This window comes from Pinus tabuliformis, chromosome 4_1 (genome assembly GCF_031772625.1).
Source record: "Pinus tabuliformis cultivar Carrire ecotype Pingquan chromosome 4_1, CPIR1, whole genome shotgun sequence".
Taxonomy (NCBI): Eukaryota; Viridiplantae; Streptophyta; class Pinopsida; order Pinales; family Pinaceae; genus Pinus; species Pinus tabuliformis.
In genome coordinates, this window is record NC_142303.1 from 461,170,576 (window position 1) to 461,458,933 (window position 288,358).

Sequence of the window (288,358 nt, forward strand, 5' to 3'; positions counted from 1 at the left end):
GATAGGAAGGTCATTTATGATATATAGAGTCATGTTCTTCTTGTAGAACATCTTTTTGCAGACCTTGCTTATAGTCAGGGGGAGTTTGAGCATGAACAAGCACTATACAGCAGAGCAAACATCTCAGCTTGTTCTCAGAAAGACCATTATCAGATTGGAGCACCATGACATATACAAAGGGGAGCTCATTCAGAGACTTCAGCAGATCTGGCTCATAGTCAAAGGGAGCATGTTCTTAGGGGGAGCATACCCCTTTGCCCTTGATGTCAAAGGGGAGAGTGATTCGGTGTTGTTGCCATCAAGTCCAAAGGGGAGATTGTTGGCATTATGATGCATATGTTGTACTTGATGGCAACACTCTCATAGAAGATCATCTCACTTATATACATTCAGATGAATCTACAGAAGAGATATCAGATGTGACATATTACAGGATAGCTCAAAGGAATCAAATGGCAAGCTCTTTGTTAGCAGAGGTTCAAATATTGTTGAAATTATGAAGGACGCAGGTACACCTTACAGAAAGTGCGTCCCCGCAGGTAATCCATGCAGAACCCGCGTCCAGAGACGCAGGCCAGCCGTTCAGGGGGTGCGTCCACCCAGTGCACACAGAGAAAAGTACGAGGGGGTTTCTTGTGTGGTATCTAGCCGACGGTTTTGTGTTTCTATGGTGTCGGCTCGTGGTATTGTTCCATGTTTTGGGGAGGAGCTTGCCTATATAAAGCAAAGGAGTTCATTTGGATTAATCACCATCTTTGTTGAATATCTTTTGGTGAGATCTAGTCCAGATCTATGAAGGCGAATCTTCTAATGGACTATGATCGCTATGGCGCACGATCAGATCTGTAGATCTGACTGTTTGGGTTAGTCTTGAGGTCTTTATATCTTTCATATCTAAAGAGACGCAGGTGCAGTAAGGGTTCAGGTGCGTCCGGGACGCAGGAGCGAACCGGTTCAGGTGCGCCGGACGCAGGCGCAGAAGGGTTCAGGTGCGCCGAGACGCAGGCAGTTCAAAAGACTCAGAGCGAGGGACGCAGGCTAGCAGTTGAGCAGAGTGCGTCCGGGACGCGGCTAGCAGTTGAACAGGGTGCGTCCAGGGACTCAGGCCAGCAGTTGAGCAGGGTGAGTCTGGGACTCAGGCTAGCAGTTGAGCAGGGTGAGTCCGGACTCAGGCTAGCAGTTGAGCAGGGTGCTTCCTTCTCTTAAAATCTTTGTTTATCATTGTTGCATTCTGGGTTTGGTCCTATTATTGTTGATCTAGTTACTACAGTTGATTGGGTGTTTCAGAAGGTTGTTTGAGCTTCAATGTTGTTGTTGGATCCAGTATGAAAATTGGATGAAATGTGGCCTTTCAGTTTATGGGTTGTGCTTCAGTGTATCCAGTATGAAAATTGATGAAATGTGGTACATGAAGGAGAGAAGATTGTAGGCCGGCGCCTACGTACTAGTATCTAAACTAGTACAAGAGCTAAAGGAAATCTTTGGAGTATTGTAGCAGGTAGTAGCCTGCGTACTAGTAAATGGATCGGCTAGTACAAGAGCAAAGGGGGTTGTAGCTCCCGTACTGGTATAAGGCTGCACCAGTACAAATATTGTAAAAGAATTTTCTTATTAAGAAGAAGATTGAGATGACTTGCAGCAGGTGGTTTTCTCCCGCATTGGGTTTCCACCTTACATCATTATGTTCATATGTCTGCCTTATGTGTGATGATCTACTTTATGTTACTGCATCTGTTAACTGATAATATGGTTGATAATGTTCTAATGCACTCATTGAAGATCGATTAACTTAATCATAAGAAGTTGTGGAAGTAGCATATATGAATCTGATTATGGAAATGAAAAAGTTTTATTAATATGATAATACTGATTCACCCCCCCTCTCAGTATTATTTCCAACATGTAGGTTCTCAGGGGAATTTCCAGAGAAGGCCGAATGGCCTGTTGGTTGGTGGCATTGAAAATAGGTCATTGTCGATTGGTAGGTATTGGGTTCCAAACCACGGCACACCCATTTTTGGCTCCTCCATTGTATAATCTTGGCATGGTTTTCCTTGATAGGTAATTTCGTTGTGATTTGGATATGATACCACTCGTTTTGGTGGGCTGGCCCTACCAAGCCGAGCAGGTTCAAATCCTGACAGTCCCACCACTGAATAGGTTGCACCATTTATGATTGATACATGTGTCTTGGCGGGGTTTGACCACCCGCAAACTGGTTGGCTCAAATTTTTAGTATAATATTGTTGGAGGGGTGGTGGGGTTGGTGGCCTACCTCCTTATGTTTTTTAATAATTTTTTTATTTAGTACCAAACTTATAAGCTAAACGTTAGAGTTTTAGGGGTCATTAGGAAAATTAATTAGGAAACAAATTAGGCTTTTCTTACTGTCGGAATCCATCATAGTAGGATTCCAAATTGTAGCCTCGTTAGTGTTGCCACTAGGCCTAGTTTGACTAGAACTTTGACCAGCCATAACTTTCACATATAAACTCGGATTGAGGTTTTGTTCATGCTATTGAAAATCTCACATCGAGATATTAAATATGACCCTGGTTCCACTTCAATCCAATGACTTTGATTTTTTAAATTCTCCAAAGCCACTTCTGAATCTTGAGCATTTCTAGAGCCACTAGGATCATTCCTCCCCACTAATGAGCTTTTGGACTGCCAAAATATTTATCAGTCAATTGGAAAGTCAGGGAATTTCTCCCTTCATTTATCCTTTTCAATCCAATGGGACTTACCTAGATCCATTCCCTTGAAGTCAATACGAAGGTACTCAACGTTACCCTATCATGAAGTCCTAGTCCTCCTGTCAAGAATGATATCCTCAGGTAGCTTGTCGAAATATTCGAGTGTAAAGTCATCCATTGTAGGAACCTTTCCAACCTCCTTAGTGTTCATGATCAAAGGGCACACGTTAAGCTTCAACCTTTTAACAATCACCGCTAAGTACATATGCATGTATGCAGGAAAATCGAGGTGAAACACATTGTCTCCAATCTTCTCTAATAGGTGAGTGGGCCATATCAGATTGGTCTCAACTTATTTCCTTATCCTTTCATCATGTCCTTGCTGATGTGGACACATACCCTATTTTCAACCTGGAATTGTTGATTTCATGTCGAACTTTATATTGAGCTCAAATTTTCTCCATATACTCCTGCACACCCTAGTGAATCATCTAAATTTGCTCAATGAACTTCTGTGCTTTGTCCCCATAATATTTCCCACTAGAATCTTCATCTCCCCTATAGACCATGTCTATGGATCCTTTGAAAAAATCCAAAGCATGTCTTGAATGGTTAGCTCTGAGTGGATGAATGCACTTCCTGGTTGTATGCATGTTGTACATAAGGAAGTTTCTCATCCCATAACTTGGATGCTTGCCATGATAGCCTCAGATTAAATGTATCATTGTGCGGTTGACAACCTTTATTTGTCCGTTAGTTTGTGGATGAAATGCCATGCTCCTCTACATCTTGGAGTCCATCATTCTCCACAAACTCGTCCAAAAATATCCAAGAAAGCAAGCGTCTTGATCAGACACAATGGATGTGGGCAACCCAGAGTGGACCCATATCAATTGGAAGAAGAGATGAGTAGTTTGATCTACAATGATATGCTTTTTACAAGGTATTAAGACACATATTTTTCTAAATCGATCGATAATGATATACAAATATTCACGACCTCTCCTAGACAAAATAAAACCACCAACAAAATCTATTGACATACATTCCCATGGATGACTCGGAACAGGGAGTGGTGTGTAGAGCCCTAATTTTCTATTAGTGGGATTGCTATCTGAACACAACACACATCCCTTTACATATCGAGTCACAATATTTTTTATGTGAGGCCAATAAACACAACCTATGAAAATGACACAAAAATTTCCCTACACCAAAATGACCTGATACAAGAGAGGTATGTCCCTATTTGATTACATGTATTCTCTCATTGGTGGGGATACAAAGTTTTCCATGGTGGTACAACAATTTTCTCTGTAAATGGTCAATATTCACATGCGATCCATGAGTCATATTTGCATAAATATCCTTAAAATCATCGTCATCAACATATTGTTCAACATAACTTTTAAGAGATAAAGAAACATTTTGTGAAAATGTAGATGAAAAAATAGGAGGGCGAGAAAGCATATCTACCACTTTGTTGCTCGTGCCATTCTTGTATTTCATTACCAAGGGAATTTGTTGGAGGAATCCCATCCATCTAAAATGGCATTCGTGTTGAAGCTTGGTTTGCAAATGTAGGTATTGCAAGAGTTGGTGATATGTGTGAAAGATGGTCTTCTTTCCAATCAAATATTTCTTCCACTTCTTCATGCTTTGAACCAAAGCATACAAATCCTTTTCATATCTGCGATTGTTCACAAAAATATGGGAGAATGTCTCTGAATGGTAACATACTGGTTTCCTCTACTACATCAAGACTGCTCCCATGGCATACCAATTGGCATCTATCTCATTCTCAAGATGCTACTAGAGGTCAGGTAAGGCCAAAACTAGTGCGATACTCGTCTTCTCTTTCAGTGTATCAAAGGATTTCTATTGATTTCCTCCCCATTAAAAGGTTTTCTTCACACTTTTCAATGCATGTAAGGGGGATGCAATGATGAAGAAGTTGGCAATGAACCTTCTCCAGTATTGTAATCTACCCAAAAAGCTACAAATGTTTGTAACATTGGTGGGTTTATGCCACTTTACAATCACATCAATTTTGGAAGGATCTATTTTTAATTGTCCACCTCCAACAATGTGACCCAAGTAAACCAAAGAGGTTTTACCAAATTCACACTTAGACATTTTGACATACAAGTTTTATTTTTTCTAAATATCAAGCACCTTTATAACATGAATAACATGATCTTCTCATGTCCTACTGAAAAGAAGAATTTCATCAAGATACACAACCAAAAAATCATCAAGAAATGGTCTGAAAATATGATTCATCACCCCCGTGAATGTGGTTGGAGCATTACATAGTATGAATCGAATCAATAGCCATTCAAACAACCCCTATTTTGTCTTGAATGTAGTCTTCCATACATCATGTCCTACAAACCTAACCTGATAATAGCCATTGCGCAAGTCCAGTTTGTGAAATAGACAAAATATTTCATTTGATCTAATAAATCATCAATGTGAGGGAAAGGGTATTGATTCTTCACCATTATTTTGTTGGGTTCCCTATAGTCCACATACATCATCCATGTGCCATCCTTATTTGGCAACAACATAATAAGTGAATAGCATAGAGAATAACTTGGCCTTATGACCCCTTGCTTCAACAATTCCTGCACCTGCTTCTTCATCTCCTCCATCTCAATGGTTGAAATCATGTACATACCAATATTGGGTAAAGGAGCATCCGGTTGTAAGTGAATTTGATGTTGGATCTCACGCTTTGGAGGAAACCCACTTGGATCCTGAAAATCCCCATTATAGTTAGAAATAATTTCATACAATTCTTTTTATGAGTGGGATCACAACCTTGGAAAGCTTCATATGTCTCTGCATCTTTTGCTCTCACAAACATGAGCATGCACCCTTTGCTAAAACTGATCAATATCTTCATCTAACCTGCACTTACAAGGCTGCCACTCATCTTGGAATGATGATCTCTAAAAATGTATTCCACCCCATCTTTCATGAGATGATACTTGCTTTCATGGCGAAAGAAAATTACTTTCATGTTATACAAATATGGACTCCCAATACAATTCCCAAAGGTACAACATCAAGGTCAACCTCATCTACTAGTTTGGATGCAATCACAAATGTATCTCTACACTACTTGGTTACATGTAATTTGGCTTTATCACACACCCAACCAAGAGGGTACGGTTTTAGATGAGGCTTGGCATCTAACCCTAACTTCTTAACCAAGGATTCTGAAATTAAATTTGCCTATGATCCCAGATCAAACAAGCTTTCCAATTTAGTAAGTTTCATATTATGAATCTAATAAGGAAAAATTCATTCCTCTTTATTTCATTAACAAGAGGCTCATTTGAAGAACTTGTACTTGCATTCAATTCATAATTTTCATTAGCATGAAGAAAAAGAGTACCTTGTATGTGCACAACTATGATCTATGTATCATCACCGGAATTGGATCTAAGGTCCTACTATACGATTTCCACCATCTTCTGCTTGTTCTTTCAACCAAATATCTTTTGTTTGAACTCCGAATGCAACTTCCAATAGTATTCATCATCATGGCCTTCATTCTTGAAATGTGTGCAAGATAGCTTTGCTCCTTTCTCCTTCTTGGTTGTAGTTTCCTTCTTGTCCTTTCCCTTTCCTTTTCCTTTCATCTTTCCATTATTAGATTTGAAAGATAATTTATTTGGTAGCTCTTATTTGTCATTCTTTCCCCTACTTTCAAGGTTAATGGCCTTCACACTGGACAAATCAATAACAGTAGTCTCAAATAACAACAAATAATGTCTGATGTAACTATGTAAAACACCAATATGTTTTGTTATAGTTTTTGGTGAATAAAGTGAAATACCAAAGAGATGCTAATTGGATCTTGGCCTCATCCTCCTTGATCTATTAAATCTAGAAATAAATCTTGATCTATCTAATTCACTTGTTTAATTTCTCTGTATTGTATTCTCCATTATATGTGAGCAAATCAAAATTTACATCTAGCTTAAAAAATGGCTTCTTATATGCATTCCTATGATGAAAATTAGAATCATGAGAAGAGGAAGAAGAATAATTGGCACTAGAGGATGCAGAGGGTAGTCTAGGAGGCTCTTCCCTTCCACCTTCCTAATTTACTGAGGAATGATCATCTAGTTCATCTTATCAAGCTTAATTATCTTCACATATTCTACAAACATCTTGTCAACCTTCTCTGCGATGGTGAAGAAGATCTTGTGATAATTTCACTCTTCCTCCATTCGATCTTCCTCATATGTCATGTTTTTTCCTTGTGTTGCACGCTTCACTTCAAGATCGAATGATTTGAGTTTTCCATCTCCTCTTTGGATATTTTTCTTGGTTAGCATTCACTCATGCAACTCACATCAAGAAGACTAGCTCTCATACCAAACTTGGTCAGAATCTTTTACTTCAAGGATGCATACAAAATTACATATAAAAGAGCATGTAACCAAAGAGCATAAACACATAAAAGAAGAGAAAGCAAAAGAAACCATGAGATATAAAGCACAAAATAATTTCATAATTGAGTTCACCTAGTGTGGGTTACGTCTCTTGGCCCTGCTCAATGTGAGGAGCCCTCTTTCATTAAATGGAAACATAAATCAAATTACAATCAATTACATAAATGACCCTTATACCATCATTTTTTGGCATGGTCTAAAAATACAAAGCCCAGCTACAGAAATGGACATCACCATTGGATTCATGGCATGAAATAGTGTCAAACGAGTATAAACTTGACCCTATTCTGAGCAAGTGACTTCTGGAACTCTAAGGAATATTTAGACTCTCTCAAGATTCCCTTTAAAAAGATTCTCCCAAGATTCCCTAGGAATCTTTCCCGAAATTAATGCCTACCTTGGTGTAGTCATGTCTTGGGTTAAGCTCACGGTTTTGCCTGCAACTCAACCTCTCAGTTCCCACTGGTCGGGTCCACTTTCTCCTCCTTTGAGCGAATGAACAAGGGTTATGTGTAGGTTCCCAAGCAAAACTTCCAATGTAGGTCGAACGGTCGGTTGGTTGGTGGCATTGAAGATGGGTCATTGTCGGTTGGGAGATCGCGGGTTCCAAACCACAGGACTTTTGTTTTTGTCTCCTCTGTTATTTAATCTTGGTGTGGGTTTGTTTGATGCATACCGTCTTTGTGATTTGGATATGAGACTACCCATTTTTGTGAACTGGGTCAGTTCAAATATTTCTGGTCTCACTGTCGTATAGTCCATACCATTTATGGTTGGTACATATGGGTTGGTGGGGTTTGGCCACCCTACAACTGGTTGGCTCAAATTTTGAATATAATATTCTTGGAGGGTTGGTGGGGTTGGTGGCCCACCCCATATTTTTTTTAATAATTTTCTTTTTTAATACCTGTTAGCTCTGTTGTATAATGATGATTTTCTAAAGTCAGAGATGATCTTGGTCCACTTGGTTCCACTAAAAATTAGCTCACAACGGTCATTTTCTCCTTCCCTTGCACCGCACATTCTCCCTTCATCAGTCCCAAAAACTATTAATTCCTTTATTGGGTTCGGGTTTAATCGCTATCACAAATCGCATCCATGTGTGTATAAAGGTTGCGCCCGTCTGCTTCCACTGATGTGATATTGCGATGCGATCTGATCGCAATCGCATCCATAAATGTATCAAGGCCACGCCCCTCGGCTTCTGCCATTGCGATATTGCGATGCAATCTGATCACAATCGCACGTCGCCATAAGTAAAGGCCCAAAATTACCAAAAACCCGATCCGATGACTCTTGTCATGCCCAATAAAGCAACTCGCCCGATCACTCCTCTGCCACCCGATCACTTTCGCCAAGATCTAATGCGCCACGCTCATTTTGCTCCCGCTTCTTCCAATATCCCTCGGCAAGCCATCTCCACCGTCTATCCTCCTGATCCAACGGCCGATCCTCCTACTTCCTCCTACTTGTCCACCTACTGTGCAGTCTACGTCTCTTAACTGTTTCGTGCTCCCGAAGGACGAAGGTGACCAGTTTTCAGTACCGGGTGTATTTCCTCCTTAACAACCACATTTAACACACAGTATGGCTGAGAAGGAAAAGGACAAAGAACGAATAGATAAATGCATTTAATAGTTATGGGATTTCATCCCATACGATACTTCAGCCACCTGAGAGGACTGTAGAGCATAGGGAAAATATCATATTCATCCACTATAGCAAACAAGTGCACTCAGAAGCTCCATCAGGAAGTTAAAGCGGTTCGTGGCCAATTATTACCTCTCCATACTTAGAATGACCAAGTGCCTTTGTAATAAAACTTTATATATACCCACAAAGAAGATGTAATCAGGGTTGATGGTTGATTTTTTGATGTAAGGTTCAACTTCTGGAGACTACGACTATTTTGATACGTGCAGCATCTCCTCTTCATTTTCAGCTAATACAAGCTTCTTTTGCTATTAATTGCTCACTTTCATTTCTTCTTCTGTTCTAAGTTGTGCCTGATATGCCTGTATTTCTTAGCTCTTGATATTTAGCATTAGAGGAGCTATCATCCTACCTCTATGTTAAAGTCTTGTATGTATCAGTGAATGAGTTATTTAGGTTTCTTTTCACCCAATGCCAGAGAGCTATCATCATATTTGTGTGTTGGGGAATTATATTTACAGACTTATTTACTGGTTGCAGCCAGCCATCACATGGTCTTGTGCATCTACTGGTGTGGTCAGTATTCTCCATATTCACCCAATCCCTAAATTGTGAGTAATTGGTGGTCTAAATCCTTGTAATCTAGGGGTGCTCGCGCATGCCTGGAGTCAAGCAAAGTAGAATTGGTTATCTGGCTTGAACAAGCATCATCTCTTCCATTCATCCATTTGCAACAATAAGTTGAATTTGTAATTTTCCCGAGCATCTCCGAGCTACAACCTAGGAGATTTTCTTGGGGTGATAACATTAATTGGCATTGTTGCCGGGGAGATGAGATTGAAGCTTAGCTTCCCTAGGAGAATGACACAGTTCCACACTTTGATGATAGACAAGGTCTGGACACATTTCTAGTCGTAATCATCTATCTGACGACTCTACTGGAGAACCAACCTAGTGGTTACTCCACGTTATACTTCTGGCTCAATTCCTGAGGCATACCCGAAGAAACCCTCAGAAATCACCAGCTAACCTAGTGCCTAACCCCGAGAAGATTGCTAAGTAGAGGAAAATATCAAAGAAAGGAGCATCAGGGTCAGGTAAGCCTAAGAAATCTTATGTATCTCTACAAGAGAATATTATAGCTGAGAATAAACAGTTTGAAGACATAGAGCCTAGCATTGTTAGTGAAGAAATACCTTCAGAGATTCATAAAGCTCCTTTTTCATTTAGTTCCCCTTTAGATCTCAGTCCAAAGAAAGCCTCCCATACAGTCCATTATATTCCTTTATCTCTGCCATCTATTTCACTGCTCCCTACCATCCAATCTGCTAGTATCATTCCACCTACCCCGGCCATGGTAGGCCAGCAAGCACCCACAATGATGGAAAGAATCATCGCTGCTAGGTATGGGCCCCTGGTCTTGCCTATTCCTCTGAATTCCATGCCTACAGGAGAGTATCAAAAATACATGCCTAAGTTCACTGGTACAGAAGGAGTAATAGCCGAAGAACACCTTGAATCTTTTTATAGCTATGATGATAACCTAGATATCTATGAAGATGATGTGTGGATGAGAGTATTTGTCCAGAGCCTTGATGGAGAGGCTAGAAAGTGGTTCAAAGAATTGACCCCTACATCTATAGCAGACATTGAAGCATTAGATGATATATTTTTGAAACATTGGGGGGATAAGAAAGACCTACTCTACTATCCTACCGAGTTTGGGAACCTCAAGAGGGAAAATGGGGAATCGTTGCCTGATTTTAATAAAAGATTTAACCATATGTATCGTAAGATATAAGCTGAAGTAAACCCTACCCCCACCTCTACCAAACTCACCTATGCCAATGCTTTTGACTCTAATTTTTTCCTGCTATTGAGAGAAAGAAGATGTGCCACTCTAGCCAAAATGTAAGATGCAGCTCTAGAGGTGGAATCTAATATCATGGGTGCAGAAAAGCTCAAAATTCATGCTGATAGAAGAAGACAGAGAGGTGATGATTCTTCTTCCTCTGCTTCACCTTCAGAGCCAAAGCTAGACAAAATGACTAAAATGATAGAATCATTGGCTGTTGAGATATCTAAGCCGAAGGTTGAGAAAAGTTCAAGGAAAGCAAGGCTTCCAAACACATTTGCTCCAAGAAACCCAAATCCATTTAGAAGAGAAAATGAACAATTGCAGACCATTCAAAGGGGTAAAGAGGCCAATGAAGAACAAAGAGTGAAGGCTCCCTTCTAGAACGTAGTCATGGAAGAGGAGCAGTTTGAAGAAGAGGATGAAATCCATTGCATGGAAGATAAAGGCAGTGCTGCCTTTTTGACATTGGCTGCCTATGAAGAATCATTGTTACAGGAGCAAACCAGTCAAAGGTGGGACAGAGAGGCTGTTCTACAGACTGATGAGGAGCAAAGATATAATCTGAGGTCAAAAGGAAACAATGTCAAGGAGAATCCTACCCAAAGAGCTATTGTCCAAATAGAGCAATAGAATATCAAACAAAAGAAGCCAGCAGCTGACCTAGTCATCCTCAAAGCACCAGCTCAAGAGGTAAGAGGTCCTGATAAGTCTCCTTCCCCTTTCAGCTTTGAATCAGAAGTCCAAAAGTTAAAAATATCTGTGCCTCTGATAGAACTTGTAAAGAGTGAAGTTTTTAGAAAGCCTATCCTTGATGCTCTTGAGCTAAAAGCCTCACAAGCCTCTCATGACTATGTCAATCTACAAGATGATAAGCCCACAGTTGTGCTTAGCCCAATGACTGAACCTGCTGATAATAGCTCCCCATCATTCTATGTCTCCTTGACCATACATGACAAAACCCTCCATAATTGCCTGCTAGACATAGGGGCTATCCATAATCTTATGCCTAAAGCTGTCATGGAAGAGTTAGGCCTTGATATCATCAGATCATATCATGATTTATTCTCATTTGATTCAAGGAAAGTAAAAGGCCTAGGATTAATCAAAGACTTAGCCATTACCCTAACTCAGCTGCCCATGAAGAGCATGATGATGGATATTGTGGTAGCAGATATCCCTCCTAATTTTGGAATGCTGCTGTCTAGAGGGTGGATTAAGAGACTAGGTGGGACACTAAAGAATGACTTATATTATGCCACTATCCTAGTTTTTGGAGGGGAAAGTAGGAGATTGTATGGAGAAGCACAGCTGGCCTACATCATCAGTGATGAGAAGAATCCTTCCAATCATCCTATCTACATTGTGGACAATGACTTTGGAGCATGTATACTTCAAATAGAAGAATCCTAGAAGGCCTTGTTTCAGCTTAAGAAACCAGTAGTCCAGGCCAAAGCAGAGCAAGGAAGTCAAGCCTGGGAAATGTTCTTTGATGGAGCATGTTCGAGGGAAATTGTAAGAGCAGGGGTGGTGCTGATATCTCCAAAACAAGAAAGCACAAATATGTCTTTTAAGCTAGCCTTCCAAGTCACCAACAATATAACAGAGTATGAGGCTCTGATATTCGGCATTAACGCAACCAAAGATAGAGAAATCAGAAGCATAAAGGTGTTTGGAGATGCTGATCTTATCATTCAGCAAGTGAACAAAACTTTTCAAGCAAAGCACCCAAGGTTGAAAGCATATAGAGATGAGGTATGGAGACTCAAAGATTCTTTTGATAATTTTTGTATCTCATACATCCCTAGAGCCAAAAATCAGCTTGTTGATTCCCTTGTTGTGTCTGCTAGCATGTTTATCCCTCCCATGCCTCCCAGACTAGTTTATGAAGTCCAAATGAAATATAGACCATCCTTGCCTGATAATGTCCAGCATTGGAAAGTTTTTGAAGATGATGATGAAGTGAATAGGTTTTTGCAAGTCATTGACGAATTCTCTGAAATGCAAATTGATCAAGAAAATGAAGCCTTGGAAGAAAATCCCCAGCCCTGGCTTAGAAACAAAATTGGCAAAGATAGCATCGTCCAACTGCCCAGCAATCATATACCTAAAGACCTAGTCGCTTTAGAAAAGTTGTTTGACCAGAATGATGTGCCTTATAAGGCTGCCCAAAAAGAATACCAATCTACAATCCATAAGCATAACATAGGGAGTCCAGATCAGCCAAGACATATAAATTTGTCCACCCATCTATCTGCTACCCAGAGTTCTAAATACTACAATCTAATGAAGAAATTTGTTGATGTCGTTGCCTGGGAATATAGTTACCTGAAAAAATATGACAAAAAGATCATCCAGCATAAAATCCCTTTAGAGAAAGACACCATTCCTTTCAAGAAGAAACTGAGACCCATAAATCCCTTGCTCCTCCCTCTAATTGAAAAGGAAATCAAGAAATTACTGGCTACCAAAATCATAGTCCCTCTCAGATATTCAAAATGGGTGGCCAATTTGGTAGTAGTGAGGAAGAAAAGTGGAGAAATCAGGCTTTGTGTTGATTTCAAAAACTTAAACAAATTCTCTAAGAAAGACAATTATCCTCTACCCCAAGATGGAGCATTTACTGCAAAAAGTCTCAGGAGCCAAAGTGATGTCTTTCCTGGATGGATTTTCAAGATATAACCAGGTTGTTGTGCATCCATATGACCAAGAGGAGACTGCATTCACCACTCCTTGGGGCACTTTTATGTATTCCAAGATGCCTTTTGGGTTGATGAATGCTAGAGCCACCTTTAAGAGGGCTATGGATATAGCATTTGTAGGAGAGAAGGATAAGTTTGTCCTTATCTACCTTGATGATATAACAATGTACTCCAATAGCCATCAAGACCATTTACAACATTTGAAGAATGTGTTCCTGAAGTGCAAAAGGTTTGGGATTTCAGTCAATCCTAAAAAGTCACAGTTTGCTTTAGAAGAAGGCAAGTTGTTAGGACATGTTGTTTCTACTGCAGGTGTCAAAATTGACCCAGAAAGAGTAAGAGCAATACAGACTTTGTCTGTCCCAAGATCAAAGAAGGATATCCAGTCCTTTCAGGGTAAGATACATTTTGTGAGGTTTATCCGAAATTTTGCAGAACTTGTAAAGCACATTACCTCCATGATGAAAAAGGGATCAGAAGTTAAATGGATTGATGAAGCAAGAAAATATTTTAAATCCATCAAAAAAGCTATTATGGAAGCTCCTACTTTAATTAGCCCAGATTACAGCAAGGAGTTCCATATATTCTCATTTGCCTCTGATGACATCCTTGCAACAGTTTTGATGCAAGCAGATGAAGAAAGCTCAGGGCATCCAGTCGTATTTTTCAGCAAAACCTTAAGGGATGCTGAGATGAGGTATGATATCATTGAAAGACAAGCATATGCTCTTATAAAATCTTTGAAGGCTTTCAGAATTTACATTCTGCACTCCAAGGTAATTGCATATGTACCCTCTGGTTCAATAAAGGATGTCCTAATGTAGCCTGATGCTGATGGAAGAAGGGCTAAATGGATTGCAAAGCTTATTGAATTTAACATAGAATTGAAGCCCACCAAGCTCATCAGGGATCAGGGCCTTGCTAGACTAATGGCTGAAGAAAATTGCAGAATGTTAGATATGAATTTGATAAGCATAAATTCAGGAGATAGTCAGGTAGCAGAAGAAACAGCTGAACCAGGGGAAGATCAGTCATTGGCAGAGAATCTAGCTTCTTGCGATTGGTACTTTGCAATAGCTCAATTCTTGCTGAAGCTAGAAGTTCCTCCAAGCTTTAGTTCAAGCCAAGCTAGAACTATTAAGCTCGTGGTAGCTAAATATTACATTCATGAAAATCTGCTCTACTCGAGGGACCCCTCTGGAATTCTCTTGAGGTGTCTGGACAAAGAACAATCAGTTGAAGTGATGCAGCAGTTTCATTCCAGCATATGTGGAGGACATCATTATTGGAAAACTACAACCCAAAAAATCCTCAGAGTTGGGTACTATTGGCCCACCTTGTTTGTGGATGTCTTTTCCTTTGTTAAATCATGTGACAGGTGCCAAAGATTTGAGGGGAAGCAACAATTGAAGTCCTTGCCCTTAAAACCCATACATGCTAGTGGCCCTTTCCAACAGTGGGGCCTAGATTTCATTGGAGAAATCAATCCACATTCCAGTGGCCAACACAGATGGATCTTAGTTGCCACTGATTATTTCACTAAATGGATTGAAGCAATCCCTACTAGAAAAGTTGATCACCATGTGCTCATGAGGTTCTCGACAGAGAATATCTTCACTAGATTTAGTTGTCCACATAAAATAATTACAGACAATGCAGCAACATTTAGGGCAAAAGAATTGGTGGACATGTGTGACTCAATGGGCATTAAGCTAGTTCATTCCACCTTGTATTACCCTCAAGCCAATGGCCTAGAAGAATCTTCCAACAACAGCCTGATAAGGATAATTAAAAATCTGTTGGAAGACAACAAAAAGAATTGGGATTCAAAGCTCAAATATGCACTATGGGCTGATAGAGTGACCACCAAGAAATCCACAGGGAATTCTCCATTCAAGCTGGTATATGGCACTGAGGTTGTATTCCCGATTCAGTTAAGCCTCCCCATGGCAAAGTTCTTGCAAGAAGAGAAAAATGAGGAAGAGGACATGGAAAAAAGGATCACTAATTTAGTAGAGGTACGTCAAATCAGAGAACGACTGCTTGAAAGGTCTGTAGCACATCAAAAGAAGATCAAGGAAGCTTTTGACAGAAGGATAAAAATAGATAATTTTTAGGTTGGAGACTTGGTTCTTAAGTGGGATGCACTGAAAGAGAAGAAAGGAAACCATGGGAAGTTTGATGCTTTTTGGACAGGGCCTTTTATCATTTCTCAAATCCAAGGGAACAATACTTTCATGCTACAAAGCATGAAGGGAGAAGCAGTTTTTGATGGCCCAGTTAATGGGCGTTTTTTGAAAGTTTATGTCATTTAAGGCCTTTGGCCTTAAGTCTATAAATATGTTATTTTATCAATCTTAGTGTAGACTTAGTTAGACTCCATGCCCAATGGAGCACTAGGAAATTTTGCTAATTTGGTTTTCATAGGGAGGACAACGGTCTGCGGTTCTTGAGACCTCACAGGGAGGATCTCATCCCCAGAAGGAGCCAGTGTTAGCTCTGTTGTATAATGATGACTTTCTAAAGTCAGAGATGATCTTGGTCCACTTGGTTCTGCTAAAAAGAAGCTCGCAATGGTCATTTTCTCCTTCCCTTGCACCGCTCATTCTCCCTTCATCAGTCCCAAAAACGATTAATTCCTTTATCGGGTTTGGGTTTAATCGCTATCGCAAATCGCATCCATGTGTGTATAAAGGCTGTACCCCTTTGCTTCTGCTGATGCAATATTGCAATGTGATCTGATCGCAATCGCATCCATGAATGTATCAAGGTCGTGCCCCTCGGCTTCCACCGATGCGATATTGTGATGCGATCTGATCGTAATCGCACATCGCCATACGTGAAGGCCCAAAATTACCAAAAACCCGATTCAACGACTTTCGTCATGCCCGATAAAGTGACTCGCCCGATCACTCCTCCACCGCCCAATCAATTCCGCCAAGATCTAATGGCCCATGCTCATTCCGCTCCCGCTTCCTCCGATATCCCTTGCCAACCCATATCCATCGTCTATCCTCCTGATCCAATAGTCGACCCTCCTCCTTCCTCCTATTCATCCACTTGCTATGCAGTCCACGTCTCTTAACTGTTCCATGCTCCCAAAGGACCAAGGTGGCAAGTTTTCAGTACCAAGTGCATTTCCTCCTCAAAAATTGCATTCCATAGACAATATGGCCGAGAAGGAAAAGGACAAAGCATGAACAGATAAATGCATTTAACAGTTATGGGATTTCATCCCATACGATACTCGAGCCACCTAAGAGGACAACAAAGTGCAGGGAAAAGATCATATTCATCCACTACAGCAGGTAAGTGCACTCAAAAGCTCCATCAAGTAGTTAAAGTGGTTGGTGGTCAATTATGACCCCTCCATACTTAGAATGGCTAAGTGCCTTTGTAATAAAACTCTATATATACCCACAAAGAAGATGTAATCAGGGTTGATGGTTGATGTTTTGATGTAAGGTTAAACTTCTGGAGACTGTGACTATTTTGATTCTTACAGCATCTCGTCTTCATTTTCAGCTAATACAAGCTTCTTTTGTCGTTAATTGCTCACTTTCATTTCTTCTTATGTTCTAAGTTGTGCCTAATATGCCGTATTTCTGAGCTCTTGATATTTAGCATTAGAGGAGCTGTCATCCTACCTTTGTGTTAAAGTCTTGTATGTATCAGTGAATGAGTTATTCAAGTTTCTTTTCACCTAATGCTAGAGAGCTGTCATCCTATCTGTGTGTTGGGGAATTAGATTTGCAGACTTCTTTACTGGTTGCAGTTGGCCATCACATGGTCTTGTGCATCTGTTGGTGTGGTCAGTATTCTCCATATTCACCGAATCCTTAAATTGTGAGTAATTGGTGGTCTAAGGCCTTGTAGTCTGGGGGTGTTCATGCATGTTTGGAGTCAAGAAAATTAGAAGTGGTTATCTGGCTTGAACAAGCATCATCTCTTCCATTCATCCATTTGCAACAATAAGTTGAATTTGTAATGTTCCCGAGCATCTCCGAGCTACAACCTAGGAGAGTTTCTTGGGGTGATAACAATACCAACCTTATAAACTAACCATTGGATTTTTAGGGGTCATTAGGAAAATTAATTATGAAACAAATTCACCTTTTCTAGCCATCGAAATCCTTCAGCTTACGATGCCAAATTTTTGCCTTGTTAGTTCTGCCACTGGGCTTAGTTTAACTAGAACTTTGACCAGCCATAACTTTCACATACGAACTTAGATTGAGGTGTCGTTCACACAATTGGAAATATTACGTCAAGATATTTGATCTAACTCTAGTTCCAATTCAATCTAGTGACTTTGATTTTTGAGCTTTTCTAAAGCCACTTCTGAATCTTGAGAATTTCTGGAGCCACCTAGATCAAGAGGTATTATTATTCTTCCATAATTCCTAACAAGCTTGTTATAATACACTGTCAACCTGAGAAATCCTTGAATATGATTTATGGTTGTGTGGATTTTCCACTCAATGTCTTTAATCTATTTAGGGTCTACCTTAACACCATCATGAGATACAATATGACCCAAATATTCCACCTCCTATACTCCAAAGAAACAATTGGAGGTTTTTGCATATAATTTTTTCTCCTCCAATAGTTTGAGAACCTTGCCAACCTATTGAACATGATCCTTCCAAGAGTTGTTGTCTATTAGTATATGATCAAAAGATACTAATGCAATTTTTCTATGGAAGGGTTTGAAAATGGAATTCATCAAACCTTGAAATGTGGAAGGTGCATTAGTAAGGCCAAACGGCATGAAAAAAATTCATAATGACCCTCATGAGTTCTAAATGATATTTTCATAATGTCTTCAGTCTTGATTATATTTTAATGGTATCTTGAATGAAGATCCAGCTTGGTGAAGTAAATTTCTCCATGTAATTCATCAAACAATTTATCAATGACGAGAATGGAAATTTATCATTAATACTGAGCTTGTTGAGCTCCCTAGAATCCAGACACATACGCCATGATCCATCCTTTTGTTGCACCAATACTATTGGAGCAAAGAAATAAATTTGACTAGGTTGAATTATACTAGCCTCAGGCATTCAATTTCAGTGTTTTAGGCCTAGGGATATCTATAAGGTTTGTTGTTTGGAGGAAAACATCATAGAATCAAATGAATAGAGTGATCATGATCACAAATAGGTGGGAGTCCTTTGGGAGTGTTAAATACTTTGGAATGATTTTTCAAGACTTTTTGGAGATATGGAGAAATGCATCATTTTGATGTTTGAACTTATAGTGAGAATGATTGTCAAATTATTCCATGTTGTTATTTATTCAGAATCTTTGTCATTCCATTAGAGTTGATTATATTTTGTAGTTTCCCTACAATACCCCTTAATTCTACTTACTTTCCTTTCGAAAAAAAATTCATTAAAATTTCTTGAAAATTAAAAGCTATCGTCCTTGAAGATTGTAGCCATTGGACTTCTAGTACAACAGTAGCACCACCAATTGGAATGGAAAAAATTTGACTATTGAACACATCTCCCCCATGGTTAGCCTGACCTTATGGCCCTTTTAAGACAATTTTATATTTCCTCCATTTGCAATAATCACTTGACACTCTGGTGTTAGATATAGGAAGCAATTCAATTCCTTGGCTATCTTAAAATGAATGAAATTATGGGTACTATGTGAATCAATCAACACTATTACCTTTTTCTTCTTAATATATCGTTCTGTCTTGAGAGTTTGAGGAGTGGTAATTCCTACTAATGCATTACAAGATATGGTTAGATTCATTTCTTCTTTCTCTCGGGTTGGTTCCTGCTATATATCCTCCTCTTTTGATGTTTCTTGTTCCTTTTCTTCATTGTCTTCGCAATCTATGTGGAATAATTTCTTCTCGACACCCTTATGACCTTTAGTGTATTTGATATCACAACTCTAACAAAGCCCTTTTTATCTTTCTTCCTCTAATTATTATGGCATCAACCTTGTCAGTTGTGGAAGGCTACAATCATCAACACTTCGATATTCATAGTTGTGAGTGGTAGAATTCCTTGTTGCCATAATTTTTCTTTCAAATTTTCTTTCCACCCTGAATGATTTCTCCAATGAATCAAGTTCCCAAAGGATAAGCTCATCCTAGATGTTATCCCTCAAATACCCTATGAATACATCAATCATATGCTCCTCTGGAATATCAGTTACCCGGATATTCAAGTTTTGAAAGTTTTCAATGTCCTCTATCATTGAACAATTTTTTTGAGATTTATCAATTGGCTAAAGAAGGTATTGATCTTTGTATCCTCATAATGTGCTATCAGTTGTTCCATAAAAGTTTACCAAGTGACAAGCGGTTTACGAGAACAAATCCATTAATACCATACAAACTTATTGGGTTCTAAATATAAAGATGCAATGTGTACCTTTTGTGCATGTTGTACATCATGGAGATCAAAATTTTACTCCATTTGTACTATTCATGTTACTAGATCATTACCATCAAACTTACTCATATTGATCTTTGGAATGTGGTGTTTCTTAAACCCAACATTGGAGTATCTAAAAGCATAATTGATATTCCTTTTGTCCTCATCATGAGTTTCATCGAATATGTTTTCGCCATTAGGAAGAATTTCTTATAACAACTTTGTCAAACCTTCCTTGAAACCTTCCATGTCTACTTTTAATCCATCCTTCAAACCTTCCATGTATGATTTTAAACCATTCTTCATACCATCTATATAAGCTTCCTTTTCATTTTTGGTTACTCTTTGCGACATCATAATTCTTTGCCCTTGGTCACATAATTTTGATATATCATTTTGCATTTCTTCCTCTTCTTCATGCGTCATAGAAGAGATTTATGGTTGCTTACTAGGTGTGTCCATTTTTTGTTTCAAGGCACTTTCGAATCAAATAATAATATCTATGCTTTACTATGCCCTTTTAATCATTTCAAAGTGATTTTTCAAACAAAAATTATGCAAAATTTAAGACAAATACACATCCTTTTCTTGTTTTTTTGGAGCTCGATATTGAAATTGTTGTATCTCTGTAATTTTGGATCTCTAAGGTCTAAAATTCCATCTTATTGTATCCCTTTGATTCTTCTTTCCAACCCCATAATTCAGACTTATATTGGATTCTTCAAGCAAGAGTTATGCCCAATCTCCCATGATGACCTGATTATAGACTGGTTCAGTAGAGCACACTGGTAAGGAGTGCCACGTGTCACTATTTTGACCTTCGGTCCTAAAAATGATACAAAAAAACTACATTCCATGTAATTTTAGTAAGGTTTTTTGAAATTAATATTTGGATCTCAGAGAGAAGGTTATGAGAATTTTCCCTAAGTCACTTATTTGAGATTGAATTTTGGAACCTGCAAAAAACCTAACTTCCTCGAATCATATCTTTGAAAATATAGTGAACAAAGAATAGAAATGTGTACACACTACTGACCCATATTTAAGGTCCATGTGGTTGTAATTTAATCTTTTGAAGCCTCGTAGGAAATTTTTTATAGCAAAAATTCAAAGATAACTTGTTTGAAGAAGCAAAACCCTAAAATCCAAAGCTTTGATACCAAATGTTATGCAACCAACTCAAAAAATAGAAGAAAAGACAAATCAAAAACTTATAAATTAGACCCTTAGAGTGGGAAACCTCCTTTACATTACATAAATGACCGATTCTTGGATGATACAAATGATAAGACCTCCTTGGTATATATAGGAGTCTAAGGGGTCACAATATAATTAGATCCTACATAACAATAATAATGTAAGGGAACAACAATAACAATAGTGAGATTCTATGGGGAAAAATAATAAAAATATGGGCTACACTAACAATACCAGTAAGGGGAATACAGTAGTATAATAGGGACCTAACATTGTCAATGTGGAAATTCAGGAGATTACTTTTTCTGATTCCTTGAATGTAATTCACCATTTAGATTCAGAATATCTCCCCTCAAATACAAGTTTAAGTCATATTTTCAAGAATATTTATTTGTTTTATCGAGCTATCTCTAAGAAGAAATGTCTATGTGTTCTCAGAACAAAACAATTCAAGGCTAATCACCAGGTTAATTTGCATGGAAAATTTTAGGGGCTAATATTTGCAAGTGAGTTAATTTTCCATGCTTTAAAAAAAAAAAAGATTTGTCAATTTTTTGCCTAAAAATGATTCACCAAAATTTTTCAATACAAAATTATTTGACCTTAACAATCGCCAACAATTTATATAAACTAATATAAAATCATTGGAAATATACATATTTTTACTCAAATATCACCAAATATTTTACAATTTCCGTATTAGGGACTAGTAAGATTCGCCAATGTTTCTAAACTTTAAGATAAACTTCCATCCTTAAAATTTTCTTTCTTAATTTGGGGTCAAGGCTAAATCAAAGTGAACTTTTGTTGTAGGGGAAAAAGGGGTATGTCCCACTTCCTGAAAGTGGAGGAATAATTTCACATGGCTTAATGTAACATTTTTATGCTTTGAAAATTTTTGTTTCTGTTAGGTAAGTATTGGAAAATGTACAAATGGAATATTATAGATATTATAGCATTTTTTCGAAACCTTCAAGGTTAGAATTTTGTAAATGGTTATTGATAGATATACTCAATTCCAACCATGTCTACCAATTTCAACTTATGTAAATCAAGTACCTAAACTGAGATTTAGCTCAAAGTCTTTTAATATAATATATATTCTAGGTTTTTGTTTTAAAAAAATAAATAACAAAATAAAATATTGAAAACATAATTTTTTTTCTTACAATAATATATTTTTTGAGTTATGATTACAAATGATTTTTATGAGTTATGAATGTTTATATAAATTGTGATTACATATACTTTTTCGATTGATAATTTTTTTTATTTTATTGACTTTAAGAGATATTAGATTTAATATACCAAAATGTACTTAGACAATTGAAATAGCCAAATACATAATAACAAATGCATTTTATCTTTTTCCTTAATACTTTTCTTATAGTATTGCACTTTCTATTCCTAAAGTTGAATATTAAAGGATATATTATAGCTTCTAAAATTATTTTTTCCATTGTTATGTATCATGTTATTTTTCAGTGTTAATCCATCAGAAAAGACATTTATATTTTGATTAAGAAGATATCCATATATATCTTTTAAGAAAATTTTCATGTGCGCTATAAAACTTAAAATTGAGACTAGAGTTGTTGAAAATTTGATTGAATGATAGAAATTGATGGTTAAGGAAATCTCTTCATTTATTTGGCAATAATTCTTCTTAACGGCCAAAATAAATAAACTCTCTCACACACATAAAACAATGATATACATTTTATACACAATAATTCCACAAATGCATAATTTAATATATTCTCATAAAAATATGCTCTAGAATTACAAATTTTCCTACTCGTAAATCAACATTGTTTTTCAAATATTTTATTCCTTGTAGAGTTTATTTGAACTACAATTACGATGTTATACAAGTATTATGTCATTAAGATTATGGATTGCTCATTGTAATGGCATCTAAGTTATAGATATGCTAAGCGTATGTTATATCTGGAAGGTCGGGCCTAGTTGGGCCTCACAACCCTAATGCCATATTAAGAGTTGGGTGCATTATAATATTGAGTTTATTGATAGGAACAATGTCGATTGACTGCCTTGTAAGGAAAAAATTGTAACGATTTACCTTGTGAAACAATTTTGATGCAACGTGGTGTTGAACCTACACAAACTCCCCTTAACTTTTAACAAAAAAATTTAATGGTCGCTTCCACCAAATTTATTTTAATGACTAATTTTGTTGAATTTTCTATTGTTTGTTCACTGTCTTTTGGTTAGAATATCTTTGATTTCCCTTTCTTTTTAATTTCATAGGTCATAAACTTTTGTTTAATTTTCTTTTAATTGCTAAGTAAGGTACAAAACGTTGCTTCATTTAGTTTAACATTCTCTTAATTTTTGAGGCCGTCGTCATCTTAAACACATCAAGAGCTTTCTTGAAATATATGACCATCAACAATTTGTATACGTTCATCATGTTGTAGTGGCATGGAAAGTGATGTGTTCTATTGATCCACGTGGCATATAATGGTATTGAAGGTGCAGAGATACCATTTGATGTGGATCAAATTAACTTGTGTTGTATTTTACTCGTAAAATTTTAGTTTCTTTTTATCAATCATAATTTATTGACAAAACCAGAGTAATAGAAATTATTTACATTTGTGGTTCGTGGAAGGAATTCAGTGGCGAAATTATTTACGTCAATTGAGAGAATCTTGTTTCCTGAAGCTAGTGGTTAGTGGTAGGAATCCATTGGCTAGAATATAAAAATGTCGAGATATCCAGTTCTCTTTTATATTCGTAAGTAGAAAAAGCCAGAGTTAAAAAAATAAAATATTCAGACAGTTGAGTTAGAGAGAAGATGCTGGGAAGAATATTAAAATATAAATTATAACAGTTAAAAGAATTATTTTCATTTTCATTTATTTAGTTTGATGGTAAAATTTGGTTTTTCATTTTGTCTCCGTGATGAACCATAATAAATAGTTAAAAAATGTCAATAAAACTTATTTTCTTACTTTTTCATGATGTAAATCACACACACTTAAATTTAAGCAGAATATTTTTCACAAATTTTATAAATATTTTAATAATATCTGAAAAATATTGGAGATCCAATGGCAAGTAGTTAGAATCAGATGACTGCATATATCAAGATATCAGATATCTTATTTTCCTTAACTTTTATAAATATCTCAATATATCTTGTCTTAATGATGAAACTTTTATAAATATCTCAATATATCTTGTCTTAATGATGAACCATAATAAATAGTTCAAAAATATCAACAAAACTTATTTTCTTACTTTTTCATTATATAAATCACACGCACACGCACCTAAATTTAAGCATAATATTTCTCACAAATTTTATAAATATCCTAATGATATCCGAAAAATAGACGAGATCCAATGGCAGGTAGCTATAATCAGGTGACTCAGGATATCAAGATATCAGATATCTTATTTTCCTTGACGATGAAATCTGTGGATGAAACATTGGATATCAAAGCTTTTGTTTTTCATTATTTTCTAACTGGCCAATTAATATGTTTCCTTTTTTTAATCATTATTTTTTTTTATGTAATATTATTATTTTATTCTATCAAAATATAAATATTTCATTTATCTAAGGAATTTGTAAATCTTCTAATCTTCAAATAATTTAACATACAAAAATGGTTGGTCAATAAACCAAATATAAACTCATTGAAACATTCTCGACAATTCATGTGGGATAAAGAAGAAACCCACGTTCAAAATTAGTTTGAAAATTAAATCAATTGTTGTTGAGTGCTAATTTCCGAGAACCATTTATGTAGAGTTTTAGAAGACTAAATTAAGCAAGAAATTACTCATTGGAAAGTTGAGACTATAGTATAGTACAAATGTTTAAAATTTTTGAAAGAAGTGGGTCATGAAATTACTATGGAAATATTATAAGTTTGATGATTTTGTAGTTTTTTTCTTTTATTATTTTGTTGTTTGTAGTTTTCTCTTTTTATTAGTTTGTTACTAAATTGTGTTGTTTTTATTTATTATTTATTTGATTTTTTGTATGTGGGAAATTAAGGAGATAACAAGGATAGAATTAACATCAGAATAGAGATATCTCTCAATTTCTGCAACAAACTTGTCTTGGTAAACAAATTATCTATGTGTAGGTTTCGTTGAGAAAATGGTGAAGTATTCCTTTTATGTTGTTTAAATTTATTTTATAAATACAACTATTCTTAAGAAATAAAATGGAGAGGGATGGACAAAGAGAAAGAAAGATTTTGCTATGATTTAGTCTTCTTTCAAAAACTTAGTAGGTAGGGTCAAAAATCTAGAGAGGAAAAGATTTGCACTATTATCATGTTGATTGTTGAAGGACTAAAGACCTTAGAATGAGGGATTAGTAGAAGGAATATGGCTTGTGTGGTTTTACCATACTTATTCCTAATGTTTACGTTTTCCTTAGCTAGAAAATCCAATATTGGGGACTGTATATTGTTATATAAACTTAATAAAGAATTAAAGGTCGATAACTAGTGAAAATACATTTTCTATAATAGTGTGTGGACTATTCTAAAACTTTGTTGTAATATCCCCATGTTCTAAGCATTCTACTGTAAATATAGTTGTGATGGAACACCAACTTGCAGAGAGCTATGATTAGCTCAAACTCTAATTTAGTATCTAATTCAGCATAATTAATTAGCTTAGTTGAAGGACAAACTTCCTTAAGGATCCTTGGTCTAAGGGAAGATTGCTAATTTTTCTTGAGCACCCTGAAAATCCATAGCCATATCCATTGAATTGAATACATGAACTATTTATTATTGGTAAAAGTCATGTTTCTAACTAAATTTAATGAGAAGTGATAGGGAGACATATTTGAAGTTAGTGGAATCATGTTGATGATTATGATAAGAAAGGAGAAATCCAACTCAGTGATGCGCATCTCGATTCTCCCCTGTCATGGATGAAGAGAGAACATGGAGATGAAGACATAGTAGAGCCCAAGCCAGTGCCCTATAAACTATTCCAAGGGACACAAAAGTTAGTTCTCTCTCCCTCTCTATCAGAAAGCATGAAAAAAAACTAAGATGTATAAATCAATACACCGTCCCAATGAGTGAAAACAACAAACCTCTACAACTCATCATCTCTTTCTCATTTGGTTTAATTGGAAGAGCTCTCTTGGAGCTCTAATTTTCTCATATATACTCTCACCCATTCTTGTCCAATTAAAAAATTGCTCTCTCTCTCTCTCTCTCTCTCTCTCTCTCTCTCTCTCTCTCTCTCAAAGTTATAGCCGCCTTGTATAATATCTCATAGAAAACACTCACACCATCTCACACTAATAGCATTTGTACAATCTCTTGCTAAAAACATTTGTACCATTTATTTGTTAAAACTACTACACCATCTCTCGTTGAGAGCACTCACACCATCAATTCACCCTAGTTAAAGAGTTATTGCACCATCTATCACATGTATTGAAGCAGCATTCACACCATCTCTTCACCTTGGTTAAAGAGCCATGACACTGTCTATTTCTTGTGTTGGAACCTCTATTTTATGGTATATCACTCTATCTCTAGCATTATCAATCACTAGGATTTTTATTGTAGTTTTTTTAATCAATGGAGGTGGATGCTCTCGCAGCTCTTGGCCTATGTTTAAACCATTGATTGTTCCCTTTTTTTAAATTGGTGTTACCAAATTGGAAGGTAGATGTTGAATTTAAGTTATTAGGTACTTTCCTAAGTATTGTTAAAATACCTAATTATTACATTCTTACTAGTCTGTTGTTCAACCACCTACAAAAGTGAAATTAGTCCTTTGATGTTGAGTAACACATTCCATTAAAATCTCATGAATCCATATGAATCAAATATCTTCAAAGCTTGGCTAGTCCATTGGCATGAATTTACCCCTGTACAAGAATTTTGCAAGACTCTCGATCCACCTTGGTGGTGGTTAGCTGCAAGAAATATTGTAGTGCAATTGTCTTGTGTTTGGGTGGAGAGTGGAAGTCCCTCATTTAGTGTCATGTTAAAGACACTAAGATACATAGGTTGATCAATGCATATTTGACTTACGTGCATTGACTATATTGTTGTATTGATGGACTGATGTGCATAATTAGAAATGTTCATGAGTAATAACCCCAATCTTGCTACCATGCTAAATACTAAGTAGTTATTTTATGAGTCCATGAACATATATTGAATTATTTATGTAGTTCACTATCATATGTGTAGTTGCAAGATATCTTAAATACTCATTGCTAATTACTTGAAAGTCACTAATATACTTGGGATTGACAAAATTATGTTATATCTATTGCTTATATCAATGCTGAAATATGTTAATTCATGATTGAATGCTTAATCCTCTATAAATTCATGATAAATAATTCCCTAACCTGATTACAACTATTTCAATGGTTGATATTTCTAATGCAGTTATTGAATTAATGACTTATAGATTATACCTTAAGATGATTAGCAAAATAACTTCTTGGACTATATTGTATATATGGTGTACTTAGAATTATGGAGTGTGTGTTGATTATTCAGTTGTAGGATAGCTCATGCATTACAAATGAATGCACGAATTTATTGATATGTTTAGATTTGACAAGCACCCTACAAATGTATGGTTGGATTCAGTGCACAAGATCTTTCTTATCCCTTTACCTGAACTTTATACTATATAAATCATAATTCAACCCACTCGAGAGCATTGTGTGATGCTTGAAAATTTAGGCTATAGTATTCATTTTACAAAACCTGTTACTTTTGAGTAACCTATCTAAACTAGTTAGTAATGCACATCTCCTTGGATAAAACTCAAGAATCATGTGTAATATATCACTATGAATGAGACAATTTTTCATGAACAACATGGATGTATTGTAATAAATTTGGTTTAGGGATGTGCCCTCTTTTGTCTACTGATTGTTAAATGGGTCAATATGAATGCATGTTTTTCTTTTTTCATCATTGAGCTAGAAAAACTTAGTAATGGCCATGAGTCTAGCCTTAAATGAGTTTTATTATGCACTAAATTGGGGACTATGGTTTCCCCTCTTAATTATTTCACTTAATAGAGTCTGAGGACAGATTTTTATAGCCTTGAACTTGTTGATGGTGCTGGACCCACTACCATTCAGGGGATCTCCCCGATAAGAAATCCCAACTAGACCTCAGACCATTTGGAGTAGGAGTCCCAACATTGGGTGGTAATGTAATGCCTTAACTGCGATAGCAAGCAGAGATAAGTATAATTGGGCTAAAGAAAGTGTGTGATCTTGTTAAAGACATATTTGGGCACATCAACCCCAAACTTATATGTCGATGAACTAGGACTCATCAACCCCTAAAAGAGTTGTTTCATACCCTAAAGAAACCTAGTCATTTTAATACATCATTCCCCAAAAGTTCCATCTCATAAATCATCTAGAAAGTGTTGAAACTGAACCATAATGATTGCTACACTTGCAAAGTGCGATGCATACTGACTGCTACACTGTCAAAGTGCGATGCATACTATTTAGGCCTTCTATAGGGTGCGATGGAGGAGGATGGACAAATTTCCAGGATAGTTTATTAGTTGGTTACTCATGGAATCTTCTAGAAACTTCTCCTGTGCCACTTGTCTCTCTGAATTTGCCCAAGGATGACCAAAGGAATTAGGAAACCATCTCCAATTCCCCTCTCTTATGGAACCAATTGTAACAGGTGGAATGACACTAAGCAATCCCCATGGATGACTCACACCCTTGCAAACATCTATAAAAGGATCTCCCATTCAAGAGATCAAGAGGCTGAATTGTTGTGAATTGCAAGTAAGTGTTGTTAGTTTGTGATTGAGGAGAAAGCATTGTATTCTTGTTGGTGTGATCTTCCTAGTTCATGAGGTGAAGAAGGATTGATGCTGGGAGGATGGCGCTGGATTAGAAAACTGGGTTGTAATCCTCCTTATTATTAATAAAGTTCTTCAGGATTTTTCCCACTTGATTGTGTAATTGTGAATGCTTTCATTTGTTCATGATATATCTAATTCTATAATGTCTATGCTATAATAGATCATAATGCTTTGACAGTTCTTTGTTGTTGTACTTGTGCAGGTACTCTCCAAGCATGTTAAGTACGGGGAAGAGTTATTGGATCTGCCAAAGGAGAGAAAGATCGGGAAAGCGATCAAGAAAAAGTTCCAGGTTGATTTTCTACTATCTTTCTCTTATCTGTTACACATAGGAAAGATCATTGAATTGCTTTAAACTGTTGTCTCTAGGGTAGCTACCAAAACTAGAGGGTTAGTCGTTCAACAAGACACTAATTTTCCCAGAAATAAATTGGAAACTCCAATAGGGATACTAGATGTTTGTTTGTTGTTATTGTTTGCTTTATGTTCAATTTTATAAACTATAGACAAAGTCTGAAGCCAGCAAAGTAGCTTTCGAACTGTTCTTGCTTTGCAATTGCATAATAGATAAATGTTGCTTCAGTCTATCTCTAGTTTAGTTTATGAATTAAAAATTTGAGTTGCAAACACATCTATATGCCCTTTTGGTAGCTTAGTAACCTCTTAAGACATTCCATCATACTTTGCTTATCATTGTTCATCAAAACCAAGCTTGATTTCCTTGAAAACTACTGCAATTTGAGCCAAAACACTTTCAGAAATCGCTCCCTAGACCATCGCACTGTCTTCCACTATGACTCAGTATGCATCTCACCTCCCGAGTGTTAAAAGTACGATGCATCTAAATTTCTATGAAGCCCAGGTGCGATGATTGACTGAACTCTTTTTCCATCTAGAACTTGAGGGTTTTTGACTTGTTTTCAGTTTTGTTTGGTTGTTTTGCTGAATATGAACGATGTCTCTTCACTAAAGATTACTTGCATCACTTAGATCAGCCTCAATTTACATTAGGATTAGTGAATTTTTTTGTGTATTTGTTCCTCATTTACAATCCTTTGTCGAAAAGTGTTTTAGTCGATTTGTCGCTTCGATATAAAAGTGTCGTAAATTGTCATTTTCTGTCGAAAAGAGAAGTGTCATAAATTCTTCCTTCCCTTGACATCGATTAAACTTTTCTTGATGCATTTGATTTGATTTTTTTAAATTAAAAGTGTTGAAAACATATTTCTTCAAACTTGAAAGTGTCGTTTTGAGACTTCCTTTCTCTTTTTGAAGAAAAATTTGTTGAAAATGTCACTTTGAGTACAATATTTTAGATCTTTGTTATGTTTAATTTTCCTTTTTGCACCATTCACATTAAGGAAAGTGAAAACAAATACATGCATTTGCATTTAGCATTTTTTGGTTTGTGTTCAAAATGTTGATTTATGGAAATTGCATTAGTGAGTGCTCTTTGTTGTTTGCTTTACAAGCACTTCTATGCTCTATCCTTTGTAGTTAGGGTTTTCATTGTTCAAATAAACAAAAGATTGTTTATCATTATAGATTTCATCTTAGGAATTCCAAATCATCATTACGCGGTGAACCATTGAAAGGCAAACTCTAAGAAAGATCAACTTTAAAATGAACTTCAATGAATCGAACAATGCTTTGGAATCTAATGCAACATATCTAGAGGTCTAGGCTAGAGACATGTTCCGACATCATTAAAACTAGTGGCTATCATTTTCATTGAAGGTTGGGTGATTCCTCCTCTTTGATATGACAAGTGCTAGCACAGACTTGTGCTCCCCACACCGTCACGTATATATTGGGAGACCACAATAGGCTTAAATCATTTATCCATAGGAAATTGAGTCTGCCACCTTATTGATCACAATGCACTGAACACAGCATTCGGGAAGATTGACTTCCATATGTAAGTCCTCAGTAATTTCTCTTTAATTTATCACTAAGGTGTATATTGAATTTTTGCGATTGGTTTGGTAAACCATTTTTTTAGATTCTCCAGAGTAGTCACTTTCGTTCATTTTCGACTCTTTAAAAGAAAAGGTCCATTTGAGCACTTGTCCTTTCAGGCTCATTAAAAATCGAAGGAGACTAGAGTCTAAAATGTTTAGGCATTTGGCCGATGCCGCACATAGACCAATTCATGAAAAAAGAATTAAAAGTGTGACACCCAACTAGCAGTTTCGCAAACCAAAAATTAAACCTATTGTCATCTCCAGAAGACATAGACAACTTGAAAATATATATATATATAATATTAAATATAATTACATTATTTTATATCTAAATAAAATTGTTTAACTAAATATAAAAGTATGTCTATATATTTAAAATTTGATATAAAAAATTTAAATAAATTTATAATCAATTTAAATATAATTAAAGTGTAATTATATTTTTAAAATTCCACTTTATACTAAGTTCCTTTTATATTCATTTACAGAAATCTCTATGCTAAACAATTTTCGGTTATCTTAATTTATTATCTAAATTTATAACTTTTACATTTATTACTTAAGTTAATAAATAATATTGTATCATGTATATTACAACTTAGACGCAAAGACTCAATTTTTATCATTTATATTGCACTTTAAATTCTGAATCTTGATTTCTCGTGGTGGAGTTTCAAATAATGAAATATTTTAATTTTAAAATTAGTCATATTAAACATTCTCATCCTCTTTTTTATTTCCATTGCTTACTTTTCCCTTCTTACACGTTATAGATTTCATAAGTTTATATCCATGTTATGTAATCCATTGTTGACAACTGCTCTTAGTGTCTATAACTCTCAACTTGAAATTTGAAAGAAGATTTGAATGAAATGATTCTCAAGCATTGTACCATTTTGATAGTTAAGGAAACCTAGAAAAACCTTAACATAATCTTTAAAAAATCATTTTGATATTAACAACTTTTATGCAATAGTGCCATCTTTGCCCCTTGTAGTTCAAATTATCCATTTGCATGTGCTCATGGCATAGCAAAGCATCCCACCATTATTATGGTCAATGAGGTGCAAAATATCTTTTTCATTTCTCCATACATGTTGTGTATGATAATGGGATCAAAAGTCCTATAAAATCTTTGTAACTAATTCCATGGAATTTCAATTGGTTATTATTTTGTCACTATTTATATTTTTCTTCTTGGGAATATAAGAATATAAGAATGTATTAGGATCAAACCAGAAGGGTATTTTCTTGTTTAACAAATAATACAATTAGTAATGATGATATGTTAATATTTTTTGTATGGAAAATTTTAGGAACTAATATTTTTATGCCAATATTCCTAATAGCATTGGCATGCCAATATTTCTATTATATTCAGGCCAGTTCGAAACAAATAAATAAGCAATATATCATTGCAAAAAAGTGATGTCACCACCCTAAGGAACAATACCATTTCAATCGATAACTGGAGCAAGATCATGAATATACTTTTTCAAAAGAGACACATGAAAAACATTATGAACCTTAATGTAGATTGGCAATGCTAAGTGCTAGGCCACTGGCCCTACCCTAGCTAGTATTTCAAATGATGCACATAATCTAGGGGATAACTTAGTATAATTCCTGAATTTTTGGGTACTATTTCCTATCTTCATACTGACTTTAACTCAAGGGAGTGTGGCACTTTCTCTTAAATAGTACTTTGAAAGGACTCATTTTTCAAGGTTGCCTAATAACTATTGTTATAGGCAAACTTAACTAAATGTAGATAATCCTCCCATTTAGTGGGATAATTCATTACATACATGTGTACGATGCATTCAAGGATCTGATTGGTCTGTTAAGTTTTCCCATATGTTTGTGGGTGATGCACAGTGCTAAAGTTCGTCTGTGTTCCCATTCCTACAAATAATGCATTACAAAAGTTGTAGGTAAATTTTGCATCTGTGGCAAATATGAAAATTTATAGCATTCCATCTAATTTAAATTTTTCCTTCATGAAATTTTCTACCACCTCCACAACTTTGTAAGTATATTGAACAGGTATAAAATGAGCATCCTTTGAAAATTTCTCTACTGCAGCCATAATTAAGTCATGTTTCCTTCTAGATCTAGGTAGCCAAATCATAAAATATAGTGAATATACCTCCCACTTTCATTTCAGTATGGGAAAAAAGTTCAACAATCCTATTGGATGCTTATATTTTACCTTCACCTGTTGACATTATTGGCATTTTTATAAATATATCACCACTTTATTTTCATATCAAGCCAAAAAAACACTTGTATGTGTGGTAGAATGAGTTTCTAATAACCAAGGTGAGTTGAGAAGGGTAGTTTATGGTGCTCATGAAGTATTAATTGTTTCATCCTAAGCATATCATGGACATAAATTATATTTTTAAACATTGGAAAATATTTTTCAGTGATTGCATATCCTGTTTTTTTTTCAAATGATCAATTTTATCTTTTAGTGTTTCCAAAACCTGATTGTAAATTTTATCTCCTAGGGCTATTGTAGTGATTTATTATATAAAATCCATTGCTAAACTACTTACTGTTACTTCATATATCTTCTCCAAACTTCATCTTAGCATGTCATCCACTTTATTTTCCTTCTCTTTTATATGCTTAATGTCAAAGTCTAATTCTCTCAAGAAAGGCATCCATCTAGCTTGCTTGGCATTCATGTCATGCTAGCTGAAAAAAACTATTTTAAACTAAGATTATCTGTAATTTGGGTGAACTTCTTACCAATTAAGTAATTTCGCCACATCTTAAGTGTGTGGATAACTACAACTAATTCCAGGTCTTAGACTGCATAATTACTTTCATGGTCATTTTTCTTTCTAGATTCGTAAGATATCACATAAGATTCTTGCATTAACACTCCTCCTAAACCTTCCAAACAAGCATCCGTATAAACTATAAACTTTGGTAAAATATGTTATTTAATCATAGGTGTGACAACGAGCATATGCTTGAACTATTAGAAATTATCTTGGCATTTTTTTGCCTATTCAAATTTAGTCCCCTTCTTCTATAGGGAGGTTTTGGGGTAAGCCAATTTAGAGAACCCTTTTATGAATATGTGATAATATCTTGTGGTAACCATAAAAGATCTAACATCCACGACATCCTAAGCTATTAGACAGTTATGAAATTTCACCTTTTTAGGATCTACAACTATTCCATCCTTAAATATTATATGTCTCAAGTACTGTATTCTATCTTGGTAAAATTCCCACTTACTAAATTTACCATATAGTTGATGTTCTTTAAGGGTCTGCAACAATATTTATAAGTATTATTTATTCTCTTTCAGTTCCTTAGAATAAATCAAAATATCATCAATAAAGATTTAACAAAAATTTATCCAAATACTAACTAAAAACACTATTCATCAAACACATAAAGGCAGTTGGTGCATTTGTAAGTCCAAACGGAAGTACCATAAAATGATAACTCCCATATCTAGTTCTGAAGCTTGTTTTAGGAATATATTCCTCTTTAATCCTTAATTGATGTTATACAAACCTTAAGTCTATTTTACAAAAGAAAAAGTTTCTCCCCTCATTTGGTCAAATAAATCGTCGGTTGTAGGGAGTGGATATTTATTCTTAATCATTAATTTATTTAGTTGCATATAATAAATGCATAAGCTAAATGTACTATCCTTCTTTTTAACAATTAAATTTGGTGCTCCACATGGAAAAACACTCAGTCTAATAAATACTTTATTTAATAATTCTTGAAGTTGCATGTTTAACTCCATTAGTTTTAAAACACTCATCATTAAAGGGGCTTTAGACTATGGTGTAGCTCCAATTAAAAAATTAATTGGAAATTCAATATCTCTCTTAGCTGGAAGTCTAGGAATATCATATAGAAATGTGTCTTTGTATTCCCAACTCACCTCTAGATTATCTAAGGTTCTATTTTATGTTTCTTGTTAGTGATCCTCTACTTGAATACAAAATAGATTGCATGCTTCTCTAGCACACTTTTTTTAATTATAAAGAAGATAGCTACCAAACATAGATGGGTTTGGGTATACCTTTTACAATACATATTTCTCCATTATCCAGGGTATAGGTAATTGTTTCATCTAAATAATTAACAACCACTCCATGTCCTTCCAGCAAATCCATCCCCACCAGTATATCATAAAAATCTAAGGGAAGGATAATCATGATCATAGTGGTTTTACTTCCATTTAAATAAATAGGATAGGTCTTCATCTAGTTAGTAAGTCTTCTCTTTGCACCAGTAGCCAACTGAACCAGTGAAAAGTTTTTATATTTTTTTGACTTCAATTTATATTTTCTTATTATCTTGGGACTAATATAACTCAAACTACTACTATGAAATATCAAAATAGAAACAATTTGGTGAAAAATTTTACCTTCTATCTCCACCATGGTGGATTTATGATCAACTTCAAGTTCATCCAATGTTGCATTAATTTAGGGAATTCTCCTCACTACATCACTTAGTATCAAAGCCTCATGAATATTTTGTAGATTCTAGATAGATTTTGTTTTATAAGGGTAGTTTTACAAAAGGAGACACTCGTCACAACCCCAACACATTAACAATTCCCTTTCCTTCCCATTGAAACCTTTATTGTTCAAATCTATCTTTCTAGATCCAGTTTGAGTTTAAGTATTTTGTGTGTGATTGGTGTTTCTATAGAAATTACAACTCTATTTACCCTCACCAAAAATCTTAAAAGAGGTATATTTAACTCCATTTCCTCCCTTTGTAAATCTATCTTTCTTTGTATTGGACCAAATTTTTGTGTTTCTGTTTATTTTCTAAGCTTATTCGTGGTGTATTCTTGCCTTTGAAATGGCCTCATACATCATTTTTGGATTATCATATTCAATTACCTCTTTAGAATATAGGTGAATGAAGTTAATAAAATGATGTAGCTTAGGTTTCTCTTCTCATATATTGGGCACATACCTCAAAAGATGAGAAAATTTTGATACCAACTTGTTCATGATCATTTGGCCAAGTTTCAAGTCATGAAATTAATTTTCCTTATCGTCATCATATCTTTTAGTTAAGTATTTTTCATTGAAAAATATTTAAAATTCTTCCCATTTAATAGTATTAGTTTCCAAAATGTGTACATTCCTGACTTCTTCCCACCATAAGGAATCTTTTCCCTATACCAGTTATGTAGCTAGGTTCACCTTCCAATTACTAGGGTAACCACAAACTTCAGAATATTGATTAATATTAAGTAGTCGTGCCTCTACTATTCTCTATCATAAGTTGGGGGTATAATTTTCTTGAACTCCCCTTGTAGCTCTTTTTTTTGTTTCTTTCCTTGATTTATAGGTAATTTAGCTAAATTGTTCTCTTACTCATTATCATATTTATATTCTTAAATTTGAGCTACCTCATTAGGACTCTTCCTTTTGGATGTATCTCTTATGTTTTCCGCCTCCAATATTGGTTCCACTATTTTAGGATTAGATCAATCTATTAGATAATTAATGAGTTTTTCCTATTTAGTTCTAGCCTTTAAAAATATTCCATTGTCTGCACGGAGGCCTACTAAATTAGTTCTCAAATATCTCAATATGTTGATCAATTCCATTGAAGGTAGTGGTGTTTGTTCTCCCTACTATTCCTAGATTTGATCTTCACCTACGTGTGTCCCTTCTAGTTGGCATATCATTACTTCTTCTCTTATTTACCCTCTCTGTGTAAAATAGACCATTTATTTTGTGAATTGAGAATCAATATTGGGTTCATATGTAACATAATTGAAACATGTTGCTCTGATACCAGATTGTAATGTACGTGACATATATGTAATACCTCCAAAAATATATATTTTTAAGAAAAATATATAACATGTGTTGCATAATGGAAAAGTATTTTAGGCATCATTTCATAGTGTCTTACTCAATTCATTTATACATATAATAATATGGACCTTGGGAAACTTATGTGTTTTAGGTTTAAAAGATTGGTTAGGTTTATGGAAATATACCCAAGTGATGGTGTGAACAAATATTCATAAACCTTTACAACTATTGATCCTTATTCATTCTATTAATAATGGACATGACTACCATTTGGTTATGATAAATTTGTTATTTTTCTATGCATATAATTTTTTTACCATTCCTTGTTGTGTTATCCTTGGTGTTAATTCTTTTGGTCATGCTGTAATGCCTTTATCGTGGTCCCTGTGCAATATGTGGATAGATTTATTTCCATTTACACTTGGGTTTTTCCACTAGTGAGGCTCTTCACTTCTGAAGTGATCGGGTTTTTTCTTCGAGGCATTGCTTAGGCAATTTCAACTAATGGTTTCTATGGAGATCTTGTCAGGGCTCAACCCTTATACCATTTTATATTTCCTTGGAGTTTTAAAGTATTTTCTATTGGCGATCACACTGATGCTTTCATGAGTAAGTTTGTAACATATTTGTTCTTTTCTAGTAAAATTATTGTTCTAAACTATGGGGCTTTAATCCCTTATTGATCAATGGGTTTTTCTTTCATTTTTAGACTTACCATAGTTTAAAGTAGCAATAAGAAACTTCTAATTTGTTTCCCAAGCTAAGACTCTGTCCGCTGAACCCTTATTAAAGAATGGGAAAAACACTATTTTTAAATTCAAACCCCATTGTTTCTATTGTTACAGTTTGAAGGATAGAAGCTATGAATACATGATTTCGAAGGAGATTATTGAAAAACACTAGTATTAAGTATTTCATCATAACTCTTTTTGTTCTACCATAATGATGGAAATTTGAATTTCTCAATCTGTATAAAATGATAATATCCTTATCGAGGGTTAGTTTTTTATATTCTTTACTAACAATATTTCATCTCCTCACATCAATTGTTGGAAATAATGAATTTATGTTTATATTCTTAGGGTGATCATAAGGAATTTCCCCTTCTTTCTATTTACTCATGAACCCATAATTTTTTTTTTTGTATTATGTTAGGGTTTTGTTTCATGTCCAGGCTTCAAGCCATTGGGATATCTCTTCCACATGTAAATCAATATGGTTACATTTTTCTTTGACTTCAATTCTATTTGTTTCCTCCACTTTATAACCCCAAGATTTAATATGCAAGTCCTTCTGATTGCAAGTTAGTATAGGGATTTTTGAATTCTTGCAATGAATAAGGCTTTAATTTTTTATATTTTAAAGAAAATTTCAGGTAATTGAGACTTAGTTCTTTCTTATTTTATTATATATATGTTAGAAGGCTCTCCTCAATATTCATAAATTAGGCTAGCCTTGGTTGAACCTTATTTAGTACTGGTGTAGCATAGAATGATGATTTGGGTAGTCAGTACACTGATCTTGGGCTCTGACTTTGAATTTACCTAACTATTCTATTAAATATATTTTTTCATGTTCACGATCTTGGTCTAGCACGGCCACTATTTGTAATTAATTAAGCCTATTAAAGGTTGGACATAAAATGATTATTATCTTTACATATATATAATGTATATTTTGTTTAATGCTTTTATTTTTAACTTAATGTTATGGGGTTCTTTAATATATCCTTATAGGGAATAAATTTTTTCATTTTTATTTATTTCGTATAGTATTATGATATTTTGTTAGCATAGTCTATTGTAGTGAAGAACATAGTATTTATTTCTTTAAGTACATTGTACATTTACTATGTCCTATTTCAAGCATCTTCCTTTTTATGTTGCCTCTCGGGTTACCACCCTTCTAATATTTCTTTGTTGTATGGTTAAATATATATCCTTATATAAGTTCATAATTTACATAAATTTTATGAATAGTTCTTCTATATAGAAAAACAAAGTTCGAGACTCGTGGGTTTTGGGTTTTTGGTCTTCCAAGTTTTCTCTAAAGGGTTTGTCCCTTGGTAGGGAGATTAAATCGGTTAAGTAATAACTTGGGAATATATTATATTGTTATCCCATAACCCTACTAACCCTACCTTATATATCTATATCTATATCTATATCTATATATATAGATATATATATATATATATATATATATATATATATATATATATATATATATATATATATATATATATATATATATATATATATATATATATATATATATAGCTATATATATATATATATATATATATATATATATATATATATATATATATATCTTAGTTATTTATTTTCATATTTATATACATAGACTTTCATGAATACTCACTGGGACCAAACACCTGATTATTCAAAGTTTCCTTGTATAGATTCACCCTCACAAAACTAATTAGTATAGAATAAACCATTTCCTATTACCGCTAAATAATTACATGTAGTAATGTTTTTATCTACTCATACCCCCTATTTAGGATCAAAAGGAAAAAATTGTTATCATATGTAATATCAACACAATGTATCATATAACTAATGCTTATCTTAATTTCTGAAAATACATTATGAGTTGCCAAGTTCCACTCAACTTATTAAACACTGTCTCGGTATTTCCCCTAGATATGTAGACTCATTTCCTATTAGGAAATCAATAAGTAATTTTCACAAAGTCACCTCCTTAGGTGCTTATCAACATCCTACTAAATCTGGGTTGAATGATTAATCACATAGTTTTAGTCTTTATCTCCCATTGGAACAATGATTTCCTTTCTCTGCAACAATCACTTTTATGAGAATAAATTCCACTCATGACATCTCTCTCTAGTCATAATCCTTCTACTAAAGAACTTTCATTTTTTTTTTCTTAGTCCTCTTGTTAGCCCGATAATTTGCTCTCTTTTTTCCATTTTCCCCTTCCTAAATCATAACCATTTACCGTTGTTTTACCTCTTTTATACACCCTCATCTTGCACCAATCTAAGCACGGTGACATATTTCGTATACACTTTATTTTCATACTTTTAATTTAACTTAGCATTAATTAATCATTTATTACATGATTTCTTACTTTTAATCACTCTTTCTAACTTATCAATATCTGCAACGTTTATTTGGTAGTTAGAGTACTTCCCGTGACCACTGATCCTAGTGCAGGATCAGATCTTGCACCATTGCCAGCACAGCAAATCCTTGCAGCAAATCCGAACCTCCTTGATCACTACCTTGTTTTGAGCAGCTTCAACCACGACAACAAGATCAATCCAAAGGCAGCCGAGATCGAATTGCCTCATTTTGAGCAGCTTCAACCACGACAGCAAGATCGATCCAAAGGTAGTCGAGATCGAATCTGTGAAGAACAAAAGCTGGAGATTGGCTACGGCCAATTTTGCTAACTGTCTAAGTTTAAAGGCCGAAAAGCTAAATTCTGCGTTTGGTTATGTAATCGATTGAATGATCTATCTTGGCTTTTGGCCAAAGATCTATATAATGTAGACTGTAAATGGGACTAAAGGAGTTTTTTTTTTTTATAGAATAGCGACACAGCCAGAGAGGCGGTAACAGGTTGTTGTATTTTGTTATTGCCCGTATCTGGGCTGGACGATGTATTAACGTATGTACTTGCCTCAGTGAATTAATAAAAGGGAGCTATGCCTCATGTTTCACAAATCGCATTTCTGCATTTGAGCTGATGAATTGATCAAAGTACTGAGCAACATTTTCATTTAAAGGGGAAATGTGTTGGTTGGCTAGGGCCCAGCCAACCTAGCATGTTTACCCCATTTTCCATTTTCCTGTAACTAGTGTTTATATTGTCAAGTGTGATTTGATTTTAAGCACATGCATTCCTATCTGAGTGAAAGTGGATCTGTTGTGTGAAGTAGATAAATTTCCTTTCCTGCACTTGATTTCAGATTGGTTTTCCTCTACCTGGTCCAAGCTGGAGAAATGAACCTACACCAATGCACTTTGGTGTGATGCAACAAGCCTTCTTAGTCTACTTCCCACAATCTTCTTTCTTTCATTAAATGCTTATGACAGGATAAATGTATATTTATTGTTTCTTTATTCCTACACTTTGTCAAGATCAAAAACATTCATTTTTTTATGTGTGAAATTTGATTTAACAGTATAATCACACTTGCAATAATTAAGCACTCATTTTAAGAAATTAAATGCTAAGTGCAAGAAGCTCAGATCCAGTGCAAGAACTAGTTTCTTGCCATAGGATCTAAGTGCTTTGAACCTAGAAAATTTCAAGCCCTTGCAGGAAGTAAAAATCGTTTAGTAAAGACACCATTTATACCTTCTGCATAAATCTCTGTTATTGCACTAGTGCCAGGAGACTGCAATAGTATAGGACAAATTACTGCAAGAAGGAAGTCTCTAAAGGAGCAAGTTTAAGGGCCCATCTGATGAGACTGCTAAGTGTCTTTGCTAAATAAAAACACACACTCAGTAGTTAAACAATAATTAGCTAGAGTGATTGCCCTCTATCTTTAATTCCCTCTTGCAAATTCATTATTCCTTGTTCCAGTCTTAGATTATTTTTATGGTTCAAGTTGCCTTTTTCTCTTTTTGATTTGATTCTGCAATTTTTCCTTTAAAGAAAGTAGGAATTTATATTAGAAAGATTCATACCATCTCTGGCATTGCCTGTGCTTCGTCTCTAGTTTACGGATCCCTCGGGTTGACAAAATTAAGTGTTGAGGAGTTTTCTTAAGTGTAATTCCTACACCCAACATTTTGGCGTCGTTGCCAGGGGGGGAATTTGATTTGGTAAGAATTTTCTAATTTTACAATAGAGATAATTTTTCCTTTATTTTTGTAGTATTGTTTGAAAAACTTTTTTGAAGGAATTTTACTGGTGTTAACTGATTTCTGACAACATTTTTATTAGAAGTTGTTTGTTGTTTCTCCTTCTTTTTTTGAAATGAATTCTTAGAAAAGGTAAGGGTTCAAAGCCCGCTATGGGCCAAAAGAATTCTGAAAACAATTCTCATATTGGGTCTCCTTCTGTAAGAAGGAAGCCCAATCCAATTCAAACCCATCATGCAGGGACAGTCCACCTGTATTCTGGTGACAACAGCTCAGGTGTGGGTTAGCCTATTAAGAGAAGAAGGGAAACAATGGCGGACCATGAAGATCATGTGGATGGGACTAGTGAAAACCAGGTAAGTGGAGACCAATCCACTTTTGTGTTTCCAATTGTGGATCCTGATACTGTGGCACAAATGAAGAATATTCCACCATCAGCTCTCCCTCATTTCCATGGTAAAGTTCATGAAGATCCTTACTCTTTTATATTCGAGTTTGATATTCTGTGTAGAAGTTATGATTATTCAACTGATGCTCAGAAGTTAAGATTATTTCCTGTTACTCTCAAGGACTCAGCTCTATGCTGGTTTATGGGGTTAGGAGGAAACACTATAACCTCTTGGGATTAGATGAAGAGAGTGGTTTTGTCTAAATATCAAGAATATTGCAAAACTTGGGACATGCAGGATGAGATTTTTACAATCATACAGGATGATGATGAAACTCTTGAAGATTACCTAGAAAGATTTATGTATATTTTACAAAGGTTGAAACTTAAGCTTGATCCCAGTACTATTAGAACCTTGTTCTTAAGAGGACTTACTGATAATGCTAGAAATAATTTAAATCTATTAGGACAAGGTGATATTTCTCAGCAAACTTTTGAACAAATTTGTGAATTATGTAGGAAATTTTCAATAAATCAGTATAGATCCGGTAGAGGAACTCGAAATAGAAATATAAAAACTGAATCTACTGATGTTATGATTATTGCGCTAGAAAATAAAATGGAAAACATGAAAATTGATATAATGAATACTGTTACCAAACAGTTGGACTCTTTAAAATTTTAGCAAAAACTCGTGAAGGAACAAGAGTCATTATGTATCTTCTATCCTAAATTTAGAGACAAGAATCCTCCTAAAGAGTGTCCTCTTAATTTGAAAGAAACTAATATGTGTCCTATTTGTGCAAAAGACCATGTCATAGAAAAATGTCCCTCTATACCAGGACTTAAAGTTGTATTTACAGGGGGACAGCCTAAAGCTGAATACTTGTATGCTATAGGAGCAAGAAGGAATTGGCCTCAAGTAGGTGTACGTATGGCTCCTGAATTTTCTCGACACTGTTTTGGTTATAAAACACATGCATATTCTTATCCTAACACTAATCAACAGTGGCAGTATGGGAATCAATATCAGCATGGACAACCTTCTTAACCATGGCAACAAGGTTGGAGAGGGCCAACTCATTCTCCATATTCCTACCAGCCACCTATGCAATCATATCCATCTACGCATACACCTTATTCAATGCCTCAACATTCGAGTCAGTCTACTCCACCGTTTCCTTTGCCTCCACCTTTTCGACCTCCTCAGTTGTCTGCTCAACCTATGCCCAATTCTAACAATAATAAAGCAGTGCAAATGATCTATGTAATAAACCCACCTTTACCATTCGAGTACAAGTCTATTTCAGTTGGGGTTCATGATATTCAATTAAGATTGGGAAGGACTATAACATTAGAAAATCAGAAGCAACCTAGAGTGATTGTTGAAGAGAAAGGAGAAGAGGAAACTCTCAACCATTCTCCGAAAGCTGTCACTAAGCAGCCCTTACCCTCTAAATCCTTACCATCTTCTTCCAACCAGCCTCCCTTCCTAGAGAGGCTAGTAATGGAAAGAAGTGAGCCTATTTCTGAGACTAGCTTGGCATGAGAGTTTCGAAATATTTTCATTAAGATACCTTTGCTTCAAGCCATCAAAGAGATCCCCATTTGTACCAAGATTATTAAGGAACTTTGTCTCAAGAAACCTGGGAGGAAGAGATTGGAACCCCAAACCATTCAATTTGTTGGTAAGGCAACAGAGTTGATGATGGTATGTGTGTTTATGGAAAAAATACTGATCTTGGAAACCTTGTTGTCTCAGTTCAGATTGGTAATGTCCTTGTCTCTAATGTTCTTATAGACCTGGGGGTAGCCATTAATGTCATGACTAAGAAAACCGTGGATCAACTTCAGTTATCTCATCTTCGCCCAACTCCCACTGTGCTTGAATTAGCAGATAGATCTAAAATTAAGCCAGAAGGAGTATTGGATGATGTGATCATCTCATTAGATTCTTGGGAATATCCTACTGATTTCATTGTGCTTCAGCCAAAGATCCCAGTAGGAGGACATCCCTTGATCTTGGATCAGCCATCGCTTGCTACAGCCGATGCATATATTGGATGTCATTCCGGTGATATGTATATTTCGCATGGAGATTCTAGGAAGAATGTTACCTTATACCCCCCTGCCAGATCCATTTAGGACCTTCGAGATACTTTATGGTTGCATCAAAGTAGTGATGAGGAGACTCAGCCCATTTCCCTTATCCATCATTATACTGGGTCTTCACAAGAAGATGAGTTTCAAGATTTCCTGAATAAACTAGACACAATGCCTAATTTTGAGCCATTGAGCTAGATTTTCAACCTAGATTTTCAAGAGAACCATGATTCTCATTCTTCAGTACCACTGCATTTGACCACTCCCTTGAGTACTATTGAGCTTGATACTACTCTTGTTGAGATTAGCCTCGGTAAATCCTTGCATATTAGTTCCGATTTGGACTCATCTCAACAGGAGCAGCTTGTGGATTTGTTGCAAAACCATATTAGTGCCTTTCCTTGGGGCTATGAAGATATGAAGGGTATTCCTCCTGAAACTTATACACATCATATCTATATTCATGAAGGAACCCGACCTATCCAACAACCCCAAAGGTGAATGAATCTAGCTCTAAGAGATATTGTGAGGGGAGAAGTACAGAAAATCTTGGATACCGGTTTTATCTATCCTATTTCCGACAATCAGTGGGTCTCTCCATTAGTGCTAGTACCTAAGAAAGATGGAAGATGGCGTATTTGTATTGATTATCGAGAATTAAATAAAGCCACTCTCAAAGATTATTTCCCTCTCCCTTTCATTAACCAAGTGCTTGATACCCTTACAGGAAAGAAATATTTTTCCTTTTTGGATGGCTTCAGTGGTTATAACCCGATATAGATTGCACCCGAAGATCAGGATAAAACTACTTTTACATGTCCATGGGGTACATTTTCTTATAGAGTGCCTCCCTTTTGTTTATGTAATGCTCCAGCTACCTTTCAAAGGGCAGTCTTGGACATTTTTGTTGATCTAGAATTTGTAGAAATTTATATGGATGACTTTTTTGTGTTTCGTGATTCTTTTCAGGAAGCTCTCAAAAATCTAGAGAAAGTACTTCTTCATTGCCAGGAAGCCCATCTCCCCTTGAGTGACAAGAAATGTAGATTAATGTGCAAAGTAGGAGTGGTACTTGGCCATTTGATTTCTAGTAAAGGTATCCAGGTTGATCCAGCAAATATTGAAATCATTCTGCATCTTCCTGCACCCAAAACTCAAAGGGAAGTAAGAGGTTTTTTAGGACATGTTGGTTACTATAGAAGATTCATTGAAAATTTTTCTAAGATAGCTGCCCCTCTTTTCTGACGTCTAACTAAGGATAGTGAATTTTCTTGGACCACAACTTGCCAACAGTCTTTTGAAACATTGAAGGAAAAGTTAGTACATGCACCAGTTTTGAGAGGTCCTAACTAGTCCCTGCCTTTTCACATTTCCTTTGATGCTTCAGATTTGGTTATTGGTGCAGCTTTAGGACAAGAGGAAAATAAGCAATCCTATGCTATTTATTATATTAGTAAGAATTTGTCTTCTACTGAATTAAATTATACAATTACAGAGAAAGAGTTTTTAGCTGTAATTTTTGCAATTAATAAGTTTAGGCACTATATTACAGGATATGAAGTATTTGTACATACTGATCATTCCACGATTAAATATTTGATGAACAAACCATTGACTAGTGGTAGAGTGACTAGGTGGTTACTATTGTTGTAGGAATTTAATATTACTATTGTTGATAGACCAGGAAAATCTAATGTTGTAGCAGATTTTCTTTCTAGATTAGATAATCCTGGTGAAGCAACTCCTGTTAATGATGATTTTCTGGATGAACATATTTTTGCTATGTCAACAGATTCTCCATGGTTTGCTGACATTCCTAATTAATTGGTTAATGGGAAAACACCACCCCACTTATCGACTTGTGAAAAGTAGAATATTATTCAGAAAAGTGTTGCATACTCCTGGATTCAAGGAGATCTCTTTCACACTGGTCCAAACCTGATTATCTGTAAGTGTGTAAGAGAGGAGGAAGTGTTTGACATATTGAAATCTTCTTATGATGAACCTTGTGGAGGCCACTTTGCTGATAAGAAGACTGCATATAAAATATTGCATGCTAGTTACTTTTGGCCTTCCTTGTTTAAGGATGCCAAAGAGTATGTCAGGCGATGTGATAGCTGTCAACGAATGGGCCAACCTAATCAAACCAATGAAATGCCTTTATGCCCCCAAGTTATGATTGAGCCGTTTGAAAAATGGGCTATTGATTTTATAGGGCCAATAAATCCAACGTCATTAAGTAAAAAGCATATCTTGGTTTGTACAGATTTTGTTACAAAATGGGTAGAAGCTAAAGTTGTTTCATTTTCCACAGAAAATGTTGTTGTTGATTTTGTTTTTACTGAAATCTTTACTAGATTTGGTGTGCCTAGAGAAATTGTTTCTGACAATGCTCCGTAATTTATTTCTAATCTGGTACAGGGTGTGATGGAGCAATACAAGTTCCGTCACAGGAAATCCACGCCATATCACCCGCAAGCAAATGGACAGGTGGAATCCACAAACAAAGTGATTGAGTCCATTCTTACAATGATAATAAATATGCATCGGAAATATTGGGCTGAAAGATTACCATAAGCTTTGTGGGAATACAGAAACACTTGGAGAAATAGCATGGGACATACACCATATGAGCTAGTATATGGCAAACAGGTTCTGTTACCAATTGAATTCCATATCAAAACTTTCGGAACTGCAGTTCAGTTAGGATTAGATCTCTCTAAGGCACAACAATAGTGTCTTCTCCAATTAAATGAGGTACATGAATTTCATAGGGATGTTGTTCAGTAGAACATACTAATTCAACAGCAATGCAAAAGGTGGCATGACAAGTCTATTCAGAAAAAGAAATTCCAACCAGGTGATTGGGTGCTCCTTTATGATTCTAGATTTAAAATTTTTAAAGGGAAATTCCATACACGTTGGATGGGACCTTATGAAGTGATCCAAGTATTTGAGAATGGAGTAGTAGAAGTTAAAACTATTGATGGACAAAATTTAGTATTCTTGGTAAATGGACACAGATTAAAGAAGTATTTTTAGCCACTTGCCAGGAAAGATTTTACACAGCAAGTCCAATAGCAATTCGGGACAGTAGTGGTGAATGGTAATACCAACCTTTTGAAAACATGAATTCTTCTTCTTCTTGAAAGAAATAAAAAAAAATACAAAAAATTAAGAAAATTAAAAAAAAAAAAAAAAGGTAAAGAAAAAAACATTTTCCTGTAATTATGAAAATCAGTTCACGGACATGATTGTAGAAGGATCAACCTGAAAACAAGCTTGCTAGTAGGAAGATCAAAAATTTCTAATAAAAATAAAATGTTACTTGATATTTAGATATGCTAGCGACAACCAAGTAAAAGCAGGTTCAGTAGAACCAACCTTTATACAATTGGGGTAATTAGCATGAATATTTTTATTCAAGTAACACTTAACTTTCGCTGCAGTTATTTTTTCTTGCACCAGTGCAGGCAAACCTTCCAGAAATTTTTCTGCCTTTCTTCATATTCCATTTTCATAATATTCCCCCAGTTTTCTTCTTCAATCCCAGAATGATTAACCTTCCCATATTCTTATGAATTTACCCTATCCGTTTCATAAAAACGCCACTTTACCCTTGAATTTTTTCCCTATCCCACATCTGTTTATCCCCTCTTGTGGTACTATTGCTGAAATCCCTATAACAGAATTCCTTCCCATTCTGATATTTCCCTCTTCCCACTTCTTTGTTCCCTCATGAATTCGTTGCAGGATCTCACGCACAAAGAGCAAAAGGATATGCTCTGAAGCATCAAAGAAGGGCGAAGAAAATTTCCAATATAAGTTGACGAAGCCATGTTGGAAGTCCAACCTCTATTTTACTTAAATTTCGTGTTCTTTTTTCAGATATTATTCTTGCACTAGTGCAATCATGTCATCCTATATAATAATGCAAGCAGAATGGTACCAGTAAAATAGCATAGTTTAAGCGGTGCAAGTAGACCGGTGCAAGCATGCACCTTGTCAGAAACATAGTACAATTTGTTCTTTTCATAGTATATTTCATAGGAAAGTGGTCATCATGAAAGTTTATAAGAAGTCTTTTGACTTAATCGATGAGTACTTGTGCTATCATATTAACTAGGAGAAAATTATTTAAAGTACAAGGTGTTTTTAAGTTAAGGATCATGATCATTTTGTAATGAATGCTAAGTTATTTTTTTGAATTATGAAAGAGTGTGGAAGTGTTTAACCATTGCTTAGATATAATTGCCCCTTTTCGCGATAGTCCTAAATGTCTTTCACTCATAATGATTACCTCACCTAGCTGTTAAAACGCCGCCGCAAGTACCAATCCGACCTGATCTCAAAGATGTCATGCATCCATGGCTATTTCAGTGGAATGAATGGGTGATAAGATGGAAGGAATGGTGGACAGTTGGATCACTATCTATAAGAACCAATTTTCCTGGTGTTACATGTAAATTCTCGACTGCTCATAACTGTTAAGCAGTGATGTTGCCTGTTCGAAGTGAACCCTCATATCTTAGTAGGGTACAATAGACCACTGAGTATCACAATAGTCTCGCACTATTGCGAGACTCGGGCTTTCTTTAGTTCTTGCAAAAGTTTGACAGGCACGACAGTGAAGTGGCCTTACAGTTGGCAAAAATTTCAAAAATGGCCGATTAGAAATTGGGCCTCTAAAATTTGAAGTTACGGAAGAGTTTGCAGCAGTAATGACAGGCTAGGAAAATATTGGTAAGCAATGGTTTCAAAATCAGAAACTAGAAAGCAAGTGATGGCAGTGTTTTGTCATCGACAAGAAGATGAAGGTAGATTGGAAGGAAGGAGTTTCGCGCAGTGCCCTGCTGGGATAGTGGTAGGACCTCCTTTTCATCCTATAGAAATTCATAACCTGTGAGGGAAGGTACTCCTACACTTTTGTGTAACATTTTAGGATGTTACAACATTTCGAAGCCACCTGGCACATCTGATGGAGGATGAATTTCCCCTATTTTTTGCTTAAGAGCCTGGAAAAAATGGCCAAAGGTGTGCGAGACGGACGGGTAGACCAGGCCGATAAGAAGTTATATCACCACGGCCTAATAAATATTTTTCTCCAGAAACAATTAGAAGTTAAAGGCATGACCTGGGAGGTGTTTTTAAAATAGCTACATAAAAATACAGCTATTGGAAAGGAGACAGAGGACCTCGCCAGCACAGGCAAGGGCCCGAGTAAGAATGTAAAGGGGAGTCCTTCTTGCACCAGTGCAAAAAGGAAATGACCTAAAAAATCAAAAAAAGAAAGGGCCCCATCTGCAAATAAGAAGAGAGCTACTACACCTATTGAAGAGACTCCTTCTATGCCATTAGTACAAGCACAGACCCTTGAAGAAGACAAGCTATCAGTCCTTGCAAATGAAACAAAATTTGCAAAGGTCGAAGATGACACTCTATTGATAGATTTCATTAAAAAGCCCCAGAAAAAGAATAAAGAATCCGATGTAGGCAAATAACCATAGTCCGCACAAGATGTTGAATCCCATTCTACACTAGTGTAAGAAGAAGAACCAGAAGAAGAAGGACCAGTGCAAGAAGAAGAACCAGAAGAAAAAGAACCTGAAGATGAAGAACTAGTGCAAGAAGAAGAACCAGAAGAAGAAGAATTTCCTAATGTAACCATGAGGGATATTGAGGTCCCTCAGGAAGACACAGCCCCTGTCGAGACAAAAGAAGAAGAAGATTTGGTAACTCCTGTTGCTCGGGTAGTTTAACTAGAGCTTCAAGTGCGGAACTTAGAACAACTCATAGCTAAAGCGCAGGAGGATAAAGAACAGAGTAAAGAAGAATTAAATGCGAAAATCTAGAAAAAGAAAAAAGAAGTTAGAGTTTGGAAGTACCGAGTTGTGCAATGTTTCAAGCGACTTAAAAATGTGACAAAGAAACTAAAGAACATCAGAAAGAAGAAGTCTGAAACATTGCAAGCTAATGTTAGTATGTCAGAGTAGGATTGAGCTGGAATGCACAAAGTTGTGAAGGTTTTTTGCAAAGGTAAAGAGTTGTGTGAGCACACACAACAACTTAGGGATGGGAGGATGTTAGCCCCCTAATTTTCTCTCTTTTTGCCATTTTCCCCTTCCTAAATCATAGCCATTTACCATTGTTTTACCTCTTTTATACACCCTCATCTTGCACCAGTCTAAGCACGGCGACATATTTCGTATACACTTTATTTTCATACTTTTAATTTAACTTAGCATTAATTAATCATTTATTACATGATTTCTTACTTTTAATCACTCTCTGTAACTTATCGATATCTCCAATGCTTACTTGGTAGTTAGAGTACTTACTGTGACCACTGATCCTAGTGCAGGATCAGACCTTGCACTATTTCCAGCACAACAAATCCTTGCAGCAGATCTGAATCTCCTTAATCACCTCCTTGTTTTGAGCAGCTTCAACCATGACAGCAAGATCGATCCAAAGGCAGCCGAGATCGAATCACCTTGTTTTAAGCAGCTTCAACCACGATAGAAAGATCGATCCAAAGGAAGACAAGATCAAATCTATGAAGAACGAAAGCTGGAGATTGGCTACAGCCAGTTTTGCTAACTGTCTAAGTTTAAAGGCCGAAAAGCTAAATTATGCATTTGGTTATGTAATCAGTTGAATAATCTATTTTGTCCTTTGGCCAAAGATCTATATAATGTAGAATGTAAATAGGACTAAAGGATTTTTTTTGATATAACAGAGACATAGCCACAGAGGTGGTAACAGGTTGTTGTATTTTGTTATCACCCAAATCTGGGCTGGACAATGTATTAACGTATGTACTTGCCTCAATGAATTAATAAAAGCGAGCTCCGCCTCATGTTTCACAAATATCATTTCTATATTTGAGCTGATGAATTGATTAAAGTACTGAGCTACATTTTTATTTAAAGGCGAAATTCTCTGGTTGGCTAGGGCCTAGCCAACCCAGCACATTTACCCCATTTTTTGTTTTCCTGTAACTAGTGTTTATATTGTCAAGTGTGATTTAATTTTAAGCACATGCATTCATGTCTAAGTGAAAGCAGATCCATTGTTTGAACTAGATAAATTTCCTTTCTTGCACTTGATTTCAGATTGGTTTTCCTCCACCTGGTCCAAGCAGGAGAAATGAACCTCCACCAGTGCACGTTGGTGTGATGCAACAAGCCTTCTTAGTCTACTTCCCACAATCTTCTTTCTTTCATTAAATGATTATAACATGATAAATGTATATTGATTTCTTATTTATTCCTACACTCCGTCAAGATCAGAAGCATTCATTTTCTTATGTGTGCAATTTGATTTAATAGTATAATCGCACTTGCAATAATTAAGCACTCATTTTAAGAAATTAAATGCTAAGTGCAAGAAGCTCTGATCCAGTGCAAGAACTAGTTTCTTGCCACGAGATCTGAGTGCTTTGAACTTGGAGGATTTCAAGCCCTTGCAGGAAGTAAAAAGCCTTTAGTAAAGACACCATTTATACCTTCTACATAAATCTTTGTTCCTGCACTAGTGCTAGTAGACTACGATACTACAGGACAGGTTAGTGCAAGAAGGAAATCTCTAAAGGAATAGGTTTAAGGGCCCATCTGATGAGACTACTAAGTGTCTCTACTAAAGAAGAACACACACTTAGTAGTTAAACAATAATTAGCTAGAGTGATTTCCCTTTATATTCAATTCCCTCTTGCAAATGCATTCTTCCTTCTTCCAGTCTTAGATTATTTTGATGGTTCAAGTTGCGTTTTTCTCTTTTTAATTTGATTCTACAATCTTTCCTTTAAAGAAAGTAGGGATTTAGAAAGATTCATACCATCTTTGGCATTGCCTACACTTCGTCTCTAAGCTTAGGGATCCCTCGAGTTGACAAATTAACTGTTGAGGAGTTTGCTTAAGTGTAATTCCTGCACCCAACACCTCTCTTGTAACATAACTAACTCTAACTATTTCCTTATAGTTGGGAGCATGACTACTCACATTGTGGCTCCTCTTGTATGTCCAAAAATAAGAATCAATGAAAACAAAATTATAATCACCAAAAAATATTTACAATATAGAATGTTCACTTTTTTCCTTTCATCTTTTCAACCACATTTGAAACTTATAAAATCATACAAGATTTTATATTTTATCGATTTTATTAAGACATTTTTTCACAAATGTGGACATAAGAAATACACCTGGAATGTTTTCTTCGTATCTTTTGAAGATTTGGTGAAGTGGTTGAGATCATTACTAATTTTAGCTAGGGATTCCTTGTCCTAGAATTCCCTTATTAGTGAATACAATATAATTAAAAATAGTGTTTTGTTAAAATCCTCCTTATCACACAGGAATCACTTGATCTAGAAGCAGAGATATATCCCTTTTGAGTTAAGGAAGTACAATCCATTTGCAAATACCTAGGTTTTATCATCAAGAATAGAATATACACTGGTTAAAATACCCTTTTCTCACAATTATACCTTTATCTACCCCTTAGGTTTCCATTTGAGTTTGATCTAATGAGAGATATATTTTTGTAAAGGAAAAAAGGTAAGAAATTTCCTAATCAATTCATTTTCCCACATATATTGGATATAATCCCCAATGTAAGTAGATAGAACTTCAAATTTAGGGTCTACTAAAACTTTAGGTAGAAAACTTCTTGGCCATCGCTTCCTTGATGAGGGAGAGGATTGTTGATTCTTTTGGTGATTTCCATTAGGGTTTCATTCTTAGTTATTAAGGTTGGTGGTAGAATGTTTCCCGATATTGTTGTAGTTGGCTACAATCCTACTATAGGAAGGAAATTTTGTTAGAATATGTTATCATTCATTTCAAGAATTATTGTGTTTTCATTAATGTCAAAGGTGTTTTTGTAATTATAATGATGTCATATAATTATTTGCAAAGTTTTTTTCATTAGATGATTTTAAAATAGTTATCATTGAGAGGCCAATATCATTATTGTCACAGGCAGATTGACAAGCATGTCAAAGGCATCGATGGGTGCAAGAACAATGGTCAATATCCAAAGACTTTGGAACTATTTCTAGCATAAAATATGATCTCAATATATATTGTAACCTACTTGGATAAAGCTCTAAAATATATTTCTAGTGGTATATAGAAGTTCACAAATCGTGTTTGACAATTGGCATTGATAGGCTTGCTAGTGGCATCAAGTGTGCTGGCATTGAGGTCAACTAGGCTAGCATTGATGTCAACTAGGCTACTATTGACGTGCATGGTGTGTGAATCTTAGGGAGAATCCCATGGTAGTTGTAGTCTCCGGTAGAGAACCATAATATTAGAAGGTCAAGTGAAGAAGTTATTAATCTCATACCTATTGTGGTTAGGAGTCCCAGGCTTTGAAGGAGTTTCTACCTTAGGAGATCAACTCAGATACTCTTAGTAATAGCATAATTATATAGTGCTCGAAAGTATATTTCCAATAGTATGTTGAAGTGTGAAAATGGCCTCCTAGATCAAAGGTTATTTCTAGTTAGAGCTAAGTACCCATAAAGTCAAAAGTTGTAGCTAAAGTTATAGGAGAAGGGTTAGATTGCCTCTTTCTCCAAATATAGCAAAGCCATTTTCTAAGTCTCTAAATGGAGTGCTAGGAGGATGTGGGAAAATAGAAGAGCAACAAAACAAGTTCATATCGGTTGGTAGAGGATCCCTTGTAACACGTAATCCCAATGAATGTTTCCTTGATAGTGCAAAACATATTCACAAAGTTGAACACCTAGGACAATGTAAACCTCAGAGAATGTTTCTGATAGCAGAGAAGTGGAAGAAGTGTTTGGTCCCACTTGGACATGTAAGCCTAGCGAACAAATCCTAGAAGTTACAAAGATGAGTAGAAGTTTGAAAACTAGGGCGACGAGGCACCAGACGAACATGGTAGAGAATGAATGAGTGCAATTGGAGAAAATTCTTATGGAGGGGATCCCACTTGACACGTAACACCAGGATGATTTCCCTAGAATAATAAAAATGGAGGTGTTAGTGCAAGAGCTAGGATTATAAGGAACTAGGAAGTTATGGTAGTTAAAGGTCATCATGATATCTTTGTAATTGGTTAATATGTCTGGTGTGACATCCCACAAGACATGTCATCTCGAAGGATAATTCCTAGAGGTTCTTGATGGTACGATTAAGTTAAAATCATGGGTTGACAAAGCATTGAGACATGGTTGTGTGAAGTGGCAGGGCCACGTAACCCTAGAAGGCTTCAAATTGGTGCATTATTAAAAGAGGGACCCCTAGTAGACACATAATCTTGGAAGGAAGGCCAAAGACTATGGAAAAGTACCTATAATTGGTTGTGTGTGCATTCTATGACAATGAGTATGGATAGATAATGCATGGAGACTAAACCCTCACTGTTATAGCACAAAGGGGTGCCTAGGACTAGTTTTGTAGTGGTTATGTGTGTTAAGAGACAAGGGCTTTCAATTAAAAGGGGTGTTGCAAACATATGTTTTAAAAGGGAATTTGGGCTATATACAAAGCACCTTGGGCATATGTTTAAATTATATGAATTCATTGGTAGTAGATGTCTCTCCATATTTGGAAACTATGCCAAAATTGGTTATTCTCCATATTTGGATTATGCAGGCTTCAACAGCTCAACAACCATTTTAGCAGTGTGTGCTACATTTATCAGAAAAAATGGTAGTGGTCTAGAGAGATGGTTGCAATCATTAGTGGATGATCTAGAATAGAAAAACAAGGTAGCGAGGATGATTATTTGCAGAGAGAATTTATGGAGTGATAAGATCAAACTAAACAAGTCAAATTTGAAGTTCCTCTCATGCCATGAAAATATAAATAAGTAATGGCCCTGGGAGTATTGTGATCAAATCACAACATAGAGAATCATGTCAATGTACTTCTTGAGCCCTGTGAACCTTAAAGAAAAGCAATGGAGTGCCAGTCCAATGTTCAAAGATCTTATCAATGGTACTTGTTGAGTCTATACAGAGAATGAGATTTTATTTTCAATATGTGAAACACTCAAGTGCCCATTATCTAAGTTAATGTTGTTACAGAACCAATTAATCCGATGCAACAATAGGATGGACATCCACACATAGATTACACTTGCCCAGTGTTATGGACAGGACAATTTAGCATCACTCCATGTGTTACAGTGTAACAAAAACATGGATGGTTATTTTTCACGGGAGGGAATGCAACATTGTTGAGTGAACTATGCGGAGAGCACTGATGTGAGCATGTTATTATGAGAGAATGAGTGTGCCTATGTAGAAGAGAAATTCAAGATAATAATGTTTTGAATATATGTTGGGCTAAAAAAAGAGTTGAACTATGCAACCTATGAACGAGGTTAGAATAGAGAGCTATTGTGTGAAGATGAGAGATCTTGGGGGACAACCAAGGACGAGAGCTGATATGCTAAGTGAATTAGTGCCAAGAGAAGATAATAGAGTGTTGATGTGGAATTGTTAGAGTGAGGATAAGGCTAAATGTATGTTGTTGATTAAAGAGGACCATGTTAGCTGAAATTAGGCCGAGTGGGTGCCAAAAAAAAGGTATTAAGTTCCTTATGGAGTGTCGGTTCGAACCCACAAATAAGGAGTTGGAGCTTCCATCTAGTAGACATCTAATTAGAGCTTCGAGGATGGTTCCTCCTACAAGTGGATTCTTGCATAAATCCATGAAGTTGCAAGTTGGTTCTTGTAACCAATCAATGAATTTGGTGCTTTAGTTGGGTCTTTTGGTAAGTTGATCAAGTGTCTACAAAAGAAGGGAGTTGGTGTTTCCTGCTAGTGGGTGATATCTAACAATATAAGGGAGTTGGTTCTTCTTATGAGTGGTGGTTCACAAAAAAATTGATGTAATAGAGTAGGAGCTCTTATTTACATCATAAAACAAATATTGGTTGTTTTTACCTTCTTGGTTTCCATGTTAAATCCTTTCTGTTCAATGTGCTTGTTGTCAATTCTTTTCATGTGTATGTATATACATGATGATTTAATTTGATGCATATGACATGATGATTGTTCATGCATACCAATTACCAAGTTTGTATGTGAAAGTAAGAATTGGAATAAAAGTTAAAATTATCCCTAATATTGATTCATACCCCTCCCTGCGTCGGTATTAACAATGTTTCCAACAATTAGTATCAGGCCAAGGCTCCTTCAAAATAAGGTTAATTTCTCAATGGTAGATCAAAAGGAAACATGGATAATCAAACTTGGATAACATTAGATGGAGTTCCATGTCTTAATGACTCAAATTATGTGGTCTGGAAGGTCAGAATGGATGCCTACTTAATTTCCTTAGATGTTGATGTTTGGTGCTCCATAGTGAATGGAGAAAAGAATAAGATTAATGAAGAAGTCAAAAGAATCATCATATAAGGGATGTAAAATTTAGATGCTATTAAAGTCAATCATGGTGAGATAGCTAAATAAATGTTGGAAATATTGACTAACTATATGGAGGAGATAGTAATGAAGCTCAACAGAAGGTTGAGGAACTTCATTGCTCAAGCAGTGAAACAAACCATGTAGATGTTGTTGTTGGAGATAACAAGAAGAGAATAGAGAGAAAGAAGAAAGCATCCCAAGAATAAAATTCTCAGAGGACCGAAGATATTCTTTCAAATGCACAAATTGTTTATCTTTTCTCCAAGGATGAAGAATAAGACTTGGATGAGAGGTGAGGCTATTTAAAATTTACATTTTTACTCTGAGATAAATGTAAAGAGATAGGTAATTTACCCACTAGATGAAGATATTCATTTTATGAAGAAAAATATAGTTGTACATCTAGTAATTGTGAGGAAATGCCTACACTTGTAGCAAAAGAAAATGAGGGTACCTCTAAAGAAGAGGAAGGAACACCTCATGATGATAATGAAGAGAATCCCATGAGTGTTTATCCATTGGAGTAAATGAAAGTACCCCTTGAAGTGATGAACAAGGGATAATTTTCATACCTATGGAATATCCTTTGGAAATAAAGAGGAATCTAAATCTTTATGGTGCATCTGTTAACACCTCTTATAGCGAAGAAAAGGATCTGAATGAAAGGATCTACTTTAGGAAGAATTTGATCTCTGTCCTAAAATATATGAAGGAGATATTGGAAGAAAATATCAAGAAAAAGGTGGAGTTCCATGAATATGAGCTTGAGAATTAAAAGTTGATAAAAACAATTATTGATCTAAATGCTCAACAAGAAGAGGCTAGAAAACTGAATGGAATGCTGACCAATTAGAACAATGGAAGAGATGCCCTTTGTGAGAGACTCCTAGATGAAGCATTCTCATTGATACATGATCTAGAAAGGGAAATAAAAAGTTTTTTTAATATCAAAAGCTTGAGGAGAGAACAAAGGCCTTGGATGAGATGCTTTTTAAGTAAATATCCCTTTTCATCAAGGATGGTTTTGGTGTCAAAGAAAATTCAAGCTTCAAGAAATAAAAGGTTGAAGGTTCAACGAAGAAAACATAGAAAATTGAAGGTCCAAATAGAAATAAAGGAAAATAAGTTGTTGAGCAGTAAAAACGGTGAGGAAAGTAGCAGAAATGAGAAAAGAAAAGTGGCATAATGTTAGGAAAATTTCAAGAGGGATAATCAACAAAAATTCATGTCAGGAGAAGAAGAAGTAGTAGAAAATAATTGCTCAAGGTAGAAATTTAAAAAACCATACAAGACACATTGAGAACCAACAAAGATGCTTTCCTACTAAAGGAAAAAATTCTCAAGAAGAATATATCTTCATATATCAAAAATTCTTCCATGATTATTGTTTTTCCTACAAAAAACCTGATCTCAAAGTATTAGAATGTATATGATTTGTAAGAAAATAGATTTTATGTTGCAACAATAGGGACAAGCATGCTAGCAGCACTAGTAGGTTTGGCAATAATGTTGTCAGATATAAAAATCCTTTTGCCCCACTCCAAAGCCATGTAAAATGCTATATTTGCAACATTTTTGGATAGAAGGTAGAAAATTGTAGGTATAGCAAGGAAAAGAAAGCATGTCAGAATATGCATGCTAACATAGAAGCTCTACCATTGAAGACAATAAGAAATAAAAGAGTACATGGATATGATTTTGTCTTTAGTGCTCCATGTCAAAGGAATATGTTGAATAGAGGAGGAATAAAACCCTTAGTGATTTCTAGCTACAATGGGCATGAACTTCAGCTAAGGAAAGGAAGTAGCATCCTAATTTATTCCCTTTTGGAGGGAAAGGGGAAATGCAGTGGAAGGAACACTTGGTTAAATAATGAACAAATCCAGGAGAAGTTGTAGTACATTAGATAAACCATGCTCCCCATGTGTTTCGTGAGATGGACTAACCACCTCTCATGGATACTTATCTATGGCAATGTGGTCATTGACTAACACCTACGGGTTTTGGTCTAACGACAATAGTGATTCCCAATAGAAGTGCATTCTATCTTTGTGCAACCAAGATGAGAATCAAAGTATGTTGAGAAAGATATTAAAGTGTAATGCTTATGTGAAAACATAGCCTTTGAAGGTTTGGAAGAAAAAGGAGGAGAATTTTCTCAAGGGTAGTATATCCTCTTTTCTCTTTATTAAATGAAGAGAATGGCTTTAAGAGAAGTCAAAGAAGTTAGATGCAGGTGTCAAGATGGAATAAATAGAGAAGTGCATATAAATGATTGGATTTATGATCAAGTCCCCTTGTTGATTACAGTGGTGATTTATTTTTATGTCAAATGTATCAGCATTATAAGAGAGATGAAAGTGAAGCTAGCATGGTTTTATGCGGACTACCAAAGCATGTTGTATGTTGCAATAAGAAGAGGAGTTGTAACAAAACTATGGAATGATAAGGAATCCAAATTTTTAAGTTAGGTACACATGGTTAGTGATTAGTAGAATAAAAGAGGTCATAGAAAAGAAGAGAGCATTGGCTCAAGGGGAGTTGCTTGAATAACAGTAGAAGGAAACAATATTTACTCTTAGGAAAAGCGATTGCTGAGGAAATGAAAGGTTCACATTTTCAGTGAAATGCTTGTATTTCATTTAGGAGAGCATTGTGCATTTTCCTTGTTTTTCAATTGGTATTCTATGGTTCAGGTGAAGTAACCTTTTATGTAGATGGACATCTCTTTTTGAATTGAAGTCATGAAAGTTTCCTATTGTAGTGTCCAATTGGTATCAATTTATTGGTAAAATTGGTTTTATTTAAGAAGTAGTCCTTATTTGTAGAAGCATGGTCTCAGGGGGAGTGTCAGGCGGAAAGAGTCGTTAGTGTGGACACAACCGACCTCCCTAGAAGCCTAAGACTTTCTAGTGACAAACAAGACAAAGAAGAGCAATCCTTCTCTAAATATGCATTTACAATATGAGAAATCAAGTGTTTAGATCCTACCTGTAACCCAACGTTGTTGTAGTAGTCCAGCTTCGTTGATCCAGATGAGCTCCTCCTTTTCTTCGAAACTTGCATTCACTAACAATCAAACGATTAAATAGCACCTGAATATCACATAAAATAAAACATATTTAACATATAGACCAAGGAGTATATGAAACAACTCATAAATAACAAACTGTTGAGAAGAATGGACTTATTTGTATTAAAAGGTAACAAAAGGAACCATTACAACCTGAGCCTTGGTGTTGTGCAGGTCCCTCCCAGGGTCCAGAAGAGTTCTCCTTTACTCTGATCAGCTCACCCACTTCCAAATGAAACAAGCAAAGATGATAATCTCTCCTCACAAGCTTCTACAAGGAAGTCCTAATTCCAGCAGCATCTACCCTTAGGAATGTTCAGCTTTCAACCTCCCCTCCCTTTGGCCCAATGCCTGTATTTATAGTGCTCTAGAGGAAGTTATTCAGGTCCACCATCAATGGGATAAGCCCCTCTTTGGATGGGATAGCTCCCCTCTTGATGGGATAAGTTCCTCTTTGGTAGGGATACATGAACCATCTGGAGGCGCTTCATACACGTCAAACAAGCTTCTAGAATGCTCTAGAAATGACCACAAGTAACTTTTTTAAGATGAAACTCGCGCCTTTTGACCTTTACAGGGGTACGCACCCACCCCTTTACATACAGAGCGTACAAGTACGCAGGTATTGTGAACTTGGGTTGCGCACACGCAGGTAAGGCTAAGAGAAACTGCGTACCAGAGATAATTGACTTTAAATGACTTTTCTCTCTTTCTTGAAGTTTGACATGAAGAGCAGAGGCATGAGACTCGCCAAGGAGGATAGTACGACAGTGGATGGAGCCATACTAACTGCAAATAGTCATGGTGACATTTTTTAGTGTAACAGATTGCCCCCTAAAGTGCGAAGCCTGTAGTAGATTAGGGTTTTATATGATCTAGGAAGGGTGAAGTACTTTATCATTTCAAGGAGTATCTTGTGGAGAGCCCGGTCAGAACCTGCAAATATTCAACACAAAATACATATATAAGATGATATCAACGCTGAGGTAGGCATTCCCATACTCAGATTGAAAATTTTAACTAACAATCTAACTACTGTTCTGATACAAGAATGATTTTGCAGTACATCACAATCATAGACTTTTGTAGACACGGTATGGACGCAACCATTTGTTTATGGTTAGTCTACTATATAATGAATACAAAACTCCTCGCAGCCTGGATGGTGGAAACTAGATCCAGGGTCTTCATCTCTACTTCCTGAATTGGTACGATTCTATCCATGCGAATAAATGAGTTGATGTCGAACATGGTAGAAACCACTTGATTACCAGTCGATGATGTAAACTGTTAACAAGTGTGAGAGAGACCACCAGTGATGTCAATGGTTCTCAAAGTACCCAGTACAATCCATGAAATGTGAATGAATGGGTTGATGTCAAACATGTCACGGAATCCTTTGATCGAAAGTCAATGATGTAAACTGTCGTCAAAGGCGAGAAACCTGCCATTGATGCATGCAGACTTCAAGGTACTAACGATTTCTAAGTCATCTTTCTAGATAATGTGCTGATGTTGATAGAAAGCGACCCGTTGCAGGCAAGCCCACAACATGAAATCATTGCTCAAGTTGAAGAAATGTTGCTGTAAGGACTGACTCAGGGATGTTCAAATGGATGACAAGTATTTTGCATATGAATGGTTTATTTGCAGAGACCTCTTGAACACATAACGACACGACAGATGGTTTGGCGACGATTGACCCAAAGTTAATACCCAGAAACGGTTGAAGACTTTCAAAGTGGTTTTATCAGCTTTAAGGCAAAGGATTTCCCAACCCAGGTGAATGAAAAGTGTCGTGTTCAAGAGCGGTGGTAAGGTTCTTCTGTAACAAAGGATAACAAATAGGTTCATTCTTCTCTCTTTTCCCCCACCATTTCTAGCAAGTACCTCTTTATTTTTTACAAGCTTGAGGAGGATAACATATGCTTGATTATAAGCTCATCCTTCGGATGAGTCCAACTTAGTTTAGATTTGGACCCTAAGAAGGAGTGGTCCGTTCCTGTTTGTAATCGAACAGGTCCTTTACTGTGAAATTTTAACGAGTCCAGTATAGGAGAAACTCGGCGTTTTTCAATTTTAGAGAGTCTGAAAAAACTAAAGAAGACTCCAAGGTGAACTTTTTCGTAAATTTGTGTCTCCCAAGCCCGAAAAAGTATAAAATAATACCTGAGAGAACCGCTTGATCTTGCGACCAAGGAGTACTTTCATGATTAATGCCTATGACCTGAAAAGTAAAAAGCGATCAGAGGCATGTCGTTTTATTTCCAGTATCGAATTTGAAACGACAAAAATCCGGCAATCTTTCTTGTTTTTACGGTCAGAAAAGGGCTATAAGAGGACCGTCTTTTAATTTCATTTTAACGAGTGTAAAAGAAACGCTCGGCAATCTTTTCATGTTTTAGGAGTCAGAAAAGGGCTTAAAAGATGACTCTGATGTCTTGGTTCGTGAAAAATGATGATTTTACCCTAAAGTCCTTTTGTCCTGCACAAAAACAACATATTACTCATACCTGTTTAAGATGGGCAAAAAATACATTGAAAAATATCTTTTCATGGTGAAAAATAAACAAACTTAGCATTCATTTATCCAAAAAACCTATAAAAAGACTTTTTACCATGTCATTTTTACCATTTTACTGTTGAGGGTGAGAAAAGGGCTTTTGACAAGAAATTTCCCATGGACTTTGCAGAGAATCCGACCGTTGGAATCGAGCGCCGTCTCTTTCAGGTATTTCACAACATCCTCCTCTTCAATTTCATCCATTTAGAATTCCATTTTAAGTTTTAGTTTGATTTTTTGGAGGGTTTGGGGTTTTAGGGTCCGCTTTTCGGGGTACGCAGGTGCCCTATGGGTGACCTGCGTACCCCGACATTTTCGTATATGGGAAAATGGTCGGAGTACGCAGCCCACCTTCAGAACAACTGCATACCCACGCTCTGTTTTCTGAATGCGGGGTGCGTACTCCGCGTAAAGCGGATTTTCAAAACCCAAACTCAAAACCTAACCATCAAAATTTGATTTAATGAATTCTAATCAATGTTTTTTGGTGTGTAGATTATCCACCATGCTAGATTGGCGCGAAAGAGAACACGAAGATGTCGATTGGGCCGCAATAGGTCATCAACCTTCCATTGATGCTTTAAAGGCATGTGGTCTCTACAAGTACTGGGCCATACCTGGCATGAGGGCCCAGGTGCCATTCTTAGAGTGGTTGGTTGAAAGGTGGAACATTCAGGATCAATGTTTCTATATCGAAGAACACCAGCTCGAGATAGAGCCCTCCGACATATATTTTCTCACTGGCTTGCCTAACAGGGGCGAGCAACTGTCTCTATTCGGGACTAGGCCGGGTGGCCAATCCCTTGCTAGTCTCCGGCTAGAGTGGTGCAACAATCAAAACCAGGAGAAGGGGATAGAAATCAAATACATATCCCGACCTGAACTTATGGTAATTGCCTTTACAGTTATCAGACTTTGCGGTGCTGCCGCTTTGCACATAGCCACTGGTTCCCAAATGCGGATGGCTATGGATTGCTTCCGAGGCACCATTTTCAACTAGTGCGATGTTGTGCTGGCCAATATGAAAGGCCAACTGACTAGGGCAAAGAACGGACAATTGAAGACCTTTGGATATGGGCCTTTAGTTGTGAGCTTTGCCCTAGAGAGAGTTCCAATGCTGATCCCTCAACATCTTACTGTTCCAGTTGGGCCTCCTCGGGAGCCTAAGTTGACGCGGTGGGTTTCGGTAATGGCCCGCATCCTGATGAGGGAGCAGGAGTTGTCCGATTTCCTGTGGGTTACTTTCACTGGTTGGAGAGCCAGGTCTTTGCGATTCAGGATTCTCCTTATGCCGGAATGGATTTTCGCAATGATCCAGACATGGTTCCTCCACAGGGAGAACAATGGGATGACAAAGGTATTTCATTTTTCACAAGTTTTTAAATTATCTATTTTTGTTTTGTTTTTTATATATCGTCTCAAAAATGACAGCAAAAATTTTCAAAATGCAGATGTAGGCCCACAACGTCTGGCCAATCTCCGGGCTTTTGAGAGGAGACATCCAGCTACACCGGCACCGGCCCCACAGGACGCGGCTGCAAAGACACTAGCTGAGTTGGAGCAGGATCTAGAGCATCTGACGGCGAATATACCAGAGACTACTATAGATGATATTCCTATCAGACTTCAGCGCTACATAGTCGCAGTCCCAGGACCTTTTAGGAGGTTTTTGTGTAGAGTAGCTCGTGCAGTGGTGTCGTATAGAGAGCACCACCAGTGATTGGATGGTCATTTGTAGACACATGTGACATTTTGTTTTTTGTACTTATCATTTTTGTCGATCATAAGGTGTCTTTCAACCTATGATCGAAGACGATGTATATTTTTTGACACACTCCTATCTATATATATCATTATTACTGGCTTATTTTGTTAAACATGTGTGATGAAATGTTTATAAATTTACATTTATGATTGTTACAAATGTCTATTTAACATTCGAGATGCCATTGCATCTGCTAATGTGTTTAAAGACCTTGGAATATGCTGATATTCAATGTAATCAAATTCACGTTCCAAGAGACACACCCTAGAAAACAATCTTAATAACACTGGATTTATAATGGCATAGACTCTATTAAGCTGTAATACAACGAGTTCAGAATCTAACCTCACTATCAAACTCCGAATCCCAAATGAAATAGATTCAGATAATAATTCAATCACTGCACTGTATTCTACAATGTTGTTTGTTGTTTGACCGAGGCTCACCCCATGCATAGAAACTAACTCGTCAGAGGGCGAATAGATAACCCAAGCTGCGGAAGAGATATTCTGTGTACTACGATAAGCACCATCATCAAATCCAATGTACGTTTGGAGAGGCGTCAACATCTGCAATATCAAGAGTAAAACCAAGATAAGCCAGAATAACGACGAAAAACACACTCTCTAAACTAAGCACACTTGTCTAAACCAAACACACAGTCTAAACTAAGCACACATACCAGCTAGAAAGAAAAACTAACCTAACTAAAATCTCCATACCCGACATTTAAGCATAATACCTCTTTAGGTAAAGTCCATTTCTGGGTTTACCCAAAGAGTCCCCGTCAAAGTCTACCAGCTCATAGGCCCCTTTTGCTAGCTTGCGCTTGACAATGTAGGGCCCATGCCACATAGGAACGAATTTTCCAGCACCTAACTTATCATTAGCTTGATCATATAACAACACTAGGTCTCCTTCCGAAAAATTTCGAGGGGTCACATTCCGATCATACTGAGATTTCATTCGTTTCGCGTGAGTCTCGATTGCTAAAGTAGCTTCACGTCGAGTCTCATCTAATTTAGCTAAGTATAACAGACGCTTCTCCTCTTCGGAAGTAGCTGGAAGTAATTCGATGGCCATTTGCAGTGACGGGATTTCGCATTCAATGGGTAGCATGGCTTCCAAACCATAAACTAGTTGGAAAGGAGTGAACCCTGCTGATGTTTTCACTGAGGTTCGGTATGCCCAAAGTGCTGAAAATAACATGTTGTGCCAATTCGACCGATGAATACCAATGATCCGTCGGATCATGATAACTAAAACTTTGTTGATAGACTCAACCAGACCATTCGCTTGGGGATAATAAGGAGTAGAACTATCATGACGTAAACCAAGCTGGTCTGTAAGTTCTATCATCATAATGTTTCGAAAATGGCACCCATGGTCAGTGATTATCGCTTGTGGGACACCAAACCTAGCAATAATGTGATTGAATACAAGAATTGCTGCTGTCATGCCGTCTGCCTCGAATGTAGGCATTGCCTCGGCCCACTTAGTAAAATAATCAACCGCAAAGATGATATACACATGCCCCCCGGCCGAGTGAGGGTTACAAGTAATAAAGTCGATACCCCATTTGGCGAAAGGACCAACGGCAATTATAGGGTGGAGAGGAGCAGGTGGCGCGCACATCTTTCGATCAAACACCTGACAGTTGTGGCATTTTCGGACCGCAATAATACAGTCTTTAAACAAGGACGGCCAAAAATAGCCAGCGCGCAATATCTTTTGGGTTGTGGCATACCCAGACATATGACTGCCACACGCTCCAGAGTGACAGTCATTCAAAACCCTCTCAGCTTCCTCATGAGTTAAGCAACGTTGAAAAATCAAATCCGCCCTACGACGATAAAGAGTATCTCCAATGATTTTGTATTGTTGAGACTGGAATCGAATTTTCCGACGCTCCGACTTTGAGATTTCGGGCCGAAAGGATTGGGTTTGGAGATAGACAATTATATCCCCATACCACGGATCTAAAGTGCTGATAAGAAATAAAGATTCATCCACAATGGGCTCCTCTGCCACTGTTTCTGTGTCAGCACGCGGGAAATCACACATTAACTCTGCAAAGACTAAGGATTTCTTAGACTTGGACTTCTTGAACTCCAAATCGAACTCCTGCAGGATAACAATCCAGTTGGAGTACTTGCCCCCTAGCAATTGTTTAGTGAGAATATAGATCATAGGGTTGCAATCCGAAATCACTGTAGTTTTACGGAGAAGAATGTAGTGACGAAAACGCTGGACAGCTTGAACAGCTGCCAGTGCCAACTTTTCCACATGCGAGTACTTTAGCTCGGTTGGATTCAACGTCTGACTGAGGTAATATATCACATGTTCCGTTCCAAATTCATCTTCCTAAACTAAGACCATTCCAATGGTGGAGTGGGAGGCGGCGAGATACAAAAAGTAGTCATGGTTGTAGTTGGGAGGATGCAGCAACGGTGCATGGGTCAACGCGTGCTTAAGTGCATCAAAAGATTTCTGAGCTATCTCATCCCAAGAGAATTGAGCATTTTGTTTCAACAACCAGGTGAAACCCTTTGTAACCTCGGCGTAGTTAGGAATGAATCGACGTAAAAAGTTTGCTTTCCCCTGCAAACTTTGGAGTTGGCGCAAACTTGAAGGAGGAGGCAATTTGATGATAGCTTCGACCTTCGAGGGATCGACGCGAATACCGGCTTTTGAAACGACAAATCCTAGAAATCGTCCCACTTCTATGCAGAAGACACATTTGTGTGGGTTCAACCGAATTCGATAATGCCAACACCTCATAAAAATAGCATGTAAGTGGACAAGGTGATCAGCTCGATGTAAAGAATGAGTAGGCAAATCATCGAGATACGGTTGCACAATGTGTTTGATGTCGTGAAACGCGTAAGACATTGCCCGTTGGAAAGTGGCTCCGGAATTCTTAAGTCCAAAAGGTAATTTGCAGTAAGCAAATGTCCCCCAGGGACAAATGAAAGCCGTTTTTGGTTGATCGGCAGGTAGAATATTGATTTGGTTGTAACCGGAAAAACTGTCCATAAAGGAAAATATTTCACTGCCGGCACAATCATCAATTATTTGATCGATATAGGGCGTGGGATAGTTGTCTTTTGGACAAGCATGATTTATATCCCTATAGTCGATGCATATTCTTATTGTTCCTTGTTTTTTATTAACCGGAACAATATTCGATACCCAATCCGTTAACGGGATCGGATAAATGAAACCTGCTTTCAACAACTTTTCGACTTCTGCTTTAATCGCAGCTACTTTCCTAGGGTGTATCTGACGCAGACGTTGCCGAATGGGTTTAGCGTCCTGGTAGGTCTTAATCTCATGAACAACAATGGAGGGATCAATTCCTGGCATTTCCTCATAGGACCAGGCAAACACGTCGTGGAATTCTTGAAATAGGACCTTGTATGTTTGAATTTCGTCATCTGTACACGAGGCACCTATATGAATGTTCTCAATAATTCTGGTTTTGACTGAAATGTCAATGGTAATAGTTTGGGAAATGTTTCCCAAATTCAACTCTGAATCAGGATGTTTCATGGGATTCTGAGCGTCCTTGACATATTCAGCTGTAAAAATTGATGAAAAACCATTTTCAAAGTCATCACCCTCAGGTAAAAACGAAGATCTATGATGAAGATCTTCCCATGGTAGATCGTCTACACTTAGGACTTCGCGAAGCTGTTCATCAGATGACACAACTTCAGGAAACGTTATCCATTCTGAGGTTGACGTGAAAAGTGATTCCTCACGGACCACATTCATTTGGTCGATTTGGGTTGAACGCGAGTCGGTAAAAGACTGCACGGCTTCATAAGCAATTTCATATGGACTCAAAGGCATGGCATCACCGAATGAGTCTATCTCAGATTCAGATGGGACAATCCAAGGATCATCGTAAATAATAGTGTCTGAAGTAATCATATGAATGAAAGCAAATGAAGGGTCTGCGTTGATTGGAGGGAAAGGAAAAGTTCCCAGTAAACCGGAATCTTTAACTAATCCTACACCAACATCCTTGTAAGGGATAGTCGTTTTACCGACATGCTGGATACTCTCTGAAGAGGCTGGGTCGGATGAAAAGTAAGCCAGCTAGTCTATCATCACGATCTTACCATTGTGTGGAAACTTTATAACTCTGAAGACCGATGACACGACCGCTGTCATAGCGTAAGACCAACTGCGACCCAAAAGAAGGTTGTAGTCTAGAGGGGCATCAACCACCTCCACATCCAGACTAACGGTTTTTCCTTCAACCCCTATAGGCAAATCCTGTATAATGCCAAACGGATGGAACCCACGGCCATCAAAGGCCTTAAGAATCGTCGGGGATTGGTTCAGTGAAGGAGAACCAAGCGATCTCCAACACTGAATCGACATAATACACGTAGAAGCTCCTTCATCAATTACAGTCTGATAAATAGGCCTGTTTTTTACTATCACTGGGATCTGGAAAGCCATCTGATGAGGGAGACGTGGTGTACTATTTTCTAGATCAAAGATTATCAGGTTCGGGTCCTGAATATCAACAGCTCCTATAGCCGACAAGAGTAATTTTCGTTGTGCTGGACATGATTGCAGCACTTCCAAAGCCGACATTGCTGAGGGTGAAACAACTAAATCCTCAACAATGTTATAATTCTGAGCTGCTCTCGCATGTGGATTGAAAGCAGACTTTCGAAGTATACCCTTGGCGGGCGGTTTGATTACCAAGTCCGGGTTAGGTTTCTCGATCTGTAGTGGATCGGAACCGGGAGCTGAGGTTGATGGATTAGAATGAGAAGATTCTGCTTCTTTGCCATCAACAGGACTCTTACTACCGTAATCTTGCGATCGAGTCGCAATCCGTACATGAGACATCATCAATATGGGTTCTTCACTGGCACTCGAGGAAGAACCTATCATTTTACTCTCCTGCTTTGGAAATGGATCTTTCAAAACAGCAGGAGTTGGGGAACCTTTAACGATTTTCACAACCTCTGCCTGATGAGGGAAATCTCTTGTGAAATTATCTTCTTCACAAATTAAACAAGGATAGCGAGGTTTGCGCTTTTCGTCATTAGATTCCGACTTCTCTTTTTTCTCCTTTGGAGCCTTATCTGCTTTATCCTTCTTCTTGCCTTTCTTCTTACCACCGTTTTTTGATTTAGCCGTAGATGACTCTACAGCGTGAACGTCGGCGGTAATTTCAGGAGAAGACTCTCCTATCGGGGAGTCTGCTAAGGTTATTATTGGAGAAGAATTCTTTGAGGATTTCTTCTTACTTTTAGTATTCACCGTACCAATCATGCCATCAGCAGCATGAGACCCCGAAGGAGCAACAGCGATTTGATTCGACTTAGGAATATCTGGGATCTTCTCGTGCAACGTACCCGACTGAGTGTAAACTAAGTCAAGGCACTGGGCTTGAGCAATGACTTGCTCCTCAGTAACTACTCCGGCCTTAGCTACGTCTTCAGTAATCTTCAGTAATAATGATTTAACAAACCATTCAGCTAAGATTTGGTCTGGGATAAAAACTTTCACTAAACGCCTTCGACGTCTCCATTCATGGATATGATCGGAAATATAAGTGGACGTCGATTGTTTTAATGAAGTTAATAGCTCAGTACCATTATCGTATCTGACCGGCAACTGAAAATGAGTTAGGAACGAGGTAGCTAGCTGGCTGAAATTATAAAAAGAGGACCGCGGTAACTCAATGTACCACTTGGCCGTGAGACCAATGAGCGTACGCTGGAAAAGACGTAAGCGGATCGAATCATCCGAGATGGAATTTGAGGCACACCAGAGGTGGTAAGTCATCATGTGATTTGACGGATCCTCTCCAGACTTACCTTCGAACTTGGGTATATCACTGGGCAACTTATTAGGCATTGGCGGCCAAAACGGAAGATAATTGATTGGATCGTTCGTTAGGCGCATCAAGTCGGGTAAATCCAAAGTTGCGATAAATGGTAACTGTCGGTTAGGATCTCTAAAACTCTGGGTCACAATGCCAGTTCCAGGAGGAGGATATCCAGGATAACTAGGAATAGGAATCGCATTCGGGATATTATATCCTCCTGGAAAACCAGGATTAACCGGACTGTACTGGGGTTATTGAAGTTGCTGATAAGTGTACCCAGGATAAGGTTGATACTGGTAAACCGGTTGTTGGACAGCAGGACTGAATTGGTACTGTCCCTGGTACTGTTGATAAGTGAATTGTGGTTGACTTGTTACAATAGTACTTAAACCAGGCTGCCCTACAGGCATCTGAACCGTGGTTTGAATCGTAGATCCGGACAACGGTAAAGATGTCTGAGGAGTGGTTGCAGAGATAGTAGAAACCGGAGCTGTCGATACTCCAGAAGTAAGTGCGGTAGATGTTGCGGTAGTTGCAGCAGTCGTTTGAGATGGAGTACTAGGTGCAATTGGCGGCTGAGTAACTACCGAAGTTACAGAAGTTTGAATATTTGACTGGACAGGTTGTAGTTGCTGGTTTGAACCAGAAACTACGGGTTGTCCAGTTTGAGGTAACAACTGTATACTTGGCTGCAACACCTGTTGACCTTGTGATGGATCCCACACTATCATCCCGGGGTATTGACCCATAACAGGATGAGGATATTGAGATCCGTAACTAGGTTGAGGGTAAGATTGATAATTGACAGGTACATTTCCCATACTTTGAACATAAGCTCGACCTTGAGGTGGTTGATAACCTTGACTCGAGTATTGACCTTGAGGTTGATAACCTTGGGGTAAATACTGATACTGGGGTTGACCTTGACCTTGAAGTTGATACCCTTGAGGTAAATACTGATACTGAGGTTGACCTTGGGGTACATATTGAGGCTAGGGTTGACCTTGAGGAATTTATTGTACTATGGGTACATACTGTCCTTGAGGTTGCCCCCCGGACACAATTTGCGTACCTTGAGGTTTCCCCCCCAGGCGTTAATTGAGGCTGCCCCCCAGGCGGTAATTGGCCACGTTGAGGTGGAGAACCGGGAACTAAACCTGACATCATGTAAATGTCTCCTATGCCCAACGACTTATTACCATTGTTTCCAGTTAATAACCCATGTTCAATGGGTTGAGGAGATTCTCCCGCAAAAGTACCAGAAAGTGACTAATACCCGGAAGGAACAGAAGGACCGCTGTACAAGAAAGATTTAGGAGATTGAGTGAACACGGACGACTGACCAGACATATTTACAGGAGTATAAATACCTCCAGGTGGAAAAGGAGTTCAAGGTGGAGAAAAACCTATCCCTGAGTTGTCTAAATAATTGGTTAACGAAAGGTACCAAGTAGTACTTCTAGGAGGACTGTAAAAGATAGATTCACACTCTCTGAGATCAATAGTAGGTTGATCTTCAAGGATAGATACGCCTAATTCTTCCTCTAGAGCAAGTTCTTCAATAGCTATCAAACCAGCAGGAAGATTTTCGGTGATGACTCTTTCTACCCTAGGTGAATCAGGTGCACTAGAAGTTGGAGTAACAGGTTCAGATACTTCAGGTTCTTCGCCTATATCACTAGTAGATGAAAAACTACCAGCAAGCTCGGAAACTGCAACTGCTTCAGGATTATAACCTATTTCTAGACCTTGGTAATCTGAATGGACTACCAATGATGATTCTCCTTCTTCAGGTAAACCTACTTAACTGCCACTAGGAGTTACAAGGACCTTTAAACCTTCGTAATGACTCGGAACCTCTTCGGGAGGTTGGCCTCGAAGTCTACGAGACCTCCTCAACAAATCGGCCACGGTGACAACTTCAGGAGACTTGCCCCGAGATCCAGGGGACTGTCTCGGTAATTCAGCCACAGTTAAAGACTTTTAACTACTGCACACGCAAACAAAGTAAAATCTCAAAGCAAACTGCCTAAAGTCTCTAAAGAACCAAACAAATTTGAATCACACGCCTAAAGAATCTAGGGCGTCAAACCAAGCACAAACAGTAGCCTTCCGGACCAAAAACGCTAGTTGGAGATGAAACCCAACATCGTCGGATTCAGTACAGAAGTGGCGGGTGGAACAGTTACCCCGGCAACCTGCTTAATGAATAGACCGGCACAAGTTCCTCCACTTTAACCGTCTCGAGTGAAGTGAACCCCCCGGAAAATCCAAGTGAGTCTAGCCGACGTCTGCTCCAGGTACAGTGGGATCTTCCCTCCACCGTCACCTCGATAGAATCCTAAAGATAATGGTCACTAAGGTTACCAACAGCAACAAATGCACCTGGGGGAACAGTCTACACTCCGACAGCATGCAAGGGCAGAGTATCAAGCTCAATCCCCTTGTCGGCTCCTTGACAATAATCCAAGGTTTACCAACAAGTGACCCCTGGCTCCTCGACAATGGTTAATCCGAGGTTTACCATTTGTAATACGTGCGTGTCTGGCGTCGTTCCCAACGAGGGAGGATTGATCCCCTCACTGGTTCGGACACGAGCTTGTGCTTCTCCTTTAAGAGGAGCTTTCCCAGAGTACAAATGAAACAATTGGATTTATTCTATCACAAGATAAGCTACTTGTTTGGTTTTGTTGTCTTGGAGAGTTAATTACTCTCCTACTCCAAGACACTAGCCTGATCTATATTGGTGTTTCAGAGCCCTAGTAAATAAAAGTTACTAAGATGATTTTGCTTTAAGCGTTAATTTTATGGTTTTTCTTAAAGACAAAAGGTAGTGGAGATGAAACTGGTGGTGTGTAGACTCGACTCGCAACCACTACAAAGATGCACCTAAGATGATTTACACTACTTTTCTTTTTCAATGAATCTCCTAACTAAGAGAGTTGGAAAATGCAAATTTTATAGAAAACAACTTTCTTGGCAAAGACAATCAAAGAAACAATCTCTTTAGCTTTTCAAAACATACAACTCATGACCACTAATTACTTCACGAAATTTCCTTTCTCTTCCAAAAGACTACAAATGTTACCAAAGCAAACTTTGTCCAAAAGAATTTTTTGTGTTTTTTCTATATTAATAAAGCATGTAAAACTATTAATCAAATCAAATTTAACAAATCTAAGACAATCAAATCAAATTCACTCAAAAGCAAATTAAAAGGAAATTTACCTAAAAGCGAAAAATAATGAGGACAAAAGCCTACAAGGATAATTCCCGGATGTTTTACTCAATCAAAATGCAACTAAGGATCAGTTCATGCAGAATCATAAACTAATCAAAAAACAAAATCGAAATCTTTTTGTTCTTTTTTCTCGAGGATGAAATTCAAAGCTTTAACCAACAAACTTTTCGAGATTCGCAAAGAGAAGACACAAAGGTAGGTCTCTCACAAGGGTGACTTCTATGACAGGCCCGACTCCTAAGAGGACTGAACAAAACCAAGGAGATCCAAAGTTTGACAATCTCTAATGCCAAAGTCACTACAGGACCAGTTAAAAATCAAACCCTAAGGCAAAATCCCTATGAATTCCACCAAAACCCTCGACACTAACAGGACAAGTTCAGGTGAAGATCTCTGATAGTAAACCAATGGATCTGGGTAGTAAAAACAAATTTAAAACAAAATCTAAAGAGCAAAAAGAGGGAAAATGAAATTTTCTCAAATTTGACAGGGGTACGCAGGTGATCTGTTGACACAGGCGCGGGTACGCCCTGTGCACAAAGACGCAGTGCGTACAAGTACGCATTGTGCCTAACTCAGAGGCTGCGTACTGCTGGAAAAGCTAAGAAAAATAAAAATCTAATTTGACTCTAAGCTAACCCACCCAAACACACAGTTAGACAGCCAAAAATCAGAAAACAAGCGATTTTTCTCAGACCAAAATATCAAATCAAAAAGAACTCAAACACATTCAAGGATTCCCCAGCGGAGTCACCATTTTGTCAGGCGGAAAGAGTCGTTAGTGCGGACACAATCGACCTCCCTAGAAGCCTAAGACTTTCTAGTGACAAACAAGACAAAGAAGAGCAATCCTTCTCTAAATATGCATTTACAATATGAGAAATCAAGTGTTTAGATCCTACCTGTAACCCAACGCTGTTGTAGTAGTCCAGCTTCATTGATCCGGATGAGCTCCTCCTTTTCTTCGAAACCTGCATTCACTAACAATCAAACGATTAAATAGCACCTGAATATCACATAAAATAAAACATATTTAACATATAGACCAAGGAGTATATGAAACAACTCATAAATAACAAATTGTTGAGAAGAATGGACTTATTTGTATTAAAAGGTAACAAAAGGAACCATTACAACCTGAGCCTTGGTGTTGTGCAGGTCCCTCCCAGGGTCCAGAAGAGTTCTCCTTTACTCTGATCAGCTCACCCACTTCCAAATGAAACAAGCAAAGATGGTAATCTCTCCTCACAAGCTTCTATAAGGAAGTCCTAATTCCAGCAGCATCTACCCTTAGGAATGTTCAGCTTTCAACCTCCCCTCCCTTTGGCCCAATGCCTGTATTTATAGTGCTCTAGAGGAAGTTATTCAGGTCCACCATCAATGGGATAAGCCCCTCTTTGGATGGGATAGCTCCCCTCTTGATGGGATAAGTTCCTCTTTGGTATGGATACATGAACCATCTGGAGACGCTTCATACACGTCAAACAAGCTTCTAGAATGCTCTAGAAATAACCACAAGTAAATTTTTTAAGATGAAACTCGCGCCTTTTGACCTTTACAAGGGTACGCACCCACCCCTTTACATACAGAGCATACAAGTACACAGGTATTGTGAACTTGGGTTGCGCACACGCAGGTAAGGCTAAGAGAAACTGCGTACCAGAGATAATTGACTTTTCTCTCTTTCTTGAAGTTTGACATGAAGAGCAGAGGCATGAGACTCGCCAAGGAGGATAGTATGACAGTGGATGGAGCCATACTAACTGCAAATAGTCATGGTGACATTTTTTAGTGTAACAGGGAGAAGAGTTTGGAATTCTCAAAAGGAATGGGCATATACTCTAAATTAAGAGTAGTGAAAATCAAGCCTAAATGCATCACTTATGTTGGTATTTGCAGTAGCAACAATACCATTTACAATTTTGATTGGTATTAGTTTCCTTTTAATTGGTACAAATGATGCATTGGCAGGGGGAGTATTTATCCAGTAGCCATAAGGTGTTAAGAACTAGATGATAATCCAAAGAATAGGCAGTATATGTTCAGGGGAAGCATATCATAAATGTTCATTTCCTAGAGAAACAACAACTACAAAAAGAGATAAGGACATGTTTTACTAACATTTAGTTAGGGGTTTATGTTGTTGATGCTTGTAGCTAACCTTGGATGATAGACTTCAAGCTCCTCATTGAGTATATAAGAACTAGGGAAGAGAATTTTTCAAAGAATAATTCACATTAGAAGCTCAACCCTTAGTCGTTAATTGAAAGGGAGAGAAGAAGTAGCTTTTAGCCCTTTTTCATTGATCTCAAATAGGGAGAGAAAACTATTGGTGGCTCATGAAAGGATAGAAATCTCAATGAATTTATTCTATGTTAAAAGTAGCATGAGGACTGGCCATAAATATGGAGAAGTGTTGTGTTTCCATCAATGTTAAAGCATATCATTGGAAAATTGTCAATGCTAGGTTGGGTGGTGGCGTCAACATTGTTGGAATCGATGTTAAATAGGCTATCATTGATGTCAACTAGGCTATCATTGATTTGCATGGTGTTTCAGGCTTAGGGGGAATCCCATGGTTACTACAGTCTTTGGTAGAGAACCATCATAGTAGTGGGTCAAGTGAATAAGTTATTATTCGTATACCTATGGTGGTTAGGATTCCTACAATTTGAAGGAATTTCTGCCTCATGAAATCAACTTATATAATCCTAGTAATAGCATAGTAGGATAGCGATTAGAAATAAATTTCCAATAGTATGTTTAAGTTTGAAAATGACCTCCTACATTAGAAGCTATTACTAGTCAAAGCTACATATTCACAAAGTCAAAATTTGCAGCCAAAGATAATGGAGAAGGGTAATCTTGGAATTTTCTCCAAATGTGGAAAAGTCATTGGACAAATCGCTAAATGGAGTATTGGGAGGATGTGGGCAGACAATAGAGTAGTGGAACTAGTTCATATGGGTTGGCAGTGAAGCCCTAGTAACACGTAATCCGGGTGGATGTTCCTCGAAAAGTGTAGATATGCACTCAAAGTTGAAAACTCAAGATGATGTAAGACCAGGATGATGTTGTAGAAAACAGAGTAAGGAACAGGCATGTGGTCCCACTTGGACATGCAAGCCTAACGAAAAAATCCTGAAGCTTACAAGGGAGAGCATAAGTTTGAATTTCAGGATGACAAGTGTCGAACAAACATGATAGAGAATGAATGAGAATAATTGGAGAAAAGGTCTACTATGGGGATCCCACTTGACACATAATCTCGATAGAATTTTCCCAGAAGAATAAAAATGTAGACGTTAAGATGAGAGTTGGGACGACAAGGCAAAGGGAAGTTATGGTAGTTACATGACATCTCGACAACCTTGTAATTGGTTAATATGTGTGGCATGTTGTCCCACATGACATGGAATTCTAGAGGATCATTCCTAGATTTTTTTACTATGGTTCTTAAGTTAAAATCCCGAGCTCATAGAGAATCAAGACATGGTTGTGTGAAGTGGCAAGGTCACATAATTCCAAAAGGCTCTGCATTGCCACATTATTAAAAGAGGGACCCCTATAAGACTTGTAATCCTAGAAAGAAGCATGAGGGATATGGATAGGTTCTTGGACTTGGTTTTTTACACATTTTTTGACCACGAGCACAAAAGGGTAATTCATGCTAACTAAGCCTTCTAGGCTATAGCAGAAAGGGGCACCCAGGGCCAGTTTTGCAATCGTTTTATGTGTTAAGCAACAAGGGATTCTAGGATGAATTTAATAAAAAAGGTGTTACATAAATATCTTTTAAAAGGGACTTTAGGCTATATACAAAGCACTATTGGCATATGTTTAAACAATATCAACTGGTCAGCAAGAAGGTCTCTCCATATTTTGTAGTTATGCTAGAACTGGTTATTCACCATAATTGGATTAGGCAAGCTTGAACAGGTCCACAACTATTTCAACATTATGTGCTAGATTTATTGGAAAAAATGATAGTGGTCTAGAGACATGGTTACCACCATCGATGGATGATATAGAATAGAAAATCAAGGGAGTGAGGACAATGATTTGAAAAGAGAATTTCTTGAGTGAAAATATCAAATTGAATGAGTCAACATGAAGTACCCCTCATGCCATTAAAAGATAAACAAGTAATGGTTGTGGGAGTACTCTGATAAGAACACAACATGAAGATCCATATAGATGCTTTCCTCAATCCCTGTGAACCTTAAATAGCAGTAATGGAGTCTCAACATGATGTTCTGAGATCTTATTAGTGGTACTTTTTTATTGTAAAAGTAGAATGAGATTTAATTCTACGTACAGGAAATAATCAGGTGCCCATTCTCTAAGTTAATGTTGTTGCAGAGCTAAGTAATTTGATGCAATAATATGATGGAGAGCCATGCATAGAGTACACTCAAGTAGTGTGAATAACAAGATATTCTACCACCATTCCCTATGTTGCAGTGTCACAAAAACATGGATGGCTATTATGCACAAGGGAAAATGTGGCATTGTTGACTGAGTTATGCAGAGAGATTTGATGTGATTGCACTATTAGATCTTGATTGTCCCTTTATAAAGGAGAATGGAACTATGAAGGTTTCAAATAATGAGAGAACAAATATTTGTTATGTGAAGCCAAGAGAGCCTGGCGGATAACCAATACCAAGAGATAATATGCTAAGTGAATGAGGGTCGAGAGATGAGAATAGAGTGTTGTTTCATAATGGCCATATTGAGGAGAAGGTCGAGTGTATTTTGCTGAGAATAGAGGGTCAAGTTGATGAATGCAAAGTTAAATTACATCAAGTGGGTTCCAAAATTGAGAGTATTAAGTTCTTTATTAAGTTTGGCTTTGAGACTACAAACAAGGATTTGGGGCCTCCATCTAGTGGATATATGAGTAGAGCTTGGAGGTCAATGCCTCCTACAAGTGGGTGCTTGCATAAATCCATGAAGCTAGAAAGGTGGTGTTTCACCACTCAAACTAGCAGGGGTCCGAGGAGGGGATCCTATAGAGAAACTACTAGGTGAAGGGAAACAATGGAGCAATAGCCCACTGTCACCTTAGCTAAAGTTCCATGCCTTTTATGGACTTTCACCAATGGGAGGAGACCCAGTATATAGGGGAATCACTGGATGAGTTGAGCAATGAGAGGGAAAGGGTTGACTCCTAAGACCTATTAACAATAGAGATTGAATTATATGGCTTTCTTGTTGAGGAAGCAAGGTGATATGCTCTCTAAAAAGTGCTGAGAGGATTCTTGATGCTAGGGTTTTGGAATATATCTAGAAAAATTGATTCCTAGGCCTCCAAATCCTTATGGAGAATTGGTCTTTCTCTGATCTTTATGGAATTGGCTTCAATAGGTCGTGGGACCACACAAAACCAGGCAGACCCAAAATTAGGTCAAGGGTATGGATTTGTTCACACAATGAGGGGCTTGTCCTAATTAAGGCGGAGAAGAGGATCAAAGGACAAATTCTCTTTGAGTTTTGAATTCAATGGTCCTATTGAGGACACTATCTAAGGAAAATTAGGGCAAGAAATGGTAAATGAGCTAGGGCTTGCTATATATCGATATCCCATTATCAAATTTACTTCAAATGTGGAGTATCTCTAGAGGAAACCTAATCATAGTTGTGCACCAAAAAGTGAAGTATTTGGATGGCTAGATTGTGAGATAAATGATGCTCTATGTAACATATATAAGCTAGGCCTAAAAAAAGAAGGAGGTGAAAATAATAAGTGTTGAAGATGATCACCCATGGAGGATTAGTGCCTTGTCATCTGGGAGAGATGGATTTAAGGATAATTTATGGTTTGGGAAGAATTCACGCAATCAAGGATGCCTTCAACAAATTTACATGGCATTTAGAGCATGTGAAAGGCTTCTACAAGGACTTTATACTTCAGTTTGTATAAATGATGACTTATCGAGATGTATTTATCATAAATTATCTCTAGGAACATTTTCCCATTCATACATGGCCCATGAAATGATGCAACACTATAAAGAACAAAATTCCCACAAATTCATATAAAGCAATAGGAAATTTGAGAGCTGTATAGCGAAAATCCTAGCAACATTCATGTGACAAAATTAAATGACAAGAATATGCATTAAAAGAGTAATTACATTTACAAAATAGTATATCCAATCATAAAATTATGCCAATAATTAAGCTTCAAGACAAGATAGAGATATCCAAACATCAATATTCATCCATAACATCCAAACTCGTCCTCCAAAAAGGATAGTGAAAATTTCACAAGATAAAATAACCCAATCCAAGTGATGATGATCGAAATGAATCATATCACTTCTATTTATACACTCTCTAATTAATTCAATTTGTCTAAATTGGCCTAATTGAGCCCCTAGAATAAAATAATGTGCATAATACTAATAATAATGCACAGGGGATTCACCCAATGAACCCCTGAGATATCACGTGCATTCGTGGCATATTAAAAAATACCCTTAATTTTACTACATATTGGAAAATACCTCTAGAAATAACATTATTTAAACCCCTACCAATACAAACCTAATACACCTTCCCAATTTAAAACCCATTATTTTCACTAGATATTGTAGGTATCCATTTTTTCATTAACATTTTTATACCCCTTTATATTTTTTCACTAACTTTGGGCTCCATTTTTTATACCTGCCAATATGAAAAGCCTCTACCCTGTATATATCCCCTAATATATTATGTCATTTTTTCCTCAATAAATATCCCCCAATATGAACCCATGTGCTATGGTATTGCTCCCCTAGTGAAGCCCCGGTGTAATAATGTTGGTGGAAATCCCACCAAATAACTCAATAACATAATAAGAATCCTCTCAAGAGGGATGAATGATGAACAAAGTGATCTTTTGTGCCTCTGAGGAGGCCTAATGAAGTCCAAGGGGTTCCATAGTGAAGAAATATACTCCAAACATATTGGAAAATGGGTTGGCCCCTTATTTTCCAATCAAGAACTTGCGGTTCTCCCAAGTGGGTGTGGAGGCACAAGGACATCCTCATGTATCTCCAAGTAGATTGAAAATTCTTGTGTACCATTTGTAATGGCTAGGATGATAACATAATCCCTCCCTTTATAGCGAGATACATCCTCTAGACCCTAGAACATTTGCCAAGTGTATGGTGCATGTGTGTAGCCATTTGAGCATGGTGAGCGAAGTGCATCATCCTCATCCAATAGGTGGAACATGAGAAATCAAAAATTTCTACTTAAGATACATGAAGTAATGTCTACTATGGTGGAGGCCCATTACTCTCAATTCTCACCCTACAAGTGAAAATGTGGCCCTATGGAGGGCTAGGACCCCGTATAGGGAGACCAAGCCCAAAATGAAGACCCACCTGCAATCTTGCATAAGATCTGATGCATCCCTTTACCCTCCAAAACAAAAAGTCATTAGAATAATATAATAAAGCAAGTCTGGGATCAATCAGGTACTTCATGGTAGCATGCCCTTCAATAGTGGGCTTTGGCATGTGAAAGTGTCTCCAAACTCAATAGCAGGGTAAATCGAGGACCCTATTAGGTGGTTTCAACCTCTAAAGTGCTAACATGTCCATGGTACATCCCTCAAGTTGTAGGTGGAAAATGATATAATAATGGAATGGAGTGGGAATCAGGGGAATCATCTAGACCATAGGTCAAGGTGCCAGAGTAGATAAAATAAGGGAATCCCACACCTAGGTATATGACTATAGGAGGGAGAAAATCATGGTACATGAGTTACCCCAACCTTTGTCTTTTCACCCATCTTCATATCCCTTTTTCCTTCGATTGATTTCTCTATAACTACTCAATACTCGAGAGGATGAGAGCATTATGTGTAATATGTAGAGGTGGATACCCCTTTAAGGTGAGGCAAGTAATTACCCATTAGGGGTTGGGATGATCATGCCTTCCTCAATGCTAAAGGTGGCTCATCTACGGCCCATAGGAAGTAGGGTGATGGTCATGGATAAGGGGTAGAACTCATGTTTGGATTTTTCCCACTTGCCAAATTTGTGTGTCTAGCCATATTTTTCATTTTGTGGTACATTTCCTATTTAGAGTGGTCAAATTATGATTTTTATTTTGTTTTTAGCTGCATCAACCTCCAAGGAATTTTTCCATGCCCGACCCAAGGTGTGGACAAGGGGAGGGGGAGGCTAACCCTATGTGGACCCAGTGCACATTGTTGGGTAAATTTATTGACCTTAAATTACTTCATTAATTGTCAACCAAGCTTCGTGTAATTATCAAGTGTATGTGCACCATATACGATAGAAATTATTTCTTTGGATGAAATTGATGTAAAATGGATAAATGTTAAATGATATTAAATAGGTGTCACACACATGTTATTTCCATTAAAGCTACACCAAAACTGAATTCCAAACTAAATTGAAAATTAACCTAAAACTTGAAATCTCAATTCATTCTAATTGAAAAATTGAAAGCCTATCTCTAATTAAAAAATAATAATAATTTAATGCTAAGTTGCAGAAAAGATATCTTAATACTAATTGTAGAATTGAAACTTTAACACTACTCTGCAAAAGGAAATCTTAACGCTATTGGCAGAAAAGGAAACTTAACTCTAAGGTGCAGAAAAGGAAATTCTAACTCTAAATGGAAGAAAGAAATATTACTTCTAATTGTTTGTAGAAGGAAAGTAAATCGAATGAAAATTTAGCTTCAAGTGATTACTAATGTGCACTAATGAGATCTGAAAACCACTTATTCATAATCCACGAAATCTAACTAAATTAAAACACTAGATGATTGAAACAAAATGCATTTTGGAAATAAATTTGTTTGGTATTTATTTTTATGAGCTCTTTGGAAATAAAAAAATAGGTGATTAGAAAATCACTGATATGTAACTATTCTTATTGACAGAGAGATAAATTATATGAAATTGTGAATTAAATGTGAACTATCTATGAAAAATTACGATGTAAATAGATGCTAACTACGCTTACAACTCTCAAGGGGGGCCTCCCGTGAGTGTAAGTTCTTCATTGATCAAATGATTACTCAACCACACATTGGAAAACACGAACAAAGTATTATATTAAGCTGTAGAAGATTCTTAAAACAAAGCATGAAAATAATGAATAACTGCATTTTTCGTCTTGCCTCACTACTTTTATACATTTCTTCATTGAACTAATCTAAAATTCCTATGTTGATTAGCAATTAAATTAATATTCCATTTATGAAATAATCTTAAGTTAAGAGCCCATCTCCTCATTATTTTCTACTAGAAGAAAAAATAAAGAGGGATTATTCTTGAACATGTCTTTACAATCAAACATATCTTCCCCATGCTTGCTTGATCTCGCTTGATCTCCTCTAGAACTTCACTTGGCTGCTAAAACTTCATAGCTAGAGTTTGACTTTTGATTTGAGTTTTAGATCTATCGACTCTGTATCTTACCAGATCATGATGGTAGGTGGAAATCCATATGTAGAACAATTTTCATATGCAGGTACCTGTTACAGATCCATTTGGGCACATCACTATGATCATCCAGATCAGTGTTTTAGGGCTTATAAAACCCTAATTTCAGTTGCTACATGCCCTAAACAAGCCACCCCTTTGAATGCCTCCTTACCAGACAATTTCATTACTTGAAGACATCCAGAAATGGCCTCTAGAGGGACCAGCGTAAGTACGCACATGTAAGGGTTCACTGCAGAGCAGTTATGTCCATGCCAGGGTGCTCTGCGAAGCACTTAGGCTTCCTTTTACCTGATCTGGGCAAGTTTTAGTGAAATTCACTTGGGGTTTGGGGAATAATTTTATCTCTTGGAATCATCTAGAAGGTTCCCTCACTTATCAACTCCTACGACCTCCAAAATGGATGAGGAATGAGTTAAGATGCATCCTATCCTCTCATCCCTTCCTCCATGGAACTAATTCTAAGTATGGAAGGCCATTCAATGCCACCATTTATGATAAAACCTCTTTCATCTCCCTATAAATTTACCACTCATATAAGTGATCAGGGGCTCGACTATGTTGAATTTTAAGGAGATAATGTTGCTATGAGAATTGGCTTTGAAGCAAGTATTGTAATGCTACAATTTTGTCATTCTTTTGATGTGATGTGGATAGGATCCAAGCTGGAGGAATGACTTTGAATCAGACACAATGGTTGTAATTCCTTCTTCTATTCAATAAAGTATTTGAACCTTTCTCCCATATGTTTGTATTGTCTTATAATACTTATATGTGTGAAATGTATATGATTCCATTCACTTATATTCAATAGATATTTTGATTTGATCGATTCTTTATTTTTTGTTTGTGTTCACAGTTACTTCTCAAGCGTATTAAGTATGGGAAGGAGTGACAGGATCGATACAAAGGACACGAGAGGAAAGCGGAACTACAAGTAGGTCTTCTCATCTTCTCATCTTATCTATTGCTTATAGGAAAATACTAAAATATTTTAAACTGTTGTTCTAGATATGGGTACTTATCTAGGGAATTAGTATTTATCTGTAGATACCAAATTCTATAAAAAAAATTGGCGATCGCTAGGGAATATCCTCTTTCCTAGTAGCTTATCCACCTCCTAGGACATCCTTGCAGACCCTACTTGTGTTCATTGATTGTATTTCAACTCTTTTGCATTGAAAATTGGGTCAAAACTGTGTCAAATTTCCTTTTGAAATGGCTTACTGTCACTAGCGCAGGCTTGTGAGGGACACAGTGCATTGCAGAGCACCCTTGGCTTAGGGACAGTGCTTTGAAGTGCACTGTCTCCCATTCAAGGCTGCACTGATCCTCCTAGGGCCAGTTTCCCACCTTTGGAATGTGTTTTTTCCAACTTTTCTCTACTTGTTTGCTTGTTGATTGATCAATGAATGTCACGGCTCAGAGAACAAGTTTCGATCTCCTTCTCTAGCCCTAATTTGACTTGATTGATTAATGTTTCTTGAATTTTTTCTTTGTTATTATCGGTTTATAGTCATAGTTATAATATAGTTGATTAATCTTTGTTCGAAATAAAGTGTCATAAAAGTCTTCTTTTTCTTCAAAACTAAATTGTCCTAAAATCTTTGTTCTTATAAAAATATTGATTGATTGTATGTGCATTAGTTTCCTTTTTGTTCATCATAACATTAAGGGATTCAAAAATAAAACTTGCATCATTCATATTGTAGTTTGTGAATTCTTGAAAGGAATAGCTAGGGAAATTGCATTAGATGTGCTCTTTGCTCTTTGTCAAAGATCTGATTTCTCTATCCCTACTAGCTAAGGTTTTTGTTGTTCAATTGAATGAAAATAATGCTTATCATATTAGTTTCATTTTAGGAATTGAAATCATACATGATGTGGTGAACCTTGAAAGGAAAATTCTAAAGAAGATCAACTTAAAATTTATCTGAATTTACCTAATGGAGCATTGTCACCTAACGAAAAACATTTAGTGGTTCTAGGTTAGAGATGTGTTTTGGCATCGTAAAACAAAGCAGTTGGCACTAACTTGTCTACAATACATCCCAAGTGCGATACCTCATTCCACATATGTGAGTATATCATAGCTCGTCCACGTACCTTCGGGTATATAAGGCGGTGTTACAGTATGTAAAGTATATGGGAATGCTCTCATTGTGCGGTTTTGCATTATATAGTGCTTATACGGATTGGACCTCCATGTAATTTTAGGTATATATGGAAGGACAACACTAGGTCGCTACCTATCCTTAGGTAACCAAGTCAGCAGCCTTGTATGCTGTGATACACAAAACACAGCATTCAGGGAGATTTCCTGCTCGTACTTCTCAGTCTGCTAGGACGTATTCAGCAGTTCAAAGTTGCTTGGTAACCATTTTGCCTAGATTATCCCTTTTTGTTTTGTTATGTTACTTTGATTAAAATAAAATTAATTGAACACAGATAACATCCTTCATGTTCACTCCTTAGTTGATCTTAGGTTGAAACATATGGCGACAAATCCAGAGTCCACCGATCAAGGAATTCCTTTTGATGGGAATCCTAGTCCGTTTCCTCCTTTCGGAAATATTTGTGCTCCTTATATGGCTACATTATCCCTACCAGGATTTACCATTAGCTTACCAGTATGGTTGTTTTCAACCTCCTTGGTTCGAAATATCATGATTTCTCTGCAGTCGAGTACACCTCCAACTAGACAAAATCAACCTCCAGTTGATCCTAAAGTTGACCCTTTGCCTTCTTCCTCAGTTGTTTCTTCCTCCCATTCTTCCTCTTCGCCTAGTAGAAGTATCGCTACTAGTAACCAGGTGGGTAAGAAGAGGAAGAAAGGGAAGAAGAAGAAGAAGAAGCAAATTCAACAGAGGGGCAACCAAGTAACCATTGCTTTGAATGCAACATCTGATGAGAAATCATCCATCAAGCTCACAAAGTCCAATATCCATGCAAACTTTGTGCGGGAGACCATCTTCTTTGAAATTGTCCTGATATTCCTGAGATCTTAGAAGAATGGTCTTCTCGTTCACATCATCCTATTTCATCAACTTCTGGAGATCATACTGGTGATACACCATCAACTAGTGGTAGTAAAGTTCATGGAAATAAGGGTAAAGTTAAGTTTCCCTGTAGGTTATGTGAAGGCAATCACCCCATTCACCTTTGTCCCTATTTGGATGAAGCCAAAAAAGTGTTGGATAACCGTCCTACTTCTCCGCAGTGACTTCCATCTGGTTACAGGAAACTCTCCCTAAATCCTTCTCTAGTTGATGAATTTACTGACCAAAATCAACCGTTGGCCAAACCCACTCTCTCTGAAAGTGAATCCTATGAGTCTATACCAGACCCAAATCAACAGGTCGAGGAAACAGTTGACCTGATTTCACCTTCAGTTAATCGTACCTTTCTCGAAGAGAGTGAATATGATACCACTCAGTCTCTTTTCGTTTCTTCAGATTCAAATTAGCTTGGGGGCAACCTACCTGTTCCACCAAGACAAGAGGAAGATCCTCCCATTCTTGTAACAGAAGGGGATAATACTCCCTTTCTTACGGTACCCCCTCCAAGTAGTCTAGTCACATCCTTTGATTGGAACTGACTGGTAGGATTCCATTTTCCTTCTTATGTGCCTTTCCAGATCATAGTACAGGTTTGTAATATGATTGTATCTGGCACTATTATAGATGAATGTGCATCTGTGTGTGTCCTTTCCTCAACTACTTGGAAAGCACTCGGTTTTCTGCTGCTTGTGCCTGTTACCCAGAATCTTTTGGCTTTTAACAGAGGAACCAGTCAACCATTAGGGATCCTTCCTCAGTTGCTTATTACTTTGGGAGGAAGAATCATTCATATGAATGTGATGGTAGTCCCAAGCCCTTTATATTACAATTTACTTCTTGGGCACAACTATGTTTATGACATGGGAGCTATTGTTTCAACACTCTATCGAGTGATGTTTTTCCCACATGAAAGCATAATTGTCACCATTGACCATCTTTCATTTCCTAGTCCAAATATGGCTTTCGGTCAACCATCTTCCCTAGATGGTCCTTTTGTACCAATGATATCATCCCCGCCACGGGTTAATTATGTGGCAACCCATTCCATGCCTACATCAACTAACGATTAATTTAGTGATGTTGTACATTATGTATTGGGAGTATTAGAACCAGATCTTTCTAATGGATTTCTTGCTATGGATCCCTTCCAGAGCATTGTTCTCCCATCTGATGAGAACCTCTTGGAAGTCATGACCTCTTATGAGTCGTGATTGAGGAATATGAGGATAGTTCTTTTATTGTGTCAACCTCATTAAAAAATGAAAGAAAGGAATATGAGCATAGTTCCTTGTCTTGTGTCAACCTCGTTAAAAAATGAAACAAGGAATATGAGGATAATTCTTTTATTGTGTCAACCTCATTAAAAAATGAAATAGCTCCCATGAGGATAGTTCCTTGTCTTGTGTCAACATCATTAAAAAATGAAACAAGGGCCTGTGAGGATAGTTCCTTGTCTTGTTTCAACCTTGTTAAAAAATGAAACCAAGGATATGAGGATAGTTCCTTGTCTTGTGTCAACCTCATTAAAAAATGAAACAAAGGATATGAGGATAGCTCCTTGTCTTCTGTCAACCTTGTTAAAAAATGAAATAAAGGGTATGAGGGTAGTTCCTTGTCTTGTGTCAAGCTCATTAAAAAATGAAACAAGGAATATGAGGATAGTTCTTTTATTGTTTCAACTTCATTAAAAAAATGAAACATGTTCCAAACATAGTTCCTTGTCTTGTGTCAAGCTTGTTAAAAAATGAAACAAGGAATCTGAGCAGAGTTCCTTGTCTTGTGTCAAGCTCATTAAAAAATGAAACAAGGTCCCCTGCAGAAAAGCTCCAATTCAAGTCTTTGATTAGATCTTGTAAAATCCCAGTCGAGTCTTTCACTTTATCTCGTAAAAGAACCTTCATTCCATCCACCTAATAGCCATGAGTAGTCTACTTAGGTGAATGTAATGAAGCTTGGGGGACATGCACCTAGTGGTAAAGTTAAGTTTCCTTTTAGGTTATGTGAAGGGAATCACCCCATTCACCTTTGTCCCTATCTGGACGAAGCCAAAAAGGTGTTGGATAACCATCCTGCTTCACTGCAGCAACTTCCATCTAGTTACAGTAGAATCTTCCTTTCATCATGTTGGGGGCATGTAAACCCATCTCAAGCATAGTTCTTCGTTTCAAGCTTGTGTAAAAATGAAACTGAATCCAAGCATAGTTTGTCATTTCAAGCTTGTGCAAACATGAAATTGAATCCAAGCATAGTTTGTTGTTTCAAGCTTGTGTAAACATGAATCTGAATCCGAGCATAGTTCCCTATGGTTCAAGCTTCTGTAAAAATGAGCCCATCTCCATTTTAACCCTCGTGATTGCCATTCTATTAGCCTTTTCCATTAGATGAGCCTTGGTTTTTCTCTTTCATCGTCACTATCTGCTTGGCTGATCATATGCTTTCACTTGGTTGTTTTACCCTTTTTGAGGAACAGTTGCAATGAGTGGTCTTATTAGCCAGCCTCTTCACATAAATCAACATGTTTTGAGAAGTTCCAACGTCACCAGAACCAGTTGCTATCCTAGACACCACTTGTTCCTCAAAGTGGAGTCCTCTTTAAGCTCTTTTCAGACTCTCGAAATATGAAAAGATTGTCTAGCGCTTGTCCTTTTCAGCTCGTTAACAGGTTGGAAACGACATCTATTTCATATTGTTTTATGCTTTTTCGGGCTTGAGAGATTAATTTACAAAAAAGAACTTGTGGAGTTTTATTTATGTCCCTTTTCAAACTCTCTAAACATGAAAAGGACCAAGTTATATTTGTTGTTAAACTCATGAAAACATCAAATAGCAACAAACTTGTCCATCTAGACAAGATCGAGTTTCACCTTCGCTAGACTCATTAAAACATCACATAGTGATGGATTCACTCGAAGGGTGGAATTATACAACAAGCATATGTTATCCTCCTCAAGCTTGATTAAAAATAAAGAGGTACTGGTCAGCAATGACTAGGGAAAATTGGAAAAAGGCGTAAACTACTTTATGGTAGCAGGTCTCTCTTGAACATGACACTTTCACTTCATCTCCGTGACTATTTGGGTTGGGTTATCTAATTGATGGTTTTCATACCTATGGTTTATCACACTGTCCATCACTTTTGGTTTTGCGTCAATGCTGCCAATTCATTCAAACTATTTGGGTTGGGTTATCTACTTGATGATTATCATAGCTATGGTCTATCACACCATCCATTACTTTGGTTTTGGGTCAATGCTGCCAATTCATTCAATGTTGTTGGTATGTTCAAGAGAAGTGATTCAATTAAAGTTCATTCTTTGCAATACTCATAAACCTTCATTTTCATGACTGCCATTCCTGAACCTTGTATCGTCAGTCAAATTTCGACTCCAAAATCATTACACTCATTTTGTGTCATTGATGTGGGATACATCAAGGCCCTCGCGTGATGAGTCACTTCTTGTTGATATCAACACATTATCCAAGAAGTTCACTTAGAAACACCCTTCCAGTACCTTGAGGCTTGCATACATCAATGGCAGGTTTCCCACTTCCAGCGATAGGTTGACATCAATGGCCTTCGACCGAAAGACTTTGTATGGTGTTCGACATCAAAACATCTATTCACACCATGCAGAATGTACTGTAGTACCTTGAGGATCATTATCATTATCGTGATTTCTCTCGCATCTGTTAATAGCTTACATCATTGGCTGGTAATCAGACGGTGTCTTCCCATGTTCGACTTCAGATCACATATTCATATGGTTAGACTCGTACTTGAGCGAACGATTAGAAGAGATAGAAGGCCTCAGATCTAGTTTCATCCATTTGGGCTGTGATTTCAAGAGTACTAAGTCATATGTACAATGGATTTACATTGATGGTCATTCCATTCATGGTTCTATATCTATAGACGACTATTTATGTACATGTAATGAAAGTTTATAAGCTAAGCATGGGTATGCCTTCCCTCAGTGATTCATGTAAAAATCAAAATATCATGATATATGTATTCTAATTGATGCAAGTCACCTTCCACTTCTAAAACTCATCACATAGTAACGAATTTCATTCGACATTGGCATTTTTCCGACTTCATGCTTTAGGGGGAAACTGTTATAGATCCATTTGGGCACATCACTCCCATCATCCAGATCAATGTTTTAGGGCTCATCAAACCCCAATTTCAGTTTCTACATGCCCTAAACAAGCCACCCCTTTGAATTCCTCCTTCCCAGATAGTTTCATGACTTGAACACATCCATAAATGGCCAATAGAGGGACCACAGTAGGTAGGCCCATGTAAGGGTGCACTGCGGAGTAGTTAAGTCCATGCCAGGTTGCTCTACAGAGCACTTAGGCTTCATTTTACCTGCACTGGGCTAGTTTGAGTGAAATTCACATAGGGTTTGGGGAATATTCTTATCTCTTGGAGTCATCTAGAAGGTTCCCTCACTTATGAACTCCTATGAGCTCGAAAAAAGATGAGGAATGAGTTAAGATGCATCCTATCCTCTCATCCCTTCCTCCATGAACTAATTCTAATTATGGAAGGCCATTCAATGCCACCATTTACGACAAAACCTCCTTCATCTCCCTATAATTTGACCACTCATCTAAGTGATTAGGGGATGGACTATGTTGAATTGTAAGGAGATAATGTTGCTATGAGAATTGGCTTTGAAGCAAGTATTGTAATGCTACAAGTTTTTCATGTTTTTGATGTGATGTGGATGAGATCCAAGCTGGAGGAATGACTTTGAATCAAACACAATGGTTCTAATTCCTTATTCTATTTAATAAAGTATTTGAACCTTTCACCCATATGTTTGTATTATCTTATAATTCTTATATGTGTGAAATGTATTTGATTCCATTCACTTATATTCAATAGATCTTTTTCTTTGATCGATTATTTGTTTTTTGTTTGTGTTTATAGGTACTTCTCAAGCATATTAAGTACGGGAAGGAGCAACAGGATCAATACAAAGGAGATGAGAGGAAAGCGGAACTACAAGTAGGTCTTCTCATCTTCTCATCTTATCTATTACTTATAGGAAAAGACTAAAATACTTTAAATTGTTGTTCTAGATATGGCTACTTATCTAGGGAATTAGTATTTATCCATAGATACCAAATTCTCCAAAATAGTACCTTTCATTCCTTCATTGGTGCATTGAAACCTGTCTAACCATAGAGATGGCTACAAAATTTGATATTAGCTGCAAAATGAACAAGGTTTTCTAGTTGTAGAGATGTTTTAATTATATTTGACAAAGAAATAATAGATTCTAAAACATGAATGATTAATACCCTTTATATGATTGAATAAGTCTATGAATACCTTGATTAGGTTGAAACTGCAACAAGATGGTAACAAAAAGGTAAAGGAGAGGGGAAAAGGATAGTAAAAAGGAAAACATTTTAATACTTCGACATTCCCACACACCAAAGGTGTTCATATCATCCTCAGTTCTATGTTCTTTTTCAGGTGTACGTTATGTCAGAGGGGTTTCATTAAATACATTCTCTTGATTTTGAGAGGAGAGGTTTACCTTATGTTACACTCTCTTTTCCAAAGAATCCACATATTCGTAGATTTATTGCTACACTGGATCAATGTTTGGTGTCCTCCTTGTTGGACTCATTATTTGAGGTGGTGTCCTGTATCCGTATTCTTCAAGATCAACCAGTTCTATAGATTATGCATTTGACAGTTTGGAAATTCTCTTTCTTCTTCTAAGTTTCATTCTTGATTGTTCAATGTTCTTACTTTTCCTCCTTTTGCTTGTTTGTTCCTATTTCTTCTTCTCTAGTTCTTCATTTTCTTTAGGTAGTTTGATATATGGGTTGGCTTTCTTTCTTCTAACATTTTTTTTCCCATTTTTCTGTTTATATTTTCCAAATAATTAGAGAGAGGAGTGTCATATTCAAGTGGGTCTTCTAGTGCCTTTATTTCATTCTGTCTTGAATTTTCCTTTTCAATTTCTTCTTCAAGGTTAGGGTTTGGTAGTGACCTGTATCAACTTCTTTTAACCCTTTTGCTAGTTTCTCCCTCCTGAGCTTCTACAAAGTGGTTGCAGACTAGAAAATATTGCCAATTATCTCCCTTAGCTTCTAAGTGTGCTTCTATGAGGATTTTAATAAGTCCATGATGGTAGAGGGAATTATCAAGGGATTTTTATTCTCTTTGCACACTTGAGGCCATCTTTCTAAGACTACAGAGCAAGAAATAGGGCAAATTGATTTCATTTCCATCAATAAAGTGCATTAGAAGTTGAGCATGATAGAAGAACATGGTTCCAAAACTTCCTTCACAAGTTAAAAAATTATTAATAACCAACAATAAATTCCTCCATTTTCCTTTTAGTGTTGTGACCAAAATTCCCTTTTTAAAGATAGATATGTCCACACCTGGTTCTCTGAGGAATTTCACCCAACCTTTCACCTTGGCTTTTCTTTTCTTAAACCAACTCTCATTGTTTTAAGGAAATTACATAGCTTTTGCCATGAATCTATCAATATAAGCTTAATGTCACAAATTGTTTCCTCGACCACATCAAAAGCCCGAGAAAAAAATTTAGTCCCCTTTGTCTCATACCCTCAAACTTTTCAAAGCATCTGAGCCAGCCTACTTCTTGAAAATGTTCTTTCACTCTTGGGTATGCTTGAAGGAACTTGAATCCTTTAGGTTTTGATCAGACTATGATAGCCATGGTGGAGAGAATTCTCGGTCCTGAACTATTTTCTTTTGAGAGAGGTGATGGAGGGTTGACAAGAAAGAGCTGAGAAAATTGAATAATGAGGGACATGGAATGGAGTGGGTTGATTATGGAGTGAGGTTCTCACAAGTTGTTTCATTTATGATAGGACTAAACCTTTTTCACATGATTTTTATGATTTTTAGATCCGCTTTCATAGGATCGATAGGATTTATGCGATTTTGTATAGATTTGATGTGACAAGTTAAGTAATGATGATGAAATGTGGTTGTAATGGCTATGGTAGTGGGACATAACATTTAGGAAGTTCATAAGGTCTTTTAATAACTCAATCTTTTTTTAATGAAATGATCCAATGAACTAAAATCTAATGTTCTTATATGAAAATAATTTAATGTCCTATATACCTTTGTTGTGGATATGTTTAATGTTCCTTTGTTGTGGATTCTCTGAATGTGAGGTGTTGATGGTTTTCTAACTATAGAAATTAAACTCAGTGATGCAATTGAGGGTTGTATGCAAAATGACATCACTTTTGTTGTTACTTTTTCCTTGAGATTTATTTCTCGATTAGAGGATTCTTTATCATTACTTCTTCTTTGATGATGATTGAAGAAGGTTGGTCTCCAGAAGTGTTGCTTATCACCTTAAAACTTATCAGAAAAATATAGATAAAAATAAATAGGGAAAGACAGGGGAATAATGAAAATGAAAATCACCAAGAACAATTGGTTTTCAATTAATAATTTATGCATAAGAATGCAAACATTGTTGGTTTTCATGCTTATATTTTTATTTTTTTTAGATCATAAAAATAATTACAATTGAGTTGGATAATGAGGAGATAAATATCCTTTCTTAACCAACTTGAATTCATAATTTTCTTGCAAATATTTTACAAACTCTTCCTTTGTTAGTGGTTTATGATAAAATATTAATCTATGACCATTAACAAGGAAGGAAACTTGTTCATCATCAATAGTTTGATCTTGACTGCTCCATTTTCATAAACATTATCTATATCATAAGGACCAAACCAATGAGTTTGAAACATTCCTTAAAAAATCTTTGATTTTAGAATTAAAAAGAAGTACTTATTCACCTGGCTTGAACTTTTAGTTTTAATAATTTTTCCATGCCATCTTGATCTCTGCTGTTGAATTATGTTGGTTCTTTTCATAGCATCAGATCTAATCTTTCTCATTCAATTGTGCTACTCTTTGTTTATGACCTTCTGATAGATCAAGGCCCAATTTAGCTGTTTTTCTAAAGGTCTCCACTTAGAACTCAATTGGAAGCAAAATGTGCTTCCCATAGACAAACCATTATGCAACTAGCTCAAAAAATAGAAGAAGCGATAGATCAACGACTTCAAAATTAGCCTCTTCCAGGCGGCAACCTCCTTCACATTACACAAATGAATAATTCTTGGATGATACAAATGACAAGACCTCCTTTCTATATACAGGAGTCTAAGGGGTCACAATATAATCAGAGCCTACATAACAATAATATTGTAAGGGCACGACAATAACAATAGTGGGCTTCTATGGGACACAATAATAACAATATGGGGACTACATGGGCACAAAAATACAATAAGGGGGTTGTACTAATAACAATAAGGGGCTACACTAGTGGTATAGGGACCTAAAATGCCCCTCACCTTCGAAAACATGTTGTCCTTAACACTTGAGTTATTCTGGATGGTTTTGTATAAAATTATCATCCTCCCATGTGGAATTTTCAGCTAGTAAGTTATTCCACTTGATGAGATACTCTGAAATTGATCAATTTCGTAGTTGTTGGGTTCTTTTATTTTGTGAATGCTTTAGGTTCCAATATTATTTGTCCTTCCTCATCAAGTTTCAACAATATTGTTTGAACTGGGATCTTGTCACCTATAACCCTCTTTAAGCATAAAACATGGAAAATTGGGTGCACTCGGGAAGAGGCAGGAAGCTTCAATTTGTAGGCCATAGTACCAATCTTTTGCAACACCTTGTAAGGACCATAAGAATTTGGTGATAATTTATTATCCTTCTTATCTTTCTTGAGGGAGATTTTTTTTTTATGTTTGTAGCCGTAAAAGTACCCAATCTCCTACAACAAAACTAATTTCACTACGATGTTGATATGCCCGTTGTTTCATTCAATTCTACACCAAAGTGAGGTTATCCTTTAAGAGTTGGAGAACTTGTTGTTGATAATGGATGTGATGTTACACTGCTGAACCTTAGATTTTTCTCCTAAACATGATGTGATCGATGGTGGATGATATCCATAAAGTGCCATAAATAGGGTCATTTTTGATGTAGTATGGAAGGAAGTGTTATACCACCATTCATCTAGAGGTAGCCACTTAACCCATTGTGTTTGTTTATTAGATACAAAGCAATGAATATATCCTTCCCAACATTTGTTCACCATCTCCGTTTGTCTATCAGATTGAGGATGATAAGAAGAGTTATGAGCTAAATGAGTACCAAGACAAGAAAATAATTCCATCCAAAAATTTCTATTGAAAATGGGATCTTTGTCACTTACAATAATATTTGGGTTTCCATGAAGCTTTTTAATTGTTTCCATAAATGCAGTAGCAATTATATTGGCTTTAAATGGATGAGATAATGCACAAAAAAGTACATACTTAGAAATTCTATCAACTACCACCATAATGACACTCTTTCCTTTGGACTTGGGTAAACCTATGATAAAATCCATTCAAACCTCCTCCCAACGTTGACTTAGAATGGCTAAAGGTTGTAACAAATCCCGGGTCTTAATTGTCTCAACCTTCTTATTTTGGCAAACCAAACATGCTGCCACAAACTTTTGAACATCATATTTAATGCCTTCCCAAAAAAATTTCTTCTCGACCCTGTGGTAATTTTATAAATATCCTGAGTGCCCTCTTAAGGGAGAGGTGTGCAATTCCAAAAGAATATTTTGTTTGATTTGGGAATTCTTACAAATATATAAACAATCTTTGTACCATAATGAATCATTTTTCCAGCTAAATGTATTAGACACACTGGGATCTTGCTGCAAATTTTGAATGAGCATCCAAACTTCTTCATTCTTCTTCCATTCATCCCTTGCTTCAGTTATCCAATCTGGTTGGATAATAGAAATGGCACACAAAAATCCTTCCACATCCTCATCCTTTCTTGACATTGCATATGAAACAACATTTTTATTCACCTTTTTGTAGATTATTTCAAGGTCATAACCCAACATCTTTGTGACCCATTTTTGCTACTCTTCTGAATATAATCTTTGTTCGAAAATCTATTTAAGGCTTTCATGATATGTTTTTACCTTTAAGTGTCTTACCATTAGGTAAGGTCACCATTGCTTTAGTGCATGTAGTATTGCCAACATTTCCTTCTCATAAATAGGTTTGTGTAAATACTTTCCTTTGTTGGATGACTTTCAAAAGAAATGGGTCTTCCTTCTTATATTAAAACAACACCAATTCCATTTCCTGAGGCATCACATTCCACAATAAAGGTTTTTTTGAAGTTTGGTGTAGCTAAGACTGGTGCTTGGCACATTTCCTATTTAAGATGTTCAAAGGGTTTAGTTTCTTCTAGATTCCAAGAAAATGCATCTTTCTTCAATAATGATGTTAGAGGTTCTACTATTCTCCCATAATTACTAATAAACTTGTGATAATACCCTGTCAACCCAAAACATCCTCGAAGATGATTTATGGTTCTGGGAATTTTCCATTCCTTAATGGCTTTAATTTTTTTAGGGTCTACCTTAACACCCTCTTAAGATATAATATGACCCAAATATTCCACCTCCTTTACTCCAAAGAAACATTTGGAGGTTTTTGCATATAATTGTCTCTCCTCCAAATGTTTGAGCACCCTGTCAACATGATCCACCCAAGACTTGTTGTAGATTAGTATATCATCAAAAAATACTAAAACAAATTTTCTAAGGAAAGGTTTGAAAATGGAATTCATCAAAACTTGAAATGTTGAAGGTGCATTAGTAAGGCCAAAAGGCATGACCCAAAATTCATAATGACTCTCATGAGTTTTGAATGTTGTTTTTGGAATGTATTTGTTCTACAGTCTAATTTGATGATATCCTGAATGAAGATCCAACTTGGTGAAGTAATTTGTTCCATGTAATCCATCCAAAAGTTCATCAACAACAGGAATGGAAAATTTATCTTTTATAGTGAGCATGTTGAGCTCCCTATAATCGAGACACATGAACCATGATCCATCCTTCTTGTGCACGAATACTACTAGAGCAGAGAAATAACTTTGACTAGGTTGAATTATACTAGACTCTAGCATTTCGCAACCATATGTTCAATTTCAGTCTTTTGGGCATACAGATATTTGTAAGGCTCGATGTTTGGGGGAAAACTTCCTAGATTCAAATGAATACCATGATCATGTTCACGAATAGGTGGGAGACCTTTTGGAGTCTGAAATACCTTGGAATGATTGTCTAAGACTTTTTGGAGATCTGTAGAAATAAATGATTTCAATGCTTGAACATCTAGTGAGCATAATTATGCAATTACGCCTCATTTTTATTTCTTTATAATCTTTTTCATGCCATTAGCACTGATTATATTTCTTGGCTTCCCTTCAATACCCCTTAATTCGACTTCATTTCCTTCCCAAAAATATGTCAGGAAAAGTTCTTGAAAATTAAAACCTAGCGTCCCCAAATATTGTAACCATTGGACTCCTAGTACAACATCAGAACCACCCACTCGAATGGAAAGCATTGAACTATTCAATACATATTCCCCCATGGATATATTGATATTATGAAACTTTCCAGATGAAATTATAGCTCCTCCATTTGCAACCATTACTTCACACTCTAGTGCTAGATATAGGAAGAAATCCAATTCTTTGGCTATCTTACAATGAATAAAATTATGGGTACTCTCAAATAAATCAATACTATTTCCTTTTTATTCTTGATATGTCCTTCTATCTTGTGAGTTTGAGGAGTGCTAAATCCTTCCAATGCATTACAAGATATGGTTGGATTCATTTCTTCTTTCTCTGGGGTTGGTTCCTAGTCTATATCCTCTTGTTTTGACATTTCTTGATCCTTTTTTTCCTCCTCTTCACAATCTATGTAAAATAATTTCTTCTCAGGACACTTTTGAACTTTAGTGTATTTTCTATCACAACTATAAGAAATCCCTTTTTCTCTTTTTTCCTCCAACTCTTGTGGTGTCAACCATGTATGTTGTGGAAGGTTAGAGAAGCAACACTTCCGTCTTAATAGTCGTGAGTGTAGGTAGACTTCCTTGTTTCCATAATTTTGATTTCTAATTTTATGGCCACCATAAATGCCTTCTCCAATGAATCGGGTTCCCAAAGGTGAACCTCATGTTGGATGTTATCCTTTAAAGTCCCTATGAAGACATCAATCCTCCACTCCTATGGAATATCATTTACCCTGATATTCAATTTTTAGAAGTCCTCAATGTGGTCTACCATTGAACCCTTTTGTTTGATATTTATCAATTGGCTAAAGAAGGTGTTTCTCTTTGTATCTCATAATGTGATATCATTTCCTCCGTAAAAATTTACCAAGTGACAAGTGGTTTACGAGAACAAAACCATCGATACCATACAAATTGATTTGATTCTAAATATAAAGATGCAATGCATACATTTTGTGTGTGTTACACATTATGGAGGTCAAAATATTGCTTCATATGTACTATCCATATTATGGGATCTTTTCCATAAAACTTAATGATATATATTTTTGGAATATGGTGGGTCTTCAATCCCACGTTAGAGTCTATGAAATCATAACTAACATCTCCTTTGTTCTCGTCATGAGTTTCCTCCACTACCTTTTTTCCATTAGGAAGAATTTCTTGTAGCAAATTTGTCAAGTATTTCTTCAAATCTTCCCTGTTACCTTTCAGTTTTTCTTCTATACCATCGATCTTAGCTTCTATTACTTTTTGTGAGAGAAAATTTGTTTCATGTGGTCTCGCAATTTTGATATGGCATGTTTCATTTCTTCCTCTTCTGTATGTTTCATAGTAGATATTTCTCGTTGATTACTAGGTGTTTCCATTTTCTTTATTTAGGGCATCAGTTAATGATAATTATTCTTTAGTATGCCCTTTGAATCACTTCAAACTATTTTTTCAAATAAAACGTTGCAAATTTTAAAAACTACACACCTCTTTTTTTCGCTTTGTAGGAGATCGATATTGAATCTGTTGTAGCTCTGTACTTTTGGATCTCCAAGGTATGTAATTTAGTGTTTTGGTATCCCTCTAAGTCCTCTTTCCAACCCCATAATTCTTATTGATATTGGATTCTTCAAGAAAGAGTTATGCCCAATCTCCCATCATCACTAGATTATAAACTAGCCTAGTAGAGAAAACTTGTACGGAGTTCCACATGTCACCATTTTAACCTTCGGCCCTAAAAAATATACCCAAGAAACTAAAGTCTTCCCTCTTTCTATCACTTTTTATAAAATTTGAATCTCATGCTTAGAGAGAAAGGTATGACAAATTTATGAAGGTCACCTATTTGAGACGAAATTTTGGATCATGAAGAAACCCTAATTTCATTGGATTATATCTCTGAAATTATAGAGAACAAAGATTTGAAATTTTTACACAAAGTTCATCATGCTTTCATATCCTTGAGATAAAAATTTCATCTTTTGAACCTTCGAAAATTCCATGATGACCTGTTTACAACAGCGAAACCCTAGAATCCAAAGCTCTGATATCAAATGTTATGCAACCATCTCACAAAATAGAAGAAGATATAGATAAACAACTTCAAAATGAGCCTCTTCAAGTGGGAAACCTCCTTTACATTACACAAATGAACAATTCTTGGATGATACAAATGGCAAGACCTCCTTTCTATAGATAGGAGTCTAGGGGGTCACAATGTAATAAAAGCCTACATAACAATAATAATAATGGGCTTATATGGGGAACAATAATAACAATATGGGGACTACATGGGCACAACAATACAATAAGGGTCTACACTAGTAGTATAGGGACCTAACACAAGCTCATAAAGAGCATGTCGAGTTCTATTTCTCCATGTGGTATGATATGCCCATAGTGCCTCTCGAAGATTTTCTTCCCAATATTTCCTATAAAAATGCATAGACTAGGTTATAATTGCTTCAAGTACCTTGTTGGCATATTCCACTTCTCCATTGGATTGTGAATAATATGAAGTAGACTTTCAGTGCTTTATTTTATATTTCTCGTGTATTGAGTACCTCAATATGTTACCATTTCTCTTGGAACACCAAAATGAGTAAATATATCCTCAAAAAAAAATGTAACTATAGCATTTTCAGTTGCAAGCAAAAGCTTTTTAGCTTCCACCCATTTTGTAACATAATCTACACAAACAAGTATATAACTTTTCTATTTAGATGGAGGGTTTATTGGCCCAACAAAATTTAGAGCCCATGTTTCAAAAGGCTCTAAAAGTACTTATGTTGTAGAGTCATTTCATCTGATAGAATAAGCTTTCCCATTCTTTGACAACTATCGCATCTTTTGACATATTCTTTGGCATCCTTAAAAATAGATGAGCAATAATATCTCGAAAGAAGGATATTGTAAGAAATTCTTTTGTCAGTAAAGTGTCGTCCTCCACATGGCTCATCATGAAAATATTTCAATATTTATGGTACTTCATCTCCTCAAAGACACCTTTGGATAAACAAATCAGGTCCAGTTTTGTATAATTCTCCATCTATCCAAGAATAAGGTGCATTGATTTTAATAAATTTTTTCTTTTCCCTAGCTGATAGTTGTGGAGGTAATTTTCATATAGCTAAGTAATTGGAAATATATACAAACCAAGGTGTTTTAGTAGACACTGCAAAAATATATCAATCAATAAAATTTTATTTTATAGGATCATCATCATTATTATTTTGCATTCTAGAAAGAAAGTCAGCAATTGTATTTTCTTTTCCTCTTTTATCAGGAATGGTAATGTTGAATTCTTGTAATAATAACAACCATCTTGTAATTATACCATTAATAATTGTTTTGTTCATAAAATATCTAATATCATATTGATATGTATGAATAAAATATTCATAACCAGTGATATAAAGACGAAACTTATTAATGGCCTGCACAACAACTAAAAACCCTTTTCTGTTACAATGTAATTTAACTTTGCTAGAGTCAAACTTTTACTTATATAATAAATAGCATAAGGAGTTAAATATTTTTGTCCCAACACAACTCCTAAAGTTGTATTTGAAGCATTAGTAGAAATATGGAAAGGGAGAGACCAATTAGGTCCTCTTAAAATTGGTGCTTCAGTAATCTTCTATTTCAATGTCTCAAAAGTTTTTTGAAAGTCAAAATTCCAAACAAATTCACAATCGTTTGTAAGAAGTTGGAAAATTGGAGAGGATATTTTTGCGAAATTTTCTATGAATCTTCTATAATAACCAGTAAATCTAAGAAAGCTTCTTAAAAATTACTTCTGCCTTAGATGTATCCACATTAATTCCGTCACTTGAAATATGGTGGCCTAAAACAATCCCTTCATTTAACATCATAAAACATTTCTCATGGCTTAATGAAAGGTTTGCCTTCTTACATCTAATAAGAACTTTTTTCAAATTTTCAATAGCTTATTCAAAAGTATCTCCATATACAAAAAATTCATCCATGTAAGCTTCCACACAACCATGAATTAGATAATAAAGGATACCTAAAATGGCTCTCTGAAATGTCGCAGGTGAATTACATAATCCAAAGGGATGTACCTTACAGGGATATGTTCCACATGGACTTGTAAAAGTAGCTTTATCTTTATCTTTTGGTGCTAGTTGGATTTGGTTATATCCACTAAAACTATCAAGAAATGAAAAATATTTCTTTTGTGCCAAGGTATCTAATACTTATCTATAAAAGGTAGTGGAAAATGATCTTTCAAAGTATCTTTGTTTAATTCCATGTAGTCAATACACACTCTCCATTTCCATTTTCTATTTGGTACAATGACCAAACGTGACACCCTTTGACTATTTGATATTGGATAGATGAAATTACATTAAGTAACTTTTGTAATCCCTCATTAATAATTTCTCTCAGATTAGGGTTCATTCTTATATGAGGTTGTCTAACTAGTTTGACATTTTCATGGATATAAATATGATGCATACAAGTTCTAGGATCAATCCCTTTCCTATCATTATAATTCCATGCATAAGCAGGAGATTATTTTTGTGACATCTTTATAAATTTATTCTTTTGAAATGCTTCCAATTTATTATTAATATTCAATGCTTTGTTTGGAAAAATTTCTACTTCAGAATTTCTAAACTTTTCCATAGAATGTAAAGCCATTTGGTGAGATGATAAATATTCAATATTGCATTGTTCTTAAAAACTTTGATCTTGCTCAAAGTATGAGGAAGGATAATTATTATTCATTAAATTTATCAATTGACCTTCCCCATCTAATTGTGAAAGAGTATATATTGGTTGCATATCATCAAAGTCTTCACTATCACCATCTATACAAATTTCACTTTCTACTTCAGTTATTATTTTTGCAAGTGGATACAATGTGAATTTATTAGTGGAGTATTGATGATAAATATACATGTCACCACGTATACAACTTATAAATGCATCAGTTGTATCTAGCCAAGGTCTAGCAAGGATCAATGGATGGCCTCCTAAATTATTATTGGGAGTTAAGATCATGAAATCCATAGGATATTCCCAATAATATAGAGGAACAAACACATCTTCGAAAATACCATCTAGTTTGACAACGGATCTATCTACTAATTGTAACAATGTAGGGGTATATTTAAGATTTGGAAGCTTTAATTTATCCATTGTTTGTTTACTCATAACATTGATGGTTTCTTCTATATTAATCAAAGTGTTTGGAATCTCAATTCCATTGATATGAATTTTTACAATAAGGCTAGCTGGATCTAGATATTTTTGAACAATTGGTTTCCCCATCATAATATCGACAATTTTCCCTACCAATTGGATCTTTTTAACATATTTAATTTTTTTTCCTTGTTTTCTAATGCATAGTTCCTTAATATTTTTTTTAAATATTGGTATTTCCTTTAGAGGTTGAAGTAAAGGAATTTTAATGAAAATATTTTTAAGTTCATTTAGCATATTGTAATATGGTAAAACAATTTTCCTTTCTATTCCTTTATCAATTTTGAGCCTTATAGGAAAAGGGAAATAGAAGGCTTTTCTACTAGAGGAACTATAGGAGCTTGTTTTATTTGCTCATCCCTTGATTGTACAGGAACAACTTCCTTTAGAGGAGAATTTTCTTGATCATGATTTGCATCTCTTTCATGAACATCATCCTCTTTAGATTTTTGGATGGAAATTGTTGGTGACTTATTTTGAAAAACCCTAGCATATCTAAGTTGAACAACATTTAGAGCTAATGAGATTATCATAAAAGATTGAAAATTTTGTCCTCCAACATTATAAATAGCTTGTTGACTCTTATTATTTGGATTCGAGAGCAATTGAGCAGGTAGTTGATTGGGATCTTGAGGAAATGGTAATAAATGTTGTTGATTTGGATTTTGGAATTGAGGAAGTTAATATGGTTGAGGAGGATAATATTATGGTGGAAAAGAATAATATTGTTGGAATTGAGGATATTGAGGATTTCTGCCATAAGTATTTTTCCAACCTTGTGCCCAGGATGGATTTTGAGATTGTGGGGGCCAAGGTTGCTAAGGCATAGGTGCAGTCAAGTTATTCTATGGTTGTTCATATGATTGACTATTGAAACCTTGAGTGATATTTTGTTTTTGATTTTTCCATGGCCTTTTAGCAATAAAAAAAAAGCTTTTCATCTTGGCTTGTTCCAACCTCATCCTGAAAAAAAACTTTCAAACCAGGTATTGAGGGGCATTCCTTTGTATTATGATTTTCAGCACATCTGACACAAATTTATATACTATCAAGTGGACATTCTCTCAAGGAATGATTTTTCCTACATCTTGGACATAAAACAGATAATGAAACATTCTCAACTTTTTGCTTGTTTTGTATCTTAAGAGTACCTAGTTTCTCACTAAGACTCCCAAGGATATCTGTTTTTAAATTATCAATAAAATTTCCTATTTCAACTCTAGTTACTATTCCAGTTGCAAATTTACTAATTTTGGACATCACAAGGTCTCTTGGATTTTTACTACTTCTAGCCTTGCCCCTGGAAATATGTTTACACAAATCACATATTTCACCAAGCCTCCTTTTCCTATTAAGTTTATAAGGTCAATCCACTCATCTCATATGGATTTCAACAAAATATATTTTAATGTTTCATCATCTAATTCATGCATCCTATCCCTTTTAACATTATAGGCAAATCTTTTGACTAGGTATTCAAGACTTTCATCCTCTTTTTGCATCATCTTAAAGATTTCATCCTTAAGGTTATGGGGCATGAAATAATCCTCATATTTTCCTAAGAACACATTTTTCATTTATTTTCATGTTCTAATAATATGTGTTCCTAGTCCCATGAACCATTTAAGTGTTACATCTTTAAGAGTAGATGGAAATAGTTTCAATTTCTAAAGATCAAGTAAGTAGTTATATGATCTACATAAAACTTCAAACTCAAAAAGAAATGTTTCTAGATCCTCATTTCTTAAACCATGGAAATTAGGGACGATAGAGGGTGAAATGTTTTTCATCACAGTTGTGGTATATTCATCAAATATAATAAATCCATAAGGATTTGTTTCTCATGTACCACCTCGTCCTCCACTTCCTCCTCTATTTCCTCCTATATCTCTTCAACCTCCAACCATAAGTTCTTGATTTACATTATGTGCTTCTCCTTCTCCTTCCCCTACCATTGTAGATTCCTTAGAGATAATATAAGGTTCTATAATGGGATTATCTAGCTCTTCTTCTAAGTCCTTTACTAATTGTATATTAAAATAATTTTCCTCTTGTTCTTCACTAAGAACCTCTAATTCTTGTCCTAAAATTCGTTCTCTTGTCGAAGAGAGAAAGATTACTCCTTCTGTTGGTGATGTATGTTCTTCAAATACAGCTTCAGTAGAAGAAGTTGGTTAATCTCTTGGTTTGATTTTAGACCTATGCACCTTAGCGAGTCTACGTATACCTAGAAACGATGGGATGTGAGTGTTAGTAGATGGTGTTGAACTGCGATGTCTAGCGGGGGTGAGGGGTGATATTGGAATTGAATTTTTACCTCTACATGCAAATCTACCACTAGAATCCATTTCTTTATGCATAAATTATTTTTATCATGCTTTAATTATGCATTAAAGTTGAATATACCTAAAATGATATGGCAACCAAGAATACAATCTTATATACACTTCCTCGACAATGGTGCCAAGATGTTGGATAATTTAATTGACCTTAAATTACTTCATTAATTGTCAACCAAGGTTCATGTACTTATGAAGCATACGTGCACAATATATGCTATGAATTATATCTTTGGATGAAATTGATCTAAGTATGAATAAATCTTGAAGGAGGTTAAAGTGTTGTCATGCACATGTTCTTTCCATTAAAGCTACATCAAAACCAAATGGAACACTGAATTGAAAATTAACCTAAAATTTGAAATATCAATTTATTCTAATTTCTAAATTGAAAGTATATCTCTAATTGCAAAAAGGAAATATTAATGATGAGTTTCAGAAAATAGAACATAATACTAATTGAAGAATTTAAAGTTTAACACTACTTTAAAAAAGGAAATCTTAACACTATTTCCACATAATGAAACTTAACTCTAAATTGTAGAAAATGAAATTATAAGTCTAAATTGTAGAAATAAATACTAATGCTAACTTTTTGCAGAAGGAAAGTAAATCAAATGAAAATATAGCTTAAAGTGATTACTAATGTGTTAATGAGCTTTGAAAACAATCTATTCATCATCCACGAAATTTAACTATATTAAAAGACTAGATTACTAAAATGAAATGCATTCTGGAAATAAATATTTTAGCCATTTTATTTTTATGAGCACTCTGGAAAGAGAAGAACAGGTGATTATAAAATAAATGAAATGTAACAATTCTTATTGATAGAGAGAAAAACTATATGAAGTTGTTAATTGAATGCAAACTATCTATGGAAAATTACAATGTAAATAGAAGCTAACTACCCTTACAACCCTCTAGGGGGGCCTCCTATGAGTTTAAGTTCTGAACTGATCAAAATATTAGTCAAGCACACATTGGAAAAGAGGAACATAGTATTATATTAATCCATAGGAGTTTCTTAAAACGAGCTAGCAAATACTAAAATAAACAATGACTAACTATGTTTTGGTCTTTCCTCATGACTTTTATACGATTCTTCATTGAACTAATCTAAGAGTGTTATGTCGATAATAAATTAAAATAATATTCCATCTAAGAAGTAAAATTAAATTAAGATTCTATCTCCTCATGATTTTCTCCTAGAACAGAAAATCATGAGGTATTTTTCTCGAACATGTCTTCACGATCGAACAAATCTTCTTCGCGCTCGCTTGATCTCACTTGATCTCCTTTTGAACCTTGCTTGAGTGCTGAAACATCATAGTCAGAGTTTGAATTTTGATTTGAATTTTAGATATTTTGATCATTGTATCTTTCCAGGAAACATCTCTAACCATGGAGATGGCTGCATAATTTGATATTAGTTGTGGAATGAGAAATATTTTGTAGTTGTAGAGATGTTCTAATTATATTTCAGAAAGAAACAATAGATTCTAAAACATGTATGATTAATACCTTTTATATGCTTGAGTAAGTCTATGATGACCTTGATTAGGCTAAAACTGTAGTAAGAGCATCACAAAAAGGTAAATGATAGGGGAAAAGGATAGTAAAAAAGAAAACATTTTCAGACTTCAACAGACACATGTAGATATGGATGGGAAAAGAGATAAATAGGGCTAAAATGAGCAGAAGGGGAGTAATATAGATGTTATCAGCAAGTGGGACCATGCAAAAAAAATGATATTTCCCATGTAGTGCCATCCCTAAAGCTAATGGAAAGTAAAGGAGATCCCACGACACTAGGATATAAGGGTAACCACACAATCAGGCAGTGGAGACAAGAATACATACCTAATCCACTCTTTTTTCCAAATCCCCACACCAATCCTTGCAAAAAAGTTCCTATGACAAGTAAGAAAAATTACTCAATTATTCCAATAAAAATCGATACCTTTGGGGTTGGGAGGCCCACCTTCAAACATACATTCATAGAAAATGGGCAACAGACCACATGGTTGGCTCAAGTGATAGAGAAAATGGCACATCGAGCTATTTGGTGGTTGTAAGGGGGTTATTTGCTACTAGATGAGGACCATCTAGGAGAAACATGTTATCTTATATATAGTAACCATAGGTGTTGGGTAACATCTAGATCCAACTAGGACATCATCTCTCGGGAAAGTGGGAAAAGCTACTCAAGCAAGAGGTCATGAGAACACTATAAATCTCTTGGTACCGCAGAACTATTACTTGCACAAATCAAAGACCAAGCACACAAGGAAACATGTTTTTGTAGTCTCTTATGGTCACCCATGCTTAGTATTAGGCCATAAAAATCAACTAGTAAAACATTTTTAATTAAAATTTCAAATGCAATCTTAATCTAAATGCATACAATCTAGCATGGTAATATCATATGATGTTAGTTCTGATGAACAAAAAATGAGCATGCAATGCATCCTACCCTAACATGCATGTTACATCACTCAAATACTAAGTGTAATCATAAAGCCAATGCAACCAACATAGCATCATATCAAGATACATATTCATGCCAATATGATTACTGAGGTAGCAAATCCTAAAGCAAATGTTGACACAATCATAGAGAGGATGAAGTGGGTGGGAGGTGGGAAAATATCATCTCCATTCGAGGTAATAGGAAGCCCTAGGAAAATAAGTCAATCTAGAAGTGTGGGGTTTTCCCTCTATGTACACAATGATGGAATGAATGATCACTCTCAAGAATTCCCTATCACAATCATTTCTCATAATATTATGCTTTGTGGATGCCACAAGGTCATGATGGGATGGGAATGGAGGGTGAGGGAAGGAATGAGGGAAACAAATAGGTTTCTTAATGTGATGGTCATATTGGATAGGGGAGCTCATGGAATGATAATAATCCTAAGGGTGTGTCTAAGGAGATAAAGTATATTCAATGAGGGCATCTTCCATGCCACTATAATCACAAGGGGGAAAGGTATCATGGTCACTTGAGATAATATGACAAGGGATGAGTGAATCACCTATGGATGACTCAAAATGATGAACAAGAAGGAAAGGTGATGGGGAAGATGAGGTATTGTATTCAATGGGGCTCTTTTCCTAACAATCATATTCTAAAGGCTCAAGTGATCTAAGTCTACTCCCAGAATCACAAGGAAGAAAGGTTGTTGAAAGGGCCCTATCAATTCCCTCATCATTAGTATCAAAGATAGGGTCTTCCCAAAAATGAGAATCAATTACTTCCAACTTCCCTCTTTCATGCAAAGGAAAATAATGATCCTCCTTCCCAAGGGTATCAATGGATATATCATCATAAATAAAGCTAAGACTAATCCCAACATCATCCTCCCTGTCATTATCATAAATGGGATCACAATCAAATTGAGGACCAACAATTTCACATTTCTCCTTTTCAATATGAAAATAATCTCCAATATTAACTTCCAAGGGGCTAATGGGATTACCTTACCCAAGGTTCTCAAAAGAAGAGTCATCAGGAGTAGTATCCTTGAGAAAGGTAAGAACACCCTCAACTTGACTTTCCATAGACTCATCCTCCCAAACACATGCGTTCTCAAAATCATCATTTTCATCATGTGGAATGAAGGGGGACTTGTCTTCTCGCTCATCACTTAGATTTTCAAGGTTTTGATGATGCTTGATGAAGGCTTCCTCTTGAATGCTTGACATGGGGAATAATTGAAAATGACTAAGAAATCCATCAACGAACTCCTCAATAGATGAGATGATCCTAGGTTCATTATTATGCAACCATGAGTTATGACCATGGAGAGAGCTCATGAACAATAGTATATGTGTATCCTCGTGGACCAGTTTTTCCTTTGAAGCATGTGCAATAAATGTTTCCATGTGATCAATTGCAGAGAGTGGATCACCATCAAATATGGACACCCCACATACCATCCTTCATGTGACATGATTATGGTGCCCAGGGATGCTAGTGATGTCAAAAGCAGGAGAATCATCAAAGAAATATATCTAATTAAGATATACATGTAAATTATGTGGGAGTTTTCAGCGTGAAATAAAATATGCCTAGAATAAATCTTTCTTCACCCTACAAGCATCGACATTAAAGTAAAATTAAGAACAAGGGCTTCATTCTTCCAATGGATTTGCCAAATGATATATCAATAATGTTGTATCGAGAAAAAAACACACGTTTCATTTCCCTAGAAACGAGGCCAAAAATGTTGCCACGCAAACTAGCAAGGGTCCTAGGAGGGGATCCTATAATGAAGCTACAAGGTCAAGGGAAACAATGGAGAAATAACCCGCTGTCACCTCAGCTAAAGCTTCCTGCTTTTTATGGACTTTCATCAATGGGAGGAGACATAGTATAAAGGGGAATCACTAGATGAGTGGAAATAACAGAGGGAAAGGAGTGATTACTAAGGCCTATTCATAAGACATACTCAATTATATGGCTTTCTTGATTGAGAAGCAAGGTGATATCCTCTCTGGGAAGGGATCAGAGGATTCTTGATGCTAGGGTTTGGAAATATATCTATCAAAGATGACTTGTAGGCCTAGAAATCCTTATGGAGAATTGGTCATTGTGTGATCATTGTGGAATTGGCATGAATAGTTTATGGGATGAAACGAGACCAAGAGAACCAAAAATTAGGTCAAGGGTATGGAGTTGATCACCCAATGAGGGGTTTTACCTAATTAAGGAGGAGAAGAGGATCAAATGACAAATTTTCTTTGAGGTTTGAATCCAATGATCCTAATGAGGACACTAGCCAAGGACAACTAGAGCAAGAAATGGTCCTTAAGCTATGGCTTGCTATATCTCGAGATCCCACTGTCATATTTTCTTTAAATTCAGAGGGCCTCTAGAGTAAACCTCAGCACAGTTGTGGACCAAAATTGAAGTGTTTGGATTCCTACATTGTGGGATAATTGATTCCCTAGGCTACCTATGTAGGATAGGCATAAAAAAAGAGGGAGATGAAAAGAATAAGCATTGAAAATGATCACCAATGTAGGATTAGTGCCTTGTCCTCTGGGAGAGATGGTTTCAAAGATAATTTATGGTTTGGGAAGAATTCACGCAACCAAGGAGGCCTTCAACAACTTTGCATGGCATTTAGAGCATGAGTATAGTTGCTGCAGAGATTTTATACTTCAATTTTCAATAAATGATGACTTATTGAGATGTATTTAACATAAATTATCTATAGGATCATTCAACCATTCATATATGGCCCACGATATGATGCAAATCTATAAAGAACAAAAATTCCCACAATTTCATATAGAGAAGTAGTAAATTTCATACTTGTATAGCGAAAATCCAAGCAACATTCATGTGAGAAACATAAAACAAGAATAAGAATTAAAAGAGTACTCACATGTAATAAAGAGTATATCCAATCATCATATTATACCAATAATGAATCTCCAAGATAAGAGAGACATATCCAAATATCAAAATTCATCCTTAACATCCAAACATGTCTCCCAAAATGGATAACAAAAATTTCACAAGAGCGAATAATCCAAACCAAGTGATGATGATCAAAATGAATCATCTCACTTATATTTATACACTCTCTAATGAATTTGATTTAGCTAAACTAGCCTAATTGAGCCCCTAGAATAAAATAATGTTCATAATAACAATACTTTGGGTGGCAAGCCCACTAAATAGCTCAATAACATAATAAGAAGCCTCTCAAGGGAGTCGAATTATGAACAAACTAAGTCATTGGTGCTTTGAGGAGGCCTAATGAAGTCCAAGGGGTGCCATGATGAAGAAATGCACTCCAAATGTAGTGGAAAAGGTTTTGGCCCCTTGTTATCCCATAAAGAACCTATGGTCCTCCCAAGTGGGTGTGGGGGCACAAGGACATCCTCATGGGTCTCCAAGTGGATCGCAAAATCCCTGTAGACAATATGTAAGCATTAGGATGATAATATAAGCCCTCCCTTTTCAGCGGGATACATCCTTTGGACCCTAGAACATCTCCCGAGTATATAGTGCATGTGTGGAGTCAGTTGGGCATGTTGAACCAAATGCATCATCCTCATCTAAAAGGTGTAACACGAGTAATCAATGAGTGCTAATATGGATCCATGAACTAATATCTGATACCATGAAAGTCCGAGGCTCTCAATGCTCACCCTACAAGTGTCAATGTGGCCCTTGGGAGGGATAGGACCCCGTGTAGGGAGACCAAGTCCCAAATGAAGATCCACCTGCCATTCTGCATAAGATCCAATGTGTCCCCTTGCCCTCCAATACAAAAAGTTATTAGAATAGTCAAGTAATAAATATTATAAGTCATGGGATCAAAGGGGCACTTCATGGTGGCATGTCCTTCCATAGTGGGACTTGGCATGTACAAGTGTCTCAAAGGTCAATAGGGAGGTTAACCAAGGACCCTATTAGGTGGTTTCAACCTATAAATGGGGTGACAAGTCCATGGTACATCCCTCAAATGTTAGGTGGAAAATTGTATAATAATGGGATTGAGTGGGGATCAAGGGAATCATCCAGACCACATGTGAAGGTGCCAGGGTAGCTAAAATAAGGGAAGCCCACAGCTGGGTATAAGACTGTAGGAGATAGAAAATCGTAGTACATGAGTTACCTCAACCTTTTCTTTTTGAACCTTCTTCATACGACTTTCTCCTTTGATTCAATTTTCTCTATAACTGCTTGAGGCTCCAAGGGATGATAGCATGATGTGTAATATGTAGCAGTGGATACCCCTTTAAGGTAGGGTTGTTCATCACCCACTAGGTGTTGGTAATATCATGGCTTCCTTAATGATGAATGGGGATCATTTGAGGCCCATAGGAACCATGTTGAGGGCCATGGATAAAGGGTAGAGCTCATGTTTGGCTTTCGACCACGTGTTCAATTTGTGTGTCCCAACCATCTTTTGCATTTTGTGTTACATTTCCTATTGGGAGTTGCCAAATTATTCTTTTTATTCTATTTTTAGCTGCATCAACCTCTATGGCATCGTTCCAGTCCCAACCCAAGGTGTGGACAAGGGGAGGTGAAGGCTAACCCTATGTGGACCTAGTGGACACATGTGGACCCGGATGCGAAAAGAGATAAATAGGGCTAAAATGAGTTGAAGGGGAGTAATGTAGGTGGTATCAAGAAGCAAGACCATGCAACCAAAATCATAATTTCCCTTGTAGTGCCTTCCCTAAAGCTAATGGCCAATTAAGGAGATCCAATGGGACTAGGATACAAGGGTAACCATGTAATCAGGCAGTGGATATAAGAATACAGACCTAACACACTCTTTTTACCAAATTCCCCCACCAATCCATGCTCAAAAGTTCCCATGAAAAGTAAGAAAAATTACTCAACTATTGTAATGAAAAACCATACCTTTTGGGGTTAGGAGGCCCACCTTCAAACATACATTTATAACATATGGGCAACAAATGACATGGTTGGCTCAGGTAGTAGGGAAAATGGCACATTGAGCTCTAGTGGCTGCAATAGGGCCATTGGTTGCCGACTAAGGACCATCTTAGAGAATAAATTTCTCTTATATACACTACTAGGTGGTGGGTAACATGGTGGTTGCAACCAATCCATGAAGTTTTGCTTCAGTTGGTGCTTATAGTGAGTTTATCAAGTGTCTACAAAAGATATAAGTAATTTTCACAAAGTCACCTCCTTAGGCACTTATCAACATCCTGCTAAATTTGGGTTGAATGCTTAATCACATAGTTTTAGTCTTTATCTCCCATTGGAACAATGATTTCCTTTCTCTCCAACAATCATTTTTATGAGAATAAATTCCACTCATGACATCTCTCTCTAGTCATAATCCTTCTGCTAAGCACTTTCATTTTTTTTTCTTAGTCCTCTATTGTAACATAACTAACTCTAACCCCCGGATGCGGGTGACATGACATGTGGTAATGAGGAGCCACATGCTAGTCATGTGCTGCCTCAAGTTTAAGGCTGGCAATCAATGCGAGGATCGCCGCCAAGGAATAAAGGTCAGGGCGAACAGAGGAAGCAATTCAATGCTCTGTCCGGGTTATTGGAGCGACTGCAGCGAGCAGTTATGGCGAACAAAGCTCGAGGTGATGATGAAGGGGTTAAAAAAGGTGGCGGGACGGCTCGCCATGCGCTGGTTCATGCTCAGTATTTGGTTTTTGGAGTTCAGGCTCTTGCCTGGTCTTTGGTTCTCCGGGCAACAGCTCTTGCCATCCCCCTGTCTGTTGGGTGCCGTCTCAAGTCTGAAAGGCTGGTTGGGTGCCGTCTCAAGTCTGTTGGGTGCCATCTGTTCGCCATTGTTCCTATTCCGCCATCCCACTCCGCATTGTTCCTTACCCCCGGTGCTCCTGCAAAGATGGTTAGGCCTCGACAGCGCTTGCTCAGCCATCGAGGCTCTGCCCGGGGAGGGTCCTCTTGTCCTCCAGTCGAAGAATCCCAATCCCACTGTTGTCGTTGCCAATGCCATCGAATTGTTGAGGCCAACCCCCTCCAAATAAGCCAATTCATGGACTCCTGCAGCCCAAATTCTGACCCAGCACCTATGCCTGCCTTTGGTTCTGCCATTTTCACCTTTAGTAGCTCTCTGGACAGACCCCGTATCAATGCCCACATTTCGGTTCTTTTCCTTGAGGAATCTCAGGATGATGGCGATGGACAACGCAGCAAGGGGAAGCATCCGGGCGAGAGTTCAGAGAACGTCAAGGAGAGGCCAGCGGATGTTGCAGAGCATGTTTCCAACCTCCCTCAGCCTCAGGAGGTGTCGACATCCAAGGGGGACAATGTCAACATGGATCTTTATCCTTCTACGGAGGAAATGGAGAAGTATGGCTGGTGCAAGGTGGTCGAGGAGGAGCCAGACGAATAGCTGTCCATTTGCTCAGCATCACATCCTCCAGTGCTGCTCAGGTCTTGTTTTGGCTTTTTGTTTATGTCATGTTGTCTTAATGCCTGTTCTTGCTATGTCTTTTGTTGCCCCTGCGTGGGTTATTGCTGAAGGTCTTTTGTTGCCCCTGCGTGGGATGAACACTTCTGGTCCAGAGCCCCTGCGCGGGATGTCTAGTTTGATATGGCTGCATTTTTGAGGTTTAGAGCCCCTGCCTGGGTTGTTTTGTTCAGACGTGGAGCCCCTGTGAGGGCTGCCCTTTTGATTCCTCCCATTCCAAAGTGCCACAGGTTGGCCTCTGGTAAAATGACTCCGTGAATGTAAATGTTTTTCTGGTTCCTGTAAATAATAGAATAGTTTTAACGAGAAAAAAAAAAAAAACATAACTAACTCTAACAATTTCCTTATAGTTGGGAGCCTAACTACTCACATTGTCGCTCCTCTTGTATGTCCAAAAATAAGAATCAGTAAAAATAAAATTATAATCACCAAAAAAAATTTACAATATAAAATGTTCACTTTTTTCCTTTCATCTTTTCAACCACATTTGAAACTTATAAACTCATACAAGATTTTATATAATCAATTTTATTAATACATTTTTTCACAAATGTGGACATAGGAAATACACCTGGAATGCTTTCTTAGTGGATTTTGAAGATTTGATGAAGTGGTTGAGATCATTACTAAGTTTAGCTAGGGATTCCTTGTCCCAGAATTCCCTTAGTAGTGAATACATTCTAATTAAAAATAGTGTTGTGTTAAAATCCTCCTTATCGCACAGGAATCACTTGATCTAGAAGCACAGATATATCCCTTTTGAGTTAACAAAGTACAATCCATTTTCAAATACCTAGGTTTTATCTTCAAGACTAGAATATACAATGGTTAAAATACCTTTTTCTCACAATTATACCTTTATCTACCCCTTAGGTTTCCATTTGAGTTGGATCCAATGGGAGATATATTTTTCTAAAGGAAAAACGGTAAGAAAATTCTTGATCAATGCATTTTCCCACATATATTGGATATAATCCCCAATGTAACTAGATAGAACTTCAAATTTAGGGTTTACTAAAACTTTACGTAGAAAACTTATTGGCCATCACTTCCTTGATGAGGGAGAGGGTTGTTGATTCTTTTGGTGATTTCCATTAGGTTTTTATTCTTAGTTATTAGGGTTGGTGATAGAATGTTTCCCCATATTGTTGTAGTTGGCTACAATCCTACTATAGGAAGGAAATTTTGTTAGAATATATTATCATTCATTTCAAGAATTATTGTTCTTTCATTAATGTCAAAGCTGCTTTTCTAATTATAAGGATGTCATATAAGTATTTGCAAAGTTTTTGTCATTAGATGATGTTAAAATAGTTCTCATTGAGAGGCCAATATCATTATTGTCATAGGCAGATTGACAAGTGTTAATTTTATGGTATGTTCTATGCTTAGAGCAGTTTACTTATCTTTCTTATTATTATCCATAGATTAGCAATCACATGTACATAAGTAAAATGTATATAGAACATTAAACAATCAATAGAAAACAAGCCAAGACAAGAGACACAAGATGTGGTGGCTAGCCAGGGACAAACCCCAATATGGGGAAACCCTTTGATCAAATCTTCTTTTATCTTCAATAATTTAGCAAAAAGAAATAGTACATAAATCTGATTTACATTAGCAGCAGCAAACCCTAGATCGGCAACATTAGCATCATCGACATCAATGGCATCAGTATCATCAGCATCAGCCGACATCATCATCATCAGCATCAGCTGGCATCATTGGCATCACCAGCATCAGCATCATCGGCATCACTGGCATCATCGGCTTCACCGGCATCATTGACTTCACCGGCATCATCATCATCGGCTTCACCAGCATCATCGCCTTCACCGGCATCATCGGCATCACTGACATCATCGGATTCATTGGCATCATCAGTATCACTGGCATCATTGGCTTCACTGGCATCACCAACATCACTGGCTTTACCGACATCATTGGCTTCACCGGCATCATCAGCATCAACTTAGGATCTCTCCTCCTACTAAAACACAAAGACAAGTAGAGAGAAGAAGAGATCCAAGTGTGTGTAGAAATGACTTGAAGTCCTCTTCTATTTATACTAAAACGTAGAGGTTGAATAGAAATGACATCTAGGCTTCTTGAGCCTACATAAGTTGTAGGTCGACTTGATAATAATTCCATAATCAATACTTATCGGAATCGGATTATATTTACATCAATATTACACCTCTCGATGAGAGGAATCTAATAAAAATATTATCAATGATGAATAAGATGACCCACATGGAGTTTGGCCCTAGTTGCCAATTTTAACACTCCCTCTCAACTAGGGAGAACTTCATCTGCAATCTGTATTTCAGTCGCTACTATTCATCCATCAAATGCACTGCCCTATACAGCCTGACCCTTGCCTTGCTCTACTCTATTCTTCCAGTTCTTCTTTGTCTTGTTCTACCATGTATTGATCTGTACTGCTCTACTCTTATCTGCTCTGCTCTGCTTTGTTCTGTTCTACTCTTCTTTTGTTTGAACTATAAAGAAGAAGAAATTATCGAGGATGTATCATACTGACTCAAAGTTAGTCTCAAAGTATGTACCACTGGTCCTAGACCAGTCTCAACCAACCCGAAGTCAGCGTCATAGTGAGTACAACTCCTACCACTAGTCCCAGACTAGTATCATCCTCCACTGACTCAAAGTCAGTCTCAGAGTGCGTACCAGTGGTCGTAGACGAGTCTCAACCAACTCGAAGTCAACATCATAGAGAGTTCAAATCCTACCACTAGTCCTAGACTAGTATCATCCTCAACTGACTCAAAGTCAGTCTCAAAGTGCGTACCACTAGTCCCAGACCAGTCTCAACTGACCCAAAGTCAACGTCATAGTAGGTACCACTCCTACCACTGGTCCTAGACTAGTATCATAGTCTCAAAGAGTGTACCCCTGGTCCCAAACCAGTCTCAACTGACCTGAAGTCAGCGTCATAGTATGTACCACACTCATTGGTCCCAGACTAGTGCTGCACTGACTAGAGGTCAGTCTCAGAGTATGTACCACTGGTCCCAGACCAATCTCAACTGACCTGAAGTCAGTGTCATAGTGGGTACAACTCCCACCGCTAGTCCCAGACCAGTATCACAGTCTCAGAGAGTGTACCACTGGTCCCAGACCAGTATCGCAGTCTCAGAGAGTGTACCACTGGTCCCAGACTAGTCTGAACCGACCCGAAGTTAGCGTCATAGTATGTACCACTCTCACTAGTCCCAGACCAGTACTGCACTGACCAGAGGTCAGTCTCAAAGTATGTACCACTCATCCCAGACTAGTTTCCACCGACCCAAAGTCAATGTCATAGTAGGTACAACTCCTACCACTAGTTCCAGACTAGTATCATTGATCCTAGATCAATGAAGGTGATCCTAGCATAGGGAGTACAGTAGATACAACGATGCATCCATCGGTACTACTATGGTCCCTATCCTCATTTCCCTACTCATTGATCAAATGAGAGGTACTTCCGATGAGTCCCAGCCTACATGGGTAGGATGCCTTGACAGGAGAACTTAATCAATCCTATCCTCATAGGAGAACTAATCATCCTGCTACATAATCGCAATGGATAACACATCATCGAGGCCTCACAGGAGAGCTAATCATCTTGATACATAATCGTCATGGACAACACATCATCCAGACCTCACAGGAGAACTAATCATCCTACTACATAGACATCACGGAGAACACATCATTCAGACCTCACAGGAGAACTAATCATCCTACTACACAATCATCATGGAGAACACATCATCCAGACCTCACAAGAGAACTAATCATCCTACTACACATGAGAGCGAATCATCCTATCCCACAAGAAAGCGAATCATCTTCTTCCACAAGAGAGCAAATCATCTTATTCACAGTGTGCACCACTAGGAGAGGGTGAGTCACCCTCTGGGCATATGTTGCTCCAGTAAGAACCACAAGCCCCCAGAGCTCCCAGAGCTCAATGTATGCAACATGTAGGACCCTTTTACAAGGGTCTCTTGATGACTCCAAATCTTTCTGGAAAATTACAAATTTGATCTTTCCCCGGGGCTCTGACCTGTACATCATCTCAGTGTGATGGAGCCTCCTTGCTCATCGACTTACCATATCCCAGATAAGGCAGTATCTGATGTCTATCTACTAGAGCAATCGTTGAATACGAGATTGCTCAATAATCAAATCCCACCTCTGGTTGTCACAGAGAATCACAGTGGTACTCATCATGTGTACTCACTGAAGAGTTTCCACAACTAGGCAACTTCATACGAGGTCACAGTCATAGTTATGTATCCGGTCTCGGTAATACTTATAACAAGCAATTTCTGCTTCTTTCTCATCCATGATATCGAAGCAGAATCCAAAGAGAATGAGCACTAAGAAGTGCTCTAGTGATCCTCCACAATGCCTGCCCAGTAAGCATTCGAATAATCATGTAGTTTTCATATTTTTGGAAATGTATCTCAATCCGTGAGAGATTGTGCCCTGAATATGTCTTAGAGGATTCTTGGCACCAATCCAGTGAGGTTCAACCAAATATGAGCTCACCATGCTAACTGCAAAACATACGTCTGGACGAAAGTTCACCAAGAACATAAACATGGTTGACTTTATGAAACTTAGAGGCATTTCCCAAATATAGTCCGACATCACTACCATGTAAGTTCTGAAAGTTAATATCCTTGAGGTAGTCACATGCTTGTAGTTTATCATTCCACATTCAGAATCTAACTTCCTCTTACTTCTGCAAATGAGAGGGTCTGCACCTATCAGAAATAGATCATCCTTATGAGGTGCCAGTATGAGAGGTCTATCATCCACAAACTTCAGGTAATGGTTTGGATCGGTTTCACTCCTAGTGAATCTCAGCTTCATCAAATAGCTATCAATCCTCTCATACTATGCCCAAGGTGTTTTGCTTCAAGCCATAGAGGGCTTTCTTCCACCTGTATACATGAGATTCCCATTCATGAATCTCAAACTCCACAGGTTGTTCCAAACTTGTGGACCTGCTACATGAGGGGAATGGTCCCCTTGTAAGATTTTCCTTCGGTACATCTCAGACATGTACCTTCATGCTCTTTCTGAATTCAGGCATCCCTGTCACCATTTGACTCACAGACCTCCGGTGCTGTGTCAATGGACTTGGTTCCCAGTGGACTTCCTGCAACTTGATACAACTCTGAACTCAAAAACATCTTTGAAAAAATCTATTTTCAAACACGTACCTTTCCATTGTTGAAATGGACAATAGGTTCTTCTTACGATCAGGTACATAAAATAGATTCTGTAAATGAATCGAGTTACCATCATTCAATTGAGGGGTAACATTCCGTACACCCTTAGATGTGAACTTCCCAATGAATTGATCTTTAAGTAGGCCATCAGAAACTTCTGTTGCGCCATTCTGATAATATTCTCTACTTCCACTTCACCCTCCGGGAATTTGAACCCATTGATCCTTTTGTCTTGTCCCAACTGTTCTGGGTGATTTCTCTTTCACTCTTGCTTGGGCATTGTCTTCACCTCAGCTTTGATACCATGTTAATTTTATGATATGTTCTATGCTTAGAGCAGTTTACTTGTCTTTCTTATTATTATCCATAGATTAGCAATCACATGTACATAAGTAAAGTGTAGATAGAACATTAAACGATCAACAGAAAACAAGCCAAGACAAGAGACACAAGATGTGGTGGCTAGCCAGGGAAAAACCCCAATATGGGGAAACCTTTTGATCAAATCTTCTTTTATCTTCAATAATTCAGCAGAGAAAAATAGTACATAAATCTGATTTACATTAGCAGCATCAAACCTTAGATTAGTAGCATTAGCATCATCGGCATCAATGGCATCAGTATCATCAACATCAACCAGCATCATCATCATCGGCATCATCGGCATCAGCATCATCAGCATCACCGACATCATCGGCTTCATCGGCATCATCGGCTTCACCGGCATCATCATCATCATCTTCACCAGCATCATCATCATTGACTTCACTAGCATCATCGGCATCACCGACATCATCGGCTTCACTAGCATCATCGGCATCACCAACATCATGAGCATCATCGGCATCATTAGCTTCACTGGCGTCACCAGCATCATCGGCATCAACTTAGGATCTCTCCTCCTACTAAAACCCAAAGACAAGTAGAGAGAGGAAGAGATCCAAGTGTGTGTAGAAATGATTTGAAGTCCTCTTCTATTTATACTAAAATGTAGAGGTTGAATAGACATGACGTTTGGGCTTCTTGAGCCTACATAAGTTGTAGGTCGGCTTGATAATAATTCCATAATCAAAATAATTTCATATCTCCATGAATACTTATTGGAATCAGATGATGTTTAGATCAATCCTACACCTCTCAACGAGAGGAATCTAACAAAAATATTATCAGCCATGAATAATATGACCCACATGAAGTTTGGCCCTAGTTGCCAATTTTAACAACAAGCATGTCAAAGGCATCGATGGGTGCAAGAACAATAGTCAATATCCAAAGACTTTGGAACTATTTCTAGTATAAAATATCATCTCAATATATATTGTAACCTACCTAGATGGATAAAGCTCTAAAATATATTTCTAGTGGTATATAGAAGTTTACAAATGGTGTTGGTAGGCTTGCTAGTGGCATCAAGTGTGTTGGCATTGAGGTCAACTATGCTAGCATTGATGTCAACTAGGCTACCATTGACGTGCATGGTGTGTGAGTCTTAGGGAGAGTCCCATGGTTGTTGCAGTCTTTGGTATAGAACCATAATAGTAGAAGGTCAAGTGAAGAATTTATTAATCTCATACCTATTGTGGTTAAGATTCCCAGGCTTTGAAGGAGTTTCTACCTTAGGAGATCAACTCAGATACTCTTAGTAATAGCATCATTAGATAGTGCTCAAAAAGATATTTCCAATATTATGTTGAAGTGTGAAAAAGGCCTCCTAGATCAGAGGTTATTTCTAGTTAGAGCTAAGTACCCATAAAGTCAAACATTGTAGCTAAAGTTACAGGAGAAGGGTTATATTTCCTCTTTCTCCAAATATAGTAGAGCCATTTTCTAAGTCTCTAAATGGAATACTAGTAGGATGTGGGAAAATAGTAGAGCAACAAAACAAGTTCATATCGGTTGGTAGAGGATCCCTTGTAATACGTAATCCTAATGAATGTTGCCTCGATGGTGCAAAACATATTCACAAAGATGAACACCGAGGACAATGTAAACCTCAAAGAATTTGGCTGATAGCAGAGAAGAGGGAGAAGTGTGTGGTCCCACTTGGACATGCAAGCCTAGCAAACAAATCCTAGAAGTTACAAAGATGATCAGAAGTTTGAAAACTGGGGCGACGAGGCGCCAGGGCCCAACATGTTAGAGAATGAATGAGCACAATTGGAGAAAATTTATATGGAGGGGATCCCACTTGACACGTAACACCAGGAGGATTTCCCTAGAAGAATAAAAATGGAGGTGTTAGTGTGAGAGCTAGGATGATAAGGAACTAGGAAGTTATGGCAGTTAAAGGTCATCATGACATCTTTGTAATTGGTTAATATTTTTGGTGTGCCGTCCCACATGACATGTCATCTTGGAGGATCATTCTTGGAGGTTTTTGATGGTACAATTAAGTTAAAATCATGGGTTGAAAAAGCACCGAGACATGGTGGTGTGAAGTGGTAGGGCCACGTAACCCTAGAAGGCTTCAAATCGATGCATTATTAAAAGAGGGACCCCTAATACACACATAATCTTGGAAGGAAGGCCAAAGACTATGGAAAAGTACCTATAATTGATTGTGTGTGCATTATATTACAATGAGTATGGAAGGATAATACATGGAGACTAAACCCCCACTATTATAGCACAAAGGGGTGCCTAGGACTAGTTTTGTAGTGGTTATGTGTGTTAAGCGACAAAGGCTTTCAATTAAAAAGGGTGTTGCAAAGATATGTTTTAAAAGGGAATTTAGCCTATATACAAAGAACCTTAAGCATATGTTTAAACGATATGAATGCATTGGCAGTAGATATCTATCCATATTTGGAAACTATGCCAAAATTGGTTATTCTCCATGTTTGGATTATGTGGGCTTCAACGGCTCAACAACCATTTCAGCGGTGTGTGCTATGTTTTTCAGAAAAAAATGCAGTGGTCTAGAGACATGGTTTCAATCATCGGTGGATGATCTAGAATAGAAAAACAAGGTAGCGAGGATGATGATTTGTAGAGAGAATTTATGGAGCGATAATATCAAACTAAAGAAGTTAAATTTGAAGTTCCTCTCATGCCATGAAAATATAAATAAGTAATGGCCCTGGGAGTATTGCGATCAAACCACAACATAGAGAGTCATGCCAATGTACTTCTTGAGCCCTGTGAACCTTAAAGAAAAGCAATGGAGTGCCATTCCAATGTTCAAAGATCTTATCAACAGTACTTGTTGAGTCTGTAGAGAGAATGAGATTTAATTTTCAATATGTGAAACACTCAAGTGCCCATTATCTAAGTTAATGTTGTTACAGAGCCAATTAATCTGATGCAACAGTAGGATGGAGATCCACGCATAGATTACACTTGACTAGCACTCCATGTGTTGCAGTGTAACAAAAACATGGATGGTTATTTTTCACGAGATGGAATACAACATTGTTGAGTGAACTATGCTGAGAGAATGGATGTTAGTGTCTTCTTATGAGAGATTGAGTGTGCCTATGCAGAAGAGAAATTAAAGATAATAATGTTTTGAATGTATGTTGGGCCAAAAAAAAGAGTTGAACTATGCAACCTATGAACAAGGAGACAATAGAGAGCTATTGTGTGAATATGAGAGATCCTAGGGGACAACCAAGGACGAGGGCTGATATGATAAGTGAATTAGTGCCAAGAGAAGATAATAGAGTGTTGATGTGGAATTGTTAGAATGAGGATAAGGCTAAGTGTATGTTGTCAATAAAAGAGGGCCATGTTAGCTAAAATTAGGCCAAGTTTGTTCCAAGAAAAAAATGTATTAAGTTCCTTATGGAGTGTCGATTCGAGCCTACAAATTGGGAGTTGGAGCTTCTATCTAGTGGACATATTAGAGCTTTGAGGATGGTTCCTCCTACAAGTGGATTCTTTCATAAATCCATGAAGTTACAAGTTGGTGCTTGTAACCAATCAATGAATTTGGTGATTTAGTTGGGTCTTTTGGTAAGTTGATCAAGTGTCTTCAAGAGAAGGGAGTTGGTGTTTCCTACTAGTGGGTGATATCCAACAATACAAGGGAGTTGGTTCTTCTTGTGAGTGGTGGTTCACAAAAAAATTGATGTAATAGAGTAGGAGCTCTTATTTACATCATAAAAAAAATATTGGTTGTTTTTACCTTCTTGGTTTCCATGTTAAATCCTTTATGTTCAATGTGCCAGTTGTCAATTCTTTTGGTTTGTATGTATATACATGATGATTTAATTTGATGCATATGACATTATGATTGTTCATGCATACCAATTACCAAGTTTGTATGTGAAAGTAAGAATTGGAATAAAAGTTAAAATTATCCATAATATTGATTCATACCCCTCCCCGCGTTAGTATTAACAATGTTTCCAACAATTAGTATCAGTGCAAGGTTCCTTCAAAATAAGATTAATTTATCATTGGTAGATCAAAAGGAATCATGGATAATCAAACTTGGATAACATTGGAAGGAGTTCCATGTTTTAATGACTCAAATTATGTGGTCTAGGAGGTCAGAATGGAAGCCTACTTAATTTCCTTGGATGTTGATGTTTGGTGCTCCATAGTGAATGGAGAAAAGAATAAGCTTAATGAAGAAGTCAAAAGAATCATCATATAAGGGATGTAAAATTTAGATGCTATTAAAGTCAATCTTGGTGAGACAGCTAAATAAATGTTGGAAACATTGACTAACTATATGGAGGAGATAGTAATGAAGCTCAACAGAAGGTTGACGAACCTCATTGCTCAAGCAGTGAACCAAACCATGTAGATGTTGTTGTTGGAGATAACAAGAAGAGAATGGAGAGAAAGAAGAAAGCATCCCAAGAATAAAATTATCAGACGACCGAAGATATTCTTTCAAATGCACAAATTGTTTATCTTTTCTCCAAAGGTGAAGAATAAGACTTGGATGAGAGGTGAGGCTATTTAAAATGTACCTTTTTACTCTGATATAAATATAAAGAGATAGGTAATTTAGCCACTAGATGAAGATATTCATTTTATGAAGAAAAATGTAGTCGTACATCTAGTAATTGTGAGGAAACGCCTACACTTGTAGCAATAGAAAATTAAGGTTCCTCTAAAGAAGAGGAAGGAACACCTCATGATGATAATGAAGAGAATCCCATGAGTGTTCATCCATTGGAGTAAATGAAAGTACCCCTTGAAGTGATGAATAAGGGATACTTTTCATACCTATGGAAGATTCTTTCGAAACAAAGAGGAATCAAAATCTTTATGGTGCATCTGTTAGCACCTCTTATAGTGAATAAAATGATCTGAATGAAAGGATCTACTTTAAGAAGAATTTGATCTCTACCCTAAAATATATGAAGGAGATATTGGAAGAAAATATCAAGAAAAAGGTGGAGTTCCATGAATATGAGGTTGAGAATGAAAAGTTGATAAAAACAATTATTGATCTAAATGCTCAACAAGAAGAGGCTAGAAAACTGAATGGAATGTTGACCAATTAGAAGAATGAAAGAGACGCCCTTTGCGAGAGACTCCTAGATGAAGTAGTCTCATTGATACATGATCTAGAAAGGGAAAATAAAGAGTTTTTTCAACATCAAAAGCTTAAGGAGATAACAAAGGCCTTGGATGAGATGCTTGTTAAGGAAATATCCCTTTTCATCAAGGATGGTTTGGGTGTCAAAGAAAATTCAAGCTTCAAGAAATAAAAGGTTGAAGGTTCAACGAAGAAAACATAGAACACTGAAGGTCCAAATAGAAATAAAGGAAAAGAAGTTGTTGAGCAGTAACAACAGTGAGGAAAGTAGAAAAAATGAGAAAAGAAAAGTGGCATAATGTTAGGCAAATTTGAAGAGGGATAATCAACAAAAATTCAGGTCAGGAGAAGAAGAAGCAATAGCAAATAATTGTTCAAGGTAGAAATTTAAAAAACCATAAAAGACACATTGAGAACCAACAAAGATCCTTTCCTACTAAAGGAAAAAATTCTCAAGAAAAATGTATCCTCATATATCAAAAATTCTTCGATGGTTATTGTTTTTCTTGCAAAAATTTTGATCTCAAAGCATTAGAATGTAGATGGCCTATAAGAAAATAGATTTTATGTTGCAACAACAGGGACAAGCATGCTAGCAGCACTAGTAGGTTTGGCAATAATGTTGTCAGATATAAAAATCCTTTTGCCCCATTCCGAAGCTGTGTCAAATGCTAAATTTGTAACTTTTTTGGACAAAAGGTAGAAAATTGTAAGTATAGAAAGGAAAAGAAAGCATGTCAGAATATGCATATTAACATAGAAGCTTGACCATTGAAGACAATAAGAAATAAAAGAGTACATGGATATGATTTTGTCTTTAGTGTTCTATGTCAAAGGAATATGCAGAATAGAGGAGGAATAATACCCTTAGTGATTTCTAGTTGCAATGGGCATGAACTTTAGCTAAGGAAAAGGAGTGGCATCCTAATCCATTCCCTTTTGGAGGGAAAGAGGAAATGCAGTGGAAGGAACATTTGGTTAAATAAGGAAAAAATCCAGGAGAAGTTGTAGGACATTAGATAAACCATGCTCCCCATGTTTTTTGTGAGATGGACTAACCACCTCTCATGGATCCTTATCTATGGCAATGTGGTCATTGACTAACACCTAAGGGTTTTGGTCTAACGACAATAGTTATTCCCAATAGAAGTTCCTTCTATCTGTGTGCAACCAAGACGAGAATCAAAGTATGTTGAGAAAGATATTAAAGTGTAATGTTTATGTGAAAACATAGCCTTTGAAGGTTTGGAAGAAAAAGGAGGAGGATTTTCTCAAGGGTAGTGTATCCTCTTTTTCTATTTATTAAATGAAGAGAATGGCTTTAAGAGAAGCCAAAGAAGTTAGATGCAGGTGTCAAGAAGGAATAAATATAGAAGTTCATATAAATGATTGGAGTTATGATCAAGTCCCTTTGTTGATTACAGTGGTGATTGTTTTTATCTCAAATGTATCAGCATTAGAAGAGAGAGGAAAGTGCAGCTAGCATGGTTTTATGGGGACTACCAAAGCATATTGTATGTTGTAAAAAGAAGAGGAGTTGCAGCAAAACTATAGAGTGATAAGGAATCCAAATTTTTAAGTTAGCTACACATGGTTAGTGATTAGTAGAAGAAAAGAGGTCAAAGGAAAGAAGAGAGCATTGGCTCAAGGGGAGTTGCTTGAATAACAATAGAAGGAAACAATATTTACTCTTAGGAAGAGCGATTGCTGAGGAAATGAAAGGTTCACATTTTTGGTGAAATGCTTGTATTTCATTTAAGTTGTGAATTCAATTATTCCTAGAAAGGTTTCCTTCATGAATATTATTGATACAATTGTGCATTTTCCTTGTTTTTCAATTGGTATTGTGATGTCAATTGGTAGTCTATGGTTCAAGCGAAGTAACCTTTTATGTAGATGGACATCTCTTTCTGAAATGAAGTCATGAAAGTTTCCTGTTGTAGTGTCCAATTGGTATCAATCTATTGGTACAATTGGTTTTATTTAAGAAGTATTCCTTATTTGTAGAAGCATGGTCTTAGGGGGAGAAGAGTTTGGAATTCTCAAAAGGAATGGGCATATACTCTGAAGTAAGAGTAGTGAACAGCAAGCCTAAATGCATCACTTATGTTGGTATTTGCAGTAGCAACAATACCATTTACAATTTTGATTGTTATTAGTTTCCTTTTAATTGGTACAAATGATTCATTAGTAGAGGGAGTATTTATCCAGTAGCCATAATGTCTTAAGAACAGGATGATAATCCAAAGAAGAGGTAGTATATGTTCAGGGGAAGCATATCATAAATGTTCAGTTCTTAGATAAACAACAACTCCAAAAAGAGATAAGGAAATATTTTACTAACATTTAGTTAGGGGTTTATGTTGTTGAAGTTTGTAGCTAACCATGGACGATAGACTTCAAGATCCTCATTGAGTATATAAGAACTAGGGAAGAGAAGTTTTCAAAGAATAATGCACATTAGAAGCTCAACCCTTAGTCGTTAATTAAAAGGGTGAGAGGAAGTAGCTTGTAGCCCTTTTTCATTGATCTCAAACAGGGAGAGAAAACTATTGGTGGCTCATGAAAGGATAGAAATCTCAATGAAATTATTCTATGTTAAAAGTAGCATGAGGACTGGCCATGAATATGGAAAAGTCTTATGTTTCCATCAATGTTAAAGCATATCATTGGACAATTATCAATGCTAGGTTGGGTGGTGGCGTCAACATTGTTGGAATCGATGTTAAATAGGCTATAATTGATGTCAACTAGGCTATCATTGATGTGCATGGTGTTTCAAGCTTAGGGGGAATCCCATGGTTACTACATTCTTGGGTGGAGAACCATCATAGTAGTGGGTCAAGTGAATAAGTTATTATTCTTATACATATGGTGGTCATGATTCCTACGATTTGAAGAAATTTCTGACTCATGAAATCAACTTATATGCTCCTAATAATAGCATAGTAGGATAGTGATTAGAAATAACTTTCCAATAGTATGTTGAATTTTGAAAATGACCTCCTACATCAGAAGCTATTACCAGTCAAATATATATACTCACAAAGTCAAAATTTGCAACCAAAGATAATGGAGAAAGGTAATCTTGGCACTTTCTCCAAATGTGGCAAAGTCATTGGAAAAATTGCTAAATGGAGTGTTGGGAGGATGTGGGTAGACAATAGAGTAGTGGAACTAGTTCATATGGCTTGGCGGTGAAACCCCAATAACACGTAATCCTAGTGGATGTTCCTCAAAAAGTGCAGATATGCACTCAAAGTTGAACACTCGGGATGATGTAAGACAAGGACGATGTTGTAGAAAACAGAGTAGTGGAAAAGGCATGTGGTCCCACTTGGACATGTAAGCCTAATGAAAAAATCCTGAAACTTACAAGGGAGAGCATAAGTTTGAATTTCGAGATGACAAGTGTTGAAGATACATGACAGAGAATGAATGAGCATAATTGCAGAAAAGGTCTATTGTGGGGATCCCACTTGACACATAATCCCAATAGAATTTTCCCAAAAGAATAAAAATGGAGATGCTAAGGTGAGAGTTGGGATGACAAGGCAAATGGAAGTTATGGTAGTTACATGACATCTCGACAACTTTGTAATTGGTTAATATGTGTGGCATGTTGTCCCACATGACATGGCATTCCAGAGGATCATTCCTAGACGTTTTTACCATGGTTCTTAAGTTAAAATCCCAAGATGATAGAGAATTGAGACATGGTTGTGTGAAATGGCAGGGTCACATAATCCTAAAAGGCTCTGCATTGCCACATTGTTAAAAGAGGGACCCCTAGAAGACTTGTAATCCTAGAAAGAAGCATGAGGGATATGGATAGGTGCTTGGACTTGGTTTTTTACACATTTTCTGACCATGAGCGCAAAAGGGTAATTCATGGTGACTAAGCCTTCTAGGCTATAGCAAAAAGGGTCACCCAGGACTAGTTTTGTAATGGTTTTATGTGTTAAGCAACAAGGGATTCTAAGATGAATTCAATAAAAAGGGTGTTACATAAATATCTTTTAAAAGGGACTTCAATCTATATACAAAGCACTATTGGCATATGTTTAAACAATATCAACGGGTTAGCAAGAAGGTCTCTCCATATTTTTCAGTTATGCCAGAATTGGTTATTCACCAAAATTGGATTATGCAAGCTTGAACAGGTCCACAACTATTTCAACAATATGTGATACATTTATTGGCAAAAATGGTAGTGGTCTAGAGACATGGTGTTAGGTCCCTATAATACTAGTGATTACCCCATTACTATTTTAGTTGTATCCCTTATTAATATTTTTGTGCCCTTATTGTCCCCATATTGTTATTATTGTGCCCCATAGAATCCCTCTATTGTTATTTTTGTGCCTTTATATTATTATTGTTAGGTTAGCTGGGTTATATTGTGACTCCCTAGACTCCTATATATAGAAAGGAGGTTTTTTCATTTGGATCATCCAAGAATTGTTCATTTGTGTAATGTAAAGGAGGTTGTCCCCTTGAAGAGGCTGAATTCTAAGGCTTTGATCTATCTTTTCTATCTTTTTGTGAGTTGGTTTCATAACATTTGGTATCAGAGCTTTGGATTCTAGGGTTTTACTGCTCCAAATAGGTCATCGTGGCATTTTTGCTATAACTTTTTTTCTACGAAGTTTAAAAAGTGAAAAATAAACCCATTTCAAAAGAATTCGCACTGAACCTTGGGTCTAAATTTTAGAGCTTTTCGCGCTATATTTGCGGAGATATGATCTGAGGAATTTGGTCTTTTTACAGACTCCTGAATTACATTCCAAATAGGTGACCTGAGGAAAATATTCATAACTTTTTCTCTGAGCATCGGATTGAAATTTCATAAGAAGGTACATAAATAGGATGGACTATAGTTTCTTGTATATGTTTTTCAGAGCCAAAGGTTGAAACAGGGACACATGACACATCGTACAAGTTCGCTCTACTGAACTAGTCTATAATCAGGTCACTGTGGGAGATTTAGCATAAATCTTCCTTGGAGAGTCTAATTGGGATCAAACTGGTGGCATTAAAAAGAGGACACAAAGGGCTACTGTAGGTCGCAATTTTAGAACTAGATGATCCGAAATTACAGAGATACATCACAGGCAATATCTAGCTACTACAAAGTGAAAAAAGGTGTGTAGATTTTTAAATTTTTTTTCAAGCTTGGTTTGAAAAATTATTTTGAATGAATTCAAAGGGCATAGTAGAGCATTATTATCGGTAACTGATGCCCTGAGGAAAAAAAATGAAAACACCTAGTAAGCAACCTGAAAGCTCTAGCATGACTCATGAAGAAGAGGAAGAAATGCTACATGATATATCAAAATTACAAGACCAAGTGCAACAAATTTCACTCTCACAAAAGCTAACAGAAGCTAAGATAAATGGCGTGGAATCTAAGCTAAAGGGCATGGAATTTAAGATTGATGATTTGAAGATAGATTTGAAGGCAGATTTGACGAATTTTCTACAAGAAATACTTACTAATGGTGAAAGGGTAGTAAAGGAAACTCATGATGTGAACAAAAGAAATGTTAATCATGATTTCATAGACTCTAATGTTGGATCGAAGACCCACCATATTCCAAAAATCGATATCAGGAAGTTTGATGGCAAGGATCTCGCAACATGGATATTACAGATGGAGCAATTTTTCGATCTCAATAATGTGTAAAACACACAAAAGGTACGTATTGCAACTTTATATTTGGAACCAAATCAGTTTGTATGGTATCAATGGACTTGCTCTCGTAAACAAATTATCACTTGGGAAATTTTTACAGAGTAATTGACAGCACATTATGAGGATACAAAAAGCAACACTATTTTTTACCAATTGATAAGTCTCAAACAAAAGAGTTCAATAATGGAGCACATTGAGGAGTTCCAAAAATTGAACATAAGGGTAAAAAATATTCCAGAGGAGCATAGGATTGATCTGTTCATAGGGACTTTAAAGGATAATATCCAACATGATGTTTGCCTTTGGGATCCTGATTCATTAGAGAAGGCATTCAGGTTAGAAAGAAAAATGGAAAGCAAAATTATGGCAACCAGGAAGCATACCACTCACAACTATAAAGATGGAAGCGTTGTTGCCCCCAGTCTTCCACAACCTATAAGGTTGACACCACAAAAATTGGAAGAAAAAAGAGCAAAAGGGCTATGTTACAGTTGTGATAGCAAATACACTAAAGGTCATAAGTGTGTTGAGAAGAATTTATTCTACATAGATTGTGAAGAGGAAGAAGAAAAGGAGCAAGAAAGGTCAAAAGAAGAGGTTATACTCCAAGAACAAAGCCTAGATAAAGAAGAAATGAATCCGACCATATCTTGTAATGCATTGGCTAGAATTACCACTCCTCAAACCATCAAGATAGACGGACAAATCAAGAAGAAAAAGGTAATAGTGTTGATTGATTCAGGAAGTACCCACAATTTTATTCATTATAAGGTAGCAAAAGAATTGAATTGCTTCCTATATCCAGCACTATAGTGTCAAGTGATGGTTGCAAATGGAGGATCAACAAATTACTCTAGAAAGTGCCATAATATCAAGCTATCCATGGCAGAATATGTATTGACTAGCCCAATGCTTTCCATTCCAATGGGAGGTGCTGATGTTGTACTAGGAGTCCAATGGCTACAATCCTCGGGTACAATAGCTTTTAATTTTCAAGAACTTTTCATTAAAATTTTTGTAGAAGGAAAGGAAGTTGAATTAAGGGGTATTGCAAGGAAATCGGGAAAGATAATCAGCTCTAACGGTATGACAAAGCTTCTTAAAAAGGAACAAAAAGGTGTAATTGCACAATTATGTTCGCTAGATGTTTCCACATCGAAATCATCTATTTCTCCAGATCTCCAAAATGTCTTGGACAATCATTCCAAGGAATTTAAGACTCCCAAAGGTCTCCCACCTATTCGTGATCATGATCATGTTATTCATCTGATTCCAAGAAGTGTTCCTCCAAACATCAGGCCGTACAGATATCCCTATGCCCAAAAGAGTGAAATTGAACGTATGGTTGTAGAAATGCTAGAGGGTGGTATTATTCAACCTAGTCAAAGTTCTTTCTCTACTCCAGTAGTATTGGTGCACAAGAAGGATGGATCATGGCACATGTGTCCAGATTATAGGGAGCTCAACAAGCTCACTATTAAAGATAAGTTTCCCATTCCTGTCATTGATGAATTACTGGATGAATTGCATGGATGAATTTACTTGGAGTACAAGAGGTGGAAAATTTGGGTCATATTTGTTATAGACATATTTGGGCACTGCAACCCCAATCACATATTTCCATAAACCAAGGGCTTCTAAGTCCCTAAAAGTGTTGTTTCATACACTAAAGGAGCAAGGTTAGCTGATTACATCATCTCCCAGAAGTTCTCCATGAAAAACTACTCAGAACTGGTCAAAGTAGGACCATACAGACTACCCAGTGCTAAAGGTGCGATGCATCTCACCTGCCACATGCAAAAAGTGTGATGCATATTGGAAAGCCCTTCTATAGGGTGCGATGACTGAGAGCAGACAAATGGCACAAGCAATTTGCTTGTTGGAAACCCAGAGAATCTTCTAGAAACTACTCATTTGACACTTGCCTCTCTGAGTTCGCCTAGGGATGACTAAGAGATTTAAAATCTCCATGTGGAACCAGGAACTATCAGAGAGATGACACTAATGAAATCCCAGAAGCTGACTCACCCCCCTGCAAATATCTATAATTGGATCCCTCATCCAGGAGAACCAAAGGTTAGAATTGGGTAATTTGAAAAGAGGTGTTGTTGGTTTCTCTTTGCAGACATTGTTGGGTGATATTGCTTTGTGTGAGGTGAAGAGGGCTTTCAAGCTGGGAGGATGACGCTGGGTCAGACTAAGTGGTGGTAATCCTCTCTTCTATGACTTCTTACTAATAAAGCTATTTGAGTTTTCGTCCATATTCTTGTGTATCTCTGAATATTGTGTTTGTTATATGCAATTGTATGGTCAATATATATCTGATCTTATATTGTTTACAGTGAAAGATCTCTATGCTTTGATGGTATTATGTTGTTGTGAATCTATAGGTGCTCTTTGAAGCTGGACAAGTAAGGAAGCAATGGTGAGAATTTTTCAAACAGGAAAGGAAACAAGCAAGGAGCCAAGTGGAAGACTGAGGTTGGTACTCTCTGCTTCGTTCTCATCTCTCTCTCGTAAAGGAAAAACAAGTGACTTTAGTCTGTTTGTTTCTAAGATAGCTACCCATCTTAGTGGGACTAGAAGCTCTGAATAGACACTAGATTTCTTGATAACAAAATAGCGACTCTGCTGGGGACTGATTAGTTTGATTTCTTGTCTCTATTTGTTTGATTCATAAACCACAGATGGAGCCTGAAGTCAAGCCAGCTAGCCTTCGAACTACATTTGATATGCAAGTTCAAAGTAGATCAATGCTGCTTCAGTCAATCTCTAGATTTGTTTATGAACTGAACAATTGACTTGCAAACATCCTAAGTTCCCTAGTGGTAGCTTGAGTAACCTCATTAGATCAGCCCTATACTTTGTAGTTACTGACTATCATTTGCTCGGCCTAAATCCCTGGACTAAACTGCAAATTGTGACCAAAAACCAAGTTAAAGTCTCGTTCCTTGACCATCACACACTCTCATTTAGAAAATCTAGATGCATCACACCTCCCATGTGCAGTAGATGGGATGCATCCCTGTTTCCCTTTGTTACAGGTGCGATGATCAGACAAGACTAGATCTGCCTCCAAATTTTGGTTTTTTTCTTCACTCTCTTTAGTTTTATTCAGGAGTTTTGCTATCTGTGATCAGTAGACCATTGTTGAAACCCTCTTCTTTGCATCATCCAGCCTCTATTGTACAAAGAATTGTGAACTTTTTTATGTATTGTGCGCCATTTACAATTCTCTTTTACAAAGAAGTAGCTTAATCGAACTGTCGTCTTTTGATTTGGAAGTGTCGCAAGTGTTGTTTTCAGTCAATGAAAAGAATCCCATTGTTCTTGATAGTCGATTATGCTGTTACTCTTGTATTTGATCTGAATTAGTAGTATTTCAAGTGTCGAAAGCAGTTTTCAATTCAAAATCATAAAAGTGTCATCTTGCCTCCTTTTCATTTTTTGAAAAGAAAAACGTTAGTAATGTCTCTTTCAAAGAAGGAATAGTTCAGATTTGTGCTTAGCATTCTTTTTGTCATTCACACATTAAGAAAGCGGAAAACAAATACATGCACGTGCATTTGCGTTTAGATTGCTTGTTTATTTTGATTTATGACAGTGCATCTAGTGTGTGCTCTCTGCTCTATGTTGAAAGGATTTCATTTCTCTTTCCTTAGTAGCTAGGATTTTCATTGCAAAAAGAAGATTAAATGATTGTTTATCATCTTAGATTGCATTTTAGGAATTGTATATCTACATCACGCAGTGAACCTAAAAGGAAAATTTCTTAAGAAAGATCAACTATAAAATAAATTTAATGAACATAAAAATGCTTTGGAATCTAACGCACAACATCTAGAAGTCTAGGATAGAGACGTATTCCAGCATCATAGAGCTTGGTAACTATCGCTTTCATCGTAGGTTGGGTGATTCCTCCTCTTTGAGACGATAAGTGCCAGTACGGACTTGTGCTCCCACATACCGTCGAGTATATATTGGGAGACCACAATAGGCTATATCCTTTATCCTTAGGAAGCCGTTTCTGCCACCCTATCAATCGCAATGCACTGAACACAACATTCGGGAAGATTGACTGCTGTACCATAAAAAGTATTATGCAGTTTTGCGATTGGTTTGGTAATCCCTCTGTCTAGATTTCCATAGCAGTCTCTTTCGTTCCTTTTTAGACTCCTTAAAGGAAAAGGTCCATCTAAGCACTTGTCACTTCAGGCTCATTAAAAATCGAAGGCGACTAGAGTCATCTTTAGCTTTTTCTCGACTCTTAAAAAGTGAAAAAGTAGGTTGTGTCAAAGCGTCTAAAATTTATTTTAATCGAAATAACGTCACTGTTCCCTCGTTGGTCTTAGGTTGAGAAAATGGAGTCCACCAACCAAGGATTTACCCTTGGGGGAAGTCCTAGTCCTTTCTCCTCTTGGGGAGATGTTGGTGCACCTCATATGGCCACATTGTCCCTTCCAAGATTGACAATTGGCCTGCCGGTATGGCTTTTCTTGACCTCTGTTGTTCAAAGCACCATGATTCTTGAACAATCAAATCAGCAACTAGATGATACCAGAGTTCCCCCCCAACCTTCTACTTTGTTTGTCTCTCCCTCTCCTTCTTCCTCTTCACTTGGTAAAGATAGTAAAAATAAAAACCAAGTAACTGAGAAGAAGAAGAAGGGGAAGGAGAAGAAGAAGAAGGAGCTAATGGTGAAAAGGGGCAACCGCGCATCGTCTAGCGAAAATCCACACACTGCACCATCCAAACCTAAATCTCCATGTGTCATCTACAAAGGAGACCACTATCACCAAGATTGTCCTTGCATCCCATGGATCCTAAGGGACTGGTCTCCTTGCTTGCACAATCCAGTGTCGTCGACCTCTGACGATCATGTTGAAAGTACACCGTCAACTAGTGAAAGTGAAGTCACTGGAAAAAAAGGAAAATCTAAATTTCCTTGCAGACTGTGTGAAGGTGATCATGCCTTCCACCATTGTCCCTTCTTGGACGAAGCAAAAAGAGTCTTGGATAATCGTCCTGTGTCACCGCAGTGACTCCCTCCTGTGTACAAGAAACTCTTGCCGAATCCATTACTAGTTGAAAATCTGACTGACCCAACTTTGGAGTCGTTCGAAGCACCTATCATTGAAGATAGACCCTCTGAGTCCACATTGGACCAAAGTCAACAGGTCAAGATGGCAGTTGACCCCATCTTGACTTTAGAAGATTTACCTTCAGATGATATAGTCACCGAAGAGAATGAGAACGACACCGTTCAAATTCTTTTCGTAAACACAGACTCCGATGAACATGGGGACAATCTACCCATTCCTTTACCGCAGGAAGGAAATTCATCAGAGTTGTAGCCACCCGTTTATTTGGTCCCACCTCCAAGCAACCTAGTCATTTCCTTCGATTGGAATCTACTAGGCAGGCCCCGTTTACCATCTAATGTACCATTTCAAATCATAGTGCAAACTTACAAAATGGTCATGGTTGCTACCATTATAGATGAAGGGGCTTCTGTGAGTATCCTTTCCTCAACTGCTAGGAAAGAGCCTGGTTTGCCATCGCTTTTTCCTGAGATGTGATACCTAACAGGATTCGATAAAGGAACCAGTCGGCCGTTAGGGATCCTTCCAAGTTTGCCTATAACTTTGAGAAGGAAAACCGTTTATCTGAACATAATGGTAGTCCAAGGACCTTTAGATTACAATCTTCTCCCTGGGTGTGACTACATTTATAGCATGGGAGCCATTGTCTCCTCACTCTTTCAAGTAATGTGTTTTCCGCATGAAGGCAGAGTGGTCCAGCTTGTATACCAGCTTTCATTCCCTGGTTCACACATAGCTAATAGTCAAATGCCATCCCTAACAGGTCTTTTGCACAAGGAATGTCTCATCAATCTCCAGTCCATCCACCTGATGAGCACGAGTGATTCAGTGGTCAAGACTAAAACCCAGGGGGCATGCACCCTGGCTTGCTTTGGTAGGGAAAGTTCAGGTATAGGGTAGATTTCCACGGAGGATATATGACTGGTCTGACAAACCCGTCCGTTTAGGAAAATGGGATTAGACCGGAATAAGATACCTCTATTAGAAAGTAGGCCTTTCCCAATAGAACAAATGTTTTGTCTGTAAATTGAAGGGTAACCTGGAAAGGTAGGCCTTTCTCGATAGAACAATTGTTTTGTCTTCAAATTGAAGGGTAACCTGGGAAACTCTACTTCGCTATACCTGGGGGCATGCAAACTTTTGGCATGAAAGTGAAAAGTGACCATTTGTTTTCTTAGTTTATAGGTTCTTAACCCTTTAAACTTGTAGGATTGGTCGCTCCTAGCTTACATAATGAAAGGAGTTAAAGCATAATTTCGAATGGTGCAAGCTCCCTAAAAAATGAACCTATCAATGAGACATCCTTATTATACGACTGGCATGAGTAGTTTTACGCGAAGTTCAAGCTCGTTAAAAATTAAACCTAGCAATGAGCATATGTTCCACCAGAGTTTAAGTTCATTAAAAAATGAACCCATCTCCAGTAAATAACCATTGTGAATGCATTATCATTAGCTTTTGAGCCTTGGTCGTGTTCTTACCATCACCTCCACTCCGTTGTTGTCGATCATTCACCTCCATTTGATTGTTTGCCCCTTTTGAGGAACAACTATGACGAGTGATCCTATGAGCCACCTTTTTACACTATCATGATTGGAATGTTCCAAATCTTACCTGGAACTAGCTGCTATCTGAAAACATCACTCATTCCTCAAAAAACGAGTCTCCTTTAAGCTCTTTTCATCTAACTCGTAAAATATGAAAAGATTGCCGAGCGATTGGCCTCTCCAGCTTGTTAAAGTGATTGGAAGTGCTATCCCTCCTCTAGATTTTAATCTTTTTGGACTTGAGGGATTATTACACAAAAATATCGAGCATTTGTCATGTTTGGCTCGTTAAAACTATCGAAAAGTCATCCATTTCGCATTGTTTTATACTTTTTCGGACTTAAGGGATTATGTTACGAAAAAGGAATATTGGAGTCTTCTTTCCGTCTATTTTCAGACTCTCTAAAATTGAAAAGGACCGAGTTATCCTTTTCGTTAAACTCATTAAAAAAATAGCAACAAACTTGTCCATTTAGATAAGAATGAGTTTCACTGTTGCTAGGCTCCTTAAAACATAGCGACGGGTTTGCCCGAAAGGAAAATTATAGAACAAGCATATGTTATCCTCCTCAAGCTTGACAAAAATAAAGAGGTATTGGTCAGAAATGATTGGGGAAAATTGGGAAGAAAACTTGAATAAAATTTATTGGTAGCAGGTCGCTCTTGAACATGACACTTTCACTCCATCACCATGATTGAGTCGGGTTGGGTTATTGCGTTCACCGGTCATATCACCATTGGTCCACCGTAACATTTACTTTTGGGGTTAACGCTACCAATCCATTTCAGTGTCGCCGATATGTTCAAGAGAAGTCACTCAGAGAATTCACCTACCTAGCTTGTGTCTCATCCACTATAATACCTTCACGCTTCATTCTTTCATGACCGCCATCCTAAACCTTGTATCATCAGATCGTTTTCACCTCTACAAAATCATTTTCTCCATTTCGTGTCGTAGATGTGGGATCCATTAATGCCCTCCTACGATGAGTCACTTCTTGTCGACATCAGCTCATTATCCAAGAAGCCGACCTAGGGACAACCCTTCCAGTACTTTGAAGCTTGCATGCCTCATTGGCAAGTTTCTCACTTCCGGTGACAGGTTTACACTAATGGCCTTCGACTGAAAGATTTTGCGTGGTGTTCGACATCAACTCATATATTCACACCATGTGAATTGTACTATAGTACCTTGAGGGTCATCATCATCATCGATGATTCCTCTCGCATCTGTTAACATCTTACATCATTGGCTGGTAATCAGGCAATGTCCTTCCATGTTCGACATCAGAACATCTTTTCACATGGATTGACTTGTACTTTCAGGCGAAGATTGAATGAGTTTTTAAGACCCTAGATCTAGTTTCATCCATCTGGGCTGCGATATAATCAGGAAAACAAAGACATCAAATGTACATCATTGTTGCACAACTAATCATCCAAACTAAGGGATGATGGCTCTACCAGAATCATCAGTCTACACACCGACAGTTGTCTGTCCTATGTACATGAAAATGAATTTATCAAGTTGAGCATGGGAATGCCTGCCTCAGCTAGATCATGAAAATATTATGAAGACAATGTATTGTATTGTATATTGTTACAGGTCACCTTCCAGTGCGAAAAACCTCGAAGTCTCATTATAAAGCATTTCACCCGACATCAAAAGATTTACGACCTCATGCTTTAGGGGGCAACTGTTATAGACATATTTGTGCACTGCAACCCCAATCACATATGTCCATAAACCAAGGGCTTCTAAGTCCCTAAAAGTGTTGTTTCATACCCTAAAGGAGCAAGGTCAGCTGATTAAATCATCTCCCAGAAGTTCTCCATGAAAAACTACTCAGAATTGGTCAAAGCAGGACCATACAGACTGCCCAGTGCTAAAGGTGCGATGCATCTCACCTGCCACATGCAAACATTTCAATGCATACCGGAAAGCCCTTCTATAGGGTGCGATGAGCGAGAGCAGACAAATGGCACAAGTAGTTTGCTAGGTGGAAACCCAGAGAATCTTCTAGAAACTGCTCATTTGACACTTGCCTCTCTGAGTTCGCCCAGCGATGAGTAAGAGATCTAAAATCTCCATGTGGAACCAGTAACTATTAGAGAGATGACACTAATCAAAATCCCAGAAGCTGACTCACCCCCCTGTAAATATCTATAAATGGATCCCTCATCCAAGAGATCCAAAGGTTGGAATTGGGTAATTTGCAAAGAGGTGTTGTTGGTTTCTCTTTGAAGACATTGTTGGGTGATCTTGCTTTGTGTGAGGTGAAGAGGGCTTTCAAGCTCGGAGGATGACACTCGGTCAAACCAAGTGATTGTAATCCTCTCTTCTATGACTTCTTATTAATAAAGCTATTTGAGTTTTCCTCCATATTCTTCTGTATCTCTGAATACTGTGTTTGTTATATGCATTTGTATGGTCAATATATATCTGATCCTATATTGTTTATAGTGAAAGATCTCTATGCTTTGATGGTATTATGCTGCTGCGAATCTACAGGTGCTCTTTGAACTTGGACAAGTATGGAACCAGTGGCAAGATTCTGTCAAAGGGGAAAGGAAACAAGCAAGGAGCCAAGTGGAAGACTAATGTTGGTACTCTCTGCTTCTTTCTCATCACTCTCTCGTAAAGGAAAAACAAGTGACTTTAATCTGTTTTTTTCTAAGATAGCTACCCATCTTAGTGGGACTAGCAGCTTTGAATAGACACTAGATTTCCCGATAACAATATTGTATATCATGAAGGAGTTAAGGTAGACCCTAGCAAAGTTAAAGCCATTAAGGAATGGAAAATCCCCACATCCATAAGGCATCTGCGAGGATTTCTCAGGTTGACAAGGTATTATCACAAGCTTGTTAAGAATTATGGGAGAATAACAGCACCTCTAACAACATTATTGAAGAAAGATGCATTTTCATGGACTCCAGAAGCAACAAAGGCCTTCAAAGATCTTAAAGAGGCAATGTGCCAAGCACCGGTCTTAGCTACACTGGACTTCACAAAAACCTTTATTGTGGAATGTGATGCTTCAGGAAATGGAATTGGTGCTGTTTTAGTGCAAGTTGAAAGACCCATTGCTTTTGAAAGTTGTCTAATCAAGGGAAAGTTTTTACACAAAGCTATTTATGAGAAGGAAATGTTGGCAATACTACATGCACTTAAGAAATGGCGACCCTACCTAATGGGAAGACACTTCAAGGTAAAAACGGATCATGATAGCCTTAAATACTTTTTAGAACAAAGATTATCCTCTAAAGAGCAACAAAAGTGGGTCACAAAGATGTTGGGTTATGACATTGAAATTATCTACAAAAAAGGGAAGCAAAATGTGGTGGTAGATGCACTCTCAAGAAAGGATGAGGATGTGGAAGCATTGTTGTGTGCCGTTTCTATTATCCAACCAGATTGGATAAACGATGCAAGGAAGGAATGGAAGAATGATGAAGAAGTGTGCGCACTTATTCGAAAGTTACAACAAGATTCCAGTACATCGGATACATTTTGCTGGCAAAATGATTCATTATGGTATAAAATCGCTTATACCTTTGTAAGAATTCCCAACTCAAACAAAATATTCTTATGGAATTACACACTTCTCCCTTAAGAGGGCACTCAAGATTTTTAAAAACTTACCACAGGGTTAAGAAGGAATTTTTTTGGGATGGCATTAAATCGGATATTCAAAAGTTTTTGGTAGAATTTTTGGTTTGCCAACAAAATAAAGTTGAAACAATTAAGACCCCGGGTCTATTACAACCTTTATCCATTCCAAGCCAACACTGGGAGGAGGTTTCAATGGATTTTATCACAAGTTTACCCAAGTCTGAGGGAAAGAGTGTCATCATCATGGTAATTGACAAACTTACCAAGTATGCACACTTTTGTGCATTATCACATCCATTTAAAGCCAGTACAGTTTCTACTTCATTTATGGAAACAATTCAAAAGCTACATGGAAACCCAAACATTATTGTAAGTGATAGAGATCCCATTTTCACTGAAAATTTTTGGATAGAATTATTTTCTTGTCTCAGTACTTAGTTAGCTCATAGCTCATCTTATCATCCTCAATTTGATGGGCAAACTGAGATAATAAACAAATGTTTGGAGGGATATCTTCGTTGCTTTGTATCTGATAAACAGACACAATGGGTCAAATGGGTTCCTTTGGCTGAATGGTGGTCTAACACTTCCTTCCATACAGCAACAAAAATGACCCCATTCATGGCACTTTATGGATATTAGCCACCATCCATCACATCATATTTAAGAGAAAACTCTAATGTTCAAGCAGTGGAACTTCACATCGAGCATCAACAACAAGTCCTCCAACTCTTAAAGAAGAACCTCGTGTTGGCACAAAATAGAATGAAACAACAGGTAGATCAACATCGTAGCAAAAGAAGTTTTGATGTAGGTGATTGGGTATTCCTATGGCTACAACCATATAAACAAATGTTCCTCAATCAAGCTAAGAAGGATAATAAATTATCACCAAAGTATTATGGTCCGTACAAGGTGTTGCAAAAGACTGGTACAATGGCATACAAATTGGAGCTTCCTGCAGCTTCTCGAGTGCACCCAGTTTTCCATGTTTCATGTTTAAAGAAGGTTATAAGTGACAAGCTCCCAGTTCAAACAATATTGCCAGAACTTGATGAGGAAGGAAAAATTATATTGGAACCGGAAGCAGTGACAGAAACAAGAACCTGATAGCTACGAAATCGATCAATTTTGGAGTATCTCATCAAGTGGAAGAACTTATACACTGAAGATTCCACATGGGAGGATGAGAATTTTATACAAAAGCATCCAAAACTACTCAAGTGTTGAGGAAAACATATTTTTGAAGGAGAGGGGCATGTTAGGTCCCTATAATACTAGTGATTACCCCATTACTATTGTAGTTGTATCCCTTATTAATATTGTTGTGCCCGTATTGTCCCCATATTGTTATTACTGTGCCCGATAGAATCCCTCTATTTTTTATTTTTGTGCCTTTATATTATTATTGTTAGATCGGCTGGGTTATATGGTGACTCCTTAGACTCCTATATATAGAAAGGAGGTTTTTTCATTTGGATCATCCAAGAATTGTTCATTTGTGTAATGTAAAGGAGGTTTCCCCCTCGAAGAGGCTGAATTCTAAGGCATTCATCTATCTTTTTGTGAGCTGGTTTCATAACACATGGTTACAACCGTTAATGGATGATATAGAATAGAAAATCAAGGGAGTGAGGACAACAATTTGAAAAGAGAATTTATTGAGTGAAAATATCAAACTAAATGAGTCAACATGAAGTACCTCTCATGCCATTAAAAGATAAACAAGTAATGGTTGTGGGAGTACTATGATAAGATCACAACACGAAGATCCATATTGATGCTTTCCTCAATCCCTGTGAACCTTAAATAGTAGTAATGGAGTCTCAATATGATGTTCTGAGATCTTATTAGTGGTACTTTTTTTATTGTAAAGGTAGAATGAGAATTAACTATAAGTACGGGAAATAATCAGGTGCCCATTCTCTATGTTAATGTTGTTGCAGAGCCAAGTAATTTGATGCAATAATAGGATGGAGAGTCATGCATAGAGTACACTCAAGTAGTGTGAATAACAAGATATTACAGCATCATTCCCTATGTTGCAGTGTCACAAAAACATGGATGGCTATTATGCACAAGGGAAAATGTGACATTGTTGACTGAGTTGTGCAGAGAGATTTGATGTGATTGCACTATTATGAGATCTTGATTGTCCCTTTATAAAAGAGAATGGAACTGTGAAAGTTTCAAACAAGGAGAGAACAAATATTTGTTATGTGAAGCCAAGAGAGACTGACGGATAACCAATACTAAGAGATAATATGCTAAGTGAATGACAGTTGAGAGATGAGAACAGAGTGGTGTTGCATAATTTCCATATTGAGGAGAAGGTCGAGTGTATTTTGCTGAGAATAGAGGCTCAAGTTGATGAATACAGAGCTAAATTATGCCAAGTGGGTTCCAAAATAAAGAGTATTAAGTTCCTTATTAAGTGTGGGTTGGAGACTACAAATAGGGATTTAGGGCCTCCATCTAGTGGATATATGAGTAGAGCTTGGAGGTCAGTGCCTCCTATAAGTGGGTGCTTGCATAAATCCATGAAGATACAAAGGTGGTGTTTTACCACTCAAACTAGTAGGGGTCCGAGGAGGGGATCCTATAGAGAAACTACTAGGTGAAGGGAAACAATGGAGGAATATCCCACTGTCACCTTAGCTAAAGCTCCATGCCTTTTATGGACTTTCACTGATGGGAGGAGACCCAGTATATAGGGGAATCAGTAGATGAGTTGAACAATGAGAAGGAAAGGATTGACTGCTAAGAGCTATTTACAATAGAGATTGAATTATATGGCTTTCATGTTGAGGAATCAAGTTGATATGCTCTCTAAAAAGGGCTAAGAGGATTCTTGACACTAGGTTTTTGAAATATATCCAAAAAAGTTGATTCCTAGGCCTCCAAATCCTTATGGAGAATTGGTCTTTGTGTGATCTTTGTGGAATTGACTTCAATAGGTCATGGGACCACACAGAACCAGGAAAACCCAAAATTAGGTCAAGGGTATGGAGTTTATCACATAATGAGGGGCTTGTCCTAATTAGGGAGGAGAAGAGGATCAAAAGACAAATTCTCTTTGAGGTTTGAATTCAATGGTCCTAATGAGGACACTATCCAAGGAAAATTAGGGCAAGAAATGGTAAATGAGTTAGGGCTTGCTATATCTCAATATCCCATTGTCAAATTTACTTCATGTGTGGAGTACCTCTAGAGGAAACCTAATCATAGTTGTGCACCAAAAAGTGAATTATTTGGATGACTAGATTGTGAGACAAATGATGCTCTATGTAACATATGTAAGCTACGCCTAAAAAAAGAAGGAGGTGAAAAGAATAAGTGCTGAAAATGATGACCAATGGAGGATTAGTGCCTTGTCCTCCGGGAGAGATGGATTTAAGGAGAATTTATGGTTTGGGAAGAATTCACCAAATCAAGGAGGCTTTCAACAAATTTGCATGGCATTTAGAGCATGAGAAAGGCTTCTGCTAGGACTTTATACTTCGGTTTGCAATAAATGATGACTTATCGAGATGTATTTATCATAAATTATCTCTAGGAACATTTTCCCATTCTTACATGGCCCATGAAATGATGCAACACTATAAAGAACAAAATTCCTACAAATTTATATAGAGCAATAGGAAATTTGAGAGTTGTATAGAGAAAATCCTAGCAACATTCATGTGACAAAATTAAATGACAAGAATAAGCATTAAAAGAGTAGTTACATGTATAGAATAGTATATCCAATCCTAAAAGTATGCCAATAATGAGGCTTCAAGACAAGATAGAGATATCCAAACATCAAAATTCATCCATAACATCCAAACTCATCCTCCAAAAAGGATAGTGAAAATTTCAGAAGAAAAAATAACCCAATCCAAGTGATGATGATCAAAATGAATCATCTAACTTCTATTTATACACTCTCTAATGAATTCAATTTAGCTAAATTGGCCTAATTGAGCCCCTAGAATAAAATAATGTGCATAATACTAATAATAATGTTGGTGGAAATCGCACCAAATAGCTCAATAACATAATAAGAATCCTCTCAAGAGGGATGAATGATGAACAAAGTGATTTTTTGTGGCTCTGAGGAGGCCTAATGAAGTCCAAGGGGTTCCATAGTGAAGAAATAGACTCCAAACATATTGGAAAAGGGATTGGCCCCTTGTTTTCCAATCAAGAACCTATGATTCTCCCAAGTGGGGGTGGGGGCACAAGGACATCCTCATGTATCTCCAAGTGGATTGAAAATTCTTGTATACCATCTGTAATGGCAAGGATGATAATATAATCCCTCCCTCTATAGCGAGATACATCCTATAGACCCTAGAACACTTGCCAAGTGTATGGTGCATGTGTAGAGCCAGTTGGGAATGGTGAGCTAGGTGCATCATCCTCATCTAACAGGTGGAACATGAGAAATCAAAAATTTCTATCAAGGATCCATGAACTAATGTCTACTATGGTGGAGGCCCATTACTCTCAATGCTCACCCTACAAGTGAAAATGTGGCACTATGGAGGGCTAGGACCCCATATAGGGACACCAAGCCCCAAATGAAGACCCACCTACAATCTTGCATAAGATCTAATGCATCCCTTTACCCTCCAATACAACAAGTCATTAGAATAACAAAGTAATAAAGCTTACAAATCATGGGATCAATCAGGTACTTCATGGTAGCATGCCCTTCAATAGTGGGCTTTGGCATGTGAAAGTGTCTCCAAGCTCAATAGCGAGGTAAACCAAGGACCCTATTAGGTGGTTTCAACCTCTAAAGCACTGACATGTCCATGGTATATCCCTCAAGTTGTAGGTGGAAAATGATATAATAATGGAATGTGTTATCACTCAGAATTTTCTCAAGGTTAAAGAAAGAAATTTCTGAGGTAACCACAAACCAATCTTTTAGGCTTAGGCTCTAGCCAACCTAATTCTAGAGAGGGCTCTCTCTTTATAATTTAACTTTGTTTTTTATGGGATTTTAGGCTAGTTCTTAGTGCTCATGGGATTTTGATTTTGAAATTGAAGTTAGGTGGTGGAATTCTAGGAACAGATGGATAGAGCTAGCTTCTTCAAGCCATTGGGCTATGCAGTCAATCAAAGGATGGCATAACTGGACCAGATTGCTAAAGGGAGTGTTCACAGGGCAGGCAAGCAAAGTAAAAGGAAAATCTTTAGGTTCAATGGATGAGCTATTCCTAACCAGGGTGAAAAGGAAATGAAGAATCATTAGACCGGGATCAAGATTCAGAGCAGGAAGTGATCATGGGGAAAGGGAAACTAAGAATCCTTTACTATAGACTGAGGGGGAAACTATGGAAATAAGGGAGAATTTAAGAATTCCCTAACTAACATAGTTTAGCAGAAAACATTAAGAATGTAAACAGTCAAGACATAGTGCATTAAAGCAAGTTTTGAAATTTCGTTCCTAGTTTACCATTCAGATTTCATAGAAACAAATATGATTATTAATAAACATAAAGAAAAACAGTAATACACATGAGAGAAAATACTTATTTGATTTCCTCTTTACACAAGAATCCTCTGAAATGTCTTTACTTTATTCCTTGATCCAGCAAGCCAATCCAGTCTTGATACAATAGCACTTTAACTTGATAGGAAAATTTCTATAGAAATGTAGGTGAATCCACCCAAAATACTTCAAATGAAGAAGTATGTATACAAATTCTAAATTGAAATATCTTGAAAAAATATCAAGATTGGTTTTACAAATATCTCAAATTGTTTTACACTAATAGAACTTAAATAAAGGACATTCAAAACTAATGAATCTATTTGGTACTAATTTTATGGATTTATTGTGACAAAGAAGAGAAAGTCAAATTTGATAGCAACTCTTAATTGATGATGAGGCATCCTAGTCACCAACTGCATCCTTTCTTTGTGCATTCTACTCCAGCAATTCTGCAAGATTAGGGTCCATTGATGCCTTTTTATATCTCAATATGAGATAGATATGTAAAAAGTGAAAGCGGTTATTGTAGATAAGTATGATTTTGAGATAAGCTTCTCTCTGTTTCCCAAAATTCAGCACCCACTATTCACAATATTCTCTGCAAAACGATGTCAAAAATAGGACTTTGCAAAGTCCGAAAAATAGGTTGTGAAGACATGCACTTATCTCACTTTTGGTAATGCCTATTTAAATAGTGGCATAGATTTTTTTAGATTGGCCTGTTAGGAACATAAACCTCCTTCAGTTTCTCCAAATGCATCTTGTATTGGCCACAATAGGTTCTACAAAACTATGACTTAAACGGGAAGTTTCTGAAGAATGTACAATTTTTGCTCTGATTTCTTCTTTTAACCTTAAATTTCTTTTAACTTTTTTTCACTTTTACTTTGGATAAACTTCGTTGTTTCTGGTGAAAGTGTTTTCATCTCTGTTTAACCCTTACTACCTCCATGTTTACTTTTACTGCTTACTTTTACTATTTACTTTTACCGCTCTGTTTTTTCATCTATCTTCACTTTGACATGAATCCGTGTACTTTGTAACTGTCTTCCCTGCTATTTTTCTTCATGCTAGCTGCTTTAATTGACTTGGTCTTCAATCTGATACTCTTTAACCCTGATACACTTTGACTATTCTTCACTCTGTCCTTTTACCTTCACTGTATATTTTAGGTTTTCACTGTCTATTTCAACAGTAAATCATTTAATTTCATGTTTCCTCTGCTTGTCTTTTAACTATATGTTTTATTTTCCATCTCTGTTTGAATAGATTTGATAAGAATCTCAGAGTAAATAGGTCTTAAGACTAGTATTAAGACTATTTATCCAAGGATGCGGTCTTTTGATCACCTGTAAAACAAAACAAATTGTTAGGAGAGCGTTGGGTTGACATGGAGGGTCATTAATGGCTTTATCGAGCTGTATAGGTGTATGGAGTGAGTCCAAAGCGATTTTGAGAGGTGAACCATGTTTGAATTGGTTAGTAGAGGCTTCAGGTTGTGTAGAAGGGTTACACAAGGTTTTACTACACAAACAGGAGAAAACGAGCAACATTGGGGTTTTTGTGTTTAAATGGGTAAATGTTTGATTTGTTTGAATTTTGGTGCAAAGTGAACAGTAAATGGTTTGTCATGTAGTGGGCAATGGTATGCAGTTTTCTTCGCACTGCTTTTGGGCAATGGGTGGTTTTGGGGGGAGGCCACCCGATTCCATTCATCGAGTGCCACGTTGCAACAAGGGCCTAGTGGAAAATAGTGCATTTCGGGCGAGTTATTTTTGGGTTTCAAGCCCTTCTGAAATCAACACGGACCATCGGATGTGGAGGGGGGAGATCATGTGGTGATCAGGTGAGGGAGTTGCATGGAGGGTAATGGAGGGGCCCGACGGGTGATTAATCACGGTGGTTTTAGTTTAATGAAGGGTTAAGGTGAGGATTAACGCATCAGGTGTGATTTGATTGGTTTGACTTTAATTAATCACGTATTGATTAATTATGTCCTTTGTCGGGGTTTAGGTATAGTATAGTTTATATTTCCAACTAGGTTTATGGATATTTAAATTAAATGGATTTAATAAATACATACGGGAGAGGGTATTTTATAGGAATTACTATATATTAAGTTAGAAATTAATATGAAAATGGCGGAGAATGAATTGTGCCAAGCATAATTTGTTTTTCTGGGTTTCTTTAGAAAAAGAGGTTTACATGGGGGTAATTGCTTTTCCAAGGAAAATAGAGTTTCATCTTGAGGGAAAAGGGGTTTATTTAGGGAAAATGAGGGGAAGTGAAGGGTGGAAAATGTTTATGAGGGTCTTTTTAGCACTTAAGATCTATAAGTCATTAGGTCGAGGGTCCAGTCCCTTCAAAAGTCAGAGAAATGCTCTGAGCCCCTTTGACTTAAGATTTTGGGTACTTAAAAATTATGGCGGGAAATTAGTTAAGTAAAAAGTGAATGAGTGAGGGAAGTTAATTAATTGCCTTTGTAAGTTTTACACATGCTCAATTGGCCGTTTACATTTGTAACTTTCATGATGAGAATGATTAATATGCTTTTTTGTGTAACAATCATCATAATTTCTGCAACCTTTCTTCTACTTACCCATCTACTCACCCTACCATTTTTATTTCTCTTTATTAGGGTGCACTTAAGCTGGAAAACCATTATCAAAACATTTTTCTTTTCTTTTACAATAGTAATATAACTAAGTCTAACCTTATTACATCCAAGGGCTCAGATTAAACAGTTGAGCTCCTTTTATTCACTCTACCTTGTCTAATCATCTGCCAAGATTACACTATTTCGTCAGATCTTTATTATTTATTTATAGACATGAAATTGAAAACATGAAATAGCCAAGCTTAAACATTTTTACTATCATGGATTGTGGAAAAGATTACAAGCTGCACACAATCATTTATTTTGTACAAAAAGCAAATAGTAGTGCCATTTATACTTGCACAGTTTCATGGTATTTTCTTTCTTGGGGTTCATATTTTTCATCTTTTTTGACCATTTTTATTCTTTTTGTCCTTTGTTTTTTCTTTTAGGACATACCCTCTTTACATTTTTTTATTTTTTTGAATATGGAAAACATTTGTAGAAAGCAAAGGTATGTACATATTACAGGTTTAATCTTAGCCATTCAAAAATTATGACTCCTATTGGTATAGGAACCTAACAGTGGCTCCACTTGGGGATGGCATTTCTTGGTGAAATGTCAAGAACACCATCGACTAGTAGCCTAATCCATTAGGCCAATCCCACACATGTATATGCTCTGTTGTATAATCTTTGTGACTAAAACTTTTGAACTGAAAATACACCCTTTTCTGCAAACTGAAATCTAACACATGCTCAGAGTATTGAGCTTATTTGCACTCATCTACCTACTCTAGTCTGATAAAAGGACTGCCATATCAAGTAATAACAAATTTCCAATGCAACCAGTCAAGTAAATGGATACTTAATAGAAGTTTGCATTCCACTTTTCTAGGTAGAAAAGTAAATTCAGAAAATGGCATTTTAACTTTTCCACCAGATTTAATAGCTCTATTGATGAACTTGGAAAACTCTTCTTCTACTGATGACTACAATATATTGACCAAAGGATAATGGTAATCCTGCCATATAAGATCTTCTGGATGATTTGTAACAGGAAAACAAACCTCATTCCAAATTGTTGCTTGATTTAAGTGATTAGCCAATTGTTTCTCCTCCTTGTTATCCATTGTAACCAAGTGTTCTGAATGCTCTTGATCTTCATCAAATATAACAACCATATCATATACAACATGGAATTCCTTATCATTATCTTTGTCATATATAATCTTGAAAGGGAGTTGCAAACTCTCATTAATTTCAGATGAAAGATCATGATCTATCAAAGTATGTTGTCTTATTTTATTTACATCCAAGGAGAGAAAATTTGAGAGATGGTTTTCATCAAATAAATTTGACTGGTCTTTAATTTCTGAAGAAACCACTACTTGCTGAAGATGCTCTTGTGGATCAATACTTTTAAGCTCTACCATCTCTATCTCCAGATCACCGGACTATTGTTAATTTTCACTGATGTCCTCTACTTGAGCAAGTTCAGGGAATTGAATTTCTTCTTTACGTTGATCAGTTTGTTGTGCTGCAAGAATTGTTTCCTGTGGGGAAACTTCATGGACCTCTAAACAACATACATCATCTTTTTCTTCCTGAGAAGAAGACAATTCAAGCAAGTCTTGTACTTTTTGAAAAGACTTTTCTTCTAAAGCCTCTAATATTTCATCATCCATGAACTGATCATTGTCATAGTAATCTTCCAGATATTGAATAAGACTTTCAAAATTGTCACAACAATTTTCAATTGGCAACAAAGATGAATAACTTTCGTTGTATTTGTCATGAAATAAAGTATGAAAATGCTTTAAAGAACATATGCTAGAGGCTGGTAAATTTTCATACCAAGATCTAACCTTTTCCTCTAAAGTTGCCATAAATATTTTCATAAGACAATCTTCATGGAATTTGACTTTAAACTTTCGGATGTGCATATGAAATCTTAATAAATGTAAAGCAGCATCATCTCTTGTTTCATCTTTAAACAATGGAAGATTCTTTGACCAATCAACGTTGGGCATAGGATTTGGAAAACCTGGAACCTTTGACCTATCCAAAGGAGCATACCTACGTTGTATTCTTGAATTCATCTTGAAAACACTCAATGCTAGAATGGAGTCACCATAGGTTTTCAACAACTCTGGATTCTTTTACCAGTGGAGTCTTGATTATTTGAGGCTTCTTGATTGGAAAGTGATCATCATAAGATTCAAAAGGATGTTGTTTTTAAACGGATAAGGAGGATATATATTTACAATTTTCAAAGGAAAATAATTAAAAAATTAATCTAAAATCTTCTCTAAAATACAATATACATTGAAAAACTTTATTAATGAGAAAGAACAATAATGTCTTGGATAACAATCCAAGTTAAAAGACTGATTTTTTCATACAGTTCTTTTAGGTTCATTCCTCCAGTGGAGTCTTTATTATAGAATTGATTTGGAGTCACCAGGTGGACGATTTTAACGTTTGTGTGTCTGATCACTGTCCACCATAATACATTAGATCTAAACCTTTAAAACAATTCTGAAGAAAATGTTAGTTCTCACCATTATGGTCGCCACTATGTTGTCACTCAGAATTTTCTCAAGGTTAAAGAAAGAAATTTCTGAGGTAACCACAAACCAATCTTTTAGGCTTAGGCACTAGCCAACCTAAGTCTAGAGAGGTCTCTCTTTTTATGAGTTAACTTTGTTTTTTATGGGATTTTAGGCTAGTTCTTAGTGCTCATGGGATTTTGATTTTGAAATTGAAATTGGGTGGTGGAATTCTGGGAACAGATGGATAGAGCTAGCTTGTTCAAGCCATTGTGCAATGGATTCAATCAAAGGATGACATAACTGGACTAAATCACTAAAGGGAGTGTTCACAGGGTAGGATAGCATAGCAAAAGGAAAATCTTCAGGTTCAATGGATGACATAGTCCTAACTAGGGTGAAAGGGAAATGAATAATCATTAGACCAGGATCAAGATGAAGAGTAGGAAGTGATCATGAGAAAAGGGCAACTAAGAATCCTTTACTATAGACTGAGGGGGAAACTACAGAAGTAAGGGAGCATTTAATAATTCCCTAACTAAGATAGTTTAGCAGAAAACATTAAGAATGTAAATAGTGAAGACAAGGTGCATTAAAGCAAGTTCTGAAATATCATTCCTAGTTTACCATTCAGATTTCATAGAAACAAATATGATTATTAATAAACATAAAGAAAAACAATAATACACATGAGAGAAAATACTTATTTGATTTCCTCTTTACACAAGAATCCTGTGAAATGTCTTTACTTTATTCCTTGATCCAACAAGCCAATCTAGACTTGATAGAATAACACTTTAACTTGATAGGAAAATTTCTACAGAAATGTCTTTGAATCCACCCTAAATACTTCTAAAGCCGAAGTATTTATACAAAAATATTTATAAAATATCTCATATCAGTTTGAGAACTAATATAGGAAATCAAATTATCTTCAAGCATGAAGATAGAGACAGATGGAAAACTGCATCATGATGTCCCTCTTATTGTGGTAGTGCTAGCTATTGCAGTTGAACTTGAGCCCTTTTAAGCTAGCTGATATGTGTACATTGGAATCATCTTTGTCTTTAACCTTTGACTGATACTCTTTAACCTGTTACTCTTTGACCTTGTTTACTTGTTTCATCTGCCTTCAGATTTACTGTGGTAACTTATAGTAAATCTATCATTTTTTCCCACCATTCATCTTCAGGTAACTTTACCTTGAGCATCCTTCTATATATCTCATATGCCTCAGTGTATTTGGCAAATTTTGGTTTGATGACAAATAGATGTTTCACCTCATGCTCTAGGAAGAATAGATTTTCTAAAGTATCATATAATACTTTCCCCGTTGGCAATGCTTTGACTCCTGAAGTGCTTGCCTATTCCTTAGATAATTTCTTTAGACTGTCAACATAGTCCAATTGGGTCATAAGTTTGTCATGGATGACCATGGGACTTGGAAGGCCTTTATCCCTCAAAATTTGAAACATTGCCATTTATATGTCAATGCCAACCTACATGTCATGGCATTTTTCCTCCAGGTTAAGCATAAGGTTTCTTTTAGAAAGAACCTTTTTTATTTTAATGATGGCTTCAGTTTTGTCCTCCACACCAAGCTCATTTAGTTCATGCATGTTTTTGCTGTTCAAGAATTTTGATGAGTCAATTAGCATCTGTTGAGCAGTAAAAAGGGTCGTTTTCACCTCTATTTACCCTACATTAATTGTCAATCCAGGTAGATTTGTTATCTCAAATAGTGTACTCAGTCATAGGCGGTCACTTGTTAAGAGCAATGCTAGTAGTATAGTGCTTTCATAAGAGTAAATAAATGCTGGAAACAAACTCTAAATGTAATGGAAAGAAATGGAAATGCTTTGTAACTAAATCATTCGTTTAAGAAACTACAGAACTTCATCAGTCAAGGATGCAGTAATGATAACTCTTCCCTTTGTAAAATGATGCAAATGAAAAGCAATCAAAGAGAATATCTCCAATCTAGGAACCAAATGGCAATAGTCAACGTTCACTACAATTGCAGACCGTTCTATTCACACCAAAGCAATTACTTGAAATGATAATTCAATTAATAGAAAAGGGAACAACAACTAATCTGTTTGAAAAGATTGAACAATAAGCTTTAACTTACGGAAATGAATTAAAAAGCAACCATAATCTAAACGAATTTAGAAGCAATATTTAACTCAGAAATGGTTGGAACAGCAAACCAAGAATGGAACATAAAACTAAAGTAAGTCCATGAAATATTGAACAGCAACTGAATCAAAGGTAAACGCACAGCAAACTAAATCAAATGTTAACACATAATGAAGTTATAATGATGGAATCAATAATCTGAGTCTTTGTCATAATAAATATTAACCACTATGATAAAGAAATGGTAATTGTGATTACAATGGAACGACAATCCAACTGAACAACAATCACACTTATAGGTAAACTGTAGCTAAATAAATAATAATACCGATCTGTAAATGCATAGCACCGTTACTCTATAAAAAAATAGTAATGTTAATCTGTAAAGGAATCAACAATGGTACACAATAATGCCAATCTGTAAGGGAACAACAATGTGATACGATTTCAGAATGGACAGGATAACATTTTAGCTACAAAAGATAACCTTACTATTCAAGTATGAATGATATATGATAGAGCCAGTACACCAAATGATAAGGAACAACAGATTACTGAATGAAGCAAGTAAAAGAAATCAAACCACACATGACTTGGAATTGGAAAATATGGTATAGGAAGCAAGTGATCCACTAGGGCTGGGCCCTTAGCCTCCAGGGACACACTGCTACGGTTACTCTAGAATCAAAGATGGAACGACAACAAAGTTTATATATTAATCATGGAAATAGAGTTACAGTAATCACTCTTTAAAGAGAGTTGATGATCAAAGTTTAGTTTATAACAGTAGATTCTATAAAACAACAATAGTCCACCCCTTGGGCTAGCAACGCTATCCCTTTTTATAGCAGCCAGGTGGAAATATCAAAGATATAGATATTCTTAAGGTAGTGATCCCTTAGGATCAAAGGATCCTGAGGGATTCGCCATATCGTTATCCTTCAGTTATCTCTTTGTCCTCTTGCGCTGATTTGGTATTTCTTCTTCCTTTTCCTGGCTTATGCGCTCTGATCTAGATTGCCTCGTTTGGATGCGGTTCCCTGTCAAAGGGACAACAGTTGGTTTCACCTTGTCTTTTCCTTTGAAATGGCGATCTTCCATTTTCTTTATTTTCTACATAGAAAAAGGTAATAATTAGTTATTCCACGCTACTCACAAATCTCTTAAACTTTATCATAATCCTTCATCATATGCCAATTTCATAATGTAAAGAAGTTATGAATTAAAGGAAAAGATAACAAAATAAGTGGCAATTACATACCTTTTCTAATGCTCAACACACCCCCTTGCTTACCCTTTTTCATGCCCTCATGAAAACATTGTAATTGACATGCAAGGCAGTTAGGGAATAGGCTGGAGAAGGATTCTCAGTCAGTGGTCTACAACCATGATTCCTAGCTAAGAATTCAAAAATATGCCCTGTCTGACCTTCAGGAAATTCATATAAGGCTCTATATCCTGGTGCAGGATACCAAATGACTGGACTTTGGAACCTACAGCCTAACCAAGACGGGCCTTCTCTCAAAATGAGGTCATCGTAGATGCCCAAGCGGTCAACAACTAGCTTCAAATTCTCATAATTGAATGGTTCTCTGTTTTGGATATTCCTATTAGAAGTCTAGTATTAGAATTTCGCTGTTTCTATGGAAAGGTCTTTGATGGTAAAGAAGTATTCTACCCCTTGCCAGATGACTGTTGTGTGAATAGGTCCCAATCTCTGGATCACACCCTGAGTTCTCATTAGGCTCCTATATTTATTCCATAATTGCAATGGGTCTCTAGGTTCACCACTCACCCATAGATCTAATCCATTCTCCTGTCTATAAAAGACATTGTAGGCTTTAAGCCACTTTATCTGATTAACACCAAAAGAAATAAATTCTTGAAGTTGGACATCACCCACAAAAGGGCTAGGGTTCTATTCTATTTCTCCATCTAACACAAGATTGTGCAAATAAAATTCACATAACAATCACTGAACTTTCACCCTGTAATGCTTACAACAGTTTATGAAATCATCAATGGTTTTTATCTCTATAGGTACTCCTACCTTGACAGCCTTAATTTTCAATTGTAAATATCTTTCCATCAAAAACAAAGCATAGTTTCTGGTGGGTTCCCTACACGCTAGAACATCAGTATACAGAGAACATAAGGTATCCATTTGATTTATGACTATGTCTAGTCTATGGGTTACCTTTTTGACTCTTTCCTCTACCTTTCGCCATCCTTCAAAGGCCTGGCTTTCCGATGCATTGATGTTCTTCAGCTGCTGTTGTAACTTCTGGTATTTTTCTTGAGGAATAGTTTCCTCTGTGAGTTTCTCTATTGTTTGTTGGGCTTGTGCCAAATATTTTCGCAAAGTTACTATCCTCGGGTCATTATCCATCATGATAATTTTGGGTTGGAGATCTACTTGGATCTCCTTATTGCGACATCTGGTCTTTATGGTTTGAGTTTCCTTCTCACTAGAGGACAATGCCTCTGTCTGGATTTCCTTATCATAGGCCAGTGCGTTGTCCATTTGTGCCTATGCATTTGCAACAGCCAAATGTTGTTCCTTGCGATTCTAAATAACGGGTTGGACTTGAGTCCTCTTGGTCTTTTTCTTATGGAGTTTTGCTTGGGTGGTTGCACGCTTTGCCCCAGAGGTTCCTTTTGAGTTCTTCCCCATTTTTAAAACTCTTATTGTTGTCGAAGTTGCTTAATTATGTTAAGCAATCTCTCCTGTTCCTTTCGCAATCTTTTAATTTCTTCCGTTTTCTTAGAAGGAGCAGCCGTTTGTTTTCTCAAGCCTACGCTTTGTACCTCAGGAATTATACCTTAGTGTTGGCCAATTTCCATGTTTCCTTCTTGGAACACTTCTTCAATGTTTTGCTGATCGGGTTTTTCACGGGTACAAACCCTGGTTTGTTCTGCTAACTCCTGGGCAGCTTCTTCTTCTGCCTCCTCTTCATCATGCAATTCTTCAGGTGTATTCTGACTAGGAACAGATTGTTCCTCTTCCTCATCCTCATCACTTTTTTCCCTAGATACACTCTTATCATGAGAAGAGTGATCCTCTTCTTCTTCCTCCTCGTCACACATTTCCTTAGATGCACTTTTATCATGAGCAGAGTGCTCCTGCAGTTCTTCTTTGATACGAGGGTTGAGTGGGCTGTGAGGTTGGACATACTCGCCCATATTGGTCAAAATTTGGGACAATTCATCTTCTAGCAGAGGGTTTTGTAGTGGACTTTCACTATGCTGCCCTGTTTCCTCCCCTTCATCTCGACTGGATTGCTCAGTCTCTTCCTTCTGTTCTTCTTCCTCTTTTTCCTCTAATTCTTCTTCATTCTCCCCACCTTCCAATTGTGGGGGTTGTTCATCTTATGAATCATGTATTTCCATAGGCTAGCTAATGTTTCCTTGGGAATCTCCCAACATTCCTCTACTCCTCGCCAATCTAACAGATTGTCTTCGTTTTAGTGGTTTGCTCGATGTGCTAGAGTCCCCCATCTATCGAGAAAATCAATTCTTCCCAACTACTCTGTTGTTGGGCAAGACTGTAACCGACTATCAATCGAATTAACCCATGATGTCTTACCACTGATTCTACATGGCAAGATTTTCTCATGCTTCGGACAACATCATGTAATAAAAAATTTAAGAACGCAGGCAAATTCAAAAAACATTTTTTCTTTAACATGGCTAAAAGTTTGAGATGGCGTGGTCTTACCACGTCTTTTCTACCATTGTGCGTGATGTATCTTTGGATAATTCTTTCCAGTTCTGTCCATGCCTCACCCAAGGTTGCCGACAGGACTCCTTTCCCTTTGACAGTAAGGTTTTGCCCTTCATCCTAGAAGATGGTTATGGCATTTCACAGTCTCACCTTTTCAGAGTCCACATAGGTCCAGCGGCTGACAGTCCCGAAACTTTAGAAATTATGTCATCTATGATTGTTATCTGTCTCCCTCTCACCATGGAATGATTTTCTTGAAAGTTCTACAAAAACTCGATTGCCACCGTCTCATTGGATTGCTGTAGACGGTTAAGGTAAGCTATCCATCCTGCCCTTGTTAGGATTTCTCGTGTAGCATCAGAGACCATTAACACCTATGGATCACTACGAATTGATCCTCCTCCCATCTTATTCATGCTTAGCACACTGTAAAAACACAAAGACGACAATGGAACAACAGGGTGTTCAAATTTTTAACTCACTGTTAAGAAAACACAGAGAAGATGATGGAACAGCAAGCTATTCAAATTTCTAACTTACTGCTAATTTTTGCAGAGCAAAACACGGAAATGGTGTCAGAACAGCAAGCCATGCATATTGGCAAACAAAATACCGTTAGGCTTGCTATTCCTGAGTCATAATACCCCCGAATAATGAGCTGACATGTATGCCAGTGAATTATGTAGATCACTCGCGCCCCCCTATAATGTGATAGGCCATCCTCAGCTGTAAAATAAAAGAGCAACATGCTGAACTACCATTGTACAGTGGAATAAAGGAACAACGTATAGGTTTATGACATGTTTACAAAAGTAAGGGGATTACCAAAATCGAGGTGTATTATAGAATCGCTATTAAATATGGAAATGCCATGATATGATGCGAAAAATGGAGGATAGGACAACTGACGTGAATAAAAGTTCTTATGCGGTCATTATCGAATTTTACCATCATGATTTATTTGTAATATATTTTCATGTATCAAAGGTTCAAAAGGGTTATATACACAATCTCATTTGAAACCATTTATAAAGATATAAGAAGAAGGGTTTTAGATTGACTATTGGTGTATAAGAAATATGACTTCAATACCATCTATAGAACTCTGTTGCCCACAAGTGTCCATAACCTTGACAAAGTTGTTTATTTCACCCTTGGAACCATAATCCTTTGTGTATGCCTAGGAAAGTGTTGTGCAATGTCAGAATGGAGGCCATTGTGCTGGCTTGATAACTAGATGAATCATAATGCCATTCACTAGGAAGGAGTGAAAGGTGGGCAGGTCGGCTTGTGATGAGACCTCCTGTTCCAAGGACTTTTCTATTTTTTTGATGTGCCTCTTGGATCATATCCCTGTTGTGGTGGCCATAGTGGGAATGCCACTTCACTTTCTTCCTTATGATCATGGTAGGCTGGCTCTTGATGAGACCCCCTATCCTTCATCTGACAAATAATGTTAGTAATCATATAGATAAACATTTTTTCTTTTTCTTTTTTTTCTTTTATATAGCACTTTTCCTATTTATATATAGAGGGTGGCTCAACACTCCTTAAGAGTATGGATGGTGGAAGAATTCTGAACATCTCAATAGAGAAAAATATGCCCTTATTCTTATTCAATAATAATGATCAAAGAGAATTATGGGGATTTAGAAAGAACCATCATGATAAAAAAAATTTCAATCATATTGGTATTAGTGGAAATAATGATAGCAAGGTGATAAAAATAGTTTTGTCCTTTCCTCTTTTCTCTTATCAATTCAAAGCAATTTCTTCTAAAGATGATGATTTTTCTTTGATTTGTTGATTTCAGTATCCTCTAGTTTTTGTATTCTTGCATAAATGTATAGTTGTGCCTTAAATGACCATCGCTCACAAAAATCCTCTAAATGGTAAAAAACACATACACATAAAAAGAAAAAAATTGCAGTCTAAAAGTGTTGTTCTCAAGATAGAACAACTGTTCTTTCTTTAGAGGGACAACAAAAGAATATTTGCATACAAAAACCGCAAGCAAAAAGGAAAAAAACATGCTTGAAGTTGCTGTTCCTTGAGAGGAACAGCAGTTGTTCCTTAATCGGAACAACAAATAAAGCAAGTGCAAACAAAAGATGCAGAAATGTTGTTCCTTCAGAAAGGAACAACAAAAGTGAAAGTGTTGTTCCTTCGGAAAGGAATAGCAAAAAAATGAAAGTGTTGTTCCTTCAAAAAGGAACAGTGGAAAAAACAAAGTGTTGTTCCTTCGGAAAGGAACAACAGAAAAAAGAAAGTGTTGTTCCTTCAGAAAGGGACAATAGAAAAATGATAGTATTGTTCCTTCGGAAAGGAACAACAAAAAATGAAAGTGTTGTTTCTTCGGAAAGGAACAACAAAAAACGAAAGTGTCGTTCCTTCGGAAAGGAACAGCAAAAATGTGGAAGTGTTGTTCCTTTGGAAAGGAACATCAAAACGTGAAAGTGTTGTTCCTTCGGAAAGGAACAAAAAAAAGGCAGAAATGTTGTTCCTTCATAAAGGAACAGCAAAATGCAAAAGTGTTGTTCCTTTGGAAAGGAACAACAAACAACGAAAATGTTGTTCCTTCAGAAAGGAACAACAAAAAGGTGGAAATGTTGTTATTTTAGAAAGGAATAGCAAAGCGGTGAACTGTTGTTCCTTCTGAAAGGAACAACAAAATGCAACAGTGGTGTTCCTTTGAAAAGGAACAACAAAGCAGTGAAAATGTTGTTCCTTCGAAAAGGAACAACAAAATGTAAAAAAGTGCAAAAATGCATAAATCTGTACAGAAAATAATTTACACAAACAGAACAGCAAAAGTTATGTACAAAATTTTGAAAGCAATCAAATTACTTAGTGAACCAAAGGCGAGGAAGAGTCTTCTTCCTCAGCCAGAATCTGCATGTCAGAGTCTTTCCGAATTTGCTGGTAGAAGGATTCCCGAGTAAGCGGTTTGCGGTACAGTCGAACTCAGTGGCCATTTTCTTTAAAGGTATGTCCAGATCCGTCAATGGTAGTTAAAGTAATGGTGCCATTATCATGCACTTTCTAGATTTCATACGGTCCCAGCCAGCGAGTTTGAATTTTCCCCAAAAAATCCTAAAACCTGGAATCGTATAGGAGTGCCCAATCTCCTTCATGGAAGACTTTCTTTTTTATGAGGGTGTCGTGCCATTTTGCTCTCTGTTGTTGGCTTAATGTAGTAAGTTGAAGAGCGGAGAGCCTGATTTCATCTAGCTCATTGATTTTTTGTAGTCTATTAATCTGGGCCTCATTTAAATCTAGACCAACTTCTTGTGCTATTCTCAATGTTTGTATTTCGAACTTTATTGGAAAGATGGGTTCCTTTCCAAATACTAGCTGATATGCTGAATAACTGGTAGTGTTTCTCCACGTTGTTCGGTATGCCCACAAGGCTTTCGACAATCTTATAGCCCAATCAGGGAAAATTTTAAGAACCCCCCCTAAATTTATAAATATAATAAATGGGAAAATCTCCATGGTATATAGGAAAAATGGAAGGCGATTTTATCAATAATATAATATGTATATATAATTTTTTGGCGAATCTCTCACCAGGCATGGCGAATATTTTACTCAATTATAAAATCTTGTAAGATCTTGGCAAGCCTTTCACTAAATAATAAAACTTTGTAAAGTCCTAGTGAATCTTAGCATAGGCTACATGCTGGTTTAATTCCCCCATTTAAATAGGCTACATTCCAGGTGAATACCATGGGTCAATACCATGTGCCATTTTGGTGAATACCATGGGTCAATACCATGTGCCATTTTTATCTTTATTAATTCTAATATTAGGGTTAATAATGGCTTTTTGCATGGTATTAATAACAATCTAGTCCATGGTATTTGTCCCATAGTATTTTGGCCATAGGTTTCACCTAAATATAACCCATTTTTTGAGTGTTCGTAAATATAAGGTGACTTATGGAGTAAATATAAAAAAATGTTTTATTTGTTTACCATACCTCTCGTTTATTTATATTTTTATTAATTTACCATACCTCTTTTACAAATATGGTATTTGGCCCATAGGATTCACTTAAATAAAACCTCTTTCTTGAGCCTTCATAAATAGAACGAGGGTTATGGATTAAATATAAAAAGAGGTTTTATTTATTTACGATACGTCTAGTTTATTTATATTTTTATTTATTTACCATACCTTTTGAGTAAGTATAAAAAGATGTTTTATTTATTTACCATACCTCCACTTTACTTATATTTTTATTTGTTTATACCCTTACATGTATATAAGGTGACTTATGGAGTAAATATAAAAAATGTTTTATTTATTTACCATACCTCTCATTTATTTATATTTTTATTAATTTACCATACCTCTTTTATAAATATGGTATTTGGCCCATAGGATTCACTTAAATAAAACCTATTCTTGAAAATGGGCGAATGGATTCACTTAAATAAAAGCTATTCTTGAAAATGGGTGAATGGAAGGTTGTAAGTCCTAATTTGAAGGGCTAAATTTACCTTTTTTACCCTCTCCCTTAAAATAAGGTGGGCTATTTGAGGTGATTTGTAAAAATGTACTATGATACAAAATATTCGCCCACTAAAAATTTAAAACCCCTTAATTTCGCCAAAGGGCGAACATTCGCCCCTAAAATTATCCTTGAGCCCAATCGCGTCTGTGCGATGCAATGGTTTTTGTTAATATTGCTTCTATTATTTTATTCGTGCTCTCTACTTGGCCATTTACCTATGGGTGGTATGGAGTGGTAATCTTGTGCTCAATATGATAGTTTCTTAATGTTGCAGCAATTTTATTACTAGCAAACTATGGTCCTCCGTCCATGATTATGTCCCTTGGGAGGCCATCTCACAAAAATATCTGGAATAGGAAATGAATGACGAAATCCTCTGTAGCTCTTGGAAGCGCCTCTGCTTCAACCCATTTGGTCACATATTCTGTTGCCACCAAAATATATGTTTTTTGGTTTGATGATGGGTTGATCGGACCAACAAAATCGAGCACCCAATGCTCAAATGGTTCAATGACTATTTGTGGGTTCAAAGGCATTTCATTGGACTGTCCAAGGCATCCTGCTCTTTGGCAACTGTCACAACCATGAACAAATTTCTTTATATATTTCAAGTTTGTGAGCCAGTAATACCCTGTTTGCAGAACTTTGTGACCAGTTCTTCGATCTGCAAAATGTCTGCCACATGGTCCATCGTGACAGGCTTTCAGAATGTCAAATATTTCATCTTCATGAACGCATATTCTGATGTGCATATCTGCCCCTGTATGGAATAGGTAACCCCCAATCCAAGAAAATCAGGTACTACACTGCACAATATATTTTCATTCATTTGGGGTCAGATGCTTTGGTAATTTTCCTATTGCTAAATAATTCACAACATCAGCATACCAGGGTGTTTTGACAGTAACAGCGAATAAATGTTCATCTAGAAATTGATCTTCGACTACTGTTGTGTCCACTGGCTTTGGCATTCATGAGAGAAAGTCAGCTACAGGATTCTCTTTCCCAGTTGATCTTTTATTGTGATGTCAAATTCTTGTAATCAACCATCTTGTTACTCTACCGTTTGTAATTGTTTTATTGCCAAATATTTTATGGTAGAGTGATCTGTATATAAAACAATAGGATATCCAGTGATATAATGCCTAAATTTATTTATAGCATGAATTACAACTAAAAATTCTTTTTCAGTAACAGTATAGTTTAGCTCAGCAAGAAACAAATTCTTGCTAATATAATAGATTGCATATGGTTTTTTCTTTTCTTCCTGCCCAAGGACTGCTCCAATAACTGTGTCTAAAGCATCTGATGAAATTTGAAATGGCAGGTCCCAATTTGGACTTCTGAGCACTGGGGTTGTTGACACAAGCTTTTTCAGATCCTCAAAAGCATGGTCACATTTATCTGTCAAAACAAAATCAACATTCCCTGTTAGTGCATATAGAGGTGCAGCTATTTGAGAAAAATGTTCTATAAATCTCCTATAATAACTAGAAAATCCAAAAAAACTACGTACCTCTGTCTGTGTGGTAGGAGTAGGTATTAATAAAATTATCTGAATTTTGGTTGAATCTACCTGTATTCCGACTGCTGACATATAATGAGCTAGGATGAGCCCTTTGGTCATCAGCATATAGAACTTTTCATGGCTCAAGCAGAGCCTCGTGGAAATACATCGTTGCAGCACCTTTTCCAATGTGTCTAGTGCTAGGTCAAGATCATCTCCGTATGGTGTGAAATCATCCATGTATACTTCAAGCCCTTCATTTATTAAATTTGAAAATATTTTGAGGATTGCCCTTTGAAATGTGGTAGAGGCATTGCATAGGCCAAAGGGTAGGACTCTGTAGGCAAATGTTCCCCAAGGACAGATAAAAGTGGTTTTGTTATGGCCTTCAGGGGCAATCTGAATCTGATTGTATCCACTGAAGTCATCCAAGAAAGAAAAGAATTTCTTTCCTGCTAATGTATCTAATACCTGGTCGATAAATGGAAGGGGAAAGTGGTCTTTCTGAGTGGCTTTGTTTAATTCATCTTTCGCAATGTCTTTCAAGTGAGGGTTGAGTCTCTGTTGGGGTTGGCGAACAGGTATTGCATCTTTTTCTGTATAAATGTGGTGTGTACAAAGCTATGGATCGATTCCATTCATGTCTAGATAATCGCATGCAAAAGATTCCTTATATTTTCTCAGTAGTTGGACCAGCTTCTCTTCTTGTTTAGGATTCAGGTTATTATTGATGTTCAAAGTTTTTCTTGGCTCTATCTCTATAGTTTTGTTGTTTGAAATAGAGGTATTGGGTATTGTTTGATCATGGGTGTCTTTGAGAGGATCTTCTTCTAGTTCATTGTCAAATGCTGCCTCTATCATGTGACATTGTACACGGGATCTAGATTCAGCTTGGTTAATGAAATTGTTAATAACATCATCCTCTGTTCGATCTTTAAAATGAAGGGAATCTTCTATGGTTAATGAGGATCTAATGTTTTCAGTGAGGTATGATACAGGATGTTTGTTAGTTTTTATTATTGTTACACTTGGCTGGGCTGGAGGGTATAAGGCTAGGTTCTTGATGTTACTCCCTCTAGTTATGGTCATACTGCCTTGTCGGCAGCCAATGTAAGCATCAGCGGTCGCAAGCCAAGGTCTGCCTAAAATCAACGGGTGTCCATCAAGTTGGTTTTTTGGGTTTATTATCAGAAAGTCGGTAGGATATTCCCAGGAATCAACATATACCATGACATCATGTAGTGTACCTTCTTGCCTAACCACTAATCGGTCAGCAAGTTCTTATAAGGTGGAGGTTTGTTCTACTAATGTAATGCCCAGTTTTTGACAAGTGGTGGTTGTTAAAATATTAATTTCAGCCCCTAAATCAACTAAGGCATTTGAAAAGGTTTGTCCATTGATTTTCACTATCACTATTGGATTTCCTGGGTCTTCATATTTGACTGGTGCTTCTCTCCTTGATAATAGATCAAATAGGGTGCCAACTACTTGGACTGTTGGGTTATTTGTTATTCTCCTCCTTGGTTTTTTTATACATAGCTCTTTGATGGTCTTTGCATATATCGGGATATCTTGGATAGCTTGGAGGAGTGGGATTTTTATGTACAAATTCTTTAGTTCTCCCAGAATATCAAAGTCAGGATGTTCTATAGGGCGCGGTATGATTAATTTTTCTAGGAATAGGGGAGAAGATGCGGTTGCTTGGTTATGAGTCTGTTCTCTGACCACATCTTCTTCTTGTAATGGTTGTTCTACAGGTAACTGATTTTCAACTTGGGCTTGTTTGTCTCCCTTGGTTTCTACAATATGCCCAGATCTTAATTGAAGGTCATTGCACTCCCTTAGATTGGTTTCTAGTTCTAGTGTTTCGATTATTTGAATAGATTGAACAGGTCTGTTATTTGGGTTTGGGTTGGGTTGGGCTGGGAGTTGCGGTCTTAAGTTGGACTGGGGGTTTTGTTGTAGTGTTGGCAGTGTAGGTTGAGGGAGTGGAATGGTTCCTACTAGCTGATTCATTGGTCTTTGCCAGTTTTTTTGCCAAGCTTGACTCTGCAAAGTGGGAGGGGACCATTGTGTTGGATACACATTGTTTTGCCAATATGGTGGAGTGTAGGGAAAATTAGGCCAATTAGATTGGCTTGTTTAGTTCGGCCATGGAGATGGTGAAGGAAATGGTTGTTGTGACCAATTTGAGAAGGGAGGTTGATTTTGCCACATTGTATTATATTGCTGAGCATGATATTGTGGAGGCTGGAAAGAAGAAGTTGGATTGGGGAACATACCTGAGTGTCGCAGCTGTCATTGACGATGCTGATTAAGTAGGTACACTGGTCTTGGCTCTTCTTCCGCTTCTTTGTATACTACTTTCAAACCAGGAAGTGAGGGGCAGCTCTCCGTAGAGTGGTCTTTCGTATAAATAGTGCAAACTTGAACTACATCTAATGGGCACTCTTTGTGGCTGTGTTTCTTTCTGCATCTGGGATAGAATATTGCCAGATTTTGCTCCGCTTCTTCTTGTTTCTATTTCGCTTGCATAATATCAAGCTTCGTTATCAGAGTCCCCAATATATCAATTTTGAAATTCTCCAATAAATTTCCAATTTCTACGCGAGTTACTCCTTCTCCAGAGATCTTGTTGTCCCTTGTAAACCTGTCATGTTCTCCTGTTTTTAGCCTTGTGCTGCTTCATGAACTCCTGATACATAAGTTAATAATGTCAGCAAAATTTTCTTGATAAATATCTCCATTTCCCATAATATTTAGTCTTTCAACCCATTGTTCCTTCATGCCTTTAATTAGTGTTGTTTTTAATACATTGTCAGGTAAGGGTAATGATGCATAAGGAGATCTTTGAAGATTATACTGAAAACGTTCAACATATTCTTCTAGTGTCTCATTAGGTCTAGCTACCATCTAAAATATTTCATCTTTTAACTCTCTAGACCTACAATAATCCTGATATTTCTTCAGGAAAGCACCTTTCATCTGATCCTAGTCATTTATAACACCTCCACCCAACCCCATAAACCATCGTAAAGTAGCCCCTTTCAATGTAGAGGGAAATAATTTCAGCTTTTGGGGATTGGTGGTATAGTCATATCCTCTACATAGCACATTGAATTCAAACAAAAATGCATTTGGATCTTCTGATGTTAGGCCATGGAATGTAGGGATGTGCTGGAGAGGAATGGCCTTCATAGGTGCATTAACTACAGTATCTACAATGGGATATTGCAGTGTAGAGGTTTGGGGGATTTGCTGGCTGTGGGCCATTTGGTAAAATATGTGCCAATAACCTTCCGGGATTTCTAGGAGGGTATTCCTAGGCTCGCAAGAAGGAGAAGGAATGGCCTTAACAGGAATGGCCTTAATAGCACTTCCTTGGTTTGAGATGATGAGAGTTCCTTTCTGAATTAATGTTTGGGGGGATTCTAGCTCTTCAAGTTTTTCTTCTTTTTTTTGGATGATTTTTATAGCACTTCCCTTATCTGGGCTACTTAATGGCTGAATTATTCCAAGAGGAGATCTTGGTTCTTTAGTTTCCCCTATTTCTCCTCTTCCCTTGCAAAGATTACTAAGGTTCCCTTCTTGCAATGATTTTGGGCTAGAATTCTCAATTTCTTGAAAATCTTCCTCCTTTATTTGGCTATGCACCTCAACAAAGGCTACAAATGGTGATCTTGTGGCCTAAAGGGAACTAGTAGGTTGTCTACAAGCAACTTTTCTAGGTCCTACTAAAGGCTAAGATTCTGCTTTTTTAAGGATTTCGTCTATGAAGGTCGACTGGCCAAGGGTCACCGGCCCCTTAGCTTTATCAGGTTTGGGTAGTGGTTTAGGATTGTTTTCAAGATTTTTCTTCTTAGTCACACACACAAATCAAATGCTAATTTCTACCCAAAACAGCAAAAAATCTGCAGGAAAGCGGGCAGGGGAGCAGGGTTGTTACATGCTCCATATGCAAGTTCTTACCTTACGTTTTTAAAACCCAACTCTCTCCTAGCAGGTACTTACACTACTTTCTAAAGAAACAAATGGCTACACTCTTCCCTGGCAACGACGCCAAAATGTTGAGCAGTAAAAAGGGTATTTTTCACCTCTATTTACCCTACATTAATTGTCAATCCGGGTACAATTTGTTATCTCAAAGAGTGTACTCAATTATAGGCGGTCACTTGTTAAGAGCAATGCTAGTAGTATAGTGCTTTCACAAGAGTAAATAAATGTTGGAAACAAACTCTAAATGTAATGGCAAGAAATGGAAATGCTTTGTAACTAAATCATTCATTTAAGAAACTACAACACTTCATCAGTCAAGGGTGCAGTAATGATAACTCTTCCCTTTGTAAACTGATGCAAATGAAAAGCAATCAAAGAGAAGATCTCCAATCTGAGAACCAGACGGCAAAAGTCAATGTTCACTACAGTTGCAGACCATTCTGTTCATACCAAAGCAATTACTTGAAATGATAATTCAATTAATAGAAAAGGGAACAACAACTAATCTGTTTGAAAAGATTGAACAACAAGCTTTAACTTACGGAAATGAATTAAACAACAATCATAATCTAAAGGAATTAAGCAGCAATCTTTAACTCAAAAATGGTTGGAACAGAAAACCAAGAATGGAATAGCAAACTAAAGTAAGTCCACGAAATATTGAACAGCAACTGAATCAAAGGTAAATGAATGGCAAACTAAATCAAATGTTAACACACAATGAAGTTATAATGATGGAATCAATAATCTGAGTCTTTGTCATAATAAATATTAACCACTGTGATAAAGAAACGGCAATTGTGGTTACAATGGAATGGCAATCCAACTGAACAAAAATCACACTTAGAGATAAACTGTAGCTAAATAAACAATAATACCGATTTGTAAATGCACAGCACCGTTACTCTGTAAAAAAACAGTAATGTTAATCTGTAAAGGAATCAGCAATGTTACACAGTAATGCCAATCTGTAAGGGAACAACAATGCGATACGATTTCAGAATGGACAGTATAACATTTTAGTTACAGAAGATAACCTTACTATTCAAATATGAATTAAATATGACAGAGCCAGTACATGAAATGATAAGGAACAATAGATTACTGAATGAAGCAAGTAAAAGAAATCAAACCACACACAACTTGGAATTGGAAAATAATGGTACAGGAAGCAAGTCATCCACTAGGGTCAGGCCCTTAGCCTCTAGGGACGCACTGCTGTGGTTACTCCAGAATCAAAGATGGAACAGCAACAAAGTTTATATATTAATCATGAAAACATAGTTACAGTAATCACTCTTTAAAGAGAGTCGATGATCAAAGTTTAGTTTACAACAGTAGATTCTATAAAACAACAATAGTCCGCCCCTTGGGCTAGCAACGTTGTCCCTTTTTATAGTAGCCAGGTGGAAATATCAAAGATACAGATATTCTTAAGGTAGCGATCCCTCAAGATCAAAGGATCCTAACGGATTCGCCATTATCCTTCAGTTATCTCTTCGTCCTCTTGCGTTGATTTGGTATTTCTTCTTCCTTTTCTTGGCTTATGTGCTCTGATCTGGATTGCCTCATCTAGATGTGTTTCCCTGTCGAAGGGACAACAGTTGGTTTCACCTTGTATTTTCCTTTGAAATGGCGATCTTCCATTTTCTTCATTTTCTGCATAGAAAAAGGTAATAATTAGTTATTCCATGCTACTCATAAATCTCTTAAACTTTATCATAATCCTTTTTGGGACTCAGAAATGTCATATTTTCATCCACCTTTTTCTTCACTATTCCTTACATTTCATCATCCCATTAACCTTTTATCATATCATTTTCATACATACATTTGGGTTTCACCTTCTTATTTTCCATTTTATTCATTTTTGTATTACAAGTGAATTTAGGATTAAATATTAGAAAATATACATATTTTTATATATATCTCAAGAATATGTGAGTTTTGTGATGTGTAGGAAATATATGAAGAATTAATATCTCCTCCACCATATTAAGGAGATAATTATGCAAGCCTATTCCTAAGGAGAAAATCATGGAGGATTTGGTTGGCATATCTTATCCAATTCCTGAGAAAATCATGGAGGATTTGGTTGGCATATCTTATCCAAGATATGTGAGAGATTTATGGAGGATTCAAAGGGATCATATTTTGTAATAATGGGAAAGTAGTTAAAAATGCTTGAGAGATTTGTGGGATCATATATTGTAATAATGGGAAATTAGTTGAGAGTGCTTGAGAGAATATTGGATATGTAATTATGAGAAGGTTATCTTCCTCATGTATATAAGAGAGTGCTCTCTCTTCATTGTAATAAGGAAGAATGAATAATGAATAATGGAAAGGAATTCTTAGTTTTTCATCTTTCATTGTTATGCTTTCATGATTTGTAATTTGGTTCTTGTAATATAATTTGACATACTTTTATTGTTGTGAGCTCACATATGTTGTTTTTCATTCAATTCTTCACATGTTTTATTGCTTTTCCTTTATGCAATTTCTTGCTTTCATAGTTAATGTTTCAATGCCTTCCTAGATTAATTTGATTTTAGTAATTTAGATTAAATTAGTTCCACTTCGGTCCTGCATATATAGTGCATGTGCCTCATAAGCTTATGAACCTCAGATTGACAAATTAAATAGTTGGGTAAGAACTACAACAGAATTAAACGATAATATTTTCACCCAACATTTTGGCGCTGTTGCCGGGGAGGCACAATGGATTGAAGTTTAGTTTGATTTCTCATGCAAGTGTGTTTAGACATGTTCCTAACTCCGAGGTGTTAAGGCGGTAAGACGTGGGGAAGAGCCTACACATCGCATTCGAGATACCGTAATGGGCTCAACCTCTTATGGATCAGGGCATGTAGGGTGTGTTTACATTTATGCAAGTGTGAATTTCAATTTCTGCAAGTGTGTTTGATTTTCGCAACTGTGAAGAGTGTTTGATGAATTCATGGTTCATGGTTATAATTGAAGAATTCAATTACTAAATTAATGAGCAGTCCTTGTAAGAGGGTTTAATTGAGTATTGAATTCAAGATTATTTCTGTGGTCCTTTTGTTTTTAATTCAATTTTTAGTGTGTTGATTTGGAAGGGTTTTTGTGAACTAAAACCTTGTAAAAGGATTAAAAGCTCAGACAATTATTATCACTGTGTTTTTAGTATGTAAGAATTCCTTTTCCAACATGGTTTAACAAAGAGTGTCAGCTTGGAACTACTCACTCAGATCCTAGCAGAAGTCGGGATCTCTTCTTCCCTGGAAAAGGAGATCTTGACAAGAATTGAAAGTTCAACTACTCCCCAAGAAATAAACGAAGATTCAACATCTGAAGAATCCTGCGTATCTAATGGCGAACAATCATTCGAACAGGAGATTGAGGAAGAAGAACAACAGATCGAAGAAGAAGAACAGGAGTTACAACATGATCTAAGTGAGAGAAACTGTGCTTATCAAAGCCTTATCGAACAATGGTTCCAGGTAAGTACTAGATTAGATTCATCTTTTTATTTTTTAGTTGATTTGTAGTTACAGCACCTAGACTCATTCACTTTCGAATATTTTCATCCATCATTTAAAAAATTGCTTCTGGATATATTGTTGTTACTGCTACGTGAATGGCTTCATTGGAAGTTTAATTACACATAACTATTTTTTTTTCTAATTAGTATAGAGTAGGTAGGCTTTCATTTGTAGTTTTTGCTTTCATTTTCAGTTTTTCTTTTACCTAGAATAAGTATGCTCTCCTCCGCGCTTAGTGCGATCACGAGGATCAGAAAATAGGGATGATTTAGACGACTAATTTCAGGAATAAATAAATGTTTTGCAATATGCTTCATCAAAAACATCTTTCAATATGCAAATCATTGTGTCCATTTGTTAAAAAAAAATTAAGTCCAGAGAAAGTTTAGTTTCTTTCTAAATTTTAGTTTTTCATTGATTAAAAAAAAAAAAAAAAAAAAAAACTAACCATTTTTGTTTTTGTAAAGATAGGGTTAATTTCATTTTTTAGACTTTTAATTAAAAAAAAAAAAAATTCACTACCAACAATAAAACAAATCACATAAAATTTTTTAAACAAAATAAAAAAACAAATAACAATAAAAAAATCGAAAAAAAATGCAAAGACAAATGCATAAGGCCGAGTGTTAAACCCACTACCAACGCAAACTTGAGGTCATGATCCTGTGAGTGCCATGTGTCCAAGGGTTGGGCTAACTCCCTGTCCTTCCCACCGAGCCCTTTAAACATTACAACTTGGTCACATTCATTATCTATAGGACCTGGGTTAAGCACCTTTTGCATCCGCGCTTGTCTGTTGGAGTCGTGTTATTTAAATGCAAATTGACCGTGGCCTGGTTCTTTTGCCTGTTGTCTCCCCTTAGAACCTTAAACCTTGAGCACTTAAACCTATGGTAACGGTGTGACTGAGTGCCAAAAAGGGAATTTTCCTGAGCTCCATGAATGAAATACTCTAGTCAACTTGTTATTCAACTTCAAAGAAATTTCGGACACGATTGTGACCATCACACACTAGTATTAAGTAGTTTCATACACCTTCTCTTATGTCATGGTCACCTCCTCTCTCTCCACCATCGCAGCTCCTTCAAAAAGCACACAAAATCTGCAAAAATCCATAAGAAAATCGGGCTTTCTGAGAAAATCAAGCTTTTTGTCCACGAAGTGAGGAGGAGATAACAATTCGATTTTGCAGTTATTAATCCAAGAATGGAGGCGGCAGTTTAGCTAGATTTCAGCAACTAACTCTCGATTTCTCTGCATGCACAGATTTGATACATAATTGAAAGTATGATCTAGGCGTAGAAGGCAGAGGGATGCTTTTGGGTAATTTGTCTGAACCGCCAGGCCTTGAATCCTCAATCCTTGCATTGGCATCTCCCCGATCTTTGAAACGCAGAAAATGGAATCTTGTCCTTTGATCAAGAACATTTTGCTTCTAGATTCAGAGGGAAAACGGGTTGCAGTTAAGTACTATTCTGATGATTGGCCAACCCTTGCTTCAAAGCTAGCTTTTGAAAAATTTGTTCTTTCAAAAACTCAGAAGACAAATGCCCGAGCAGAAGCGGAAATTGGCATGTTCGATAGCTTTGTTGTCATCTATAAGTTCATCTCTGATCTACATTTCTATGTCACTGGTGGTGATGATGAGAATGAGCTTATTTTGGCTACAGTTCTTCAAGGCTTCTTTGATGCGGTTGCGCTTCTTCTCAGGAGCAATGTGGAGAAAAGAACAGCTCTTGAGAATTTAGATCTCATCCTTCTTTGTCTTGACGAGATTGTTGATGGGGGAATAATTCTGGAGACTGAAGCAAGTGTAATTGCTGGAAAAGTGGTGACCCATGGTGCTAATGGTGGAGGCGCACCCCTATCTAAGTAGACTATATCTCAAGCACTTGCATCTGCATAGGAACATTTAGCAAGATCACTTCTACAATAATAATTTGTTTAATCCTTCCTTGCATTTGAGTTTTGTCACCTTACTAGTGATCCTTGGCATGTGTGATGCTTGGTGGTTGTAGACATTGTTTGAATCTTATGCTCATCACTTTTCTAAATTGTAATTTTTCGGTGGAATTACCTGCCATTTTGTCTTCCATTCCAAGCTAATCCAAATTCACATAACTAGGTTGGTTTCTTGATGCAAGCAGTCTCAAAAAGTCTGAATATGGGGAAAAAAAGGTTAAATAACACTGCAACAGAAAATTAAATTATGTCTTGACTTTTCATGTTTTGTGTTTTTGCATAAATTTTGAAAAGTTCAGGAAGTAGGATATGGTAGTTTGTGTACCTCTTAAGGGTCACAGATTTATATAAGCTTGTTTGCATAAATAAAAATAAAATAAAAATAAACAAATTTCCCTCATTCATTCATAAACTAACTACTTGTTCCCTAAGAAATACAAAAGCCTTTTCAAATGTTTTAAATCATTTTTCTTGCAAACTAATAAAAACATTTTGAAAAAGTATTGCACAATTAATGAGCACATTGCATGGGGACATGCAATATTTCTAGTTGGGGGGAAATAAAAGTATGTTGGAATTTATCATTTATTTTTGTGGGCAAGAGTTAGGATGCATATACTAACAAGTGAAATGAGATTGGTGTTATGTGTAGGTCAATGAGAAGCTTATGCAAAAAGCTCAATATTACGATGTGACACCCTTTTCATCCATGATTAGTGTAACTTCAAAAAATAATTAAAAAAAATGGACATTTCATAAATTCTTGAAAATGAGCTAATTTGTTTTTGATTCACTTCATACAGGAATGATCGATGGAGATGGCACACAAAGGTGACAATTTTTATGCAGGAATGGTACTAAGAATTGAAGACAATCTAATGCAAAAGTGATTTTTCGAAATCACAATGAAACATGCATCATTGGACACTTGGAGGAACTAATTCTTCACTGCACATATCATGACATTTTACACTACACAAAAATCCTTTTGCATCATGACTACTCACGCCTAGACCATCCCTATGTTGCAGCCATCTTCCATTACCTTATCTTTCACGACTTCATGCATGCCTATTTTTTTGAATCGCATACATTCCTTTATCCTTTTCAATTTGCCTTCTGAATAAAACTTATTCCCTTTCCATGATTACATTGCCTTGTTTTCTCGCCATGCTGATCCACACTACTTGCCCGTGATTTCTTTCCATTTATAGTCCTACGAAATATTTTTGTACAAACTCGCATTGACTGATGTGGGATTCCTTAAGGCCCACCTTTCAACAAGTCTTGCCCCATCGACATCAACACCTTATCTGGGAAATAGACTAGAGTTCATTTTGAGTACCTAGAGGCTTGCATGCCTTAATGGCAAGTTCTCTCGCTAACGATCATGGGAATACATCAATGTCCCTTGATCTTCAGATCTTGCAAGTGGCTCGACTTCAGCACATCCATTCGCACTTCGCAAGATGTACTTGGGTACCTTGGCACTCGTTGACATCAATGGTGAGTTGCCTCGCATTGGTTAACGGCATGCATCAATGGCCGGTAATCCAATGATTTCTTTTCATGCTCGACATCAACACATTATTTCGCATGATTAGAATTGTACCAAGAAGTTTAGTAGCAGGTGAAGACTATACACTTTTTCACGACTCCCTCAGTAGTTACAGCAGCATGAATTCTGATCTATGAGAGTACCACAGTTCCACTTTCAGTGTTTATCTTTTCCATGATTCAGCATCAGCAGTTCAGATTCCTTCATTTCCCAGGATCCAGTTACAACATCATCAGTCACATTTTCCTAATCCAGCAGCAACAGTAGTTACACTCCTATTGCATAGTTCATCATTCTTGGGTAAGTAGAGGTATGTTGTTTTCTAATCTTTAATCATGCAATTCCTTATATGCTAACTTGAATATTTTGGAAAATTCCCTCACCATGCTACATTTCCTTTCATGATCCATGTCAAGTTGCATGAGGACATGCAACCAATTTAGTTTAGGGGGGGAGAACGAACTATATTCACTTCCATGATTCCATTTCTTCACCACTATCACTCCATTTACCATTCACCAACATTTATTTTCCAATGATACTTTGTTGCACTTTGCTTCATACGCAATATTGGCATGCTTCATTAATATTACAAAAGGACTTTCTTATGCACATTATGATTTCCAGTGAGTGTTTACATTATTATTGAAGAAAAGAGAATAGAAAATGAAATGAATGTTGTTAACACAAGAATCAACATTCTTTGTATTCATGGTTGTCACACAAGAACCAACCATAAGAAAATGTAAATTGTTACTCATGTCTTTCACATATCCTAGAAACATTCATTATTAAAAGACATCATCATGTAAAGCCAAAGTTCAAAATGCCAAATGTTCTTAAAGATACCCATGCATGGTTGCATGAGGACATGCAACAAGTTCATTTGGGGAGGATGTTGGGACTCAGAAATGTCATATTTTCATCCACCTTTTTCTTCACTATTCCTTACATTTCATCATCCCATTAACCTTTTATCATATCATTTTCATACATACATTTGGGTTTCACCTTCTTATTTTCCATTTTATTCATTTTTTTATTACAAGTGAATTTATGATTAAATATTAGAAAATATATATATTTTTATATATATCTCAAGAATATGTGAATTTTGGGATGTGTAGGAACTATGTGAAGAATTAATATCTCCTCCACCATATTAAGGAGATAATTATGCAAGCCTATTCCTAAGGAGAAAATCATGGAGGATTTGGTTGGCATATCTTATCCAATTCCTAAGGAGAAAATCATGGAGGATCTGGTTGGCTTATCTTATCCAAGATATGTGAGAGATTTATGGAGGATTCAAAGGGATCATATTTTGTAATAATGGGAAAGTAGTTAAAAATGCTTGAGAGATTTGTGGGATCATATCTTGTAATAATGGGAAATTAGTTGAGAGTGCTTGAGAGAATATTGGATATGTAATTATGAGAAGGTTATCTTCCTCATGTATATAAGAGAGTGCTCTCTCTTCATTTTAATAAGGAAGAATGAATAATGAATAATGGAAAGGAATTCTTAGTTTTTCATCTTTTATTGTTATGCTTTCATGATTTGTAATTTGGTTCTTGTAATATAATTTGACATAGTTTTATTGTTGTGAGCTCACATATGTTGTTTGTCATTCAATTCTTCACGTGTTGTATTTCTTTTCCTTTATGCAATTTCTTGCTTTCATAGTTAATGTTTAAATTCCTTCCTAGATTAATTTGATTTTAGTAATTTAGATTAAATTAGTTCTACTTCGGTCCTGCATATATAGTGCATGTGCCTCATAAGTTTACGAACCTCGGATTGACAAATTAAATAGTTGGGTAAGTACTACAACAGAATTAAATGATAATATTTCCACCCAACAATCCTTCATCATATGCCTATTTCATAATGTAAAGGAATTATGAATTAAAGGAAAATATAACGAAATAAGTGGCAATTACATACCTTTTCTAATGCTCAACAACATCTTTAGGCTGGTCTCCTAGGTCTTCCTTTACCTTTTGTATTGCTTTGGTGGCCACTTTCACCAATTCTGTTTGCTCGAATATTTCTTGAATTGATGGCCATATATCATTGGTAGAGTCAATGATATTTGCCCAGAGCATCTCCTTAGTCTTTCCTAGTGGCTTTTGCAAAGTTAGATCCTTCTCTAAGACCTTTATCTTCTCACCCATCCTTAGGGTTTTCTCTGCTTCATCTTTTTGTTGTATTTGGGCAAGCTTGCAGTTAGTTTCTAAGCTTGCCACTTTCTCCCTAACTCTCTTAAGCTCTGTTGCATGGATGGACATTTCCTCCATGGCTTTCACTAACTCTGTTGTCTTTTCTATTGAGGTACCTGCAGTTGTGGACTCAGTTGTGACTAGAAGTGCTATAGCAGGTGGAGATGTTGGTGCTAAGGAGGTTACCAACGTTGAAGGGAGTGCACTTGTTACTATGGGAATGGTAGCTATGAAAGTAGTGGCCATTTCACTCTATTTGGACTGAATCAATGTGCCCAATTCTCTCTCTGTTTCTTCCAATTGGTCATTTAGTTTTAGGACCAAGTCTATAAGGTCTTCTTGTCCTTTTTGTGTTTCTAGGACTTCTGTTGTTTGTGGATGATGCAATGGTGGAATTTTGAGTTGCTTCTTCAAAGCAGTTATGTCATCATTCTTCTTCTTCATCAACTTTTCAACGGCCTTTACATCTTTGGGATCGTCTCCCAACTCGATGATTAAGTCCTCTAAGGACTTGATTCTGGTGTCTTTCGCTTGTGAAGAGGCCTTCTTCAATTGGAACTGAGATGATATATTATTCAGGGAGTTCTGTAATTGGTGGGCTCTGATGGCTTTCCTAGTCAAGGTGGAGTAAATCATCTCCCATGTCTGTTTATGCAACTCAATCTGGTCAATAGGATGTATGTCCTTTGCCAGCACTTCAAAATCTATCTTCTGGAAGTCAGATGTTGATCTTGGTTGTTGTGTGGTAGGTTTCGTGAATGTCATTTGCATTTTGCCTTCTTTCACATCATAAGCTAACATCAGCCTTGTTTGATTGGTGGGAGCCATATTTAAGTATTGTGCATACCTTTGGTCTTTTAGCTTTTCATTCCTAGCCTTGATGTCCTTGTACCTTTCTCTGATTTCTTGATCTTTGTATGTTGGCATCCCAAATGGGGACACTTCAACACTCTATTGCCTCTTCAACATCTGAGTATGAGATGTGGAAGGTTCTGGTATGCCCCCAGAAGGAGTAGTAGGCCTACTTCTTTCTTTGTCTTTGCTGGTGGCATCCACTGTTTCTTCTGTGAATTCTTGCTTCGAAACAGGATTTAACCTCTGCCTTTTGACTAGGTTGGTTTTTGCATATGTTTGTATGGTTGTTCTGCCTGATGTAGTGGTATCCTCCCTATTTCTTTTGAGGCTTCTTTCTTCATTTCGAGGAGTTTACAAGCTAGGGGGAGTACTCATATTGGGCTGATGTGTACTTGTTTGACCTAATTCCTTTGATAGGTCTGGTTGTTCCGACTTTTCTTGCACATGGGATTCTTCTTTTGTATGTTGCTCACTATGTGCCTGTGATTCTCCTTGTGCTTGAGATTCTCCTGGCACCTGCAGGAAAGAACCTTCATCAAGCCTTTTCTTTAGATCAATTAGTGCATTTTCAACAACAACTTCAGTGCTATCTCTATCCACTAGAGTATTCTCCACCCATTCCAATTGATTTGCATATCTCTCTATTTCAGGGATTTGGTGGTGAATGAAGGGAGTCATCTTATTTTTCTATCTTTTGTTGAAGATGAAGTCACAAGGATCATATTCCCACATGAAGCTTTGTTTTAGTTTGAGCCTCTGAAGGATTTCTTTTGCTTCTCTTCTTGCTTCTATGGTATTGCATACAAAGGGGCCTAGTTGATCCTTGATTCTGAGTTGGGCCTTCTTTTTGGCTTTAACAAAATGTACCTCATCTGAGTTGATTATCTGCCTATAGTACTCCAAAGAAAATAACCACATTAGGAGGTATCTAGGTAGTTTATATGGGGCCAACTCACAGCCATAGATCCTAATTTCTCTATGATTTTGGTACAAGTACCAATCTCCCACTTTGTGTTGTTTTGACAGCTGCAGGATCCTCCTGATGTTTGAACTGATTCTTGGAGGAGGACTTCCTAGAAGCATGGTCACTACTGGATATACAAAAAGATCAATGAAATTTGTATATGGATGTGGGGATTCATGCTTATGTATCAAAGGAGTCCAAAAAATTACTGACCTAGGATGACCTCTAGTGTTAAGATTTTGCAGAGTGAATGGGAACTTGTCAGCTTGATAGTATAAGAGAAAGTGGTACAAAACTAAAGAATACTTAAACACTCTTTCATTTCTCATTCTCAAAAATTGTTCATGCATCCTATCAGATATGTACTTGGAATAATCATACATGATAAGAGACAGTTGTCCTGGAGTAAAAATGGACATGAAGGCTAAAATGATTTCATCTATATACTCACTGGTGTTATAGCCTAAAACACAAGAGATCATTGCTACTATATCCTGACCAAATGGGGAAAATATGGTATCCACATATGGAGGAGGCTCTGTTGGGACATGCTTTCCATCCCTGATGAAGGTCTGAAGCATTACAGCAATCTTGGCAGTGGTAAGCTTGGGAAATTGGTCTAGCAAGTCTCCAATGGAAATAGGGGTCAGATTTTGTCCTGGTTACAGTTGCAACATTTCATTGACTAACTCAGCAGTGATGGTGAAAAGTATGGTTTGGTTAGGGGACATCACTGCTCTTTGACTGGGAATGTAGTTTGCATGGCAATAATGAACAATCTTAGGGAAAATGTGCACCTCAGGGAATTGATACTTGGGAAAATTAGACTCCCAAAGACCTATTTTATCAGCTTGGTTTAGGTATTGGTCCCTGTATCGGTAGTACAGTTTGATAGGGGATTCACGGACAACAATGTCCTTAATTTGGAAATCTTTATCTGCTAGAGGGAGATGGTCTAAGTCTAGATGGGGAGTTGTAATTGGCCTGACATCCATGGCAATAGGGGCAGACATTCTTAGTTCTTGTGGATTTAAGAATGGGGGACAAAACTTATAGTTTCTTGAGGGTAATGGGGTTTTTCAGTCAATTAGGGAAACTAGGTTCCAATACAAAGTAGTCTTGGGTTGCTGTGTAGTTCATTCACTTAATTTGTTATTAAATCCAAGCAATGAAAGTAACAGGTTTAGAACTAAGACAAGGTTTCCAGTGAATTTAGATAAAATGCCTGGAATTTTGGGAATATTGACACTGAATAGGTCGACGAGCACCTATGCATGGTTGCAGAAGGTCTCTGTGAACTGGAGGGTGGACTGTGCATTCAATGGCTTCTTTAGCCTGGCGAATGCACATCGTGTAGTTGCATGCATGGACGTTTGGCGTCTGTTTCACAATAAAACAAATAATTTCGAGTTTTTGGCTTTATTAACAAAGTCAATATTTGGCAGGTGTTAGGGAAATAATGGCATTTTTGGCATTTAGCAGGGGTGACGTGATAGTTTGGTGTTTAGCGGGAGGTAGTTTGCAGTTTTTTTCACAACGCTTATGAGTATTGGGTGGTTTTGGGGGGAGGCCGCCTGATTCCACTCATCGGGTGCCACGTAGCCTCAGGGGCCCAAGGGAAAACAACCCATTTCAAGTGGGTAACATTTGGATTTCGGGTCCGCGCGAAATCAACGTGGACCGTTAGATTTGGAGGGGAGAGATCGAGCAGCGGTCGGTTAATGGAAATGCACGGACAGTAGTGGGAGGGCCCGACAAGCAATTAAACATGGTGGTTTTAATTTAATTCAAGGTTAAGGTGGGGGTTAAGGGATCGGGAGTAATTCTATTGGTGAAAGGTTTGAATTTTTAATTAATTGCAAATGGATTAATTTATGTCGTTTGTCGGGGTTTTATTTATAAAGTTTATATTACAAACTTTGGGGATGGGATATTATCATTAAAGGGATTTATTAAATACATAGGGGAAAGGGTTACTTTTGGGATTTAATAGATAAATAAAATTAAAAGTTAATATGAATGAAAGTGGTAGATGGATTTAGCACTAAGTACAATGTACATTTATAATTCATTGGCTTTGTATAACCACATTATAACTTAGGCTTTGTGCTATTTTTGTGGTTTTTCTTAGGAAAAGGGGTTTACTTGGGGGTAATGGCTTTTCCTTAGGAAAAATGGTGTTTTACCTTAGGAAAGGGAATTTTTTGGAAAAATGAGCGAGAGTGAAGGGCGGGTAATGTTTGTGTGGGGAATTTTAGAACTTAGGACCTATAAGTCATTGGGCTGAGGGTCTAGACCCTCCAAAAGTCAGAGAAATGCTTTGAGCCCCTTTGACTTAAGATTTTGGGTACTTAAGACTTTGCTTATGGGAAATTAGTAAAATTAAGGGTGAAATGAATGGGGAAATTAATCAGTTGATTTTGTAAGATTAATGCATGCCCAATTTCTCATTCATACTTGAAATTTTTCATGATGAGGATGATAAATATGCTTTTGTTTAACAATCATCACAATTCTGCAACCTTTCTACTACTTACCCATCTACTCATCGTACCATTTTTACTTCTCTTTATTAGGGTGCACTTAAGCTGGAAAAACCTTATCAAAACATTTTTCTTTACTTTTATAATGGTATTCTAACTAAGTCTAACCTTATTACATCCAAGGGCTCAGATTAAACAGTTGATCTCCTTTATTGACTCTACCTATCTACTTATTTGCTAAGATTACACTGTTTGGTCAGATTTTATTCTCTATCTATCAGCACGAAATTGAAAGCATGAAATAGCCAAGTTTAAACATTTTGACTATCATGGATTTGTGGCATAGGTTACAAACTCCACATAATCATTTATTTTGTACAAAAAGTAAATAGTAGTGGCGTTTTGACTTGCACACTTTCATGGTCTTTTATTTTCTTGGGGTTCATATTTTTTTATCTTTTTTGACCTTTTTATTCTTTTTGTCCTTTGATATTTCTTTTAGGACATACCCTCTTTAAATTTTTAATTTTTTGAATATGGAAAACATTTGCAAAAAAGCAAAGGTATGTACATATTACAGGTTTAATCTCAGCCATTCAAAAATTATGACTGCTATTGGTATAGGAACCTAACAGAATGAAATGGGAATTAGGGGAATCATCTAGAGCATAGGTCAAGGTGCCAGGGTAGATAAAATAAGGGAATCCCACACCTAGGTATATGAGTGTAGGAGGGAGAAAATCATGGTACATGAGTTACCCCAACCTTTGTCTTCTCACCCATCTTCATATCCCCTTTTCCTTTTATTTATTTTTCTCTATAACTGCTCAGGACTCCAGGGGATGAGAGCATTATCTGTAATATGTACAAGTGGATACCCCTTTAAGGTGAGGCAAGTAATTGCCCATTAGGGTTGGGATGATCATGCCTTCCTCAATGATAAAGGTGGCTCATCTACGGCTGCTAGGAAGCAGGGTGATGGTCATCGATAAGGGGTAGAACTCATGTTTGGATTTTTCCCACCTGCTAAATTTATGTGTCTCAGCCATGTTTTTCATTTTGTGGTACATTTCCTATTAAGAGTGGTCAGATTATGCTTTTTATTTTCTTTTTAGCTGCATCAACCTCTAGGGAATCATTCCATTCCCGAACCATGGTGTTGACAAGGGGAGGGGGAGGCTAACCCTCTATGGACCTAGTGCACATTGTTGCGTAAATTTATTGACCTTAAATTACTTCATTAATTGTCAATGAAGGTTCATGTAATTATCAAGTGTATGTGCACCATATATGATATAAATTATTTCTTTGGATGAAATTGATGTAAAATGGATAAATGTTAAATGATATTAAAGAGGTGTCACACACATGTTATTTCCATTAAAGCTACATCAAAACTGAATTCCAAATTGAATTGAAAATTAACCTAAAACTTGAAATCTCAATTTATTCGAATTGAAAAATTGAAAGTCTATCTCTAATTGAAAAAAAAATAGAAAAAAATAATTTAATGCTAAGTTACAAAAAAGATATCTTAATACTAATTGTAGAATTGAAAGTTTAACACTACTCTGCAAAAGGAAATCTTAACGCTATTTGTCGAAAAGGAAACTTAACTCTAAAGTGCAGAAAAGGAAATTCTAAATCTAAATGGAAGAAAGAAATATTAATGCTAATTGTTTGTACAAGGAAAGTAAATCAAATGAAAATGTAGCTTCAAGTGATTGCTAATGTGCACTAATGAGATCTGAAAACCACCTATTCATAATCCATGAAATCTAACTAAATTAAAACATTAGATGATTGAAACGAAATGCATTTTGGAAATAAATCTGTTTGGTATTTTATTTTTATGATCTCTTTGGAAATAAAAAAATAGGTGATTAGAAAATCACTGAAATGTAACTATTCTTATTGACAGAGAGAAAAATTATATGAAATTGCGAATCAAATGTGAACTATCTATGAAAAATTACAATGTAAATAGACACTAACTATGCTTACAACTCTTGAGGGGGCCCTCCCGTGAGTGTAAGTTCTTCATTGATCAAACGATTACTCAACCACACATTGGAGAACACGAACAGAGTATTATATTAAGCCGTAGAATATTCTTAAAGCAGAGCATGAAAATAATGAAATAAACAATGAATAACTGTGTTTTTGGTCTTGCCTCACTACTTTTATACAATTATTCATTGAACTAATATAAAATTCCTATATCAATAAGTAATTAAACTAATATTCCATCTATGAAATAAACTTAAATTAAAAGCCCATCTCCTCATTATTTTCTACTGGAAGAAAAAATCAAGAAGGATTATTCTTGAACATGTCTTTACAATCGAACATATCTTCTCCATGCTTGCTTGATCTTGCTTGATCTCCTCTAGAACTTCTCTTGACTGCTAAAACGTCATAGCTAAAGTTTGACGTTTGATTTGACTTTTAGATCTATTGACTCTGTATCTTACCAGATCATGATGGTAGGTGGAAATCCATATGCAGAACAATAGTCATATGCAAGTATTTGTTATAGATCCATTTGGGCGCATCACTCCCATCATCCAGATCAATGTTTTACGGCTCATCAAACCCTAATTTTAGTTGCTACATGCCCTAAACAAGTCACCCCTTTGAATGCCTCCTTCCCAGACAATTTCATTACTTGAAGACATCTAAAAATGGCCTCTAGAGGGACCAGTGCAGGTAGGCTCATGTAATGGTGCATTGCAGAGCAGTTAAGTCCATGCTAGGGTGCTCTCTAGAGCACTTAGGCATCTTTTTACCTATGTTGGGGGAGTTTGAGTGAAATTCACTTAGGGTTTGGGGAATATTCTTATCTCTTAGAGTCATTTAGAAGGTTCCCTCACTTATCAACTCCTATGAGCTCAAAAATGGATGAGGAATGAGTTAAGATGCATCCTATCCTCTCACCCCTTCCTCCATGGAACTAATTCTAAATATGGAAGGCCATTCAATGCCACCATTTATGATAAAACCTCCTTCATCTCCCTATAAATTGACCACTCATCTAAGTGATCAGGGGCTAGACTATGTTGAATTGTAAGGAGATAATGTTGCTATGAGAATTGGCTTTGAAGCAAGTATTGTAATGCTACAAGTTTGCTATGCTTTTGATGTGATTTGGATGGGATCCAAGCTAGAGGAATGACTTTGAATCAGACAAAATGGTTGTAATCCATTCTTCTATTCAATAAACTATTTGAACCTTTCTCCCATATGTTTGTATTGTCTTATAATGCTTATATGTTTGAAATGTATCTGATTCCATTCACTTATATTTAATAGATATTTTGATTTGATCGATTCTTTGTTTTCTATTTGTGTTTGCAAGTACTTCTCAAGCCTATTAAGTATGGGAAGGAGCAACAGGATCAATACAAAGGAGATGAGAGGAAAGTGGAACTACAAGTAGTTCTTCTCATATTCTCATCTTATCTATTGCTTATAGGAAAATACTAAAATACTTTAAACTGTTGGTCTAGATATGGATACTTATCTAGGGAATTAGTATTTATAAGTAGATACCGAATTCTCCAAAACAAATTGGCAACTGCTGGAGAAGATCCTCTTTCCTAGTAGCTTATCCTCCTCCTAGGACATCCTTGCAGACCCTACTTGTGTTCATTGATTGTATTTCAGCTCTTTTGCATTGAAAATTTGGTCAAAATTGTGTCAAATTGCCTTTCGAAATGGCTCACTATCACCAGCGCAGGCCTGCGAAGGACACAGTGCACTGCAGAGCACCCTTGGCTTAGGGACAGTGCTCTGAAGTGCACTGTCTCCCATTCAGGGCTGCATTGATCCTCCTAGGGTCAGTTTCCCACCTTTGGAATGTGTTTATTCCAACTTTTCTCTGCTTGTTTGCTTGTTGATTGATCAATGAATGTCATGGCTTAGAGAACAAGTTTGGATCTCCTTGTCTAGCCCTACTTTGACTTGATTGATTAATGTTTCTTGAATTTTTTCTTTGTTATTATCAGTCTATAGTCAAAGTTATAATATAGTCAATTAATCTTTGTTCGAAAGAAAGTGTTGTAAAAATCTTCTTTTCCTTCAAAACCGAATTGTCCTAAAATCTTCGTTCTTATAAAAATATTGATTGATTGCATGTGCATTAGTTTCCTTTTTGTTCATCATAACATTAAGGGATTCAAAAATTAAAACTTGCATCATTCATATTGTAGTTTGTGAATTTTTGAAAGGAATAGCTAGGGAAATTGCATTAGATGTGCTCTTTTATCTTTGTCAAACATCTAATTGCTCTATCCCTACTAGCTAAGGTTTTCACTATTCAATTAAATGAAAATAATGTTTATCATATTAGTTGCATTTTAGGAATTGCAAACATACATCATGTGGTGAACCTTGAAAGGAAAATTCTAAAGAAGATCAACTTAAAATTTATCTGAATTTACCTAATGGGGCATTGTTACCTAACAAAAAATATTTACTTGTTCTAGGCTAGAGATGTGTTCCAGTGTCATAAAACAAAGCAGCTGTCGCTAACTTGTTTGCAATACATCCTAAGTGTGATAGCTCATTCCACGTACGTGAGTATATCATAGCTATTCCATGTACCTTCGGGTATATAAGGTGGTGTTATAGTACGTAAAGTATATGGGAATGCTCTCACTGTGTGGTTTTGCATTAGATAGTGCTTATACGGATTGGGCCTCCATGTACTTTTGGGTATATATGGAAGGAAAACACTAGGTTGCTATCCATCCTTAGGTAACCAAGTCAGTAGCCTTGTATATTGTGATACACTGAACACAACATTCAGGGAGATTACGTGCTCGTACTTCTCGGTCTTCCGGGAGGTATTCTGCAGTTCAAAGTTGCTTGGTAAACCTTTTGCCTAGATTATCCATTTTTGTTTCGTTATGTTCTTTTATTAAAATAAAATTAATTGAACGCAGATAACATCCTCCACGTTCACTCCGTAGTTGATCTTAGGTTGAAACATATGGCGACAAATCCAGAGTCCACTGATCAAGGAATTTCTTTTGATGGGAATCCTAGTCCTTTTCCTCCTTTCAGAAATATTGGTGCTCCTTATATGGCTACATTATCCCTACCAGGATTTACCATTAGCTTACCAGTATGGTTGTTTTCAACCTCCTTGGTTCAAAATATCATGATTCCTCAGCAATTGAGTACACCTCCAGCTAGACAAAATCAACCTCCATTTGATCCTAAAGTTGACCCTTTGCCTTCTTCCTTGGTTGTTTCTTCCTCCCCTTCTTCCTCTTCGCCTAGTAAAAGTAAGCTACTATTAACCAGGTGGCTAAGAAGACAAAGAAAGGGAAGAAGAAGAAGAAGAAGCAAATTGAGCAGAGGGGCAACCATTACTTTGAATGCAACATCTAATAGAAATCATCCATCAAGCCTCACAAATTTTGATATCTATGAAAACTTTGTGCGGGAGACCAACTTCTACGAAATTGTCCTAATATTCCTAAGATCTTAGAAGAATGGTCTTCTCATTCAAATCATCCTATTTCATCAACTTCTAGAGATCATGCTAGTGAAACACCATCAACTAGTGGTAGTAAAGTTCATGGAAAGAAGGGTAAAGTTAAGTTTCCTTGTATGTTATGTGAAGGGAATCACCCCATTCACCTTTGTCCCTATCTCGATGAAGCCAAAAAAGTGTTGGATAACCGTCCTGCTTCTTCGTAGTGACTTCCATTTGGTTATAGGAAACTCTCCCTAAATCCTTCACTAGTTGATGAATTGACTGACCAAAATCAACTTTCGGTTAAACCCACTCTCTCTAAAAGTGAATCCTATGAGTCTATACCAGACCCAACTCAACAGGTCGAGGAAACAGCTGACCCGATTTCACCTTCAGTTAAGCGTACCTTTCCCAAAGAGAGTGAATATGATACCACTCAGGCTCTTTTCATTTCTTGTGATTCAAATGAGCTTGGGGGAAACTCGCCTGTTCCACCAAGACAGGAGGAAAATTTTCTCTTTCTTGTAACACAAGGGGATAATACTCCCATTCTTACGGTACCCCCTCCATGCAGTCTAGTCACTTCCTCTAATTGGAACTAACTGGCAGGATTCTGTCTTCCTTCTTATGCACCTTTCTAGATCATAGTACAAGTTTGTAATATGATTGTATCTAGCACTATTATAGATGAAGGTGCATCTATGAGTATCCTTTCCTCAACTACTTGGCAAGCACTTAGTTCGTTGTGGCTTGTGCCTGTTACCTAGAATCGGTTGGCTTTTAACAGAGGAACCAGTCAACCATTAAGGATCCTTCCTCAGTTTCCTATTACTTTGGGAGGAAAAATCATTTATCTGAATGTGATGGTAGTCCCAGGCCCTTTAGATTACAATTTACTTCTTGGGTGCGACTATGTTTATGACATGAGAGCTATTGTTTCAACACTCTATCGAGTGATGTGTTTCCTGCATGAAGGCAGAATTGTCACCATTGACCAGCGTTCACTTCTCAGTCAAAATATGGTTTCCAGACCACCATATTCCCTTGATGGTCCTTTTGTACCAATGGTATCATCCCTGCCATGGGTTAATTATGTGGCAACCCATTCCATGCCTACATCAACTGACGATCAATTCAGTGATGTTGTACATTATGTTTTGGGGGCATTGGATCCAGATCTCTCTAATGGATTTCTTGCTACGGATCCCTTCCAGAGCATTGTTCTCCCATCTGATGAGAACCTCTTGGAAGTCATGACCTCTTATGAGTCGTGATCGAGGAATATGAGGATAGTTCTTTTATTGTGTCAACCTCGTTAAAAAAAGAAACAAAGGAATATGAGCATAGTTCCTTGTCTTGTGTCAACCTCATTAAAAAATGAAATAGCTCCCATGAGGATAGTTCCTTGTCTTGTGTCAACCTTATTAAAAAATGAAACAAGGGCCCATGAGGATAGTTCCTTGTCTTGTGTCAACCTCATTAAAAAATGAAACCAAGGATATGAGGATAGTTCCTTGTCATGTGTCAACCTCGTTAAAAAATGAAACAAAGGATATGAGGATAGTTCCTTGTCTTGTGTCAACCTTGTTAAAAAATGAAACAAAGGGTATGAGGATACTTCCTTGTCCTGTGTCAAGCTCATCAAAAAATGAAACAAGGAATACAAGGATAGTTCTTTTACTATTTCAACCTCATTAAATAAATGAAACAAGTTCCAGAGCATAGTTCCTTATCTTGTGTCAAGCTCGCTAAAAAATGAAACAAGGAATCTGAGCAGAGTTCCTTGTCTTGTGTCAAACTCATTAAAAAATGAAACAAGGTCCCCTGAAAAAAAGTTCCAATTCGAGTATTTGATTAGATCTCGTAAAATTCCAGTCGAGTCTTTCACTTTATCTCGTAAAAAAACCTACGTTTCATCCACCTGATAGCTACAAGTAGTCTACTTAGGTGAATGTAATGAAGCTTGGGGGGCATGCACCTAGTGGTAAAGTTAAGTCTCCCTGTAGGTTATGTGAAGGGAATCACCCCATTCACCTTTCTCCCTATCTGGACGAAGCCAAAAAGGTATTGGATAACCGTCTTGCTTCACCATGGTGACTTCCATCTGGTTATAGGAGACTCTCCCTTTGATCATGTTGGGGGCATGTAAAACAATCTCAAGCATAGTTCTTCATTTCAAGCTTGTGTAAAAATGAAACTGAATCCAAGCATAGTTTGTCATTTCAAGCCTGTGTAAACATGAAATTGAATCCAAGCATAGTTTGTCATTTCAAGCTTGTGTAAACATGAAATTGAATCCAAGAATAGTTCCCTATGGTTCAAGCTTGCGTAAATATGAGCCCATCTCCATTTTAACCCTCGTGATTGCCATTCTATTAGCCTTTTCCTTCAAATGAGCCTTGGCTTTTCTCCTTCCATCGTCACTATCTGCTTGGCCAATCATATGCTTTCACTTGGTTGTTTTACCCTTTTTGAGGAACAGTTGTAATGAGTGGTCTTATTAGCCAACCTCTTCACATAAATCAACATGTTTTCAAAACTTCCAACATCACCGAAACCAGTTGCTATCCCAGACACCACTCGTTCCTCAAAGTGGAGTCCTCTTTAAGCTCTTTTCAAACTCTCGAAATATGAAAAGATTGTCCATTGCTTGTCCTTTTCATCTTGTTAACGGATTGGAAATGACATATCTCTCATATTGTTTTATGCTTTTTTGGGCTTGAGAGATTAATTTACGAAAAATAACTTGTGGAGTTTTCTTTATGTCCTTTTTCAAACTCTCTAAACATGAAAAGGACCGAGTTATATTTGTCGTTAAACTCGTTAAAACATCAAATAGCGAAAAACTTGTCCATCGAGACAAGACCGAGTTTCATCTTCACTAGACTCATTAAAACATCACCTAGTGATGGATTCACCCAAAGGGTGGAATTATACAACATGCATATGTTATCCTCCTCAAGCTTGATTAAAAATAAAGAGGTATTGGTCAGCAATGACTAGGGAAAATGGGGAAAGGGGATAAACTACTTTACGGTAGCGGGTCACTCTAGAACATGACACTTTCACTTCATCTCCATGACTATTTGGGTTGGGTTATCTGCTTGACGGTTATGATACCTAGGTCTATCACAACATCCATCACTTTTGGTTTTGGGTCAATGCTACCAATTCATTCAAAATATTTGGGTTAGGTTATCTGCTTGATGGTTATCATAGCTATGGTCTGTCACACCATCCATTACTTTGGTTTTGGGTCAATGCTGCCAATTCATTCAGTGTCACCTGTATGTTCAAGAGAAGTGATTCAGTTAAAATTCATTCTTTGCAATACTCATAAACCTTCATTTTCATGATCGCCATTCTTGAACCTTGTATCATCAGTCAAATTCCGTCTCCAAAATCATTACTCATTTCATGTCGTTGATGTGGGATACATCAAGGCCCTCTTGCAATGAGTCGCTTCTTATTGATATCAACACATTATCCAAGAAGTTGACTTAGAAACACCCTTCCAGTACCTTGAGGCTTCCATACATCAATGGCAGGTTTCTCGCTTCCGTTGATAGGTTGACATCAATGGCCATCGACCAAAAGACTTTGTATGGTGTTCGACATCAAAACATATATTCACACCATGCAGAATGTGCTACAGTACCTTGAGGATCATTATCATTATCGGTGATTTCTCTCGTGTCTGTTAACAGCCTACATCATTGGCTGGTAATCAAACAGTGTCTTCCCATGTTCGACTTCAGATCACATATTCACATGGTTAGATTTGTACTTGAGTGAACGATTGGATGAGATAGAAGACCTCAGATCTAGTTTCATTCATCCGGTTGTGATTTCAGGAGTACTAAATCATATGTACAATGGCTTTACATTGATGGTCATTCCAATCATGGGTCTATATCTGTAGATGACTCTTTATGTACATGTAATGAAAGTTTATAAGCTGAGCATGGGTATGCCTTCCCTCAGTGATTCATGTAAAAATCAAAATATCATGATATATGTATTGTAATTGCTACAGGTCACCTTCCACTTCAAAACCTCCTCATCACATCGTTACAGATCCATTTGGGCACATCACTCCCATCATCCAGATCTATTTTTTAGGGCTCATCGAACCCTAATTTTAGTTGCTACATGCCCTAAACAAATCACCCATTTGAATGCCTCCTTCCGAGACAGTTTCATGACCTGAAGACATCCAGAAATGGCCTCTAGAGGGACCAGCGCAGGTAGGCCCATATAAGGGTGCTCTACAGAGTAGTTAAGTCCATGCCAGGGTGCTTTGTAGAGCACTTAGGCTTCCTTTTACCTACGCTGGGCTAGTTTGAGTGAAATTCACATAGGGTTTGGGTAATATTCTTATCTCTTGGAGTCATCTAGAAGGTTCCCTCACTTATCAACTCCTATGAGCTTGAAAATGGATGAGGAATGAGTTAAGATGCATCCAATCCTCTCATCCCTTCCTCCAATGAACTAATTCTATGTATGGAAGGAAATTCAATGCCACCATTTATGACAAAACCTCCTTCACCTCCCTATAATTTGACCACTCATCTAAGTGATCAAGGGATGGACTATCTTGAATTTTAAGGAGATAATGTTGTTATGAGAATTCACTTTGAAGCAAGTATTGTAATGCTACAAGTTTTTCATGCTTTTGATGTGATGTGGATGGAATCCAAACTGGAGGAATGACTTTGAATCAGACACAATGGTTGTAATTCCTTCTTCTATTTAATAAAATATTTGAACCTTTTGCCCATATGTTTGTATTGTCTTATCATGCTTATATGTGTGAAATGTATCTGATTCCATTAACTTATATTCATTAGATATTTTTCTTTGATCAATTCTTTGTTTTCTATTTTTGTTTATAGGTACTTCTCAAGTGTATTAAGTACGGGAAGGAGCGACAGGATTGATACAAAGGAGATGAGAGGAAAGTGGAACTACAAGTAGGTCTTCTCATCTTCTCATCTTCTCTATTGCTTATAGGAAAAGACTAAAATACTTTAAACTATTGTTCTAGATATGGCTACTTATCTAGGGAATTAGTATTTATCCATAGATACCAAATTCTCCAAAACAGTACCTTTCATTCCTTCATTGGTGCATTGAAACATGTTTAACCATAGAGATGGCTACAAAATTTGATATTAGCTGCAGAATGAGCAAGGTTTTGTAGTTGTAGATATGTTTTAATTATATCTGACAAAGAAATAATAGATTCTAAAACATGAATGATTAATATCCTTTATATGCTTGAGTAAGTCTGTGATAACCTTGATTAGGCTAAAACTGCAACAAGATGGTCACAAAAAGTTAAAGGAGAGGGGAAAAGGATAGTAAAAAAGAAAACATTTATTAGCTGCAGAATGAGAAAGGTTTTGTAGTTGTAGATATGTTTTAATTATATCTGACAAAGAAATAATAGATTCTAAAACATGAATGATTAATATCCTTTATATGCTTGAGTAAGTCTGTGATAACCTTGATTAGGCTGAAACTACAACAAGATGGTCACAAAAAGTTAAAGGAGAGGGGAAAAGGATAGTAAAAAAGAAAACATTTTAATACTTCAACATTCCCCCACACCAAAGGTGTTCAGATCATCTTCAATTCTACGTTATTTCTCAGGAGTATGTTCTGTTAGAGGGGTTTCATTAAATACATTCTCTCAATTCTGGGAGAAGAGGTTTACCTTATGTTACACTCTCTTTTCCAAAGACTCCACATATTCGTATATTTATTGCTAGACTGGATCAATGTTTGGTGTCCTCCTTGTCAGGCTCATTATTTGAGGTGGTGTGCTATATCCTTCTTCTCAAGATCAGCTAGTTCTATAGATTATGCATTTGATAGTTTGGAAATTCTCTTTCTTCTTCTAAGTTTCGTTCTTGATTGTTCAATGTTCTTAATTTTCCTCCTTTTGCTAGTTTGTTCCTATTTGTTCTTCTCTAGTTCATCATTTTATTTAGGTAGTTTTGTATACTGGTTGGCTTTCTTTCTTCTAACGTTTTCTTCCATTTTTTCTATTTATATTTTTCAAATAATTAGAGAGAGGAGAGTCATATTCAAGTGGGTATTCTAGTGCCCAATGAACTAAAATCTAATGTTCTTATATGAAAATAATTTAACATCCTATATACCTTTATTGTGGATATGTTTAATGTTCCTTTGTTGTGGATTCTCTGAATGTGAGGTGTTGATGGCTTTCTAACTATAGAAATTAAACTCAGCGATGGAATTGAAGGTTGTATGCAAAATGACATCACTTTTGTTGATACTTTTTCCTTGAGATTTATTTATCAATTAGAGGATTCTTTATTGTTGCTTCTTTTTTAATGATGATTGAAGAATTTTGGTCTTTAGAAGTGTTGCTTATCACCTAAAAGCTTATTGGAAAAAGATGGATAAAAAGAAATAGGGAAAGACAAGGGAATAATGAAAATGAAAATCACCAAGAACACTTGGTTTTCAATTAATAATTTATGCATAAGAATGCAAACATTGTTAGTTTTCATGCTTATATTTTTATTTTTTTTAGATGATAAAAATAATTGCAATTGAGTTGGATAATGAGGAGATAAATATCCTTTCTTAACCAACTTGAATAATTTTCTCGAAAATATTTTACAAACTCTTCCTTTGTTAGTGGTTTATGATAAAATCTTAATCTATGACAATTAACAAGGAAGGAAACTTGTTCATCATCAGTGTTTTGATCTTGACTGCTCCATTTTCATAAACATTATCTATATCATAAGGACTGAACCAATGAGTTTGAAACATTCCTTTAAAAATCTTTGATTTTAGAATTAAAAAGAAGGACCTAGTCACCTGGCTTGAACTTTTTAGTTTTAAATAATTTTTCCATGCCATCTTGATCTTTGCTGCTGAATTATGTTGGTTCTTTGGATAGCATCAAATCTCATCTTTCTCATTCAATTGTGCTACTCTTTGTTTATGATCTTCTGATAGATCAAGGCCCAATTTAGTAGTTTCTCTAAAGGTCTCCACTTAGAACTCAATTGGAAGCAAAACATGCTTCCAATAGACAATCCGTTATGCAACCAACCCAAAAAATAGAAGAAGAGATAGATCAATGACTTCAAAATAAGCCTCTTCCAGGGGGAAACCTCCTTTACATTACACAAATGAATAATTCTTTGATGATACAAATGACAAGACCTCCTTTCTATATATAGGAGTCCTAGGGGTCACAACATAATCAGGGCCTACATAACAATAATATTGTAAGGGCACAACAATAACAATAGTGGGCTTCTATGGAGCACAATAATAACAATATGGGGACTACATGGGCACAAAAATACAATAAGGGGGTTGTACTAATAACAATAAGGGGCTACACTAGTAGTATAGGGACCTAAAATGCCCCTTGCCTTCCAAAACATGTTTTCCTTAACACTTGAGTTATTCTGGATGGTTCTGTATAAAATTATCATCCTCCCATGTGGAATTTTCAGCTAGTAAGTTATTCCACTTGATGAGATACTATGAAATTGATCAATTTCATAGTTGTCAGGTTCTTTTATTTTCTGAATTCTTTAGGTTCCAATATGATTTTTCCTTCCTCATCAAGTTTCGAAAATATTGTTTGAATTGGGATCTTGTCACCTATAACCTTCTTTTAGCATAAAACATGGAAAATTGGGTGCACTCGAGAAGATGCAAGAAGCTTCAATTTGTAGGCCATAGTACCAAACTTTTCCAACACCTTGTAAGGACCATAAAAATTTAGTGATAATTTATTATCCCTCTTAGCTTGCTTGAGGGACATTTTTTTTATTTTTGTAGCCGTAAAAGTACCCAATCTCCTACAACAAAACTAATTTCACTACGATTTTGATATGCTCGTTGTTTCATTCAATTCTACACCAAAGTGAGGTTATCCTTTAAGAGTTGGAGAACTTGTTGTTGATAATGGATGTGATGTTACACTGTTGAACCTTAGATTTTTCTCCTAAACATGATGTGATGGATGGTGGATGATATCCATAAAGTGCCATAAATAGGGTCATTTTTTATGTAGTATGGAAGGAAGTGTTATACCACCATTCATCGAGAGGTAGCCACTTAACCCATTGTGTTTGTTTATCAGATACAAAGCAATGAATATATCCTTCCAAAAATTTGTTCACTATCTCCGTTTGTCCATCAGATTGAGGATGATAAGATGAGTTATGAGCTAATTGAGTACCCAAACAAGAAAATAATTCCATCCAAAATTCCTTTTGAAAACGGGATCTTTGTCATTTACAATAATATTTGGGTTTCCATGAATCTTTTGAATTGTTTTCATAAATGTAGTAGAAAATATGTTGCCTTTAAATGGATGAGATAATGCACAAAAAAGTACATACTTAGAAATTCTATTAACTACCACCATGATGACACTCTTTCCTTCAGACTTGGGTAGACCTGTGATAAAATCCATTCAAACCTCCTCCCAACATTGACATGGAATGGCTAAAGGTTGTAACAGACCTAGTGTCTTAATTGTCTCAACCTTCTTATTTTGGAAAACCAAACATGCTACCACAAACTTCTGAACATCATATTTAACGCCTTCCCAAAAAAATTCCTTCTTGACCCTGTGGTAAGTTTATAAATATCCTGAGTGCCCTCTTAAGGGAGGGGTGTGTGATTCCAAAAGAATGTTTTGTCTGATTTGGGAATTCTTACAAATATGTAAGCAATCTTTGTACCATAATGAATCATTTTTCCAGCTAAATGTATTAGATGTTGTTATGAAACCAACTCAAAAAAAGATAGAATGGATGGATCAACACCTTAGAATTCAGCCTCTTTGAGGGGGCAACCTACTTTACATTACATAAATGAACAATTCTTCGATGATTCAAATGACAAAACCTCCTTTCTATATATAGGAGTCTAAGGAGTCACAATATAACCCAGCTGACCTAACAATAATAATATAAAGCCACAAAAATAACAATAGAGGTATTCTATGGGGCACAGTAATAACAATATGGGTACAATAGGGGCACAAAAATATTAATAAGGGATACAACTACAATAGTAATCGGGTAATCACTAGTATTATAGGGACCTAACATGCCCCTCCTTCAAAAAATTATTGTCCTCAATGCTTGAGTAGTTCTGGATGCTTGGAGGAACACTTCCTGGAATCAAATGAATAGCATGATCATGATCATGAATAGCTGGGAGACCTTTGGGAGTCTCAAATACCTTGGAATGATTGTCCAAGACTTTTTGGAGATATGGAGAAATAGATGATTCCAATGTGGAAACATCTAGCGAACATAATTGTGCAATTACACCTCTTTGTTCCTTTTTTAGAAGCTTTGTCATACCGTTGGAGCTGATTGTCTTTCCTGGTTTTCCTGCAATACCCCTTAATGCAACTTCCTTTCCTTCCACAGAAAATTTCATGAAAAGTTCTTGAAAATTAAAAGCTATTGTAGCCAAGGATTGTAGCCATTGGACTCCTAGTACAACATCAACACCTCCCATTCGAATGGAAAGCATTGGGCTATTCAATAGATATTCTCCCATGGATAGCTTGATATTATGGAACTTTCTAGAGCAATTTATCATTCCTCCATTTGCAACCATCACTTGACACTCTGGTGCTGGATATAGGAAGCAATTCAATTCTTTTGCTATCTTACAATGAATAAAATTGTGGGTACTTCCTGAATCAATCAACACTATTACCTTTCTCTTCTCGATTTGTCCTTCTATCTTGATGGTTTGAGGAGTGCTAATTCCAGCCAATGCATTACAAGATATGGTCAGATTCATTTCTTCTTTATCTAGGCTTTGTTGCTAGAGTATATCCTCTTCTTTTGACTTTTCTTGCTCCTTTTCTTCTTCCTCTTCACAATCGATGTAGAATAATTTATTCTCAGCACACTTATGACCTTTAGTGTATTTGCTATCACAACTATAACAAAGCCCTTTTGCTCTTTTTTCTTCCAATTGTTGTGGTGTCAACCTTATAGGTTGTGGAAGACTAGGGGCAACAATACTTCCATCTTTATAGTTGTGAGTGGTATGCTTCCTGGTTGCCATAATTTTGCTTTCCATTTTTCTTGCTAACCTGAATGCCTTCTCTAATGAATCAGGTTCCCAAAGGCGAACATCATGTTGGATATTATCCTTTAAAGTCCCTATGAACACATCAATCCTATGCTCCTCTATAATATTTTTACCCTTATGTTCAATTTTTGGAACTCCTCAATGTGCTCCATTATTGAACCCTTTTGTTTGAGACTTATCAATTGGCTAAAAAAAAGTGTTGCTTTTTGTATCCTCATAATGTGCTGTCAATTCTTCCATAAAAATTGCCCAAGTGATAATTTGTTTACGAGAGCAAAGCCATTGATATCATACAAACTAATTTGTTTCCAAATATAAAGTTGCAATATGTAACTTTTGTGTGTTTTGCACATTATTGAGATCAAAAAATTGCTCCATTTGTGATATCCATGTTGCGGGATCCTTACCATCAAACTTCCTCATATTGATTTTTGGAATATGGTGGGTCTTCAATCCAACATTAGAGTCTATGAAATCATGATTAACATTTCTTTTGTTCTCATCATGAGTTTCCTTTACTACCCTTTCACCATTAGTAAGCATTTCTTGTAGAAACTTTGTCAAATCTATCTTCAAATCTTTCATGCCTGTCTTCAAATCTATCTTCAAATCATCCATCTTAGCTTCCATGCCATTCATCTTAGCTTCCACGTCCTTTATCTTAGATTCCACACCATTTATCTTAGCTTCTGTTAACTTTTGTGAGAGTGACATTTGTTGCACTTGGTCTTGTAATTTTGATATATCATGTAGCATTTCTTCCTCTTCTTCATGAGTCATGCTAGGGCTTTCAGGTTGCTTACTAGGTGTTTGCATTTTCTTTCCTTGGGGCATCAGTTACCGATAATAATGCTCTACTATGCCCTTTGAATTCTTCAAAATAAGTTTTCAAACCAAGCTTAAGAAAATATTTTAAAAAATCTACACACCTTTTTTCACTTTGTAGGAGCTCGATATTGCCTCTAATGTATCTCTGTAATTTTGGATCATCCAATTCTGAAATTGCGACCTGTAGTAGTCCTCTATGTCCTCTTTCCAATGCCACTAGTCTGATCCAAACTGGATTCTCCAAGGAAGATTTATGCCAAATCTCCCATAGTGACCTGATTATAGACTAGTTCAGTAGTGCAAAATTGTACAATGTTCCACAAGTCATTGTTTCAACCTTTTTCTCTGAAAAATATATACAAGAAACTGCAATCTATCCTCTTTCGGTACCTTCTTACAAAATTTCAATCCGATGCTCAGAGAGAAAGTTATGACGATTTTCCCTAGGTCACCTATTTGGAATGTAATTCAGGAGTCTGTGAAAAGACCCACTTCCTCAGATCATATCTCTGCAAATATAGTGCAAAAAGCTCTGAAATTTGGGATCAAGGTTCAGAGCGATTTCATCTCAAATGGGTTTTTTTTAGCTTCTGAAACATTGCATAACAAAAGTTATAGAAAAAATGCCATGATCACCTATTTGGAGTAGTGAAACCTTTGAATCCAAAGCTCTTATACCAAATGTTATGAAACCAGCTCAAAAAAAGATAGAATGGATAGATCAAAGCCTTAGAATTCAACCTCTTCAAGGGGGCAACCTCCTTTACATTACATAAAACAACAATTCTTGGATGATTCAAATGACAAAACCTCCTTTATATATATAGGAGTCTAAGGAGTCACAATATAACCCAGCCGACCTAACAATAATAATATAAAGCCACAAAAATAATAATAGAGGGATTCTATGGGGCATAGTAATAACAATATGGGGAAAATAGGGGCACAACAATATTAATAAGGGATACAACTACAATAGTAACAGGGTAATCACTAGTATTATAGGGACCTAACAGATATACTGGGATCTTGCTGCAAATTTTGAATGAGCATCCAAACTTCTTCACCATTCTTCCATTCATCCCTTGCTTCGGTTATCCAATCTGGTTGGATAATAGAAATGGCACACAAAAATCCTTCCACATCCTCATCCTTTCTTGAGATTGCATATGAAACAACATTTTTCTTCACTTTTTTGTAGATTATTTCAAAGTCACAACCCAACATATTTGTGACGCATTTTTTCTACTCTTCTGAATATAATCTTTGTTCCAAAAGGTATTTAAGGCTTTCATGATATTTTTTTTCCTTCAAGTGTCTTACCATTAGGTAAGGTCACCATTTCTTTAGTGCGTGTAGTATTGCCAACATTTCCTTCTCATAAATAGGTTTGTGTAAATATTTTCCTTTGATTGGATGACTTTCAAAAGAAATGGGTCTTTGTTCTTATATTAAAACAAAACCAATTCCATTTCCTGAGGAATAAAGGTTTTTGTGAACTCTGGCATAGCTAAGACTGTTGCTTGGCACATTTCCTCTTTAAGACGTTCAAAGGGATTAGTTTCTTCTGGATTCCAAGAAAATGCATCTTTCTTCAATAATGATGTTAGAGGTTCTACTATTCTCCCATAATTCTTAATAAACTTGTGATAATACCCTGTCAACCCGAAAAATCCTCGAAGATGATTTATGGTTGTGGGGATTTTCCATTCCTTAATGGCTTTAATTTTTTTAGGGTCTACCTTAACACCCTCTTAAGATACAATATGACTGAAATATTCCACCTCATTTACTCCAAAGAAACACTTGGAGGTTTCTGCATATAATTGTCCCTCCTCCAAAAGTTTGAGCACCCTGTCAACATGATCCACCCAAGACTTGTTGTAGATTAGTATATCATCAAAAAAAACTAACACAAATTTTCTAAGGAAAGGTTTGAAAATGGAATTCATCAAACCTTGAAATGTTGAAGGTGCATTAGTAAGGCCAAAAGGCATGACGCAAAATTCATAATGACTCTCATGAGTTTTGAATGTTTTTTTTGGAATGTATTCATTCTACAGTATAATTTGATGATATCTTGAATGAAGATCCAACTTGGTGAAGTAAGTTGTTCCATGTAATCCATCCAAAAATTCATCAATAACAGGAATGGAAAGTTTATCTTTTATAGTGAGCTTGTTGAGCTCCCTATAATCCAGATAGAAGAACCATGATCCATCCTTCTTGTGCATGAATACTACTAGAGTAGAGAAATAACTTTGACTAGATTGAATTATACCAGACTCTAGCATTTCTGTAACCATATGTTCAATTTCACTCTTTTGGGCATAGAGATATACTTGTAAGGCTGATATTTGTGGGAAAACTTCCTAGAATCAAATGAATACCAGGATCATGTTCATGAATAGATGGGAGACCTTTGGGAGTCTCAAATACCTTGGAATGATTGTCCAAGACTTTTTGGAGATCTGTAGAAATAGATGATTTCAATGTTTTAACATCTAGTTAGCATAATTGTGCAATTACGCCTCATTTTTACTTCTTTAGAATCTTTTTCATGCCATTAGCACTAATTATATTTCTTGGTTTCCCTTCAATACCCCTTAATTCAACTTCCTTTCCTTCCCAAAAAAATGTCAGGAAAAGCTCTTGAAAATTAAAACCTAGCGTCCCCAAATTTTGTAACCATTGGACTCCTAGTACAACATCAGAACCACCCATTCAAATTGAAAGCATTGAACTACTCAATACATATTCCCCCATGGATATATTGATATTATGAAACATTCCAGATAAATTTATAGTTCCTCCATTTGCAACCATTACTTCACACTCTAGTGCTGGATATAGGAAGAAATTCAATTCGTTGGCTATCTTACAACGAATAAAATTATGGGTACAACTCGAAGAAATAAATATTATTTCCTTTTTATTCTTGATATGTCCTTCTATCTTGTGAGTTTGAGGAGTGCTAATTCCTTCCAATGCATTACAAGATATGGTTGGATTCATTTCTTCTTTCTCTGGGGTTGGTTCCTGGTCTATATCCTCTTGTTTTGATGTTTCTTGATCCTTTTCTTCATCCTCTTCACAATCTATGTAAAATAATTTATTCTCAACACACTTTTGAACTTTAGTGTATTTTCTATCACAACTGTAAGAAATCCCTTTTTCTCTTTTTTTCCTCCAACTCTTGTGGTGTCAACCTTGTAGGTTGTGGAAGGTTAGAGAAGCAACACTTCCGTCTTTATAGTCATGAGTGTAGGTAGACTTCCTTGTTTCCATAATTTTTATTTCTAATTTTATGGCCACCCTAAATGCCTTCTCCAATGAATCGGGTTCCTAAAGGTGAACCTCATGTTGGATGTTATCCTTTAAAGTCCCTATGAAGACATCAATCCTTCACTCCTATGGAATATCATTTACCCTGATATTCAATTTTTAGAGGTCCTCAATGTGGTCTCCCATTGAACCTTTTTGTTTGAGATTTATCAATTGGCTAAAGAAGGTGTTTCTCTTTGTATCTCATAATGTGATATCATTTCCTCCGTAAAAATTTAACAAGTGACAAGTGATTTACGAAAACAAATCCATTGATACCATACGAATTGATTTGATTCTAAATATAAAGATGAAATGCATACATTTTGTGTGTGTTACACATTATGGAGATCAAAATATTGCTCAATATGTACTATCCATATTATGGTATCCTTTCCATAAAGCTTAATGATATCTATTTTTGGAATATGGTGGGTCTTCAATCCCACGTTAGAGTCTATGAAATCATAACTAATATCTCCTTTGTTCTCGTCATGAGTTTCCTCCACTACCTTTTTTCCGTTAGGAAGAATTTCTTGTAGCAACTTTGTCAAGTATTTCTTCAAATCTTCCATGTTAACTTTCAGTTTTTATTCTATACCATCGATCTTAGCTTCTATTACTTTTTGTGAGAGAAAATTTTGTTTCACTTGGTCTCACAATTTTGATATAGCATGTTTCATTTCTTCCTCTTCTGCATGTTTCATAGTAGATATTTCTGGTTGATTACTAGGTGTTTCCATTTTCTTTATTCATGGAATCAATTAATGATAATTATTCTTCACTATTCCATTTGAATCACTTCAAACTATTTTTTCAAATAAAACTTTGCAATTTTGAAAACTACACACCTCTTTTTTTCGCTTTGTAGGTGATCGATATTGAATCTGTTGTAACTGTGTAATTTTGGATCTCCAAGGTATGAAATTTAGTGTTTTGGTATCCCTCTAAGTCTTCTTTCCAACCCCATAATTCTTATTGATATTGGTTTCTTCAAGAAAGAGTTATGCCCAATCTCCCATGATGACTTGATTATAGACTAGCTCAATAGAGAAAACTTGTATGGAGTTCCACATGTCACCATTTTAACCTTCGGCCCTAAAAAATATACCCAAGAAACTACAGTCTTCCCTCTTTCGATCACTTTTTATAAAATTTGAATCTGATGCTCAGAGAGAAAGGTATGACAAATTTATGAAGGTCACCTATTTGAGGCGAAATTCTAGATCATGAAGAAACCCTAATTTCATTGGATGGTATCTTTGAAATTATAGAGAACAAAGATTTGAAATTTTTACACAAAGTTCATCATGCTTTCATATCCTTGAGATAAAAATTTCATCTTTTGAACCTTGAAAAATTCCATGATGACCTGTTTGCAACAGCGAAACCCTGGAATCCAAAGCTCTGATATCAAATGTTATGAAACCATCTCACAAAATAGAAGAAGATATAGATAAAAAGCTTAAAAATTAGCCTCTTCAAGGGGGAAACCTCCTTTACATTACACAAATGAACAATTCTTGGATGATACAAATGGTAAGACCTCCTTTCTATATAAAGGAGTCTAAGCGTCACAATGTAATCAAAGCCTACATAACAATAATATTGTAAGGGAACAAAAATAATAATAATGGGCTTATATGGGGAACAATAATAACAATATGGGGACTACATGGGCACAACAATACAATAAGCGTCTACACTAGTAGTATAGGGACCTAACACAAACTCATAAGAAGTATGTCGAGTTGTATTTCTCCATGTGGTACGATATGCCCATAGTGCTTTTGGAAGCTTTTCTTCCCAATATTTCCTATGAAAATGCATAGACTTGGTTATAATTGCTTCACGTACCTTGTTGGTGGATTCCACTTCTCCATTGGATTGTGAATAATATCAAGTAGACTTTCAGTGCTTTATTTTATATTTCTCCATAATCTTTTGCACCAACTTGCATGTGTATTGAGTACCTTGATATGTTACCATTTCTCTTGGAACACCAAAATGAGTAAATATATACTCAAAAATAAATGTAATTATATCATTTTTAGTTGCAAACAAAAGCTTTTTTAGCTTCCACTAATTTTGTAACATAATATATACAAACATGTATATAACTTTTCTATTTAGATGGAGGATTTATTGGCCCAACAAAATTTAGAGCCCATTTTTCAAAAGGCTCTACAAGTACCTATGTTGTAGAGGCATTTCATCTGATGGAATAGGCTTTCCCATTCTCTGGCAACTAGCACATATTTGACATATTCTTTAGCATCCTTAAAAATAGATGACCAATAATATCCCAAAAGAAGGATATTGTGAGAAATTCTTTTGTCAGTAAAGTGTTGTCCTCCACATGGCTCATCATGATAATATTTCAATATTTATGGTACTTCATATTCTCAAACACACCTTTGGATAAACAAATCAGGTCTGGTTTTGTATAATTCTCCATCTATCCAAGAATAAGGTGCATTGGTTTTAACAATTTTTTTCTTTTCCCTAGTTGATAGTTGTGGAGGTAATTTTCCTATAGCCAAATAATTGGAAATATATACAAAACAAGGTGTTTTAGTAGACACTGCAAAAATATATTAATCAATAAAATTATATTTTATAGGATCATCATCATTATTATTTTGCATTCTAGAAATAAAATTAGCAATCGTATTTTCTTTTCCTCTTTTATCAAGAATGGTAATGTTGAATTCTTGTAATAATAACAACCATCTTGTAATTATACCATTAGTAATTGTTTTGTTCATTAAATATCTAATAGCATAGTGATATGTATGAATAAAATATTCATAACCAGTGATATAATGATGAAACTTATTAATGGCCTGCAGAACAACTAAAAACTCCTTTTTTGTTACAGTGTAATTTAACTTTGCTAGAGTCAAATTTTTACTTCTATAATAAATAGCATAAGGAGTTAAATATTTTTGTCCCAACACAACTCCTAAAGCTATATTTGAAGAATTAGTAGAAATATGGAAAGGGAGAGACCAATTAGGTCCTCTTCAAATTGGTGCTTCAGTAGTCTTCTATTTTAATGTCTCAAAAGTTTTTTGAAAGTCATAATTCCAAACAAATTCACAATCTTTTGTAAGAAGTTTGAAAAATGGAGAGGATATTTTTTCAAAATTTTCTATGAATCTTTTATAATAACCAGTGAATCTAAGAAAACGTCTTACATCTCTTTGACAAAAATGAATTGAAATTTTAAAAATTACTTCTACCATAGATGTATCCACATTGATTCCATCACTTGAAATATGGTGGCCTAAAACAATCCCTTCATTTAACATCATAAAATATTTCTCATGGGTTAATGAAAGGTTTGACTTCTTACATCTAATAAGAACTTTTTCCAAATTTTCAATAGCTTATTCAAAAGTATCTCCATATATAGCAAATTCATCCATGTAAGCTTTCACACAACCATGAATTAGATAATAAACGATACCTAAAACGGCTCTCTGAAATGTCGCAGGTGAATTACATAATCCAAAGGGACGTACCTTACAGGGATATGTTCCTCATGGACTTGTAAAAGTAGCTTTATCTTTATCTTTCGCTGCTAGTTGGATTTGGTTATATCCACTAAAACTATCAATAAATGAAAAATATTTCTTTTGTGCCAAGTTATCTAATGCTTATCTATAAAATGCAGTGGAAAATGATCTTTCAAAGTATCTTTGTTTAATTCCATGTAGTCAATACACACTCCCCATTTCCATTTTTTATTTGGAATAATTACTAAAGGTGACACCCTTTGACTATTTGATAATGGATAGATGAAATTCACATTAAGTAACTTTTGTAATCCCTCCTTAATAATTTATCTTAGATTAGGGTTCATTCTTATATGAGTTTGTCTAACTGGTTTGACATTTTCATGGATACAAATATGATGAATACAAGTTCTAGGATCAATCCATTTCATATCATTATAATTCCACGCATAAGCAGAAGAGTATTTTTACGACATCTTTATCAATTTCTTCTTTTGAAATGCTTCCAATTTATTATTAATATTCAATGCTTTGTTTGGAAAAATTTCTACTTTAGAATTGCTAAACATTTCCATAGAATGTAAAGCCATTTGGTGAGATAATAAATATTCAATATTGCATTGTTCTTAAAAATTTTGATCTTGCTCAAAGTATGAGGAAGGATCATTATTATTCATTAAATTTATCAATTGACCTTCCCCATCTAATTGTGAAAGAGTATATATTGGTTACATATCATCAAAGTCTTCACTATCACCATCTATACAAATTTCACTTTCTACTTCAATTATTATTTTTGCAGGTGGATACAATGTGAATTTATTAGTGGAGTATTGATGATAAATATGCATGTCACCATATATACAACTTATAAATGCATCAGTTGTAGCTAGCCAAGGTCTACCAAGGTTCAATGGATGGCCTCCTAAATTATTATTGGGAGTTAAGATCATGAAATCCATAGGATATTCCCAATAATATACAGGAACGGACACATCTTCGAATATACCATCTAGTTTGATAACGGATCTATCTACTAATTGTAACAATGTAGGGGTATATTTAAGATTAGGAAGCTTTCATTTATCCCTTGTCTGTTTACTCATAATTTTGATGGTTTCTTCTAGATTAATCAAATTGTTTGGCATCTCAATGCCATTTATATGAATTTTTACAATAGGGCTACCTAGATCTATATATTTTTGAACAATTGGTTTCCCCAACATAATATCGACAATTTTCCCTACCAATTGGATCTTTTTAACATATTTAATTTTTTTCTTGTTTTCTAATGTATAGTTCCTTAATATTTTTTTCAAATATTGGTATTTCCTTTAGAGCTTGAAGTAAAGGAATTTTAATGAAAATATTTTTGAGTTCATTTAGCATATTGTAATATGGCAAAACAATTTTCCTTTCTATTCCTTTATCAATTTTGAGCCTTCCAGGAAAAGATGGATCTCATAAGGAAAAAGAAGGTTTTTCTACTAGAGGAACTATAGGAGATTGTTTTATTTGCTCATCCTTTCATTGTAAGGAACATCTTCCTTTAGAGGAGAATTTTCTTGATCATGATTTGCATCTCTTTCATGAACGTTATCCTCAGATTTTTGGATGGAAATTGTTGGTGACTTGTTTTGAAAAATCCTAGCATATCTAAGTTGAACAACATTTAGAAATGAGATTATCATAAAAGCTTGAAAATTTTGTCCTTCAAAATTATAAATAGCTTGTTGATTCTTATTATTTGGATTCGGGAGCAATTGAGCAGGTAGTTGATTGGGATTTTTAGGAAATGGTAATAAATGTTGTTGATTTGGATTTTGGAATTGGGGAAGTTAATATGGTTGAGGAGGATAATATTGTGGTGGAAAAGAATAATATTGTTGGAATTGAGGATATTAAGGATTTCTGCCATAAGTATTTTTCCAACCTTGTGCCCAGGATGGATTTTGAGATTGTGGGGGGCAAGGTTGCCAAGGCATAGGTGCAGTCAAGTTATTCTATTGTTGTTCATATGATTGAGTATTGAAACCTTGAGTGATATTTTATTGTTGATTTTTCCATGGCCTTTTAGCAATAAAACAAAGTTTTTCATCTTGGCTTGTTCCAGCCTCATCCTAAAAAAAATTTCAAGACCAGGTATTGAGGGGCATTCCTTTGTATTATGATTTTCAACACATCTGACACAAATTTATATACTATCAAGTGGACATTCTCTAAAGGAATTATTTTTCCTACATCTGGGACATAAAATAGATAATGCAACATTCTCAACTTTTTGCTTGTTTTGTATCTTAAGAGTATCTAGTTGCTCACTAAGACTCCCAAGGATATCTGTTTTTAAATTATCAAGAAAATTTCCTATTTCAACTCTACTTACTATTCCAGTTGCAGATTTACTAGTTTTGGACATCACAAGGTCTCTTGTATTTTTACTACTTCTAGCCTTGTCCCTCGAAATATGTTTACACAAATCACATATTTCACCAAATGAAAGTTGAGAAACACCTCCTTTTCCTATTAAGTTTATAAGGTCAATCCACTCATCTCGTATGGATTTCAAAAAATATATTTTAATGTTTCATCATCTAATTCATGCATCCTATCTCTTCTAACATTATAGACAAATCTTTGGACTAGGTATTCAAGACTTTCATCCTCTTTTTGCATCATCTTGAAGATTTCATCCTTAAGGTTATGGGGCATGCAATAATCCTCATATTTTCCTAAGAACACATTTATCATTTCTTCCCATGTTCTAATAGTATGTGTTCCTAGTCCCATGAACCATTTAAGTGTTCCATCTTTAAGAGTAGATGGAAATAATTTCAATTTCTAAAGATCAAGTAAGTAGTTATAAGATCTACATAAAACTTCAAACTCAAAAAGTAATGTTTCTGGATCCTCATTTCTTAAACCATGGAAATTAGGGATGATAGAGGGTGAAATGTTTTTCATCGCAGTTGTGGTATATTTTGTTGAGAATGCAACAAGATGATGGAGCTTAGTGGAAAGGAGTCGCCTTCACTAAGTGGGCCCGCATGCAAATTATGGCACAAAGTCTATTTTTAGACTATGTCTATTTTTAGACATATGGATCATGGTCTATGAGTTGCAAGATGCTGTTTATGGATGATTGGTCATGTTGGGAAAAATAGATGGACTTCTATTTTTGGTTCACAGCGGTGTGATCAAAGTCTATTTTTAGACTGCCAGGCTAAAAATAGAAAAGTCAAATATTATTGTCTCATAATAATATTTAGACTATAAACATTATCTTATCCTCTTGGAGCACTTCAGTTTGAGCTACAGATGTGGCACATACAGCTGTCAGAAGGAAATACTCTTTTCTTGTGAGTCAGTTGAGCTATTGTATGCAAGACATCAGTTAGAACTCATGCATGTGAGTTCTGTGGAGTTGGATGTGGAGTTGATGGAGTTGTGTTCAGTTTGACTTTGTTAAACTAGTTGTAATTAGTCTAACTGCAAATAGACTAGTGATGAGTGATGTGAATTAATTGATTAAATTAATTCACTAATTATTAACTCATAATGCAACTGAAGAATACATCAGTTAACTTAGTGCATGTACAGTTCAGTGGAGACAGGTGTTAGAGGTTGAGATTGCTATCAGTTGTGACTATAGTTGTGCATGAGATCTTGCACAATCAATGGATTGAGTATGCCCATGAGGATTGATCAGTATATGCCCAGTAAAATAGCCTGTGCTCACGTGATTTCCAGAGTGAGTGATTTTCACTTGGTATTGTGCAATAGAGGCAGGCAAAGCAGTAGAGAAGATTTGAACCTGTGACTTGTTCGGATCTGAGCTAGTTTTGTGTGTAATAGGTGGAGATAGTGCTGGATACTTGAGAGGAGTATTGTACTATGTATTGTTACATGTTCTCAATCATTAATATACAGATAGTGTGGGGTTTTCAGCTGTAAGCTTTCCTCGGGTTACATACCGTGTTAATGTCTGCATGCGATTGATGTTTCATTGTTTTTGATGCTGCTAAATTGATGATCAACGTAGAGGAGATTATGTATTGTGCATGTATTCCGCAATAGTGTATAATCGGGATAATCTCTGTTGAATAAGTGTTTATTATTCAAAATTCCTACATGGTATCGGAGTTGTTGATCATCAGATCTACTATTCAGGAAGTGTTTACATCTTATTTCTTCAGGCAGAGTCTGTAATCGGGCCAGGTAGCCTCTAGATTCATCCTTCATTTGGAAGGTGAGATATCTGGTAAAAGCCCATATAGTCAATCTCTGTACGAGAAATACTTTTTTCTCACGAATCTTAGATCAAAGGTCGTTGAGTTTGGAGTTGGTGGAATTCAAATTTGCAGCAGTGTTTTCTTGGTATCAACGTGGCAATTTCTTTCAATGGATTGCGATTGGAGTATGCTCTTGAGGGCAGCTCGAACTATATTGCATGGAAGGATAGGATGGAGGCAGTGTTGGATGATAATGGGCTGAAGGATTTCATAGAGGTTGATCTCCCAAAGCCTACTGATGCTACTCAAGTTGATGCTTGGCAAAAGAAGACGGCAAAGTGTCGAAGGATTCTGTTGGAGGGCGTGAAGGATCACATTCTGTCCAGCCTGCATGGAAAGGCTTCTCCATACTTGATGTGGAAAGCGTTGACAGATCTATTCTAAAGAAAGAGTGATTAGAGGAAGCTGGCACTCAAGGATAAACTCAGAAACATCAAATGTGAGAAGGGAGACAGTATGCCCAAGTATCTCACAAAGTTCACTCAGTGCAGGGATAAGCTGGGAAGTGTGGGGGTGACTGTCGATGATGAGGACTTGGTGAGCTTGGATCTCCTTGGTATTCTGAAGAGTTGGCATTCCTATCAGGACTCTATCAATGGTCGAGAGAAATTTCCAGGATGGAAAAGACTTTGGTCAGATCTTGTGCAGGAGGAGATCAGGCGGAATACCAGGGACAAATCTTCATCAAAGGGACCTGATGAAGAAAATTATGCTTTGGCTGCTAAAGCAAAGAAGGGGAAGAACAAGAAATATTCTCAGTCTGGTGCAAAAGGCAAGAAACAAGACATGTCCAAGGTGAAGTGCTTTCACTATCACCAGCATGGACACTATGCCACTAATTGTCTGCAGAAGAAGAAGAACAAGCAAGCTGTTGGATCTGCAGCAGGAGAGGCTCTAGCCTCACAGTTTGAGCTTAATTTTTCATTGATCGCATGCTTGGTTTCAAGTGTGATGGGATCGGTATGGTTCTTGGATAGTGGTGTGTCTTTTCACATGACAGGAGATCGAGATTTGTTTTCTGATCTAGATGAGAAAGATCTTGGAGTGCACATCGAGATGGGCGATGATGGTAGATACAGTGCGACCGGTATCGGTACCATTTCCTTTGAGAGGGAGTCTGGTAAACCCTTCGTATTGAAGGAAGTGTAGTGATGCATGTTCTAGGATTGAAGAAGAATCTTATCTCTATGGCGATGTTAGAAGACAAGGGATAAAATGTTGTTTTCAGCGAGGGAAAGGCTTTCCTACGCAGCAAGACAACTGGAGAAACTCAGAAGATAGGGGTTCGAGTGAGGAACCTTTATTAGTTGCATGTATATGGATGCACAACAATGGCATGCAAGGCAAAAGGATTGGTGAGCCGGGATGATGGCGAGTTGTGGCATAGGAGATTGGGTCACCTTCACCATGGAGCCTTGAAGATACTGCAGCAGATCACTACAGGGCTTCCTAAAGGCACTCTTGCGCAGTCAGATCAATGCAAGGGGTGTACTTTGGGAAAGTTTGTGAAAGCCACCTTTCACGAGAAGGATAGTCGTGCCACGACGATCCTTGAGAGAATTCACACAGATGTGTGTGGACCTTTCTCAGTAGCTTCGACAGCAAAACATAGGTATTATGTGATTTTTGTTGATGATTTCTCTCATAAGTGCTAAATCTTCTTCATGCAGAAGAAGAGCAAGACATATTCAAAGTTTTGTGAATTCAAAGCACTGGTCGAGAAGGAGTCGAGGAAGAATGTGAAGGCTCTTAGGAGCGATAACAGTGGTGAATACATCTCTGGCGAGTTCAAGGACTTTTGCAGTGCAGAAGGGATTTGAAGAGAGCTCATAGCTCCCCATAACCCACAACAGAATGGGGTTGCTAAGCAGAAGAACAGAACGATCATGGATGCTGCATGGGCGATGTTGCATGCTCAAGGCCTACCCCTTCACTTGTGGGCGGAAGCATGCAATATAGTAGTATATGTGCAGAACCATTGTCCTCACAGGATACTTGGCATGAGTACACCCGAGGAGGCTTATTCTGGTAAGAAGCTTGATCTTTCTCATTTGAGGATTTTTGGTGCTAACATTTACATGCATGTGACGAAGGATGCCAGGAAGAAGTTGGAGCTGATCGCAGAGGTTGGGATATTTGTGGGGTACACTAATACGCCCCACAACTATCGTGTGTATTTGCCAAATAGTGGCAAGACTGTTGTGCGACAGGATATAAAATTTCAGGAGGAGAAAGCCATGAAGTGTTCACTTGAGAGGGAGCTACACTTGCATGCAGATGAGGAGCTATTAGTTCCTAAAGATGAGCTTCAGGACTTGGATCAGCCGCAGGACGAGGTTCATGGAGTGGAAGAGACCATTCATGCAGTGCCAACCATCAGAGGGCGAAAGCACTTGACAAAAGCTGAGCGACTGGCTCAAGATGCAGAGAAAGTTGTAGGACCACCTATAGCCCAACACAGGCAAAGACAGTCACCTGATCGGTACACTAGATACATGGCTCTTCTAAGCAAATGTGTTGTGACTGAGCCATCCTCTTTTGAGGAAGCTGTGGAGGATCCCACATGGGTAGACGCCATGGTGGAAGAGTATGATTCGATTGTTAGAAATAGTGCATGAGAGATTGTTCCTAGACTGGAAGGGAAATCAGTGGTGGGTTTGAGATGGATCTACAAAGTTGAGTAGGCAGCTGACGAGAGTGTGGAGAAGTACAAGGTAAGATTTGTTGCCCGAGGCTTTCCACAGATAGAGGGGATCGATTATGAGGAGACCTTTGCACTTGTCACAAGGTATTCTTCCATACGGACGATTCTTGCTCTCTCAGCGTAGATGGGATGGCACATTCATCAAATGGATGTGAAGACTGCGTTCCTCAATGGAGTCATTGAGGAGGAGGTGTACATTAAGCAGCCTGAAGGTTTCGAGATCTTCAGCAGCAAGTCGCATGTGTGCAGGCTCAAGAGAGAGTTGTATGGGTTGAAACAAGCACCACGTGCTTGGTACACATGGATAGACAGTTATTTCACCAGACTTGGATTCTCCAAGAGTGAGGCGGATCCTAACCTATACCAGATTGTGGTGGAGGGTAAGTTGCTTATCATTGTACTTTATGTAGATGATTTGATTCTAATGGGTGATGAGTTGTTGATACTTTCATGCAAGGATGATCTTGCTAAGGAGTTTGAGATGAAGGACTTGGGCCTCCTTCATTATTTCCTGGGATTGGAAATTTGGCAGTGCAGTGATGGACTATTTGTTTCTCAGTGTAAGTATGCTTGGGAGATACTGGAGAAGTTTAACATGCATGGCTGCAAGCTTGTTAACACTCCTCTTCCTGGAGGTTGGAGGAAGGAGGATGCCACTTTGGCAGAAGAAGTGGATGCCACTGTTTATCAACAGTTGGTGGGGTCGCTTATGTATCTGGTCAATACACGACCCGATATATGCTATGCTGTTAACCAGCTTTCACAAGCTATGGTTAAGCCTACAAATCTCTTCTGGAAGGCAGGCAAGCATGTATTGCATTGTTTGAGAGGCACATCAGGATATGGTTTGTGGTATAGACAGGAGGATGAGGTGAAGCTATGTGGCTTCACGGATGCAGAGTGGGCAGGGAGCCCAATGGACAGAAATAGCACATCAGGAGGGGTCTTCAGTATCGGGTAGACAACAGTTTCTTGGTACAGCAGGAAGCAGAGATCCGTGCCACTCAGTTCAGCAGAGGCCGAGTATATGGCAGCAAGTTTGGATGCATGCGAGACTATATGGATGAGGAAGATTCTAGTCGGTTTGTCCGGTTCCCACTTGGATCCTACTGTGATTTACTGTGATAACCAGAGTTGCATTAAACACTCGGCTAATCCTATATTTCTTGATAGATCTAAGCACATTGACATCAGGTACCATCATATCAGAGATTGTGTGCAGCGGAGAATCATGTTACTTTCATACATTCCAACAGAGGATCAGGATGTTGATATCTTGACGAAGGCGCTCACCAGGAGCAAATTCGAATACCACCGAGGCAGGATAGGGGTTGCTGATAATCCATATCTTGTTGAGAGGGAGTGTTGAGAATGCAACAAGATGATGGAGCTTAGTAGAAAGGAGTCACCTTCACTAAGTGGGCCCGCAGACAAATTATGGCGCAAAGTCTATTTTTAGACTATGTCTATTTCTAGACATATGGATCATGGTCTATGAGTTGTAGGATGCTGTTTATGGATGATTGGTCATGTTGGAAAAAATAGATGGACTTCTATTTCTGGTTCACAGCTGTGTGATCAAAGTCTATTTTTAGACTGCCAGGCTAAAAATAAAAAAGTCAAATATTATTTTAGATTTTTTTGGGATTCAACTGCGTTAAGTAAGTCATTCAAACGTATGACCATTTCCATGAGAGGTAGTCGTAACTGACTAATTTCTCATGATTTTTGAATAGTTCACTTAGCACTCATTGCATCGGGTGATGCTCACAGGGGTGAAGAAGTGGGATTGAAACTAGTGAAATGTGGAGAACGAATCACATAGCATCAATCATCACTTCCGGGGCTTGCACCCGGTAACCAGGACTTCCCAGGAGGTCACCCATCCCAGAACTCCTCTGGCTCAAGCGCGCTTAACTGTGGAGTTTTTCCCACAATCAAGCCCACTGCGTAAATCCCCCATACTCAAATATTATTGTCTCATAATAATATTTAGACTATAAACATTATCTTATCCTCTTGGAGCACTTCAGTTTGAGCTACAAATGTGGCACATGCAGCTGTCATAAGGAAATACACTTTTCTTGTGAGTCAGTTGAGCTATTGCATGTAGGACATCAGTTAGAACTCATGCATGTGAGTTCTGTGGAGTTGGATGTGGAGTTGATGGAGTTGTGTTCAGTTTGACTTTGTTAAACTAGTTGTAATTAGTCTAACTGCAAATAGACTAGTGATGAGTGATGTGAATTAATTCAGTGCATGTACAGTTCAGTGGAGACAGGTGTTAAAGGTTGAGGTTGCTATCAGTTGTGATTATAGTTGTGCATGAGATCTTGCACAATCAATGGATTGAGTATGCCCATGAGGATTGCTCAGTATATGCCCAGTGAAATAGCCTATGCTCACGTGATTTCTAGGGTGAGTGATTTTCACTTGGTATTGTGCAATAGAGGCAGGCAAAGTAGTGGAGAAGATTTGAACCTGTGACTTGTTCGGATCTGAGCTAGTTTTGTGTGTAATAGGTGGAGATAGTGCTAGATACTTGAGAGGAGTATTGTACTATGTATTGTTACATGTTCTCAATCATTAATATACAAATAGTGTGGGGTTTTCAGCTGTAAGCTTTCCCCGGGTTACATACTGTGTTAATGTGTGCATGCGATTGATGTTTCATTGTTTTTGATGCTGCTAAATTGATCATCAACGTAGAGGAGATTATGTATTGTGCATGTATTCCGCAATAGTGTATAATCGGGATAATCTCTGTTGAATAAGTGTTCATTATTCAAAATTTCTACATATTCATCAAATATAAGAAATCCATAAGGATTTGGTTCTCATGTACCACCTCGTCCTCCACTTCCTCCTCTATTTCCTCCTCTACCTCTTCCACCTCTAATCATAAGTTCACGATTTACATTATGTACTTCTCCTTCTCCTTCCCCCGCCATTGTAGATTCCTTAGAGATAATATAAGGTTATATAATAGGATTATCTAGCTCTTCTTATAAGTCCTCTACTAATTATATATTAAAATAAATTTCCTCTTGTTCTTTAGTAGGAACCTCTAATTCTTGTCCTAAAATTTGTTCTCCTGTCGAAGAGAGAAAGATTACTCCTTTTGTTGGTGATGTAGGTTCTTCAACTACAGCTTCAGTAGAAGAAGTTGGTGAATCTCTTGGTTGGATTTCAGACCTATGGACCTTAGCGAGTCTATGTATACCTGGAAATGATGGGATGTGAGTGTTAGTGGATGGTGTGGCACTACGATGTCTAGTGGGGGTGAGTGGAGATATTGAAATTGAATTTATACCTCTACATGAAAATCTACCACTAGAATCCCTTTCTTTATGCATAAATGAATTTTATCATGCTTCAATTATGCATTAAAGTTGAATATACCTAAAATGATATGTAAACCAAGAATGCAATCTTATATACACTTCCCCGACAATGGCGCCAAGACGTTGGGTAATTTATTTAACCTTAAATTACTTCATTAATTGTCAACCAAGGTTCATGTACTTATGAAGCGTATGTGCACAATATATGCTAGGAATTATATCTTTGGATGAAATTGATCTAAGTATGAATAAATCTTGAATCAGATTAAAGCATTGTCACACACATGTTCTTTCCATCAAATCTATGTCAAAACCAAATGGAAAACTAAATTGAAAATTAACCTAAAATTTGAAATATCAATTTATTCTAATTGCAAAATGGAAAGTCTATCTCTAATTGCAAAATGGAAATATAATGATGAGTTTCAGAAAATAGATCATCATACTAATTGCAGAATTGAAATTTTAACACTACTTTACAAAAGGAAATCTTAACACTATTTTCACATAATGAAACTTAACTCTAAATTGCAGAAAATGAAATTCTAAGTCTAAATTGTAGAAATAAATACTAATGCTATTTTTTTGTAGAAGGAAAGTAAATCAAATGAAAATATAGCTTAAACTGATTACTAATGTGTATTAATGAGCTTTGAAAACAATCTATTCATCATCCACGAAATTTAGCTATATTAAAAGACTAGATTACTGAAACGAAATGCATTCTGGAAATAAATATTTTAGCTATTTTATTTTTATGAACACTCTGGAAATAGAAGAACAAGCGATTATAAAATAAATGAAATGTAACAATTCTTATTGATAGAGAGAAAAACTATATGAAGTTATTAATTGAATGCAAACTATCTATGGAAAATTGCAATGTAAATAGAAGCTAACTACCCTTACAACTCTCTAGGGGACCCTCCCATGAGTGTATGTTCTGAACTGATCAAAAGATTAGTCAACCACACATTGGAAAAAAGGAACATAGTATTATATTAATCCGTAGGAGTTTCTTAAAATAGAGCTAGCAAATACTGAAATAAATAATGACTAACTATGTTTTTGGTCTTTCCTCATGACTTTTATACGATTCTTCATTGAACTAATCTAAGAGTGTTATGTCTGTTATGGAATTATATATTATAGAGCAATGGAACACATAAAATATTGCAGAAATATAAACACAGAAAATGCATAAAATAAGAGAGACACAGATATACATCGTTCACCCAGTTTGGGCTACATCCACGGAGAAGCAACCAGTCCTTCCTTTTATATTATCCAGCAAACTAAAGAGATACAACCTACAATAGATCCATTGTAATTCCCTCTTCGCTCTCAATCTCCTCTCTCTTCTTTCACTTAGAATACCGATGTACATAGGTGCAATACAATTCCCTCATATATAGTGAGGGGTTGCCTTCTAGGGAAAAAAACCCTAAATTAAACATAACTTCTACCATTAGATCTCTACCTAATTAATGGCCCAGATTGAATAAGAGATTACAACATTTTACAAGGAAATTTTACATCTATTCTTAGCTTCGGGGGCACTAATCCCCCCTGGACCCCCCCTGCAGCGAATATTTTACGAGCAGCATTGCCACCCCATTGTGAACTAGGGTCCAATGCGGCAATAGCTTTGAATACAAAAGATAATCAGGCTCCACACCCAACAATGTCGATAATAAACTAAAATAATATTCCATCTAAGAAGTAAACTTAAATTAAGATTCTATCTCCTCATGATTTTCTCCTAGAACATAAAATCATTAGGGATTTTTCTCGAACATGTCTTCACGATCGAACAAATCTTCTCCATGCTCAATTGATCTCACTTGATCTCCTTCCGAACCTTGCTTGAGTGCTAAAACATCATAGCCAGAGTTTGACTTTTGATTTGAATTTTAGATATTTTGATCATTGTATCTTTCCAGAAACATCTCTAACCATGGAGATGGCTGCATAATTTGATATTAGTTGTGGAATGAGAAAGATTTTGTAGTTGTAGAGATGTTTTAATTATATTTCACAAAGAAACAATAGATTATAAAACATGTATGATTAATACCTTTTATATGCTTCAGTAAGTCTACAATGACCTTGATTAGGCTGAAACTGCAGTAAGATCATCGCAAAAAGGTAAAGGAGAGGGGAAAAGGATAGTAAAAAAGAAAACATTTTCAGACTTCAATAGACACATGTAGATCTGGATGGAAAAAGAGATAAATAGCGCTAAAATGAATGGAAGGGGAGTAATATAGGTGTTATCAGCAAGTGGGACCATGCAACCAAAATGATATTTCCCATGTAGTGCCATCCCTAAAGCTAATGGAAAGTAAAGGAGATCCCATGAGACTAGGATACAAGGGTAACCACACAATTAGGCAGTGGAGACAGGAATGCATACCTAAACCACTCTTTTTTCCAAATCCCCACACCAATCCATGCAAAAAAGTTCCCATGACAAGTAAGAAAAATTACTCAATTATTCCAATAAAAATCCATACCTTTGGGGTTGGGAGGCCCACCTTCAAACATACATTCATAGAAAATGGGCAACAGATCACATGGTTGGCTCAAGTTGTGGAGAAAATGGCACATCGAACTATTTGGTGGCTGTAAGGGGATTATTGGCTACTAGATGATGACCATCTATGAGAAACATGTTATCTTATATACACTAATCATAGGTGTTGGGTAACATATAGATCCAACTGGGACATGATCTCTTGGGAAAGTGGGAAAAGTTACTCAAACAAGAGGTCATGAGAACATTATAAATCTCTTGGTACCGCAAAACTATTATGTGCACAAATCAAAGACCAAGCACACAAGGAAACATGTTTTTTCAGTCTCTTATGGTCACCCATGCTTAGTATGTGACCATAAAAATCAACTAGTAAAACATTTTTAAATAAAATTTCAAATGCAATCTTAATCTAAATGCATATAATCTAACATGGTAATATCATATGATGTTAGTTCTGATGAACAAAAAATGAGCATGCAATGCATCCTACCCTAAAATCATGTTACATCACCCAAATACTAAGTGTAATCATAAAGCCAATGCAACCAACATAGCATCATATCAAGATACATATTCATGCCAATATGATTACTGAGGTAGAAAATCCTAAAGCAAATGTTGACACAATCATAGAGAGGATGAAGTGGGTGGGAGGTGGGAAAATATCATCTCCATTAGAGATAGTAGGAAGCCCTAGGAAAATAAATCAAACTAGAAGTGTGGGGCTTTCCCTCTATGTACACAATGATGGAATGAATGATCACTCTCAAGAATTCCCTATCACAATCATTTCTCATAATATTATGCTTTGTGGATGCCACAAGGTCATGATGGGATGGGAACGAAGGGTGAGGGAAGGAATGAGGGAAACAAATAGGTTTCTTAATGTGGTGGTCACATTGGATAGGGGAGTTCATCGAGTGATAATAATCCTAAGGGTGTGTCCAAGGAGATAAAGTATATTCAATGAGGGCCTCTTCCTTGGCACTATACTCATAAGGGGGAAAGGGATCATGCTCACTTGAGATATATGACAAGGGATGAGTGAATCACCTATGGATGACTCAAAATGATGAACAGGAAGGAAAGGTGATGGGGAAGACAAGGTATTGTATTCAATGGGGCTCTTTTCCTAACAATCATATTGTAAAGGCTCAAGTGATCTGATTCTACTCCCAGAATCATAAGGAAGAAAGGTAGGTGAAAGGGCCCTATCAATTCCCTCATCATTAGTATCAAAGATAGGGTCTTCCCAAAAAGGAGAATCAATTACTTCCAACTTCCCTCTTTCATTGCAAAGGAAAATAATGATCCTCCTTCCCAAGGGTATTGATGGATATATCATCATAAATAAAGGGAAGACTAATCCCAACATCATCCTCCCTGTCATTATCATAAATGGGATCACAATCAAATTGAGGACCAACAATTTCCCATTTCTCCTTTTCAATATGAAAATAATCTCCAATATTAACTTCCAAGGGGCTAATGGGATAACCTTAGTACCCAAGGTTCTCAAACGAAGAGTCATCAAGAGTAGTATCCTTGAGAAAGGTAAGGTCACCCTCAACTTGACTTTCCATATACTCATCCTCCCAAACACATGTGTTCTCAAAATCATCATTTTCATCATGTGGAACCAAGGGGAACTTGTCTTCTCGCTCATCACTTAGATTTTCAAGGTTTTGATGATGCTTGATGAAGGCTTCCTCTTGAATTATTGATGTGGGGAATACTTTAAAATGACTAATAAAACCATCAACGAACTCCTCAATAGATGAGATGCTCCTAGGTTCATTATTATGCAACCATGAGTTATGACCATGGAGAGAGCTCATGAACAATAGTATAAGTACATCCTCGTGGACCAGGTTTTCCTTTGAAGCATGTGTAATAAATATTTCCACGTGATCAATTGCAAAGAGTGGATCACCATCAAATATGGACACCCCACATACCATCCTTCATATGACATGATTATGGTGCCCAGGGATGCTAGTGATGTCAAAAGCAGGAAAATCATCAAAGAAATGCATCTAATTGAGATATACATGTAAATTATGTGGGAGTTTCTAGCGTGAATTAAAGTATGCCTAGAAGAAATCTTTCTTCACCCTACAAGCATCAACATTAAAGTAAAATTAAGAACAAGGGATTCATTCTTCCAATGGATTCGCCAAGTGAAATATCAATAATGTCGTATCGAGAAAAAACACACATTTCATTTCCCTAGAAATGAGGCCAAAAATGTTGCCATGCAAACTAGAAAGGGTCCTAGGAGGGGATCCAATAGAGAAAATACAAGGTCAAGGGAAACAATGGAGAAATAACCCACTGTCACCTCTGTGAAAGCTCCCTACTTTTTATGGACTTTCATCAATGGGAGGAGACCCAGTATAAAGGGGAATCACTAGATGAGTGGAAATAACAGTGGGAAAGGAGTGATTACTAAGTCCTATTCATAAGACATACTCAATTATATGGCTTTCTTGATTGAGAAGCAAGGTGATATCCTCTCTAGGAAGGGATAAAAGGATTCTTGAGGCTAGGGTTTGGAAATATATCTAGCAAAGATGACTCGTAGGCCTGGAAATCCTTATGGAGAATTGGTCATTGTTTGATCATTGTGGAATTGGCATGAATAGTTTATGGGATGAAACGAGACCAAGAGAACCCAAAATTAGGTCAAGGGTATGGAGTTGATCGCCCAATGAGGGGATTTACCTAATTAAGGAGGAGAAGAGGATCAAATGACAAATTTTCTTTGAGGTTTGAATTCAATGATCCTAATGAGGACACTAGCCAAGGACAACAAGGGCAAGAAATAATCCTTAAGCTATGGCTTGCTATATCTCGAGATCCCACTGTCATCTTTTCTTTAAATTCAGAGGGCCACTAGAGTAAACATCAACATAGATATGGACCAAAAATTGAAGTGTTTGGATGCCTACATTGTGAGATAATTGATTCCCTAGGTTACGTATGCAGGATAGACATAAAAAAAGAGAGAGATGAAAAGAATAAGCATTGAAAATGATCACCAATGTAGGATTAGTGCCTTGTCCTCTGGGAGAGATGGATTCAAAGATAATTTATGGTTTGGGTAGAATTCACGCAACCAAGGAGGGCTTCAACAACTTTGCATGCCATTTAGAGCATGAGTACAGTTGCTGCAAAGATTTTATACTTCAATTTTCAATAAATGATGACTTATTAAGATGTATTTAACATAAATTATCTCTAGGATCATTCACCCATTCATATATGGCCCATGACATGATGAGAATCTACAAAGAACAAAAATTCCCACAATTTCATATAGAGAAGTAGTAAATTTCAGACTTGTATACCGAAAATCCAAGCAACATTCATGTGAAAAACATAAAACAAGAATAAAAATTAAAAGAGTACTTACATGTAATAAAGAGTATATCCAATCATCAAATTATACCAATAATGAATCTCCAAGATAAGAGAGACATATCCAAATATCAAAATTCATCCTTAACATCCAAACATGTCCGCCAAAATGGATAGAAAAAATTTCACAAGAGCGAATAATCCAAACCAAGTGATGATGATCAAAATGAATCATCTCACTTATATTTATACACTCTCTAATGAATTTGATTTAGCTAAACTAGCGTAATTGAGCCCCTAGAATAAAATAATGTTCATAATAACAATACTTTGGGTGACAAGCCCACTAAATAGCTCAATAACATAATAAGAAGCCTCTCAAGGTGGTCAAATGATGAACAAAGTGAGTCATTGGCCCTTTGAGGAGGCCTAATGAAGTCCAAGGGGTGCCATGATGAAGAAATGGACTCCAAACATAGTGGAAAATGGGTTGGCCCCTTGTTATCCAATAAAGAACATGTGGTCCTCCCAAGTGGGTGTGGGGGCACAAGGACATCCTCATGGGTCTCCAAGTGGATCGCAAAATCCTTGTAAACCATACGTAAGGGCTAGGATAATAATATAAGCCCTCCCTTTTCAGCGAGAGACATCCTTTGGACCCTAGAACATCTCCCAAGTGTATGGTGCATGTGTGGAGTTGGTTGGGCATGTTGAACCAAATGCATCATCCTTATCTAAAAGGTGTAACACGAGCAATCAATGAGTGCTAATATGGATCCATGAACTAATATCTAATACTGTGAAAGTCCGTGGCTCTCAATGCTCACCCTACAAGTGTTAATGTGGCCCTCGGGAGGGATAGGACCCCATTTAGGGAGACCAAGTCCCAAATGAAGTTCCACCTGCAATCCTGCATAAGATCCAATGCGTCCCCTTACCCTCCAATACAACAAGTTATTAGAATAATCAAGTAATAAATATCATAAGTCATGGGATCAATGGGGCACTTCATGGTGGCATGTCCTTCCATAGTGGGATTTGGCATTTACAAGTGTCTCAAAGGTCAATAGGGAGGTTAACCAAGGACCCTATTAGGTGGTTTCAACCCATAAATGAGGTGACAAGTCCATGGTACATCCCTCAAATGTTAGGTGGAAAATTATATAATAATGGAATTGAGTGGGGATCAGGGGAATCATCCAGACCACATGTGAAGGTGTGAGGGTAGCTAAATTAAGGGAAGCCCACACCTAGGTATAAGACAGTAGGAGGTAGAAAATCGTAGTACATGAGTTACCTCGACCTTTGTTTTTTGAACCTTCTTCATACAACTTTTTCCTTTGATTTAATTTTCTCTATAACTGCTCGGGGCTCCAAGGGATGATAGCATGATGTATAATATGTAGTAGTGGATACCCCTTTAAAGTGGGGTTTCTCATCACCCACTAGGTGTTGGTATTATCATGACTTCCTTGATGATGAATGGGGATCATCTAAGGCCCATAGGAACCACAATGATGGCCATGGATAAAGGGTAGAGCTCATGTTTTGCTTTCGCCCACATGTTAAATTTGTGTGTCCCAACCATCTTTTGCATCTTGTGGTACATTTCCTATTGGGAGTGGCCCAATTATTCTTTTTATTATACTTTTAGCTGCATCAACCTCTATGGCATTGTTCCAGTCCTAACCAAAGGTTGACAAGGGGAGGTGGAGGCTAACCCTATGTGGACCTAGTGGACACATGTGGACCCAGATGCGAAAAGAGATAAATAGGGCTAAAATGAGTTGAAGGGGAGTAATGTAGGTGGTATCAAGAAGCAAGACCATGCAACCAAAATCATAATTTCCCTTGTAGTGCCTTCCCTAAAGCTAATGGCCAGTAAAGGAGATCCCATGGGACTAGGATACAAGGGGTAACCACGTAATCAGGTAGTGGATATAAGAATACAGACCTAACCCACTTTTTTTGCCAAATTCCCCCACCAATCCATGCCCAAAGGTGCCCATGACAAGTAAGAAAAATAATTCAACTATTGTAATGAAAAATCATACCTTTTGGGGTTAGGAGGCTCACCTTCAAACATACATTTATAACATATGGGCAACAGATGACATGGTTGGCTCAAGTAGCAGACAAAATGGCACATTGAGCTATCTAGTGGCTGTAATAGGGATATTGGTTGCTGATTAACAACCATCTTAGAGAATAAATTTCTCTTATATACACTACTAGGTGGTGGGTAACATGGTGGTTGCAACAAATACATGAAGTTATGCTTCAGTTGGCGTTTATAGTGAGTTTATCAGGTGTCTACAAAAGATGGGAGTTGGTGCTTCCTACTAATGAGTACTATCTAACAATCTAATGGAGTTGGTGCTTCTTGCTAGTTGGTTGTAGGTAACAATATAAGGGAGTTGATGCTTCCTACTAGTGGGTGCTAGCTAACAATCTAAGGCATTGGTTGCTTCCTATGAGTGGTGGTGCACAAATAAATTGATGTAATAAAGTAGGAGCTCATATTTGCATCATAAAACAAAGATTGGTGGTTTTCCCTTTTTGGGTTTCCACGTTAAATCCTCTATGTTCAATGTCCTTGTTATCCAGGATTTTCGTGTGTATGTATATGTGTGATGATTTGACTTGCTACACATGACATGATAATAGTTCACACATAACAATTTCCAAGTTTGAATGTGAAAGTAAGAATTGGCATATAAGTTAAAATTATCATTAATAATGTTTCACTCCCACTCTCTGTATTAACATTATTTCTAGCAAATGACCTCATATATCATAAGTTATTATCAATCAAAGGTGAAAAAACCTAAGATCAAAGTTGTAACCCTAAATAGGGTGGTAGGGTCAAATTATTGATAGATTTGGCAGATGGACAAAGTTAGTGGAGCCATTAGTAGAGCAGCTAACATAGAGCTAGGAGGATGTGGCATGCATCACATCAGTGGAACAATATTTCATTGGTCAGTAGAGGTCCCCACTACACACCACATCTTAGCGGATGATCCTTAGAAGACATAACATAAGTCAAAAGGTTAACTCTAAAGATGATGTAATGCCAAGAGGATGTGGAGCAGGATGTTAGTAGGCAGACAGAGCAATGAGAGATATGATTGGAAGAAGTTTCACCATGGAGGAGCCCACAAACACATAACCCTAGAAGGCTTCACCTTGAGAGGGTGATATCAAAAGAAAATACTCAAAGATTTCTCTAAGATATACCCTTGAGCTATCATCAAGATATGCGAAGGCAATTTATTGCTGGGATTTGTAGAAGGTCATGATCGTAGGAATGAATATAGTGGTTTTTACATTTAACCAAGAAATTCAAAGAAAATCCAAGGCTTGAGACCCTCGTTATACCATATTGGTGACTTGTGGAGACTTGATAGCATGGAACTATATAGAGGAGACACACTGAATGATTTGATTGGCCAAAGGAGACATGGTGGTAGTATGATATTAGCATGATATGGCGCAATTGGAGAATGATGCATGAAATGTAGAATCAACGTGTTTTAGTGGCTAAGTGAGCCAAAAATAGGTGAAACAAGAATTATTGTAGAGATGGAAAACAATTAGAAGATACAATTACCATCGATATGGAAGTAACACATCACCGTGGAATAAAATCCTCGGAAGCTTTTCTAAGAATGCATAGGCATGAATGTTTGAGAATAAGCTCCATGATATAGTGTAATTGAGGTGGCATAATGGAGAAAAATTGATTAGTTGAAGTGATAGGAAGGTACTCCCAGGGACACATCATCACTGAGGAAAATCACACTGGCAGAAACCTCCCTAAAAGAGATAATCTAAAAAATTTCCCGACAGTCATCAGCACAAGAGTTTCAAGAATGGTGGTAGTTCATAGAGGCGAGAGATGGAAAGGGAAGATGGTAGGTGATGACAATATTTAAGTTCTGATATAATGTGGTGGATAGATAATAATTATATTTATGTGATTGGACCCTGCAAACAGGTCATCTCGAAGGTTATTTTATTGGTTGCAGTATCAGCCAGGTCGACCTACAAGAACACGCACTCAGAGGAAACTTTCTCAGCTATAATACTGGGGCACTCCACCAAGTTTTTTTTTGAGAGAGTGTTTCCCAAGGAATAAAACATGGGAGTTATAGTTTGGGACTGGCACACAATTTTGTGCGGTGGTCTTACCACTGATGAAATTTTTTTTTAATGACTAATAAGCCCTCAGGGCTTAGAACAATGGGCTCATTCGATGGTTGTATGTGTGGTTTTTCTATGTAAATAACTCAATCCCAATACATACCTATAGTCTTGATTAAAGGACTTCAGGAGATAGTACAAAGCGCTTTGGGTGTATGTGTTGAAAACTTGGAAATTTGGTTAAGGACTTTCGACTAATGGATGCAAGAGTTGGCAGCATGTAAAATTTAGCATTTTATGCAAAACAGGGAGTTCATATAATTGAACTAAAATACATGAACGATATGACACTAAGGATGGCGGAATGGACATATTTAGAGGCAAATTTGGCATAATTTATAAATTTGGAGGTTATCCAAATTTAGAAAAACTCTAGTAAATTACATAAAAAATTCAGAATTACATAATTAAGTAGTTTATCTCAATTTTCCTTACAAATATAGGGGAGGAGGGTTAGAAGAATTATTATGGACCTCAAAAGGACATTCTAGAAATTGGAAAACAAGGACTTCATGAGATCAAAACCTTTTAAAAGTTAAATTCAAGTGCAAGATAACTAAATTTCAAGAACCAAAAATATTAGTCTAAAATTATTTATAAGTAGAATCAAACAACAAATTTGGTTGTTATTGGTGCAATGAGTTGCATAATGTTAGTACTAATAAGGGGTGAATAAGAGATAATAGTTGGTATATGAAAGGTGTTTTATAGATGCAAAGAATGCATTGGTGATATTGTTTTCAATAATGTTTTGGTGTAGTTAGCTAAGATGTTTTTACAGTGACCTTAATAATTGTTGAAGGTGATCCAATGGCGAATTGTTTAGTAATCAAAGATTATTGAAGGTGTTTGGTGGAGGTATAATAAGATTTAATTATTTTATGGAGAAGGTGGCCTTGATGATTTGAATTCGAAAATGGATGAAAGATAAATTATCGAGGTCAAACAAGTGTTATCTTGCAAACAAGGGGTAGTAGCTCCTTCCAAGAGTGGTTGGTAAATAGTTAGGGGAAATAATCCCTTTCAGTGAAATTTGATAAATGAGGAAGGGAAATAGTCCCTTTTAGTGATAGTTGACAAACGACAATGGATAGAATCTCCTTTTAGTAGCATTTGATATACCTACAAGTGGAATTTTGTGTTGCCAGTGACGTAATAACAATTTGTAGCTTTTGTTTTCCAAAATAATAAAAAGTACATTGATGTCTTTATGTATGTTCCATAGGTGTATGAAAATGAGTATGATTTTATGTTTTACATGACTGAGTTATGATTTTGATTACATGAATACTTACCAAAATTATTGAAAGGTGAAATTTGTTAAGAGTTGTATAATTTGGTCACACTACTGATTAACACCTCCCAGTAATGTCTCAATTTCCATTGTTTCTAACAATTGGCATCAGAGACATGGGTTCCTTCAAGATTAGTCTAATAGCTAGAAGGAAGATCATGGATAACGAAGAAACATGACTATATTAGCTCAGATGGAGTTCCATGATTGAATGGGTGAAATTATACAACCTGGAAGGTAAGATTGAGAATCTACATATAATCTCTTTATTTCTATATATGGCTATCTGTGGAGAATGGGTTTAAGGATATTGAGTTTAATGAAAAATCCAAGAAGGATATATTGAAAGGAATTTCCAAGTCAAATATTGAGAAAGTAATCTATTGTAAGACTGCTAAGGAGATATGGGATAACTTGCATACCATTTATGAGAAGACATTATATCTATTGATTATTTCAAGATGCTTTCTATGAAGGATGGAGCAGTCAATGATTCTAAGAGTATTGAAGGTCATGAATCGAAGAAAGAATATTATTCATATGTATCAAGAGGCAAAGTTGTTGATTAACATACAAAATAATTCCAAGGATATGAAATATGAAAGTAATTTGTCGTTTTGTTTTTATTGTAGAACAATAGGCCATTTATCTTCTTGTTGCTCAATTCGAAGTTCTTGTGAAAGACATATTTCTCATCTAGTAGTAGCAAGGAAGGAAATACTTTGATAGCAATAGGATATCTAGATGTTGTTCAAGAATTCAATGGGTGCACCTCTAGTAGAGAGGAAGATAGGATATCACATCAATCAGTAGAAGAATCCATAGATTCAGTAAGGGAACAAGATATTGAACAAGTCGCAAGTGAAATAGACACTACATATGAATGTAGCTCCTCTATTGAGCTGGAAAATCTTAAGGAAAATATTTATTTAAGAAGGAAGCTTACTATTATCCCTTGAGGAGATAAAGAATCTCATGGCCATAAAAATGTTGCTAGAAGTAGAGAATAGAATATTAAAGGAGAAGTTAACCAGGTTTTCGAATTATGATGTTTTGTAAGAGATTTGAGCCAACCCTATTCCCACTTAGATCAAGACAAAATTGGAAGGTGAAAGTGACTTAGTAGTTGCACTGAAGTTACTTGTCAACCTTGTTAAAGGAAGACAAAGTAGTTGGATAATCATAGAAAATCTAGAAAAAAAACAAAAGGACAGTCAAGTTACCAAGAATAATGAAGACAAAGGTAAGAAACTCCTCATATGTTTTGGTTGTGGTAATGTAGGATATTATGCCTTTGAGGTTCTATAGAGGAAAAAGAATATGCGGCAACAGAAGAAAAATCCACTATTTCAACAACATCCACAGGTTGCTCAGAGCAATTCAAACAACCATCTATAGATATCCTTTTCCCTTTAAGGGAATAATTATCACAAGCTCAAAAGCACTAGGAGAGTTAGTTTTATTCCAAGGAATTGGATTAGTAGAAGCTTTGATAAGAAGGATAATTTCCCTTTTCTTAATCATGTTTAATGCCATAGGTGTGGAAATTATGGACACAAAGCAACTATATCAAAAATTGGAAATAATACACCTCCTTTATAGAACAAGTGATATAGAGCCATGAATTGCGTTAAAAACCAACAAAGATATAGTTATATGAGTAATGAAAATTCCATAACAAAAGAAGGAAGAATGAAATAGAAGTTTGATTTCTAGCTAAAGGAAATTAATTTTTGTTAGTTTTATAAAAAAATCAACAGGTCAGGGTATCAACCATTCTTGTGGTTAATCAATCTTATATAAGTTGCAATAAACAAAGACTCTAATTAATCAAAATTAGCAACATCTTTGCTAGTTATTCATTGCATAAAGCAAGCATGGGTAGTGCGAAAGAAGAGTAACAAGTAATTTGAAGTTGACTTTTATTGGTGCAAATAAGAGGAATGATTAGTGGTTTACATGATCATATTGTAGTATAAAGTGTGTCGAAGATGCTCATGGTTTTGCCCCAGGCAAGACCGAACATACTCAGGTTTGGAAGAAAATGAGAAACAATATGCTCAGAGGGAGTAGATCCCTTGTTCCTCTTCATTGATAGGAAGAGGTTGGCTTCAAAAGAAGCTAGAAAATGGCAATTACAAGGAGAAGAAGGAAACATGTCAAGTAATGCATCTGAAGGTCAAGGGAAGTATGCCCCTTTTCATTTCCTTTAGTTTATAAATTTGAACCAAACTATTATTGTTGGTTATATTGGTTGATTACAAAGGAATTAAGTAGTATGATTTGGTTATTTTAATGTTGTTGCCAAATTAGACTATTAGTATGAGTAGACATGATGATCTATTTACTGTCAAAGTTTCCTTGTCTTGTGCCAATATGTTTACATATTTCTAATTCCAAAGAGGGAGCATAACCATAGGGGGAGTATACTAAAGTTAACAACTCGGTATAAAAATACTAAATTACCTATTGGAATCATCAATTGGTATTATTTGTTTTCTACTTAAGTATAATGTGCAAGGCATAGGCTAATAGTGTTTGTCTCAAATTAATGTTAATTGAATGATCATAATTTTTTCTTGCGGATATGATGAATGGAATGAGTGTTGTGATGCCTTAAAGCTATTACAATAGTAATTGGTACTAGACATTAGATTTCTAGAGAGAATGAATGTTGGTGAAAAGAGCATGGTCACAAGGGGTGAATACTCAATTCACAATTGTGCAACAACTAGTAGTAGTGGTGTCACTTAAGAAATTAGTATCATTGGTCTCAAAGGTATTAGAAATTAGTATAAAGTACCAATTGGTATTAACTACCATTAGAGTTTTGCTAGAGTATGGTGTTCGTATTGTTAATAGGAAATTGTTAGTCCAAGTGTGGTTGAGAGAATGCTGATTTATATGTTTCTAAAGTTTATCTTAAGTCAAATTTATATGGTGATGTTTCTACCATTAGAACTCCATTAAGGTGAATTATATGTTGAGTTGTTGTTCTAGCTAAGCATCAGTGAGAGTCCCTCTATGTTTGTCATGTAAGAACTTTTAAGAAGAGTACCTTGTTTCTCATTAATTGATAAGTTGATGGTGTTCATCATGCATAGTATATATTGTTTTTGTTGTAGAGGTTAGGTGCTTGAGTCCAGCAAAGAGAAGCACAAATACGAATGTAAGCCTAGCTGAGACTTAGACCAACATGCATGATTTTTTTTTCGGATGGCTTAGTTATACATGGATGAGTTATTTTAGAAAGAGATCACTCTTGACTACTTGAGGTAGAATTTGGTAGTGATTACTCACTTCTCTTTTCAGCTAAATATTTTGCACATGATAGAAAGGAAGTTGCTTAGAACAAATCAGAAATACCTAAAGTTTTTAGCACATGAAGACAAAATTTACAAGTCCACGAGAACAAAATGACATGGGGAGATCACTAAAAGGGAGAGAATATTTTCCATTGATGTTTTTTTTTAAATGGTTAATCATTGTAGGACTTTCGAAATAAAAGGGGGAGACAACAACAATCACTATGAAAATCAAAGTGTTGATAATTTCTAAAATAAGTTTTTTGAAGACTTTTGCTTTTTCATTAACGTCAAAGGAGAAGCGATAGTACATAACATGGGGAGAGATGGAAAAGAATTACAGGGGAGGTAAAGTACATTTTATGCACAATGATCAAAGTATTTTTTTCATCAAAGAATGTTGTGATCAATGATAAAGGGAGATTCTGTTAGAATATGTTATCAATGATTTTAATGATTGATGCGTTTTCATTGATGTCAAAGGATTTTTCATTAGATGATGTCAAAATATTTCTCTTTTAGTATTCAAGATCATTGATGTCATAGGCAGATTGATAAGCATGTCAAAGGCATTAATGGGTTCAAGAAGAATGGTCAAGATGCAAAGAATTTAGAGCCATTTTTGGTATAGCAGATCAACTCATTAGCTCTTGTAACCTACTTCTATGGATAGAGATCTAAAATAGATTTCTAGTGGTATATAGAAGTTTTCAAATGCCCTCATAGATCATAAGTTATTGTCAGTCAAAAGTGACAACACCCAAGGTCAAAATTACAACCCTAGATATGGTGGTAGGATCAAATTGGTGACAAATTTGATAGTTGGACAAAGTTGTTGGAGCCATTAGTGGATTATCTAATAAAGAGTTGACATGATGATGGATAACACAATAGAAAATTGAAATTTCATTAGCTAGAAAAGGTCCCCAATGCACATCTCATCTCAATAGATGATCCCCATATGTCACAAACAAAAGAAAAAAGTTTAACTCCCGACATGATGTAATATCAGGACGATGTGGAGAAATAAATTAGCAGATAGATAGAGTAGTGTGAGTTATGATTGGCATACATTGGAGAGCAGAGGAGCCCACAAACATGTCGCCAAAGAAGGTTGAAACTCGGAAGGGTGATCTTGAAAGGAACTCCTCTGAGATTTTTCCTAGAGACACAATTAAGTTTTTTCCGAGATATGTAGAGGAAATGTATCACTAAGATTTGTAGGAGGTCATCAAAATAGCCTTGAATCTAATTATTTTTATATTTAATTAATAAATTAGGAGATAAATTAAGGCTCAAGACCCTCTCTCTATTTCACTCATTACATGGAGACTTGACATCATGAACATATACAGATGAGACACATGGCACATTTTTATTGGTCAAAGGAGACATGATGGAAACATGCCATTAGCATGACATGGCCCAATTAGAGTTTGATACATGGCATACAGAATTAATATTTTTAGGTATCCAAGTGGGAAAATAATTGGTGATATGTCGGACCACTTAGCAAGTGACATGTGGCATCATTTCAAAGGTGGAAAAAAGTTGGTAGTCATAGGTGGCATCATCATGGCAGTAACACATCTTCTTGGAAGAAACTCAAAATATTTTTCAAGAATTCACAAACAAAATAGTCCAAGAAGTAAGCTCCAGGAAATGATGTCACTTAGGTGGCATATTAAAAAAAAATGATTAGCCTAAGTGATAGGAAGGTGGTCCCTAGGGACATGTCGTGCCAAAGGAAACTCACCTCAAAAGAACCCCCTCGAATAAATAATCACAGATCATTTCCCAAGAGCCACTAGTAGAAAAGTACTAAGATTAGTTGTAGATGATGGAGGTGAGAAATAGAAAAATGAGACAGCAAGTGATGACAATATTTAAGTTTCAAGATGATGTGGTTCACAAATAATCTTGGTATTTATGTGATTGGCCCATGCGAACAGGTCATCTCAATGATTATTTGATTGATTACAGTGTTAGGAAGGTGGACCGACATGAACATGCTCTTAGATGAAATGTTCTTAGTGATAATGCAAGGGTTCTCCGTTGAGTTTTTGTTAAGAGAGTTTTTTTGTGAAGAATAAGAGGTAGTAGTTATAGTTCAAGACCAGCACAAGGTGTTGTATTGTGATGTGATCACTGCTATAGAAATTTTGATGAATGGGTGATTATTCCTCACGGCTTAGAACAATGGTCCCAATCGATGATTGTATGTGTGGTTTTTATGTTTAAAGCACTCAAACCCTATATATATCTATAGTCTTCAATAAATACCTTTGAGGGCTAGAACAAAGCACTTTGGGCATATGGGCCACCAACTTGGAAATTTGGTCAAGGCCTTCGGGGTTATGGATTAATGGCATTTTATTCCCAACAGGAAGTGCATATAATTAGGCTAAAGGGCATGAATGAGTTGGCAGTGATGATGGTGGACCAAATATATTTAGATGAAAATTTAGTGGAACTCCTAAATCTGGAGGTCAACCAAATTTAGAAAACCTCTGATAAATTCTATTAAAGTTTCATGATTGTAGAATTGAGTAGTTTAAATCAATTTTTCTTGTAGAGACATGGGATGAAAGTAAGAAGACTTATTGTGGACATCAAAACAACATTCTAGAAATATAAAAACAAGAAGTTAATGAGATCAAAACCTCTGAAAATTTAAATTCATGTGCACGATAACTAAAGCTTAAGAACAAAAAATATCCATCCAAAAATTCATTCTAAGCAGAATCGAACAACCAAGTTGGTGATTATTGATGCAATGAGATAAATAATGTTAGTATGCATTAGGGATGAATCAAAAATACAATTTAGTATCTGAAAATGGGATTTAGAGATGCAAAGAATGCATTAGCGATATTGGTGATATTGTTTTAAATAATGTTTTGGTTTAGTAAATAATGATTCTTTTATGGTGAACTTAGTAATTGATAAAGGTGATTCAATGGTGAATTTTTCAGTAATTAGAGATTTTTGAAGATGTTTTGGTGGTTGGAGAAGAATATTTAATTATTTTATGTAGAAGGTGGCTTTCATGATTTGAGTTTGAAAACAGATGAAATATAAGTATGCAGGGTAAAGTAAGTGGTAATTTGTAGATCAAGGATTGAATAACCTTCTAGTAGTGGTTGGTAAATAGTTAGGGGCAACAGTCTCTTTCATTGAATGTTGATAAATGAGAAAGGGTAGTAGTCCCTTTTAGTGGCATATGATAAATGAGCAGGGATAGAAGTTCATTTCAATATTAGTTGATAAATCTGCAAGTGGAAGCTTGTGGGGTAGTGATGTAATAGGAAGTTGTAGCTTGTGTTTTCTGAAGGAATAAAAAGGACACTAATGTATTTTTCTATGTTGCACAGTTGTATGAAAATGATTATAATTTTATATTCTACATGATTGAGTTATGATGATGATTAAATCAACAATTTCTAAAGTGATTGAAATGTGTAATTTGTTGAGAGTTGTATAATTTCGTCACACAATTGATTCAATCCCCTAGCAGTGTCCTAGTTTCCATTATTTCTAACAAATCCACTCTATATGCTCACATTCATGATAGGAGAAGTAGTATATGGATCACCAAGAACATAGTAGTGAGGGTTTAATTACAATCCAAAACATTACAAAGTTTTGTTTAACAATATTGAAACTAAAAATGCATATGATGTGTTCGAGTAACTTTCTTGTTGAGATATTATAAATTGTTAAAAAAAATATTAAATTATAAAATAAATAAAAATATTGATTTGAAAAATTACATTATTAATATGTTATATATAATTTAAAAATACTAGTTTAAATCTATAAACATTGATTTGTTTTTTCCATTTACAAATATTTTTTTTTCTATAATTTTTAATATTCCAAAATAATATAAATATATTATCATTTTAAAGTACAATAAATTAAGGTAAGGTATTAGAGCATTTCAATGTGTTCTTTATTTAGTTTGTAGTATTGAATTGTTAATATATTATATATTAAAAATTGATATAAATAAATATTAAATTATAATGGCTAAAATAATATATTAGATTATTATAATTGTATTATCTTAATATTTAATAGATAAATAAGATTCATGATAGCATTAAAAACATCATATATCTCAAAAAATATTATAATACAAAATTTCATAAATCTTTTATTAAATTTTGGGAATGAACATGTAATATCCCCATTAAATTTGTAAATATCCTTCTCACTTTTGTTAAGTTACTTGGAAAATTGTGGGTCCGTGGTAAAGCCCTGACTATAGTAAATCTAGGAAAATTACGGTGAAAAAAGATGCTAAATGAGCGTTTCAATTACCAAACAATTGGAAGAGACTTATTCCTTGCCCTAGAGATGAATTATCTCAGTTAAGGAAAAGGGAGCCAAGAGGGTGAGAGAGGAAAAATCCTAAACCAAACTTGTGAACTTGGAGCCTAGTTGAAGGGGACCCAATGAAGGAAATAAAATTGTAAGATTGATACCCTCAGATAGAACAATATTAAGGGAGACAGAGTACTACAAAAAAAAATCTAAAAAAAAAAAAAATCTTGATTTCGTTGTGTTAGAGCCTAGATTTGCCTCAGGCTAAAAAGACAAGGTTCTAGGTCCACATCAAACCACGCTCAGCCTCATAGCTAGCCCTACGAGGACAGGAGAGGGCTCTCTCTGGGTCAATCTCAGTGAAATATAATCAATGGGGCTTGAGATGACTGATTTAACAACTAATCTTAGGCTAGGTATGAAGTACAAGGATTTAATTTGAGTTTTTAAGGGTTTTTGTTGGAAAAAAGGGACAGGCAAATTTGGGTCCGGGGATGAGGCCTAGTTGTTACACACTTCTGATTGGGGCAAGGAAGGAAATCGTTTTGATGCTTTGGATTGAATGAATGGATGGATCAGACCAACGAGGGGCTAAGGAGGGTAAGAAGGTCTCAAGAGTCCTCCTCAAACAGGTGAAAACATGTAAAATTAAACAAAATTTCAAGGCAGAGCAGAGCAGTCCAATGAATTCTACCTCAATCACTCATTTGTTTAATTGCAGAAGAAAAGAGAAGGGAAAATGATACACATAAACATCAATGAACTTACAAATACATAGAGAAAAACACCATCAAAACATAGAGCCACATGGATCCCAACAAGTGCTGCAAAACCTTGGTCTTTCCTTTGCCAAAATTGCAGAAATGAAATGTACAATAGAGTGCCAAGCAATCCCAAGTATCCAACCCTGAAAATGACTGAGAAATTACATGATATAGACAAGCCTAACTCCTTCCCTTGCCTCTAGGGGTCGAGCTCATCATTCTAGGAGCTGTTTGAACCAATTCTAAACAAGGAACTGAAATCTAGGTAGTCAAACAACTTACTCCTATATGCTAGGAAACTGATTCATTCATTTAATTTTCACTTTTTAGTGAATGAATCCTCTAGAACAAGTAAAAATGTGCCAATATTACATCATGGTTATCAAATTACATCATGAAAGATCAAGAGTAGCATCAAAAAGCAAAACTGGTAAAAACTGGGCGAATTTCTGAGCTGAACAGTGAAAAATGGGCAAAAATCCTCTATGTGATGTGCCTGATTCTCTATGCGTCGCGCCACTTTGGAGCTGATTTTGAGGCACTTCCCGAAGTCCAAATTGAGCCAAAGTGTGCTTTTTGGAAAGGTCTTCCTGTCTGCTTTCCAACCCAAGTAGAATTTTTAAACTTGGATGTCATTTTCCCCTCCAAAACTTCAATCTCCCAAGACTGCTTCTTGTGTGTCAAAATAGGGGCAATGAGGTCATTTTTTGAGTGTTTTTGGCCTCTTGAGGACTCAAAACTTGCCCAAATTTCTTGGCCATGCACCAAAAACGATAATTTATCATGAAAAATCTAGAAATGCAATTTTTTTTGGATTTGGAGCCCTCTATCAAAAGCGAGCACCACGTGGCGCGGTGCATGGGGAAGCAAAACCTGTTTTTTAGTGCAAAAAAATTTCAAAATGCAAAAATTGCTCCAAATTTCTTGAAATTTGGGCTGGAGCTTCTCTATCAAGTGTCATGCTGGGCTAAAGAGACTTTTGCCAATATTCGAAGACGATCATGCTCCTTTTGCCTCTTTTGCTTCCTTATTGCCTTCTTTAATTTTGCCTTTAGATTCCTTATTCGTGCCTTGCAAACCTTATTCCGTGCCATGTAGTGGAAAGCCATGTGTCTCAGCAATGCTTTGTCTCTATCGGCCTTGTCCAATAGTCCCTCTAAGTGGATGTTGACTCTTTCGAGCCAAGACTCCCGATCATCATTAATCTCTTGCTCCAATGAAGTGAGTTCAATCCTCCTCCTTTGGGCAACTTGACGATTCTCCCTGATGTTTTGTAATTCCATAATTGCTTGCTAATCTTCAAGTTGCTTATTCCTTTGCTCCAAGTATTTAATATTCCACTTAGCCCTCTCCAAGTCGAGGGACAAGTCTTTTATCTCTGTCTGCTGCTCCTGGATGATATCTCTAAGTTTGGCACTTTCCGGACCCATATCTGTATCATCATCATGAATGAGAATGAAGTCGATCTCTCATTCACCTGAAGGCCCTTCATCCTACATTGGCCTCTTGCCTTTATCCTATACCTGTGGTGCTGATGGCAGAAGCGAGGCCCCTTCCACACCAGTTGGAGATAACACTCACTTCGTTGCTACAAACAAATGTCTAGTGCCCCTCTGATATGTGATGAATACCGGCACACTGACGGTCTCATGGCACTCACACTGATGAGAAGGTCCACCTATCTCATGCCGAGCCTCTAAAAGCCCCTTTGAAGCTCTGAAGAAATCACAAGAGATGAAATCATCCCAAGTGATGCCCTGTAATCCAAGCTGATAAACCACCAAAATCTTGATGAGAGAAAAATGATAAACACTGTTAAGTTGCTGCTGAGGGGTTTTGTGTTTCACAAGGGTGGTCATTCTCTCTATGTTCCGGAAAATGAAATACAGAATGTTCATCGTCCATACCCGGGTGAAATGCATGAGCAACCTGATGTGATAAGCATATAAACGAGAGAACCATCCCTCACAGCTGAAATACATCATGATTAATTTCATTAGTGGAGCATATTCATCTTTAAGATATCTAAATGGAAACACTCTCTTGAGCTGCCTCAAGGAACCAGTTTTAATATATGGCTCATAACGGTGCCAGTCAATCTTCTTCCTCTTGTTCCATGGTTCTCCAAAGTTGGGTATGCCGGTTGCCAGTGAGATAGATTCTGGTGTAAGTGTGAAGGTGATACCAGCCAAAGTAACCTGATCTCCATGTAAATGCAGTACAAATAGACGAGCCAACTCATGATGAAATTGAACATTAGCCACCTTCTCACAAAACTCATAACATGACTGATGTTGAAAACAGAAGATGGCTAGAGGGCAGGCCTATAATTCAGTGAGGGTGATTGGTTCTTCTCTGATATGTCTGCCACCTCTATGAGGCCTCCAGGGTGCATGTTCCTCCATGGGTGAGTCACTTTGGGTTTCCATTCCATAATCAGATGAATGACCGGATGACATGACTGTTGTACAAAATGCCTTGGAGAAAACTGATTGCTAATGTATAAAAACTGTGTTGGACTGCTCTTTTGTGATGTGTTTAATTTCTGCCACCAAGGGGAAAACAAATGAAACAAGGGACTGTTAGGAAGGGGAAAAAATAGTAAGGGATTAGGGACTATTGGGATAGATTTGTTAGGGAAATATGGGAGAGGGTTTGGGATTTATGTGTGGAATAGGGTTTAGGGTTTTACATTTAAAAGTTTGGGAAAGGGAATTTGGGATAGGGGTTTAGAAATTTTAAGGGATAGGGAACAATGAAATCAGGGGAAAAATGGAATCAGGGATAAAAGAAAATGATGGAAAGAGAATAAGCTTGGTTGAAAACAGTTTTTGAGACCCTAGGCAGCAGCTTTTATTTGAGGAATTTAAGATGATAGGGTTTGATCATTTGTTTGGAAACTCAACACATCAACCATCATTACATAACTACCAAACTTTGATGAACAAGAGAATTGGAGCTCAACCTACTTGAAACAAAGGAAATTTGTACGTTTTTGGTGTTTGGAGGTCGTTCCGGAACTTTTCGGGCCAGTCAGTTGTATGCACCGTGTAGCTTGCCCAACGCACCGTGCCTTCCTGGTGCGTCGTGCCCTTGTTATTTTACACTAAGTGGTTGCGCCCAGTGCGCCGCACCTCCCTAGTGCGCCGCGCTGGCCTTGAACACAGCTTTGGCTTGGAAATTTACAATTCCGCCCTCTCACCACTTTGAGTCAGCTTTCAATTGATTTTTGAATGCAAATGAATGTTTCTAAACAATGAGAATATCTTATAGTGATGGATTTAATTTTTGTTTCTCACAAACCCACTTTGTAATGTTTTGACTTGGCACTTTTTTCACAATTAATAAAACTCTGTCTTTTTTGTTTCCTCTTTGATTTTTTGGCTTGAATGATGTTTTATTTTGGCAATTTTGCAGGGATAGTGACATGTCTTGACAAAGGAAGACCAGGGCTATGCCTGGAGAAGTCAACAACTGAAAAACTTTTGAAAATTACATGGCAATTTATTACAAAACAAAATGACGAATTTTCTTCAAAACAAAGTTTTGAAGAAAAGTGATAGTCAAGCATATGATGATCAAAATATTGGAAATGAAAACTTATTAAGGACCTCCCTCATGGGTCTGCTAGCATTGTTGGACATTGTTGAAGACAAAATCAACTAACCCTAGACCTAGTGATTGAAATGACTCATGCTGATCAATAGACTAAAACAAGATTGTAAGTGACTTTAAAACTTGGTTTTGATGAATAGGCCTGAACCAGCATGGATAAGGCATGAGGGTTAATGAATGACAAGACCCTTCCATCAGATTATGGCATGCCCCTAGCGGAATGCAACTGAGTGAATCGAGTGAGACACCTAAAAATGAAATGCAATAAGAGAAATGATCTCTGACAGAGGGATGACCAGACCGACTCTAACATTGGCTCCAATGGGGATGGTAGCTCCTGGGAGGTGCCAAGAATGGCAGATCTCTGGAAGAGCTAGATAGTGCCTTCATCCATTGGGCTATGCAATCATTATTTCGATAAAAAACACAAGACTTTGACTCATTTATTGACTAAAACTTGACTCAAACCAACTCAATTGTGAAACTGAAATGACTAAAAAACTGATTTGACAAACTAAACTCAAAATTGAAATCTTTCTTCAGAATTATAGCCTTCACTTCAGGCCTCAAACTGAAGAAAAGATCACAGAACACACTTGCAATGATACTGAAATAAAACGGTATTTACAGTGACGATGTAAACAACAGAAATAACTTAGAAATGATACCACTTGAGCAGCCAACCATTGACCGGCCCTCCTGGACAATCTTCCCCGTTCATCTCCTTCAGAAGAAAGGCATTCTGACCCTGATATGCAGCAATTTTGAAGGGACCTTTCCAGAGATTCTCGAACTTACCATGCTTACCCTTTTCCTCATTCCTTGCATCCCACTTCAGCACCACATCATCCAACTAAAATTTGTCCACCTTTGCTTTTCTGTCATAAATCTTCTTAATTCTCTCCTGCAACTTGAACGTGTTTTGAAAAACTTCTTCTCGTGTCTGCTGCAAATGGATCATTTGATTTAGTCTTCTTTGCATTGGATCATCTTCACTACCAGCCTCCTGAAGAAGTTTGACTACCGGAGCTACGAGAGAGGTAGGAAACACTGTATCAACTCCATAAACTAGCTCAAAGGGGGACATACCAATGGATTTCTTCTGACTCACTCGATCTGCCCAAAGTGCATGGACCAACTTCTTATGCCAACTCTTCTTGTTTATTTCCAGCAACTTTTTAATGATGTTAACCAAAGATTTGTTGGAAGACTCCGCCAATCCATTGCCTTGTGGATGATAGGCGGTTGAGTGCCCCAAAGTAATGTGATATTTATTACAAAACTCAACCATCCTTTTTGATTTGAAAGCTGTTGCATTATCAGTGATTAACTTATTCGGGCAACCAAAATGAGACAAAATATTATTCTCAAGGAATGAAATTATTACCGCATCCGTAGCTTGTCTGGTGGGAATTGCTTCGATCCACTTCGTGAAATAATCTGTCGCCGTGAGGATCCATCTATGCTGACCTGAAGAAGCAGGATGAATTTCACCAATGAAATCCAACCCCCACTACTGAAAAGGGGCACTCACCTCAATGGGCTTAAGCGACAAAGGCTATAATTTTTGCCTTCCTTCCAAAATCTGACAGTTACGATAACTCTTGACAGTCTTATACACATCAGCAAACAATGTCGGCCAATAGTATCCAGCTCTCAGAATTTTATTTGCCATTGTTTTCCAAAAACGATGACCGCCACAATCTCCTTTATGGAAATCCTATGTGACCTGCTTCGCTTCTTCTTTGACCAAACAATTTAATGAAACACCATCGGGATCTTTCCAATAAAGTGCAGAATTCAAAATACAAAACTTAGCAGCCTTTAACTTAAGAGTTCTAGCTTTGTTTCTAGCCATACCATGTGGTGAGGACAAATTCTGAAGCACATATATGATATCTGAATACCACGGAGAAAGAACGAAGATTTCAGCTACCTGAATTGAGGGACCTTCCTCATTTTCATTGGACATAGCAGCAATCATATTTATGTCTAAGACGTGCAGATTTGATTCAGCCATTAACTTTGCCAATCCTTGTCCTTTGACAAGCTTTGTGGGCTTTATCTCCACATCATATTCCAACAAAGCTGCAATCCACTTGCCTCGTCTTCCTTCTGGATTTGTTTGTACCAAAATATCTTTGACAGCAGCATTAGGAACATAAGCCAAAATATGGGAATGCAGAATATATATGTAAAAATCTTTCAATGCTTTTACAAGTGCAAGGGCTTGCTTCTCAATAATGTTGTACTTCAAGGTTGCATCTCTTATAGTTCGGCTAAAGAAAGCAATGGGTCTTTCATGCTCATCTTTTTTCTGCATTAATACAGCTGCCGTAGTATGCTCCGAGGCAATCGAAAACAATATAAAATCCTGAGTGTAATCCGGGCTGATTAGAACCGGAGCTGAAGAAAGAGCCAATTTTACTAGATTGAAAGATTTTATAGCCTCTTCGGTCCACTTCACTTGGCTGTCCTTCTTAAGCATGTTTGTGATCTCTCTTAGGTGTTCAGCAAGATTAGGCACAAAGCGGCGTAAAAAATTCATCTTACCATTAAAAGATTGAATCTCCTTCTTGTTCTAGGGAAGGTCAATTTGCTGAATCACTTCTACGCATGCTGGACCAATACGAATGCCATCTTTTGATATGATGTGTCCAAGTAGTTTACCTTCATGCATGGTAAACAAGCTCTTCTTCAGATTCAGCGACACACCATATTTTCTGCACTTTTGAAAGACAATTTTCAAACGATACATATGTTCTTCATCTGAATTAGAAAACACCATCAAATCATCAAGGTACACAACCAAGAAGACATCCTTCTCATTTGTGAAAGCCATATCCATTGCCCACTGAAATGTGGCACCTGCGTTCTTCAAATAGAAAGGTATTTTAGCATAATGAAAAGTCCCCCACGGAGTGGTGAATGTTGTTTTGTCTCGGTCATCTTCATGGACCAAAATTTGGTTATATCCAGAATAACCATCGAGTAGTGACATACGAGATGCTCCAAGTACTCGCTGAAGTATGTGATCCATTTTTGGCAACGGATAATTATCCTTCAATGAAACGTTTTTGAGATTCCTAAAATCAATGCACAAACGAATCTCACCTGTCTTCTTTCGTACGGGCACCAAATTAGATATTCAATCAAAAAATCTGATGGGAACGATGATTCCTGACTTTTACAACCTATTTACCTCCTTCTCAATTGATGGTATCAATTTTGGATTAAGCTTTCTTAACTTCTATTTGAAAGGTTTATGATTAGGCTTAATAGGAATTGTGTGCTGAATTATATTGGTATCATATGTCTTCAAGTCAGAATAGTCCCAAGCAAACACATTAGCAAAGGATGACAACAAACTGATATATTTGGCCTTTACCTTTTGTGGCAATGCTTTGGACAGTTTTACCATCTTCGGATGTTCAGCTGTTCCAATGTTCACCTCTTCGACTCCCTTCTCTGTTGGCTGCAATGTTGGTTTGCGGGCTACGTCATCATGATCAAAGAGTTCTTCTAAAGGTATCAAGCCTTTAGGAATAACATTATCCTTGAGCTGCAACACTTCCATTTGATTGATCTGCACATCATCTTTACCATCATCATGTTCTACATCAATTGAGGTATCTTTGAACTTACCTTTGTTTTGTAGAAAATCATCAATTTCCTCATCATCTTGGAAAACCTGCCAATATCTCTGATTGTCTGGGACAGTCGAACGATGTTTCACATGGATTTTAAATTTATTACTTGAGTTCATAGGAATCTTCAAATTACTCGCTGCCTTAGCAAGTGCATCTACAATACTATTTTGAATATGAGGCACACACGTCAAGGTATAATCTGAAAACAGATTCAAGATGTCTAGAAAAGCATTCCAGTATGCCCGCATCCGAGGATGCTTTGCTTGATATTCGCCTTTAACTTGCTTAATCACCAATTCGAAGTCGCCATATACAACAATCTTCTTAGCATTCAGCTTTCTTAGGATTTTTAGGCCAGCAATCAAAGCTTCGTACTCAGCCTCATTGTTTGAGCAATCAAAAGCAAGCTTGTAAGAACATACCTGCACATTACTAGGCACTTTGTTCGGAGTAGAAAAAGGACTGCGTACCCAAATACCAATTCCAGCACCATCATTTCCCACTGCTCCATTGAAATCCATGGTCCACAGACCATCTTCCTCTTCTTCCAAGTGCTGAAACTCTGTTTGCTGTATTTTTTCTGCTTGCTGTCCATTATCTTTTCCTGATCGCTGAATGGTACTGTCCTGTTCTTGACTTTCTTTCTTCAAAACTTCTCTGAAATTCTCTGCTATTTCTGGAATATCATCTGCTGCAACTAACTGACTATCAATCTCATTGAAACTATCTGAATACAAAACAAAAGACTCTAAATCTATATGTACATAATTAATCGGATGATTAATTGGTTTCTCCTTGCTTGTAATCATGTATTTCATTTTTTGTTCCTGATAAAGTTTTCTCATTTGGCCAAACACAGGAATCGTTTCATAGGATAAATCAAGTTGCATTTTTCCTTTAATCTTTTCTCCCCAAGATTTTGAAAGAAGCATGCCAAATCTAGGAGGTATATCCACCACCACCACATCCATCAAAACATTTTTTGCTGGAATCTGATCCAAACTGACCACCAAGTCTTTAATGAGCCCAATACATCTCACCCTGCTAGAATCAAATGAATAAAGATCATGGTATTTCATAGTGATGTCCAAACCCAACTTCTCCATGATAGCCTTCGGCATAAGATTGTGGGAGGCGCTGGAATCAAACATAGCATTATGTAACACAAACTCATGCACTCTCAAACTAATATAAAAAGGAGGCACATCACTGTCTGGAGACTCACCATTTAATGTTGGTCCAAAAATCAGTTCAGGTTGATCATCTTCCACACTCACCATATCATACATTGGATCAAAATTCAAAATTTTGGAGACCTAGCCTCTATAACTGTTGTTCCTCATCAGTTCAGTCAAGGGAATGGATACCTTTAATTTAGAAATTTCATTTTCTAAACTAAAAGCAGAAGTCTTTTCTACCTCTTTGGCTGGAACATCTTTCCTTTCAGCTTTATCTTTTGATACAATTGGCTGATTTACTCTTTCATTTGCTGGTGGAGACTTGCTAGGAGTAGGATCATCAATTTCTTTTCCTTTATTTGGCACAATAGGAGGCTCATTCTTAGATGTTGGAACTTCCTTTCTCTTCTGGATTGGATTGATGGGGACATTTCTGTTTCTAAGTGAATAATGATGCTGCTGGGCGGACAAAGCATGCATATAACCTCTCTGATACTCATCCGACTCCTCTTCAAGAGCTGTGTCACTCGCCAAGATATAATCTGCATCCTTCTGTACAGCTGAACTTTCTGCATACTCATCATCTTCCGTGATAAAGGTGGGCATATCATCAGGAGTAAAGAAATGATTTTCTTCCCCTATTACATTGTCTTCATCATCAGATTCGGGACCAACAAAATTCTGCTGAAGAGGTGTCTTTACTTGCTACTGTTGCGATGCTGGTTCTTGTGCTCATTGCTCACGTTGTTTGATCCTAAATTGAGGTTGTTGCTGGCCACGGAAATTAGGATTCCGAAACTGCAGTTCAGGCTTATCAAGTGGTAACCTTTCAATCATATTCTGTACCTTGCAGAGCACTTGATCTGAGGTAGAAGCTTCTTCCTTTATTGAGAATCTCTTCTCAGCTTTCAATCTAGCTCTCTTGTCATTCAAATTTGCCTCAACACTAACGACAATTTTCTACATTTCTTCTAAGGTAGCTAGATCTCTCTCTCTTAATTGATAAGCCATGTCCGGATCAAAACCATCCGGGAACTTAAGTAAAGATGACTTTTTAGATGGCCTTAAATCATCAGGAATTGCATTATAAACCACATTGAACCTAATATAGTAGTCTTGCACGGACTCACTAGCATTCCGCTTGATCTTGGTATATGCAAAAGTGATTTGAAGGGGGTCTTTCTTAACTTCCCAGCGATCCAAGAACTGTCTTTGAAGCTCTTCTAATGTGGGAATACTTCTAGCTGTCAAAGATATAAACCATTTTCTTACCTCACCTACGAAAGTTTGCACAAATAATCTCATGGTCATGTTTTCTGCATCGATCTCATGAAGCTCGAAGAAATCTATCATTTTCTCCACATGTTGCTGAGCCATGGTACCTTGAGGCGTGCCATCAAACAAAGGAATTTTACTCTGATAATCTGCGGGCATGTCACCCAAAACTTGAGGCAGCGCGAGAGGTGCAAACCGAGCAGCCATTGCTCTTGGTGGATTTGCAATCGGTCTTGGTGAAGTTGGGGGAGTGGGTGCAGCTGATGTGTGAGGTGTGTGAGGAGGTGTATGCGGAGGTGAAGCAATCTTGGGTATTTTAGGAGTAGAAGGAGTAGACGGAGGCGATACGACTGCAGATTTTTGATCAGAAATAGTAGGCTGCGGGGGAAGGGTGGGAATGAAGGGAGGTTCGGTGGGAATTCTTGAACTAGACGCAATTGCGGATGACCCAAGGGTTGCAGAAGCAGTCTCTAAGAAATCAGCAATATTAGAAGCCGTAATTGAAGTCTGGAGCTATTTCAAAATGTAATCATCAATGGATTTATTAGCCCTTTCAGTTTCAAGATTTCGAACAAACTCGGGATTTAAGGCAGTGGAAGCGACAGCACTTTCAGATTTGGTTTCAAACAAAGACAACTCAAACTACTCATCAAATTCTTGATCCTCAAGATACTCAAAATTGACAGGACACGACTGAGCTTTGAACACGGGAATGATAGAACTTCCTTGGCGAACAATTCTTGGGATCAGATTGGGATTTTCGTAGACCGAAGGGGGATCAGGATCCGGATTTGCTCTAGTATGTCTTCTGGAAGCCAGTGTGTTATTATTTCAAGAAATAAAAGGGACATAAACAACTTGTTCAGCCTTTCAAATTCTAAACTTATCATCCAAAAGCTTATAATTCTTAGGTGTACTGGGGTAATTTGCAAATCAAGTGCCATGATTACAAGCTAGACCGGAGATTGACTGAAGCAGCGTTTATCTACTTGCGCTAATGCAAAGCAAAAGCATTTCGAAGGCTACCTGGCATAACTTCAGGCTCTGTCTGTAGCTTATAAAACAAATGACATCAACAAGCAAACCATTTTCTTCCCTAGTATGGTTGCCACAATGTTAGAGCCTAGATTTGCCTCAGGCTGAAAAGACAAGGTTCTAGGTCCACATCAAACCACGCTCAGCCTCGTAGCTAGCCCTACGAGGATAGGAGAGGGCTCTCTCCGGGTCAATCTTAGCAAAGATAATCGATGGGGCTTGAGATGACTAATTTAACAACTGATCTTAGGCTAGGTATGAAGTACAAGGATTTAATTTGAGTTTTTAAGGTTTTTTGTTGGAAAAAAGGGACAGGCAAATTTGGGTCTAGGGATGAGGCCTAGTTTTTGCAGAGTTCTGATTGGGGCAAGGAAGGAAATCATTTTGATGCTTTGGATTGAATGAATGGATGGATCAGACCGGTGAGGGGCTAAGGAGGGCAAGAATTTCTCAAGAGTCCTCCTCAAATAGTTGAAAACATGTAAAATTAAACAAAATTTCAAGGCAGAGCAGAGCAGTCCAATGAATTCTACCTCAATCACTCATTTGCTTAATTGTAGAAGAAAGAGAAGGGAAAATGATACACATAAATATCAATGAACTTACAAATACATAGAGAAAAAAACCATCAAAACATAGAGCCACATGGATCCCAACAAGTGCTGCAAAACCCTGGTCTTTCCTTTGCCAAAATTGCAGAAATGAAATGTACAATAGAGTGTCAAGCAATCCCAAGTATCCAACCCTGAAAATGACTGAGAAATTACATGATATAGACAAGCCTAACTAGTTCCCTTGCCTCTAGGGGTCGAGCTCATCATTCTAGGAGCTGTTTGAACCAATTCTAAACAAGGAACTGAAATCTAGGTAGTCGAACAACTTACTCCTATATGCTAGGAAACTGATTCATTCATTTAATTTTCACTTTTTAGTAAATGAATCCTCTAGAACAAGTAAAAATGTTTCAATATTACATCATGGTTATCAAATTACATCGTGAAAGATCAAGAGTAACATCAAGAAGCAAAACTGGTCAAAACTGGGTGAATTTCGGAGCTGAACAGTGAAAAATGGGCAAAAATCCTCTATGCGCCGCCCCTGATTCTCTATGCATCACACCACTTTGGAGCTAAGTTTTAGGCACTTTCAAAAGCCCAAATTGAGCCCAAGTGTGCTTGTTGGAAAGGTCTGCCTATCTACTTTCCAACCCAAGTGGAATTTCAGAATTTGTATGTCATTTTCCCCTCCAAAACTTCAATCTCGCAAGGCTACTTCCTATGTGTCAAAATAGGGGCTGTGAGGTCATTGTTTGAGTGTTTTTGGCCTCTTGAGGACTCAAAACTTGCCCAAATTTTTTGGCCATGCACCAAAAGCCATAATTTATCATGAAAAATCTAGAAATGCAATTTTTTTTTGATTTGGAGCCCTCTAGCAAAAGCTAGCGCCACGTGGCGCGGCGCATACGGAAGAAAAACCTGTTTTTTAGTGCAAAAAATTTTCAAAATGCAAAAATTGCGGAGCTTCTCTATCAAGTGTCATGCTGGGCTAAAGAGGCTTCAGCCAATATCTGAAGATGATCATGCTCCTTTTGCCTCTTTTTCTTCCTTATTGCCTTCTTTAATTTCTCCTTTAGATTCCTTATTCGTGCCTTGCAAACTTTATTCTGCGCCATGTAGTGGAAAGCCATGTGTCTCAAAAATGCTTTGTCTCTGTCAGCCTTGTCCAGCAGTCCCCCTAAGTGGATGTTGACTCTTTCAAGCCATGACTCCTGACCATCATTAATCTCTTGCTCCAATGAAGTGAGTTCAATCCTCCTCCTTTGGGCAACTTGACGATTCTCCCTAATGTTTTGTAATTCCATAATCGCCTACTGATCTTCAAGCTGCTTATTCCTTTGCTCCAAGTATTTAATATTCCACTTAGCCCTCTCCAAGTCAAGGGACAAGGCTTTGATCTCTGTCTGCTACTCCTAAATGATATCTCTAATTTTGGCACTTTCCGGGCCCATATCTGTATCATCATAATGAATGAGAATGAAGTCGATCTCTCGTTCAATTGAAGACCCCTCATCCTGCATTGGCCTCTTGCCTTTGTTCTATACCTATGGTGTTGATGGCAGAACCAAGGCCCCTTCCACACTGGGTGGAGATAACACTTGCTTCGCTGCTACAAACAAATGTCTAGTGCCCCTCTAATATGTGATGAATACCGGCACACTAACAGTCTGACGGCGCTCATACTGATGAGAAGGCCCACCTGTCTCATGCCCAACCTCTGAAAGCCCCTGTGAAGCTTTGAATAAATCACGGGAGATGAAATCATCCCAAGTGATGCCATGTAATCCAAGCTGATGAACCACCAAAATCTTGATGAGAGAAAAACGATAAACATTGTTAAGTTGCTACTGAGGGGTTTTGTGTTGCACAAGGGTGGTCATTCTCTCTATGTTCCAGCAAATGAAATACAGAATGTTCATCATCCGTACCCGGGTGAAATGCATGAGCAGCCTGATGTGATAAGCATATAAACGAGAGAACCGTCCCTCACAGCTAAAATACTTCATGATTAATTTCATTAGTGGAGCATATTCATCTTTAAGATATCTGAATGGAAACACTCTACTAAGCTGCCTCAAGAAACCGGTTTTAATATATGGCTCATAATGCTGCCGGTCAATCTTCTTCCCCTTGTTCCCTGGTTCTCCAATGTTGGTTATGCTGGTTGCCAGTGAGATAGATTCTGGTGTAAGTACGAAGGTGATACCAGCCAAAGTAACCTGATCTCCATGTAAATGCAGTACAAATAGACGAGCCAACTCATGATGAAATTGAACATTAGCCACCTTCTCACAAAACTCATAACATGACTGATGTTGAAAACAGAAGATGGCTAGAGGGCAGGGCTATAATTCAGTGAGGGTGATTGGTTCTTCTCTGATATGTCTGCCACCTCTATGAGGCCTCCGGGGTGCATGTTCCTCCATGGGTGAGTCACTTTGGGTTTCCATTCCATAATCAGATGAATGACTGGATGACATGACTACTGTACAAAATGCCTTGGAGAAAACTGATTGCTGATGTATAAAAACTGTGTTGGACTGCTCTTTTGTGATGTGTTTAATTTCTGCCACCAAGGGGAAAACAAATGAAACAAGGGACTGTTAGGAAGGGGAAAAAATAGTAAGGGATTAGGGACTATTGGGATAGATTTGTTAGGGAAATATGGGAGAGGGTTTGGGATTTATGTGTGGGAATAGGGTTTAGGGTTTTACATTTAAAAGTTTGGGAAAGGGAATTTGGGATAGGGGTTTAGTAATTTTAGGGGATAGGGAACAATGAAATTAGGGGAAAAATGGAATCAGGGAGAAAAGAAAATGATGGAAAGAGAATAAGCTTGGTGGCAAACAATTTTTGAAACCCTAGGCAACAGCTTTTATTTGAGGAATTTAAGATGATAGGGTTTGATCATTTGTTTGGACACTCAACACATCAACCATCATTGCATAACTACCAAACTTTGATTAACAAGAGAATTGGAGCTCAAACTACTTAAAACAAAGGAAATTTGTACGTTTTTGGCATTTGGAGGCCGTTCTGGAACTTTTCGGGCCAGTCAGCTGTATGTGCCGCATAGCTTGCCCAACACGCCACGGTCTTGGAAATTTACAATTTCGCCCTCTCACCACTTTGATTCAGCTTTCAATCAACCTTTGAATGCAAATGGATGTTTCTAAACAATGAGAATATCTTATAGTGATGGATTTAATTTTTGTTTCTCACAAACCCACTTTGTAATGTTTTGACTTGGCACTTTTTTCACAATTAATACAACTCTGTCTTTTTTGTTTCCTCTTTGATTTTTTGGCTTGAATGATGTTTTCTTTTGGCAATTTTTGCAGGGATAGTGGCATGTCTTGACAAAGGAATACCAGGGCTGCGCCTAGAGAATTCAACAACTGAAAAACTTTTGAAAATTACATGGCAATTTATTACAAAATGAAATGACAAATTTTCTTCAAAACAGAGTTTTGAAGAAAAGTCATAGTCGAGCATATGATGATGAAAATATTGGAAATGAAAACTTATTAAGGACCTCCCTCATGGGTCTGCTAGCATTGTTGGACATTGTTGAAGACAAAATCAACTAACCCTAGACCTAGTGACTGAAATGACTCTTATTGATCAATAGACTAAAACAGGACTGTAAGTGACTTTAAAACTTGATTTTGATGAACAAACCTGAGCCAGCATGGATAAGGCATGAGGGGTAATGAATGACAAGACCCTTCCATCAGATTATGGCATGCCCCTAGCGGAATGCAGTTGAGTGAATCGAGCGAGACACCTAGAAATGGAATGCAATAAGAGAAATGATCTTTGACGGAGGGATGACCAAACCGACTCTAACAAGTTGGCCAGTGGAATTCCAAACTAAACCTTGTTCAATCAATGAAAAACCTAGGCTAGACATAATGTGGTCAAAGAAGTCCTAGGTGGAACTAGTGTGGTCTGTGTTGAGGAAAACTTCTCTGGAAGTGAAAATTGCTCAAGGGGAGTCTTGGTAGAGGATATTGGTTCTCATTGGATTGGTGAAGCATTCTATTTCCCCCTATGATTTTTGTGGCAACCTGCACTAGTTGAACATATAAGTCTTATACGTATGCTTTCTATTATATGTATTGTTTCATTCTAAATGTGAATTTGTTCTTTAATTACTATGTTGAGACTCTTTTGTTATGGAAGATTTTGTTGTAAATAAATATAAAACTATAATGTTGGAATATTGATTCTTAACAGTGAACCAAATTAGTCTCTAGGCCAAGCTGGATGAGTTCCAGTAGCCGAGTGATAGTTCTGAGTTCTTGATAAGGCTCTGGAAAGGGCATAAAAATCTTGAAAATAGGCCTACTCAGGTTACTCTATACCAAACAAAAGACAAGATTGTTCTACTTATATATATGCATATCTCATGAAAATACTATCTTTTTTATATGTATGTGTATGTCACACAAGACTCTATATACAAGTATATATAAAGAAACCTAAGCTTGGAAATATGTACATAAACGTAATAAAGAATCACAAATTGTATTATCTTTCTTGAAAGAAAAGAAAAGAACCTGTATAGAAACGATGCTACATACTTGTAAATAGCAAAGCATGAACATAGAGAAATATATATGTTTGTGTGTGTGTGTGTGTGTGTAACTAGCCCAATATAACCAAGTGTAACCATAGAACAATGTAACCGACAATGAATTAATATTAGAGAAAAACCATCGACACATATGTTGGCATTATGATACAAGTATTGTCCTTGATGGCAATTCACTCACAGGTCAGTTCAGTCTTGATAAAAGGAAACTCATAGTACAATAGGTATATTCAAAGGTAATAGGGTAGTGGTACAAAAGAATAGGAAGATGGAACTAAGGTCTACTGATCAAATTAAAGAAGGTGAAGGAAAATGTTGATGTAAAGCAGTTTAAGAAGCATACGTAGGTCCACTTAGTAAAAATGGTGTATACACACTGGTACACAGAACAAAAAGAGTGTATACGTATACACACACTCTCACAAGAAGAAAAACTCGTACAGGTTGGAAAATCAAGGTATTGGTCCAAGGTATTTGGTTCGAGGTATTTGGTCCGAGATATTTTGGTCCAAGGTATTGGTACGAGGTATTTGGTCCAAGGTATTGGTCCTAAGTGGTTTTGGTCCGAGGTATTTGGTCCAAGGTATTGGTCCTAAGTGGTTTTGGTCTGAGGTATTAAGAAAGGAATAAAACTATATAAGGAGGAGAAGATCATAAGGCCAAGGTGCGCAAGTGAATGGGCTTCTAAGGAATGCTTTGATCTGAAGTATATTTTACATTGCAAGGGCTATGTTTGTGATTTGATCTAAAATACTTTGTGCACCTTGAATTCAATGTTGGATCAGGATCATGAGACCTAAAATGACTTATCATTGAATGATCTAATATTGGTTGGGCTAGATCTAATTATGTAAACCTATGTTATTCTTTAAGTGTCATGATCTAGGTTTTTCTGATGTCTAGAATTGCAGCGAAGTTATGAGTTAATATTTGCAAATATGTATGTTGGCTCGTCTCGATAAAAGTGCTTGCACACGCAAGTTCTACTCTTCAAAGTAGCGTATACAAAAGAAAAGCCTTTTTCTTCACATCTGATTGATTTATCTGATCAGTTCTATTGTTTTAGTATTGTGTGCCAATGAAGTCTTCTTAGATCTAAATGTAAATCTGAATGCATAAGGAGGTTGGTATCTGATTGATTGATTGTATAATTGAGAAGAGTGATCTTTGTTGCTGCCTATGTAAATCTTTGTAAGTTGACAATAGATGTTCAGTATATTTCTGGTGGGTATAGACTTGTTTAAGAAATTTTATGTTTTAGTAGTTTTGAAGGTATATACAGGTTTGATTAAAGGAAGTAGTGTATACGCACATGTTGGGTTCAGTAAAGTAGTGTATACATTTTGATGCATGATTTTTTAGGTTACATCTGGTTCTGAATGATGATGCAAGTTTCTGGGTTCAGCACAGTGTTTTGGTGTCAGTGATCTGATTGGTTAGATTAACAAAATGTTGGTTGATGCAGTTTAAGTTTGAAAGTTTTTGATCGGTCTAGTATGAAAATTTGATGAAACGAGGCCTTCATGTGTATTGTTATGTACTAGGAGCATCTAGTTTGAAAATTTATGAAACGTGGTCCCTAGAGGAAGAAAGAAGGTCGTAGCCTTCTATAGGCCAGCGCCTACGTACCAGTAATCACATTGACTAGTACAAGTGCGAGGGGGTTGCAACTCCCTTCCAGTAGAAGCTAGAAAATGAATGAAGGTTGTAGCCTTCTGTAGGTGGGTGCCTGCATACTAGTATGAGTCTGCACTATTACAAGATTGTAAACAGATTTTCTTATTATTAAAAGAAGACAGAGATGACAGCAGCAGGTGGTTGTCACCCACATTGGGTTTCCACCTTAAATCTTGGTGTTCATGTTTGTTTCTTATGTGTGATGGTTTTTTCTTTTTTACTGCATTTTTTAATAAGTTACTGAGCACTGGTTAAAGATCAACACATGATAAATTGCCTAAATCTCAAGTTCTCTGGGTATATGTTGGTTTCTCTAATCACAATTGTGTATACATGCCAGTTCACTTCACAGAAGTAGCGTATATAAATCTGAATGGGAAATAAAAAGCATTGATCTGATAATACTGATTCACCCTCCCCCCTCTCAGTATTATTTCCAACAATTGGTATCAGAGTAGGTCCTTCAAAAGAAGCTTGATCACTTGAAGGTAGATCTTTGAAGATGAATAATCGCAAAGGAATGGGATGCATTAGACCACCAATCTTCAATGGGAGCAACTTAGTGTATTGGAGAATAAGAACCAGGGCATATCTACAATCGCTTGGATTCGCTGTTCAAAAAATTGTGGAAGGAGGATATCAATTTCCAGCAGCAATTCCTACAGACTCTGTAGGTAAGAAGTCATACGAAACCAATGCCAAGCTATCAATACATTATTAGGAAGTCTGTCAAAATCAGAATTTGTCAAGGTCATGCAGCTCAAGACAACCAAAGAGATATGGGACAAAATCATTCAGAGCTATGAAGGAGACTCTCAAGTAAAATGTGCTAGGCTTCAAACTCTCAGAATTCAGTATGAAACTCTTAAGATGCATAGCGATGAGAGTATTGCTAGTTACTTTTTACATATAGGTGAGATTGTTAATTATATGAAGAATCTGGGTGAAGAGATAAAGGAAGTTACTTTAGTTGAGAAAAATTTGAGATCTTTGTCTTCTAAATTTGAGTCAAAAGTATCTGCCATAGAATAAAAAAAGGATCTTCAGACTATTACTGTAACTCAACTTCATGGAATCCTAACTACCTTTGAAATGAGAAAAGGAGATCCATCAGATATGAGAGAAGCTACATTTAAAGCAACAACAAAGGGAAAAGAAAAGGAAGAGCACAATGAAACAGGATACATTTCAGAAGAAGAAGACGAGGTAAATTTTGTCAAGAAGCTTCAATGGGGTTCTGGAAGATTCAGAGGTAAGCTACCTTTCAAATTCTTTGCTTGTGGTAGATTCGGTCACTATGCTGCCAAATGTCCTCATAAAGATAAATATGAAAAAGGGAAGGAATATGCAAAAGGCAATAGAAAACAGGTTGTGAATAGGACTTACCATACGCATGAAGATAGAGATGGTTTATCTAATAGTGATGAAGATGAAACTGAACAAGATTATACACTACTCATGGCTTATGACAATGATGATCTTTTGGATGCATTATAAGAGGAATACTTTCTTGAAGAAATCACTAAACTCAAAATCTATGAAGAAGAAAAGAATATGATCATAGATACTTTGACACACCAACTTGCTGAAAGAGAAAAACACAATGAAAATCTAGAATGTGAAAATGTGGGTCTAAGGAAAGATCTTGAGAGGAAAAAATCTCAATATTACATTTGCTAAAGGAACACAAACTTTAAATGAAATCATCAATGTTTAGTGTTCTCCACTTGTTAGTGTCGGTATCTTCATCCCTCCATCAGTGATCAAAATTCTCTTGTTGCATTGCATTTCAGGTGTCTCATCCGATCATCTGCATTCCATTAAGGTCATGGATCATCTGATGGTAGTGTTATATTATCAATTTTCCCTCATGGTCTTTATCTGCTGGCCCATTTTCATACATTTAGGTCATTTGCAGTCATTTTTTGTCTTTACATCTGCTAAAGTCATTTTTAGGGTTTTAGGTCTCATTAGGTCTAGGGTTTTGTCAATAAAGTCTTACAAAAGCTCAATAATGGTCAGCATGCACATGAGAAGTTCAAATAAAGTCTCAGCAACAAAAATGTCAATAATCGCATGCTCAGTGATTGATTTTTTCTCAAAACCTTATTTTGAGGAAAAACAGAGTTTTTTATGTTTTATGTACAAGATTTCATGTAATTTCATTTTTCCTATATGTAATAATTCTGAGATGCAGCCCTGGTCATCTTGCCAAGCTCTTGCACTCCAACTCCTACAAAAGAGTCAAAATTTCAAAGCATTTAGTCCATCAAAGGCAAAAAACAAGTCAAACTACCAAAATAGAGTTTTAAAAGACATGTAAAAGGCAAACATTAGAAAGTGGGTTTCTATAAGTGAAAAATTAAATCCTTAGTATATAAAGTCTTTTTCATGTTGAAGAAGCTCATTTGTGTCCAAAGAGTGAAAGACAACAAGAGCCAAGTTGTTTTTGAGCTGAAGGAGTGAATTTGCTGCAAACTGTGAAAATTCTTGAGGCGCGGCGCACCTGGGTTGAGGTGCGGCGCACCTGGTCGGCGCAGTGCATGTAGCGTAGGTTTAACACTGGGATTGCAATGGGTACGATGCACCAAAGAGGCGTGGCGCACCTGCCTCCAGAGCCTGAAATTCACTCAAATCGCCTCCTCCAAGCTCCAAACTTGCAAACTTCCTCCTTTCAAGTAAGTCAAGCATCTCATATTGCACAAAAAACAAAACTCTAGTTCCTTGCACAATCAAATTGAAAAGTTGCCTAGGGTTTGCAAAGTTGCAATTTTTTGTTGTCTTAGTACCCTTTTCCATTTTCACACCCCCTACATTTCACTCACCTCATTTCATTTTCCCTCCTCTCTCATTCAAATTCATCCATGTCCTTATCCCAAAACTAAAAACCCTAATCCCTAATCCCAATACTCCCAAAACCTAATTAACATACCTAAGCCCTAATCCTTGTTCCCCAAAACCCTGCAATACCCAAAAACCCTACAGTCATCACAAACTTCCACATTCACAATCCCCATCATCAAATCCCTATCATTTAGCAGCAAAAACCTATTTTTCCTATAAAATCTCTTCATACTCATCTAAGAAACATCAAATAATGGCAAACATGGAGTCGGACTCATCTTATGATAGAAATGAGGAATTAGTAAGTGATTCCTCCAAAGAAATTCATGTACCAAGGAGACCTCACAAGGGAGGAAAACATATCCGAGAGGAGCCCACTACACTTACTGAATTGTTGGCTTGCCCTCTTGTTGTAGCATGCTTCAAACATCAATCTTGCTACCAATTTTGTGAGATGGTGGAAAGAGTCAAATACCACCATGAGCTTGCCAGACTTTTTGTGCTCCATCTTCACAATGGCTAGGTCAATTTGGCAAGTGTGACATTCACTTTGACACCTGAGACAATAGCTGAAGCAACCAGTATCCCAAATGTAGGTGAACAGTGGAACAAGGGACAACTGGTGGATAGAGATCATTATGAGCCTTATATCAAGGCTAGTTTTCAAAGGCATATCAGTAGAGTCTTCCCCTGCAGATACCTACAGGACACATATGCTCCCCTTATGAAACTCATAATCAAATATTTTAGCTGTGAAGGTAGATTTTCTTGCCTATACACCTATCATATCAGATTGTTAATGCATTTTACTAGGGTGAGGATGATGAACATCCCCTATTTCACATGCCGGAATATTGAGAAAATGACCACATTGGTGCAAAGGAAACCTCCTCATCAGCAGTATAACAGCATCTATCACTTTGCATTGATCAAGATTGTGGTTTTGCATCAGCTTAGTTTACTGAATGTTTCATGCGAGGATTTCATTTCATGTGAGGTCTTCACAAGCCGTCAAGTACCCCCATTAGTTTTTCATGAGGCAGAAGAGCCTTCACATTAGCAAGAGGTGCATGAAATTCAAACCATCAGTGTGCCAGTGTCTGTCACTTACCAAAAGGGCACATGGAGATTGTTTGCAGCAGCAAAACGAGTACTATCTCCACCCGGGGTGGAAGGGGTCTCGTTTCCTTCAATAGCAAAGTAGGTACAGTATAAGTGTAAGCAGCCATTGCATGATGAGGGACCTTTTGAACGTCATGAGAGGGATTTCACTCTCATTCAGGATGATGACATTGATTTGGGCTCCCAAAGCTCAAAGCTCAAGGAAATCATTTAGGAACAGCAAGCTGACATTCATGACTTGTCTCTTAGCCTGGAAAGAGCCAAATGGGTGATAAATTATCTTGAGCAAAGGAACAAATAGTTAGAGGACCAGAAAAATATCATGGAGCTCCAAAAAATAAGAGAAAACTGGCAAGCTGCCAAGAGGAGGAAAGTCAAGTTGACACCACTTAAGAAATTGAATCTGATCGTGAATCTTGGCTTGAGAGGACAAACATGCACTTGGAAAATATGCTGGAGAAGGCCAAGAAAGAGAAAAAGATGTTGAGGCACATGGCCTATCACTATTTGGTAAGAAACAAAGTTTGCAAAGTGAGAATTAGGACTTTGAAGGCTAAGTTGAGGAAAGCTTTGAGGAAGAGCAAGGAGAAAGACAAGCTCAAGATTTTGGCTGAGGCTTCCTTAGCCCAACATAGCACTTGATGCAGGATATTCAGCCCAAATTTCAAGAAATTTGGCACACTTTTTGTTAATCTTGAATTTTTGGAGCAAAACACATATTTTTTTGCCTGGCGCGTCGTGCCACCTGGCGTTCGCTTTTGCTAGGGACTTTCTTCAGAGGAAAGCTTAGAATTTTTGGATTCCTCATGCAAAAATATGAATTCCAATGGACTAGAAATTTTGTCAAGTTTTGAGCTTCCAAAAGGGTCAAAAACAACTCAAAAATGCCCTTTCTACCCCTTTTTGGCCACACAGGAAGCAGTGTTGGGAGAACTCACTTTTGGAGGGGTGAATGGACACCACATTTCGAAATTCCACCTTTTCTGGAAAGTAGATAGATAGACCTTTCCAACAAGCCCACTTGGAGAAAATTTGGTGCATGGTAAGGCCTCCAAATTGAGCTGCACAAAATCACTATGCACAGGAAAAGTGGCGCGGCGCACAGGATGGAAAATTGTCATTTTTTGCCAAAAGCTCTATTTTTTTGCCTAGTTTTTTCTCAGTTTGACTTTTTTCTCTCTCATAGTCAAAATCATGGTGTAATTTGATGTAACTTGATGGAATTTGATGTAAAATTGTTAAAATTTCACTCATGGAGGTAGATACATCATGAAAAGGTAGTTTTGAACTGAATGAATCAGTTTCCTAGGTTTCAGAGGCAAGCTGTTCCACTGCCTACTTTTCAGTTCTTAGTTTAGATCTTGTTGAAAAAGCTCCTAAACTCATGAATTCGACCCCTAAAGCCTAGCATGAGTTGTTTGTTGCCTATATCTAGTAGTTTTTCAGTAATTTGTAGAGGTTGGACTCTTGTGAATGCTTTGAGCATTATTGTACATTCATCTCTGCAGTTTAGCAAATGAATAGATCAAGGTTTGCAGCATTTTGTGGGATTCTTGTGCCAAGTTGATTTGGTATTGTTTTTCCTTCTGTAATTCAAGTTTACATGTGCTTATGTATGCCATCATCTCTCTTTTTTCAGCTTAACTAAATGAATCAAGGATAAAGGTAGAATTCATTAATGTTGTAGTGCTCTACCTAGGGTTTGTTTAGTTATTTATGTTTTCAATTGTTTGAAGAGGATCCCTAAGACTTTCATGCCCTCTCCAATTCCTCACCAGTCTTAAGACTCTCCATCTCACTTATTTCAAAGTACTAAACTATTTGCCTACCTTACCCCCCAGAAACCTCTGCAAGACTGTGTCCATTCCCCAAACCCAAATCTGCCTTTCACATTTGAGCCAGTAAACCAACATTAAATTCAATCAAACTCCTCTGAGCATATACCTAGCCTAAAATTAGTCTTTATATCAGTCATCTCAAGCCTCATTTGCTATATTTACCTGAGATTGACAAGGAGAGAGCCCTCTCCCGACCTAGTAGAGCTAGCTACCAGGTTAAGCATGGTTTGATGTTACCCTAGATCCTGTCTTTCTTAGCCTGAGGTAGATTTAGGCCCTAACGCCACTGTTAAAGACAGGTCTCGGATATACTGAAGATTCATCTCAATCACAGAAGTCATCAGCCTTCATCAAAAGTTATCTTGATGCAACAAAGACCAGTGAACAATATGTCAATCATCAGCAAAGGCCTAAAATTACTCATCAGGTAAATCATGCTCAATTTATTCCAAAGATGAATATCAGTAGAAGACGCAATCAACAGGTAAACAATACCAAAAAAAATACTATGATCACAGAAATTTATTTAATGGGAAATGTCTTTCATGTCATAACTTTGGGCACAAGGGTGCTCAATGTGTTGCTTACAAAACCATCATGACTAGAGAAGCACGAAATCAAGGGAGTGTAACAAGAATCAAGAAAAGTTCCTATAATAACTTTTCTCCTCTTGAAAATGAAATAGAACGTTTGATTTGTAACAAATTTGGTCATGAAGAATCTAAATGCAAAGAAAATTTTGGCCAACACTTTCGAAATGAGCAAACACCTTTGAATTCCAATATATGGAGAAGAAAGGAACCTCAAGCAGAAAGATGTGGCATAGCTCTGTATGCAAAAGGACAAGAAAATCCGTGGTACATCAACAGCTAATGCTCTAAACACATGACAGGTGACAAAGAGAAACTTCATTCATATAATTATTTAGAAAAGGAAAAGAATGTCTCATTTCGAAATGACACTCCGACTATCATTAAAGGTAAAGGTTCCATTTTCCTTAAAGAAAAGGTCAAAGCTGGAAATGTCATGTATGTAGATGGTTTAAAGCATAACCTATTGAGTGTCAGTCAAATATGTGATCAAGGAAATGAAGTGGTGTTTCGATCAAATGGATGTGTGGTTCGTGAGCTTGATACAGGAAAGACCATGATCAAAGGTACAAGAACTCCAAACAACTTATACATATTCAAAGGAGGACAACAACAATGCTATCTAAGCAAAACAGATGAATACTGTCTATGGCATAGAATATTGGGACATCTAAGATTTTCTCAAATAAAAGCATGTAGGCTCAAGGCAGTTCGTGATTTTCCAGATATCAGCATCCCAGAAAATACCATATGCAAACCATGTCAAATCGGTAAGCAAACTAGAGTTCACTTCATTGAAAAAGAAGGGTCAGCAAGTAAGCCTCTTGAACTTATCCATGTTGATTTATGTTAACCAACAAGGAAAAAGTCACCTCATGGAGAAGAATACTTTATTTTATTTATTGATGATTTTTCCAGGATGTGTTTGATAGGTCTACTAAAGCATAAATATGAATCATTTGAAAAGTTTAAAGCCTTCAAGCCTTTAGTTGAAAATGAATCAGATCAAAAAATCAAATGTCTCGGATCTCATCGAGGGGGAGAATTCATATCAGATGAATTCTTTGACCTTTGTGAACAACATGGAATAAAAATGAAATTCTCCATCACAAGAACTCAGCAAAATGGTGTGGTGGAAAGGATGAACAGAACAGTTCAACAAATGGCTCAAGCTATGCTAGATGAATCTGGAACTCCTACAACCTTCTGGGGTGAAGCTGCATTTGTTGCCGTAACTATTCTCATCAAAGAAAATGTTCAGGTAAATAACAATCAAACTCCATATGAACTTTGGTATGGTAAGCCTCCCACTTTAAAACAATTTAGAGTTTTTGGAAGAAAATGTTTTATCAAAAGGACTAATGAAAAACTTGGTAAGTTCAAACCCAGAGCAGACGAAGGAATTCTTCTTGGTTATTCATCTAGAATTAAAGGGTACAAATGTTATAATAAAAGACTTCCGAAATTTTTTGAAAGAAATGATGTTGTAATTGATGAAGCATGCAGAAATCTGGAACAAATGAAATCAACAGAGGAATATGATAGTGAAGAAGATTGGGAATGATTTCCCACATCAAATAAAAATGATATAGAAGAATAAACCAATGAAGCACCAGAAGAAGATACAATAGACAGGGAAAAGGCTCCATCCAGGTATGTTCAGAAGAATCATCCAGAATCTCAAATTCTAGGAGAAAAGGGGGATGGTGTACAAGCAAGGAGAACTCTTATAGGGACCTCAAGCTATCTAGCATTACTATCCTCCACCGAACCTCAGAATATAAATGAAGCTTGCAAAGATGAATGTTGGGTCAAGGACATGGATGAATAACTTGACCAAATTAAAAGGAATGATACTTGGTAATTAGTTCCTAGACCTCATGATAAAAATATTATAGGAACAAAATGGATATTTAAGAACAAGCTGAATGAAAATGGAGGAGTTATTAGAAACAAGGTCAGACTTGTTTGTAAAGGGTATGCTCAACAAGAAGGTATAGATTTTGAAGAAACTTTTGCACCCGTTGCCAGACTTGAAGCCATAGGATGTTTCTTGCTCTTTCTAGTTTTAAAAAATTCAAAGTATATCAAATGGATGTAAAATCGGCCTTCCTTAATGGAGATTTAGAAGAAGAAGATTATATTGAACAGCTAGAAGGATTCATTCTTGGAAATGATGCAAAACTCATATGCAAGCTCAAAAAGTATCTCTATGGTCTGAAACAGGCTCCAAGGGATTGGTATTAGCACCTTGACAAATATCTACAACAATAAGGGTTCACAAAAGGTTCTGCAGATATCAATCTATACACTAAGGTTGAAAATGATAAACTGCCAATTATTGTTGTTTATGTTGATGATATCATCTTTGGTAGCAATGAAGAATCCATGAGTCAAAATTTTTCTTCAGTAATGCCGTAAGAATTTGAAATGTCCTTACTTGGTGAACTTACTTATTTTCTTGGTCTACAAGTTCAGCAAACAGAAGATGGTATTTTTATTTCTAAAACCAAATACCTCAAGCAGATCTTGAAGAAGTACGAAATGGAAGATTCTAAACTAGTATGTACTCTAACGGTAACAAGATGCAGTCTCAGTTCTAATGATGAATCACCAACAGTAAACCAACCAACTTACAGATCTATGATTGGAAGTTTGCTTTATCTAACAGGTACCAGACCTGATATCATGCATGTAGTAGGAATTATTGGAAGGTTCCAAGAAAATCCAAAGGAATCACATCTCCAGGCAGTCAAAAGAATATTTGAATGTCTTCAAGGAACTCAGGACTTTAGACTATTGTATCCTAAAGATACAGACCTTACTCTTCATGCATATATAGATACAAATTGGGTAGGAAGTGTTGATGATCGAAAGAGCACTAATGGAGGTGCATTCTATATGGGTTCTTGGTTAGTGTCATGGTTCAGCAAAAAACAAAGTTTGATTACCTTATCTACAGCTGAAGCAGAATATGTAGTTGTTGCATCTTGTTGCACACAACTAATTTGGATGATGTAAACATTGAAAGACATTCAGATCACATGTACTCCACCCATCTCCATCCTATGTGATAATATAATTTCCATCAATATTTCCAAAAATCATATCATGCAATCCAAGACCAAGCACATACCCATTAAGTACCATTTTCTACGAGAAAAAGTGCTTGAACAAAAGGTTAAATTGGAGTATGTTCCCTCCAAAGAACAGGTTGTTGATATATTCGCTAAACTGCTTCCCAGAGCAACATTTGAATATCTCAAACATAAGCTAGGAGTAGTTATTGCATCTTCCTATTGTTAAATCTAGTTTTTTACAAGACGGTTATTATACGCGGGTTTCATGAAGTATAGTCGCGTATACACACGAGTTTATGTGGCTAAAGGAGTGTATATATTTTTCTGATATAAAAATAGTGGGTGAGACTCTGATATGGGTGCCCTGTCTGATATTGATGATTACAGTCTGACGATATGCCTTGTTCATTGATTTTTATCTGACTGACAAAGATGCCTTGATGAATGACTTGTTGACAATGCATAGGTAACACAAGTTCAGCGGGAGCATTAACCTTCACACGCATTCTGGATTGTTGGCATTATGGTTGCTATGTTCAGCTATGGCTTCAGATATTTATATCAATTTTTGTTTATGTCATGTAAATATCTAGGGTGTGATATGACTTCTTTTGTCATAGTCTATATTTGAATGAGTCCTATTGGAGAAATGATGTAATTTGTATCCCCACTTTGCATGGGTTGGATGATGTAATATTTGTTGTATTTCTGTCATGTATAAACAATTGGCATATCCCCACTTGGTTAGGTGGATGAGTCAAATGTGGTGTATCTCAACTTGGTTGGGTGATTGATGTATGTACGATTCATTGGTCATAAGGAGGTCATACTCACTTAGTTGAGTTATAGAGTCATATTATTCTTTTGAATCATATCTCTGCAGACTCGACATGTCTCGCATGTTATCCCTAACAGTTTCATGTGTTGCATCATATCTCAACACCATCATGGTTGCCATAAAGTCCAAAGGGGGAGATTGTTGGCATTATGGTACAAGTATTGTCCTTGATGGCAACTCACTCACAAGTCAGTTTAGTCTTGATAAAAGGAAACTCACAGTACAACAGGTGTATTCAGAGGTAACAGTGTAGTGGTACAGAAGAACAAGAAGATGAAACTAAGGTCTACTGATCAGAATAAAGAAGGTGAAGGAAAAGATTGAGGTAAAGCAGTTTAAGAAGTATACGTAGGTCCACTTAGTAAAAATGGTGTATACATGCTGGTACATAAAAAAAAGAGTGTATACTTATTCACACACTCTTATAAGAAGAAAAACGCGTACAAGTTGGAAAATCAAGTTATTGGTCCAAGGTATTTGATCCGAGGTATTTTGGTCCAAGGTATTGGTCCAAGGTATTTGGTCCAAGGTATTGGTCCTAAGTGGTTTTGGTCTGAGGTATTGAGAAAGGCCTAAAACTATATAAGGAGGAGAATATCATAAGGCCAAGGTGTGCAAGTGAATGGGTTTCTAAGGAATACTTCGATCTGAAGTATATTTTATGTTGCAGGGACTATGTTTGTGATTTGATCTGAAATACTTTATGCACCTTGAATTCAATGTTGGATCAGGATCATGAGACCTTAAATGACTTATCATTGAATGATATGATATTGGTTGGGCTAGATCTGATTATGTACACCTGTGTTATTCTTTAAATGTCATGATCTGGGTTTTTCTAAAGTCCAGAATTGTAGCGAAGATATGAGTTAATATTTATGGATATGTACGCTAGTTTGTCTCGATAAAATCACATGTACATGTAAGTTCTACTCTTCAAAGTACCGTATACAAAAGAAAATCCTTTTTCTTTAGATCTGACTGATCTATCTGATCAATTCTATTATTTTACTGTTGTTTGTCAATGAAGTCTTCTTAGATCTAAATGTAAATGTTAATGCATAAGGAGGTTTGTATCTTATTGATTGATTGTATAAGTAAGAAGGGTGATATCCATTTTTTCCTGTGCAAAGCTCTGTAAGTTGACAGTAGATGTTTAGTATATTGCTCGTGGGTACAAACTTGATTCAAAAGTTTTATGTTTCAGTAGTTTTGAAGGTATACATAGATTTGATTAAAGGAAGTAGTGTATACACATAGGTTGGGTTCATTAAACTAATGTATACATTCTGATGCATGATTTTTGAGGTTACAACTGGTTCTGAATGATGATGCAGTTTGATGGGTTCAACACAGTTTTCTGGTGTCAGTGATCTGATTGTTCAGATTAACTGAATGTTGGTTGATGTAGTTTAAGTTTAAAAGTTTCTGATGGGTCCAGTATAAAAATTTGGTGCAACGAGGCCTTCATGTGTATTTGTATGTACTAGGAGCATCCAATCAGAAAATTTATGAAATGTGGTCGCTGGAGGATGAAAGAAAGTCGTAGCCTTCTGTAGGCCAACACCTACATACTAGTAATCACATTGGCCAGTACAAGAGCTAGGGGGTTGCATCTCCCTTCCTATAGAAGTTGTAAAATGAGTGAAGGTTGTACCCTTCTGCAGGTGGTTTCCTGTGTACTGGTATGAGTCTACACCAATACAAGATTGTAAACAGATTTTCTTATTATTAAAAGAAGACAAACACGATAGCAGCATGTGGTTTTCACCCACATTGGGTTTCCACCTTAAATCTTGGTGTTCATGTGCATTGCTTATGTGTGATGGTTTATTACATTTTACTGCCTATTTAATAAGTTACTGACGTGCTGGTTAAAGATCAACAGATGATAAATTGTCTAAATCACAAGTTCTCTGGGTATACCCTGGTTTCTCTAGTCATAGTTGCATGTACATGCTAGTTCACTTCATAGAAGTAACGTATATAAATCTAAATGGGAAATAAAAATTATTGATCTGATAATACTGACTCACCCCCCCCCTCTCAGTATTATTTCTAACAACGTAGGGCTAATATAATGAAAATGAACAAACAATGCCAGGAGTCGTGTAAGGAATTAATAATATATATATATATATATATATATATATATATATATATATATATATATATATATATATATATATATATATATATATATATATATATATAATCAAATTTAGGAAGTTGTAATTAAGAATTTTGTATTATCGTGCAACATGCATAGTGAATTAGTTCATAACCCATCAAAAAACCCAAACTTCAAACACCATAAATAGATATATATTTACAGTCATGACCCTGTAATTAATGAGGATGAGTCTTGTAAAGCCACAGTTTTAATGGCTTCTATTATTTTCAAAATAAAAGCTCTAATGATGAATTTAAGGGTTTGTTCTAGGGTGACAAAATCCCTTACAAAATCTTGGTAAATCCCTCGACTCAAATCAAATTAAAGATAGTAGGAAGCTTGAACATAAAAAATTAATCTCCAATGTGTTGAGACAAGTATGTTGCAAATCCAACAATGAAGAGTGTATGATGGGTAGAAACCCTAACCTATATACCAGTCAATCGACAAAAGTAAATATTAGAACCCCATAAAAGGAAAAAATGGGAGCTCTAAGAAAAGACGAATAAGGAGAAAATATTGTGTATACTTGTAATTATAGCACATTTTGGAAAGAAGGGAGGTGGCCTAAAAAGATATAGAAAACCATTAATGAAATTACCTAATCAATGAGATATATCAAGTAAATAAAATATAACACTCATAATTCAATACAAAATCTATCTATGTGGTAGCATAGATGTATCTCAGATCTCTCAATAGGGATGGCGTAGTGGCCATGTCAATTGGTCTTTCAGAACTACAACAAAATGGCCATGACTCATCAACTCTGGCTAAGGATAAAACCTGGAAGTAACTATGGCCTTATGTGAGAAAATGTCTTAACTAGAGAATCAAAGCTATGAAAGGAAGAATTCCTAGTTAACATATGAAGTGATTACCAACATTATTACTATAAATCCACCAACCAATAATAGTAATAGTGGAAAAACCCATATGGGGTTAGGTGTGAAAGTTGCAGATCTTTCCAAGGTGTCAAGAGGAACAACTGAGAGTGGAAAGTAGTAGAGGAGCGGGGTAGTTACCATAACAGTACTCCCAGAACTTGCACCATCAAATCAAAACCCTAAACTTTCCAGTATTGATCAATGCCAACTCATGGCATGAAAATACATAACCATGGACCAATATAAACAATTCAAGATTATCTTCTAATCCCACCTTGAACCCTTGCTTTCGTAAGGAGAGGGGGGTTACATTTAAGAAAATTCATGACATATAATAAGTTCTCACCATGGAGCACAGCCTAAATGGATAATGTACCATATAGTCTAACCATTATGCAATAGAATGTTCATGTCAATATCTGGCGTGGTTTAAAATTTCCAACCAAGAATTAAATTACCATTACACACATATGTGGATGATATATACATAATAAATGATGGTTCTGAAAAGATAATTAGTCTATAAACAATTTTCTATATAGAAAAGATAAATGGGACATGAGTCCATTCAAAATAATTAATAATTGTGGGTAAATTTCTCCCAGTAAAAAAAAATTGAGTAAGGTGGAAGATATGTTACAAGTGGTATGAGAGCCATGACTACCACATTATGGCCTATTTAGGGAAAACCAAGATAGTAACAAACTATGTTTTCTATTCCACATAGAGAGAGAGAGAGAGAGAGAGAGAGAGAGAGAGAGAGATGAGAAGGGGAAGTGGTATGATGACCACACCACCTACAACACCACCTATAGGACCTGGTTTGATACCCTTTCAAGGACCCAATCAAGAAATGTGGGTCCAGTTAGGGAAAGAACCTTAGCCTGAAATTTTAATGTTTTTGGAAATAGTGCAATAGTTAATAACGTAAATGGAGAATTTAAAGGATGATAATTAGTGATTGATGCAGGACCGGGAAAGAATAATTAAAATAACCAAGAGACAAAATCAAAGAAACTCTGCCCCAACTCTTGATAATGGAAACATAGTAGAATAACATGGGCAAAGTGAGGAAAAAATACCTGAGAAAATACTTACACAAGAGATAATGGATGGTAAGGAGATGGATGAGCAGGAATCTAGAAATGCTTCTTAGGGAAAAATTCAAAAATGGATGAAAAGAAAGAAAAAATAATTGCAAGGGGAGTTTAGAAAAATCAAGCCCCAACCTTTGATGGTGAACCTGAGGAAGTTGCAGAAGCATAGTTAGTAAATATTAAATATCAATAAGTACTTCCAGGTTTATGAACATGATAAGAAATTGAAGGCTAGTCTAGCTACTTACCACCTCCAAGGAAAAGAAACCCTATGGTGGGAGGAAGCTAAGGCAGTCGAAGGAGCCGAAGAAGAGAGGATAAAATGGGAGAATTTCTGACAATATTTCCATAATAAGTATTTAACTGAGCGTTTTTATGATGAAAAGACCAAAGGATTTAGTGATCTCAGATTGGGTCAACTATCCATGGATGAGTACGTGGAAAAACTTACATCCTTATTGAGGATGTTTCTTACATACGAGAAGAAAAGGCTATGGTGAAGCATTTTATAAGTAGTATTTCAATATCTATGAAGGAATGGTTGGAGTTCGATAACCATAGGACCATGGACGAAGTTATTCATAAAGCACAAATATGTTATCAACAGATGAAAAAAAGGGTAAAATAACAAAACATGGTAATGCAAGAAAGGGAATAAATATCCTCGGAATACCAAGAATACAAAAGCTACAAATACTAAGAATTCACATGGAAACGAGTAAAGTAAATTTTCAAGAAAAAGTTAGTAAAAAGCTTAGCTTCAGAATGAATCTAGACCAATGAAACTGTGAAGCAAACATGAATCTAGCCAACCACAGAAACCACTATTACGATGTTGGGGTTGGTGACAGCCAAATTATATTAAAAGTTTCCCTTATTGTAGAATAACATAACAAGGAACAAATATTCAAGAGGCATCTACCACAGGGGAAGTGGTGATAAGTCTACCCAAGATCAATGCTGCACTGGAGGACCATAAGGTCGAGTACCAACCTACAATGATTAAATTTGAAGGTAAGTTTACAATCATTATGTGTCCATTTTAATAAGTTCCTAGAGAAATCTTCAACTATATAAGTCATAAATTAGTGGATTCTTGTCATCTGCAAGTTAGTAAATTTAAGGGCTCATTGATAGTTCACTTAAGGAACCGAAGAAAAAAGAGAGTCACAACAAAAGTGGACAATTTTCATGTTGAATTGGCAAGTGAGGCAATAAAAATAAATTTAAATATTTTACTCTTAGGTTCTTATGATCACATATTAATTAGTATGGATTGGCTAGAAAAACATTGGTTCCTTGTAAACTGTAAAGATAAAACCATTATTTTTATTAATGAAGGAGGTGTTAGGAAAGAAATATAAGGGATAATAAGACCCTTGAAATTGATACCAATCACAACCTCATAGATGCAAAAACACATTAGGAAGGGTTTTCATATCTATTCAGTCCAACTGGGGGACACTAACTCTATGGACAAGACAACAAGCTTAGAAAATATGTCATTTGTCCAAATTTTTGTTGATGTATTTCCAGAAGAGATCCTTGGGTTACCCCCTAAATGAGATATTGAGTTTACTTATCTCTAAATTTTTGTGAATATTCCACTGGAAAGTTCGTCATGACAAATCTAATAATATTATATTAAAAAATATGAAATTCTACATTATTACATTTTTATTTAATTTCTAGATTTGTAGATTTTATTGTAGGCATGCATGCAAGTGAAAATTATGCTAAAAATAAAGAACATAAAAATAAAATCTCACACACTCACATGAGACACATGATATGTTCTCGGAAACCCTTTTGGGAGAAAACCCAACTGGAAGGTGAGGTCAATCTGCTCTCTTTCCCTGCCTAGAAACATTGTTAGAGCTACAAAGAAGTATGGCTTGTGGCACATGGGTTGTTATAGTGCATAAATTCTCTCTTTGTGCTCTACCTCCTATCCCTCTCAGTTACCTTTGCTCAACTATGGAACAAAATCACTCGAAAGAATGGAATGCCTCTTCCTCCCGGTGACCTAGTTATAACACCGCCCGATAACCTATTAGTGGTTAAGTCTGACTACCTCAAATCTTAACCAGAGTTACAATGTGGAATCTTATAGAGTCTTTTACATAATATTCACATGGCTATACCATTTTCCATGAATAATGGGGGCTGACATGACATCCTCTTGAACCATGGTACCGAATATAGGAACGTCAACTTCTGGGTGGCATACGTTTTGCATATGGATTCTAATTGACACGCTTCTTACATAGTTGGAAAGATATCTATGTGTAGAATAACATGAAAAAGGTGTAATGCTAAAGCGATAAATTTTTACCCTAAAAATGCGTCATTTTATGCCTCAAAATGCTCCCAAAAAGTTTGAGACCTCATTTTGCCAAACTGGGGCTTGCCAGTAAAAATGGTCCCATGAGCGAATTCTTCGACTTTTTCCACTTTGAATGCATTGATATGGATGGAAAAAAATATAGTGATCCAATCTAAATCATTTATCATTGAATTCATTATGAAAGATACCCTAGTATATAAGAAACCCTATTGTATCAGTGTACTACAATTAGTTGAATTAAAAATGCAATTACGGGAGCTGGTTGACAAAAAATAAATTCCCCTGAGTGTATCACTATGGGTAGCCCCTATACTCTTAGTCAAAAATAAATGTGGCACCTTATGGATTTTACTTGATTATAAGAAACTAAATAAGTTAACCATTAAAAAAAGTACCACTACCTAGGATTGATGATTTATTCGATCAGCTTAACGGTGTTACTATGTTTTCCATATTAATTTATGCTCTGGGTACCATCAAATATGGATTAGGGAAGAAAACATATGTGAAACTGCATTTAGAACTCATTGCGGACAATATGAATTTGTAGTCCTAACTTCTGGGATCACTAACACCTTGACCATGTTTATGTGCCTTATAAATAATATATTCCACCCATATTTGTACAAATTAGTATTGATCTTTATTGAGGATGTCCTAATTTACTCAAATAGTATGGAAGAACATAAAATAAATTTTCAAATAGTATTGCAGACCCTGTGGGGACACCAACTATACAACGAGTATAGTAATGTGAATTTTATAAATACTAAATGCAATACTATGGGGCTAGCAGGTTATCACCGCCACTTTATAGAGGGGATTTCAAAAGTAGCTTACCCCATAACAAATTTACAGAAGAAGGGGAGAAATTTTAACTACACAACAAATTCCAAAATAGATTTGATCAGCTAAAACATCTTTTGACTACAACCCTAATTTTAAGGATTGCATATCCATGTTAGGAAGGGGTAGGAGGTGTGTTGATTGAAGAGAGTTGGGTGGTGGCCTATGAATCATGGAAATTGAAATAACGTGAACAAAGTTACTTATGATATGATTTCAAATTAACATCAGTGGTTCATCCCTTAAAAGTATAGCCACATTATCTATTAAAGAATAAATTTATTTTGATTATTGATAATAGCAGCTTTCCTAGTTTCTGCATATAGGCTTCTGTGAATAGAATTTTTTTGAAAATTATCTTCACAATTCATCACATGAATGAATTAATTTTCAACGCATTTCGAGCCAACTAATGTGGTTCATCATCGCGATGAAAAGATGGAGAAAATATGATCCAACAAGGAATTATAAAGAATAAAAAGTCAAAAGGAAATGATCGTTGAATAAATTAGTCAAATAACTGTTAGGAAATAATAACGAATTAATATATATACCTAATATAATTATTTATAAAAATGAATAATAGGTATTAACGATAAAATAAGGAAAAGGAATAAAATTATATAATAATAATTTAGAATAAATCTTTATGGGGAAAAATGGAACGATAATTAGGATTAAGGAAAATAGGATAAAAATAAGGAAAGTTAAGAAAATAATATAATTAAATATTATATTAATACAATAGAATAAATACTAAGGGTAGGAGGAAAATCAAATAAACAATAAAAATAAATAGATGGTTAAGATAAAGACAAGGAAAAAAACCAACTAAAAATTGTGCTTAGAGTAAATATTAAGGGAATAAAATGGGATAAAAATGAGGAATGAAAAAAAAATATTATATTAATAATATAAAAAGATAAAATCTAAGTAAAACCATAAATATATAGGAAAAAATAATGGAACATAAATATTGAAAAAATAAATATGTATAAACATAACTCTTAATATATATAAAATAACAATCATAAAAATAATAATTTTACAACAAACAAACTCAGAAAATACAAGAAAACATAATAATAATAAAAAAAAATGAAACGTGAGGTAGGAGGGAAGGGACCAAGAACAAGATGGAACTTAAGAAGAAGATAATTTCGAGGAAACAACAGGAATCCAATTTATATTGATTTTATATCCGTCATCCCTATTCAAATTATTGGAAACTCACTTTTCAATCTCGGTTTCCTCTTTGAACTTGTTGTGATGAAAATGAGATATTCTAGCAAGGAAAGAAGCATCCTCAATGCAAATATGATGCTTTTTTGATCTGCTATTGAATTTTAGTTTTGTTATGCTAATTTCAATTACAGATTTATAAACATGTGCTTGCTCATTGCTTCCTCTGCATAAGTTTCCTTAGGTTGTTTGGTGATTGAAATAGGTAAATTTCATTAAGTTTAATGTGATAGACATGAACAAAATAGCTTTAAAAACAAGTACTGAACAACAGACATTCAAAGTACAACAAACCATCAAAGAGACACTTTAACACAATGTTTTGATGAAGGATTTCACCCCTCCTAGGCTACATCTCCTTGGTCCAGCTTCCATGGCTTCGGCCTCTATATTAGCTCAATATGGTAAAAATGTTGTTTACAAAGCTCTACTTCTCCTGATACGTACACCAATATGTTTGGAATGTCAAAATTAGCTAGGAACACCTTTTCCGGAGCTCAATTTGGTCAAAAATTTCTCCAATTATGCCTCTGATAGTTTTTCCCTTGAAAATCTCCTCTAAATCTCGAATGACTCCAGTTAGGGCCACTAAATTTGGGGTTAGCGCCAAAATTGTCAAAGTCCACTAAAATTATGCCATTTTAAACTCTAGATTAATTAAATATAATTTGAGTTTAACTGGAGTGATTAGCATTAATCACGTGGATTAGGCTAACATCTTCTAAAACCATTGGCGGTTTCATTGGAGGGTCACATCCGGTGGTTAAACATCATGGTTTCATAGTGCTGGCCACCAGATTAGCTGACCTCCACCGTATCAGTCGGATCCATTCACATGGCGCTAACTATCAGGGTCATGGTCTATGCTGGAGTCGTCGCCTAACCATTTACTGTAACTGTAGTTGTGTTCACATATTGCAGTGACTGTCACAGTTATGGGTTTGTGGAGATGCCTCCAAAATCATTTACAATAACATTTTTTGTGATCACATGGGGAGGGTTGGCATGTTTTTTGGCCCTCCCCTAACCACCAACTCTTAACACAATAAGCTTTATATATATCTTATGCACTATAATGGTTAAGTCATAAAGTAGCGGAGTTGGTATGAAGGCTTGGTCTGCAGGTAGGAGGTCATGAGGTGGAATCCAAGCACCTCCACAATATATTTTGTTGAAATGTCCTCTACCTAGGTCGTTGTTAGGTGCCACGTGGTGGTCTCTGGGCTTACCATGTGCCATTCCTTCATTGGTCCAAAACCAACCAATCAAACTGTGCTACATCACCAATCTAAAACCCAATAACAATGTGACACTTGTCAAGACATGATTGAATGTTGAACGAATTGACCATGCCTAGTCACTTGCCACGTCAGCAATATGAACTACTAACTGTGCAGTGACTGGGCATTTTTTTTGAAAATTATGCTTATTTAGAAAAGTGAATAGAACTCAATAACTTCCTCATATGAACTCGGTTTTCAATGAAATGAGTTGCATTAGGATCATTTTTCTGAGGCGGACATGGTCATTTAGGTTTCGAGCCATTCTAAGAACTTTGATTTTTGAGCTAAATATTGAGTACCTGATCATTCCTCCCCACTAGAAGCCTTTTGGACCCCAAAATATACTATCAATTGTTCAGCAGGTGAGGGTACAACTCTGTCACCTTCTCGATCTACAACCATTTGGCTTCAGAAGGCTTTTGTCCCTTGAATCCCACTCTAAGGTATTCGACATCCCCTCTTTTTGAAGTCCTAGTTCTTCCGTCAAGTATGAGATCCTAATGAATTTCATTAAGATATTTTGGTGAGAAATCATCTATTGATGGCAGTTGAACATGCTCTCCTTGATCATCAAACAAAGGATTCACAAACAATCTCAAATTCTCAACATTAAAAATAGAGTATATTTGCATATAAGGAGGCAAATCAAGCTTAAATGCATTATTACCAATCTTTTCCCTAATTTTAAAAGGATCATAATGGATTGGCTTAAGCTTTTTACTTTCCCCTTGAAGTCTCTCTTTGCTAATATATAAACAAACTTCATCACCAACTTGAAATTTGTGATCAACCTAGTGTTTGTCATAACTTGCCTTGTAGCTGCTTTGACTTTTCTCAAGCTATTCTTGCACTGTATGATGTATCAACTGGATTTTCTCTATCAACTTGCTTGCCTTATTGATGTCACTGTGACCATTGATGGTGACATATTTCTCAAGGATGAATTCCAATGGTGATCTTGGCAAGTACCCATAACATGCCCCAAATGGCAATGTGTTTTTGGAAGAATGCTTTGCCCTATTGTATGCATGATGTATGTAACGCAACTGTTCATCCCACAACTTGGGATGTTTGCGGCAATATCCTCTAAGAAGATGAATGATTGTTTTGTTAACCACCTCGGTTTGTCCATTTTTTTGCGGATGAAAGGTTGTACTGTTATTCAACTTTGTGTCCATCATGTCCCACAAATTCGACCAAAAATTCCCAACAAATCAAGAATCTTGATCACTTAGAATAGAAGTAGGAAGACCAAAATGAATTCAAATGTTTTGGAAGAAGAGATGATTTGTTTGTTCAACTGTAAAAAAGTTTTACATGGTGTTAATATGCACATTTTGTTGAACCTATCTACAACTACATACAAGTAATCATGACCTTTCCTTAACAATGGAAGACCTCCTACAAAATCCATTGAAATACTCTCCCATGGACATGAAGGTACCGGATGTGGAGTGTATAATCAAAGTTTCCTATTGCTAGGCTTACTTGTTGCACACAAAGAACACCCTCTTATGAAATGAGAAACATTTTCAAACATGCATGGCCAATAACAATACCTTTGGAGATTTGCTATTGTCTTGCCTACACCAAAGTGTCCAGCAATCAATGAAGTGTGCACCTCCCTTGTGATATTGTCTCTTTCTCCCTATGGAATACACAACTTGCCCAAATGATACAAAAAATTGTTATGTCCATGATAATCCAACTCTTCAATTTGGTTTCCTTGACTCAAGCTTGCATACATATCTTGAAAGTCATTATCATTTGCATATTGTTCAATGTAACTTTCATGCAAAATAGAATTATGCTTGAGTATAATAGATGAATTCACAATAGGCCTTGAAATCATATTAACTACCTTGTTGTAGATTCCATTTTTATACTTGATAACCAAATGAAATTGTTGTAGAAAACCCATCCATCTGAAATGTTGTGACTGCTGCAACTTTGACTGTGATTTTAAGTACTACAATGGTTGATTGTCGGTATTGATAATGGTCTCCTTTCCCATCAAGTAGTGCTTCCATTTTTTAAAAATTTGTACTAATGCATAAAGTTCTTTGTCATAAGTGGGATAGTTAGTTACAACTCCATTAAAAATTTCAAAATGAAATGAAATGGGCTTAATGTGCTGCATAAGAACTTATCCCATGGCATAATCACTAGCATTTGTTTGAATCTTGAATGGTTGTCTAAGATCCAGAAGAGACAATATCAATGTTGAACTGATCTTTTGAATCAAATAATCAAATTTTTTCTACTGTACATCTCCCCAATGGAAGGCTTTCTTCACACTTGTCATTGCATGTAATGGACCTGCAATGGAAAAAAAATTAGCAATAAATTGTCTCCAATATTGTGTTTCCCCTAAAAGGCTTCTTACCTCTGTAACTATATTGGGCTTGGGCCAATTCAGACTGACCTCAATTTTAGAGGGTTCTATCTTCAACTCACCTCCTCCAACAATGTGTCCCAAATACACTAGATAAGCCTTGCCAAATTCACACTTTGACATCTTTAAAAACAATTGTTCTTTTCTCAAAGACATCAAGTACTTTATTTACATGCATGACATGTTCATCTCTATATTTGCTAAATATGAGTATATCATCTAAGTACACAATGACAAATTCATCTATAAATGGTCTCAATACATCATTCATTACTCTCATGAAAGTAGCTGGAGGATTTGTAAGGCCGAAAGGCATAACAAGCCACTCAAACAATCCTTGTTTAGTTTTAAATGTGGTTTTCCAAATGTCCTCTTTAGCTATTCTAACTTGATGACAACCACTTCGTAAATCTAACTTAGTGAAATACTTTTCGTACCTCAATTGATCAAGAAAATCATGAATTCTTGGGAGGGTATAATGATTATTTACCATGATTTTGTTTAGTGCATGAAAATCCACACACATGTGCCAAGTCCCATCCTTCTTTGGCACCAAAACAATGGGCAAACCACTTGGCAAAGTAGATGGGCGTATGACACCTTAGTTCATCAATTCTTGAATTTTCTTCTTGATTTCCATCCTCTCCATAATCGACATGTGGTACATACGAATATTTGGAAGTGGAACATCCTATTGCAGCTGTATTTCATGCTGAATTCCCCTCTTGAGAGGTAACCCCTTTGGTTCCTGAAATATCTCGCCATGCTTTCTTACCACATAAAACAAATCAGATTTCAATCTATCATCACAACCTTGAAAATATTCATAATCAATATCATTATTTTTCTTGATCATGAGAAGCACAAATTTTTTACTTGCATTTACTGGTCTCTTCATCTGCCCTGCATTAACCAAAGAATGTTCATCTTTTTGCGATGGGCTCTCACAATGTACTCCGCCCCATTCTTGAGCAGTAAGTATTTGTTTTCATGGCAATAAAATATTTCTTTCCTATCATACAAATAAGGACTACGCAAAATTATTCGTAAGGTGTCAAGTGGAACTACATCTAACTCAACTTCATCAATGAACTTTTCAGTAATGGTAAACTGGAACAAACACTTCCTTGTAACTTGTAAGTTTGCATTGTCAACTATCCAACCCAATGGATATGGCTTATGGTACAGTTTCAAGGTTTAGTTTTTTAACCAAGTATTTTGAAATTAAGTCTGATTGTGAACCACTATACAATAATGCATCTATCTTTGTATGATTTGAAATCACGCTTACATGAAACAACTCTATTCTTGATTCTTCATTTGGAGTGTTGTTTTGACTGTTTGAGGAACTAGTGGTTGCAACAACTTCTTTCCGTTTTGTGACCATGGCTGAAATCTTGGTCTTGTCACCAGAATCTAAACCAAGGTCATGTTGTGTGGTAGCGGTTGTCTTTTGTTTTCCCTTATTTTTTTGTTTCTTGGGCCTTAGTTCGGGATATAATTTCCAACAATGGGCTTCATCATGCCCAGCTTTGGAACAATGTTGGCATATGGTTTTCTCCCCTTCTTTCTTCACACTTTCATTTTTCTTTCCCTTCCATTTTCCTCCCTTCTCTTTCTCCTTACCCTTGAAAGGATTCTTCATACTACTCTCTTCCTAAATGTTCTTTCCCCTTGCTTCAAGGTGTGTGGCTTGCACACATACCTCATCCAAATTGCTTGGATTGGACATAAGGATAGTATGTTTCGAATAGGAATGTAAACCCCCAATATATTTCAATAGTGTATCTTGGGAATTCAAATTTACTCCTAACAACAAAGCCCTCTTTCTAAACTCCTGTGTATAATATTGGATTGTTTGGCATTTAAGCTCCCTAAAATTCTGCCAACTCATAATGGCTTTTTTCATATAGGCTAAAGGACAAATCTATATTTTAATTGTAGGAACAAATTCAACCCAAGAAATGGATATCTTACCATGAATTCGCATTTCCTCTTGAGTCTTTGCTTCCCACCAGACTAATGTTTCTCCTTCTAGCCTCAATGAAGCCAACAGGATCTTTATGTCATCTTCTTGAAGGTTCTAAATTCTGCAGTATACCTCCAATTTTCGAATCCAATTATCTAACTTTTCTGCATTCACTTCAACATTGCACATGGGAAGTTCAAACTTAATGTCTAGTTTGAGTAAGGGATTTTTTCCTTTTGGGGTTTTTGAATGAGTATGGACAATTTTAGTGGTGGTAGAGGAAGATGATGATGTGTGAGATGATGAAGATGATGAGTAAGATGATGAGGATGGTGGAGATGGAGGTGGATTTCCACCATTACCCTTTGAATCCTTCTTCTCATCCTTTTTATCCTTTGAGCTTCCTTCTCCATGTGGAGGTTTAGAACTCTCTCCAACCATTCTAGTGTTCTTCTTTTCATAGAGGACTTTAACCATCTCAGTTAAAGTGTAGAAATATTTCTTGAATTCTTCCTCTTCTAAAGAAGGACCTTCAGACTCTCTTTCTCCAAACATAATGGTTGTGGATTCAGGCTCACAAACTAGTACTGCTTGTATCTCTTCAATCTCAGTTGAAGGCAAAACTTGAGGAGTTTCAAGTGCAACTACAATTGGAACTCTGGGTGGTGGAGATTGTGGCCTTGTGGCTCTCCTTCCTCTAGGCATAACCTTAGGAGTTGCAACCAACAATTTCCCTTCTCCTCTCTACAACTTTAACCTTGTAAGTATCACAATTTTGCAACCATTAAAACCCTACTTGCACAAAACTCAAGCAGTCAAGAAAATCAACCTAGCGCTGTGATAAAAACTTGATATTTTATGGAATGTTAGTTTTACTGTGCTAATTTCAATTACATATTTATAAACATGTGCTTGTTCATTGCTTCCTTTGCATAAGTTTCCTTAGGTTGTTTAGTGATTGAAACAAGTAAATTTCATCAAGTTTAATGTGAGATACATGAACAAAATAGCTTCAAAAACAAGTACTAAACAACAAACATTCAGATTAAAGAAAACCATCAATGACATGCTTTAACACAGTGTTTAGATGAAGGAGTTCACCCATCCTCGGCTACATCTCCTTGGTCCAGCTTCCATGGCTTACATTTACAAAGCTCTACTTCTCTTCATACCTAAACCAATGTGTTTAGAATGTCGAAATTAGCTACGAACACCTTTTCCTGAGCTCCATTTGGTCGAAAATTGCTCCAGTTATGCCTCTGAGTATTTTTCCCTTGAAAAGATCCTCTAAATCTAGAATGACTCCAATTAGGGCTGCTAAATTTCAGATTGGCACCAAAATTGTCAGAATCCGCTATAATTCCACCATTTTAAACTTTAGATTAATTAAATATAAGTCAAGTCTAACTATAGTGATTATCGCTAATCACGTGGATTAGGCTAACAATTTCTAAAACCATTGGCAGTTTCGTCGAAGGGTCACATGCGGTGGTTAAACATCACTGTTTTGTAGCACTAGCCGTCAGGTCAGCTGACCTCCATGATAACTGTCGAATCCATTCACATGGAGCTAATTGTCAGGGTCATGGTCTATGCTGGAGCTGCCGCCTAACCGTTTATAGTAAGTGTAGTTGCGTTCACATATTGCAGTTACTATCACGGTTATGGGTTTGTGGAGCTGCCTCCAAACTGTTTATGGTAATCATGTTTTTCTATCACATGGGGAGGGTTGGCCAATAGGCTAGCCCTCCCCTAACCACCAACTCTTAACACGGTAAGCTTTATATATATTTTTTTGTGCTATAATGGTTAATTCATAACATAGTGGAGTTGCTATGAAGGCTTGGTCTGCAGGTAGGTGATCAAGGGGTTGAACCCTGATGCCTCCATAATATATTTTGTTGAACTACCCTCTGCCTAGACTATTGGGAGGTGCCACATGGCAGCCTTGGGGCTTGCCACATGGAATTCTCTTATTGGTCCAAAATCAACCAATCAAACTGCGCCAAGTTAGCAATATGAAACCCAATAACACTGTGACACTTGTAAAGACATGATTTAATGTTGACTAAGTTGACCCTTCCTAGTCACTTGCCATGTTAGCAGTATGAACTGCTGAATGTGCAGTGACTGGGCATTTTTTTTGGGCAAATTTTGCCTATTTAGGAAAGTGAACAAAACTCAGTAACTTCCTCATACGAAGTCGGTTTTTACTGAAACGAGTTGCATTAGGATCATTTTTCTACGATAGACGTGGTTATTAAGGTTTAGAGCCATTATGAGAACTTTGATTTTTGAGCTAAATACTGAGCACCTCATCATTTTTTTAACATAATGTTCAACAAGAGCTTAAGAGAGAGGGTGATTATGTCTAATGTCCCTAACATGTTCTTGAATTCTATGCTTAATAGATCGACCTATCTCACCTAGATAAGGTTTCTTTAACAACCCACCCTTAACGCTTGGCAAGCATGATGGATTGCTTTCTTAATTGGATTTAAGTTCAATATAAAAAAATTTAAAAGGTAAATAAAAAGGGGTGATGCCCTAAGCAGGAGGCTAAATTGTATTTATGAAATTTGACTTAACCAAATAAAATTTGATTTCACAAATCATATTAAAGATGTAGCCCAAAGAGACCAAGAATATCAATCTTTATGGTAGAAAATAAAGTTAGAAGAAAATAGTGAAAAACAATTAGGATATGACTAATAAAGATAATTTTTTGATTTATAAGAACAATATTTATGTTCCCAACCAACAAGATATTAAGAAATCAATTTTTTATGAGTATCACCAAAGCCCGTATGCCGCCCACCTTGGTTCTCAAAAATTAATTTTACTTTGAGGAAGGATTACTTTTGACCTGGAATGTAGAGAGAAGTGGCAGAATACCTGCAAAAATTTCTAGAGTGCTAACAGGTAAAGGTTAAACATCAACATCCAACACATTTAACATCACCCATTACCCATTCCTGAATGGAGATGGGAGATTATTACTCTAAATTTTATCACAGGTCTACCCAAGTCAAAAAGGTAGAATGACTCCATAATGGTGGTGGTAGATAAATTAAGTAAATCGACACATTTTGTTACTATACAATCAACCTACAAAGTTTTTGAAATTGTTGAAACATTCATGAGAGAAATTTTTGTTTACATGGTTTACCTAAGATCGTAATCTCTGATAGAGATGTGAAGTTTACTCTAGTTTTTGGAGGGATCTCTTTATTATATTACACATTGAAGTACAGTTCAGTATTTCCTACCATCCACAGACAGATGGGAAAACTGAACGAGTGAACCAAGTGTTTGAGGATATGCTAATAATTTACATCATGCAATAGCCAACCAAGTGGGAGATTATGTCCATCTGGTGGAATTTGTGTAAAATAATATCTATCATGCTTCATTAAGAATGAGCCCATTTGAATTATTATATCGGAAAAAGTGGTGGACACCTCTTAATTGGTAGAATCTTGAAGATAAATTAATATTGGGTAGAGATATGGTAAAAGAATTGGGGAATAATGTGAGGAAGGTATGACTAAATTTAAAGTCTTCTTAGGATTGACAAAAAACTTATGCAAATAAAGGATGAATCTATAGGGAATTTCAAGTGGGAGATCATGTGTATGTAAGGGTCAAACCAAAAAAGAGTACTTTTAGGTGGGGAACCTATACAAAATTGGTTCCTCAATTTTTTGGCCCTTTTGAAATACTTGCCTGAATTGGGCCTCTAGGATATCAATTGGCCCTGCCCAGTCATATACATATACATAACATATTCCATTATTATTTATGAAATAATTACATATATGATCCTAAGCATATTATTTATTGGTAGGATGTACAAGTAAACAATAAAGTGAAATGATTTTATATGTGTTTCCAAATTAATGATTAATAGAAACTAATAAATACACCACCTTTGAACTCTCCAAATTACCCCTTAGTCCTCAATTACTATTTTTCTCAAAGCCTCTCATAAACATCTATTGGGTAGACCTGCATGATGCAAATTGTATGGGGAACTAGCAGTACACGCTCTTTACTTTCAAAGTAAGGAGGGGCCAGACCACAAAAACACTGAAGCGCATGCACTAGTGATTTCCAAATATAGACTCGTCCAAATACAAGAGTTAAAAACCAACCCACTTCAACCTTTACCATGGAACCTACTCACTCATCCACCAAACATTCACATGTAGTTCACTCTATCTGGGAATTCAATAGATGATTCAATATCCATATCCCATACATGGGCACGAATTAGGAACATTGAATTCAACTTGATTTAAGCCATGTACTAAAAGAGACTCTAATAGGCCAGCTTGAGGGGAGGATCATGTAATATCCCTCAATAAACTTGTAAATATTCTACTTACTTTTCTTAAGATACTTGGTAGACTGTGGACCCACGTTAAGGGCCTAACATGAACATGTGATAAGGATAAATGTTTTTTTTTTTCATTAAGAGATATTTCATACATTTAAGCCATGAAAATTATGGTGGGAAAGCATGGTAAATGGGAGTTTCACTTACCAAACAATTGGAAGACAATTATTCCTCCCCCTAGAGATAATTTTTCTCATTTAGGGAAAACAAAGCCATGAGGGTGAGAGAAGAAAGAACCTAACTCAACCTTGTGAACATGGAGCCTTGTTGCAGGGGGCTTAAGACAGGAAAGAAAATTTGTAATCTTGATACCCTCATACATGACATTGTTCAGGGAGACGAGCCACTGCCATAAAAAAGGAATTCTTGAGTTGGTTTTCTAGTGGAATTCCAAACTGAACCATGTGTGGTCAGTGACAACCCTAGGCTAGACCAGGGAAAATTTTAGGGGCTAATATTCACAGGTGGGCTGATTTTCCATTCTTTTTCCAAAACAAATATTTGCTAATTTCCACTTTTTTTTTAAATGATTCACACAAATTTTATAATATAAAATTATTTCACCTTAAAAATTGCCAAAATTTTATTTAGATATTGTATAAAATTATTAACAATTTGAATTTTTACAAAAATATTGTCAAACATTTTATAGATTCCATATGATGGACTACAAGATTTGCCAAAGTTTTTAAACTTCAAGAGAAATTTCCATCTTTTAAATTTTCCATGGGCTAGACCTAGTGTGGTTAGAGAAGTCCTAGTTGAACTTAGTGTCATCATTGTTGAGGAAAAATTCTCTCAAAGTGAAGTGGCTAAGCGAGAGTCATGGTATAGGTTAATGGTTCTCATTGGTCAGGTGGAACATTCTATTTCCCCTTGTGATTTTCATGGTAGCCTAAACTGGTTGAACATATAAATGTTATATATATGTTTTCTTTTATATGTATTGCTTCATTTGAGATGTGAAGTTATTATTTAATTTCTATGTTGGGACTCTTTTTTGGTGGTAAATGTTATTGTAAATAAATATAAAACTATAATGTTGGAATACCTATTCTTAACATTGAACCAAATCAATATCCAGGCCAAGTTAGGGGAGTTCTAAGAGCCCAGTGATAGTTCTGTGTTCGGGATATGGGTCTCGAGAGGGCAGGAAAGTCTTGAGAACAGACCCACTCAAGTTACTCCAGACTAAACAAAATACTAAAGGGGTTAACTTTATCCCTAAAAGACTGTTTTATTTATATATATATATATGTGTGTGTGTGTGTGTGTGTGTGTGTGTGTGTGTGTGTGTGTGTATCATGCAAATACTATCCTATTTATATGTATGTGTATGTCACATAATACTATTCTATATAAAATTATATACAAAGAAACATAAGCTTGGAAATATGTATAGAAATGTAATAAAGAATCACGAATTGTATTGTCTTTCGTAAAAGGAAAGAAAAAAACTTATGTAGAAACGATACTACATAACTAAAAATTACAAAGCATGAACAAAGAGAAAATATATATATATATAAAGAGAGAGATAGAGAGAGAGAGAGATTAACCTGACTAAATTTAAATAACTAGGTGTAACCATACATCAGTGCTATTAGATCAAAAACCATCTACACATAAGGCTAATACAATGAAAATGAACAAACAATGCCATAAGTCCCTGTTGATCAGAAAAAATTTCCTTCATCAACATTAGGAGAGACCACCTGGTCGGGAACTTAAAGAAGCTGCTTTTCCGTTAAATATGGTGTTTCTGACTGGTTATGGGTCCAGTTACCTTGTCATCTAAGGCTAACCTAAAACTAATCTAACACTGATCTAACCTAAACTAATAGTTAGTCTATCCACATAATACTATGTTACATTTCCTTTATATCGATCTTTAACGATGTAAATTAAAAAATTAAATCAAGATAAAGGTTTGATCGATTTAAAAGGTTGATCAAACCACCATTAAATGATTTATTTGCCTCTTTAAAAGAGGACTTGATGAAAACTAAGATGTAAATGTAGAACTAATCTAAAACATGGAAACCTATCTCAAACTAGAATGGGATATCCCTCTCCCAATCTGAGAGAAAATTAAATAAAATAGGGGGAAGGAATGGTTTATGAATGAATCCAGAATTAATATTCGATTATGAATTTCAAAATAGTTTGTAAACTCGTAAAAGGGTAAAACAACTTTGTAAATGAATCTACTTCAATAAATAGTTATTAAGGTAAGTCCACCTACAAGCTTGAATTCATATTAAACATAATTCATTATAAAATTTGTATTAATAAAAAGAAATAGTTCATTTCAGTTAATACACATAATAGCAAAATACACATGTAAATGAATAATAAATAGTTATATTAGCCCATGGGGCTTTGGATTGATGGTGAATGAGTGCATTGTTAAGGCACTCCGTGTGATAGGTTATTGGTTCAAATCTCCAGGTGGGTCTTACCTACCAAAAAAAGAATAACAAATAGTTATCATTCACCACAAGTATAATTCAATGAATTAAGGATGAATTTGATCTCATTTTGCATCATGGAGATAGCTCCTACAAGACTTCAGTAGCATATCACAATATGAATCAACAATAGTGTTAGATATCAAAGAAACATACTACTTAAAATGTAGATCAAATCTAATTATAAAAAATTGACAAGAATATACAAATTTAACATTCTAGTAATAGTGCATAAGAATGGAGATTTATTAAACAATGCCAAAGCTTATTACAAAATACGTGGTCCTCAAGTAGCTTAGACCCATAATCGAATTACCTGCAATAGTGCTAAGCAATGAGAACAGAGCCAAAAACCCTTTGATTTCTCTATAATTATCCTTTCTGTACATAACAATAGTGTTATTGAACAAATCGAACAACTACAGAGAATCCCACTTGAGTGAATCGCAACCTCCCTGCACCTCCTTGAAGGAAAGGGCATTTATACAAGATTTACTGATTTAAAAATCCCCCTTATATCTCTCAACAATCGATCTAGAGGTTTTCTTTAGCAGAATAAAAATAGATTGTTTTAGTTGAATGCAGGTCGAATTGCCCAATTTGGTTTGCACAGATAATAATGATCCCGCTTTTTCCAAATGGATAGGAAGAATTTACGGGCAATGTAATCATTATTCAACTAATTCAATGTTGTATTTACCAATTAAGGAATCGCTTTTTCGACCGGGAGGAATTACATTGGTGATAGATATGTTCTCATAATCAATCTTTAATCAAAAGTCAAACATAAAATAGAATTATATTAAATAGTTGGATTTTTTATTAAAATAGAGAAAGCTAGATTAAACTATAAAAAATGTGTTAAACTATACTTATGCCAAGATACCTTTTTAAATTAATTAAGTTTTTTTTACTTATACATGGGAAGAGTTGAGTGGTATTGAATGTAAGCTCATCGAAACTTTTAAATTGAGACAAAATGAAATAGTTGCAATATTGGGTGGCTCCGATATGGAGCGGATTGGATATCACATTAAAATACCTTTAATATTTTTATCGGGGCCATTATTTAGGAGGTTTTGTATTTGACATTTGATATGGGGGGTTGAAAAGAGTGACAACTAATAGTAAGTTTTGATATGGATAGGAGGGGTTTATCAAAGAGTTGAAGGATTGGGAAGATCAAGGATTGGAGATATGAGGATATTAGAGTATCAGCGATCATGACCATCAGAATATCGGAGATCAGAGGGTTACGATTATCAGAAGTTAGAGAGACAAGATGTATCGGCATATCAGTGGTTTGGCATATCAAAATATTAGAATATCGGAATATCAGCGAGGAATCATATCGGAGTATCGCTTTTTTAAATATGTCTCAATAGGAAATCCCAAATATGCATTACCTCTGATATGCAGAAGTGGAGACAATGACGTGGAATGTGGAACACTTATTCAAATAGTTTATTATCATAGGTTTTATGGCCTAGCCACTTTATAATATACGTTTATTAAAAAGTTCCACATTACTATGATGGATCAGAATTTGGGTATCGAAAATTTCCAAAAGGATTCTTCTGATATCAAAGTATAAATGCCTAAAATCTATGATATATATTTAAGCAATATGCTACATTGTTTAATGATTAAGGCTTAAAACCTACACAAACATCTTGGTCTTGGGGACTATGTTATTCATTAATATAATTAATTAAGATGTTGAAAAAAAAAAGTTATTTACAAAGTTTATTAACAAACAAACTTAATCAAATTTATGCAAGATATAAAATTAAAACAAGTGTAAATAAAAAGAAAAATAGATTTCAAATGAAGCAATCGCACTCAAAGTCTACATGCAATGCAAAAAAGAGTCCCGATGTCTATTATTGTTATGCTCTTGACCTGTGAGAAGATACCAGAATACCAAATATGCGAAGAAATATACCCAGAACACAGAACAATAAGAAATAACAGCATGTATTTTATTATTTAGAAAGGAAAGCAATGTTCACTTGCCTCTTCGAGGGGGCAACCTCCAATAAAACTGGGCTCAATTACAAAATAAGACACAATACTCCTCAAGGGGAGTCTCTATCCTTTATCTAAGATTCATACACGCAATACCATGGGTCAGTACCATGGTTCTTATTAATACCATCTATCTAATACCATGGCCCATTTGCAACTAACTGTGGTCCCTTCCTTAAATGCGAGTCAACCACTTACAATTATTAATATGGGCTTTATTAACTCTTTAACTAACTATAACTATGGCTCGACCCTATTACATAAATAAGGGGGTTAGGGTTGGACCCTAACATGCCCTCCCCCATAAAAATAGCCTTGTCCTCAAGGCTGAAGCTACCGAAACTACTGAAGAACAGTGGTTGGTTCCTAGCTCGCATCTTCTGGAGAGGTGACTTTCCACTTGACAAGGACTTCCTTGATCGTGTGGCTGTGCAAGTGTCGTTCTTGTGTGTCAAGAACCTGTTCAGGTTGGAGCCAGATTTAACCTTCTTCATCCAATTCCGATAGACTGGTTTTGAATTCTACAATGGTTCCCAACCACTTTCTTGAGGCATGATACATGGAAGATGGGATGGACTTTTGTAGTGGGTGGTAAGGCTAGCTTGTAGGCTACTTCTCCGATGCGTTGAAGTATTTGATATGGCCTATAGAATTTTGGAGATAATTTCTGACAACCCTTGTCTTTGAGTGATTTGCTTCTATGGTTGCAGCCTTAAGAATACCTGATCCCCTTCTTGAAATCTGTGCTCTCAATGATGTTGGTCTGCTGGTTGCTTCATGCGATTTTCAGCCTGATGGATATTCTCTTTGAGGTGGACCAGCATGGTTGCACGGTTCTGTAGGAGTTGATCCACTGCTTGTACCTTCGAGCATCACTAGATATAAGAAGTAGGTGAAGGAGGGAGTTGACCATAAACTGCTTCATATGGAGTCATTTTGGTGGTGGCATGGTAGTTAGTATTATACCACCATTCGGCTAGAGGAAACCACTATACCCATAGATATTTCTTTTCTGAAGTGAAACACCTGAGGTAGGTCTCCAAACATTTGTTGACTACTTCAGTTTGACCATCAGTTTGGGGATGATAGGAAGTACTAAGTTGTAGTTGGGTACCTTATAGCCTGAAGAGTTCCTGCCAAAAGTTACTGGTGAAGATCGGGTCATGATCAGACACAATGGAAGTGGGCATGCCATGTAATTTGAAGATCTAGTGCATGAAAGATTGAGCCACCAAAGCTGGTGTAAAAGGGTAGGGTAGGGCACAAAAATGAGCACACTTAGAAAGTCTGTCCACAACCACCATGATGACTGACTTGTTGCCTGACTTCGGAAGACCCGTAATGAAATCCATAGAAACCTTCATCTAGATTGAGGCAGGGATGGGCAATGGCTGTAATGTGCCTATGGATTTGACTATTTCTCCTTTGTGGCACTAACACATATCACACTCAATGCTGACACACATCACACTCAACTACAAAAGTAAGAATGTCCTTTTTCATGCCTCTCCAAAAGAATGAATGTCGAGTGTGAACATAAGTCTTCTGAAAGCCTGAATGGCCTGCAGTGGGAGATGAGTGCAACTCTGCCAAAATGCAACTTTTGAGGGTGGATGTTGGTGATATCACTACTTTGTCCTTGTAGCAAAGAATCTCATCCTACCAAGGGTAGCTTGCTGTGGAATTTGGATCCGCCTGCAATTTATTAATGAGTTGGGAGAGCAAAGGATGTGAAAACCATTCCTTGTGAGCCTCTTCAATCCACTCTGGAATGGGAAGAGAGATTGCTAGCAGGGTGCTTTCCTCCTCAAATTGGCATGATAAAGCATAAGCTATGACATTTTCGTCCCCTTTCTTGTAAATTATCTCATAATCATACCCCAACATTTTGGCTAGACATTTATTTTGTTGTGGTGAGGATAGGCATTGCTCCAAACAAATATTTAAGGCTTTGATGGTCTGTGCAAATTTGGAAATGTCGTCCCAATATGTATGGTCGCCAGGTATCCACTGCATGTAAGATGGCCATCATCTCCTTCTCATAGGTAGATTGTCCCAGATGTTTCCCACTTAGTTGTTGGCTAGTGAAGGCCAAGGGTCGACCTTATTGCATTAAGACAACCCCAATACCCGTACCTAAAGCATCACATTAAATCACAAAAGATTTGGTGAAGTCGGGTAGTGCCAATATGGGAGTGGAACACATGGCATGTTTGAGAGCTATAAATTCTTGTTGCGCTTCATCATTCCAGAGGAATGAATTTTTCTTAAGAAGGTGAGTGAGGGGTCTAGCAATGCGACCTTAATTGCAGACAAATTTGCGATAGTAGCTAGTGAGACCCAAAAATCCTCTCAAGCTCTTCAAGGTCTTTGGTTGAGGCCAATCTTGCATTAGTTGAATCTTTTTGGGATCCACCCTGACACCTTCATGCCCCATAGTGTGGCCCAAATACTCAACTTCTTCCATGCCAAAAGAGCACTTGGACAATTTGACAAATAATTTATGCTTCCAGAGTAGTTGCAAGAGCAGATCTACATGTTGAAGATGTTTTTACTAGGAGAGGCTGTAGATGACGATGTCATCAAAGAAAACAAGCACACATTTTCTGAGATATGGTCTGAGCAGGTAATTCATGAGGCTCTGAATAGTGGATGGGGCATTACAGAGACCAAATGGCATGACCAGGAATTCATAATGGCCTTCATGAGTTCAGAAATCACTCTTTGGAATGTCTAATTCTTTCATGCGAATTTGGTGATAACCCAAGCGAAGGTCGAGCTTAGTAAAGAATTGAGCCCCATTTAGTTCATCCAGCAAATCATCAACAACCAGGATGGGAAATTTATCTTTGATCATCAGCTTCTTGAGGGCTCTGAAGTCTAGACACATACGCCATTCCCCATCTTTCTTGAGCTCCATGACCACAGGCGATGAATAAGGACTAGTGCTAGGACGAATGACACCGGCTTCCACGAGTTCCTTGATGATTTTTTCAATGTCATTCTTTTGGGCAAAAGGATATCTATATGGGTTCACATTTGGTGGTTGTTCCCTTGGGACCAAAGTAATGCTACGATCATGTTCCCCTCTCGAGGATGGAAGCTCATGAGGCTTGTCAAAGACCTGCAGATGGTTGTTTAATACCTATTGCATCTCAGGATGAATATGAAGAGAAGTGGGTTCGAAGGCCTTGATGGCATTAAATTGGGCTATAACTCCATGGTGGCCCTTTTTTAACAATTTTTCCATCCTATGCTAGTTGATGATAAAAGGAGCACCTGTCTAGAGTCCACACAGGTTATGTGTGTGGTTATTCTGCTTAAAGCTCATATATAACTCCTGGAAATCCATTGTGATTGGGCCAAGTGTGTGAAGCCATTCAACACCCAAGACAATGTCACACCCACCCATGTTGATGGCAAAGATGTGGGTCTTTAGGTGATAATCCCCCATTTCAAGTTTGACATTTTTCACATTGGCCTTCACATTTCATTTTCCCTCCATCAACAATCTGGACCTGGAAATTAGAGACTTCTCTGACCAAATAATGCACTGCTTTAGCGACTCTTTGATGGATAAAGTTATGCGTATTGCCACTATCAATTAAAAATACTAAAGGGTGATGCTTAATAAAACCTCTGATTTTGAGAGTTTCGAGAAAAGAAATTCCTGCCAAAGCATGAA

General features: G+C 36.6%; 1 pseudogene; it reads left to right on the top strand.

Moving 5' to 3' along the window:
• The first annotated feature begins 171,499 nt into the window (after positions 1–171,499).
• LOC149176403 (coatomer subunit zeta-2 pseudogene) lies at positions 171,500–172,112 on the top strand (annotated as a pseudogene).
• The last annotated feature ends 116,246 nt before the right edge of the window (positions 172,113–288,358 follow it).